The sequence below is a fragment of the Danio aesculapii genome, chromosome 6, assembly GCF_903798145.1.
Source record: "Danio aesculapii chromosome 6, fDanAes4.1, whole genome shotgun sequence".
NCBI lineage: Eukaryota > Metazoa > Chordata > Actinopteri > Cypriniformes > Danionidae > Danio > Danio aesculapii.
This window is the reverse complement of record NC_079440.1, coordinates 42,889,131-43,128,103: the sequence shown is the minus strand read 5'-3', so window position 1 is coordinate 43,128,103 and position 238,973 is coordinate 42,889,131. Positions and strand designations below refer to the sequence as shown.

General features: G+C 37.2%; 14 protein-coding genes and 16 non-coding genes across 34 annotated transcripts; 6 read left to right on the top strand and 24 right to left on the bottom strand.

Annotated features, from left to right (window-relative positions):
* Window positions 1–1,627: 1,627 nt before the first annotated feature.
* Window positions 1,628–8,258, top strand: c6h1orf159 (chromosome 6 C1orf159 homolog). The gene is given in 9 exon segments (XM_056460270.1): window positions 1,628–2,203; window positions 2,360–2,444; window positions 2,602–2,628; window positions 2,631–2,687; window positions 2,879–2,920; window positions 3,755–3,889; window positions 4,119–4,144; window positions 4,258–4,288; window positions 6,613–8,258. Coding segments are annotated over 9 exon segments (570 nt in total). The 5' UTR covers window positions 1,628–2,140; the 3' UTR covers window positions 6,717–8,258.
* Window positions 8,259–12,367: 4,109 nt separating this feature from the next.
* LOC130230940 (RING finger protein 223) lies at window positions 12,368–16,097 on the top strand. The gene is made up of 2 exons (XM_056460269.1): window positions 12,368–12,505; window positions 14,906–16,097. Exon 2 carries the CDS (start codon window positions 14,925–14,927, stop codon window positions 15,609–15,611), a length of 687 nt encoding a protein of 228 aa, XP_056316244.1. The 5' UTR covers window positions 12,368–12,505; window positions 14,906–14,924; the 3' UTR covers window positions 15,612–16,097.
* A 2,296-nt stretch (window positions 16,098–18,393) lies between these two features.
* On the top strand, window positions 18,394–27,737 carry LOC130230925 (PPARGC1 and ESRR induced regulator, muscle 1). The gene is given in 5 exon segments (XM_056460248.1): window positions 18,394–18,482; window positions 20,687–21,342; window positions 21,344–23,186; window positions 25,102–25,218; window positions 25,349–27,737. Coding segments are annotated over 4 exon segments (2,655 nt in total). The 5' UTR covers window positions 18,394–18,482; window positions 20,687–20,715; the 3' UTR covers window positions 25,417–27,737.
* Window positions 25,265–45,300, bottom strand: rereb (arginine-glutamic acid dipeptide (RE) repeats b). 2 transcript variants are annotated; one of them, XM_056460244.1, is made up of 17 exons: window positions 44,903–45,300; window positions 44,051–44,099; window positions 42,254–42,378; window positions 42,013–42,112; window positions 41,637–41,735; window positions 40,174–40,254; window positions 39,940–40,093; window positions 39,685–39,777; window positions 38,169–38,365; window positions 37,915–38,091; window positions 37,709–37,819; window positions 34,743–35,908; window positions 34,299–34,533; window positions 33,384–34,074; window positions 33,201–33,296; window positions 31,099–31,276; window positions 25,265–29,181 (listed from the first exon to the last, which is right to left on the bottom strand). In XM_056460244.1, the coding sequence occupies exons 1-17, from the start codon at window positions 44,926–44,928 to the stop codon at window positions 29,148–29,150; spliced, it is 3,612 nt and encodes a 1,203-aa protein (XP_056316219.1). In that variant the 5' UTR covers window positions 44,929–45,300; the 3' UTR covers window positions 25,265–29,147. The 2 variants fall into 2 exon arrangements, with proteins under 2 accessions (XP_056316219.1, XP_056316218.1); XM_056460243.1 differs by having other exon boundaries at window positions 33,156–33,296; window positions 44,903–45,299.
* A 1,834-nt stretch (window positions 45,301–47,134) lies between these two features.
* On the bottom strand, window positions 47,135–57,686 carry eno1b (enolase 1b, (alpha)). Its single transcript, XM_056460262.1, has 12 exons — window positions 57,549–57,686; window positions 56,692–56,790; window positions 56,476–56,571; window positions 55,794–55,852; window positions 55,625–55,694; window positions 53,661–53,794; window positions 52,084–52,306; window positions 51,807–52,004; window positions 51,523–51,724; window positions 47,794–47,902; window positions 47,615–47,673; window positions 47,135–47,507 (listed from the first exon to the last, which is right to left on the bottom strand). The coding sequence occupies exons 2-12, from the start codon at window positions 56,774–56,776 to the stop codon at window positions 47,441–47,443; spliced, it is 1,302 nt and encodes a 433-aa protein (XP_056316237.1). The 5' UTR covers window positions 56,777–56,790; window positions 57,549–57,686; the 3' UTR covers window positions 47,135–47,440.
* Window positions 57,687–68,042: 10,356 nt separating this feature from the next.
* Window positions 68,043–72,769, top strand: ppil1 (peptidylprolyl isomerase (cyclophilin)-like 1). The gene is made up of 4 exons (XM_056460274.1): window positions 68,043–68,206; window positions 70,085–70,239; window positions 70,443–70,511; window positions 72,468–72,769. The coding sequence occupies exons 1-4, from the start codon at window positions 68,151–68,153 to the stop codon at window positions 72,686–72,688; spliced, it is 501 nt and encodes a 166-aa protein (XP_056316249.1). The 5' UTR covers window positions 68,043–68,150; the 3' UTR covers window positions 72,689–72,769.
* A 1,599-nt stretch (window positions 72,770–74,368) lies between these two features.
* On the bottom strand, window positions 74,369–91,872 carry slc6a11a (solute carrier family 6 member 11a). The gene is made up of 14 exons (XM_056460255.1): window positions 91,586–91,872; window positions 90,774–90,908; window positions 90,106–90,246; window positions 87,902–87,989; window positions 87,608–87,740; window positions 87,339–87,473; window positions 87,138–87,241; window positions 86,853–86,977; window positions 82,644–82,756; window positions 82,179–82,316; window positions 78,379–78,481; window positions 78,184–78,284; window positions 76,669–76,839; window positions 74,369–75,073 (listed from the first exon to the last, which is right to left on the bottom strand). Exons 1-14 carry the CDS (start codon window positions 91,752–91,754, stop codon window positions 74,957–74,959), a joined length of 1,773 nt encoding a protein of 590 aa, XP_056316230.1. The 5' UTR covers window positions 91,755–91,872; the 3' UTR covers window positions 74,369–74,956.
* A 23,951-nt stretch (window positions 91,873–115,823) lies between these two features.
* frs3 (fibroblast growth factor receptor substrate 3) lies at window positions 115,824–133,931 on the bottom strand. Its single transcript, XM_056460253.1, has 8 exons — window positions 133,771–133,931; window positions 130,429–130,553; window positions 127,768–127,856; window positions 127,490–127,676; window positions 125,302–125,463; window positions 123,211–123,332; window positions 119,080–119,994; window positions 115,824–117,338 (listed from the first exon to the last, which is right to left on the bottom strand). Exons 3-8 carry the CDS (start codon window positions 127,831–127,833, stop codon window positions 116,910–116,912), a joined length of 1,881 nt encoding a protein of 626 aa, XP_056316228.1. The 5' UTR covers window positions 127,834–127,856; window positions 130,429–130,553; window positions 133,771–133,931; the 3' UTR covers window positions 115,824–116,909.
* A 5,339-nt stretch (window positions 133,932–139,270) lies between these two features.
* tspo (translocator protein) lies at window positions 139,271–143,593 on the top strand. Its single transcript, XM_056460275.1, has 4 exons — window positions 139,271–139,402; window positions 140,407–140,580; window positions 140,689–140,827; window positions 142,894–143,593. The coding sequence occupies exons 2-4, from the start codon at window positions 140,408–140,410 to the stop codon at window positions 143,068–143,070; spliced, it is 489 nt and encodes a 162-aa protein (XP_056316250.1). The 5' UTR covers window positions 139,271–139,402; window position 140,407; the 3' UTR covers window positions 143,071–143,593.
* Window positions 143,594–146,564: 2,971 nt separating this feature from the next.
* LOC130230946 (ubiquinol-cytochrome-c reductase complex assembly factor 2) lies at window positions 146,565–149,339 on the bottom strand. Its single transcript, XM_056460276.1, has 4 exons — window positions 149,140–149,339; window positions 148,566–148,640; window positions 148,345–148,414; window positions 146,565–146,957 (listed from the first exon to the last, which is right to left on the bottom strand). Exons 1-4 carry the CDS (start codon window positions 149,275–149,277, stop codon window positions 146,851–146,853), a joined length of 390 nt encoding a protein of 129 aa, XP_056316251.1. The 5' UTR covers window positions 149,278–149,339; the 3' UTR covers window positions 146,565–146,850.
* Window positions 149,340–149,398: 59 nt separating this feature from the next.
* On the top strand, window positions 149,399–150,120 carry tomm6 (translocase of outer mitochondrial membrane 6 homolog (yeast)). The gene is made up of 3 exons (XM_056460278.1): window positions 149,399–149,635; window positions 149,744–149,875; window positions 149,956–150,120. Exons 1-2 carry the CDS (start codon window positions 149,541–149,543, stop codon window positions 149,838–149,840), a joined length of 192 nt encoding a protein of 63 aa, XP_056316253.1. The 5' UTR covers window positions 149,399–149,540; the 3' UTR covers window positions 149,841–149,875; window positions 149,956–150,120.
* On the bottom strand, window positions 150,121–155,684 carry si:ch73-15b2.5 (rho guanine nucleotide exchange factor 19). Of its 2 annotated transcripts, XM_056460257.1 has the most exons (13): window positions 155,643–155,684; window positions 155,420–155,547; window positions 155,099–155,257; window positions 154,570–154,646; window positions 154,088–154,338; window positions 153,845–154,005; window positions 151,841–151,993; window positions 151,624–151,753; window positions 151,412–151,486; window positions 151,242–151,334; window positions 151,019–151,170; window positions 150,761–150,925; window positions 150,121–150,312 (listed from the first exon to the last, which is right to left on the bottom strand). In XM_056460257.1, the coding sequence occupies exons 2-13, from the start codon at window positions 155,479–155,481 to the stop codon at window positions 150,270–150,272; spliced, it is 1,521 nt and encodes a 506-aa protein (XP_056316232.1). In that variant the 5' UTR covers window positions 155,482–155,547; window positions 155,643–155,684; the 3' UTR covers window positions 150,121–150,269. The 2 variants fall into 2 exon arrangements, with proteins under 2 accessions (XP_056316232.1, XP_056316231.1); XM_056460256.1 differs by having other exon boundaries at window positions 155,420–155,674.
* A 349-nt stretch (window positions 155,685–156,033) lies between these two features.
* Window positions 156,034–164,850, bottom strand: ddi2 (DNA-damage inducible protein 2). 3 transcript variants are annotated; one of them, XM_056460247.1, is made up of 10 exons: window positions 164,493–164,850; window positions 163,924–164,053; window positions 163,572–163,838; window positions 163,346–163,472; window positions 162,261–162,388; window positions 161,157–161,285; window positions 160,948–161,051; window positions 159,581–159,773; window positions 158,944–158,995; window positions 158,660–158,697 (listed from the first exon to the last, which is right to left on the bottom strand). In XM_056460247.1, exons 1-9 carry the CDS (start codon window positions 164,628–164,630, stop codon window positions 158,985–158,987), a joined length of 1,227 nt encoding a protein of 408 aa, XP_056316222.1. In that variant the 5' UTR covers window positions 164,631–164,850; the 3' UTR covers window positions 158,660–158,697; window positions 158,944–158,984. The 3 variants fall into 3 exon arrangements, 2 of the variants coding, with proteins under 2 accessions (XP_056316221.1, XP_056316222.1); XR_008837987.1 differs by having other exon boundaries at window positions 158,683–158,697; window positions 159,556–159,773; XM_056460246.1 differs by lacking the exon at window positions 158,944–158,995 and having other exon boundaries at window positions 156,034–158,697; window positions 164,493–164,847.
* Window positions 164,851–167,794: 2,944 nt separating this feature from the next.
* LOC130231291 (5S ribosomal RNA) lies at window positions 167,795–167,913 on the bottom strand. Its single transcript, XR_008838017.1, has one exon. It is a non-coding gene; the product is annotated as a 5S ribosomal RNA (ribosomal RNA).
* A 1,715-nt stretch (window positions 167,914–169,628) lies between these two features.
* LOC130231289 (5S ribosomal RNA) lies at window positions 169,629–169,747 on the bottom strand. Its single transcript, XR_008838015.1, has one exon. It is a non-coding gene; the product is annotated as a 5S ribosomal RNA (ribosomal RNA).
* Window positions 169,748–171,450: 1,703 nt separating this feature from the next.
* On the bottom strand, window positions 171,451–171,569 carry LOC130231288 (5S ribosomal RNA). Its single transcript, XR_008838014.1, has one exon. It is a non-coding gene; the product is annotated as a 5S ribosomal RNA (ribosomal RNA).
* Window positions 171,570–173,479: 1,910 nt separating this feature from the next.
* Window positions 173,480–173,598, bottom strand: LOC130231287 (5S ribosomal RNA). Its single transcript, XR_008838013.1, has one exon. It is a non-coding gene; the product is annotated as a 5S ribosomal RNA (ribosomal RNA).
* Window positions 173,599–175,301: 1,703 nt separating this feature from the next.
* LOC130231286 (5S ribosomal RNA) lies at window positions 175,302–175,420 on the bottom strand. The gene has a single exon (XR_008838012.1). It is a non-coding gene; the product is annotated as a 5S ribosomal RNA (ribosomal RNA).
* Window positions 175,421–177,143: 1,723 nt separating this feature from the next.
* Window positions 177,144–177,262, bottom strand: LOC130231285 (5S ribosomal RNA). Its single transcript, XR_008838011.1, has one exon. It is a non-coding gene; the product is annotated as a 5S ribosomal RNA (ribosomal RNA).
* A 1,704-nt stretch (window positions 177,263–178,966) lies between these two features.
* On the bottom strand, window positions 178,967–179,085 carry LOC130231284 (5S ribosomal RNA). Its single transcript, XR_008838010.1, has one exon. It is a non-coding gene; the product is annotated as a 5S ribosomal RNA (ribosomal RNA).
* Window positions 179,086–180,793: 1,708 nt separating this feature from the next.
* On the bottom strand, window positions 180,794–180,912 carry LOC130231283 (5S ribosomal RNA). Its single transcript, XR_008838009.1, has one exon. It is a non-coding gene; the product is annotated as a 5S ribosomal RNA (ribosomal RNA).
* Window positions 180,913–182,616: 1,704 nt separating this feature from the next.
* On the bottom strand, window positions 182,617–182,735 carry LOC130231282 (5S ribosomal RNA). The gene has a single exon (XR_008838008.1). It is a non-coding gene; the product is annotated as a 5S ribosomal RNA (ribosomal RNA).
* Window positions 182,736–184,642: 1,907 nt separating this feature from the next.
* On the bottom strand, window positions 184,643–184,761 carry LOC130231280 (5S ribosomal RNA). Its single transcript, XR_008838007.1, has one exon. It is a non-coding gene; the product is annotated as a 5S ribosomal RNA (ribosomal RNA).
* A 1,704-nt stretch (window positions 184,762–186,465) lies between these two features.
* On the bottom strand, window positions 186,466–186,584 carry LOC130231279 (5S ribosomal RNA). The gene has a single exon (XR_008838006.1). It is a non-coding gene; the product is annotated as a 5S ribosomal RNA (ribosomal RNA).
* Window positions 186,585–188,490: 1,906 nt separating this feature from the next.
* LOC130231317 (5S ribosomal RNA) lies at window positions 188,491–188,609 on the bottom strand. The gene has a single exon (XR_008838040.1). It is a non-coding gene; the product is annotated as a 5S ribosomal RNA (ribosomal RNA).
* A 1,908-nt stretch (window positions 188,610–190,517) lies between these two features.
* On the bottom strand, window positions 190,518–190,636 carry LOC130231316 (5S ribosomal RNA). The gene has a single exon (XR_008838039.1). It is a non-coding gene; the product is annotated as a 5S ribosomal RNA (ribosomal RNA).
* A 1,714-nt stretch (window positions 190,637–192,350) lies between these two features.
* LOC130231315 (5S ribosomal RNA) lies at window positions 192,351–192,469 on the bottom strand. Its single transcript, XR_008838038.1, has one exon. It is a non-coding gene; the product is annotated as a 5S ribosomal RNA (ribosomal RNA).
* A 1,708-nt stretch (window positions 192,470–194,177) lies between these two features.
* LOC130231290 (5S ribosomal RNA) lies at window positions 194,178–194,296 on the bottom strand. Its single transcript, XR_008838016.1, has one exon. It is a non-coding gene; the product is annotated as a 5S ribosomal RNA (ribosomal RNA).
* Window positions 194,297–196,200: 1,904 nt separating this feature from the next.
* LOC130231278 (5S ribosomal RNA) lies at window positions 196,201–196,319 on the bottom strand. The gene has a single exon (XR_008838005.1). It is a non-coding gene; the product is annotated as a 5S ribosomal RNA (ribosomal RNA).
* Window positions 196,320–218,981: 22,662 nt separating this feature from the next.
* Window positions 218,982–237,289, bottom strand: prkcda (protein kinase C, delta a). Its single transcript, XM_056460251.1, has 18 exons — window positions 237,181–237,289; window positions 230,005–230,133; window positions 229,303–229,502; window positions 229,157–229,223; window positions 225,720–225,879; window positions 225,603–225,634; window positions 225,353–225,438; window positions 225,152–225,281; window positions 224,493–224,593; window positions 224,299–224,386; window positions 224,091–224,221; window positions 223,839–224,012; window positions 222,196–222,287; window positions 221,997–222,059; window positions 221,427–221,565; window positions 220,592–220,780; window positions 219,987–220,115; window positions 218,982–219,899 (listed from the first exon to the last, which is right to left on the bottom strand). The coding sequence occupies exons 2-18, from the start codon at window positions 230,111–230,113 to the stop codon at window positions 219,741–219,743; spliced, it is 2,049 nt and encodes a 682-aa protein (XP_056316226.1). The 5' UTR covers window positions 230,114–230,133; window positions 237,181–237,289; the 3' UTR covers window positions 218,982–219,740.
* Between the last annotated feature and the right edge of the window lie 1,684 nt (window positions 237,290–238,973).

Here is a 238,973-nt window from a genome sequence, read left to right as displayed (position 1 = left end):
GACGCAGAATTCAAACAGCCGTAAACCACGTAAAAATATTTTCTGATTTTCCGTCAAGCAACACTGATCTGGAACGCTAGATGGCACTATATATATATATATATATATATATATATATATATATATATATATATATATATATATATATATATATATATATATATATATATATATATATATATATATATATATATATATATATATATATATATATATATATATATATATATATATATATATTAGTTTAATAAATAATGTTAGTAAAATTATCCAGCAAAACATTATTTACAAAAATGTAAGAGGGACTGATGTTGAATTTTTAAAAATGAATATGAGAAGACGACTTTACACTTTCTTTGGCATTGTACAAAGCCTACTCAGTCAATTTATGGTGTGAGGCACAAACATTTATTAATAACAGTGTTCAAAACCTCTTTTATTGTTATGTGAAAATGCACTATTTAGCTTTACTGTCTGTCTAATCATAAACTACATTTATAAATGTAAATTTACTAATAAGAAATCTAATTTAAAAATATTGGTGACTGAAATATGCTTGTATATTTCCAGTATCAGACACTCTCTAAACAAGAAAGCCCTAAAAATGGCAAAAATTTGTGAACTTTGTGAATGTATTTATTTAATTAATACATGTACATTTATGTGTTTTATTTATACTAACTTCTGGCATGTATATTTATTTATTTATTTTATTGTAAAATGTTATAAGCTGTTCTTTATGTTTTTTTAATTCATAAGAAAATAAATAATTTTAATAACAATATGATGGTGTTGGGGTTGCAGATGGAAGGGCATCCGCTACATGAAAACATATGCTGGATAAGTTGTCGGTTCATTCCGCTGTGGTGACCCCAGATTAATAAAGGGACTGAGCCAAATATGAAATGAATGAATGAATGAATGAATGGTACTGTGGATACAATAATCTGTAGGATCATGTAAAACTTCAGGGGTGACCCCAAGTTTATTTTAGCATTTTGTCAACATATATTTAGCAATTTAGGGAATTGTAATTTAACTTGCACTGTGGTTTATTAAATTAGGTAATTTTTATTAAAAACACGACATTCTGTATGATCACATGAGACAATAAATGTGACATCTAAAAGAATAGTGTGGTGAAACAGTGCCGTTTTAGTAATTTGTTTGAAATCTACATACTTAAAAAATAGATTAAATTCGATTAGAGTTGACTAATCTTGCTAATCACTCTGACCGACATACTGCTCTGTCTTTATGTGTCAGCTGTGTGCGGTTCACCACAGTGACCTTAATCTATCATGGTCGAGCTAATATACTGTATCCCAGCAACCAAACCCTTTCATAATAAAGGTCAGAGTTAATAAAATATCTTGCAACGCAATCAACTTTCGTTTGGTTTCACATATTAAATGTTTTTTTACTCGCAGCGCAGCACGAATATAAATTAACGATAGTTACAAATCTGTCTAATGATGGTTGTCTAATAAAAGCTAATCTTATAGCAAAGCTTTAACAGAGAAAGACTTGTATTATGGCAGTGCGTTTTAATAATCAGGAAGTAAACTCCCGTGACAACAGATTTTTGACACATCAAAACTTGCTTTCACGGGTAAGTTCAGGTGTTAATTGTTATAAAACGTCTTATATCGTCGGTAAACGAAACAATCATTGCTACTGTTTTATTAAGAGAGTGTTTAGCATCCTAAATATTCTCAAAGCAAGCTACAATAAATAGCCCGTTGCTCAGTAAACAGACTGTTGAAGAACTTGTTTGGCGGGTAATTATAACTTGTTTATCATACATACCGTATGTCTTTATAACTGGGGCGACAACGTCAGCGATCTGGATGGTACATTTATATATTTTTAATAACGTTACGCCAATCGACATAAAAACAAATCTCAGTTAACGTTAAGTTATCATTGTGGAATTAGGGACCAGTCGTGTTAAGCAATCAATGTCTTCAGAAAAAAATGTAACGCTCACTCTTGATGTTTCCCTACACATACACAAATATATAAACATTTAAATGACGTGATCAGAACGATTTACTTCCAACTGTGGTATTTTAGACCATAAAGATAACAGGCTTCAGATCCATATTGACTCCATCTAACCCACAGGACTAATCTCATCATGAGTAGAGCCTACTACATCATCAGTGCTGCTCTTTATGTGTTAAAAATTCCAGAGACCAAGGTATCTCATGTCTTTTCTCTTGAGGAAACTTTGGAATAATTTCACTCAGTATGTGAGAGCAGTAATTAATGAGAATACATTAATGTAGTAACATGCTGTGAAATTGAATGTATTAATACGGTACTAAGTTTGCCCCTGATGTGTCATGTTTTTCAGGCTCTGCTAGATAACTCCAATGACTGCTGTGAAACAATAAAGAGAATGAATGAATCCTGTGCAAATGTTTCACTCTGTGAACCTGGTATGTTTCATGAATGTGCCTTATTTTTGCAAATACAAACTAATAAGTTTAATTTATGTCCATTTTGCGTTAAACTAGTTCTGTGGAATTTTGTATGTGACTGATATAGCTAGAGTTTTGCTAATGATATTGATTGTGTGGTTGAATCATTCCCTAGGGCCCCGTCATGTTCAGGAAAATAGTACAACTTTTGTGTGCCCTGTGCCTCAACAGACCAGGGGAATTCAACTTCACTTAACAGTAGTAAGTAGACATTAGCTGTATTGTATTGATGATTGCATATACAACAGACTTCACTACACGCATTATGTTTTGTTTAGATGTTTACGTTACAGTTTGGAAATAAAACTAAACACTAAGAAATTCTCCTTATTTACTATATTATTGTTTATCTTTTTATTTATTTTAATGCTTATTTTTCATTCTCTCTTTAGCAAGAACTAATCAAATTCCAGTATCTTTAATCACAGTAATTGGTAAGTTATTTATATCATATACGATTGAGGTTAAGTTAGTTTTACATTCACGCATTCACTTTCTCCTTAATAATATATTTTCAGAAAAGTATTCTTCGCAAAATCGAAATAGTGAAATCATTTTAGCAGCCAGTGACTATCAAAGTATTATTCGGTCAAACAAATAGTGCTAATGTTGTTTTGAAGTCACACTTACATTCGTTTTCTGGCCAGATATTTGAAGTATGATTGTAAACGATATAATGAGCACATTGCAAGTTGTCACTGAATAAATGTGTGAATATAAAACCAACTTTACCTCTATTCATATATGTGACCCTGGACCACAAAACCTGTTTTAAGTCACGTTGGTAAAAATACATTTTGCAAGTCATTTTTATTTTATGCCAAAAATCACTCGAAAATTAAGTAAAGATCATGTTCCATCATGAAGATATTTTGTAAATGTCCTTCCGGGAATGTATAAAAATTTCTGATGATTGATATGCACTGATAAGGACTTCATTTAGACAACTTAAAGGCAGTTTGTTTTCAGAACTCAATTTTTTTATAACTCTTTGATTACAGATTTTTAAATGGTTGTATCTCAGTCAAATATTGTTCTATCCTAAAAAATTGATCAATGGAAAACTTTATTCAACTTTCAGATGATGTATCAGTCTAAATCTCCAAAAAATGACCCTTATGATTGGTTCTGTGGTCCAGGTTCACATATGAATAATGGCTATTCACATTATAAAGATACATGAATTATATATAAAATATGTGTTAAAGCATTTCTTTGTGATGTGCACCCATTAAATGTATTGTTGTACATTGTGTCTGTAATGGCAGGTGGTCCAGGTGTAGCAGCTTCTGTGCTTCTGGGAACTCTACTCATCAGCCTGGGCCTCATCCTCTCAGTTGCATCTTTCTTTTACCTCAAGCGTTCCAACCGCCTCCCTGGAGTCTTCTACAGGCGCAATAAAGGTAAGAAAAAAGGTCACACCCATATTATACATACATACATAGGAACCTGTCACTGACAGCTTCTTTTTTAATTTGAAATGGGGTTTATAGTTTGGTTGACCTTGTTTTACGTAGGTTGTGTTTATTGTCAATTATTAATATCATTATTCATATGTATTGGTCTTGTTTGGGAGGGTTATTCTGCATGTTTCTTTGTGGTTTGTAATTTGTGCCATTTTCTTTTTATCAGCTTTTATATTCCAACCAAGTGAGACGGTAAGATGTGTTTTTGATTTTTCTGTGATATCAAAGACAATCTTTTTCTTTTAAATATTACTGTATAGATACAATAGATACTAAAGTACTAAATTGTTTATTCTCCTACCAAGGCTGTCATGATTCCCGAAGCTACATCTTCAGGTAAGAAGAATTTGAACATAAAGAGAATTTTACAAAAAAATGGAAATCCTACTTACCCTCAAGCGGCTCAACCTTTATGAGTTTGTTTTTTCTGTTGAAAATTATGATGAATGCTGGAAACTGGTACCCACTGGCAAAAATACTATGGGAATACTATGCAAGTCAATTGCTACTGGTTTCCAATGAAACTCAAACAGGTTTAAAGCAACTGGAGGATGGATAAATGATGACAAGATTTTTAGTTTTGGGTGAAGTAAAATTGGAAAGATTTTGATGAATTTTGCCAATTAATTTACAAAACAATAACGTTTTAAAGGGCTGAAAAAGGCTGACTTTAATAGTAAGTACTTGATACGCAATAACTTTCCACCCTTGTGGGCTGCAGGCTTTACACTTTCATGTGTCAAGAGTATTTAGCTATTTATTTTTTAGTTTTACATTTAAAGTGGTATTTCTTTATTATAGTAGCCTAGGCCTATGCAAGTTTCTTAATCTGCGTAAAGTATAACTGGCTGTTTAAATTAATTTAGCATCAAAAATGCATTTTGATATCGGTAAATGTGTCTGCAACTTTTGTGAAGCATCCAATCACTGTCATATTAGCTGTCAAAACATGTGCATGACTGCATATTGTTATTATTACTTAAAAAAAACTTATATACTGTGCATGTCTATTGTCATACGCAAATTGTACTAAAGCTGGTACCTTAAAATCAGAATCAGAATCAGTTTTATTGCCAAGTGTGCTTCACACACACAAGGAATTTGTTTTGGCTACAGAAGCTTCCAGTGTACATAAAGTGACAAGTGACAACACAAAATAAATCTGAAAAAAAAAAAAATAATAATAATAATAATAAAAAAATGATAAACATTAAACAGATGCGGTTAGTGAAGAAACCTGGATGTTGAGTTGTATGTACAGATTGTTATAAATATACAGGTTATAAGGTGCTGTGTACAAGTGCGAATGTAGAAAGTATTGCATTGTATATTGATTTAAGGTGCTGTGTACAAGTGCGTATGAGAAAGTATTGCACATATTTATTGCACAAAATAGTACACGTCTAAATTAATAAATGTTTTATTTGAACCCCTTATGGCTATATATATATATATATATATATATATATATATATATATATATATATATATATATATATATATACAGTTGAAGTCAGAATTATTAGCCCCCCTTTGAATTTTTTTTCTTTTTACAATTTTTCGCAAATGCCTTTTAAACAGAGCAAGGAAATTTTCACAGCATGTCTGATTTTTTCTTTTTCTCAGTATGATAATATTTTTTCTTCTGGAGAAAGTCTTGTTTGTTTTTTTTTTTCGGCTAGAATAAAAGCTGTTTTTTATTTTTTAAAACCCATTTTAAAGTCAAAATTATTAGCCGCTTTAAACAAATTTTTTTCGATAGTCTACAGAACAAACCACTGTTATACAATAGCTTGCCTAATTACCCTAACCTGCCTAGTTAACCTAATTAACCTAGTTAAGCCTTTAAATGTCACATTAAGCTGTATAGAAGTCTCTTGAAAAGCATCTAGTAAAATATTATTTACTGTCATCGAGCAAAGATAAAATAAATCAGTTATTAGAAATGAGTTATTAAAACTATTATGTTTAGAAATGTGTTGAAAAAAAATCTGCTCTCCATTAAACAGAAATTGAGGACAGAAATAAACAGGGGGGCTAATAATTCAGAGAGGTTTATATATATATATATATATATTATATATACATATACATATATATACATATACATATACACACACAAATATATATTTATATATAAGCTATTTACTATTTTCCCCAAGTGTATACAACTGCTACTGTAAGAAAATGTCAGAATTCGATACATACTTGCAGTATTACCTTAGCTTGAAAAGACCCGATCTAATCCTGTTTATACGAAATAAACCTGCGCCCAGAACAGTTTTGAAGAATGAAACGATCCTGGATCGTGTCAAATCGTAAATAAACAAATCCAGCTAATTGAGTAATCCACGGGATTACTGTGGACCCCAGGACCGCATGTGTGCATATAAACAACGTTTACAAAGTGACTTCACAAACTACTGGACTGGACATCCATAATACAGCATGTGAACAGAGTTTGTTTTGACAGCGGTCTAAATTTGAGACTTTTAAGAAACATCAAACTGTTTATAGTTTCAAGTGTTATTTTCAACTGTGGCCATTTCTTTAAAGCAACATCTGTTAGAATTAGAAATGTCTAATTATTAAACACTTGCAGTGAAACAGCTCTGTTTAGTACTAAATGTTTTATACTATTCTCTTTTCATTATCCGCAGTTCGCAAGCCAAGATATGTGAGGAGGGAGAGGCCTTCAGCGACGTCAGCATCAAACAGTGCTACCGTGGCAACAGGGGCAGTAACCAAGGTATACAATGTGTGACCAGCCTCCGAAGACCGGGTGTGAGGCCACTTCTGTCCCATAGCACTGTTTCCTTATAGGATTGTTCACTTAATTCTTTTTTTTTTGGTGAAAATTTCCTCCTTAGTCATGTAGGCTACGTGCAGAATTGATCTGTCTTGATGACGTAGTCTTTTATCCTCCTTTCTTTTTAGTTTTTCTTTTCACCGATGCCAGTTATTTATTTCTATTTATATATTTTTCACACAAATTATCGTTTTTTAAGAGACCAGGTGTTGCACTACTAGAGTATTTTGATCGTTAAGCTGTTATTTAATCAATTGAGTTGTTTTCTCTATGAATTTTGTAACGTTTATATTTATTACCAGTATTTTTGTGTGATATAGTACTTTTGAATCTTGTGACAACTGTAACTAAGCTCCAAAGTAAGACTTCCACAGTTAAATTTGCACCTAAGCAGCTCCTTAAACCATATCTAATAAAAAAATATATATATATATACATATAAAAAAAAATCTTTATTTTTGAAATTCCAAACATTTGCCACAAACATTTGCTATATAATACCCTGTATGAGCATTGAAAACTCTCATAACTTGGTTTCCATGTTAGCAGCATATTCATGTTATACCAGATAAGTGTGCATGAAACAAAGCCACATTACTGTATTCAGCATCAGACCTGCACCAAAGATGTTTGCTGGAAATGAATACACTCAAATTCGCTAGGCCTTAAAGTTGCAAACATGTTATTAATACACAGTTTATACAGTAAGAATGGTATTAAAAAAAACTGTTGCCAAACTATTTACTTACCCCATACTTTCACTGTATAAAACAAAGTGCCATTATGAGAATGTGCTAATGGATAAAAACCTAGTCACCTTTTTTGATTTTTTACATTTTATACAAAATTAGAAAGTATGAAAGAACTTAGCTTATATTATTTGGTAAATTTACGGTTGGAAAAAAAGAGATCATTGTTGTGTCATAAAGAGAGTAATGCACTGGTGTTTCTGAGAAAGTCAGTTACCTTTTTACTTTATTTTGTTGACGTTTATTGCAAATAGTGGCCTTTAATATGCCATATCATCCTCTATGCCTATATGAATATATTTATGTTTTCTGTGTAGTTATCATATGTTGTAATGGTTCTGTTTATTTAACGAATTATGTTTGTTTTTTCTACTTCATTTTAGGAGGGCGTTTATAAACATTGTTTTGAAAAATGTATAATTTCTAATATGCTGGATTAATAAAAAGGAAGGAATGTTTACTCAAGCTGATGGGAAATGATATTGTAGGTATACATCAGTGACGCTGTTTTAAGAATATAACCACTTTTAACATTGATTTATGTCATTTTATTGGCTGTTGTGCAGCAACTGGAAAGCATGTCAATGGATTTTGTATATGAATTATGTTTAGATGGATGCTGTTGACTTTTTATTTTTATTTTGTCGTATGTTGGTGTCAGTGGAGTGAGTATTGATCAAGTTGAATCATATTAAAAGAAGATTTCAGTGTTTACAGAAATAAAGTATTTTGATTTATGAGGAAAAAAGTTTGTTCACATTATTTTTTTATAAAAACTATAAAACTTCAAACATTCATGTAAACTAGATATTGTAGCTATTGATATTGTAAATAATCTTCTTAATGTTTTATGATTGGAGTAAGATAAAACGAAAGATAAATAGATTAATATTCTAAACCATCTCCTATTAAAATTGGAGTCAGATATGGGTTAAATTTAAACTAATTTAACATTGTGCACTGGAAAGACCGAACATGCAATGAACCATCCACCAGTAGACACTGTAATTGGTCTAATTGGCCAAAGTGGATTTCCTGCAATGAGCCACCGTGCAGAAACTAGTCCAGCCAGTGAGTGGTGTTGAGAGTCATTTGCCATGATGATATATACAGTTCTCCGCATACATGAGTAGACCCCATTTTGAAAATAAATAATCTCTCAGTGAATATAGGCAATGTATTTTGGTGCATTTAAACAAAACGGATTTATTAAACAGATATATTTATTAGAATAATATTTCAGTCACCAAACATATTTAGAAATTGAAAGATAATACAATTATATTTAAGCAAAATATTGCAAAAAAAATTACAACCTACAAAATTTAAACTAAATTAAATTTCTAACTAAATATTAAAAAAAACTTGCTTCTCTTGATTTTTTTATTCTCTTTTTTTTTAAATTGTATTTAATATTTTGCTCTAACATATATATTTAGGTGTACTACTTTTTGGATCATTATCGTAAGTTATTTTGTTAGATAAACTCCAGATTTGGCTTCAGTACTGACTAATCTAATGTACAGTTGAAGTCCCCCTCTGAATTATTAGCCCCCCAGTTTCTGTTTAACGGAGAGCAGATTTTTTTCAACCCATTTCTAAACATAATAGTTTTAATAACTCATTTCTAATAACTGATTTATTTTATCTTTGCCATGATGAAAGTACATAATATTTAAAGTGACATTTAAAGGCTTAACTAGGTTAATTAGGTTAACTAGGCAGGTTAGAGTAATTAGGCAAGTTATTGTATAACGATGGTTTGTTCTGTAGACTATCGGTGGAAAACATAGCTTAAAGGGGCTACTTATTTTGACCATAAAATGTTTTTTTTTTTTTTAATTAAAAACTGCTTTTATTACAACTGAAATAAAACATAAGACTTTCTCCAGAAGAAAAAATATTATCAGACATACTGTGAAAATTTCCTTGCTCTGTTAAACATCATTCAGGAAATATTGGGAAAAGAAACGTGGGAAAAGTAATTCTGACTTTAACTGTATATGCCCAAATATAATATTGTATAGCTTCCTATTAAAAATATGAATTTAAAAGATAGATTTGTCAGGGGTGTACTTTTATATGCTGAGCACTGTACATTAGAAGTTCTGGGAAAAGTTTGGGAGTGGTGGTTATAAAGCTCTTTTTAGCAGTTTAATTGCTGCCAAGCACTATCATTGTGTTATCGTGTGTAGAATAATTATTAAAATGGGAGCATATTAAGTTGGACTTGAATCAAAAGCAATTCTGTATAATCAGACTTAATTACTATTGTGATTGGGAAACGACTCTTTTGAATGTGTCCAGTCACCAGTTCACATCTGCCGTAAGTAAACAGATGGAAGGACTTTGATCCCATTTCCCAATAATATTATAAGCACTTCCTTATAAAAACACAATGCTAGATGTGAATGGAGCCAACACAGTGTGTCAGACTTTCCATTTGCTAAATGTGATGTTTGTCATGTCTCACTATATGACACCACAGCAAATACACATATTTCTAAGGGATTAAGGCATTTTGACTTAACAATAGTTGGCACACTAATCTGTAAAATACACTATATTGTACATACACATTCATGACATTTGTGAAAACACGTGACTTTAGTTGCACATGTAAACATATCCCAGTTATTTTTCCTCATACCTGGTTGCTTATCTCGGAGAGAGGCAAAAAGTGGTAATAGATTTGCTCATTCAGAAGTCATGTGACTTGGTTTGTTTGAATTATGGCCAATTTCTTGATTATGTTGTTTCTGTTATGCACGTGTGGTTTCTTATCAGTAACCAGCAGTAAAGCTTTGCTTTGTAGGAACAACTTAACAATGACAGTAAAGTTGCAGAATGCTGTTGCTTGTCAACAAGATTTGTTTACAAGATGATATTTTTGTTCAAGAAAAAACATATCCAATGCAATTAGATTTTGATATATATTACAAAATGTGCCCCTGGACCACTTCATAATTTACACAGATATATTTATGTAATAACCATAATTTAGATATTATTTAATAACCAGAAAACACTGTATGAAACAAAAATATAGATTTTTCTTTTATGCCAAATAACAGAATATTAAAGATCGTGCTCCATGAAGATATTTTGTAAATTTTCATACTGTAAATATATCAAAACTTACTATGAATTTAATTTAGACAAATTTATAAGCAATTTTCTCAATATTCAGATTTATTTTGAACCCTCAGATTCTAGATTTTCAAATTGTTGTATATCTCTGTATATCTCAAATATTATCCAATCCGTACATCTTATACATAAATGAAAATTCATATACACTATACCTGACAAAGGTCTTGTAGTCGATCCCAGTTGTAAGAGCAACTTGACTTCTAGTTGATCATTTGGAAAAGTGGCAGAAGGAAGATTTTTCTGATGAATCATCTGTTGAACTGCATCCCAATCATCACAAATACTGCAGAAGACCTACAGTATTAGAGCCCGTTTGGACCCAAGAGTCTCACAGAAATCAGTCAAGTTTGGTGTTACAGTCAGTATGGGGGCGTGTGAGAGACCTGCAGAGTGGATGGCAACATTAACAGCCTGAGTTATCAAGACATTTGTGCTGCCCATTACATTACAAACCACAGGAGATGGCTAATTCTTCAGCAGGATAGCGCTCCTTCTCATACTTCAGCCTCCACGTCAAAGTTCCTGAAAGCAAAGCAGGTCAAGGTGCTCCAGGAATGGCCAACCCAGTCACCAGACATGAACATTATTGAGCATGTCTGGGGTACGATGAGGGTAGAGGCATTGAGGATAAATCCAAATAATCTTGATGAACTCTGGGAGTCCTGAAAGAACGCTTTCTTTGACATTCCAGATGACTTTATTAATAATCCATACATCATTGCAGAGATGTATGGATGCAGTCCTCCAAGCTCACGGGAGTCATAAACAATATTAATTATTTTTCCACAGCATTATGATTTTATATTCTATACATTATTTCTGTTAAGTGACAAGACTTCTGTCTAAGCAAAGTCAAACCTTACTGTTTTAATTAAATAATAAAAAGTCAAGCGTAATCCAGAGACGTTGCCTTTCATATAAACCATGTCTGATTCCAAATGATCAACTAGAAGTCAAGTTATTATTTGTTGTTCCTAAAACTTGGATAAGCGACAAGACATTTGTCATGTAGTGTAATACATAATCCACATTTAATTTACATTTATAGCTTGTTTCATTGTTCAGGTTCTAAATGTGCATCTCTAGAGCCTATTTTTAAAGGGATAGTTCACCAAAACTGAACATTCTGTCATCGTTTACCCAATCCACTTGTCAAAAGCCCTGACTTTCTTTCTTTTGTTGAAAGAATAGAAGTTATTTTGGAAAATGGTATAAACCAGCTAACCACTGACTTCCATACTTTTCCCTACTATATAAAGTCAGTCATTTTCTAACTTTCTTCAGCATTTCTTCTTTTGTGTTCAACAGACAAAGGAAACTCATAAACATTAGGAACCAATTGAATGTAAGTAAATAGTGCGTAAATTGATATTTTTGTGTGAACTATCCCTTTAAGAGATGTCTGTCTGGATGAAAATAGTGTTAAAGTCATTAATTCCCCACAGTGTGATATGAATAGTGTGAGTTGCCAAGGCCTGCTTTGTCATCCTCAATTCTCCAGCCTCCATGCTTTGTCATCCCTACGTTAACTAAGGTATTGAATGACAAAGTACAACCTAATACTGTCAGAAAACCTGTTCCTACTTCCCTGTCTTAATCATCCCTCCCTCTTTTCCATGCATGTATCAGTTGATTTGTGGGGGATGGGAGAGAGAGAGCAAGCAAGGTAATGATTTAAGATTTTACACACTTCAGTCACAGCTCAGAAGTAGAGTTCAGACGTCTGAAGAGCAGAACAGGGCAGTTTTACAGCTTTTGGGGAACTTTTCAGGAATATCTCAATCTGCATCTACAAGAAGAAGCAAGCATTAACAAGATAGAACATTGTCTTCCTTTTTAAAGGTAAAGGTTTTTTCTTACTTTATATACTTTATTTACAAGAACCCGACAAATATATATTTTTATATTTTTGATTTTGATTTGTGCTTTAACCATATGTTGTTGAACCAGTGTTGTTATTATTATTATTAGTCTCTTTGCATTTTAAATCCTTCAGTCTATTTTAGAATTTGTTGAGGAAGTTATAATTACATATTAAAACTAATACTTGTATATTTTGTCTAGTAACAGTACAAATGTAAAACAACTGAGTCACGGTGAACAGTTATACTGAACAGTTATACATGATGCTGAATATTTGTGATATGTTCTGCATGATTACACTACCTGTCTGAAACACATTTGCATATGATTTGTCTCCGCTTATCCTTTATGACACAACACTGCAGTAATGATGTCCAAATCAATCACATTTCGACAGCTTTCGCTGTAACTATTTCAGGATTATAAAATTCAAATTTGGCCTTTTCATTCATTTTTATGGCAAAATAAACATTGTGTTAAAGCACTTGTTTTTATTCAGTCTGATCTACAGTAACTTACAGTAACTTACAGTAACTCTACAGTAAAAACATCAGAATAATGAAGGTATCACTGTAAGCAACATTTGTCATTTATGTGTGTGTAAACTAAATATTATAACATGCACTAGCAGTAATTAGTAGGCTGTCTGCTAATATGTGCTAACAGTTATTTTGATGGTTCTCCAAAAGACATTCCACTAATTACAACTTATTCTAATAAACTAATTCCAACCTAATGGATCATTAATCCATTAGGACCCAAATAATAATTATTTAATAAAAATCATAATCAACTTCATTTTTTCTAATAAAACACAGTATATCTAAATTCTCAATAATAAGTGAACATAAAAATTATATAAAGTTTAGAATTTTACCATGGGGCGGCACGGTGGCTCAGTGGTTAGCACTGTCGCCTCACGGCATAAAGGTCGCTGGTCCGAGTGCCAGCTGAGCCAGTTGGCATTTCTGTGTGGAGTTTGCAATTTTCTCCCCATATTTGCATGGGTTTCCTCCGGGTGCTCCAGTTTCCCTCACAGTCCAAAGACATGCAGTACAGGTGAATTGGATGAGCTAAATTGGCCTGAGTTTGTGTGAATGATTGTATGGGTGTTTCCCAATACTGGGTTGCAGCTGGATGGGCTTCCGCTGTGTAAAACCTATGCCGTAATGGTGACCCACACTGAAAAAAAAATGATTCAAAGATGTTTTATTGGATTTACAATTTTTTAAAGGTAAGTGGTTGTAAACAATTTAATCCAATCAGATTGATTCAAGCTCACAATAAATAGAACGATTACACCCTTCCGCCTTATCTTTGTTTTGGAAGAATCCTCCCTTCCACCCCATCTTCTCCTTTACCTCCCTTTACCAGGGGGAGCTCTTGAGACCTGCCAGATCTCGGATCCCCTTATATCAGGGGTGTCCAAACTCGGTCCTGGAGGGCTGGTGACCAGGAGAGTTAAGCTCCAACCCTAATCAAACACACATGAAGCAGCTAATCAAGCTCTTACTAGATATACTAGAAACTTCCAGGCAGGTGTGTTGAAACAAATTGGAGCTAAACTCAGCTGGACACCTGTCCTCCAGGACCGAGTTTGGACACCCCTGTCTTATATGCTTATTGACCCAGTGGGAGCCTTGGGCTCAATGATCACAGAGCTCATGGCTCTCTCCTGGGAGAGCATGCCAAACCTGCTATTAGCGCCAAACATATCCCCACATAGCAAAATTTCTCTGGCCCAGCTTTGGCCCACAATCTGGTTTTGCTTGGTCCACATGCCGCAGTGAATTACGGTACATGAGTGGACCAAGTCTGGCTTTTAGGCAAGGGCCAAACATGAACCATATCTGGGTAAAGTCTCAGCCAAGCTAATAACTCATAACTGGGCCTGAACTGGACCAGATAGATTGGTGTGTCACGATTGCAATGAAATTGATAAACCATGAAGCATTGCGCTTAAGAAACACTATGGGCGTGCTTGTTCTCAAAGCGACCTGATTGGTAGAATTTTTTTCTTCTCTCAAAAATAATTTTAATGTATTTTAAATGTGGGTCAAGACAGGCCAAACTTACGTGGCCCACATATCAATTTTTTACATCTGGGCCAAATACTACATTTTACATCTGGCCCAAGTCTTGTGTGCCGCCTTAAAGATGGCCCAGGCCGTGTTTGGCCCACATGCTGTGTGCCAGTGCCGGATGAAAGCCTGCTGTGCCAGCTTTATGCCAGATCTGGGCCAGAAAGTGTGAACTCTTGAAATGAATTTAGATTTTAAGTCCCTTACTCACCACAACTGAAACATATTTTTATGAATTTGCTCGCTGTACACATGGCACTTGTGAAATTCAACTCATTTGCTTTATTTTTCATTTTAGACTTTCTTCTGAGCACAGAATGGGGGAGCCAAACGTGTCCCCAGTAACACGCACCAGTTCATCACGGCACCAGCACCAGAGCGCAGCCTCCAGAGATGACCAGGACAATGCCTGGGATGCTGATCCTGAATGTTCGATCTGTTTTTGCGCCTACGACAACACCTTCAAGACACCGAAACTTCTAGAATGCACACATACCTTCTGCCTGGAGTGCCTGGCACGCTTTGTGGCCATTTCCCCAGAGCAGGACGGCACACAAATCACCTGCCCACTTTGCCGCCAACCAACATCCGTGCCTGAGCATGGCACTCCAGATCTGGCCACCAGCGAAGAGGTTTTGGGTCAACTTCCGAGCGACAAGCAACAACTGGAAAGAGTTTACCTAGATGGAAAGAAGCTGTGCTACTCAAACCCGATGATACCCAACTGCGTCTGCATTGACATCGGCGAGCAAAAATTAGAAGAGACAGTGAGGAGAGAAGAGACGAGAAGGAGGAGTTGTGGACACCGGCTGCTGCACTTCTTGGGTTTTCATGGGAACTGGAAGAGGCTTGTGGTCTTCATCATAGTGCTCATGGTGGTGTTCTTCATTATACTGTGGCCTCTCCAGTGTTTTGTCACTTCAGGTTCCATGACAGAGTGCTTTGGGGAATCACCACAGATGCCAACCACATTTGCAGGTCCCAGACCGACATCGGGCTCCTGAGCCAGTAATAAAAAACAAAGAAGGATTTTTTTTTATTCAAAATATGAAGAGTTTGAATTGTGAACTGCAAAACTGGAATAGACTTGACTAATAAGCTAATTGCACTAGACGCCAAAACAGCTTCACATGTCAACTAAATTAATAAGTGATTTCCGAAATCTTGCTTGAAATTGCATTGTTGTTTTACAAACTTCGTAAATGACTCTGTAAATAGATGAAATGATTTACTGTGTTTTAAACAGATGAACAAAATGAACACAAAGGTAGGACTTTTTTATTTTGTGCATTGCTTCGGATAAAAGCATACGATAAATGTAAATAATAGACCTTTTTGAGATAAGTTTCTGTTTGCAGGTGTGATTGCTATGACTGAAAGCATTTAAAAGCATTGCACATTCTGTAAAATGATAATGACTCTGAGATTCATTTTTATTCTTTTGTACGCCGCTTATTTGCAAAATGAAAGTTGGAAAAATAATCTTTTTAAATGTGTATATTATGAAATTAAATTACTGGATTGTTAACAATATATAAGTATTATTTGTATAAACTATTAATTGCATTTAATACTTTGTGTAATGAATCTTACTGTGTTTATTGAATTTTTTACATCTAAATAAACTATATAAACATTGCATATTTTGTTGCATTTATTTATAATACTCTAACGTGCGCATACAGCTATGGAAAATAATATTGAGACCATTTGAAGTCACTGTTTCTTTGGATTTACTGAATTTATAGGTAGGGTGTTGAATAAAATTATATTTGTTATACACACACCGGCCACTTTTTTAGGTACACCTGTCCAACTGCTCATTAACGCAAATTACTTATCAGCCGATCACATAGCATCAACTCAATGCATTTAGGCATATAGACATGGTCAAGACGATCTGCAGTTCAAACTAAGCATCAGAATGGGGAAGAAAGGTGATTTAAGTGACTTTAAACGTGGCATGGTTGTTGGTGCCAGACGGGCTGGTCTGAGTATTTCAGAAACTGCTGATCTACTTAGATTTTTTACGCACAACTATCACTACATACAGAGAATGGTCAAAAAAAAAGAGAAAATATCCAGAGCAGCAGTTCTGTGGGTGCAAATGCCTTGTTGAGGGCAGAGGTCAGAGGAGAATGGCCAGACAGGTTCCAGCTGATAGATGCTTGAAGCGGATGGGCTACAGCAGCAGAAGACCACAACTGAGGCTACTATTCGCACAGGCTCACCAAAATTGGAATAATAGAAGATTGGAAAAATGTTGCCTGGTCTGATGAGTCTCGATTTCTGCTGCGACATTCGGCTGGTAGGGTCAGAATTTGCCATCAACAACATGAAAGCTTGGATCCATCCTGCCTTGCATCAACGGTTCAGGCTGCTGCTGGTGGTGTAATGGTGTGGGGGATATTTTCTTGGCACACTTTGGGCCCATTAATACCAATTGAGCATCGTGTCAATGCCACAGCTTACTTGAGTATTGTTGCTGACCATGTTCATCCCTTTATAACCACAGTGTACCCATCTTCTGATGCCTACTTCCAGCAGGATAATGCACCATGTCTTAAAGCACAAAAAGCATTGTTGCACCATGTCATAAAGCACTGTTTCTTGAACATGACAATGAGTTCACTGTACTCAAATGGCCTCCACAGTCACCAGCTCTCAATCCAATAGAGCACCTTTGGGATGTGGTAGAACGGGAGATTCGCATCATGGATGTGCAGCCGACAAATCTGCAGCAACTGCATGATGTTATCATCTCAATATGGTCCAAAATCTCTGAGCAATATTTCCAGTACCTTGTTTAAATTATGCCACGAAGGATTAAGGCAGTTCTGAAGGCAAAAGTGGGTCCAACCTGGTACCAGAAAAGTGTTCCTAATAAAGTGGCCAGTGAGTGTATTTTATAAATATTTCATGTAATTTTATCCAAGTTTCAATGAAAAATATGACTTTTTTTGCCATTTTTTGCAGAATTGTATTTAAAATTATAATTGTAAATGAGCAATTTTCCAACTAATATTGATTCTTAAAGAAATAGTTCACCCAAAAATGACAATACTGTCGTTATTTACTCACCCTTGACTCTTTCCAGACAATTTTGAGTTTTTAATTCTGTTAAATGCAAAATAAGATATTTTGAAGAATGTTGGAAACATGAAAAAACAAATAATATGAATGCCAATGGTTACAAGTTTCCTTCATTCTTCAGTATATCTTCTTTTGAACTTTCTCTTGAAGCATTCTGAAGTTAACATTGGTATTTTGTAATCTAAAAGCAGAATATAAACACTAAATGACAGCTCATTCTTACAATTTAATTGTGGCTGGTGTTTTTTCTCGTTCTTATCTTGTATTTTTCTGACGATATTTATTAACGTCTGTGAAATTTTCGTCACAAGCCCTTGTTAATTTTCTACCCTGATTTACAGTAACACTCGAGGACACACCATTTGCCTTTTATTACTATAGATAAGCGCAAATCCTAGAAACTTGTTTTCACAACATCACTTCCTTTAAACCATAAAAGCCACGAATTTTCCTCCCAGCACATTGTTCAGCAAGTTAACCCTTCATTGATTGGCAGCATACACAACAACAGATACACAACATCTCCCCAGAGAAACCCTATTTATAAACGTGAAACGGGATGACCCTCTGAGAATGCAGGACGCACGCACACTTCCATGTGATCAGACACACTGCTCTATTAATAACAGAAGCTGGATGCAGGGCCCCTCAAACACACACACACACACACACACACACACACACACACACACACACACAAGGGCACTGGGGTTTTTGAAGGTGTGCAATGCCAGTGTCGGATCAATGCTGAAGTGTTTCGAAAGCATAAATAACGACGAAAGGTAGGGAAAAGGCTGCAGAGTTTGCAAAGGTTGAAATGTGGATATTTCTAAGAGGAGGGTTTTGTGTTTGGAAATATTTTCTATTTTGCTTTCTACTGTACCAAATTCAACCAATTAGCCATTCATAATTTAAAAAAAGTCATGCACAAGAGTTTAGCACACTAATAAAGTGTTAAACTGTCTATTAATACTAATAAAAATAATTCTTCTTGGCTTTTGCACAACAGTTATGATGCTCCTGGGAAATAATACTTTCTTTAAATGAGGAAGAATTTAAAAATGAGAATTTACTGTTTGCAAAATGCATCTCCACGTGTGTTTGTAAGAAAACGCCCCATGAGCTAGAAAAGATAAGATTTATTATTGTTGAAGGTTGTAAACCGTGATCTTCATTCTCTGGATTACCAGACATGTCTACAGTAGGTCATTTGTGAGGAATTGGACTATAGAAAATATTTGAATAAGGCAGGTCACCTAAACACCATGCTGGTGTGTTTTTTGGGAGTCTTGCGGTGCTGCTTCCTCTCATTGTCTTGTTTTAATCTACAAATCATCATGCACTGAGCTTTTGTGACTGCTCTGAGCACAGTTTAACCAGGAACTTTACAGGGTTTTGAAGACAAGTTTTATGGTGTTTTGTAATAATTATATTTGTTACTTGGAGACAAACGGATGTTTAGTATACTTTGCCGAAATGAAGCAACAAGGAAGATTCTGTATTTTTATAACACTTTTTTTTGTGTTATAAATGTGCTGTTTTTGGTTTTTTAGTTTTTTGTAAACTAACTTTTTATTTCACAGTTTATTTATATTTCATTAGCCCTCCTGTGAAATTTGTATTCTTTTTCAAATATTTCCCAAGTGATGTTTACACAGAAACATTTTCACATTATTTCCTATTATATCTTTCTTTTTGATAAAGCATTATTACTTTAATTTGGCTGGAATAAAAAAAAAGTGAAAACCGCTTGGGTTAATATTTGTAGCCCCTTTAAGAAATTTTATTCAATTGGCTACAGAACAAACCACCATTGTCCTAGGACTTGCCATATTAACCAAACTTGACTAGTTAACATACTTAAGCCTTTAAATCGCACATTAAGCTGCATTTTTGTATTTTGCAAAACACCCAGTTAAATATGATGTACTGTCATCATGGCAAAGACAAAATAAACAATTTATTAAAATTAGTTCTTAGAACTATTATATTTAAAAATGTGTTGAAAAAAGGTAGACTTCAGCTGTAGGGTAGTTTTATTAAAAACAGTTTTTGTCAGTTAATTAATATTAAGATATCTTTCAAATGAGTTTCACAAATTTAACTTTGTAACAAATAAATGACCACAACCATGAAATAAATCTTTTATTGTTTGTATTTGTAAGTCATGTAAACTTTAACACAACAACCAGATGTTAAATAGCATACAACTTTCTGTGAAACAGTATGTACAGTTGTACAGTTTTTTCTGCCTTAAAAAGTCATTGTTCCTTTTTGTTAGAAATTTTTAAATGTTTAAATTATTTTATAAAATTTTTATTCTGCTATAAATGATCCACAATAATTGAACGCAATTTACACATTTTAGAGTAAGGATGAGAGGATTTTATTCTAATTATCTCTATAAAAAAACACATGACAAAGATTTCCTAGAAAGTCTTTATTGATTAGCTATAGACTCTATAACTCAAATTTTAGAGTCCTGATAAATAAAGTACTGATAAATTTATAAATTATTCAGCAAAGATGTATTTATGTGATTAAAAGACTAAAACATTTATAGTTACAAGTAAGTTTAATATTCAAAAAGAATACCGCAACTTTGAAAATCTGTATTTAAGCAAATAAACATGATGGAACCTTGGGTAATTAATCAAAGTGAAGAGACTAAACAAAGTTTTTCAAAACCGCAGAGCTTCCTTAAATCGACGACAGAAAGAGCTTAGATCTCTGCTTTTCTTCTTTGTAGAGTTCTCAGTTTTCAAAGTTGTGGTATTCTTTTTTAAAATATGCTGTAGGATGTGTTTTTCCACCAATAACTGATTGTATAGTCAACATTTGAAGTAAATCGGAACCTTTTATCAAAGTTGACCTAAAACTATTAAACAACATCTGTTCTTGTTTTAGAACAATTTGGATTTTTTTTTTTACTACTTCAAATGTTGACTACTGTATACTAATTATTATTAATAATATTTTTTTTCAGATGTAATAAACATTTTGTGCTCACTTGCAATGGATGACTTAGACCACAGTGTGCTGATAGCGGAGCAGGACTGGGACTGCTTCTGTACCGAGAGTGAGGAATGTTCTGTTGAGCAAGCCAAACTTGCAGCCTTAGATGAGTCCGGCTTTAGTGACAGCGACGATGACATAACCTCCACCCAGGTGTCAACTCTTCCCCTCACAATCAGCCCCGACCAGCTCTCCGAAAAAGATGAAAGTCTTAATCATCAAATAGGAGATTACAAAATCAAGCATTCATCTGAGAATCTGGAAAATTCTATTCCTGAAACAGAACCACGGGATGCTGAGCAGATGAGAAATGCTTGTGTACATGAACAAGAGTTTCAAAACAAAGCTAGTGAAGACAGCACTCTGACTGAGAAGTTAAGAGAAAATGATGAGAATCAAGAAAATGGCAAGGAAAAATCAAGCTATGACACCACAGAGAAAGTTTCTGAAATGTCCACAGCTAATTTAAATCATGGAAACCGTACAGATGGTATAGAAAGGCAAACTGAGGTGACGGAGAGTTCAGCAGCCACCATAAAAGAGAAGGAACGCTGGTTTGTCACTGTAAATGACAGCCCAGTCCGTCTGAGAGTAAAGAGTTCGGATTCACTTCAAAAAAAAAGAAGAAAAAAAAAAACGTTGTAAAAACTCAAGGCAAAACATCAGAGTTATGGAGGATGACTCTTCCTTAAATAACAAAACAGAGGCAGATAGAGAAATTATTGAGAGGCAAACAACACAGGACACATTCGAACAAGAAAATTATTCTTCTGACCCACCCAATATTCATAATGTCCAAATCCAAGATTTTTCATCCACTGGATTATCTGAAGATGAAGAAGAAAAAGCAAGCTGTGCTCTTGATTTAAAAAAGGAAAACCTGACAGAAATTCCAAAAGCTAAATTAGAAAGAAATCCTGCCGACTCCCCAAATTCACATTTAACTCCCAAACAGCTGCCACAAATGATATTTAAAGATCTCAGTGGCTCTTTGCCACAGCATGAGGATCATGAAAACACAGCACGCGATAAACTTGACGAATCCATAGAAGATAATAACTTTGAATGTCAACATACAGATGATAATCTAAACTACTTTAATAATGACACAGGAACAGAAAATCCCAGATTTATTCTGGGGATAGCTCCATCTTTAGACTCTGAACAAGAAAAAGCAGAACAGCAAGAGCCCTTGGGACTTTTATCCTATAATGGAAAAGAATCCTCTCAAGAGACGCAATCTATTAACACCCCAGGTCCAACTCCACCCATATTTGCCATTTCTTCCTTTTGGGATGAAATGGAGAAACTGACAATAAATGATATTTTGCAACTTAGAATAGCCAACAGCAGGTCCCTGCCAACAGAAGACATCGTTCCAGAAGAAAGCAGCCATGTAGACGTCATCAACGCTCATCTTTTAGAGAGGGATGAGGTGGAATCCAAAAATGAGAGTTTAGAAGATGGCCTGGTAGACGACATGGCAGATTCAGACTACTTCACACATCTGGATGACTCTAAACCTGACAGATCCAGCTGCGAATTTTCCACTTTCTCCGATTTTGATGAGGAGTTGATACAACTTCTTCATGCGAGTGCAAACCCTAGCCCTGATCTCCTTGAAAGCAAAGAACAAATGTTTCTTGAGTCTATGTGTGCCGTGGATTTGAAAGAAACTTTGCCAAGTGAATCAGATAAGATAGTGAAGATGTTTCCGGAAAGTAATCCTGTAGTATATAGTATGTACTCAGAGACAGAGATGCAGGACTTATTTCTAACAACTAAAGAAGACAACAACGTGAATACTTTACTACTGGACCAATGTAGCGTGAGAAGATCAACGCCTTCACCAGTTTTATCGGTTTCTGATATTCTAGATGATCAGTGTCTGCTGTCTTTCTTTGAAATGGCAAACAATGACACTGAAGTGGAAAAATACCAGACTTGGACCCCAAGTAGAAAGTCTTTGCTTTGTCTTTCACAAAATGTATCATTGGCTGAGACTTATGATGACTTCTTCTCAGAATTTGAGGTTGGCAATATTCTCTTTCCTTCATTGCAAGGTTCAAGAAAAAGTGAGAAATCAATGGTTCCTATCTATTCCTCTTCTCGCCCAGTTGTAAGAGACCTAGAACTTCCAGAATTAGATGAGGTGATACACGAAAATGCTCCTATCAGAGTTACGAACCCTTCTGAAACATCAAACATGTGCTTTATCACTAGCCAGAGAAGTACCTGGAGAAACCTTTCTCTGAGGCATACCAAACTTCTAATGGGAAAGACCTGGTGCAGGATGGCGACCTCTTGGAGTTTTCCCAACACAGTCAACATTGTCTGCAATTATGGAACAAAAACAATATTAAGTTCCTCTATAACTCAGTCAAGTCATCCAGTTCTTCTTCTAGAAAACCAGGCCCTCAGACAGACGACAGAACATCAGACACAAATTGGGGAAACTGTAGCAAATGCAGGTACATTTTTAAAGGCATGTTTGAAGATTAAATTGACTGATGGGTTAGTTCACCCCAAAATAACATTTTCTCATTCTCTTGTTGTTCTGAAACCACTCAAAGTCTATTTATCTTAACTCTAAAACATTCGAAAAGAGACCCCAAAATGTATGCATATGAATTAAGAGGTTTATTCCAAGTCTTCTCATAAACACAATCGTTTACTAAGACAAACACATTTGATTTTGGCTTTTACATTTTAAACATATAAAACAGAAGCTTAGCTATACCCAACTGATGCATACAAACTCAGCAGACCCACAACATCATAAGACGTTAATATTAGGTTAGATTTAGGTCGCCAGCGTCTTAGGACGATGTTATTTTGACATCCAATAAAAACATGAAATGACGTTGATATTTGGTTGATTTTAGGTTGTGCTGGAAAGTGACCAAAATCCAACGTCAAGCCAAGATCTTAAACGAATTGACATCAAATACTGACATTTATTTGTCAGGTATGGCAACTAAAATCCCACGTCTGATAGACAGACCCACTCCATACTGATAAAAGGTCCAGAATTCGTCCCATACATGAGCTCATTTGTCTTATTTTCATTTGTCTATTCCATCATAAATTAACCCATAACCCATCAAAGAAGGTTTCCATTGAATGCAAACAACTATTTTTCATGAGTAAAACTCCAGCTGTGCAAGAAAACACAATATGACGAAAGTGAAGTCATCTTGCACTACAAGTAGCCCAACTTTTATGCTGAATCTTGGACCTTAAGATAAAAATCTACAAGCTCTACATTATTAATATTATTATGTTAATTTTTTTTTATTATTCAAATGCCCAAATTATGACTGAGGAAAGTTGAATGTGATGGCTAGTTTCTTATTTATTTATTTTTCCATTTAAAACTTTAAGTCCTTTTTTTCTAATGATATATGATGTAATACATTTGTATTTTTTCATATTTTTTAATTCTATATATTAAGCAAAGGTTTTTGGTACCTCAAAATGTGTAGTTATGACAATCTGACAAGCTAATCTAGCTGAAAATAGTTCTTAAAATATCATCAAAAGTGCATTATTTAAACCTCAATTCAATAGTAAATGAGGCGAATAACTGCAAAAGGTCCACTTTTTGAGAAAAAAGAACCAACCTTTTTACCAGGCTGGCTACGGGACTGTAGATGTCATATTGGTAATTAGAGATTTTTTTGTTGTTTTTTGGGTTGCATTGGAAAGTAACCAAATTGCACTGTGTGTCTGATTGACGTTGGCCTATTGTTGGGTTCTGACGTCAACCTGATTTTCATTTCCAAACAAAATGTAACATCCCTCAACATCCTGTGCCTGCTTTATAAATTTCATTGGTTCTCCCACATCAAACAAGCATCGCTGAGCTTCTTCATCTTTATTTTTGTTTTACAATGTAGAGAAAAGACAATACAGGCCATAACAATACTTGATTGTTGAGCATTTCAGCATATCAGGCTGGCAGGAGATTAGTGTTGAATGCTGGTTCTACAACAGTTTAATTAATTAATTAATTCACTTCAGTTAAGTGTAAATGCCACTGCAGAATGATGATCCACTGAGCTTCTATGACTGAATGTGTAAACACTGTTCACTAAACATCAAATGCTGTGAGAAACTTTGTTAATTTGTTCACAATAAAGCAAACAAACCGCTTCAGGAGACTTTGATTAAACCTGATATGCATGGATTTTGGAAGTTGTGAATAGACATTAATGGAGGTACACAAATCACTCAGAGATTTGGTTAAGGAGATGTATTTTGAAGGTAAATAAATAAGTTATGCATTTATAATGACATAATGAAAGGGGGAGTTTTCATTTTGGGCTGAACTAACCCTTGATATTTAAAAAGGCCTAGTCTAATGCTGTCAAATTCTGTTTACAGACAGAGATCGCTTCCTCTTTTCCTTAAAGCAGGCAGACATGTGCCTTGTTTGCATTGCATTTGCATCTTGGGTACTGAAGTCAAGCAACCCACAATCTACAGACATGTGGAAAACAGGTAATATCATAGTGTATTTCTGCAATGAGACACAATGAGCAGTCTGTTCCATATTAAATTAGGCAATTTATTCAGATAATATGAGCACACAAAATTAACATGATCCTATTTTCCCTCTGTTGTTTCTCAGCTCTTCTGGCAAACGTGAGCGCAATCTCTGCCATCCAGTACTTGCGGCGATACGTAAAAGAAGGATGAACTATAAAAATCTAGTATTAGAGCTTTCTCACAAGGGGGCCAGTGTACAGGAGAGGGTTAATTTTGCACAAATTCACACCAAACACTTTAGTAAATACACATATTAGGTTGTATTCCATGTTTCCTAACAGTCTAATATTTTCATGTAATATATTCATGTTACAAAATAGGTGTTCGATCAATAAATAACTTATCAAAGGACAATTTCGTTAAAGTAAAGCATACAAAGCAAAGGAGGAAACATTAGTTTAGTTTTTTCCCATACAAACACTTGTTCAGTTAGAAGACATATATTGCTTTAGATATGTTGATATGGACCAGAAGTGACCACTGGTAAGTTTCGCGTCAGTTATATTCAGGACTCAAGCTGTGCTATACATATTTATATAATTCACAATTAAACTATTTTGCAGTGTACATATAAAAAACATTTTTACCGCTCAAGATGTATCTATTAAATGCAAAAGGAAAGGGAAAAAATCATGCGGCCAAAGCTTTTTAAAAAAAAAAATCCATATTGTTTTTGGATGAAGAAACAGATTTGAGTACATTTGTAAAGAATATACATTTGCACATAAAATGTTGTTGGAAGTTACAGTGCATCTGGGAAGTATTCAAAGCGCTTCACTTTTTTCACATTTTTAATGTAACAGCCTTATTCCAAAATGAATTAAATTCATTGATTTCCTCAAAATTCTACACACAATACCACATAATGACAATGTGAAAAAAAGATTTTTTGAAATTGTTGCAAATTTATTACAAATAAAAAAAAACTCTAAATCACATGTACATAAGTATTCACATCCTTTGCCGTGACGCTCTAAATTGAGCTCAGGTACATTCTGTTTCCAATGATCATTCTTGAGATGTTTCAGCAGCTCACCTCACAGGAGTTCACCTGTGGTAAATTCAGTTGATTGGACATGATTTGAAAAGGTTTTGTCTATTTGAAAAGTACCTGTCTATATAAGGTCCCAGGGTTGACAGTGCATGTCAAAGCACAAACCAAGCATGAAGACAAAAGAATTGTCTGTAGACCACTGAGACAGGATTGTCTCGAGGCACAAGGCTGGGGAAAGGTTACAGAAAAATTTCTGTTGCTCTGAAAGTTCCAATGAGCACAGTGGCCTCCATCATTCTTTAGTAGAAGATGTTTGGAAGCACCAGGACTCTCCCTAGAGCTGGCCGGCCATCTAAGCTGAGTGATCAGGGGAGAAGGACCTTAGTCAGGGAGGTGATCAATAACCCGATGGTCACTCTGTCTAAGCTTCAGTGTTCTTCTGTGGAGAGAGGAGAACCTTACAGAAGGACAACCATCTGTGCAGCAATCCACCAGTCAGACCTGTATGGTAGAGTGGCCAGATGGAAGCCACTCCTTAGAAAAGGTCATAAAGCAGCCCGCCTGGAATTTGCCAAAAGGCATCTGAAACAAAACTCTCTGGTCTGATGAGACTAAAATTGAACTCTTTGGAGTGAATGCCAGGCATTACATTTGGAGAAAACCAAGCACCGCTCATCACTAGGCTAATACCATCCCTACAGTGAAGCATGGTGTTGGCAGCATCATGCTGTGGGGATGTTTTTCAGCAGCAGGAACTGGAAGACTAGTCAGGGTAGAGGGAAAAATGAATGAAGCAATGTACAGAGACATCCTGAATGAAAACCTGCCCCAGAGTGCTCTTAACCTCAGACTGGGGTTATGGTTCATCTTCCAGCAGGACAATGACCCAAAGCACGCCGCCAAAATATCAATGGAGGGAGTGGCTTCACAACAACTCTGTGAATGTCCTTGAGGGGCCCAGCCAGAGCCAAGATCTAAATCCTATTGAACATCTCTGGAGAGATCTGTAAATGGCTGTAGACCGTCGCTTCCCATCCAAGCTGATAGAGCTTGAGAGGTACTGCAAAGGGCAAAAATTCCCAAAGACAGGTGTGCCAAGCTTGTGGCATCATATTTAAAAAGACTTGAGGCTGTAATTGCTGCCAAAAGTTTATCAACAATGTATTGAGCAAAGGCTGTGAATTTGCAATAAATTTGCAACTATTTTTAAAAATCTTTTTTCACATTGTCATTATGGGGTATTGTGTGTATAATTTTGAGGAAATCAATTAATTTAATCCATTTAGGAATAAGGCTGTAACATAAAAAATGTGGAAAAAGTGAAGCGCTATCAACACTTCCCGGATGCACTGTAAGGAGGTATAAAAAAGTGCCAGAAGTATGACTGCTGCTAAGTGTCAAATGTTTCTATCACACATAAACAGAGACTGATGTCAGTGTGATAGGGGAAATCATATATATGAAACAGCCTCAAAAATATATACACTAATGAATTAAGTACTGAAAATAAAATGTACTGATCAAACAATAAAAAGAGATTTTGTGTGACATATTAATGGATCACTGATGTTGAAAATAATACAAGCTGTTTGTAATAGTCATGCATTTGTCACTGAATTGTAATTACAGTCAGACAACACTGTGCATGTGAAGACAAATATACAGAAAGACACGAATACTAAAAATGAGAATATATTCCTCATTTAAAATATTCATACGCTAGTACAAATGTTTAGTGTTAATTCGAAGATAATAATGACTTTTTGGCAGTTTTGGGAAAAAAGTGACCCATCAAAGCTCCACTATGAAAAGCATTAACAGATAACACTCATGTCCGCTTGTACGCATACAGTACAAAACAATGGCACTCCATTTCACGTTTCCTATTGTTAATTTAACAATTAATAGTAGTGCACAACAATACATGTGTATTGCAATAAACCATCAAAAACTGACTCTGTCTTGTGTTTCTATTGGATTTCATATTATTGTGAGAATGTTGTGCTCCTTCCCAACCAACCTGATTATGTAAAAGTAACAAGCCTGGTTGTTCAAATGGCTAAGTGCACAAATATGCACTTTATTGCTAATGTCCTAAACTTCTGTTCTAAGCAGAGATGACCCAGTAACTGACCTGCACACAATGTATCACAATGTATCCGGTAAACTCTGCAAACAGGTCGATCTGAACAGTCGTCTGCTGCATCGAATGATCACGGCAGTGAAGCAACTGTTCTGTAGAGCCGAACAAGGGCAAGATCAAAACTACTGTCAGCATGCTAACACTCAAGCTGCATTTGGTCTACGTTGTTAAATCAAACGGTTAAAAATGTTTTAATTACAGACAAAAATAGTGGATTTCATACTGATGAGCACTCTGAGGCATAGATGAAGAGGCTGTCAAAGAACGGGAAGGATAGCGTATGTAAAGCATGCACTTTTTGCACACAAGTCATCTGAAATTTTTGTATCCAAATCTATCATTGCAACTTTTAACAGTTAATATATTATTTTAAACATATAGTATTTACAATCTTAAAACGAGTGTTTCAGTAAACTTTGAAACTAAACTGTGATAAACTCTGGATATCGGACAGCACTTCTCAAATACTTAGTAAATCTACAGTACTGTGCTTTCAGCACAATAACCACATTACATGGGAATATCAGTTCTGACAGAAACCGTTTCTAAATAGTGTTCATGCAAGGAAAGCGAATTCAGTGAGCTCCAAAAGGCTAGTTATTTCATACAGCACAAAGGAGTCGGTCAAACGTTCATAAGTGCCAAAATGGGGATAAACCCACGCTGGGTTTTTCGGGAAACAAAAGGCCTGATACCCTGAACACAGAATTCACTCTATAATCCACAGTGGAAAATTGGTTCATTTCAGGACTGCTTGTCTCCTTCTTTCTTCAGACGGCTGTCAAAGAGACAACAAAACATCCAGTCACTTAAGTATCCAAGTAAACAGGTAATACAAGGATGACACATATGCATACAGTTTATTAGTCCCCCTTTAAACTTTATTTTCTTTTTTTTAATATTTCCCAAATTATGTTTAATAGAGCAAGCAAATTTTCACAGTATGTCTGATAATATTTTTTCTTCTGGAGAAAGTCTTATTTGTTTTATTTTGGCTAGAATAAAAGAAGTTCTTAATTTTTTAAAAAGATTTTTAGATCAAAATTATTAGCCCCTTTAAGATATATATTTTTCGATAGTCTACAGAACAAACCATCATTATACAATAACTTGCCTAATTACCTGAACCTGCCTACTTAACCAAATAACCTAGTTAAGCCTTTAAAATGTCACTTTAAGCTGTATAGAAGTGTCTTGAAAAATATCTAGTCAAACATTATTTACTGTCATCATGGCAAAGATAAAATAAATCAGTTATTAGAAATGAGTTAATAAAACTATTATGTTTAGAAATGTGTTTAAAAAAATCTTCTCTTCTTTTAACAGAAATTAGAGGGAAAAATAAACAGGGGGCTAATAATTCAGACCAACTGTATATTGATTGATTTCAATTAATTTCCCCTATTATTGATTATGCTGATATTATTTATAACAGTGCATTTGACATGAATTTAAAACCTTTAAATACTGTCTTCAACTCTCTATGTACTGTAGTTTTTTTTTAAGATGTCCGTATAGAACCCATCATTGCATATTATACGGACCTCTTGGTTGCTTCAACCTAAGTTCCGTAGACAATATCATTGGTATTTGTTTCTTTTTATTTTAGTTTCCCTTCTTATTTAAAGCAGTTTTTAGTTCTATTGACCTCTTCATATTCTCTTCGACATATGCAACAGAATTACCTTTTTGTTACAAGAATTACAACAGAAAGTGCCCGTAGTTTCATTCAAGCTCATTTTGACTGGAATAATCTTCCTTCTTCTTTTAGATCAATTAAGACATTTAGTCTTTTCAGCACTAATTTATCTTCTTTGTTGGAAACAACTTGTAAATGTCCTTAATACTGGTTCCAATTTAAATGCTTATTATTTATTTATTTATCAAATTGTTTGTACTTTTGATTATGTTTTTGCCCTTGCTCCGGTTTCCCCACAAGAAATTCTCTATTGGTGAATTGGGTGAGCCAAATTGGCCGTTGTGTGTGTGTGTGAATGTGAGAGTGTATGGATGTTTTGCAGTGATGGGTTGCAGCTGGAAGGGCATTTGCAGCGTAAAACATATGCTGGATAAGTTGGCGGTTCATTCCACTGTGGTGACCCCAGATTAATAAAGGGACTAAGCTGAAAAGAAAATTAATGAATGAATGCTTGCTTAGACTTTAGACTGTGGGAATTTTTTCAGGTGAAGTGTGTTGCTTGTTTGTTTTGTTTGTAATGTACTCTGTTTGATTTGTGTACTTCTTAGGGAAGAAGTAAATGAGTTGGTTCCCCCTCGAAAATGAGATGGTTCATCTCATGAGATGATTCAGACAAATATTATGAAACAGCTTATAATGGTGCAAAGTTATACAAAATTCATCAGAAAGTGGCAACAACTGATGGTTAAACATATATACAGTTGAAGTCAGAATTATTAGTCCCCTTGAATTATTAGCCCCCCTATTTATTTATTTCCCTGTTTTCTGTTTAACGTAGAACAGATTTTTTCAACACATTTCTAAACATAATAGTTTTAATAACTCATTTCTAATAGAAGTTGCATTAAATTACGTTATTTTGTTTAGTTGTCTATTCAGCATAGATGAGCTCTACAAGAGTTTGAAGAAGATTCTCTGAAATAAAATAAAGAGCCCCCCCAAAGCAGATTGATTACACATGCAATCTAATGCTGTATGTTAAGAAGTGTAGTTCACCTGTAGTAGTCCTCTTGGCTGGGGAGAGGAGCGCTGTGTAAGTGTGCATGTCCGTGTAGCCACTGCTGCTCCAGTGCCAGCCTCTGCAGCTCGGCCGACTGTGCCTGCATCGCTTGCAACTGATGCGCAGCTGACATCGGAGCCAGTGGGCCTGGTAACTCTCTGGGGAATGGTGCTCCTGTGAAAGAAACTTTACTCCAGTTACTCTTCTTTCAAATAGGTGTGAACAAACAGCTGAGATTTCCTTTCATGGAACTGTTACAGATGCTGGATGATATTGTGAGAAAACAGAACAATAGGTTGACTGAAGGTGTAACGTTATATTTATCTATTTGATGTCTTTGAGTAATGAAAACAATGAAAGTAAAATAAAAGCTAACCTTTTTCGGCACAGTTTATGAATTAGAATATATTTTTTCAACACACATTCACAAATGTGTTTTCTTGCCTTCTATGTCTAATTTAGTAATGTATTGCCACTATGCTCGCAATCAAGAAAACGTTACTGATCCTACTGTTAGTGATGCAATAATACTCTAAACAAAAATGGTGTCGGCAATTTTTTTCACATTCAATAACCAATATTTTGGGCTCTATTTTAACGCTCTAGGCACAAAGTGTAAAGCACATGGTGCAAAAGCATTAAGGACGTGTCCGAATCCACTTTTGCTATTTTAAAGACGTAAAAATACGATCTGTGCCCCGGCGCATGGTCTAACAGCGTTGTGCTTATTCTTTTAATGAGTTATGGGTGTGTTTTGAGAACAACATGCATTAAACCAATCAGAGTCTCCTCTCCCATTCCCTTTAAAAGTCAGTTGCGTCACACCATGGCTAATTCGCTATTTACATGCCGAACTTTGTAAGTGGAAAAACTGAACGCTTCACTAATGAGAAAACAGTTAAACAGATCATCTGCAGTGCGAGGATAAAGAATGAGCCTCCTCCATTCAGCCTCTTTACTTTCTCTTTACTTCACTTTTACTCTTTACTTTACTCCTTTCTTTTCATGAATAAGGAAACAGTGTTGTACCTACTCCACTGAAGACATCCATTACCCTACATATTTCATTTAGTTTGTTAAGCGCAAAGATTTGTTTCAAAATATCTTTGAATTCAGTTCTAATTTTGAGTTAAATCCAAACACACGAGCATTTTGGATATATGAGTTATATCCAAACACACGTCCTATTCTTATGCCCCTTTATGGTGATGCATACATCTCCAAAACTTGACAGGTGGACAAATCTAAACTTGTTTTTATTAAAACAGATATAGATATGCAGATAATAAATAATACTGCTAATAATAATAACATTATTATACAAATGCAAATTGTCATGAGTAAACTGAAAAAAGCCCCCTGAGATGAAGAAGGCATGGAGGTAGTGGTTTTTATATTTATGTAGAAAATTATATTTTTTTGTAATATTTTAATCCTTTAATTTTTTTCATATGTAAAAGATATTTGTATATTTCTGTGTATTAAGCAATGTGTAAGCGTTTGGACCTGCATAGGAGCATAACTAACGCGCCCTGTGCTGGACTTTAGGCCAACTTTTAGTTGGTCAATAGTCCGGTCTATTTCAGTTTTTCAAAATAGCAACTCGCCAACAATTTGCCTTAACAAACCTCCTATATAGACCAGCACACCCATGAGTCCATAAAGTGGTGCAAATGGATTTGCTTTTTAAACAACATGTTGCAAAAAACTGAAAATTACTGTTGCACTAGTCTGATAATAGCAACAAATCACACCAAACACATCTTCTGCCTCACTGCGCCGGGTAAATGATTGGGCCCTCTGTGTTTGTATTAATATTAAGATTAAGATGCATTAAACAGATCAAAAGTGACAAAAATATATAACACTACAGTGAATACTGGGAGGGAAAAAAATATTAATACCAATATATGCTGAGAAAAAGGACCAGAGAGCACTACACTGTCTCACTCTAGCCTGGCTATATGGGTTAACTTTGCTACTTTGTGACTTAGTAAACTTTGAACATTCTTTAACATGAAAGGCTGAAATGGGAGTCTATTTGGTGACTCACCAAACAGAGGGTGGCGGAGCATTTCATGCTCATGTGGTAACTCACTGAGTAGGGGGTTAGTGATGGCACCGGGAGGGTAAGGGAAACGTGCCAGTGGAGGGCCAGCAGCCAATGGGTCCACTAGGGGATGAGGCCCTTGGCCTGAAAGACAAATGAGCCAAAATTTTCATTTACTTAAAAAAATGTAATCTAGATAATTGCATTTGCTTATGTAATTAAAGTTCTCACCTTGGTTGAGAGGGTCCTGTTGGTGCAGATGAAGATGGGAGTGTATGTGTGAGTGCTGGTGGTGGTGCGGTGTAACATTGAGCATCTGAAGCCGTGCAACAGGGTCACCAGCAGCAACAGAGGCCATCCTTTCAGCATGGAGCCTTTCAGCCGTCAAACGCTCAGCATAGCTGATTTCTGGTCGAGGTGGAGCTGCTACATTGCGCTCCATGGCTGGGTGGAACTGGGCGAAATGGTGAGGGCCAGCCACATGAGGCAGAGGCAGGGCACCATGCCGAGCAAAGTGCTCCATAGGATTTGCTGATGGATGAAGTGGGTTCTCCAGCTCTGGCGGCTTCACCTCAAATCCGGGCTTCATTCTTTCTCTGATCTCTCGCTCTCGGAGCTCACGAAGTTCCCGCTCTCTGAGGGCTGGGTCTGCTGCGTAGAGCCCAGGCATGTGATAAGCTAGCAGGTGCTCACCTGGGCCCAAGGGCATGAAGAAGGGATGGTTGCGGTTGGTGGGTGACATGACATGTGGCCGGGCGTACTCGCTGAGCGTGCGCAGGGCTGGAGTGTCAGGACCAAGATAAGGAGGAACAGCAGCTACAGTGGTGGGCGGAGGTGGTTCAAATGATGGACGACCTTGCTGCACGTGGGCAGCAAGAATGTGCTCACTTATGCGGCCATCGTGGGATGAGCTTGAAGCACGCTGTGTGGATAAAAGGGGTAAAATTTAATCTATACAAGAAAGGGCCCCAATACACTTCAATGTAGTTGAAGTATTAGATTACTTCACATTACAGTTAAGGAGAAATTGTAAAGAAACTGTCATCAAAACTATTTCCCAATATCACGAGGTAAAAGAGCCGGTTTCCTTTTAAGCAAACTATCCTTTCTTCTCTTTTTTTATAAAATATGTTAAAGTAAACTTACAGAGGCTTTATCAGAGTCTCTCTCTCGCTCTCGCTCCCGCTCTCTTTCTCTCTCCCGCTCTCGCTCTCTTTCCCTTTCTCTCTCCCGTCCTTGTCGAGCGCTGAGCTCTGCTTCTCTCCTGGAGCGTTCAGCAGCTTCCTCTCGTTTTTTAGCCAGTTTTGAGGAGGCCAAGGGGGTGAAGTACAGGTCTGTGCGAGAGCAGGAGTTGTAGCCTCGGTTGAGGTGTTTGATGAATCTGCAATTGATAAGCAAAATCAAATTCTAATCAGCACAGTACTAATTACTGTAATAAATCCTGCATCATAGTGAATTAGCATAGCATTTTAAAAGTTTTCAAATGGTTATGCAAAAAAAGAATTGATAAGTTCAATAATAACAAACTTGAATTGAAGACATTTAGGTTTTAGAACAAAAACTCAAACATGATCAATGTGATCTCCATACCTTGCTGACTGACTTGCGTGACTGGGAATGTCCACAACTGTCGGTGCGGGAGAGGGACTCCTGCGAGGAGGAGGCGGACTATCACACTCCTCTTCCTCATCAACTGGCTCCTCTTTAATAATAGCTTGGCCAACAGGAGTATTTGCTGAGGAGGATGTGGAGGGCTGATGGGCCGGGACAGAGATTGGAGAAGTGTAAAGAGGGTATGAAGCAGTAGACTCAGGAGCAGGGCGATTCGGGGGGAGTGGTGGGTGAGAACTAGCTGCGGCCGGAGGGGGCGCACTGCTGTGACTTTTAACCTGCTGGCTCTGTGCCTGAGTTAGGACTGAAGGCGGAGCGGGGTTATTTTGTGGAATTACATGCAGTGGAGGAGGCTGGGAGGAAGGCAAATGCTGTGAGGGCAGGGAAGCTAGTGGCTTCAGAGCGGGAGGTGGTGGTAAATTAGGGTGGATCTGTAGGAAATGGGGTGGAGGTGCAGAAAGGTGAGGTGGCTGTTTGTGAGAAGGTGGAATTGGAGTGGTCGGAGGGGGCTTGATTTGGGATGTTGCTGTAGCAGGAAGAGGAGGAAGAGGACTCTCTCTTTGAAGGTGCAGTGGTCTGGAAGTGTATCCTGGCGGCTGATTTGCCCCGGATGAAGGATTTTGCAGCTGACCTGAATTGTGCTGATAATGGGCTGGCACAGGGAATGACTGCCCCTGTCCTGGACACTGCACCTGTTGAGATGAGGAGTTTGAGTAAGAGACGGGAGCATCGGGGGCCCTGGGGCCACTTCTGAAAGGGGTTGGAGAGGGAACGTCCTGGGTTGTCTCTATAGATGGTGCCTTCGATGTAACACTAGTTGCAGGCACTCCAGGGGAAGGTGCGGATGAGAATGTAGGCAGAGTCGGCTGAGGAGATGGTGGAGATTCAGATGGGGTGTGTGTTGTGGGGGCTGCAGCAGGCTGCTGGGGCTGGGGCTGGGTTTGTGTAGTTGGGCCTGATGCAGGCGGTGGTGCTGGAGAGTCTGAGTCACTTTCATTGGCTTGCAGGGGACTAGCTAGGCTCGGGGAGGAGCTGCGGTTGTCCTGATCAATGTCTTTAGTGTCACTGCTGCCATCCTCGTTGGCACTGCGGCTGTCAGAGCTTTCGCCTTCACCCTCACCTTCTGATGGAGAATCAGGACCCTCCTAGGTTAGAGAAACATTGGACAAAATGCAGACATTATGGCATTATATTACATTTGAATAACTCTGGTGGATAATCATTCATTCATTCATTCATTCATTTTCTTTTCGGCTTAGTCCCTTTATTAATCTGGGGTCGCCACAGCAGAATGAACCGCCAAATTATCCAGCATTTGTTTTATGCAGCGGATGCCCTTCGAGCTGCAACCCATCACTGGGAAACACACTTATTCACACACACATACACTACGGACAATTTAGCCTACCCAATTCACCTGTACCGCATGTCTTTGGACTGTGGGGGAAACCGGAGCACCTGGAGGAAACCCACGCGCCCACGCGAACGCGACCTTCCTGCTGTGAGGCGACAGCACTACCTACTGCACCACTGTGTCGCCCATCATTTATTCATTCATTCATTCAATTTCTTTTCAGCTTAGTCCCTTTATTAATCAGGGGTTGCCACAGCAGAATGAACCATCAACTTATCCAGCATATGTTTTAAGCAGCTGATGCTCTTCCAGCTGCAACCCATCACTGGGAAACACCCATTGACTCACACATACACTACTGCCAATTTAATTCACCTATAGCGAATGTCTTTGGACGTGGGGGAAACCCACGCTAACACGGGGAGAACATGCAAACTTCACACAGAACTGCCAACTGACCCAGCTGAGGCTCGAACCAGCGACCTTCTTGCTTTGAGGCAACAGCGCTACCCACTGCGCCACCGTGTCGCCCCATGGTGGATATTAAAATTCCAAATAAATTTGTTAATAAAATAGTCAAATTCTAGAAATATCAGAGTTTGGCATAAAGTTTATACTGTATATACACCATGGGTAAAAACAGTAAATGTTTAATACAGCTTTACAGATTTTTCCTGTTGATTATAATCTGTCCCATCTATTGAATATCATTAACTTTTAACATGATTTATAAAGACACCCGCCAAAATATAATTTAGAGTAAAGAAAGTTTAAATACCAAAAAATCTTTTCAGGCATATTTAGAACAGGAATCAGTTGATTCAGATTTAATAATCTCTCATTTTACTGTCTAACAATACTTCCTAAGTACCTCTTCATAAACATGACTGTTTTAAGGCTTTTCCAGTACTTCAATTTTACAAGTCAATTTTAATTTTAATTTCAGGCACTTTAAGCACCTTGTGTGAACAATCCAAAAGAAAAAAAATGCTAGTGGATGATAGTCAAAGTAGTGATAGTATATTGTAAATCTAGACTCAAAACTCCCAAAATCTAAAACTCTCTGATACATTCATTCAATAATTTTCTTTCAGCTTAGTATTTTTTTAGTATTTATCAGGGGGTCACCAGAGCGGAATGAACCACCAACTATTCCAGCATATGTTTTACACAGCGGATGCCCTTACAGCCACAACCTGGTACTGGGATACACCCATACATGCTCACAGTCATACACTACGGCCTCCAATCCACCTATATTGCATGTTTTTGAGCTGCAGGGGAAACCGGAGCACCAAGAGGAAACCCATGCAAACACAGGGGAAACATGCAAACTCCACATATAAATGCGCACTCGAACCAGCGACCTTCTACTGAAATCATTCAGTATTATGCTGTGAGCAGCAGCACTAACCACTGAGGCACCATGCCACCTCTCTAGTATATTATTTTCCATCCTGGTGTGACATTCTTTTCCTTACAAGGCTCAATTTCCACACCAGTAAGCCTGATTGCTTAGTAAAGTTTTAAACGCTTAGTTTCAATCTCTTTAGCCACAAGATCGAAATAAAAAATGTACAAGTCTTTTTACCTGATTCTTTGGTCGTTTCATGTTTTTCCTCTCAGGTTCGTCAGCATCTGGAGCAGCTGACTCTCTCTGTCTTTTCACACCCTTTACTACAGATGCCTCTACTTTCATCTTCTGCAAAAAAAAAATCAGAAAATAGAAAGGATCAGTACACAGTTTTGCACTCTATACAAACTATAAACTGAGATTTTTTTTTTTAAATCACAGACCTTGTTGGTCTTGCCAGCAACTCCATTCTTGATATCCGAGCTGGACGCCCTGGTTGTCATTGTAGTGGAACTGGCTCTAGAGGACTGACCATTAGGCCGCACATCCTCAGAGGGCGGAGAAATGCCCCTCTCGGGACTTCCGGTCGGCCTGTTGCGCCCGCTTCGAAGAGATGCCATCTATAGAAACGTATGAAGACTAAATTAAGCATGCGATTGTTTATACATCCCTGCACTAATATGCAGATTAGACTCACATGTGGGGGCACGCGGCTGCGGCGGGTCTTCATGCCATGCCTGCTTTCCTCTTCCTCTTCTTTGACGGGTTTGAAGAGATAGGGTGGGTCTGCTGGTTTGGGAACAGGTGGCAGACGCCGATGTTTGCTGAAGTGAGAGTGACAGCTAGAGCACAGCAAGACATTATCTCTTCCTCCATGATGCCAGTCTTTGGAGTCTGTGTGAATCACAATGAAAATGATTATTAGGAAGTATATACCCAGGGTTATCTAAACTTTTTCGTATGACGGGCCAGAACCCAAATATCATTGAGAGCCGTGGGCCGAGGATAAGTATACCAAACTATTTTACATTAAAGTTTTACATAATTTATTAAAATTTCTAAATAAATAAAAAACATTACTTTAAATCGTATTAACTAATGCTGTATAACTTTTTAAATGATAACTTGTTGCAATAAAAACATAAACAGTCACATTTATAAGAGTGGAGTTTAATGCTGAACACACTAGTCAAGCAGAATCTGCCTTTGCCTTGAATTGCTGACTAAAGTCTTCCCATTGTCGGGTGACAGTATGTACGTTTAAATAAAATCTAATTAATTTACACAATTTAATTGAAATATTACATTTCAGTTAGCTTTTAACAATAAAAAAAATAAAGGGTTACATTAAATTTGAATTGACAATCTCGAAAGAATTCCCATCATTCTCCCTCTCTTCTCAGATGGGATGGTGGGCCAAATCAATGGGCCAACTTTGGCCCGGAGGTCCTAGTTTGGGCATCTCTGATATATACGATTGAATGTTTAAGTCAAAGATGTTAATTCAAAAGTCTGCAAAATGTCTTAATGTTTATGAAAAAAGCTTCTAATGCTCACCAAGGCTGCATTTACTTTATCAAAACAAAAAAGGCAATACTGGTTTATAATAACAGTTTAAAATAACTGTTAAAATAACGTTACTCCATTTAAATGGGATTACTCCAATCTCTGTGTCAAATGAACCTTCAGAAATCATTCAGTATACTGATTACTTTTGCTCTTAAAAACATTTGTAATCATGTTAAAAACACTTCTGCAGCTTATTTTTGTGGAAACTACAACTCTTTGATCAATATAATCTTTCTTAAGATCTACTGTCAGCGAGTCTTTATATTTTCATCACTTAATGCATCCTTAATGCATTAATTTATATTTTTAAGTGATCTGACTGACTCCAAACTTTTGTACAGTAGTTCAATTCTGCATTAAAAAAAATCAATATGATAAAAATGTAGGGCAGTAAGTAGAATCATATCCATTGGGAATAGGTTGGATTTTGAAAAAAATGGGACAAACATTTCCAAACATATATTATAGAGATTAGGGTCAATTTTGATCTCATGTAGACTTAAAGAAATGCAAACTTATAAGGTTGAATCCAATGTAGGATTATTATTCAAGTACAGTGCAGTGTGATGTTTATGGACATGATGAACAAATTATGAAGTGCAGTATTCTCAAAGCACACCACTGGAGTATGGTGAAAAACTTACTAGTGGATAGACAGTGACTGCAAGCTTGACGTTTGCCACCCTGCTCACTATCCTCACTGTCCAGATCATCTTCACTGGCCGAACTGAGCTCCACTATAGACAGAAAAATATCATTTAAAAACATTACTTCTGAAGTTACATCCCTTAAATTAAAGCTGTATTACATTTGTTATTATGTTTATACAGTTACATCATGTCAGTCATGTTTATGCAATAAATGAGCAGGCATATGGTGCATACTAGTGTCACTCTTACTGGAAGAAGTGCGAGATGTTGCATTGGCTGCAGCTGTTGCATTGCGAGTTTTCACTTTGCGAGACACTGGCTGTCTTCTTTGCTGACGGTGAGGTCGTGCCGCCACAGCTTCTGGAGTTTTCTTCCAGTAGTAGTAAAATGTGATCAGCTCACCCTAAGAGGACGAACTCAAAATGATGAGACTAAAATTTAACACATATTTGTAAATAGATTTGACATGGCAGTTTTCCATACCGTTTTCTTACTAGGCAGTAGATCCTTACGAATCTTGAAGAAGTTTTTGCCGTACTGTCTGAGTCCTTTGATAAACCGTTTCTGTAATTGAATGTTGAAAAACAGAGAATTCTTAACTAATTCTTTCAGAAAATATACTTAACTCCAGAATTACTTCACAAATTTAAACCAAACATTCCTGATTAATGCATAAATGAGCAATATCACACGAGTAGCAGTGCAATATAGCTGTATATCGGCACTAGTGGGAGGCGTGCGTTGGCACAAGGCCGCAACACCAGTGATGATATACAGTCATATCGCACTGCTACTTGTGTGCTATTGCGTTTATACAACAGTTTGACGGAATAATCATGTTTATAAAAAAATCAAACATGGAGAGTCTAAAAACCTTTTTGTATGAGGAACTACTTTCTTCCGCCATTCATTCACATCTGCAGCTGACGTCAGAACAGTAGAAACTTACTAATTCACCAACATCATTTTAAAGCTGGTGTTTGAATGATTCTCTAGCGTAATGTCTAAAATGATGAAAAAACAGGTGATTTTGCTGACATTTTAAGATTATAAGGCTGAACAGCATGAAATACCATCAGTCTACAGAGATTTTACAGTATTTCTCTCTTGCAATCGAGATATCACAATAATTAACCCCGAAAAAGCCAACTCAACGCAATAACTACCAGATTACTGGTGTATTTGTGATAAGGAAAAACGCTAAACACATGCAGCCATTTCTTCTTTCTTTTTGTTTACAGAACTAGTTTGCAGTAATGCAGCAGACTCATTAGAAACAAACAAATGGCCAACCAAAAAGGAACTCAGGATTATACAAAGATTGGCCAACACAAAATACATACATTCGATATGCGAGTCCCATCTCAAACTCTATACGCTACAATTACTATGATATAAATACAGCACTGCAACATAAAAAAAAGAGAGAGATCAACTTTTATAATGTTTTGATCAGCTTTAGTTTGAAAATACACCGATCTTTTCTCCTCTAAGGGCTTATTATGCTGTCTCTGTCGCCATCTTATGGATGGACAATGTCAATCGTCTTTGCTCTGCTCCATGACAGGCTAATGGCCGCCGATGCACTGTATCTCCAAAATTATAAACATTTAAAATCGCCACTATCCTTATAAATTGTCTATGGAAGTGTCATTTGGTTGAACGTTTTTGGCATTTCTGTGTGGAGTTTGCATGTTCTCCCCATGTTTGTATATACTGTATAATTATTATTTTCTTTATTATTATTATTATTAGTATGTATGATTTTGATTTCTGTAGTACACGTTAAAAGCTCCTAAAATCAATAAAGACAGTGTTTAAAAAAATCTTTCAGAAAATGTATAGTATCACATTTCTACATTTCACTACTTATATTAACCAGATTGTAGGGGTAAATAATGTCATGACAGAAGATTAAAAAACCCCAGATAGAATCACTTTCTCACCACTTCATCTTCAGACCAGCATTTCTCAATAAGCTTTGGAACAGGTTTCTTCACCAGGCACTGCAGTGCTTTGGCTGCGTCGTATTGGCTTTCATGAAGCTATGTGCAAAAACAAAAAAGGAACGTTACATTAGCTGAGGTAATAAGTCATTTATAATCTGCGAATCATAAATCATCCTTCATAGATAATTTTAAAGAACTTACTGTATGTTGTCATTGCCTTCAGTTACAAAGGATCATAAATTGCAATCTTTACTTAAATGATGCGTACAATCTTAGCTTGAAATACTAAAGCCAGTGGAATTAATAATTCAGTTGATTTAATCGTTTAAATTATTGAACGCATATAGCACAAAGACAAATATATCAAACTGACCGTATTTAAAGCATTCAAAGTGGTATCATCTCGTGAAGCTGCTAGACAACCATCTTCTGTTGAACCTCCATCACACATCCCTGCAAAAGCCGCCATGCTCCTGTTGTTTAACAAAGAAAAAAAATTCACATTGAATCATACACCATCCACGGACACTTCAGTTTCACTTTTAGATATAGTGATTATTAAGATAAATGTAAAATGGTGAACAGGAACTGGCATCCGGCCAAGCAGACATTACCTGGCAGCCCGCAGATACATGAGAAGGTCACAGTCATTGACCCCAGGTGCCCAAACCAGATCCTCATTTTCTGTGACCGACTCTGTACTGTGAGCAGGAGGCGGCTGTAATTCTGGGAGCTTGGCCTGCATACAGTACATTAGAGCATGGCAATATAACATTTATAAATAACATTTTAATTAAAGGTACAGTTCACACAAAAAAAACAAAAAAATGAAAATCTGCTATTAATTTAATCACTCTCAGGTATTTTTTTCCTTCAGAAAAACATGGTTTGAATAGCTCTATTTGGCAGTTTTCTGGGGAGTCTTACAGTAATTAGGTACAAAAAGGATTAATCACTATGCAAAAAAATGCTTTTCTTCCTTTGCTTTGTCCTGTTTCTAGTCCAAATATCTAAATATTCTTAGATCAAGTAAAAACATTGTTTTGTTTTCACCATTTCAACAAAACAAGCAAAATTATCTGCCAATGTGGTAAGTAAAGTAATCTGGATTTTGCTTTGAAATGTAGATATTTGGACTAGAAACAAGACAAAAATTGTAAGTAAGAAAAGCTTTTTTGTTGTTGCATAAATCACATTAATTCTGCATGAATAATTAAATTAAATAAATGTCAAACATCATCATTTTTGTGCTTAAATGTTCTAAACTCTCTTGAAATGCTCAGTAACAGGCCTTAAAAACACATGCAAACTCTACAAATCACATGTGTTCGGTGGCTCCTGGTCAACTATGTTTCACACTCAACATTGCATATCTTGTAATGTGACTTTTGCAGATGCGCACATTGCAATATTGATGCTGAAGTGATATATTGTGCAGCCCTAGTAGAACATGTTACAAAAACGTAACCGAAACTATTGTGAAGAATGTCCAGTTTCTTGTACAGACTGATCGTTTCACTTCTTAAGACCTCAGAGTATCATCAGGAGCCACAGGTATTAACTTTGTTTTGCTTGTATATGTTTGTTTGTTTGTTTTGACTGTGCCGGTAGTTGTTGAAATGAATTTTATGAATCATTAAACACTTTAGTTTCAGCAAAATATAAAAATAAAAACTTCTTTAATGTCCTACTAAAGAAAAAAGTCCCCTAAATCTTGGATTTGACCAGCCGGTTCAAATGTTATCACTCGATTGAATGGGTGTTAGTGGCTATCAGTTGATAGATATGGGCTAGTAGGCGCCTTCTGTGGATACTGGTAGGCCCAGAAGGCTGTTATCATCCATCCACATGGTTAATCAGCTATAGATCAAATACAGCTGCGGGCGGAAGTTAGCGAGAATTATTTATATTATTTATTAAACTTCCTATTAATTGTATTTTATTAACATCTACCCCTACCCCAACCCTAAACCCAACCGTCACAGTAATGTACACACAGATTTGGATCTGGAGTCTTCTCTATTAGTATAGCTGATTAACCATGTGAATAGATGAAAACAGCCTTCTGAGCCTACCAGTAGGCGCAGAAAGCCCCTACTGGCCTATATATATCATCTGATAACCACTGATAACGCCCATTCAATCGAATGATAACATTCTAAGCAGGTGACAATTAGTAAATGATGAATAATATTTGTGTAAACGATTCTTTTTAAACAAATGCACTCAGTAAAGAAACTTAGTTTACATTTATTTTCTATGATTTGTCACATTTGTAGCATTGGGGTTGGATTTTAAGTGTAGATAGGTTTGTTTACAAATCGCTGACAGTTCTGAACCTGAGATACTTTTTTACTTAATAACACACTGCATGCCATATATGTACAGATTACAGATTGTAATCATATTACCTGATGACTTGGTCCCACTCGAATCTCTCCTTGTGTGCTATTCAGCTGCCTAAATAACATAATACCCGTTATTAGTTCAGAAGAACTTACAGTCAGTTGCTACCCCACATGTAAATAAAAATAATAACAATATGCAAACTCAATTTAGAAATGTAACATTTTACTACATTTAACAGAACAAATACTAAGTGTAAAAACTTCGTATCAGGTGAGTGTGTAATGTCTTTCCACCCTTTTAAATCGCATCCTTCCAGTGTTAATCATAAATCGTGATTTGCCAATCAGCACTCGCGGTGATCAATCCAAATCCCGCCTACACAGCAAAATCGCCCAATCAACGCCCGGCTGCTCCGTTCCCTCCAAAGGTTATATAAACGGGGGCTTGGACGTCCAGTTCATGTATTTACACATAAATCATTACTCTAAGTGCGTGCACAATCCATTACAGTGGAAATCTAAATCAGTACTTATGATATGTGATATGCACAAACACCACTCACTGTCCAGCCAAATTTTCCGCGAAAGAAGATAGCGAATCTATCAAAACAATCTGCCGAACAAATATTTACAGAACAGACGGAACCAAACTAATTCGCAATTGAACGTGCATTACACATACTTAACATTCAGCTCCAAACATCTGCCCCATTTTATCTCGACGACGGGCTCTTATAGCTGGCCTTAGCGTGTGTGTGTGTCTGTGTGTGTGTATGTGTGTGTGTGGCCGAGCGAGACGAGCTGTCAAGTTCAAAACCATCTCGGTTTGCACTAGAATGCAAAAGTATCCGCGGCGTCTCCAAAAGCACAAGCGCGAGCAAAAGCGTAAACGCGCAATAAGAGAAAGCAACAAACCTTCGCGGACTGAACAAGTCGTCCATGGCAGAGGCTGTTTCGCTAGTGTTTACAGTTTGTTTGCGGCGGCGGCTCCAAACTATGGTTTCCTCTATTTCATACTACTCAAAATGGAGGCTGCGCGGAGTATTTTTTCCTGAGCGCAGGCGATGACCTCAGTGTTCACGCACAGCCTACTGAGATCCCCTTCAACAAGCATAACTGAGCATGTGCCGCTGCAGCCAGCGCTAATGGGATCATCTCCGTGTCCGCTGTCTATGGAGATCAGCTTCAGGGAGATGTGTTTGGCCGTCCTCCCGAGTCAATATTCACACAAGAACATGGACGTCTCGGCGCATTTCACCAGCCCAGTCTTGATGGTGGCATTCCTCTGCATGTTTGATTCGTTTTTTTATTTTAATGCAGCGGGCATGAAGAGTGGAGAAGAATAATAACAATCTGGTCGGTGTGTGGGTTGTGGGATATAAATACAGAGCGTGTAGATTTAAAGGACAGCCACTGAAGAGACTGTGGATTTATTTCGGCTCAGTGGAATTAGGCTAGACGCTTTTAATGCAGCGCTGTCTGCTTTGATGACTGCATACATCTCTACCGTTTCATGAGAGAAACGTCAATCAAAATGTCAATCTGTTTTATTTAGTAGATTAATAATAATAATATAAAAACATTTTATGAGTATTTATGAGTAATAACAGTATTATTACTACTAGTTATATTAAATTAAAAGTACTTTCCAATAATAAAGTTCGTGATAATGACAGTAATACAGTTTTAGTCAGCAGTACATTTTATTTAAAATAACATCTGTTGTTATTAGTAATTGTTTAAACAATTGTTAATATTGTTGTAGTTGCTTTTATTATATTGAAAGTATCTTTAATTTCAGTTAATCAGCAATGTACAGAGACATCCAGAATGAAAACCTGCTTCAGAGTGCTCTTTACCTCAGACTGGGGCGACGGTTCATCTACCTGCAGGACAATGACCCAAAGCACATTGCCAGAATATCAATGGAGTGGCTTCACAACAACTTAGTGCATGTCTTTGAGTGGCCCAGCCAAAGCCCAGAACTAAATCCTATTAAACATCTCTGTAGAAATCAGAAAATGGCTGTACACCATCGCTTCCCATCCAACCTGATAGAGCTGATAGAGGTACTAAAGAGCAATTGGCAAAAATTGGCAAAAAAAAGACAGGTGTGCCAAGCTTGTGGCATCATATTCAAAAAGACCTGAGGCTGTAATTGCTCTCAAAGGTGCATCAACAAAGTTTTGAGTAAAGACTGTAAATACTTATGTACATGTGATTTTTCATGTTTTTATTTTTAATAAATTTACAACAATTTCAATTGTCATTATGGGGTATTGTGTGCAGAATTTTGAGGAACTAAATGAATTTAATTAATTTTGGAATAAGGCTGTAACATAAAAAAAGTGGGAAAAGTGAAGCGTTATAAATACTTTCCAGATGCACTGTATTGATTAGCTGTATATTTATATTCTGTAATAATAATTATTATTAGTAGTAGTAGTAATAGTATAGAATATTACAATTGTTATTGGAAATAATTCATTCATTCATTCATTTTCCTTTGGCTTAGTCCCTTTATACATTAGGTTTCGCCACAGCAGAATGAACCGCCAACTTATCCAGCATGTTTTACACAGCGGATGCCCTTTCAGCCACAATGCAGTACTGGGAAACAGCCATACACACTCATTCACACGCATACACTTCTACGGCCAATGTAGTTTTTTCAATTTACCTATAGCGCATGTCTTTGGACTGTGTGGGAAACCAGACCACCCAGAGGAAACCCACACGAACACGGGGAGAACATGCAAACTCCACACAGAAATGCCAACTGACCCAGCTGGGACATGAACCGCCGACCTTCTTGCTGTAAGGGGACAATGCTAACCACTGAGCCACTGTGCCTCCTTGGAAGTAATTAAAATAATAATTTAAATATAATAACAATTATTACTAGTAATAATAGTAATTAATATTGATAACAACTGTTATTAATTTTCATATTGTTTTATTTATTAATCATTTTATCCTCAATATGGAAAAGTGACATGCAGCTGTAATCGTGTGACCATCTGGAATGACTCAACCAATCCAAATCAAGCCTTTTAACACTGGTTTTTTGCCTGCACAAGACACGCTCAAACCTGTCACAAACAAGCAAAGCGGAGACCACTTAAATGATAACACTACCCAAAAGTCTCTCATTAGTTGAGGTAATGTTTTAATTTTAACAGTATTCACTATCACAAGCACAGTCCTCAAGAATCTGCTATGCAGGATTTGCAGGAAAACACTGTTTGCGCTTTTTTGCAATACAATCATCATGACACAAGTACACGTGACACTCATCCAAATGGTCACCCACACAACGGTTATGATTCTTGTTTTTGTGTCCTTGATGAAATGGTCTCAGCATCAACCCATTCTTTAATCATAAGTTAAAACATATACTATTAGTATATTTACTGTATGAGGTTAAATACTTCTAAGTGTACTGTGGTGGTCTCAGTTCAGTGGATTTCTGAAGTTCTTCCCAGCAAAGCGAGCTTTATCCCCCAGTTCCTCTTCAATTCTGTGTATGAAGAAAGCAGGTATGCAGAAGAAGTGAAATACTTATGCTCATTTATGGTCGTGTTTGTTTGAGAATAGTCTAACAAATTTAAAAAAAGGTAATCTTACCTAAGGATCTGGTTGTACTTGGCCAGACGCTCTGAACGGCATGGGGCTCCAGTTTTAATCTAAATATCCAAAAAGAAATATGTCACAGAGGTGAGCAGAAAGATTACAATTATTTATTAATTGTAAAATAAAAATCACAAATGTTGTGATAAGCCTATCAAGTTTAAAGAACATTGTACCTGTCCAGTGCACAGTCCCACAACAAGGTCAGCAATGAATGTGTCCTCGGTTTCCCCTGAGCGATGGCTCACCATCACGCCCCAGCCACTGGACTGAGCCATGTTACATCTGTGGGGTGGGATGGTACAAATACCTTGTTAATTTTGTAATTTATCAAAAAGTGTGTCGTTTTATTTTGATTTGATATAGGGCGAAAAACGCATAGATACTCAGTTACTCCCACTTGTGTGGCATGACTGCACTACACTTTACATATGGAATAAGTTTATTTTAGCACTCATAGATGGATGCTGATTTGATTTAGGGAAAAAATGCATAAATACATATCAAATGATCTGTAACAACAAAGAAATTGTGACCAAATCATTTTAAAAGTTACTCCCATTTGTGTGGCGTGACAGCACTACACTTTTCATATGGAATAAGTTTATTTTAGCACTCCCCTAAAGTTAAAATATTGAGTATTAAACCACTGAATCCATTCAGCTGATCTCCTGATCTAGCGGGAGCACTTTTTGCTCAGTGTAGCATAGATCATTGAATCAGATTAGACCAGTGGTTCTCAAACTTTTTTCACCAAGTACCACCTCAAAAAAAATTGTCTCTCCAAGTACCTCCATAATGACCAGTATTGAAATATAGTAGCGTTGTAGGCCTAATTAAACAGCTACAGCTGTGCAAAGTTCAAAAACGAGGCAGATTAATTCCAATTATTAAGAATATGTACTATTGTCAACCACTTAAAACATTATAAATAGTTTAAACATTAACTGTGCTTGCAGGTACAAACAAACAAACAAAAAAAAACAAACATTTAAATTAAAATGTACTTTTAAAAGTTCAAATGACACTGTTCTTAAAAAGTAAAAGGAAAACTGCTGTACTTAAATCTAAAGTATTAACATAGTAGCCTATTCATCAAAACCTGGAAATGTTGTTTGGACCTAAGGTTATATGTCATAATCTATAATCTATCTAATATATATATATATATATATATATATATATATATATATATATATATATATATATATATATATATATATATATATATATATATATATATATATATATATATACACACACTTTCTGACAAATTTTGAAATATATGTTGCATGTACATATGACAGGGTTCATACAGGCACAGCCTAATGAAAATCAAGGACTTTTAAGCACTTTTTCCAGCAACCTATTTTTATTTTCAAGACTGACACGCTATGTATTAAACACCTGAAATGTATTCTCAGCAACCCATAAAATCATTGCACAGGAATTTATACAAATAAAAACCATTAATAATAATAATATTTATTATTCATATATTAATAATATAATAAACCTGCACTAAATGTGCTTGTGAAATGTTTTTGTACTGAAGTAAACATACTATTAAACAGCTAAAATAGTAAAAATTTTAGTAAATAATACTAATATTAGGTAAAAGTACAAAGTACTCTTTTAAAAAGCAGTTACTTCTGAAAAATAAATCAGATTTTCATTATGAAATCACTTTTTTAAAGTGTAAACCTGTTTGAATGGTTCAATTGCATAAATCACAAAGCTACATGTACAGGAATTTGCACTAACAAAGGAAGTATGGTCAATTTTTCCTTTCATGACAATTAATCTGTTTCAATAGCACTGCCAAAACTACCACCAAAAGAAACAGTTTTTGTCCATTTTTTTAAAACAATAATTTCAAGCTTTGAAAGGTTTAATTAAAGTTTATGATGAAAAGATTTTAATTTAGCCTTTTATTTACATATTTGCATATTTTGCTTTACAATATGGCAAATTTGTTTCTTAAATAGCTGTACATCACATGGAAATTTTATTTTACACTTGATCTTAAACTAAAATAATTTTACAAAAAAAACAAGTACACTGTCAGTAATAAAATAATAAAACTAATTACTTTGTTTAACTTGAGGTATTATAAATATGACAACACTACATTTATCAAAGCAGTGTTTTAAGAGCCTTATTGTTTATTTTGATAAATAAACAATAAGTAACAACAGATTGCTTTGTAATGCCTGTACAATTTAGTGATGCTTTAAGACAGATAAGAATACATCTATTGTGTATAAATCACACAAATACCTCAACAGAAACATTTTCAGCATAATTCTTTTGTCATAAAGAAAAAAAAAGTTCCAACTTTGCTAAAAGTAAGTTTCACTTCACGATACAGCCAAATAAGAAGTCTGTTAGCATTGTCAACGGTCCTGCATCAATCTAATTCTAAATACTTGACAGTTTTTGACTAAATTTAGTCAAGGTGCAAAGATAAATAATGTCTACTTTAATAGCGAACAGATCGTGATTGTATAATGACCAATTACCATGTTTGTAAACATTCAGGATGCGCGCGCAGGGAGGTGGCAGAAAGAAACCAGGAGCGCTTGCATTTACTGCAAGGGAATGACATCCGATGCGGTACAGAGTTTGTTGTTGTCTTAGAAGTAAGATATATTGATTACAAATTATATATATTATTTACATAATGCTTTCAGCGTGTTATAACAGCTCATCACCCAGTGATAAGCACAGTGATTCTGCAAAATTAACGTTAAAGTATGCGGCATTCATCTGACAGGTCTATCCAGCATTGCATTTTTTCCTAAATGTATACCTTGTATTTGAGGGAACAAAGGGTCACGTTCCTACTGATGTGGTGTGGAACTTGATTATGTTAAATAAAATACATCCAATTCAACCTCAACTTTGATATCAGAAGGAAAGGGATAAAAAGAGTGTGTTTTACACAGCCTGGCACTGCACAGCTTCTTGCCGTCTTCTGAGAATCTTTATAGTTTGGTTTCTGTGTAGACCGGCAGATAGCACTCTGCAACTCTCACATGGTCGTCCACTGAGGCTAAGCAGGGCTGTACCTGGTCAGTACCTGGATAGGAGACCACAAGGGAAAGCTAGGTTGCTGCCGGAAGTGGTGTTCGTGAGGCTACCAGGGGGCGCTCAACCTGCGGTCTGTGTGGGTCCTAACACCCCAGTATAGTGAAGGGGACTCTATACTGCTCAGTGAGCGCCGTCCTTCAGATGAGATATTAAACCGATGTTCTGACTCTCTGTGACCGGTAAAAATCCCAGGATGTCCTTTGAAAAAGAGTAGGGGTTTAACCTTGGCATCCCAGCCAAATTTGCCCACTGGCCTCTGTCCATCATGGCCTCCTAACATATCATAATTGGCTTCATCACTCTGTCTCCTCTACACCAATCAGTTTGTGTGCAATATGGCTGCCATCGTGTCATCCAGGTGGATGCTGCAAACTGGTGGTGGAGGAGGAGATTCCCCCCAATGTGTAAAGCGCTTTGAGTGTCCAGAAAAGCGCTATATAAATGCAAGGAATTATTATTATAGACCTGCATTTGCTCCTCAATAATCATCTACTGCATGCATGAATCAGTGGACAAAGCTAATCAAGTAGTGATGAAGAAGCAGGCATTGAACTTCTGTGGAGGCGGAGTTTAGCCACACTATTACATCATAGAGTTTCACATTCACAAGCTGTCATATTGTCAAATTGGTTTTAATATAAGCTGTTTTTATACTAATGAGTTCTGAAACTCAAATGATGTTTTTTAGAATGCAATGATCTATTATATGTCAAAAGGGTCAATGTAATTTTAATTTACTAGAACCTGACCCCTTTAATAAAGTAAATTTTGAGAATCTTTTGTACAAAAGTAGGATCTTGTTTTGAACTTACGCCTGCAGAGACTCTGTAACAGTACCAATCTGGTTGACTTTGAGCAACAGGCAGTTGCAAGCCTCATTCTCCACTGCAGTAGCGATGCGCTTGGGATTGGTAACAGTGAGATCATCTCCCACAACCTGGATTTCTGTGCTGTTGGTGAAATTGGTCCAGGCCTCCCAGTCATCTTGATCAAAGGGGTCCTCAATAGAGACCACTGGAACAGTGATTTAAAAAATTATATACACCTCTGTCAGAGCTTAAGAAACAAAAGAAAAGAGCAAACGACGGTTGGATACCTGGATAATCCTCAATGAAACTCTTGTAAAGGTCAGCTAGCTCATCGGGGCTGATGTATCGATCGGGGTCATCAGGAGACTTGAAGTCCAAGTCATACTTTCCGTCACGATAGAATTCAGATGCTGCCACATCCATCCCTATCACAACCTCATCAGTGTATCCAGCTTTACTGATGGCATTCTTCAGCAGCTCTAGAGCTATTATTAACATACAGATAATATATATTAAAAAGTCATCTTAGCTAGATAGTCTTGATTCTAGATTTGTTTTGAATACCTTCTTTGTTCTCAAGAATGTTTGGTGCAAATCCTCCCTCATCACCAACATTGGTGGCATCCTGGCCATATTTCTGCTTAATAACGTTCTTCAGATTGTGGTACACCTCTGCACCAATGCGCATGGCTTCCTTAAAGCTGCTGGCCCCGACCGGCAGAATCATGAACTCCTGCATGGCCAATTTATTGCCAGCATGAGAGCCGCCATTGATCACATTAAAGGCCTTTGGAAAAAACAAGGTAAAATGCAAAATTGATTGAGAGGATGACAACATTTCAATCCATCATTTGCTGTTAAAACTTTCAAATAAAGTTGTGTTAATCTTAGTTAATGTATTTACTAGCATGAACAAACGATGACCAATACATTTATTACAGTATTTATTAATCTTGGTTAATGTTAGTTAATGGAAATAATGTTGTTCATTGGTAGTTCACATTAACTCATAACGCATTAATTGTTAACAAGCTTAAATTTGGATTTTTATAATGCATTTTTAATGTTGAACGATGATTAATAAATGCTCTGTTGTTGTATTGTTCATTATTACTTCATGCTGGCGACGCAATGGCGCAGTAGGTAGTGCTGTCGCCTCAAATCAAGAAGGTCGCCAGTTCGAGCCTCGGCTGGGTCGGTTGGCGTTTCTGTGTGGAGTTTGCATGTTCTCCCTGCGTTCGCGTGGGTTTTCTCCGGGTGCTCCGGTTTCCCCCACAGTCCAAAGACATGTGGTACAGGTGAATAATTAAGGATTAATAAAAGGACTAAGCCGAAAAGAAAATGAATGAATTGCTACATTAACTAATGTTAATTACTTAAACCTTTTTGTAAACTGTGACCCATTTATTTGTAGAACAGCAAAAAAGCAAACAAGAAAATTGTCTTATTAATGGCTGGTCTGCTTTCAAATACCCTCGAGGTCTCTTTAATCTCTTTGAGGCCAAACACACTATAAAATTATCCAGTGAGCATCACTTATGAAGGTGAAAATGCTGCACTGATGCCAGAGGTCAGAGGGAAATATCCAGACTGGTTTGAGTTGATAGAATGGCAACAGTAACTCATATAACCACTCATTATAACTGAGGTCTACAGAAGAGTACTTCTGAATGCACAAAACATTCAAACTTGAAGCAGATGACATACAGCAGCAAAAGACCACACCAGTGCTACTCCTGTAAACTGAAAACTACGGCTGATTGTTAAGCCATCTCCTAGTCTGATTATCAATTCCTGCAGTGCCATTGGAATGGTAGGGTGAGTATTTGGCGTGAACAACATGAAAGCATGAATCCATCCAGCCCAAACATCAACAGTTCAGGCTGCTGATGGTGTAATGGTGTGAATGATGTTTTCTTGGGATGCTTTGAACTCTTAGTACCAAACAAACATGTACAATGAAGATTGTTTATAGTTCTTTGTTAAATCAATGCCATGAATGATTAATGTAGTTATAAAGTGTTGATGGGGTCCAACCCGGTAAAGGAAAGGTGTTCCTAATAAAGTGGCATGTGAGCGTACACCTGGGCCACATTTATGTTTTCCTTACTGTAGAATTTCAAACACAAGAGTGTTCTCACCGGTACAGGCAGGATGACCTCTGGGTTTCCAGCAAGGTCAGCAATGTGACGATACACAGGTACACCTTTCTCCGCAGCTCCTGCCTTACACACCGCCAGGGACACACCCAGGATGGCATTGGCACCAAATTGAGCTGTTGTTCGAAACAGAAACAGGAATTAAAGGACTATGACTATACAATTATATTACATGCAAAAATATTTGCAAATGCTCACAGGCTTGTTTATGCAACCGTTTATGTACACTACTATTAAAAGTGTTGGGATCAGTAGTGTGATTGTAGGAATTGTTATTAACTGCATTAATTAAAAAAAAGACATTATGCATAATGCAAAAAATGCTTTCTATGTATATAAAAAAATCTAACCATACATTTATGAGTGGTAGTGTAAACATTACATGGTAGTACAACTGTTGAGAAAACTATTTTAATGTAAAGCACAAGCTAATATGTTGTTAAAGGTATACAGTGCATTCATAGCGCTTCACTTTTTCCACATTTTTTATGTTACAGCCTTATTCCAGAATGGATTTATTTCCTTTATTTCCTCAAAATTCTACACACAATACTCCATAATGACAATGTGAAAAAAGATTTTTTGAAATTGCTGCAAATTTATTAAAAATAAAAAACCTGAAAAAGCACATGTACATAAGTATTCACAGCCTTTGCTCAATACTTTGTTGATGCACCTTTGGTAGCAATTATAGCCTTTTTGAATATGATGCCACAAGCTTGGCACACCTGTCTTTGGGGATTTTTGCCCATTCTGCTTTGCAGTACCTCTCAAGCTCTATCAGATTGGATGGGAAGCGACGCTGTACAGCCATTTTCAGATCTCTCCAGAGATGTTCAATAGGATTTAGATCTGGGCTCTGGCTGGGCCACTCAACGACATTCACCGAGTTGTTGTGAAGCCACTCCATTGATATTTTGGCGGTGTGCTTTGGGTTATTGTCCTGCTCCAAGATGAACCGTCACCCCAGTCTGAGGTCAAGAGCACTGTGAAGTAGGTTTTCATTCAGGATGTCTCTGTACATTGCTGCATTCATCTTTCCCTCTATTCTGACTATTCTTCCAGTTCCTACTGCTGAAAAACATGAGGGATGGTATTAGCCTGGTGATGAGCGCCTGGATTTCTCCAAACGTAACACCTGGCATTCCCTCCAAACAGTTCAATTTTAGTCTCATCAGACCAGAGAATTTAGTTTCTTCTGGCTTCTATCTGGCCACTTTACCATACAGGCCTGATTGGTGAATTGCTGCACAGATGGTCGTCCTTCTGTAAGTTTCTCCTCTCTCAACAGAAGAACGCTGAAGCTCGACAGAGTGACCATAGGGTGATGGTCTGACTAAGGCCTGACTAAGGCCCTTCTCCCCCGGATCACTCAGCTTAGATGGCCGGCCAGTTCTACGAAGAGTCCTGGTGGTTCCAAACATCTTCCACTAAAGGATGATGAAGGCCACTGTGCTTATTGGAACTTTCAGAGCAGCAGAAATTTTTCTGTAACCTTCCCCAGCCTTGTCCCTCGAGACAATCCTGTCTCCTGCTTTGACATGCACTCTCAACCCTGGGACCTTATATAGACAGGTGTATGCCTTTTCAAATCATGTCCAATCAACTGAATTGACCACAGGTGAACTCCAATTAAGCTGCTGAAACATCTCAGGAATGATCAGTGGTAACAGAATGTACATGAGCTCAATTTAGAGCGTCACGGCAAAGGCTGTGAATACTTATGTACATGTGATTTTTTTCAGGTTTTTTATTTTTAATAAATTTGCAACAATTTCAAAAAATCTTTTCTCACATTGTCATTATGTGGTATTATGTGTAGGATTTTGAGGAAATAAATGAATTTAATCCATTTTGGAATAAGGCTGTAACATAACAAATGTGGAAAAAGTGAAGCGCTTTGAATACTTTCCGAATGCACTTTAAATGTAAACATTTTGATTTACACTTGTTCTCAGTTCCGTCCAGTTCCAGCATGAATTGGTCGATCTGTTCTTGCTCAACAACAGGAATTCCCTAAGTGACAGAGATTAAAAAACTCATTACCAACCAATCAAACTTACATTTACAAAACAGATTTTATGTAGTTTTAATATCAATATCTGAAATACTCACCTGGCTAATGAGAGCAGGTGCAATATGTTGGTTCACATTCTCAACAGCCTTTGATACACCTATATTACAGAAAAGTACAGCAGATATGAGAAACATAGGCATTGTGGATTGATTGTTAGTGCAACTGGACACATGCACATCTCTGAATCCACTCGATTGGTTTATGTGCTGTCACAACACTGTACATCAGATATTTATTTGATTTGTTAACATTTGTAACTCCAATCAGGCAAGTGTTTTAAAAAATCTGTTCATGCGCAATTTAATCCATGCAAACATTGTGCACTAAATAATATTGTAGTATTACAGTAAAGATTTTTACTAATTTAAAATCACATGCATTTCAGAAAGTACACATTTTTCACATTAATTCACAAATTACTAACGGGATAAATCTGACATGCTAATTCAAACCAAATAAAAATGAGTTCTTACTTGTTCACTAAGCTGTTAACATAATGCTGAACCCAGTTACTGTATTAATCTGTTCATTCTCAATAGAGAAATAAAACACAGCTGGGAAAAGAGAAACAGTCCCTTGTGTGTTCAGTAAACAAATCTAGCTTGACAACTCTTGCTTATTTCCAAAACATTAGCAATAAATTCAGTATGACTGAATGAAATATGATTTCTCATTAATAATGAATTCAATAGAGAAATGAACAAGCAGAGTTAACGCTACCTTTGCCCAGGTAACGTGACTTATCATTGTCTCTGAGCTCCAGTGCTTCATAGATCCCAGTAGAAGCTCCACTAGGGACAGCAGCTCGAAACAGACCTGTTTGAAAGCAGATAAGTTTCCGTTACATGTCAGCAGATTCAATGCAATCCTTTCTTCAATGAAAATGATTTATTTAAATCTAGTGTTTGATTTGGAAAGAAACATCAGGAGAATCACCTCTTTCTGTGTAGAGGTCCACCTCCACTGTAGGGTTGCCCCTAGAATCAAAAATCTCACGAGCGTGTATCTTCAGAATAGACATCTTTCTTTAAAAATCTGATTGACAGAAGATTAGATTAGAAAAACAAAGGGAACAGTTTCCGATAAATGTGTATGTCTACAAGGAGATTTCAAGGAAACCTGAGAACACCATCTGCCTTACAGTAATGCCATTGACCTACAGGGTCACTTTCTCAAATCCTCTTGCCTGCTAATAAGCATAATACTTAGTGAAAATGAACATCTGTATTGGTAAAATTATACCCATTTCAAACAAACAAGTGATTAATAGATTTCCAACATGCACAATTTGTATTTAGGATTGTGATTTCCTATTGGGCATCACGAGAAGCTCAGGTCTAATTGGATTAGCAGCTGTCACAAAACAAAAAGCTTACTGAACTGGTCTTTACTGAAGAGCTTTTTTAATGCTTTTGTTTTTGCATGAGCATATTTAAATATTATAATATGTGCAACTACAACACGTTCAATGCCAACGACAGTCTCATTCATTTCCTTCCTGGAATCATATTTCTCTCTCGTAAAGTTTGTTCTGCAAATATTTAATCTCATTACAGTGTGTGAATATGAGTGGGCGTGATGGAAAGCACGACTCATCACGGTCCTTCTCAATGTCACGTGCTTATTCACGATGACTCTCATCCAGCACACTTCATTAGTGTATCACTCGAGAACCTAATGCTTTACATAAATATCGAATATTAGCTGAGATTGAATAAGACAAAAAAGCCGGATTATAATGTAAGAAGTCTAGAAAATTGTAAACAGATAGTTGATGATACAACGAGTCTTACCTTAGTAAAACGATATAATTAAATGACAGGATGAGGTGGTAAACTGACAGTTACAACCAGCTTCTGCAGTTGCGTGCTTACTCTCAGGAAAACTCGCCCACTGGGAAGACCGTAGAAAGGAGAAGATGGGAAGAACGGATACTGTCTTGAAACAAGTGTTAGTAAAGGGGCGTGGCTTCATGGATTGGAAGTTGATCTTATTTGGACGGATTTTACGTAATTTAAACAGTAACCATTCTATTTTGACACGTAACTGTGAATCTTCGTTTTAATGGCTGTTCTCATTTCCATCACCATTATTTAGATATAAATTATTGTGCAGAATGCTCAGGAGAAGGGACTGAATTATCACGTGTTACACGTGACTATTGTCAACGCTGTGCAATCTTGACCAATCAATGTCGTTGATGTTTTATTAGTTGGCGAAATCTTAATGTTGAATTTAATAGCGGTTGCTGTTAATTATTTACATTTGGTGGCGCCTAAAAATCTCTGTAATTAGTAGATTTACTGTTATAAGAGTGATTACACTTATTAATTGTAAGAATGTCTACAATGAAACAAAAACTTTCAGAAATTTGAATAGAGGTCAATGGAGAATTCGGCTTTCTGAGCAGCCATGCGCTCCCTTGAGGAAAACAGGTTTGTTTCATGGGAAATAATGATTACATGGCAACACTTTCCAGAGATGAAGTTGTTGTGAGTTCTTCAGCAATATTAAGAATTTCAGTGTAAATTATTATTTGCTATAATCTGGTTTGATAAGCTAAATTAAAATGGTTAAATGTTTTCTGAATTTTGTTGAGACTTGATTGCTTGGTTCTAAGATTTTGTAGAAGCAATATTGAAGCAGTTTGTTTAGTCTTTAGGACAAACAGAACGACCAGACCCTTAGTAGAATTAACTTGGTTTTACTATTAAACAAACAAAAAATGTGGTTATTGTAGTTAAAGGAAGGGTTAAATGAAAATTTACTAATTTACTTTCACTCAAGTAGTTCTAAACCTTTATGAGTTTGTTTTTTCTGATAAACACAAAAGAAGATATTGTGAATAATGTTCTTCTATGGCAGGAAAATCAAATAGCCTACCATAGGAGTTCAATTATTACAAGTTTCCAACATTTTCGAAATAACTTCTTTTGTGTTCAACAGAAAAAAGAAACTCTTGTGACAAGTGAAGAGTGAGTAAATGATGACAGAATTACAAACAATAGTTTAACCATCATAATTGTAATAAAATTATAGTTAATCAAAATGTTACCAAACAGTGGGGCATATAATGCACAGTCCCGCTGGGCAAGCTTCTGAAAGCAATGTAAATAATATGTCAAATACTAAATCTCCCATTTTAAAAGCATTAACATTTTATCATATTCTTGTCTGTAGGGAGAATGTGATGCAATGACAAGATGCACAATAGAGTGTTTGTGTGCTGGAGAATCCTGGCAACTCCTTCCCTTGGGCCAGTAATCCCTCAGGTCATTGCCCTCACCCTCCCTCCTTTTTTATCCTTTTCTCTTTCCACCTTCTCCCTCACACACTTTCTCTAACCCACTGTTTTTCACTTACACTTCCTAGAACCCTCAAACAGCCATGTTAGTTTAGATCAGTTTCACATATACAGGTGCATATTTTCCCTCATGCACAGTTTGTTTTGTGTGAAATGGTTGAGAGCTGATGCTTTGCTGCTTCTTTCAGGTTTCTCAGGAGGCCTTCCTGACAGCCAGCTGATCCCCATGTTCCTCCATCCTCTCGCCTCACAAATCAGACCCCAGGGATCTCATTAACAATCCACACAGGCCTGTGGATGTGGTGAGGCATTGACCTGTTGCCTGGGTTACAGTGCAGTCCCTGTGTCCCAGCATAAACTCCTGCTGGAGCTGGAACTCTCAGATCCTTTGTTTAGACTTCATATTCTGAATTGTGATTTTACAAAATAGCCAAAATTAAGCATCAAAATGGCATCAAAATCGAGTGCCATATTTGCATTTCCTGTGCTGACTGCACAGGTATTTTAAACAATTATTACTTTATAGGGATCTTAAATACATATACAGTGCATCCGGAAAGTATTCATAGCGCTTCAGTATTTCCACATTTTTTATGTTAAAGCCTTATTTTAAAATAAATTAAATTAATTTATTCAATTTGTTAAATAAAAAATTCAAATTTATTAAAAAAGCTGAAAAGTCACATGTACATAAGTATTCACAGCCTTTACTCAATACTTTGTTGATGCACCTTTGGCAGCAATTACAGCCTCAAGTCTTTTTGAATATGATGCCACATGCTTGGCACACCTGTCTTTGGGAATTTTTGCCCATTTCTCTTTGCAGTACCTCTCAAGCTCTCTCAGGTTGGATGAAAAGTGACGGTGAACAGCCATTTTCAGATCTCTCCAGAGATGTTCAATAGGATTTAGGTCTGGGCTCTGGCCGAGCCACTCAAAGACATTCACCGAGTTGTTGTGAAACCACCCTGTTGATATTTTGGGGGTGATTTAATCCATTTTAGACTAAGGCTGTAACATAAAAATGTGGAAAAAGTGAAGCGCTATGAATACTTGCCGGATGCACTGTATATTGCCAAAAACAAACAAACAAACAAACAATAATCTTTTAAATCATGCACCAATCTGTAATTTAGGATGTAATTTATATTTAGGAGCTGATTACTAATAAATACAAATATTCAAATATTTTTTTCTGAGCCTGACTACAAAAAATAAAAAAATACAGTGCACAGTTGATTTTATTGAAATAATTTAGCTTTAGGGAACAATAAAGCTGCAAGGAAACATCTAGATCTTACTTTTCCCAAAATTATTTACAAAATGCAATTATGAAGTAATTTTTTCCACTGAAAAACACTCCCAAACTGCTGAAATTTTGTCTTGCCTCTAGTGTGTGCAGTTAAATAGTCCAAAATTTATCAGCCTATAATTAATATTCTTACAAAAATTATCAGTATAGCCAGCAGTATATTGTGCGTCACTATAATTTTGCTTCCTCTTTTTTGTAAGTATCCCATGCAAGGGATTCTTCCATTCCCTGACACCTGTTTAGTGGGCCTGTCCTGAACAGACCTTGAGCACAAGCACTTCATTGTCCCAATGAAACCTTAAATATAGCTCTAAATACGAAACAGTGGATTTTATATTGCTTTTATAAAAGCAAAGGGAGTGGATCTTCATTTTTATAGTCAATAATCTGCAGACAAAATCCATATATTTTTCAGATTTAAGCACACAGTTGAAATGACTAAGATGGGCAGCTTTTTCTCTTTATCTTTACATTTTTAAGTATTAAAAATAAAGACAAACTCATGTTGCAAGTTGAACTAAGTCTGAATTTATTATATATTATATGTTAAATATTGTTAATAGTGCATAATCATTTTAAAAAAATAACATAATTGATCTATTTTGTTTTTGTTTTATGTGTTTGAACTGGAGATTAATCTTAATATTGTAGTAATTGATTACTGAGTCAATCTATTACCTTAAAAGTGACAAGTTACTTTTACTTCAAAAATGTAAGTAATGATGTTGTAACTATTAAGTTCAGTTTATTTTTTTAAGAATTACACACATAGTTAATTGAATTAGTAATGTTAAGGATTACTCACTTTTTTAAAGTCAACTAAACAGTTTTCACAGTGTACGCACAGTAAAATCTATTAATTAACATTAGTTACTGAATTAAATAACAATGAAAAATGCATTTGTTGTTGTGTTTATTATTGTTTTGTTATTATTCAGTTAGCTCAGTTCCATTAAATAATATCTACTATTATACTCTGTAAAAAATGAGGGGTTTCAAACAATTCCATCATGTTGTCTAAACACTAATCGATTAAGTTAACTTAATTGTTTTTCAAATTTCAGTGAATTGAACATAAAACAATGAAGTTGTCCCCCCAAAACTCAAGAATTGTGTTGATTCAGCTCATTTTAAATAAGTAGCTTGAACAAGCAGCAACAATAGTCTTTGAGTGTATTATTAAAATAAAACATTGCATTGGTGAGTGAAATAATGTAACCTAAAAATTATAAATAATTTAATAGTATTGTTGGAAGTATGTAAATCAATGCGTGTATCAACTAATGTTAATGGTGGAATCTTTTTGGAAAGTGTTAATATATATTTTTATTTTATATTTGTATGGTCAAATGAGTAAATAACATTGAGTTAAAATTCAGTTAGACCCTGAGTTTAATATCAGCTATTTTCATATTATGTGTTCATCACCAGGAGGAGTTTATTATCAGTGTAAACAATGCACAGAAAATAATGAGAGGATCTCACAGAGGACGTATTTACAGCTTACCGAATGTCTTTTTAAAACTCCTATCTAATGATGAACATTAGAGTAAAAAAGTAAGCCTGAACAACAAGTAGATAGAGGTTTATTCTTGCCTGTTGCCCTAAAGTCTGACCCAGAACAAGAGACAGCGCAGGTGAGGCGTGGTCTTTTTGAAGGTTAAAAGCTTGTGTACTCAGAAACCCAGAGGCACTTCAACACCAAACCAGCCAATCACAGAGCACAAGACACACCTGCGCATAGAAGGAAGACAGGGATTGGCCACAGCGTAAAAATGACACCTGGGCAGGGCTCCAAGGTATACCTGAAAACCTAGATGTTTTGTAGGAGCAGTTTCTTCGCTTCAGGAGCTTTAGGAGATTGTGTTTCTCCTCATGCTCGAGACTCCATTACTATTGTCCTTGTGTCTTCATCAGGCACCTTCAGACCGGTTCGAGAGGTATGGCCCTGCAAGGAAGAAGCAACATTTAACAAGTGGAAGGAGCAGGAAGTGATCTACATCTGCTGAAGCGACACTGCGACACAATGGCATCTCTTGTCCATGACTTCATTCTGAACGACTGCCACTGGAACTGATAGGGTAACTAATAGTTTTTTATTCAAAAACAATTCAATTAAATAATGTTTATTCATTGCTAATAAGTGGTTTTATAATTTTGTTTGTGTATATATGCAATGCTAATGTTATATGATGAAATAAATACATACAGATTACTTAACTTTTTTTTTTTTTGAATAAAATGTATGTATTTTAGTATGAAATTTGAAGGAGATTTGTTCAAATAATGGCATATAAGTGCCCAGGATGTGAACTTTCACTTCCGTAATTTGTCAAACCTGTTTGTTCAGTTTAAAACAAAGGGGTATGAAGTAGAATATGCAAAGCATTTACAGAAATGACGTTAAATAATTCAACATTAGTTTTTAACTCTATTAAACAAAGGTGTGGTATACAGTTAAGCCTATAATAGACTTGCTACACCTAAAACTAATGTTTAAAGGCGTAAAACACTGATTAATGCTTACTTTGATAGTCTCATATTCAATATTTTTTCTTCCTTATTTTGAAAGAGTAAAAAAAAACACAAGTAAGAATATAAAAAATATGCCTCATTTGAATAGCATTTTGGCGCTAACAAAAACAGACTCAATTACTTTGGTTTCAGTAGTAAGCGAGTTATCTAATCCAATCTTATCTAATCTACAGGTGAAGGGTCAGTCAGGTGCACACTCAGGTATAGGTGACAAAGATCAGCCATTTTGATTAGCATGACTAAGCGCTTTCCTTACCACCTACGTTGAGTGTCTGCAGTGGGATTCGGAGGCTGTAGACATGATTTTGTTTTGATGAAGGTGCGACTAATTAGCTGAAGTCTCCTAGGTCATGGAGACGTCTCAAAGGTCACAGTTGCCATGAAAGCAGGCCAGGGCGTACACCTAAGAAATAGACGTCTGGGGTTACAATGTTTTCATCCTTTCTAATAATAGCTGCCAGCAAAATGATTCAGAAGCGTGGTGAAACTGGAAGTGGTCCAGACGTGCGAGGTAATACGCAAAATAAGTGCAGTTTGAAGGAAATATATAAAGCTGTAAAACAGGACCGGCCGGGAAAATAGATAATCATTAACAAGCACCTTGCTAAAGTACACTAGCTCTCATTTTATAGTGACAAACAATATGGAAAGTATCCACAATATACTATCGATCAAATATGATCATTTGCGAAAGGACAATGGATGCCCGGCTCCATCTTACAAGGCAGTTTTGGATGTTATATCTTCTCTAATACTGCCTGGTAATGATGCAGATGGTCATCAACAGGCAACTTTGCATCTGGGTGTGGACCTGCTGTTTATGCAAATATGCATACAAATGGAAAATATGCCTTGGTGAAATGTTTTTTTGGGCCCTGTGGTGCTGAAGGAGTTCATTCATTGTCTCTAGGGTACATCTTACCTGACAGTGCTTGGCTGTTCACTGATGTTCTAACACTGTCTGGTAACGATGCACTCTGGTGACTCAATAAATCATGAAGATGTGAGAACACGAACACAATTCTTTCAAAAACTAGGAAATGTAGCACAGTTTGGTCTTTTAAACCAATCATTTTAAAACTGCATTAAGACTGCTTGATTAAAAAACTTAGTTAAGTATGATAACGAATTTAAAAACAGTTTGGTGGTTCCATGAAGACCCTTTAACATCTAAAGATCCATAAACTGAAGAAAAAGTTCTTTACTTTATTGAAATGTTCTCTATAACAAGAACAAAAACACACATTGACATATTACAATTTTAAACCCTATACTCTGTAAAAACAGTAACACATACAGCCACATTATTTTCCTTATACTCAAAAAATATTGTTCAAACTTCTTATATAAAATGAGTTGAAACAACACAATTCTTGATTTTTTTTGGTGACAACTTAACTGCTTTATGTTTGATCCACTTAAACAAAACAATTAAGTTAACTTAATCGATTTGTGTTGGGACAACATAAAGTAACTGTTGAACCCAGCATTTCATTTAGTTACCTTTAGTGAAAAACCTGATTGAGAAATGATTTTAAGGAGTACAAAATGGCTCTTCTGTGATCTCACTGACAAAACTTTATATTGAATCCCTAATTTGTGTGTGTGTGTGTGTATAAATATAGATTCTCCCCCTTAGCCTTCAGTTCTAAACCCCACCCTGTTGTGTCCAATGGCCTGCATGAATGTCACAAAAGCAATTCCTCCACACTCCCACACCCTCTAATGTGTGACGTGCCAGTCAATGATCAGTTCATCCTCCTTTTCTTGTCACTTATTGTGTAGATGACACCTGAGATCTGTGTGACAAACCCTAATTGAACTGTGCCTACTCAGTTCGCCTTTCCTGTTCGCTGGGCTGGAGGAGGAAGTAATGCCAGTCTGTAAAATATTAAAATGACTGGCAGACATGCGGTACTCATGTTAGGGATTCGACACTTATATTACAGGTTTATGTGTTGTCTGATGGAATGTACAAAGAAAATTCACATTTTTTAGGAGATTCAGTTTACTTTAAAATGAAAAGTCATTATTTACTCACCCTCAACTTGATCTTAACCCCATTTGAGTTTCTTGCTTTTTTCCGATACAAAAGAAGAAATTTTGAAGAATGTTTGTTTCTATCATATATTTTTTCGACTATGGATGTCCATTGCTATTGGATTCCATCATTTTTCAGTAAATAATATTTTGTGTTCATTAGACAAAAGAACCTCCTAAAGGTTTAGGACCACTTGAGGGTAAATAAATGGTGTGTACAGTTTAATTTTTATGTGACCTAGCCTGATTGTCAGCTCATTTGAAAAATGTAGTTTCTTATGAATAAATATGTGTCACCAATAAAAAATGTTTGTCTTTGGAAGATGGAAATAATTTTAGGTATGTGTTGTTCATTCTGTCATCATTTAATCACATACAAATCTACATGACACAAACAAACCCAGTACGCATTTTTTTGTTTTCAAAAGATGTCTAATAGACATCTAAACATAGTTGTCTTGGCTAAAACAAGGCTAAATTTGGACTGTTAGTGAAAATCTAAAAGACGTCTAATAGGTATCTAATAGACGTCTAAACATAGTTGTCTTGGCTAAAACAAGGCTAAATTTGGGCTGTTAGTGAAAATCTAAAAGACGTCTAATAGGTATCTAATAGACGTCTAAACATAGTTGTCTTGGCTAAAACAAGGCTAAATTTGGGCTGTTAGTGAAAATATAAAAGACGTCTAATAGATGTCTAATAGACATCTAAACATAGTTGTCTTGGCTAAAACAAGGCTAAATTTGGGCTGTCAGTGAAAATCTAATAAACGTCTAATAGATGTCTAATCAGTTGTCTTGGCTAAAACAAGGCTAAATTTGGGCTATCAGTGAAAATCTAACAGATATCTAATAGATGTCTAATAGACGTCTAAGAATAGGCCAAAACTAGACTAGTCAACAAATAAACAGAACTTGTCTAATCTGTCTATTTGATGACTAGAATAGTTTTGGCCTATTAGATGTCAGATTTTCACTGACAGCCCAAGTTTAGCCTTGTGCTAGCCAAGACGACTACGTTCAGACGTCTATTAGACCTCTATTAGACATCAATTACATTTTCATTGACAGCCCATGTTTAGCCATGTTTTAGCAAAGCTGTCTACATTTAGATGTCTATTAGACATCTATTTAAGTCCAAAAATCTGACAGAAATGCATCTTAAAAAGACATTTGCTGCTTGTGAACTTTTCATAAACTCTTTCATAAATCTTTGCTTGCACCTTATCCATTACTAACAGTTTCCTTCAAGATCTATCTCCTGAAATAACAAATATCCACTTTAATGATGTCATTTCCTCATGTCTGCTTTCATCTATTCTACAGTCACATGACATCAGATTTTTCCTCTGCCTCTGCGCTGCAGTAAAATCCTCTGATTTGTGTCTTACCAGGCAAGTTTAGATGTTGATACTGTGTCTAATACTGCCTGGTAATGCCATCAATCACAGGGAATTTGATCGCCATTTTCTCCTTTCCTTCTGCACCTGCACTGCCGCAATGGAACAGTATTGATCAATTAACTTGCATTTAAAACTTGCTGTTAAAAATTGTATTAAATGTGCATTGTTTTGGTGTTGTGGTGTATATATTAAAGAATAAACCTCTTAAATGTCATATTGTTTAATAATATGCACTACTTTACTTTCTATAAATGCATGACATGTACATGTGTCCAGATTTTTAGTGCAATAAAACACAATTATATTCAAAAACATATTAGGTTTTGTGTCAGTTTATTTTTAACCAATGATCATCATAAACTTTGTAATGAGTATATAATAACAAGTTCCCATTGTTTTTTTTTTTTTTGTTGTTTTTTTTTTTGGAGAGGCTTTTGTTATTTTACTTTTAGACAATAACATGAAATATTTTAATTTTTATGCCAGTGTCTTTCTTTGTTTTTTCTTTCTTTCTTTTTTATTGAACAGTTGTAAACAATTTCACAAGAACTTTTAAAACAAAAATAAATTAAAAGCAATAAAGAGTCCACAAAATATTATATTATATTATATTATATTATATTATATTATATTATATTATATTATATTATATTATATTATATTATATTATCCATTCATTTTCTTTTCGGCTTAGTCCCTTTATTAATTAGGGGTCGCCACAGCGGAATGAACCGCTAACTTATCCAGCATATGTTTTACGCAGCGGAATCCCTTACACCCGCAACCCATCATTGGGAAACACTCATATACACTCATTCACACACATACACTACGGACAATTCGGCTTACCCAGTTCACCTATACCACATGTCTTTGGACTTTAGGGGAAAACTGGAGCACCCGGAGAAAACCCACGCAAACAAGGGGAGAACATGCTAATTCCACAGACATGCTGTAAGGCGACTGTGCAACCCTCTGCGCCACCCTATATTATGTTAGTCATTCATTAATTTTCTTTTTGGCTTAGTCCCTTTATTAATCCGGGGTCGTCACAGCGGAATGAGCCACCAACTTATTCAGCACATGCTTTTCGCAGCGGATGCCCTTCCAGTTGCAACTCATCTCTGGAAAACATCCACACACACTCATTCACAACGGACAATTTAGCCTACCCATAGCACCTATACCACATGTCTTTGGCCTGAATGGGAAACCAGAGCACTCGGAGAAAACCCACGTGAACACGTATAGAGCATGCAAACTCCACAGAAATGCCAATTGACCCAGCTGAGGCTCGAACCAGTGACCTTCTTGATGTGAACACTACTTACTGCGCCACAGCATCGCCTATATTATATTATATTATATTATATTATATTATATTATATTATATTATATTATATTATATTATATTATATTATATTATATTATATTATATTATATTTATTATGTTATATTTATTATATCAACGTCCCTTTAATATATATATATATATATATATATATATATATATATATATATATATATATATATATATATATATATATATATATATATATATATATATATATATATATATATATATATATATAATTTGAGTGTATTCTATAGTCTTTGATTATATTCACATAAAATGTCTTTTCATCCAGTCCGCCTGGTGGCAGCCTTTACATCGTGTGGTTGTAATGGTTTTCATTACAAACGAGTAAGCCGGACAGGGCTGCTGCTTCCTCATCGCGCTTTGCGGCACAATTTAAAATAAAAAGTATTATATTCACACTTACATTTGTTAAACTGCAGATATGTCTGGAATACCGCCGGATTCTTGGCAACCTTCTACTGTTTCGCTGGACACAACGTAAGTCGCAATGTAAACATTAGGTTTTAAATGAATGAGCGACGACTTCATAACTCATTCACTTCACAATAAAAGTAAATCTGTGGTTCTTGTTTTAACATTTTCATTGGTTTTAGATGCGAATAAAGGTAAAGATTTGACGCATGTTTGTTTAAAGTATCTACATGGGTTGAAGATTTTAACTGAACAGTTAAAATAAATACAGATAAAACAAAAACACGTGTTTTTTGTGCTTGATCCTGCCAATCCGATATACAAGGGTGTAATGAATAAGTACTATATCTAATAAATAAGGATGAGTATCGTATTAATACTAAAATATATTAAATAAAAGTATCTAATAAATAAGTACAAGTATCTACTTGATTAAAATGAGTAATAATAGGTAAGTTACTACTAATACCTAAAAGTATATACTAGTCAAAACGCTGAATAGTTGATCTTAATGACAGACAGTTCAGTATAGAAACCAATGGGAAACTTTTGTTTGTCGTATGAAATGGTTACTGGTCACCGATTATATCTAATGAATAAGTAATAGTGTTTCAAGTTTATTTTTTGTATGTTTTCTAACACCTAAAATAAGCACTTAACCAACAAACAATATAGTATAATAATTAACAGTAATAATAGTATATAAATATGTACCATCAGAAATACTAGCAAAAAATCTAGTAACTAATAAGTAATTACTACAGTGCATCCGGAAAGTATTCATAGCGTTTCACTTTTCCCACATTATTTTGTTACAGCCTCATTCCAAAATGGATTAAATAAATTTTTTTTCTCAAAATTCTACACACAATACCCCATAATGACAATGTGAAAAATATTATTTTTTTAAATTGTAGCAAATAAAAATAAAAAACCTGAAAAAGCACATGTACTTTTGCCGTGAAGCTCTAGATTGTACATGTACATTCTGTTTCCACTGATCATTCTTGAGATGTTTCAGCAGCCTAATTGGAGTTCATCTGTGACTTCACAACAACTCTGTGAATGTCCTTGAGTGGCCCAGCCAGAGGCCACACCTAAATCCTATTGAACATCTCTGGAGAGATCTGAAAATGGCTGTACACTGTCGCTTCCCATCCAACCTAATAGAGCTTGAGAGGCACTGCAAAGAGGAATGGGCAAAAATTCCCAAAGACAGGTGTGCCAAGCTTGTGGCATCATATTCAAAAAGACTTGAGGCTGTAATTGCTCTCAAAGGTGCATCAACAAAGTATTGAGCAAAGGCTGTGAATACTTATGTACATGTGATTTTTTTAGGTTTTTTATTTTTAATAAATTTGCAACAATTTCAACAAATCTTTTTTCACATTGTCATTATGGGGTATTGTGAGTAGAATTTTTTTTGGAAATGAATGAAGTTAATCCATTTTGGAATAAGGCTTTAACATAAAAAAGTGGAAAAGGTGAAGCGCTATGAATACTTTCCGGATGCACTGTAAGTAGTATCGACTTATGCATTAGTAATGATTAATAATAAGAACTACGGTATATAAAAAGAGCTACTCAAATCTGGAATACATACTAGTGAAAACTAGTATGGTATAAAGAGTAGTTGATCTTAATGACAGTTGCCTATAGAAGCCAATGGAAAAAAACTTTCAATTTGTTAGTAGCAACAATAATAGTTTCTAGTCACTGTTGAAATAAGTACTATTATCTAATAAATAAGTACTAATATTTTAAGTTTGTTTTTAGTACAAAAAAATAAGCACTAGTAAAAATGAGTAGTATAGTGCTTAAAAAGAAAAATACTATTAGCTTTAAAAGAAATATGTTAAAATGGCTTGCCATAGTTAGTCAGCTATGAAAGATGCAAAAGTAACTTAACATTGATTCCTAGTCATTGTTTTTTTTCCGCTCCAGGATGGGAACTATTGTGCTTGAGCTCTACTGGAATCATGCACCAAAAACATGCAAGAATTTCGCAGAGCTGGGCAGAAGAGGATATTACAACACCACAAAGTTTCATCGAATTATCAAAGACTTCATGGTTCAAGGAGGTGATCCAACCGGCACTGGTGAGCACATGAAAGCAGCATTACTCCTCATTCAACAGTCCTTTAGATTTGGAAATACTGCTGATACAGTAATTGCTGAAGAGTCAAATCAAACATGCATGTTTCTAGAATTGAAATATTAGCAATGTCACCATTAGTACAACAGCAGATGAATTTAATGTAACTTATTGTTAATGTTATTCTTATTAAATTCATTCCTGCAGGTCGTGGTGGTGCGTCAATATATGGCAAGCAATTTGAGGATGAATTTCATCCAGAGTTGAAGTTTACAGGTAAGTTTTATTACAGATGATATGTTTTTAAAAATATTTTATTCAAGTACAAAACACAACAAAAAACATTTATACAATCTATAATACTTTTTATACAAATTATAAGGAAAAATACAGAAAAAAATTGTAAATTAATGGATTAAAAGGTAAAAATAAAAAAAGCACCAGTCCATCCAAACATGCGATTAAATAATAAAATAATTAAATAATAGAGTAAATAATATACACCATCAAATATTACTTGATCAAACTCAATACATTAAAAATGGAGTGGATAACTAAGAGTAAAATTGTCCATGAATCATAAGTGCCCTACTTTCAACTCTTAAAAGATAAGCAAGGAAGAGGCCCCAGATTCTGTTTCTAACTTTTTAGAAGTATCTGTCCTAGCAAAATGAATTCTTTCAAGCTTAAGAGCAGCAACCATTTCAGTCCATCAAGATCACCCTTTTAGCCACCACCATACCAAATATAATGAACATTTGCTGATTATGTGACCATGCTAACACAGGGTCAGAGCATCCAAACAGAGCTAATTCAATATCTGGACTAATGTTTTCTCCTAAAACATTTGAATAAAACTGAAAAATATTCTTCCAAAACTCAGAGATCTCAGGGCAAAACCAAAAAGTATGAGCATACGTTCCCTCTGAAGTCTTGCATCTGTCACATGACGGGGAAACTGAAGGGAACATTTTATTGAGTTTAGTTTTGGTATAATGTAGCCTATGTACCACTTTAAACTGTATGAGTTGCAATCTTGCATTGATAGAACAGGTATGACTTCGCTTCAGCCCCTCTTCCCAGGTATCATTTGAAATGTTTTTCAGATCATATTAAATTTAATCGTATTATCAGGGATTCTGTGTCTCTTCAGTTTTGATTAGTTTTTTTTTTTCAGTTAAACACCCTTCATTTTCACTTTAATACAAATTACAGTTTAGTGTAAAACATGATTTATAACACATTTTTTTATACATTTTGTTTATACACCTGAACTTACCTTGACACACTATATATTATATCCATATTTCATATTATTTTAATAAAAATATATATTAATCATTTAATAGTCACATAGGGGAAGGCATTAAGGCCTTTTTAAATTCATAATGTCAAGGAATTAAATGGTAAATACACTGAAAATGTTTTTTTCCTATATGATATAAAAATATCATATATATATATATATATATATATATATATATATATATATATATATATATATATATATATATATATATATATATATATATATATGCTTTATATATCTGTAAACTGTAGAAATTGTCTTGTTTTCTGTGAAACGATTGTCCATAATATTAAAGAATATTAAATAAACAATATTAAAGAAACACTTCTACATTTTAAATGTGTTTTGAATTTTAGGGTTTCTGCATTTAATTAGTTTTTTTATTCTAGGATTTAGGAAGTCTTACATTTATGGAAGTCCCTTTATAAAACTTGCATACTTGTCAACTTGCATATCTGTGGCACAATTACAGATTCATTTCTCATGCTTTATTACAAATCAGCAAATGTTAGATTTCTTAGTTTTGACTCTCTGTGGTCATTAAAAATCCCATGGCACTTCTCGGAAAGAGTAGGGGTGTAACCCCAGTGTCCTGGCCAAATTCCCTCCACCGGCCCTTGCCCATCATGGTCTCCCAATCATTTCCATCCACCAAATTGGTTCTATCACTTTCTCTCCACTCCCCTATAGCTGGTGTGTGGTAAGCAAACTGGCACAGTTGTCCTGTGGCTGTCGTCACATCATCCATGTGGATACTGCACACTGGTGGTGGTGTGGAGAGACCCCCCTCATGATTGTAAAGCAATTTTACATTACATTACATTACATTAAGTGAATCTTTAAAGGCTTATGGATTTGACTTATAAGCCATCTAAAAAGTCTTTTAATGAGTATTTTTTAATAAATCGTCTTTTTTTTTGCAGGTGCTGGAATTTTGGCTATGGCCAATGCAGGGCCGGATACAAACGGAAGCCAGTTCTTTCTCTCGTTGGCTCCCACACAATGGCTGGATGGGAAACACACTATATTTGGACGGGTCTGCCAGGGCATTGGCGTTCTTAATCGAATTGGCATGGTGGAAACCAACAGTCAGGACCGCCCTGTGGATGACATTAAAATCCTCAGAGTGAATCTGCCCAGCTAAGACATTTGTGCTTGCATAATGTTTTACGCTTTATTTTTGTACAGCCCTTTTATTACATTAAACGTTCAGAATTCTCAGAAATATGTGCTCTCTTTATTTGACCAATACAAATCCATGGCCACAAGGTGGTGCTTTAGCTCTGAAATTTGGGTGGTGCTTTGTAGAAATAAATGTCTTATTAATGTGTACATTCCTTTATATTATGACAAATTACACACAAAGTGTTATAAATGTAACTGGAGATGATGATTATGATTTGAACACTTTCACACTACATTAGTAGCTGACAGATCAGCGTTCTTTTGATCAGAATAATAGAAAATGTATTTGTAGAGTTTCTCAATGTAGACCAGACTTGCATCACAGCAAAAGGTTATGAACTGAACAACTATTCAATATAGAAAACTGCATATATTTTGGGTGTGTGTGTCAGAGAGGAAGGGTGAAATGCATACATCACTCACAACTTTGCAGAATAAGGTGTCCTGGTGGCACAGTGGGTAGCACGATCGCCTCACAGCAAGAAGGTCGCTGGTTCGAGCCCTGGCTAAGTCAGTTGGCACTTCTGTGTGTTTGCATGTTCTCCCAGTGTCTGCGTGGGTTTCCTCTGGGTGCTCCGGTTTCCCACACAGTGCAAAGACGTGCGCAATAGGTGAATTGAATAAGCTAAATTGTCTGTAATGTATGTGTGTGAATGCAAGAGTGTGTATGTGTTCCACAGTGTCGGGTTGCGGCTGGAAGGACATCTGCTGTGTAAAGAAAATGTGATGGATAAGTTGGCGGCTCATTCCGCTGTGGTGACCCCTGATTAATAAAGGGACCAAGCCAAAAAGAAAATGCATGAATGAGCTTTGCAGAATATGTGTTTGATGGGCATATGGCCCAGCAGTGACTTTTCGGCAGAACAACATCAGCGATTCTCTGTAATCCAGGGTTTCTGGACAGATGTTTCTCAATCCTAGCTTTCAAAGGATTTTTATTGAAAACTCACAATTCAGAGCACAACTATCCTGGATTAGGCTTAATCTGTGTGCATGGGACCAAAGTAAACAAAGCTAAAGAGGTTTTGACCCACACGATCCTATTATTTTTGGAATTTGAAACCTCTTCACTTGGTTGTTGTATAAGAAGAGTTTGTAAGCTTCTCTGCACATCCCATGGCAAATGAGTTGAATGAATTATTTGAAAGCATCGCATTTTTATCATGTGGCAAATAAAATAAAAAACAGACAGAAAGAGAAACATTGTACCTCTTAATACATGAAACACTCTGAAGGCCATTTCCTTTACTTTGTATGATTTAGAAAATATATATATATTCTGCATATATAAAGTTGGGGGCAAAATTATTAGTCCTCCTGTGCAAAATTAGTTTCAGTATTTCCTATAATGTTTTTTCTTCTGAGAAATATGATATACAATGACTTGTCTAACTTGCCTAATTAGTTACCCTAACTTGCCTAATTAACCTAGTTAAGCCTTTAAATTGCACTTCAAGCTGAATACTAGTATCTTGAAAAATAACCAGTAAAATATTATTTACTGTCATCATGGCAAAGGTAAAAGAAATCAGTTATTAGAAATGAGTTATTAAAACTATTATGTGTGGAAATGTGTTGAACAAAATATAAAAGAATTCATATTTAACAGGAGGGCTGTATATTAATTTTATTTATTTTTTCTTATAAATTTCGTACACTTTTTCAGCTAAATATTATCACAGAACATTTTAAAATGAGTTAAAAAAAGTTTGTGATATAGACTAAACAAAACGTACAACAGTACTTGAAAAACACACATATCTAGCTTGTCCATGACGTTTCAAAACAACTTGGTGCTGATTGAACACATTTTACATAATGCCCTTGAGGTAAATGAAACACTGAAAGAAACTGAAATCAATCAGTTCTTACTGTGGATCACATTTAAAGTGCCTGAAGGGCCAAATTATCTCATAACAGGTTAACTTGCATCAGAAAATCCTACAGAAATTCTCTAATAACCTGTCACCCTGAGAGTCCTCAGCTGTCAAAACGCATGACTGCTCTGCTTTAAGGCAATACACGAGGCTTATGTACTGTATGTCTTTGCATAGTTTAGGATGCATCAGTGTTTCTTGTGAGAAAAAAAACGATCATTGACTTTTGTCAAAATTAGTTCTCACGAAGAGCAGTAGATATATCCAGTTGCGTCTTTTGCCTTTTTAATCTATTAATTTAAACTATGTTTTATCAAAATTAAGGAAAAAAAGTCAATGAAATGAAAGCATTAAAGGTTGTCTGGGCTCTTTTCTCTTTCTGTACTAGCTGAGAGAGTGTAATGATGTGCTGAGGGTCTCTGAGATTGAGGAAGATCCTCTGCTGGACTGCAGGCCAACTGGAGACGCTGAGGGAAACACACACAACAACAATTTTTCACTTAACTCTGCTCTCATTCCATAGGAAATGAAAGAAATGTTCCTGTTGTGAAACAGTTGCCTGCTAGTTTTGCGAAGGTTTTCAGAAACGCTTCCAAACATTTATATATTGCCCAAACTAATGTTTTAAATGAACACAGTGTTGGTATATTAGATCATTAAAAAAACTGACTACAATTAAGACCAGTGTTGGATGTCATTAATTAGAAAGTTACAGTAATTAAGTTACTTTTCTGCTGAAAAAGTAAAATAAGAATTTACTTTTCAGTTTTACGTCATTTTAAGTTACTTATAATGTACTTGGTGGCATGGTGGCTCAGTGGTAAGAAAGTCGCTAGTTCTAGTACCGGCTGGGTCAGTTGGCATTCCTATGTGGAGTTTGCATGTTCTCCCCATGTTCGCGTGGGTTTCCTCTATGCACAGCTAGTGTTTTTCAGCCAAGAGTACACTTCCAGTGAAAGTTTTCTGTGACTATTTTCAATTTATAAGGTTCCTATTACAGTATCGATATCTTAATGTAATTAAAATACAATCAGTTAAATAAATGTAAGCATTCATTTAGTTGTTCAAGCGTAAACTGTGATGATAGACTGTGTAACCGCTAGCGCCGTCAGGATCAGCAGACGAGACCAGAAACTCTACTCAAAATACTGAGGTAAAATAAATTTTCATATTTTAAAGACGTGGTAGGATAAAATGGAATTTAATGCAGTGCTTCTTGTCCGGTCTGAGACTTTATATTAAATATCTATTAGGCAGAGAAGAACACTGATTTTTAAAGAAAACAGATCTTAAACATGGTGATTTTTTAATAGAAAGACAATTCACCAGAAGCCGTCGGGCTGGCTGGCTGAAAATTAAAAGTCTGTTTGCATATACCCCATTGGATGAACTAAATTGACCGTAATGTATGAGTATATGTGTGAATGAGAGAGTGTATGGGTGTTTCCCAGTGCTGGGTTGCGGTTGGAAGGGCATCCGCTGCATAAAACTAATGCTGGAATAGCTTGAGTGTTGAATAAATAAATTCAGAGTAATTGTATTTATTAGTTATATAGATATTCACCTAACTTGATTTTTCAACTAAAGAAGGTTAGAGTTGTTTGACAATTGCACGTGACATTGACATAGCATTTGTACATAGAGTTGTCTGACAATTACACATAAAAAAAAAAACTATTTAGCATGAAATTAAGGTCAACAGATGCTATGTATGAATTATAATGTCAGTAAACATTTCATTTTTTTGATACTTTTAAAATGTCTTAAGTTGTAATTTCTCTTTACTAAAGCTAAAGTCCCTGTTTGACTCAAATTTAAAGAGTTAAATGTAAAAATTTCAATGTAGATTTTTTATGCATTGAAGCTTTTATATCAATTTTAAGCAGCGATGAGCCAAATAATTAAGTGACTTAAGTAATTACATTTCAGACAAAGTAATTATAAAAGTAATTTCAATTTATTTTGATGTAATTAGTAATTATTTGATGATTGAACACTGATTAAGACCCACTCATGCTTAAAAACCAAACAGATGGAAAATCTTTTTCCTGACAGCACATACCTCCCAGAAGGTCCCTTTTCCTTTGTAGAGCTTGTAGATCATGTTGATGGGAATGAGGGAGAGAGAGGAGACCGCCAGGAACCAGCCGATACCGTATGCCCACCATGGATACATATATTTGTTGTTAAATTTCAGGGGACTGTATTTGACCAGAGAGAAAATAAATGTGCCCTACAGGAAGTAATTGACAATCAGAATGCACAGAAGACACATATGTTTTACAACCAACAAAGCATTAATGTTTTATAGCATTTATTAAATGATTCTGTTTAGATTTTAAAAAAGGATCATGTGACTTGAAAGACTTGAAAGAATAATGGCTGCTGAAAATTCCTCTTTTTCATCACAGGACAAAATTAAAATTTAAACAATATTATAGTAGAAAATACATATTTTGAATTGTAATTTGCTGTGTTGTTCTTTAAATCAATGCAACCTTGGTTAGCATAAGTGACTTTTAAAAAAGCATTAAAAACAATAATAGTTCCAAACTAGTTCCAAACTTCCAACTTTAGATAATAAAACATAATCGAATAAAAAGTATAAAATAAAAATATAATGGCCAAATTAGATAATCATAAACAAAAACTATTGTATTATATACTTTGTATTGTATTATATACTTTGTATTAACATGATGGTACAGTACATTGTGATTTATTAATATTCTACAATAACTACAGTCTGGTCTTATTGGTTATATACATGTATATAAGTTTGAAATCCAACCCAGGCTCATTCTGATAATGTACTGCTATATACATTCCAGGAGAGTGCAAAATACATCCCGGGAGGTGTGTGTTTTGCAGATTTATTTTTGAGAATCCACCAGAGGCCGCAGTGTATGCTTTTTGAGAGTGCTATACATGCCTGCTGTTCTCGTGTAAATCCACCAGAAGCTGCTGTTGACTGACTGACTGATTGAATGACTGACTGATCGACTGACCCAACCTCCTCCTTCCCTAAACCCAACCAATAGTGTTTTCAAAAGCACCAAATGACGCCCCAACCCACTTCCCTAAACCCAACCGACAGTTTTCAAAAGCAATCCAGAAAAAGAAAAGCCCTCGCCTGATTTTTACCATGTTTTCAGATTTTACCACATTCTCAACATTATTTACTTCTTTATTTTATTTTCTGGCTTCTGTTTTTGTCTTACCCGCTTTCTGGCACCATTCTTCACCAGACTCGAACCCCGTCATCATGATCAACTCATTTCTGCTTCTCAATTCCACAGAAGCTAATAGTGAGCTACTGGACAAACTGATAACAGTGGGAAAGACATCCATACGGAGGAAAGCGGTCAGCTGGTAAGCGTGAAAAGGAACGGTGTCATACCGCCCCGTAGTGTTCATTTTAAAGACGAAATGCAGCCATACGTACTTCTGACTACATATTTCGCAATCTCCAGAAATGTATATAAGGCTACGTTTTTAGAATGAGCCTATGTTGCGCAGAAATCAATTGTTTCTAAAAACTGAGTGCTCCTTTTTTAACTCTATGAAACAAACTCACAACGCAGACTGAAGGAGTGACATAGAGCCAGCAGTACTTCACCACAGGCCAGGGTTTGTAGCCAATCATGTCTTGTATGTTCTCGTAGAATCGGTCAGCACCTTTGATAGAGACAATAGCAAAATTAAGCACAAAAAAATTCTATCAAAAAGTAGTAAGTACAGTTTATGGCTAATTTAAATACAGTTTACTCACCATACACCCAGCCAATAGCCACAGACTGACAGGTGGCCAGAAACAGGAGAGTGGTTCCACTGCACACGTAATGATCAAATAATTGAATAATGTACAGACCGCCCTGAGGAACAAAAAAATAAAAGCAATGATATTGCTATGAAGTATATCAGCAGTAACTGCATCTAACACAGAAAGAATCTGAAATGCCTATTTACAGAATATATATATATTTTTTTACAAGTTTCAATCACAAAACAAATGATTTGCCAGTAAAATGGGTGTCTGTCTCACGTTTATTTTTAAGACAGTCTGTTAACAAAAATACATTATTAGAAATATTTTTGGTGAGTATTTTCAAGTGAGATTACTTGAATTACTGAAGTAAGAAAAAAGGCAGTATTACATAATTTAATACCTTTAGGGCTCTATTTTAACGATCTAGGCACAAAGTCTAAAACACATTGCACAAAAGCATTAAGGGGCATGTCTGAATCCACTTTTGATATTTTAAGGACGGAAATATACGGTTTCGCCAAGGCAAAGAGCGTAGAATCACCAAGAGGCGACACTCTAGTTTATTTGGGTAAACAGCCACTAGATGGCCCCGCAGCCATTTTGGAATGAAAGTTCCAATAGAACAACAGCATATTATAAGTCTGTAAAATAAACTTTTAAAAGTGCTGATGATTGCGATAGTAAGTGTTATATTGTCGTCTTTCATGTTGTATGTCAGCTTTAATGTGCTTTTTAAGAAAATAAATAAAAAACAAATCAGCTGCTTGCCATCACAACAGCAATAAGATTCAATGGACAGCCGATTGCTTTGACTCCAAAATGGTGGAATCTGGGGCTGTTGCTGGGCGCTGCTGTTGCAATGAAACTTTCTATTGAGTGTCGCCTCTTGGTCATTCTAAGCTCTTTGGCCACGTTGTGTGGTCTAACAGAGTTGCGCTTATTCTCTTAATGAGTTATGGGTGTGTTTTGAGAATAAATCAATCAGACTCTCCTCTTCCATCCCCTTTAAGAGTCAGTTGCGTCATGTCATGGCGCATTTGCTATTTACATAGCGGACTTAGTAAGTGGAAAAGCTGAACGCTTCACTAGCGAGAAAACAGTTAAACAGACAATCTGCAGCACAAGGATAAAGAACTAGCCTCCTCCATTCAGCCTCTTTACTTTCTCTTTATCTTTTTCGTGGACAAGGAAATGTGTTGTACACACTCCACTAAAGACATCCATTAGGCTATATATTTAATTTTGTTTGATAAGCACAAAGATTTGTTTCAAATCTATTTCTAAATTCAGTTCTAATTTCCAGGAAATTAATAAATGAACAATAATAACAAATTGTGGTCAAAAAACTGAGTTATATCCAAAGACACGCCCTATTCACCATGTGGTCTAAAACCTGACAGGTGGACAAATAAGCTTGTTTTTAATAAAACAAATATAAATATGCATATAATAAATACTACTACAACTACTACTAATAATAATAACATTATACATAAGCAAATTGTCATGAATAAACTGAAAAAAGCCTGAGATGAAGGCATGGAGGCAGTGGTTTTTACGTTTATGTAGAAAATTATATTTTGTAACATTTTAATCCTTTAATTCTTTTTCATTTGTAACGCATCCTGTGTGTATAAAAGCAATGTATAAGCGCTTGCACAGTTTATTTTAGTCCATGAGTCCACAAAGTGGCGCAAATGGAATTGCTATTTAAACAACAATGGCACAAACGAGACGATTAAGGTTACGCTGGTATAAAAATAGCAACAAATTGCAGCAAACACGTCTTGCATATTATTGCGTCGGGTGTATGATAGGGCCCATAGACTTAAAGCCTATGCGATGACATCATTGTGAGATTTTATGTTAACATAACTTTTTAGTTTTGATAGGTTTATTAAATTTAATTATCTTAAATAGTTTTTTTAATCTTTAAATAATCATGTTCCAATGCTGTTTTCTGATCTAATCAGTAGACATCAAACTTCTCACAGACTCACATGAGTAAATGCTAATGGTGACGGTCGTGTATCTAAGTGTAAGACCTCTTTTGGTCAATCTGTTTTCTCTGTTAAGGGAACCAAATTGTGGAATAATTTACCTGTTAGCCTAAAATTAGAAAGTAGTATAATTGTTTTTAGTATTATATTATATTATATTATATTATATTATATTATATTATATTATATTATATTATATTATATTATATTATATTATATTATATTATATTATATTATATTATATTATATTATATTATATTATATTATTAGTATTTTAGATCTATTTTATTTTCATCTTACAGTTGAAATCAGAATTATTGGCCCCACTTTGACATTTTTTTATTTAAATAACAGTATGTCTGATATTATTTTTTCTTCTGGAGAAAGTCTTATTTATTTTATTTCGGCTAGAATAAAAGCAGTTTTTGATTTTTTAAAAGCCATTTTAAGGTAAAAAATTTTAGCCCCTTTAAGCTATATATTTTTTCGACTGCCTGCAGAACAAACCATCATTTTACAATAACTTGCCTAATTACCCTTGCCTGACTAGTTAACCTAATTAACCCAGTTAACATTTAGTCATTTAGTCATTTAGCAGACGCTTTTATCCAAAGTGATTGTTAAACTGGAGTAAAGTTAAGCCTTTAAATGTCACTTTAAGCTGTATAGAAGTGCCTTGAAAAATATCTAGTAAAATATTATTTACTGTCATCATGGCAAAGATGAAATAAATCAGTTATTAGAAAGGAGTTATTAAAACTATTATGTTTAGAAATGTGCTGAAAAAAATCTTCTCTCCGTTAAACAGAAATTGGGGGGAAAAAATAAACAGGGAGGCTAATAATTCTGATTTGAGAATTAGCAAGTCTGCTAAAACACTTAAACAAATGCTTTTGGTTTTGGATGTCCATGTTAAATAAATAAATAAATAAATAAATAAATAAATAAATAAATAAATAAATAGCTATAATGATCAAATAGTTTTTCTTACTTATTGTTTTTCAAAATGCTTTTCTTACTTAGATTTTTTGTCTTGATTCTAGTCCAAATATTTAAAAAAAGGAGCATTTTTCTAGACAAGCAAAAAACATAGTCTTGTTTTTCCTTAAAAAAAGCAAAATAATCTGCCAATGGGGTAAGAAATAATCATATGTCAAATAAAAAAAACAAGATTATTTATTACCCCATTGGCAGATTATTTTGCTCATTTTAAGAAAAAACTCACTTAATTTTTGCATATTATTTCTAAAACATTAAAATATTTTTGCTCGTCTAGAAAATTCTTCTTGAATTAAACATTTTTAGTATACTCGGACTAGAAAAGATAAGCATTTTTGCAGTGCAGTAATAATATAGTGTAAATTTGTGAATAAATTAACTAAAATTACAACAAACATTTTAATAATTGCAAATTTAAAACATTATAAATAATTTTATAGCAAATTTACCTGAATGCTTCAGTTGCCTTAAGAAAGGAATAAGGTATTCATTGATGATGCAACGTTTTTTTAAATCATTTAACATACTTTGAGTTATGTAAGGAGTTATTTAAGATCTGTTATGGAGAAAGTTAAAGTTTTAAAATAAAAAATGTTTTCAGTTCGCGTGTTTGACAAAAGTTTTTGCAGTCATGTAGAAAAAAAATGTATTGGCCTATATATATCAGCTATCGTCCTCAATATGGGCCAAAATGTCCATATCGGTGCATCCCTAAATATAGGTGACAGGTTATTCCATCAGCAGAAATAGTGAATTATGAAAACCAAACAATATACTTAAACATACAAGAATAAGTGACCCCACCTCTGTGATCATAAGGAGACCCATGAAGTAGCAGACCAGGCAAATCCCTAAAAGCAGCATCTCTCTTCTGAAGCCGCGTCTCAGTACACTGGGAAATATGTCTGTCACTGACGTCATTATACTCTCCAGTCCAACAAACTAAGTAACAAAACAAAAGACATTGGATGAGAAGGCAGGAACAAGGGAAACAGTTTAAGGGAAAGTTCAGTTAAAGGGATAATTCACCAAAAAAATGTCAATTCTGCTATCGTTTACTCATTCTCCACTTCACAACCTGCTTAAGTTTCTTTCTTCTGTTCACCACAAAAGAAGATATACTGGTTAAAAGAAAAAAATGACTTCCATGAGTATGTTTTGCTCCTATACTATAGATGTCAGTGGCTGTTTTTTATTCTCCATTACACTCTTTAGGATTTTATTATTTTTGGGTAAACCATCCCTTTAAGAAAGAGAAGTGGCTCTAACCTGGCTGTCCAAACCCAAGAGAATGATCATGATGAAGAAACACACAGCCCAGAACTGAGACAACGGCAGCATCGTCACGGCCTGAGGATAAACTATAAACACCAGTCCTGGACCTAATGATAGCCAGAAGAGAAGGTATACAGTAAACAAAACATTATCCAGACATTATATCCCACTTACACACCGAGTATTGATTTGATCTGAAATTACACAGGAACACTCTCAGCCTGTCAACTACCTTGGTGCCTTTTTGTTTCTTCATTAGGACATTTTTTATTTTTTTTATTACATTTTAGTTTTAGTTTTATATTATTTATTGTTTTTTTGTCATTCTCTTACGTCCTTTTTACTTTCTTTTCCCCTGTTTTATTTTTTCTTCCTCATATCCCTTAAACTTCTAGAAATCCAGTTTGTTTGCTTACTCCTTACACCCACACACATACAGATAGACAGACAGACAGACAGACAGACACACATGTAAGCACACACACACTATAACAAACAAAATATATTTAAATGTTGAATGTCTGCAATCAGTTTATGACATGTTTGGTTGTATGTATAAGTGTTTTATGTAAATATTGTCATACTGTATATAAGCTAAAATATAAAAATACTAAAATAATATAAAAATCTAAACAGTTGAAGTCAGAATTATTAGCCCCCTAAATTCTGTTTAACGCAGATATTTTTTCAACACATTTCTAAACATAATAGTTTTAATAACTCATTTCTAATAACTGATTTATTTTATCTTTGCCATGATGAAAGTAAATAATATTTTACTAGATAATTTTCAAGACACTTCTATATAGCCTAAAGTGACATTTAAAGGCTTAACTAGGTTAATTAGGTTAACTAAACAGGTTAGGGTAATTAGGCAAGTTATTGTATAATGATGGTTTGTTCAGTAGACTATCGAAAAAATATATAGTTTAAAGGGGCTAATAATATTGACCTTAAAATGATTAATAAAAAAACAAAAACTGGTTTTATTTTAACCGAAATAAAACAAATAAGACTTTGTCCAGAAGGGAAAATATTATCAGACATACTGTGAAAATTTCCTTGCTCAGTTAAACATCATTTGGAAATATTTTAAAAAGAAAAAAAATTAAAAGGGGGGCTAATAATTCTGACTTCAACTGTAAATACATGCAAAGCTAAATTAATCCTGTGACTCTTATATTGAAGTCTCGTGAGTTGAGATGATCAGTCTGTGCAAGAAACTGAACGTTACTCGCAGAGCTATACAGCCTCAGGAAAAAGGCTCAGAGTGACATCCAGTTTGCGAATGAATCCTCCTTTTGTACTGGTTCTTTTGTACTGGTGCTCAAGCCAGAACAAATCTAGAAGTTCCTCAAGTTAGTCACTCTTCCCTAAAACTCTTATAATGTATTTAATCCTATAATGCTGGGTTTGCGAACTCATCAAACTCATTGCCAATGCCAACATTGAAAACAGTTCAACCTCAGAAGAAAGAACCAGAGGTAAACTCTTGCGTGGACCTGTAACACTTGAATGAAGGTGTAAATACATTTTGGATGTTTTTACGGGTTTGGAATAGGAATTTCTCAATCACCTGAGGTTATGGATTGGGGTGTTAATGTTGCAAATAATGTTTCATTTCTTGCACAGACCCATTGTTTTCCTTAAAAAGACATCAGAGAACCGACAAAGTAATATTCTGTCATTCCCTGATATGCTTTTTTGATTTATAATATATGAATTAACAATGTTTCATCTAAAACTTTATATTCATTCATTTTCATTTTGGCTTAGTCCCTTTATTCGCCACAGCAGAATGAACTGCCTAAAACTTTATTTTAATGTCCTAAATTAACAAAAATAAATAGGATGTTATGTTGTTATACAGATGCATCATACACTCCAAAAATGATGTTTTCTGTTTGTTCAGACTACTTATTTAAAATGAGCTGAAACAACACAATTTCTGAGGTTTATTTGGGACAACTTAATAGTTTCATGTTCAACTTCTTCGTGTTGTGAAGAAGCCAGCATTTTTTACAGTGTAGAGCTTCTTTGTTCTATTGCATGTGAATAATGATAAGGCTGTAATTATAAATATATATTATAAAGATACACTCACCGGCCACTTTATTAGATACACCTGTCCAACTGCTCGTTAACACACATTTCTAATCAGCCAATCACATGGTAGTAACTCAATGCATTTAGGCATATAGACATGGTCTATATGATCTGCTGCAGTTCAAACCGAGCATCAGAATAGGGAAGAAAGGTGATTTAAGTGACTTTGAATGGGGCATGGTTGTTGGTGCCAGACGGGCTGGTCTGAGTATTTCAAAAACTGCTGATCTACTGGGATTTTCATGCACAACCATCTCTAGGGTTTACAGAGAATGATCAGAATGGTCCCGAGTATTGTTGTTAACCATGTCCATCTCTTTATGACCACAGTGTACCCATCTTCTGATGGCTATTTCCAGCAGGATAACTCGCCATGTTATAAAGCGTGAATCATCTCAGACTGGCTTCTGGAACATTACAATGAGTTCACTGTACTCAAATGGCCAGCACAGTCACCAGAACTCCATCCAATAGAGCACCTTTGAGATGTGCTGGAATGGGAGATTCAGATCATGGATGTGCAGCCAACAAATCTGCAGCAACTGCATGATGCTATCATGTCAATATGGACCAAAATCTCTGAGGAATATTTCCAGTACCTTGTTGAATCTATGCCTCAAAGGATTAAGGCAGTTCTGAAGGAAAAAGAGGGTCCAACCCAATACTAGTAAGTTGTACCTAATAAAGTGGCCAGTGAGTGCATAATGTTCAGGGCAATGTCAAAAAAGCCATTCTGTACTGTAATACTAATGTGTCATGCAAAGAAATGAATTATTCAAAATACAGTAGTCTCACTTAATCAGATTTAATGTATAGTTATGTACATTTACCTAACTACCTATTACCTCAAAAAGCGGACAATTTAGCTTATTCAATTCACCTGTAGCGCATTTCTTTGGACTATGGGGGAAACCTGAGCACCCGGAGGAAACCCACGCGAACACTGGGAAAACATGCAAACTCCACACATAAATGCCAACTGGCCCAGCCAGGGTTCGAACCAGTGACCTTCTTGCTGTATGTAATGTGACAGTGCTATTCATTGAGCCACGATGCCGCCCTGTCAACGTAATAATTTTGACAAATTTAAGTGAATTGAACACAAAACAATTAAGTTGTCCCCCCTAAAAAGGAAGGAATTGTGTTGTTGCAACTCATTTTATATAAGTAGTATGAACAAGCAGCAAAGTTAATTTTTGTGAGTGAATGAGTGATCAAATTCCTTTAAATAATACACTACACTCTTAAAACAAAGTTAGTAGAAAACGTAATGCTTGAACATACATCACTGTGGTAAAAATGACTTAAAATGCAGAACGGATACAGTAACAATCATAATTATTAAACCCCCTTTGAATTTTTTTTTTTCAATATTTCCCAAATGATGTTTAACAGAGTAAGGAAATTTTCACAGTATGTCTTATAATACTTTTCTTCTGGAGAAAATCTTATTTGTCAAAATTGCTGTATTGAAGTGTCTTGAAAAATACCTAGTCAAATATTATTTACTGTCATCATGGCAAAGATAAAATAAATCAGTTATTAAAACTATTATGTTTAGAAATGTGTTGAAAAATCTTCTCTCTGTTAAACAGATATTGGGGAAAAAAATAAACAGGGGGGCTAATAATTCAGGGAGGCTAATAATTCTTATTGCAACTGTATTTAGGAAGTGTGAAGCTTTGGCTTCACTTGTAGGACTGTGCGAAGGAGGCGCACTTGATATATCTTTAAACAAATATGCTTTTTGTGTAATTCCTCTCACACCATTTGTGTGTACATACTGTATGTTATTTAAATTTATATTTGCTACTAGTACTGGTCTAATAATTTTTGAGACATACAAATGATTCATAAAATAACTTTTTATTTCTAAAAGAAATTGTTTGGCCAAAAATGAACAATTCCTGTTAATATATTGAGGATTTTACTTAATGGAATTTGGGATCTGTTTACATTTTTGTGATTGATCAATCAATAATAAGAATTTATTAACTTGCGCTCTCTTAATGACAATGAGTCCATATTAAAACAGCAATGATATTTCATTTGAATTTACATGTTAAATGTTTCAAAGCAACAATGAAAAACTCTGACCTGATTCAGCCACAAGGGAAATGTCCACCCCTTGCTCCTGTGCCATGTGGCCCAGAACAGAGAAAATGGCAAACCCACCCAAAAAACTGGTTCCACTGTTCAGCAAGCAGAGGTAGAAGGAGTCTCTGTAGAAAAAAAAATTTAATCCTTAGGAAAATTACAGCATTAATTTAAAAAAATTACACAAATTCATATATAATTAAAGAGTTAAGTATTTCATTCAATTTCTCACCATTGATTTAATCATGAATCTATTTGATCTGTTGAATTAAAATGTTTCTTTACCTGTAGCAGTTATTATTATATTGATTGTAGCTTCCAAGAGAGCTGAGGTATCCCAGACAAATGGCATAAGAGTAGAAGATCTGCGTACCAGCATCCATCCATACCTTACAAACAAAAAATTCAATTCAAATGGTATAATATTAAAAACAAAGTGTATGCTAATGTCGAATTATGAGTTCAGGTCTCATTCTACACCTTTACCTGTGGGTCTGCTAGTCGTGTCAGATCTGGATACATATAATAATGGATGCCGTTGAGGGCGCCAGGTAAAGTGACCCCTCGTAACAGCAGTATCAAGAGCATAACATAAGGGAATGTTGCTGTGAAATAGACTGCCTGTAAATATACAAATATTTCAGAAATGAAGTGACTTTTTAGTGTTGGTGTATTGCATGCTTACAGTATTGGCAATAAAATGAAAAATAAATGAAAATCAGTAATATGGATGTGCTGTATGTTAGGAGTGTAACCTTGCCGGTTGATTTCACGCCTTTCCAGATGCAGAAGTAGACCAGGATCCAGACAAGTAGGAGAATAAGAGCCAAATCCCACCTTACTGTGCCCAAATGGTCAATTCCACTGGACAGTTGCAACACTCTGTGACTGAACAAACACACAGAAAGCATTTAATAAAAATGTGTATAGGCTGATTTATTTAAATGCACTGCAGTGTGAGAAAGATACAACCGAACATCATGCACATCGCACAATCACATCTCTAAAAAGCTAGTATTTTATTCTCGGTGTATGTTCATGTAACTCACTGCCAGAACTCCATGACGGAGGAAGAGGCATTAAGAGGAGACGCCAACTCTGAACTAGAGTTCCTCCCACTAAGCACAATACAAGCATCTGAAATCAATGAAAGGCAAATATGGTCACAAGTATTTAACATATAACAATTGAGTTCATAAACTCAGACATATTATGAAATACTTATCCAAACAATATTCAGTATATACTGCTCAGTGGGCACCTTAATGTCAAAATGACATCAAAAAACGTCAAAAATACAAATCGATTATCTATCAAATTCACATCTTACATTGACATCAAAAAACATGTAAATAATCTATTAGAGGACAGTCCTGTAATCTATTTTAATGCGTTTTTTGATGCTAATGTTAGATGTCATGCTATTTTTACATCAAGGTAGTTTACATGCACTGGATACAAAATCAGGTGTAAATTTGGAATTGAAGCCTACAGATGAATAGATTTTTCTTATATTATAATATTTTTGTGTCATTTTGGTGGTCAAAAGGGCATTAATGTGTGGATATCAAATGACTTCAAATCTATATTTTATTACATTTTATACATGTTATTTGATGTCAGTGTCAATCTGATGTCAAGGTTTTGCCCAGATGAGAACTGATCGTGCCCAACTGAGCCTGTTTTTTCTCGAGGATTTCATTCCTTTACTTTCACCAGTTGGTGAAGTTTGTTCCTTGCCACTGGCTTGCTTGGTTTGGGTCTTGTGGAGCTGCACATTGTTGGATTTCCTCTTCAGTGTTTGGGCTTTCAGCAATGACATTAATTTCACACTGAACTGAAATAAACTGAAATTCAACTCTAAAAACTGGAGGGAATCAGTTTCAATTTACTAAAACGTCTATGTTAAGCTGCTTTGACCCAATCTCCATTGTAAAAGTGTAATAGAAATAAAGATGAATTGAACTGAATTCCTGCTGGGTGTATCCTTCTACTACAATCATTAAAATATGATTTAATAAATATGACTTGTTGAAATGGGTTCAATAACTATAATGTAAACAATGTAATCAGAATCTAGAAATATGTGAAAACACTTGTCAAAAAACTAGATGTCACAATCAGTGGTATAAAGTAACAAATTACAAATAATCAAACTATTGTAATTGAGTAGGTTTTTTCAGGAATTGTAATTTACTAAGTAGATTTAAAAATGTGTATTTTTACTTTATCTTGAGTACATTTTAGTGCTGTATTGGTACTTTTACTCCACTACTTTCCTTCAACCTGCAGTCACTACTTCATTTTTTTCTTGTCTATGGAGATTAGAAAAATGAATCCTGTGATTCCTGTCCAATCAAATTACACATAGAAGGTAAGTCGCGTCATACTGAACTATCTCAAGACATGGGTGATTTATTATTCCAGCAAACTGTTTGAAAGCATTAAAAGTGTCCAAGAAGATGTACAAAATCTTTAGCTAGATGCAGCTCAGATTGCACTGCACCAGGTTTGTAATCAGACCCCTCTCCGTCCTGGGGACATGGCATTTTTTGTGGAAATGAAAATCGGGTCGACGTCAATCTCCAATGCCAAACCTATAATCAACCAAATATCAACGTCTAATAATGTGACAGCTTGATGTTGTGTGGATGTTACCACTATGACGTCTATTAAACGTTGGATTTTAGTTGCCATACCTGAAGAATAAATGTCAGTATTTGACATCAATATGACGTTGGTTTAAGATGTTGGATTATGGTCACTTTCTAACACAACCTAAAATCAACCAAGTATCAACGTCATTCAACATCAAAATAATGTTGTCCTTAGATGCTGGATAGACATTGAAATTTGGTCACCTGACATTACAACCTAAATCTAACCTAATATTAACGTCTTATGACGTTGTGTGCCTGCTGGACAACTAGATGCACTACAGAATGTTACGTTTACACACATCCACAAATTACATGTAAATGCATCCCCTTTTTACAGCGTAATACTCACTACTCTTGAGTGCTTTTGAAAGGTCTTTATTAGGTCTTTGAGTAATATTTACAACACATACTTTTACTCTACTTACACTACATTTTTAGGCAAGTAATGGTACTTTTACGTAAGTATGATTTTTCAGTACTCTTTCCACCACTGGTCACAATATATTTAGGAAAAAAACAACCTATGCTATGGACAAGCAAAGGGTATATTTTATAAATACTGTAAATACTGTATGACCTTTGATGAAATGTACCTGTGTTCCACGGATTGTTGCAGCTGGCCCAGGGCAGCTCAACATTAAAGGATGAGAAAAGATACAGGAAGGCCCACGCTATGATGATTATGTAGGTGATGGAGCCATACACAATAATCAGCTGACTGGCATAACCCATTCCTGGAGAAAAGCATTTATGATTATACTGTTTGTAAACCAATGCAATTATTTGCTGTTTCATGCTAAATTAGTATATGCTAGAGAGTACTGTTATATTGATTTACTGAAATATATTTCAGCACTTTATATTGTTTTAGAATGCTTAATAATTACATTTCAATATTATCTATTTTTACAACAAAAAAAATTTAAACTACTACATTATCTAAAATCAAAGCATTAATTTAAAGACCACGTAAACTTTGTTGGCAAATGTATTACAATCTGTACAACTGCTAAACACTCCAAACTGGAGTTTCTGCAGATACGAATGAAGAACCCTTTTTAGTTAATCTTTAGATTTATTTTTTCATAGTGTGAAAAACACATTCATAATGTAAGGAGCAACTATAAAGAAGAAAAGGTTCAATAGATGTAAAAATGTTCTTAATTGAACTTTCGATGACAATAAACAACTTTATTTTAAAAATAATAATAAATATAGAAGAAGTGCCACATAATACATTATTGACAAAGGAGGAACCCACCTTCAAAAAGCGGACAGACCTTTCTCCAGCACATGATGCCTCCCTGACTGGTGTACTGCCCCAAAGATGTCTCAAGCACAAAAAGTGGGATACCACAGGTAAGCAGGTACAAAACATACGGAATGAAAAAAGCCCCTAAGGAAAGTTTTGGATAAAAAATGATTATTTTAAAGTCTTGTGTAAACATGTATGAAGTAAATGATGCCAAGAATATCTGGAGCCACATACTCTGTATTACTAAACTCTCATAATAAAGTTACAAAAGCTGTAACTGGGATGGCACCATTTTAAACAGTTACATTGAAAAGTTTGTACACTTTTGTATGTTTTAGGTTAAAATATTTATCTCTAATTACCAATATGCACTGTTTTGATACAAATGTATACCTTTCAGAGGGGTAATACTGACCCAGTGACACTGTGTTTTCAGTGTTACAAGGTTAAATGGTTCAATAAACAATCTTACAAATCAAGTTTAAGTGCAAAGTAAACTAATTTCCGAAAAATACAAAAAAACTTACAACTTTTTCCTGAAAACTGATTTGTGAATTGAAATTGTTTATGGGAAGATTACAATACTGTATTTTAATTACATGAATGGAATACCAACGTCCATATGAATATATTAGCTACTTGTAAAATATAATAAATAGGACTGTAAACGTTACGTAAACTGATTAAGAAATGGTTTATACATGCTTCACAGTAAATACTGCAGACATTAAGGGATACATAAGCCTATAAAAGAAATACAATTCCCTTAAAATAAAAACATTTTCAACTATATCAAATGTACTATACACAATACTCACCTCCACCGTTTTTATAGCAAAGATATGGGAACCTCCACACATTTCCAAGCCCAATGATAGCTCCGGCTACAGTCAGCAGAAACTCAATCTTGTTTGCCCATTGGCCTCGCTCTTCAGGAGTTATATCAGCCTGCTGGTTCCCTGTCCGCCTGGTGGAGGAGCCTGCCATGCTCACACTGTGTATGCTTACAAATGTCTTTCAGCCGTTATGTAGGTGTGTGGGAGCGATTTTAAGAAGCGAATCTAGACCGAGTGCGCTTTTGAAGTTCTGAGGTACTTTTAAGTATTAGCAGTGGTGGGCGGAGGGAGACCAGTCTGCCAGGTTTTTTGTCTTGAGGAGAGAGATGAGATGTGTTAACTTGTCGTTTCGTTCAGTCCATTAGTTCTGCAACTGCAGGCATTTTAATAAAAGGTTTCATCTCAGCAGTGAAGTTACCCTTAAAAGAATGCTGTCAGTCATGCTCTGACCTGAGGTGCAACTCTTCCACTGGCCTTCATTGTAATGATAGAGTTGCAGCTTTCTTTTAAAGGTGGGTTTGAGCGGTTTATCTGTTAACTTTAGTAACCTAACAGCTGCTAGTCATTATCTCTGCGGGACCTACCTCTGTTCACTGATTCCTGACATATGTGTAAAAATATGAGATTTGGAAAAAATGTACAGAAAGGAACCTAAAGAATATGAGACCAGAACTTTATTTATCATACAGGCTAAACCATGGTTAATCTGAAATTATGGATCTCATGTAAACATTATTGCTATGTCCTAGTTACATTCTCAGTTGTAAATACGTTCTGGATATAAAAATAAGTTTTCTGAGTGTAGGTTTTAATGGATTGAGTTTAGGTTAGAAAATTAATAACTATCTATAAAAACAATAGAAGTCTACAATGGCTCCATTTAGACAGCTAAATAAAGTGTACATGTCTTTATTTAGATCACCTGGTTGTACTTTCTCAATAACTTTAATCTACTATCGTCTTGATCAACATTTGTTACATAACCACTGAATACATAACCATTGAAATTTTCACCAGATGTTGATTAAAAACCAAAGAAATACATATATAAAAAAAGAAAACAAATCTAATTAGTTTACAAATTAAGTAATGTGTAATAAAATAAAATTGCACAGAAAAAAAATTACACAGGAACACATGAAGAAAGGGAGGTGTAAAAAGGCATTGAAAGCCCAGACAGCAGCTGAAATCTGTCAGGAATCATTCAGCAACCTTCTGCCCTTCGTCATTGTAAACTAATATCAGCTGCTTCAGTCCAACATCTATCTTACCAGGATGATAAAGATGAAACCAGAGTGGACATTTCAGCAAGACAATGATCCAAAACACAGCCAAGGAAACTCAAATGATTTCAGAGAAAGAAAATCAAGCTGTAGAATGGCCCAGCCAATCACCTGATCTGAATCCAATACAAAATACAAAATAAAGATCAAATTTGCTAGACTAGACCCACAGAACCATCAAGATTTTTACACTGAGCAATGCATGTGACTTCATTCCCCACATGCTAGTCATATTTAAGCTGCCTTTAGAGTAACAGGACCTTCAGAGATATGTTTTCTGAGAAAAATGGTGATGTGTTGAATATTTATTTTCCCCACTGTTTATATCTCATAAATCCAGCTCCTTTATTTGTAGTGTGGAGATCTGACTCACCAAGAGCATGATCCAACAACATTGCTTGTTCTCAAGGGAGGGCTCATGGAGATTGAGGAAATTCTGATTTCTCCTGTCCCTACTGGTCTTGACCAGCTCTCCGTCTCCTTCACCCCTGAATCTCCTCTCGTCCCACTTAGCTCAGTATCTCCTTTGTCTAATCTACAGTTGTCCCGACCAGCTCACCATCTCTAATTCTCCCGAGTCGCCAAAACTGCCCATACTCACGCTCACCACCTCCTTGCCAGACACCAGCCAGTCATCCAGCCCAGACACCACTGACCCATCAGGCCACCAACCTCTAATTCAATTCAATTCATCTTTATTTCTACAGCACTTTATTGCACAACATAGATGTGTGTCAAAGTAGCTTAGCACAGATGAAGAAACGATAATAAAAAGCCATAACGTTTAAAGTTGTTGAACATTCCAGCAAGTCAGGCAGGCAGGAGAGCAGTGGTAGAATGCTGGTGTAGTTCTAGCTAAATTAAACTAATGTTGTATAATTGTCACTGTTGGGGTTCAGTTCAGTTTAATTCAGATCATTCATTCATTCATTCATTCATTCAATCAATTATTAATTTTATTATTAATAATAAAATTATTATTAATATTAAATATTAATTAGGCTTAGTCCCTTTATTCATCAAGGGTCGCCACAGTAGAATGAACATCCAACTTGTCCAGCAAATGTTTTGCACAGCGGCTGCCCTTCCAGCTGCAACCCAGTACTGGGAAACATCATAACCACACATTCACACACATACACTATGGCCAATTTAGTTTATTCGATTTACCTATAGCGCATGTCTTTAGATTGTGGGGGAAACTTAAACACTCGGAGGAAACCCACACCAACAAAGGGAAAACATGTAAACTCCACACAGAAATGCCATCTGGCCCTGCCGGCACTCGAACCAGTGACTTTCTTGCTGTGAGGCAACAGTGCTAACCACTGAGTCACTGTGTTGCCCTAATACAGAGCATTGTAATTAAAACATCATTGCTGAAAGACAGACCACTGAAGAGCAGCTCTACCGATTGATGGAAGTAAAGAAAAAACCTTGGCAGAAACCAGGCTCAGCTGGGGTGACCAGAGATGCATTCTGCACGTCGAAGGCTTGAGAATAGTAACTGTCAATAGAAAAAAAGGTTCAGGTCCAACAAGCTAACAGCTACCCTGGAGCTCCATCTTGTTCAATCTTCATCCTGCCTCCACCTCGGGACTTTTCATCTGGCCTTGTCGGGCTCCTCACTTCCTACTTCACCACTAGGGTCCTCAGTTGCTTTGGCTCCACTTAGGTCTTCCAGATACCTGAACCTGCCTCAGCTGCGTGATCAATCATCCCTGACAAGGCCCTCCGCCACCACTGGCTTCATCTCAATCAGTTGCCCCCCTGGAGGAGTCTACATTTCTAATATGGCTACTTCCTCCCTTGAATACACTGTTATCTTGGCTGCGCTCTGGTCCCTGCCTACCTAGCTTTCTTTTAAAATAAACATGAAATCCCTGTTTGTATTGGTGATAAAAGAAAATCCCAGTGATCAAGTAGTTTAGTTTTAGTCTTTGTCCCATGACAATCTCTGATTTATATTTATTAGGCAGCAAATTAAATGTTTTTTAGACATCTCAAAAAGGCTTATACTTTCTATCATGAAACGAAACAGACATACAGCAATCTACAGGCACCTGCTTGTTCTGTAAACATCTGAGGATGGAGACACATCACAGAGAGCTGTTATTGATTGTCTTTGCTCACCAACAAAAGATGCAGAAGGCCCAAGGTGGTAGTGAGGCTTGTCGCATTTTGGTTGATATTTGGCTTGGGGAAATATAGTGGGAAAGTTTGTATCCACCAAATACAAAATAATCCATTTCCTCTAAGTAACTCACAATGGGAGATCCTGGAGAGATGGACAACGTGTCTGGTGATGAAGCTCTGGTGTTACTGGATTCTGAAGTATGTTGTTCTGGCTTTTTTCCAGGAGATTGTCCTTGAGTGTTGAAGTTCTTCTAATACGTCACTGTCTGTCTGTGGTGAGCTCTGCAGGCAGGGCACAGCCGGCATTGTGTTCATGAGTAGTGGTTGTTGTGACTGCATGGTGTTATCATTGTCCTTGTGGGTTGTCAACCATTCATAAAGTCCTTTGGTCATTCAGAAACTCATTTCAGTTGAGTTCAGGGGCACACACAGCAGTTGGATAAGGGAGGGAGAAGTATATATTTTCTTTAGCACTTCTACATTCATTCATTCACTTTCTATTTGACTTAGTCCCTTGATTAATTCGGGGTCGCCACAGCGGAATGAACCGCCAACTTATCCAGCATGCTTTTACGCGGCGGATGCCCTTCCAGCCACAACCCATCTCTGGAAAATAACTATACACACTCATACACTATGGGAAATTTAGCCTACCCAATTCACCTGTACCGCATGTCTTTGGACTGTGGGGGAAACCGGAGCACCTGGAGGAAACCCACGCGAACGCAGGGAGAACATGCAAACTCCGCACAGAAACGCCAACTGACCCAGCCGAGGCTCGAACCAGCGACCTTCTTGCTGTGAGGCAATAGCACTACCTACTGCACCACTGCGTTGCCCAGCACTTTTACATCTCAACAAAAAGGAAATAAATATGAAAGGATTTATATTTTAAACACAACATGTATCTTTTTTGCATTTCACAACTGAAAATATTTCCAAAGAAACCTTTGCAGAACATTTGTGCATCTAAGGCCCATACTGAATTGTTTCATTCCTGAATAAATCTGTTTTTGAAGAGAGTTTTTGAAACAATGATTTGATTATTCAATCTTAAATATAGCTGATGGGTCTCAGATCGTATACCAAACTATGATATATGCTATTAATGTGTCATTCAGAAAAGCTTATTCATGCTTTTATGAGATTGCAGAAGTATTATTGTAAAATGTGGCTTTGTAGGCCTAATGAATGCCACAGCCCATATCCGCCTGCAGCTCAAGACTGGTTACTCACTAAAGGTAAGCAGGGCTGAGCCTGGTCAATACCTGGATGGGAGACCACACGGGAAAACTAGGTTGCTGTTGGAAGTGGTGTTAGAGAGGCCAGCAGGGGGCGCGCAACTTGCGGTCTGTGTGAGTCCTAATGCCCCAAAATAGTAAAGGGGACTGTCAGTGAGCACCGTCTTTTGGATAAGGCATTAAACCGAGGTCCTGACTCTCTCTGGTCTTTAAAAGTCTCATCGCACGTAAATAGTTACAGCCTCTCGTGTCCAACTACGTTCATTAATAAGTTCAATAATTAATTCTAGACAACTGATTATTTCTAAAATATCCAAACAGATTGTAGATTATTTTTATTAATGACGCCTAAACTCTAGAACAGCCTTCCTTGCACACTTTAGGAGGCAGACCCCCTCTGTCAGTTTAAATCTAGAATAAAGACACATCTTTTTGCAGTAGCATACACATAAAACTCAAATGTATAACCTTCAAATCCAAAATTATTCTCCATTCCGTCAGATTATGCTACCATTACTATATATGAATTGTTCCTAGGTTGTTTTAAGGGTCTAGGGTATGTTAGGGCGATATTACAGCCTCACACCACTCCACATCACAATTTACACTAGTAGCAAAATCAGACAGGTAGCATATTACATAATCAAAATGTGCTACCTACTTATTAAATGCGAGGTAGGAAATCTGACAGGGTGGGGAACTATTCCCTAAAAGACACTGTAATTTGAACAGCACATACACTTATGTTAGTCTTTCTGTCCCTCCTTATCCTGAGGATCACATAAACTTGGATCCAGCCTGTATCCAGAGCAGATGGTTGTCGTGGATTAAGAATGAGCTCAACATGATAGATGAGCTCAGTGGTAGATGAGTCTCTATATAGATTCATTTGGCTAGTCTGAACACACACTCGGTGACCTACTTGGACCTGCACCACTTTGTCTCTAGTGTCCTGACCCTAGGCTTCTTATAACATCCATGCTTATATCATCAAATGGGGTAATGGGGAACATTATACAACAGCTTCTATAACTCAACATTTGATGTAACTCAGCATTGGCTTCATTGAAAAAAAAAAGTTACTTAAGAGTTGAGTCATCAGATTACCCAGACTATGGAATGCATCTTTCCGTCTAAAGCAGAGTGAGAGAAAAGTTCTTTGTACTATTTCACCCGAGCTTTGATTTATGTTTTGCCATTTGAATGTTTGGAAATATGAACACATCCATTGTCATGTTGCTTTAATATTCATTATATGATTCTTAAAGAACATCAGAATGGTGCGCGGTGGCATTCAGACCAAATGAAATTCTTCAAGGTATATTTGAAGAGTTTATGATTAAAATTAGTATTAAAATTCACAAAGCTTTAATAGCTTTGCAAACTATTAGATCAATCAATGCTAACAATCAATGCAGTAGATGTGTTGTTGGGCAACCGTTGCAAAACACATATCATGAAAAAAATTGGAGTGATAAATGAATTACACTTTAAATTAACACCTTTGGCAAATTCTTCTATGATTACTTCGGCCATGCCTGTCAATTTTTATTATGACATCTTTGAACAACTTCTGCAAATTAACAGTATCTTGCCAAGCCTAGAAACCAGATCACCTTATACTTAAGTGTAATTTATTATTCAAAAGTAAAACATAGAATTATCTGCTCTTTCCAACCCATACTTAAAGAGCAATTTTTTTTAAAGAAGCCATTTTAAAAAAGATGATTCCAGCACTATCTATAACATTCATTTATATAGACCTTGCAGAGACATGTATACTACTCAAGGGCAGGATGGTGCAAATTAATGCAACATTATTTTTTTTATTTTGTATGCCAGCTCCCTATAATTAATCTTCATAGCTGTTTTTCATTCGATTTCTGCATTCCACATTCTATTTCTAGCATGTCACACAAGCAAACAAGTTGTTGATTGAGGAAATTAAGATTAGTACTAATAAGATTAATGAATGAGCAAGATTAATGAAATAATCATGTTTACACATGCACAAAAAAGCTGGTTCGTTCTTCAGTGGTCCCGTATTCTGCACCGTAAGCTAAATTGTCCGTAGTGTATGTGTGTGAATGAGAGTGTATCGATGTTTCCCAGTGATGGGTTGCAGCTGCAAGGACATCCGCTGCGTAAAACATGTGCTGGATATGTTGGTGGTTCATTCTGCTGTGGTGACCCCAGATTAATAAAGGGACTAAGCCGCAAAGAAAATGAATGAATGAATGAATAGCACCAGCAATGTTTTTTTAAATTGTTGTTTGGGGTGATTGGGGTGTTATATAGTACAATTTTTAAATATATGTGTGCTATGTAGCAGTTAAAGTGGTTCCCCTCTGATTATTCGCCCAGGAACCATTTTCAGTGCTAATTAGCACTTTTTTGTGTATAGCTTATTATTAAAAGATTTTGATTGCCTTAGCACCTTCAAACCGTGTAAATGTTTCCAGTAAAACAACAACAACAAAACAACAACACATTCCTTCATTCATAAATTTTTTTTTCACTTTTCCGGGGCCGGGTCATGGGGACAGCAGTCTTAAGAGAGAACCCCAGACTTCTCTCTCCCCAAACACTTCCTCCAGCTCTTTCAGGGGGATCCTGAGGTGTTCCCAGGCCAGCCGAGAGACATAGTCCCTCCAGCATGTCCTGGTTTTTCCCCGAGGTCTCCTCCCAGTGGAACATGCCTGGAACACCTCCTTAGGTAGGTGTCCAGGTGCCAGCTCAGCTGACTTCTCTCAATGTGGTGGAGCAGCGGCTCTACTCTGAGCTCCTCCCGGGTGACAGAGCTCCTCACCCTATTTATAAGAGTGCCCCCTGCCACCCTGTGAAAGAAATTAATTTTGGCCGCTTATGTACGAGATCTTGTCCTTTCAGTCACGACTCAAAGCTCATGACCATAGGTAAGAGTAGGAACGTAGAGTTGACGAGTAAATAGAAAGCTTTGCCTTTCAGCACAGCTCCTTCTTTACCACAACAGACTGGTACATAGACCGCATTACTGATGCCACTGCACCAATCCGACTGTCAATTTTACCTTCCATTCATCCCTCACTCGTGAACAAAACCCCATGGTACTTGAACTCCTCCACCTGGGGTAAGGATGTTACCCCAACCTGGAGATGGCAAACCACCTTTTTCCAGTGGAGCACCAAGGCCTCAGACTTGGAGGTGCTGATTCTCATCCCAGCTGTGTCACACTTGACAGCAAACTGCCCCAGTGCATTCTGAAGGTCCATGTGTAATGAAGCCAACAACACATATACACAATAAATTAATGGACAACTGCAGATGGTATTTACTCTGCCACAGTCTTGTTTTGGTTTGCTATGAATATATGAAACAGATAATTGCGTGTTCTGAAATAATTAGATCACAAATCCATTCATAAGTGTCAGGTTTGTAATTGAGATTCATACATAATCTGAAAGCTACATTAATAAGTTATACAACTCCTTGAAAATCTGGAATCTGAAGATTTCGGGGAAAAAATAAATAAATAAATAAATATATATATATTGAGAAATTCTCCTATAATGTTGTCCAAGAAGGCTAAAGTGTTTAGCAATGCACATTACTAATCAAAAAATTTAATTTGGATATATTTACAGTAGGGAATTTCCAAAATATCAGCATGGAGCATGATCTTTTCTTAATAACGTAATTATTTTTGGATTATATTTAGAATTTTTTAATGATAAAAATATACCCACTCAACATAAGACAGGTTTTGTGGTATAGAGTCACATATCATAATCATCACAGGGGAATTTACATTCTAAGACACAGTTACATGTGAAAACATTCTGTGCATGAGAAATGAGTAGAAGGGAAAAAATAAGTAAAAAAACAAACAATAAATATTTTCTTGTGATGTGATCTCAGCTTGATCTTGTTTATGGGAAAAGAAAGATTAGACTTCCCAGGGTTTAGCCATTTAGAAAGCTAATCTTCTTGTTTTTCATTAAATAATATTACAAATCCAATATCAATACAAAACCAATAATGAATGCAATTTAGCCACATCAGAAACAACAGATGCCTGGACGTTCTCTGTGATTAATGTTTATGAATCCAATTCAAACCAGACTCGTCGAGGGTTTAAAGCCCTTATCTCATCTTTGGATATGTGTTTTCCGATCCAAGGCTCAAGACTCGAATCTTTCGGCCAACTTGTAAATAATATAAATAAGGAGTAAATTAATAAGACAGAGCAATGCAAAGTCAGCACAAATTATCACTGTACGGTTTAGTAGCCTACAATACATTATGAATAAACTGTACTTTACCACGCTTACTGGATACTCACTATACATGAAATGCTTGCATGAATTCAAAGAATTTTGTAATCTTATCTATATTATCTCAGAGATTCAGCTAAAAAACGCTTTATGATCTTTTCAAAATACTCAATGAGATGCAAAGTGGCTCCATTTGTGTTTGTTTGAAACAAGAGCATGTGACGTGATTAACCATGAGGTTGAATATCAGTACATAAATGCGCATTTATTGAACAATCAAGTATCACAGTGTTATGAAGCGGACAGGAGACAGAGGTAAGGAAACGTTAGGGTGTTTATTAAATGACAACAAGGAGCACATGAAGGATAGCCAGGAGGATCAGGAATGATGTTGGGGTCTTTTCCTCCGTGGCTGGGTAACAGGAATACACGAGGATGGACAGCACACACCAGATACAGCTGACAGAGGATGACACAGACTTGGAAGGACTGGAAGACAGGACGATTCGGGAGGACCAGGAAGACTAGGAGGAATACAAAGAGAACAGGTAAGTAAATCGTTTGTTTAAGCTGAGGATGACTACGCTGAGTGGTCGCTCAGTTGTCCGCTTTCGTCGAGACGAGCCCGGACAATGAGCGACTGGAGTGCTGTGCTTTTATCTGGTGCTCGTGAATGTGATGCAGCTGTGTGCTCATTAGAAGTCAGGTGATGGTGATCTTCGTGAGTGGGGATCGTGAGAGCCTGACCAATCCGTGACAGTACCCCCCTCCCCAGGGCCCGCTCCTGAGGGCCGACACCTCCGACGCCGTGGTGGTCTCCCTCTGCCTCTAGGCGCTGGGAACTCAGGGTGGCTCTCATGAAACTCCACCATGAGACTAGGATCGAGAATATCAGCTCTGGGAACCCATGTCCTTTCTTCGGGGCCGTACCCTTCCCAGTCCACCAGGTACTCCAACTGGCCACCACGACGTCGGGAACGCAAGATCTCCTTCACTGCGTAGACGGCTCCTTCTTCTAGGAGCAGTGGAGGAGGGGGTTCCTCTTCGTGGTCAGGCTCTGTGGAGGGAAGAACAGGATCGTGATAGGGTTTCAGGAGTGATACGTGGAATGTAGGGTGAATACGGTAGTGAGAGGGTAATTGTAGTTTGTAGGTGACGGGGTTAACCTGTTCCACGATGGTGAAGGGACCAACAAATCGGGGACTTAACTTGCGAGAGGGCAGTCGCATGCGTATGTCCCGGGTGGATAGCCACACCTTTTGTCCGGGTGTGTATCTGGGTTCTTCAGACCTTCTTCTATCGGCGGTTACCTTGCTTCGACGGACTGCCCTCTGCAGATGTTGATGAGCCTCGTCCCAGACTCTCTCGCTCTCCCGGAACCAGTGATCCACTGCGGGGACATCAGATGGTTCGCCATCCCAGGGAAAGAGCGGTGGTTGGAAGCCCAGGACGCACTGGAATGGCGTGAGTCCGGTGGAGGGTTGCCGCAGTGAATTTTGGGCATATTCTGCCCAGCCCAAATACTGGCTCCAGGAGCTCTGGTGACCACTGCAGAAGGTCCTCAGGAACCGTCCCACCTCCTGAATCTTCCTCTCTGTCTGCCCGTTGGTTTGGGGATGATATCCAGAAGAGAGGCTGACGGCCACACCTAGGAGCTTGAAGAAGGCTTTCCATAGACGTGAGATGAACTGTGGACCTCTGTCCGACACAATATCTTCTGGAATACCAAATGACCTGAAGACTTGATTAAAGATATTGTCGGCTGTTTCAAAGGCTGTGGGAAGACCTTTCAGAGGGATTAGTTTGACAAACTTTGAGAATCTATCTACGATGACTAGAATACAGGTATTACCTTCTGACGAAGGGAGGTCAGTGATAAAGTCCACTCCTAGGTGTGACCAGGGACGGTTCGGAATCGGCAAGGGATGGAGCTTTCCAGCGGGTAGATGACGTGGGCTCTTGGATTGGGCACAGTCCTTACAGCCCTGAACATATTGCCTCACATCCCTTGCCATGTTTGGCCACCAGAATCGTTGGGATACTAGCGAGAGAGTATTGTTGATCCCTGGATGTCCAGTGCCTAGCGAGGTATGTAAGGAGTGGATCAGATCTACCCGGTGTTCAGGTGGTATGAACTGCCGATGAGGAGGGCATCCCGGCGGAGCAGGGGCTTCCGGAGTGGCAACGACTGGAGGAGTGTTCCAGGTGATCGGACAAATGGAGATGTGTTCGGGAAGAATCTTCGTTGGGAGTTCTTCATGATCGTGATGCTCGTGTAAACGAGAGAGAGCGTCTGCTCTTAGATTCTTGGGTCCTGGACGATAGGAAATGGAGAAATCAAAACGTGAGAAGAAAAGTGACCATCTGGCTTGACGTGGACATAGTCTCTTGGCCTCTTTGATATATTGGAGGTTTTTGTGATCTGTGATCACCTGGAACGGATGTTTGGCTCCCTCCAACCAGTGACGCCACTCCTCCAAGGCTAGCTTGATTGCTAGAAGCTCCCTGTCTCCTATGCTGTAATTCTGCTCCGCCGGGCTCAACTTCCGAGAGAAATAGGCACAGGGATGCAGTCGGGGCGGTGTATCATGATGTTGGGATAATACTGCCCCGACGCCGGTGGTGGATGCGTCCACTTCCACCACGAAAGGAAGATTTGGGTCAGGATGAGTCAGGAGTGGGGCCCTTGTGAACTCCTTCTTAAGAAGGCGGAAGGCTGCGGCTGCTTCTTTGGTCCACTCCAGTCCTTTGGGTTTACCCTTGAGGAGATTAGTGAGAGGTGATGTAATCCTGCTGTAGTCCTTGATAAACCGTCTATAAAAGTTAGCAAACCCAAGAAACCTCTGGAGCTCCTTAATGGAAGTGGGTTCTGACCAGGATAGAACAGCCTCAATTTTCTTCCCATCCATACGTATACCGGTTTGGTCAATGATGTATCCCAAGAAATGAATCGACTTCTGGTGGAATGAGCATTTCTCCGCTTTGAGGTAGAGGTGATGTTCTCTCAATGTGTGTAGGACCTCCGCAACGTGTTGGCGATGTTCGGCCTCACTCCGGGAGTAAATGAGGATGTCATCTATGTACACTATTACAAAGTGGTGAAGAAACTCCCGGAGGACTTCATGAATGAAGTTTTGGAATACGGAGGGGGCGTTGACCAGACCGTAAGGCATGACCTCATATTCATAGTGGCCAGTAGGGGTCACGAATGCTGTCTTCCATTGGTCCCCCTCACGTATTCTTATCAGATTATACGCGCTGCGGAGGTCCAATTTAGTGAAGACTTTAGCTTCTCGGAGCTGTTCCAAAGCGGCTGGTACCAGAGGAAGGGGATATCGGTATTTTACTGTACCGTTATTTAGGACCCTGTAGTCGATGCATGGACGCAGCCCTCCGTCCTTCTTGGCCACAAAGAAGAAGCTGGAGGCGGCTGGTGATTTTGAGTGACGTATGTACCCCTGACTCAGAGCCTCCCTTATGTAATCTTCCATTGCCTGATTCTCTGGAAGCGAGAGCGGGTAGATCCTACCTCTTGGCAACTGGGCATCTGGAACTAGGTCGATCGCGCAGTCCCATGGCCGATGCGGCGGTAGCTGGGAAGCTCTCTTGGGGCAGAAGACATCATGAAAGGAGCTGTACTCCTTAGGAATGTGGATAGACTGCTTCTCAGGAGGACTCTCGACCGATGTTGTAAACAAAGAAATGGGGTTCCGACCTTGAAGAGGGAGATTTGGAAAACAGGTAGGTGTACATCCAGATCCCCATTTCTTTATCTCTCCTGTGCCCCAAGAGATGATGGGATCGTGCTTCACCAGCCACGGGCGCCCTAGAATGATGTCCATATTTGCACCCTCCAGAACCAGAAATTGAATCCTCTCTTGATGTAACAACCCCACTTGAAGAAGGATGTCTTCGCATTGTCGATGGATACGGGTCGAAGATCGAGTGCACTGGGTTATCGGTTGTATCTGGTATATATGCGAGGACGCCTCAGTACGTAGGTGGAGTTGACGACAGAGGGATTGGGAGATGAAGTTCCCTGCTGACCCGGAGTCGATGAGGGCTGTGACAAGGAGAGAAATAGAGGCAGTAGTTATTTGTACGGTGGTAGTAAGTGGTTTACATTGTTCAATATTCGTACTGAATACACTCACTGAAGTCCGAATGGGACGAAGGGGACACTCCATACGGGTGTGTCCACTGACACCGCAGTATAGACACAGACCCCGGGTCAGCCTCCTCTGTCGTTCCGCTGATGTCAGTCTTCCAGACTCTATTATCATGGGTTCTGGTTCTGGAGAGGCTGTTGACTCAGGCGATTGGAGGAGTGCAGACGAGGGGGTGATGGTGTCCTGTTGATAGGAACGGAGACGATCGGAACATCGGAGAGAATGTTGGATGAATCTCTCCAGACCCATAGTATCATCTAATGTGGCCAGCTGGATTCGGAGAGTGGGTTCCAAGCCGAGCCGGTACGTGGTCAACAACGATCTCTCATTCCATCCACTTGCAGCTGCTAGAGTGCGAAACCGGAGAGCATATTCCTGTGTAGATAGAGTACCTTGCTTTAGATGATACAGCTGCTCTCCAGCGGCTACTTCCCCATCAGAACGTCCAAACACCTCTTTGAAATACTCCGTGAAGGTAGTGATGGAATTCATGACCGGCCCGGCTTGGTTCCAGATCGTCTCAGCCCATTTAAGTGCAGGTCCAGAGAGTAGTGATACGATGTAGGCGATCTTTGACTTATCTGTGGGATATAGAGAAGGTTGCATTTCGAATATGAGGGAACATTGTAACAGAAAACCATTGCACTCCCCCGCTCCGCCTGAGTAGGGCGCTGGTCGGGCCATGGGACTGGAAGGAAGGGCCGAAGAAGAAACTGTGGAGGCGGAAGTGCTCGGTGCTGGTGGTGCGTTGGAAAGTGGAGCTGGTGGCTGTAGAATCCGCATCAACTGGTCCACCAGCTCTTGAAAGTGATCGGGGGTGCTCATGTTGTCGTCGTTAAGGGTCCGGGCTTCTGTTATGAAGCGGACAGGAGACAGAGGTAAGGAAACGTTAGGGTGTTTATTAAATGACAACAAGGAGCACATGAAGGATAGCCAGGAGGATCAGGAATGATGTTGGGGTCTTTTCCTCCGTGGCTGGGTAACAGGAATACACGAGGATGGACAGCACACACCAGATACAGCTGACAGAGGATGACACAGACTTGGAAGGACTGGAAGACAGGACGATTCGGGAGGACCAGGAAGACTAGGAGGAATACAAAGAGAACAGGTAAGTAAATCGTTTGTTTAAGCTGAGGATGACTACGCTGAGTGGTCGCTCAGTTGTCCGCTTTCGTCGAGACGAGCCCGGACAATGAGCGACTGGAGTGCTGTGCTTTTATCTGGTGCTCGTGAATGTGATGCAGCTGTGTGCTCATTAGAAGTCAGGTGATGGTGATCTTCGTGAGTGGGGATCGTGAGAGCCTGACCAATCCGTGACACACAGAGAGTAATAATGATGATGATAATAGTGAAACATGATATCAATGAATATTATTAAACTGACTAAAATAACCTGTCAAACACAATTTACCTGTCTAATACAACCTAAAATGATTAGTTAGAGTTAGTATCCCTGTTGGAAAAAAAACAGCATATGCTGGTAAGGAAGGATTTTGACTACGCTTTCTGGTTTAAACCAGTTCTTGCTAGTTATGCCCTGATTTAAGCTGATGGTTCTAATCTAGTCATGAGCAGGACATGACCAGTAAGAACCAGCTTAAACCAGTAGCCGTGCTTTTTTTTTTTTGCCTAATCTCACAGGGAAATATAATTATTTTATGTACTGTCGGAAAAATGGCTAATTTTAACTAATTCCTTCATTTTATATAAAAATATTTAATTTGTTAAAGGAGGCATGTGCCCAAACCTCACCCCTAACCAGACCGTAATTAAGGGGATGAAAAAAATCATCCTAAAATGTACAAATGAGATCGTACCAATATATATGTCCCGAGAGTGTTTACTAGCCTTGGCTCAACACAACCTAGATCAGGACATGTTTTTATTTTATAATTTTGTACTCCTATTCTCAGCTGAACAAATCTGATGAATGTAGGCCTATATTTCTACACATCACAGGCATACCTGCCAACACTCCCCAAGAATCTCCCGTATTTCAGTCCCATCTCCTGCCACCCTCCCGTTTTGTTATTTCTCCGGAAAACGCCAGTAATTTCACCACCACCCCCGGGTTCTCAACTTTTTGGTACAGTCTGTAACACCCCAGGTCGCCGATTTTGGTACAGTACCCACCAGAAACCCGGTGCATAGTACAGTTACTTACTTTGTTATTCAGACACAGTCTCTGCTGCACCGTGTTGCTGCATAAGTTATTGTATCAATCATGAGAAAAATGACAGGAACAAACACAGCACTAGGTTGGCTATACTGTGGTGTTGTGAAAATTTACTTTAACCCTTTATTCCCCACACCTGAATCTCCATCAGTCAGTGATCGACATCTTTGTGTCATGATCAGTCCCGTGATCCCCCACACTCCGTTAGTGTCTGAAGGGAAAAGCACGTTCACGTTTTACTGGAAATTTTAATTTGGTGATGTACCAAATCGTCATCGACGTGTTCAAGCAAATTATCTGATCCCAACATAATTCATTTATTCGACTCTGAGTTGACTATTTCATTAAAGAATCAATAGTTTTAATCACGGTGCTCTTTCAGATTTAATCCTCAGCTGGATGTTTTCATTCACTTAAAGCGTTAAAGTGTTATACACTGCATGGAAGGTCATTTACATAGCACAGATTTGATGAAGAGCTGACGGATATGATGCGATCTCATGACAATCATGACCTGAGGTTACCTGCACACGTTTCTGCCTTTTTAGCTGCCAGGCATTATGAATATAGCTGGTTGTAACTTCTGAATGGTTTGGCAACGCATAACTAGTCTTTAAGTTCAGAAAACTTGTGGTAAAATGTCTAACGAACATATTTGTGTCATCACAAGCTGTTCCAAGCATTCCCATCATTCTGGTACAGGTTGATCTTAGTTTCACCCTTTAAAAGAAAGAACAAGCCGGAACAAGAATTTTGGCTAATTCTAATCTGTTCCTTCTTTTACACCTTTTAGCATTGTGTGGTGAAGCCTCTGAGTCTGCTGTGGTGAAGTCTTCCTCTGACTGCTGTTTTCACCACACCACTGTTGTATTTATGTTGCTGAGACCACTAGTGCGCTTCATCTTGTTAGTACCAAACTGTTGATTTGGCCTCTCATAACGTATCTCTTTGTTTTTGAAGCAAAAGTAATGTTTGACTTGTATGGAGAGCAATTATCAATACCTGTGTAGTTGTTTTAAAAAGTACATTTCATACCTGAGCTACATTTTTAATATCTGTAAACACTACCTCCTATTTGGATGGCCTCAAATTACTGCTGAGTGTCAAATTTAAGCCCATATTGATTATGTAGGGTAGAGCAGGGACGAAAGTACCATTTTTCATTAAAAACCTATTTTTAAAAGATTATATTTTAGACAGAAATATAGTTTTGCTGTGGTTACTAACTAACAAGTGTGGTCTATCAATATTGGGTGGTATTTTGAACAAATGTAAAACAACTTCAAAACTGCACATTGTTTTTTTTTTTATGCCCCGTCAGTAGGGACATAAGTAACACACTGGTGGGTCAAAAGTAACACAACAATATTTGCTAGATTTACTGACTTAATCTTGTTTATTTTAAATATATCTGTCTATGACCTTTTTAATGTTAACTGCTAACATATTTTGTCCTTTTATTTTGCAAAAAAGCTAAATTGCATTTTCATTTTAAATTTCAGATCCATCAAACGTTTCAAAAGCAACCCAACATTGCAAAATGCTATTTTTTAATATTATTATTGTTATTATTGGCAATATGCATTAATCTTATAAAACATATGAATCAAAACACTAAAAACTCTAATGTGGAAGTGAAAAAAATTGCATGGCTATTAGCAGTGGGACATAAATAACAGTGTTACTTTAGCCCCCACAATAACTCTTGCCATTTAAACCTAATTTACTTTTAAACAGAAAAACTCAGAGATTGCAAACTTAAGGATGTGTTATTGCACTAATTAACCTGGAGATTTATCATTACTGTGATGCATGAAAAGAGAAACAATTTGTAATAAGCTATAACAATTTACTTTTTCAATTAAAAACTAAAATACGAACCTAACCGCATGACATGGTCCCCAAATCAGGTTAAATTTGGCAGCTCCATCAAGGGTTGGACACTGAATGCTGTTATAGCCTGCAAAGCAAATGTTGCCAGAACATCAAGAGAATCAATGTTACTTCCATCTCCACTCTCCTCTATCTCAGGGTTTCCCAAACTTTTGAGCCTGCAACTCCCAAATTTACAGTGCCAGTGACTTGTGACCCCCCAATATCCTCTGAGGCTGTTATAAATATATAAACCTTGCACATAACGGCACACTCATACCAATTGGCCTAAGTGTATTCATCATTTAATTTTGAAGAACACCACTCAAAGACCATCCTCCATCTCCAATTGTGGTCTGTATTTATTTTTGATGTATGCGAGTGCCATAAATATGTCAGAAAGTTTATACTGGTGCCATAAAATCAATATGCTATGTCTTTAAAATAACATAATTGACCACTTTATTATTCTTCAGTAGGTTATGGATAAAATATGGTGATTATAATAGTTTATTAAAATTAATTTGATTTTTGGAAATCACCAAGCGACTCCCCTCATTGTCCTGCGAAATCCCGGAGGGGTCCTGACCCCCACTTTTAGAACCACAGCTCTAACTGTAGCAAATTTTTCTGATAAACAGCTAATTGTGCTTGTGTATGAACTTACTGTATGCAGTGATGGGAAGTAACGAAGTACAAAAACTTTTACTTACTGTACTTAAGTAGATTTGTCTGGTATCAATTTACTCCACTACTTATTTTTTGACTTATTCAATTTACTTTTTACTTTTACTTCTTACATTTTTGCACAAATATCTGTACTTTCTACTTCTTACATTTTTAAATCAGGCTCGTTACTTTCGTTTTCATGTGTTTGGTGGCGCAATCTATCTTATTTCGTGTCATTGGCTAGTTTATGAAGATTATTATGAGAAAAGACAAAAATGACTACGCAGATAAGACAGGGGGAGTCGGTGAATTCAATATGACTGATGCTGCCCTGTTTACATGGTAATAAGCCACATTTTGCTCGTTCGAATCACAGGTAAACAAGAGAGACACATTCCAGTTCAAAAACATGCCATAAGGTAAACAGTCTTTTGTCCACTTCCGATCATACTGCATGGGTTTTGTCTAGTCTTTCAATCTTATATCGTGAAAAAGTGCTGAATTTGTAAAGATTTGTGCATTTAATACTAAAACAATTAAATACTTTATAAAAACTTTATGCATTGAGATTTATTTCTGTTAAGTTCATATTTCCTAATACAGAATTTATGCTGTTTAACAGTTTTTTGATGGATTTTTTTATTGACTATATGATTTTACATATTAATCTTCAATTAATTTTTTTTAACAATTGCTTTACCTCAACAAAAGTAACTATACTGCGCAATTTACGAGTAGAAATATAATGCAAAAGATCCTGAATTTATCACGTGAATAAAAGATCATGGACATGTTTTGTAGGTTGTAGTCACGCCTGTGTATGTTGCTTTTAGCATAGAATTAATGTCTACTCATTAAATAACACGCTGAAAAAAAGCACTTAAATAACGGGTTATGTATGAGAGCTGCTAAAGCAAAAAAAGTCTAATACAATAAGTATCTATTTTAGCAAAAGAAAATATATTTTCAACATATTCACAAAAAAATATTCAAATATAAAATTCCAAAAAATGTATATATTTTGCACAGAATTCAGTGTAAAATGTAAGACATTATTTCTAAGATAGACAGGCCAACAGAATTATATTTAGAGTGTATGAACATGAATGGCAGCTGATGTTTTTGATCCAACAGCAGCAAAACTACATGATGAACGCTGAGTTTTTGCATCAGGATGATGATCCATGGGGGAACCTACCTAGTATGTAGTAAAAAAAGCATGTAGTAGTAATGGGTACTGTTTACTTAAGTACATTTTTTAAGGCCATACTTTATTTTTACTTGAGTACAAAAGTGTAGTCAGTACTTCAACTTTTACCAGAGTTGTGTTAAACATTAGTTTCTGTACTTCTACTTGAGTAAAGCATTTGTGTACTTTCTCTGACTGTATGTGTTTGTGATTGTAGTATTAAACTGCAAGGCTCACAAGGGCTGTGCAATACAGAATCTCCAAAAGATCTTTTTTCACAAGTCTACACTTTGCTACCATCTAGTGGACTAAGTAGACAGCTGCCGAAGGAAAAGTACGGTACACAATGTTCACTTCTTTCAAGCGTCCTCAATCTTGTTCTCAGCCATTCAAACACGCACCAAAGCAAACGCTAGATGACATTTCCAGTTTTAATGTTGACATTACATTTAATCACATTCATTTTTATTATACAAGCCTTTCTCTTCAAAAGTTTATATGACTGAAAATAACATTCAACATGGGGCATGCCTGCTTTGCATTGTAAGAATGGGGAAGGGTTGCGACTGCAACATCAACAGACTATAGGAGGTTTCCGTTCATCTGTTTTATGGAGACTGCAATGTCCATCTAATGGAATGACCGTCGAGGCGTTGCTCTTTCTACAAGTGGGCTGTGGCAAAAAGTATAGTGTCTGTTTCGCCAACACAAACAAACACAGGAGAAGCTGACTGCAACTGCATACCCATATATGTTATGTACATACACAGAATTACATACAAGAAAATGTAAATACTGTATATAAAGAAACGGAATCAAAAAAATCGAATCGAAATCGGAATTCTTGAGACGAAACTTGAACATTAACACATCTTTTTTTTCTTCATCAGGGAGGATAGAAACATTGAGTGTAAATCACCTCATCGGAGCATTTTACAAGTCCATCTCTGTGTGGTACATTCATACAGAGAGTAAGACGGTTTGAGAGCGAGACAGTTTTGAGGAGCTCAAGAAATGCAGTCTCTGGGTAAAGAGTCCATGCATGGCCGGCTTCTCTTATTCTCTTGACACATTTGAGACACATTCACATTAATGTACAGTACATCACAGTCATTGAGCTTCATCTAAGCTTTATTATGACAATGTAAGTCTACCGCCAATAGGACAGGTCATTCGATAAGGTCACTGCGAAACCTTCTTCAAGTGGAAAACCATCCCAGATTTACATGAGAAACTGAATTCGCTCCAGAACTAAGAGGTTCAATGTTGCTTACATGAAAACGAAAAAATGAGAGATTCCCATTTAAGGTCAATAAGCACATTCAATATGGAGCCAGATCAGTGTCAAAAATAATATATTTACAAAATAAAATTCAAACATGCACAGCACAATTCACATTTACAAATCCAATTTGTAAATTCAAAACACAATTCATAAATACAACTACATATACAACAAATATTTTTGCCAAATTAATTTGATTTGTGTATTTATAAATCGCGTTATGAATTTACAAATCGGATTTGTGTATTTATGACTTGCGTTTTCAATTTACAAATTATTTTTCATTATATTATATAATTGGATTTGTGTATTTATGAATCATGTTTTGAATTTACTAATTAAAATTGTGTATTCATGACTTGTGTTTTGAATTTATGAATTGGATTTGTGTATTTACAAATTGTGTTTTGAATTTACGAATTATATTTCTGTACTTTTGACTTGCATTTTCAATTTACTAATTGAATTTGTGTATTTATGACTTGCGTTAGGGTGACGCAGTGGTGCAGTAAGTAGTGCTGTCGCCTCACAGCAAGAAGGTTGCTGGTTCGAGCCTCGGCTGGGTCAGTTGGCGTTTCTGTGTGGAGTTTGCATGTTCTCCCTGCGTTTGTGTGGGTTTCCTCTGGGTGCTCTGGTTTCCCCCAAAGACATACAGGTGAATTGGGTAAGCTAAATTGTCTGTAATGTATGGATGTTTCCCAGAGATTGGTTGCAGTTGGAAGGGCATCCGCTGCGTAAAACATGTGCTGGATAAGTTGGCGGTTAATTCCATTGTGGCGACCCCGGATTATTAAAGGGACTAAGCCGAAAAGAAAATGAAGAATGACTTGTGTTTTGAATTTACAAATTGGATTTGTATATTTACGAATTGTGTTTTAAACTTACTAATTGCTTTTTGTAAATGTGAATTGTGCTGTGCATGTATTCATTTTTTTTGTAAATGTATTATTTTTTGAGACTGATCTGGCTCCAAAGATTCAGATATTCTATTTCTTGGCCACATTTGATTTCACATAGGGATTTTACAGTACTTTCAGATGATCGCTCATCCCATATTACAATTTCAGTGCAGTTAACCTGGGTCTAACTCCTGAATATTAATGAAATTAAATAATGTGATTGAAAGGTACAAAAACATAAATCAAACCAACCAACAAAACAAGCAGTCCGATCTCATAAAGCTGTTTTACGAATTCAGAAATATTAATCTCTACGATTTCATTCATATGAAAACGTAAACATTTTAAAAACCCCATTGGGGGATGAGCAAATCGTGCTAAAATGTACGAATGAGATCGTACAAACAAGCCACTAAATCATAAAAAGTTACGAATTGTAAGATTGCGTTGGCATTTACACTTCAAATCGGCCCCACGTGATCAACACAGGACTCTAGTTAGTATGTGCTACTTTAAAATTCCTCTATAGCTACACGTTATTTAAAAACAAGTGGACGAAAAATCACTTATGGCACAATCAAGTTCTCTATGATCCCACACCTACAGACAAGATGACTAGATTTTTTTGTTTTTTTCCTCAAACCTGGTTTAAATACACATATAGCGCATGATTTTATCAAGATGAGGCCTGAGAAAGACTGATCCAGTCCTTTCTGAATGCACACATGACTCGTATCACAGAAAATGTTCTTGAAACTCAACAAATTCTGATATGACTCCATTAGCTGTTATTGCAACATGTTTATCATACCACAATACCAAAATATAGATGTTAAAAACTAGATCGATCCTCTGAAAAGTGTCTAAAAGAGTCCAAATAGTTCATCATCGCATTCTTTAAAGTACAACACGCATGTGTAATTGTGATTGTGAGTGTAATATGTTGATTTTTATTTGGACTTACTATTTTGGCAGCGATACTGTGTTGAACTGCAAGGCTCTTGAATAGATTTTTTTTTCTAGTTTTAAATTTAAAAAATATTGGTGACAAATAAAACTTAATCACATCTATTATTCCACACATTTTCATATATAAATCTAGATGCGTATTTGAATATTTTCTTTCAAATATGGCTTCTTGAAAAACATTGAAATCTACTGTGACTTCTTTCAATGATTTATGCATGGAATTAAAATACTATGTATAACGTATCTTGCGTTACATGTTAGTTATGATCAACTTTTTGTTAAGACTCACAAAGCCCTGCGGTCAGAACAATATGGCTGCCTGTGAGATTTTTTAAAACCCAGCAAGATAAAAAACCTCAGCTCTTCCCTTCTGAGAATTAACCATCGTTTTAATACAAATAAAACCAAAAAACATAGTTACTGTAGTTAAACCATGGTCACCGCAAATTAATCAAGGTTTTGCTACACAAACCATCCCAACTGACACACAACATCATAAGACGTTAATATAAGGTTAGATTTAGGTCACCAGCATCTAAGAACAATGTTATTTTGACGTCCAATAACTAATGATGTTGATAATTTGTTGATTTTAGGTTGTGTTGGAAAGTGACCAAAATCCAACATCAAGCCAACATCTTAAACCAACATCTTAAACCAACATCATATTGACGTCTAATACTGATGTTTATTCGTCAGCTATGGCAACCAAAATCCTTATAATCTTATAAATGTCATAGTGGTAATGTCCACACAACGTCAAGCTGTAACATCATTAGACACTGATATTTTGTTGTTTTTAGGTTGGGTTGGAAAGTAATCTAAATACAGCATCTGTCCGACGTTGGACATTGACATTGGCCTGACATTATGTTCTGACGTCAACTTGATTTTCATTTCCAAACAAAATGCAACGTCCCACGACGTTGAGGTAAAACGTCAATCTGACATCATGTTGATGTCCTGTGCCTGCTGGAAAAGTTTTACCATAGTATTTGCATCCAAATACCAAGTGGTCAAACAAATGGCAATAAAAACATGGTCACTACACTTTTAGTATAATAAAACCATGGTAAATGTTCATAAGGATCGAGGTTCCTAGCAAAATTTTTCATAACTTAAGAAACATATAGCTACATCAGTATCATTGCTGAGAAATAAATTAATTTTTAGGGCTGTGTTATCATCCGTAAGACAGCTAATGTTAAGACTGAAAAATAAAATAGATGTTTAATCGTTTTAGAACACCATCTGTGCTATAAAAATAGCTGATTTATGAAATTCTGATGAAGAGACTACAAAATAACTAATTGAACTAAACACAGTGGGATTTCACTGGGAATGCACTGACATGTCTGCTTTTCAGTGTACTTGTAGACAAAATATTTTCAAGCCCTGAACCGATTGTGATGTAATTGTAAAGAACAGCTGCATTCATGTGTGTGTGTGTGTGTGTGTGTGTGTGTGTTTTTTTTTTACATGTTGCTGATTGTTAGCCCTAAAATACAACATTTACCAATGGCACATATTTCAGTGATATCATTATAATTTTTGGCACAATATGTTTAAATACAGTTATTATTCAACATGAACCGCGGTTCAAAAAAGACGATAAATAACACCAAGGTAGATTCTGTGGTCTCACCTTTGGTATCTCTAAAACAACTAATGTGACGACATGTTCTCTACTACAAATGATTCAAATACAAAACAAAAATAAATTAAGTAACAGACAGACAGCTACATAAATAAATAATTCTAAATTAAATATAAATATGTTTTGCCTCAAGATTCCTGGCATGATTTTTTTTTTTACGATATAAAAAAATAATTCACATTCTCACCTCTGAATAATATGCATATGGTGCTTTACGTAGCTTTACAAAACATAGATGTACATAAATACACTCTTGGATTCACAGAGAATTGTCACTCTCGGGTATATTATGACTTTGGGGATGTGAGAATAACATCTTTTTATTTACGTTCTATTTGAACTGCCTACAAATAAATTATATTTATATTTTTTTTCAATGAAAATAATTCATATTTATGTCAATGAAAGTCTTAGTTTTAAACTCTCTCTCCTTTTGACCCTTAAGTCCTCAAAATTTTTGGGACGATGGGAAATTATAACTGAAGAGATGGAATTAGCAAAAAAAGGCAATGGTGCTTGAGCAGATACTGAACAAAATAAGCACATTTCAGGAACATACTTAGTCTGGGTCAAAGACTTGATCTTAGAATTCAAAACATTAAATTATTCATCTCAAAAACCACCGCAAACCCATAAAGATATTATGGATGGCATTTTGAATTACTTTTAATAATGTAAACTTTATTTTGCCATGCTTTATATGGGAATTATGAAATTAGGGGAGGCTCAGTAACAATTAGAGAAAGGTAAGTGCAAAATGAATTGATTGAATCAATTCCTGAGCGTTGGAGAATCAAGAGGCGTTCAAAAACTGAACAATCAGCTCTCTTCACCTTTATCGCAGCCTCTACATAGCTACATATGAAAACTCAAACTAACAACATGAGAGAAACTGCTGGAGCTTCTTCATCATGTTGAGGACTTTGTCTTCAGTTAGATGAAAACTTTTGATAATTATGAAACACTTATGGTGCATTCAAGTCTGTTCTGCTCAAGTGTCGAAATATTACGTTGATATTCTGGAATGTAAAGGAACAGCCTCATCTCGTCATCTTCGTCATCTCGCAATTGCTATTTTTATTTTCGAGTGAACTATCCCTTTAAATAATCAACAAACCATAAAAGAAGCAAATCTAAAAAAAAGCATAAGACACTGTTGATTGTTTCCTGAATGAAGTATTTTTGTCCCGAACCCAATTCTTTGGCCCTAATCCCAGTCAGCAGCCAAAAACCATGTTGATAATAAGTAATTAACTATCATCTCCCGACCTTCCCACGCAAAAAGTGAGAAAAAAATAAATAAAATGCTCAGTGCTCAGATCAATCGAGTTACTATTTCATCAAGCAGCAGTTGGTATGAGTGTAGAAAATGAGAAAATAGAGGCTTCACTATAATGGTGGGATGAAAATACCACCAGAACTCTCTTTCGTGAACATATTTTCCCTATTTTTTTTTTTTTTATTCCTGGCGTACCTGTAGCTCTCTCTGTCCCTGTTTTTCCCTCTCACAGAGGCAAGTCGGTGCTGTTGTGGCGTGTTTTCCGCGAGGTGCCGTCATCCCGAGGGAGAGCCTTCTGGAGGTTGGACATGGCTGCAGTTTTCTTTAGGTCAATGACGGCGTAACACTCTCCTCTGCGGGATGATGGAGGCGCTGCGGCGGCTGCCATGCCCCGTTTGAGGGGTGGAGGTCTCTGTGGTACTGGAGCGCCGCCGCCGTGTCCCGAGCATCCAGAGGGTTCCCCCTCCAGGTCCACCTGGATGTAGTTGAGCTGTCGAGAGGGAGGTGGAGGAGGGTGACGGCTGTGCTGCTCGCAGATGCTGCTGCCGCGTCCCGCTCGCTGACGTCTGAAGTCGAAGTTAAAAACCCGGTTGGCCCTCTCAGGTGGGAGAGGGTGAGGAGGGCAAGCATGACGTAGACGTGTAGGAGGTGGTAACTGTTGGAGATTGCGTACAAGTATATTTCTGTGTTAGCATTTACATTTATCACATGGTTCCCACATTCTTTGACCAATGACCTACAGTGCAATTTACTAGGTTAATTATGTTAACTAGGCAAGTTGGGTTATTTGGCGAGTCATTGGACAACAGTGTTTTGTCCTGTAGCCAATTGAAAAAAAGAAAAAAATTGTTAAGGGGGCTAGTAATACTGAACTTAAATCCTGAAGAAGAAGAAAAATGTCTCTCCTTTATTTACCCATCACAGGAAATATTTGAAAAATAAAATTTCACAGGAGTATATATATATATATATATATATATATATATATATATATATATATATATATATATATATATATATATATAATATATATATATATATATATATATATATATATATATATATATATATACACATACACTACAGGTCAAAAGTTTGGGGTGAGTAGGATTTTTAAATGTTTTAAAATAAGCTTATCTTGCTCACCAAGGCTGCATTTATTTCATCAAAACTACAGTACAAATTGTAAAATGTTATTGCACTGTAAAATAATGCAATAATTTTCTGCTTCATTACTCCAGCTTTCAGTCACATGATCCTTCAAAAATCACTCAATATTCATTATTATTATTAATGGTAACAAATCACATCCCAGTCATTACTACATACAATAAGAAAGCAGTTATTTAAAAATTTTATAAGTATTTAACAATTTACTTTTTTTACATTTAATAAATGCCACCTTGATGAACAATAATTTTCTTTAAAAAAAATAACATTAAAAAAATCCGACCCCAAACTTCTGACCGGTAGTGTGTGTATATGTATATATATTTATATATACACAGTTGAATTATTAGCCCATTTATTTTTTTCCCCCAATTTCTGTTTAATGGGGAGCAGATTTTTTCAACACATTTCTAAACATAATAGTTTTAATAACTCATCTCTAATAACTGATTTATTTTATCTTTGCCATGATGACAGTAAATAATATTTAACTAGATATTTTTCAAGACACTTCTATACAGCTTAAAGTGACATTTAAAGGCTTAACTAGGTTAATTAGGTTAACTAGGCAGGTTAGGGTATTTAGGTAATTAATTGTATAACGATGGTTTGTTCTGTAGACTATCGAAAACAAATTAGCTTAAAGGGGCTAATAATTTTGACCTTAAAATGGTTTTGAAAAATTAAAAACTGTTTTTAGCCGAAATAAACTATAATAAGCATAACTATAAGTATATTTATTAACCCTAGAAATTTCATTGGCCTTTTTGTACCTAACATTTTTGTAACTTTAAATATAAAAATGTTTCATTTCACTTACTATTCATGTACTAGAATAATTATAAAAATTATGCTTTTATTGTATTTATTTATTTTTGTTTATTAGATTCATATTAAAATGTTAATTCCTATCAATTTTACAAACTCATGATAACTGGATTATTATTTAAATAATACAGGTGAGACTCTTCAAGATGGCCTATACCATGATACATATTTTTGATAAAAGCATAATATGAATATTCTCTCTATAAAACGTTGCTGCCTTTTTTTCTATATATTATTAATATTACAGCATCCTTATACTTACAATAAAAATACACTTATTAAATTCAACTTACCATGTATAAAATTTGAGTAATTTACTTCTGAAATCACTATTTTACGCACTGACTTACATTTATCAAACTGACTCCATGCATTAGCCTGTACTATCATTAACGCACCTGTTCTGTGTTGACGTAGTTCTGCAGAGCGTCTCGATGAATCCCGCCGCTGCTCTCCTGATGATATCCGTTTGGGGTAGTGGGTCCTTCCGAATACTCATACTCATCATACTCTTCTTCCTCTTCCTCCTCATACTCGTCTTCATCCTCGTCCTCATCCTGATCCTCTTCTTCCTCCCGCTGGAGCGCACGATATTCCCAAACTGGAGGGAGCGACGGAAGGTTTTCGTAGTTGAGCAACGCTGTGCGCCGATGACCAGCGGCCACCATTCCCCGGTCACAGCCGTATCCCTGCGGAGGCAGCGAGGAAGCGTGTGTGTGTGTGAGTGGTAGTGAGTGCGGATGCGTGTGTGTGCGCGAGTCGCCCGTGGTGCTGCTACTGCTACTGGAGCCCAAAGACTGAGACTGAGACACGGTGCTGGGACTCAGCCTTTGCCTTCGTGCCCCTCTGAGTCCGTTGATGTTCTCATAGGTCAGCTGGCTCTCCGGACACGGCTCCATGCTGGGGTGTCTGTGCATCAGATGATGGCAATGGTGGTAGGAGTGTGTGTTGCACATGTGTACAGGAGGAGTCTCCTCCCCTTCGGTTTCAGAGCTGCCGTCTGGCGCTCGGAGAGGGTGAGGGACGTGGCGCTCTCTGTCTCTCTCCATTAGGTGGCGCTGTGCTGGGGTCGGGCCCAGCATGAACTTCACCTCCTGGGCTCCGGGCTGAAGGAAGACCTGAGGGTCTTTGTGAGGGTCGTCCAACGGGCAGCAGTGCATGCCGGGCTGGCCTGGGACCGGGCCCCCACGTATGGTGGTGGTGGTGGTTGTGGGTTCCGGGTAGGTGGCAGGCCGCACTTCGGGCAGGGAGTGGACACAGTGACGGCTCGACAGGTCAGTTTCCATGCCGACCGTATTCACGTATGTATGGGTCTGGCAAAGAAAGCAGAGGTCACTGTTAGTCTTTGCATTCTAGTGTCAAGTCATGACGCAAGTCCTCAGCTTTAAAGGGGATCTACTGCGCCTCTGTTTACAAGATGTGATACAGTAATCTTCTCAGGTAACCTCAGAGTGAGTCACAGGCCATTTATTAGATCATAGTGCCAATGCCCATTTTCTCTATGTCCACTTCTCAGTGAATATAGCCAAAGACTATAGAATACACAAGACGTGTCTCTCGTATCTTTTTGAACGGAGAAAAGTGTGACTGTCAATATGGTGAATAAAGCTCCGCCTACTAGTATAATCATTGATCGTGATATGGTGAAAAAAGCCTGCCTTCTAATACAGGAGCCAGTCATCTATCGCTATATGGTGAAAAAAGCCCACCTTCTAGTACAGGAGCCAATCATTGATCGCTATATGGTGAAAAAAGCCTGCCCTCTAATACAGGAGCCAATCATTGATAGCTATAGGCTGATGATACTCTGGGGGAGGGGCTCGGACCAGACGTGAGTTTCTGCATATTTTGTGTGATTTGGACGTTTAGAAACTAAAATAAAGAGATGGTTGTTGTTTAATTTTTGATTGATGATTCCAAGTATGAAATTCAATCATAGGCTTGGCAAGCAATTTTGGAGAATTTGATGTTTCACCATTCAAACAGAATGACCAAGCATACTGCCCGAGAGGCGTTTCAAAGATGGCCGTAGAGTGAAATGACTTGCCTTAAAGGGACTTTGATATAGCCATTAGTGTTTGGTGCATTTAAATATAATGCACTTTGATGTGAACAGTATTAAAGTGGTCCCTCACTGTAACAGCATTCACTTTTTGCAGCCTCGCAGTTTTACTTATTTTTTTCATGTAATTTGACATGCTTTTTTATACAGCGGATTGTGTTTTGCACCCTGATTGGCTGTAGACCATTGTCAATCCTGTGCCGTGCCGTGTCACCTGTACAGTACAGAACGCATTCAGCTTGCCAAATTGACATGAATCTTTAATCGCTAGCATTGTGACTCTGAAGTTCTCTACTGTATGTTTGCAAGTTTTCAACCCACAATGTCGAAGAAACGTTCTGCATCGTCAAAGGCACCTGCGGTAGCACCCAAAAGGCAGCGGAAGTTGCCAACCATCGCACAAAATGTTAAACTTCTGGACATGCAATAGGAAGGTATAAGTTACCCGGTTGTAGGGTGCCATTATGGAATAAATAAATGAAGATCAAATGGTTTTGATCTTTGGTTTCATTCTATAATACTGGGCTTAATTTTCTATGAAGGTTTGAACTTTGAGAGTGTTTAAACAAGAGAGAAAAGTGTGAAAATGTTAATGCCTGTCAGAGAAAAGTATATAAAGTGTGTAGTGAGGGGTTTTACAGCCTTAAAACATCTATTATAATTAAAAGTAAAAAATAAAGCTGACTGCTTTATGGATTTAACCTATTGCTGGTTATTTTTAGAATGTAACTCAAATAACGAGGGACCACTGTATTAAACAGTTATATCGATTAAAATAAAAGTTTGGTCACATAACATCTTTAGGAATAGAAAAATAATATACTTAAATTGAAGTAAGTTATTGCAAAAACAAATAACAAACTACAAAACTTCAACTAAATGTTTTGTTTCTCTTGAATTCTCCTGTTTATTATTTTTTTTTATAAAATTGAATAATAATTCATTTGGGTGTACAATTTTTTGTACTATGATATTAAGTTTTTACTAGACTAGTTCCAGATTTGGCATTGGCATTGACTAATCTAATGTATTTTTTTTTTTAATATTTTGACATCCATCCCACAATCTCATGCATAAAGATGGCATCTGGAAGTACTATGTTGTTGCCGTTTGGTCTGTAAATGTACAGTTTTGTGAGTTTCCACTTTTGATGGCATTTCTAGCAAGAGATTAGTATTGCAGTATAGAAATATTCCCTTAGTTATCATGAAAGCTCTATTTTGTTCTACATTAAATCATTATTCCATCTCAGAACAAGTCTTTCTGAAATCACTTTTGTTTAGATGCTGCCTCCAGAGTCACTGACTGGTTGAGCAGAAGCTTTCAGAACAGCCAGACGTATAATGTTGAGGCTCATTTGGATGTAAACAACACCAAGTCAATTACAGCTGCAAGAGCTCTATGTAAATATATGCTATTTATCATGATCATCTTCATTCATGGTTTACAGGTCACAAGTCAAAATATAATAAATATTACTATAAATATTACTATAAATATAACTATAAATATTTTTTTACTAGCCATAATACTGCCTGTGTATTAAATTGAGGAAACACATCTACATCTATTTCAAGAGTTCACACTTAGCTGATGATTGATAAAGCTTGTTTGGCATTCTGTTCAGGGAGACAGCCCTGAGTTTATGAGATCCTCGAGCCCTGGGCTCTATCCCATTTGCAGGGTGAGAGGGGAGTTTAAGCTCAGGTAGATCTAGATGAACTCCCCCAACTTATTTCTGGCTAATGACAGATATAGGATGGCTAAGGAGAGATGTATGCTTGCTAAGAGTTTGGCTATGGTTTCAATTTGGTATGTTCGATTTCAAGTTCAGCACGGGGAGAACGAGCTAACTCTAAACAGAAATGTCAACTGGTTTAGTAGGGACTTTAACCAGAGACATTCTTGCTGTGAGGCAACAGTGCTAATCACTGGGCCACTGTGTCGCCCATTTGAAAAGGAGGGGGAGTAGGGGTGGGTACAGGGGGATTCTTCAAGACAAAGATAATGAGAAAAGAAAACTGGTGATTTATAGTGAGTTAGGAATCATCTGATTGGTGAATCAATTGTAAGCTGATGCGGGACCAGCTGTGACCAATCATGAGCATGTGATCCTCTCGAAAAATATAAATAAACTTCACTTATTTTTATTGTTATTATTTTATATAACAGTATACAATGTATATACTAATATATTGGATACACTGTGTATTGTTCACATTTATATTTATTTCATATTTTAAAATTAGCATTTTATGAAATAGTAAATTACAAATGATCGTTTATGACAGAATTCTCAAAATTGGGAAAACTTTCCTATTGCAAAATTGTCTAAAAAGAAGTTTTTTCCTGTCAATATTTGATTTTTTTTATATTTTGTGTCTGCAAATGCAATCCTGCTTGAGCATTTGGTTCACTTCACGTGGCAAGTGTGTGTATGTGTGCACAGGCAGGTGTGTGATCTCACTTGGTCATCGAGTCCCATGAGGCTGTGTCTGTGGTCGTTGGTGAGAGAGGGCTGCGATGAGTCTGCACTGATTGGGTATCCTGGGTATCCATTAGGAAAACCCTGCATCGGGAAGGCAGGGGCTGCACAAACAGACCAGAACACAACACACATAAGCAGGTGACAATGAGGTCATCCTCCCTATCAGCTAATATGTGCTGTTGTGAATGTGTGTCATGTGCAAGATGAGTCATTAATATTTTTGATCCGGATAACAAATCTGTGTATTTCTAATTCAAAAACTGTATTTAGCCTATGCATACAATATCAGTGCTTAAGATATTTAGACAAAGATATACACTCACCGGCCACTTTATTAGGTACATCTTATTAGTACCGGGTTGGACCACCTTTTCCTTCAGAACCGCCCTAATCCTTTGTGACATAGATTCAACAAGGTACTGGAAATTTTTCTCAGAGATTTTGGTTCATATTGACATGATAGCATCACGCAGTTGCAGCAGATTTGTCGGCTGCACATCAATGGTGCGAATCTCCCATTCCACCACATCCCAAAGTGGCTCTATTAGATTGAGCTCTGGTGACTGTGGAGGCCATTTGAGTACAGTGAACTCATTATCATGTTCAAGAAACCAAGAGACCAAGAGATGATTCACGCTTTATGACATGGCGCATTATCCTGCTGTAAGTAGCCATCAGAAGATGGTACACTGTGGTCATAACGGGATGGACATGGTCAGCAACAATACTCAGGTAGGCTGTGGCATTGACACAATGCTCAATTGGTACCAATGTGTCCAAAGTGTGCCAAGAAAATATTCCCCACACCATTACATCACCAGTCTGCACCGTTAATACAAGACAGGATGGATCTGTGCTTTCATGTTGTTGACAACAAATTCTCAACAGACCAGGCAATCTGTTCTTAGCTGACAGGAGTGGCATCCGGTGTGGTCTTCTGCTGCTGTTGCCTATCCGCCTCAAGGTTTGACATGTTGTGGATTCAGAGATGCTCTTCTGCATACCTCGGTTGTATCGAGTGGTTATTTGAGTTACTGTTGCCTTTCTATCAGCTCGAACCAGTGTGGCCATTCTCCTCTGACCTCCTCTGGCATCGACAATGCATTTGCACCCACAGAACTGCCGCTAGCTGGATTTTTTTCTCTTTTTCGGACCATTCTCTGTAAACCCTAGAGATGGTTGTGTGTGAAAATCCCAGTAGATCAGCAGTTTCTGAAATACTCAGTCCAGCCCGTCTGGCACCAACAACCATGCCACATTCAAAGTCACTTAAATCACCATTTTTCCTCATTCTGATGCTCAGTTTGAACTGCAGCCAATCGTCTTGACCAGGTCTACATGCCTAAATGCATTAAGTTGCTGCCATGTAATTGGCTGATTAGAAAATTGCGTTACTGAGGAGTTGGACAAGTGTACCTAATAAAGTGGCTGCTGAGTGTATATGTTGATGTCATTTGTCTACATTTACAAAAACACATAAAAGTCAAAAAAAATTTGAGAGAGCCATTTAATGAATGGGGTGTGAAAATATGTAAATACGGCTCGCTAGGTGTTTAAATGTGGTTATGTGTGCATTACTTCTGCTGCTAAAAAAATACATTGATGTGACATTAAAATGAACCACTCATGTACATTAAAATGACCTGCTCATTCATATTTCACAATTGATCTGGCCTACGACATGCCTGAGATATTAATGGAAGAGTTTTCATATTCTTTATAGGTCTATTGTTCAATAATGCTTCACAATATTACTCCCTTTGTTAGTTTGTAGTTCATTTAAATTAATAAATAAATATTATTAAATAAATAAATTGATTGTTCATTTCTTAGCTAATGTCAAATAAATCAATCACAAAAGGTGTAACACTGTTAATGTTAGTTAATGCATTAAGTACCACTTACTAATGAGACCTTATTGTAAAGTGTTATCCAATTTATAACTTATATTGTAATAATACTGTATAACGTAACAAAAAACTTCAATAATTGTCATGGAAATCTCATCCTGTCATATGCCTAGTAGAAATGAAACCCTATATGTTTATTTTTGTAGATATTTCAGCTCACTGTTGGGTGTCTGTGGAGTTCGAGGCATGTCCATTTCTGGTGCGTGGCCGGGTCGGGTCATGATCATGGGCTCTTCCACCACATTGATGCTGTTACATTGCATCAGCTCCTGCAGCAGGTTGAAGATCTCTTCTGCACGAGAGCACTTGAATGCAAAGATCCCTGTCGAACATAAAGGAAAAGCAACAGGTACTACAATAATACTACAATAATGCTTCTCACACTATTTTGCACAAAAAAGGGGTTTTGTAAATAATGTATAATCAACAAATTTTAAACTAAATAGATTTATAATGTACAATTTTTTTATGAAATTTTGAAATATATATATATATATATATATATATATATATATATATATATATATATATATATATATAGATATTTCAAAATTTCATAAAAAATTGTAAATTATATATATATATATATATATATATATATATAAATATTATAAAATATAGAAAAAAAATATATAAAATAATATATAAAAATTTATATATAAAAAAAAAATATATATATATATATAAAATATATAATTTATTTTATAAATATATTATATTAAATTGGGCTGCACGGTGGCGCAGTGGGTAGCACAGTCGCCTCACAGCAAGAAGGTCGCTGGGTCAGTTGGCGTTTCTGTGTGGCGTTTGCATGTTCTCCCCGTATTCGGGTGGGTTTTCTCCGGGTGCTCCGGTTTCCCCCACAAGTCCAAAAACATGTGGTATAGGTGAATTGGGAAAGCTAAACTGTCCGTAGTGTATGTGTGTGGATGTTTTCCAGTGATGAGTATCAGCTGGAAGGGCATCCGCTGCGTGAAACATGTGCTGGATAAGTTGGTGGTTCATTCCACTGTGGCGACCCCGCATTAATAAAGGGATTAAGCCGAAAAGAAAATTAATGAATGAATGAATTATATTAAATTATATTTTTTATTTGTATTATATTAAATATAATTTATATTACATTTATATAATATGCGTTGTAAATATGTGTGTATTGACCATAGTAAATGTTCAAAAGTTGATGCAAACGGCTTTTTTTAGGTTTTTGCAACACAAATGTGTTCTTGACGCTTCAAATGACTCCAGTTTAACCACTAGTAGGATGGAATGTTTTTGGTTCCTTTTCTGGACCTCTAATGTCTCAGATCCGTTGATGTCAGAGAGTCAGATTTCACCAAAAAAATCTAAATTAACTTAAAATGTGTTGTGAAGTTGAAAGTAGGTGTCTGGAGATTGTAATGACATGGGGGTGAGTAATTAATAACAGAATTTTTATTTTTGGGTGAACTAACCTTTTAACGCAACTGGTAAACCCTTATACTTCTTAATAACTATTCAATATCAGAGACTGAAACACTTTCTTTAAGTAGTTGGTTTTAAACCAAATATGGAGACACTGTTACAAATCTTGGATGAGAACATCTAAATTTAAATAACTACAAGATTTTTAAAATCATCATAAGACAAAAATGGGTGTTGATCAATAGACTTTGGATAACTTTGATGAAAAGTTGATTTAGATCCACTGAGTACTGTTCATATTGACAGTGACAAACATCAAGGCAAACATCTCTGAGCAAAGTACAACAATCACATGAGTATTTGTCAACTCAGGCTGAAAATGTAGCTCTATATACATTTCTGGAGCATGCCAAATACATCCCAGGAGCTAAACGTTTTTGCAATTTTTTTTCACGAATCCATCAGAGGCCGATGTGTGGGCTTTTACAAATCTCAAATTTCTCTGGCGAGTGCCATTCACACCTGCTGTTCTCACGTAAATCCACCAGTGGCCGCTGACGGCTGACTAACTGACTTACTGAATGACAGACCGATCGACTGACCCACCCTCCTTCTTCCCTAAACCCAACCAATAGTGTTTTTAAAAGCACCGATTGACCCGTGGTCAACTCTCTGCATCTCAAGTCCGCTGACATACATGGCGAGCTAACTGGACAAACTGGTAACAGAGGGAAAGCCGTCCATACACCATACAGAGGTAAGCAATAAGCTGGTATGCGTGAAAAGGAACGGCATCATACCACCCCGTACCGTTCGTTGATGCAGCCATACTTACTTATAGCTACATAATTCGCGATCTCCAGAAAGGTATATGGGGACATTTTCAGAATGGGCCCATGTTGGTATTTGTTATACAAACAATTCAGAATTTAGCATCATCTCACCTTGTCCTGTCTGACAACGGCGGCCGCTCTCGAAAGAGAAGAGGTTGGAATCATAGCCGTATCGACGCAGGCACAGGTATGGCCACCGGATGGCATCCCGTTTGCGTGTGTGCAGAATGAGCTCAGTCTGCGTGAGCTCCATGGTTCCTGAGCCCAACTCATTTCCCTCATCGTCCACATTAGTCACCTGTCAAACAAAACCGGTTAGAACGATGCCAAATTTATGCCACAGAAAGATTTGTTTTTGCAAATTCTAAGAGTGAACAGATTAAACCCACCTTGAATTTGTTGAGATGGTTGTCTTGGATGGCGTCTCTGTATAGACAGCTCCAGCAGCTCCCCATAGCTTCAGCAGGACAGCTGAAACCTTAAGCAGGAGCAGCAAACGGGTCAGTTGAGAATTAGGGATAGATTACCCAAAACTGGAAATTCATTTACTCACCCTTCACTTGCAAAAAAAAAACAGTGAGTTTCTTTCTTCTGTTGAACAAACAAAAAAGATACTTTGAAGAAAGCTGAAAACCTATAACCATTGACTTTCATAGTAAAAGCAAATACTATGAGTCAGTGGTTACAGACTTCCAGCTTTCCTTAAAATGTATTACTGAATAACACATGAAATTTGGTCAGGATGACATGCTGAAGTTCAAACTGAGCTTGAACACTTTCCAAGAACACTCCGTAATTTAAACGGCATCTATGCTCATGTAAGTGTGTCAGTTTCTCCTTATTCTGAGGTTCACATAATCTTGGATCCGGCACTTATCTAGAGCAGATGGTTGTCATGGTCATCAATGAATCAAGAGCACAAGACTGATTTCTGCTAAGACCTCAGTGACAGATAAGGCTCTGCATTATACTGTCAGCTAGTCTGAACACCTGCCCAGTGACATACTTAGGCCCTGTTTACACTAAAAGGTTTTAGATTTAAAATGCAGAAGATTTGCTACAGTTACACATTCCATCCACACTACCCCGGAGTTTTCGAGCCCTGAAAACAGAGAGTTTTGAAAATGCTGAAGAGGCCGTTTTTATTTTAAAATGATGCTGCTTCCAGTGCGGATGGGGGAAAATGGAGACATGGCATGGCTGGAGACATTCGCCTTTCTGATTGGGGCTCTTTCCTCAATAATAAGTACACAAGGTTCAGTCTTGAGCTCTTTCCTAAAGTTCAGACTTTGCAAGTTTGATATGGAAAACAAACTCCAGAGGACACGACGGGTAAATATTCAGAGGGGAACAGTGTAGGCTACTTTATAACCTCATTCACATCACCCTGGCTACGTTGTTTCACTATCAATAATAAAATGAAAATATAATGAACACCCTATTTTCATTTTGATATTAACTTAACAGACACCAAAAATGTTGAGGCATCGTGTAGCTACATATTTATATGACCGTCATGTTCACTGTATGCATATTTATAACATAATGGAGCCTTTAACATCCTCCTTTCATTTTCTTTGAAAAAATAAGAAACATACCCCGTCCCTTACACTGAATATCAGTTTTAATAATCAATAACGGCCATTATAAAAGTCTAGCATAAAATAAGTTTTTACATTATAGGAAATAAAGGCAAGCAATCAGTCAAATATGCAGAATCAGTGTATGTGGTTATATAAATTAATATATTAACTTATCTTTGCGCTCAGCAGAAACACGTTACCTGAGAACAAGTAATAGATTCAAAAGACCAAAGAGTCGATAGATAGAGACAAGATGAATTAAATATCACATTTTACAACTTTAATAAGATGAAATCCAGCGGAAGATCCCAACCCAGGCTCATTCTGTAGGCCCATGGACGTTTCTGGAAACCGTGAAATACGTCCCGGGAGGTACGTATTTTTGCAGCTTTTGTTTTCGCGAATCCGCAAAAGGCCACTGTGTGCATTTTTTCACATCTCGAACGTCTCTCGCCGAGTGCTGTTCCAGCCTGCGCTGTTCTCGCGTAAACCCACCAGAGGCCACTGTCAAACGACCGTCTGTCTGTCTGACTGACTGAATGGTTGACTTGGCGACCGGCCAATCGGCCGACCCACCCTCCTTCTTCCCTAAACCCAACCAGTTTTACCGATTGACCCGCCCACCCACTTACTTCCCTAAACCCAACCAACAATTTACAAAAGCAGTCCAGAAAGAGAAAAGCCCTTGTCTGATTTTTTTACCACGTTTTCGGATTTTACCACATGACGAGCTAACTGGACAAACTGGTTGTGGTGGGAAAGCCCTCCACACGGAGGTTAGTGGTCAGCCGGTAAGTGCGAAAAGGAACAGCGTCATACCACCCCGTAGCATTCGCTTAAAAAATTAAATGCAGCCATACATACCCCTGGCTACATAATTCGCAGTCTCCAGAAACGTCCACGGGACAACGTTTTCAAAATGAGCCTCGGTTGGAAGATCCTTGATGAACTGTCTGACGTGCGCTGTTCTCATCTGGAGAGGTGTGCTCAAAGCACTCGCTGACTGCCGGGAGCTCAGACGCTGTCATACGCTGTAGTGCATGCCAATGTGTATGTGTGGTCACTTGATGTGCGTTTCCAGCGGTGTAGTGTGGACAGAGAGTTGTTCAGAAACGCTAGGTGAAATGCCAGTGTGGACGTGGATTATTTTCATTCTAAAACACCGTTTCAAAACTAAAACGTATTAGTGTAAACGGGGCCTTAGACGTGACGGACATTCATCATTCTCAAGAGAATTGGTCGCCCTGACTGACCCTAGTTTCTCCCAAGGTTTGCTTCCCACTTCCATCAGTTTTCCTTTATTCTTTTGTGCTCAACAGAACTGTCAACAGAACAGCTCAAACTGTTTTTTTTTACAAGTGATGGACAAGTAAAAGATGACAGAATTTCCAGTGTTAGGTCAACTATCCCTTTATTAAGCAAGACATTTATAACTGTCTTATAAATAGTGCATAAAGAGAAGCTCACCTGATCCAGGCCATCAGTGGGAGTGATGCTTGCGTCAATCCCAGAATCCTCTGCTGGGTGTCATGGCGGAAGTGGGTTGTGCTAGTGAAAGCATCCAGTCCCAGTGCACAAATGTTTCATTTCTCCTATAAAAGAGAGAAAGGGAACATGACTTGATGAACAATCCTCTGAGTATACTGTCCTCATTTTCAAAAACTACAGTGATTAAAACACGGAGAATGAAGATGCTCTCCTCTGACTCCCATGGGATAAATAATATGTAATTACTTTATACTGGGAATCTTATTCTCATGTGAAAAGCAGGAAACAGCTTACAGTGTCGCCTTCAGTCTGTAAGATGAGCACAGATACAGCTACTTGAAGAAAGATTGTCTAATAACTGATAACTTATATTTCAAGTGTCTTCAAATATCCAAAAGAAAATTGCTTTTGGGTCTGGTTCATTCGTGTTTAATGTATTGCCATAAAAATAACGCAAATGTAAATGATCCCACCACAAAAGAAGTTCACATTTTGCATTTGCATAACTAAAAAAGAACATAGCAAGCCAAAAATTGATAAGCGATTTTGTTATGAGTCCATCTGGACCTAAATTACACAAACACCTCTATAAGCACAGACGACAGACCAACATATTTATACACTGCTGTGTTACTGTGACAACAGGTGTCATTATTACTTTATTTTTAGGTGTTGAATGACCACCAGCTTTGTTTCATTTTTGATTCCTATACATGATTTTAGAACCATTCATGGATACAAATCTGTGGTTTATTTCTATCAGGTCTTCAGAAAATACATTAAGCATGATCTTAAAGATGCAGAATGTTTTGATTCTTAATTAGCCGATACAAACTAGGGTTGTCGCGATACCATTAATTCATCTTACGATACTATACCAGCTGAAGTATCGTGATACCAAATAGTATAGCGATGCTGTCATTTATAACTCAAATTATACAAAAAATGGTCAGAAATACTATATATTTAATGTTATAATAGGTCTACCTGCATTTTATTCATAATTCCCTTATTATTGAAAAAATGTATTAACAACTTATTACTTGCATGTCACTTCACCTAAAATGTATTAGTTCTTTTTGTTTATTTTGTAAATAACTGACCAACAAAAAATACATTAAAATAAAGATACAAATTATACTAAACGAAATTTGTTACAAAAAAAAAAGGGCTATATGAGGTGGTCAAAAATTGTTTAAGTGTTTCCTGTTGCTATTTTGGGGTTTTCATCTATTGTTTTTTTTTTTCAGTCTTATCAGTTAACAATCCAAAGTAATTCAAAATTTCACTTTGTGAGTCGTTCTTTTTAAGAGATTGTTGCTGTTATTGCATCTACTAAATTATATTGACAGGAACAGAAATGAACCGATTCAGATGTGCGTTTGACTTGTCAGCAAACATCAGAAAATGTGCAACCTTAAAGGGCTTCACAGACTATTAAATAAAATAGACTAGTGTTGCACAAACGTGTGAGCATTTCAGTGACTTCTCCACATGCAACATTATCTATTGTAGATAGACCGTTAAAGACGATACTACCGTTTACAAACTACAGTGGCACCGCCAGTATTTTGGAGCCATAGAAACGCGATACTACCATAGTACCGGTAAACCGTGCAACCCTAATACAAACCATGTTTTTGTTTTGCCCTAAATCATTACAAGTGGCTTAAACTGTGTGTGTTTCACTGATTTTACGTCTGTTATAAACAGAGAAATAGCTCCGGCTAAAATGCTCTTCCCCAAGATGCATGCAGCTTTATTTACAAGCAGACAGAGTGGCAAAAGTTACATACTGCAGCTTTAAAATAAGAAAAAAGCATGTTAATCATGCACACTGAAATAAGGTTTCAAACACAGACTCTGAATTTAATAAAACTATGTAAAACTGTAAATGTTTGTGTCTATAAATTACAAATACTTACAAATACAAAGTAGTGGACATTTAAAAGCACTGCTCACTTCATCAGAAAAATTAGTCACAGGTTAATAAAAGATTTTGTGGATCCATCTCTCAATGACAGACCACTTCAGAAGCTCTCACAATGGATGATACTACTCCACATTACTAAACACAAGTCAATGCTTACTGAATATCTGAAACATGCATACATTTAAACATGTAACATGTTCTTCTCATTTTAATCTAGTTCTCGGAGTGCTTGTTTTAAAAACAAGAACTTCCAATGTTTAATTAATAACAAGAATGAGCATAAAATTATAAAGATTGAATATAATAATAATGACAAGCATATGATAAGTTTATTACATACAAATGACTGTGTTGTCTAATCTTTTAAACTCAAATCAAATTCTAAATTGCAAATATTACATATGGAAAGATTCAAACATTCATGAATGCCCAAGTAGCCTGATGTTAAATGCATATAAAATAAAATGCAAATACAAAATATTAAATTAAGAATGATTGTTTCGTTAACAAAGCAGACATGATAAGTTGTAATATAAATAATAATACTTGTACAAAATAACATTTTTAAATTTGTGCCAGCTTAATTTCCAGAGATGTGCAGTTCATTCATAAAGTTTGTCATGCACATGAAGGCCCACTTATGAAGTTGCTTTCAACAAGCCCACAAACTGACACACACAACATAGCGGTGCCATATAGACAGGAAAAATAAAGCTACAATGCAAAATAGAATAGAATTAGTTCAATTTTTGATCTCTTTTAGCTATTCAATTCAAAATCAATACGAGTATGTCAGTTCATAACATCAGGCCACATGTATCGTACCTCTCAGCAGTTTGCACAGTAAACCTAAAATCCACATCCGAATCTCTGAGGTCTATCAAGCACTACTAAACACCTAAAAAATATGTGCTTTTTTATTTGCAGTTTACGCAATAAATCGTACATCCATCCAAATGTCGTGCAGCATGTCTTCCGAATAGACACTGACTGACAAACAGATGCAACTTGAACGTCTCACAGCACCTCGCCGCCAAGATTCAGCTATAAAAAGCGGAGAAATGGCACACGAAATCTGCAGGACTAGCTTTTCTAATGCTAAACAGTAAAGCAGAGCACAAGTGGAGCCCGTAAAAGCAACACTTGCAGCGTTGAAGGAGATGATGGCTCGCTATATGCTCCAGCCTTTGTATCGACGCTGCTGTTGCACTACCACTAACCGTTTGCAGCTGGATGCTAGTAACTATTGTGTATCAAGCACAGCACATTCACGCAAACTAATTAGATGAATGAGAGCAGGCTGCGACCGAGCCCGCGATGTACCAGCATCAGCATCGAAACACGTTTGGGTTACTGCAGAACAATTCGGCTGCGGTTTTGCTACTCACATGTTTGGCAATGATTGCAATACGAGGCGAGACAGATGAAGGATGCGAACAGCAGTCCACGGCGGATGCTACACTGGCGGTCGCTCGGCGCGCGCGCTGCTCGTTTTTCAGGCTTATTCCAGCGGCGAGACTAAGAAAATGCGAATTGCGTGAAAATATAACAATAAAGGCAATTGTTTTTCCCCCGTAACGCCCCCTTGCTGCGGCACGGGCCTCTCTTTGACATTTCCCGACCACCAGGGTGAGAGTTCAGGCAGACAACGAGGGCTGCTGGAGCGACAAGAAGGTAGAGTCTGCTGGAGGACCAGAAGATGAGGTGTGAATGTGTTTGAGCATCACACGATGACGTGTTGGCAGCAGCTCTATTCAAATCCAGCTAGTTGTCATTTATGTCAGACCAAACAAATTCCTGCTGCTTTTATACGCTCGGCGTTTTGTCTAACAGGTGTTTTAACAGGGGTTGAGGAATTGTTCAAACTTTTATTTCTTAATTGTTTTTAACTATGCCACGGTTGGTTTTTAGGTCCTAAATAAGCTGTCAAGGGTTTATTAAAGGGGATTTTTAGGTTCATAAATGTCAAAAACTGGCCATTTTATGGCCATTTGTTTGGGAGTTAGTGTGAAATAATCATTTAATAAAGAAAGGAAAATGTTTTTTTTATATATTTTAGGACATTTAACTGCTTTTTAGAGTTTACATATTTCTGTTTAACCTATTGTTACATTAATGATACAAAGTAAAATGTAAATATTTCCTTTACACCTAAATATATTAGTAGAGTTTTGAATTTAATTTTGGGGTGTTGTGCACTGTAATGGAGAATGATGCTGGGTTCCACACAACTCCTTCATGTTGTTCCAACACAAGTTGATTAAGTTTACTTAATTGTTTTAAAAAAATTAAGTGGATTGAACATTAAACAATTAAGTTGTCCCATAAGATTATTAAGCGTAGGATTTTTATTGAGTCAGCTAATTTTAAATAAGTAGTTTGAACAAGCAGCCAAAATACTTTTCAACTGTGTATTTAACCAAAACATATGTCACCATAAAATGTCTAAAAAATTACACCAGTGCAACTTCTGTCAATTGAGAACAGTTCACTGGCGGGCCCATAGCCAGCCAGGTGAAAGGGGTGGTTCTTTTCTCGCAAAAGGTGGACCTTCTTGCAATTATATGCCTCATTTTCTATTGAATTATTAAATTTTAATGAGAAAATGCATTTGAAAAAACCAGGGCCGTACCATGTCTCTCCGTGTAAAATGTCCGCTACACCGCTGGCTAAAACTAACCAGCAGAAGTCACAGCGAAGCGACAGCCAACAGAGGATTCTGCTAGGTCTTAAAGTCTTTTTCAATGGGTTATTTTCACCATGATGGCATAGCAGTCAATATAGGACAAATAAGCTCATGTTCTGGTCCTTTGTCAGGGAACCCCCTTGGCTATGGGCCTGACTGATGCTATGATTCATTTGGGCTCACCAAAACTGGACAACAGAAGAAATACTATATAATTTGAAGAATGTTTTTACACATTGGGCCACTTGTCTTCTAGAACTGCATTGCTCCCCCTTTTACCTTGAACTGCCTTAAATCAATATTGACATGATTTTTTTTACAGTGTTTGTCAGCTGTACATCCATGACATGAATGCCTCATTCCAACATATCCCAAAAGTACTCAGTAGGGTTGAGATATAAACACATGCAGAAACATTTAAGCTTAGTTAAGTCACTGTCTTGTTGAAGAAATTTGTTTGTTACGATTCAGCTTAAATTAATCTGAAGGAAGGTACCATCACAAGATTGGTACAATGTTTTCATTAAGGAGTGGACATAGTCAGCAACCATACTCCGGGCGCTTAGTATTTTTGGAAGCTCTCAGTCAGCGTATCGTAAGTGGTATATACAGTCTCCCTTCTGAGAGTAAACTTGACCATGGAGAGTTCAATTCAGTTCAATTCACCTTCATTTGTATAGCGCTTTTACAATGTAGATTGTGTCAAAGCAGCTTCACATAGATGATCGTAGAAAATTGAAACAGTTTTCAGTGTTATAAGTTCAGTTCAATTTAGCTCAGTTCAGTGTGGTTTAATAATCACTACTGAGAGTCCAAACACTGAAGAGCAAATCTATCGATGCACAAGGATTTGCAAGAGTGCGAAGATGCGCAAAAGTAAAGAATACTTTTCCTACTTTGTTCTTAAAGTCTGTAGTCCTGACCAGGCATTGCATGTAGCAAGTCATAGAGCTCTAAAAAAAAAAGCAAATTTGCTTTTTGAGCCTCTGGCAGAAGACAGAACTTCCTATTGGAGAGGGGTCTGGATGCAGACCTGGTGCAGATGCAATGTGAGGTGTATGCAATGCTTTTTAATGGGCTCACCTAACCGACGTCACTAGCTCCATTGAGTGTCTGACATTGCATCTCTGAGTGATGCAATCTCAACTTGCATCATGAAGTCTGCATCCAAATACTATTGTCAGAATCAGTGGCTGGAGTTTCCATGTTGTCAGGACTGAGGGACATCTTGTACTTGTCATCCTCCTCCTCTATGCTGACAGGAATCTCTGTGTGTTCATCCAGTGCATCAACAGTGATGCCTAGTATTTCAAAGATATCCTTATTTTGTCTGAAGGGAAGGTGCTGGTGAATCCAAATCCTGAAATCTACATTCAAGCACAGTGGAGGACATTAATGCCAAGGCTCTTCTCTATGGAGCCAGATCAGTCTCAAAAATAATATATTTACAAAACAAAATTCATACATGCACAGCACAATTCACATTTACAAAATCCAAATTGTAAATTCAAAACACAATTCATAAATACAAATTCACAAGTAAAAATCCTAAATATTTTTGCCAAATTAAGTAGATGGTTATTTATAAATCATGTTTTGAATATACGAATTTGATTTTTGTATTTATGAATCGTTTTTTAAACTTATGAATTGGATTTGTGCATTATGAATGCTGTTTTGAATTTACGAATTGGATTTGTGTATTTATGAATCGCGTTTTGAATTTACGAATTGGATTTGTGTATTTATGATTCATGTTTTGAACTTACGAATTGGATTTGTGTATTTATGAATCATGTTTTGAACTTACGAATTGGATTTGTGTATTTATGAATCACGTCGTGAATTTACGAATTGGATTTGTGTATTTATGAATCACGTCGTGAATTTACGAATTGAATTTGTGTATTTATGAATCGTGTTTTGAATTTAATAATTAGATTTGTGTATTTATGAATCACGTCGTGAATTTACGAATTGATTTGTGTATTTATGAATCACGTCGTGAATTTACGAATTGGATTTGTGTATTTTTTGAATTGTGTTTTGAATTTACGAATTGGATTTGTGTATTTATGAATCATGTTTTGAATTTATGAATTGGATTTGTGTATTTATGAATCACGTTGTGAATTTACGAATTGGATTTGTGTATTTTTTGAATCATGTTTTGAATTTATGAATTGGATTTGAGTATTTATGAATCGAGTTTTAAATGTACAAATTTAATGTGTATTTATAAATCGTTTTAAACTTACTAATTGAATTTGTGTATTTATGAATCATTTTTTGAATTTACGAATTGGATTTGTGTATTTACGAATTGTTTTGCACTTACAAATTATTTTTTATAAATGTAAATTGTGCTGTCCATGTATGAATTTTTTTATTTTGTAAATGTATTATTTTTTGAGACTGATCTGGCTCCATACTTCTCCATCTCCTTGATGAAGGTGATAAACACCAACTACTTTCAGTGGGCCAAGTTCCTTTAGATTTGGAGGGTCTTAGATCTAAGCATAAAAATCCCAAATCTTCAACAATTATGTCAAAAAATTACTTTCAGGTGTAATAACACCACATGGGTCTCAATTGCTTCAGATCATTGAAGGGAGGAGCTGTAGCTAGAGGCCACTGTATCAGAGTAATTCTGTGAGGGACGATATGTAGATGGAGCTGGGCGTGGAGGTGCCAAGAAGACATTTGGGGTCATGATGCGTCCTTAAAAATATTCAAATACTTTAATTATACATAGAAAGTCTTAAAATAAGATTTAATCAAATCATGTACTGCTAAGAAACAAATGAAAATGTAAAAACTTAAAAATAAGTGTTACTAATGAAGTGTAATTTTTTACACAGGTTTAATAAAGGTCACACTGAGCAATCATTTAAATCAACAATTTCAAGCAGGAAATCCTCTTCTCCTATGATTCTGGCATTTTTGTATTTGAGCTGGGATGTAATAGTATTGCGATACATTGTGAATCTGCCACTACTGTATGTTGACGCACAAGCGTTTGTGGCTCCACCCTTTTGAAAAGAGGGTTGGGAGCCCAATTTCTTCTGAATTTAAAGTAACAGTCACCAAAAGGGCAATATTTGGATCAAAACCAAAAGAGGCAGTTTCAAATATATAAAAAATTATTTAAAAAAAATATTTGTGGGGTATTTTGAGTTAATGCTTCACATAGAGACTTTGTAAAAAGAAGCGCAATAGGTCCCCTTTAAATTTGACAGTTTCGGCCATAGTTTCGAGTCCAAATGGTGTATCATCTTAAAACAATTATTCACTGAAGATTTAAATTTATAAAATGCATTGCAATCTAAAATATAAAAAACATGAATTAATATAAAAAAGGATCAAAATAATTAGAGTAATACAGCTTTTTTCCCAAAAGGTTTATATTTCTTTACTAATTTATTTATTAGCAAAAATAATGCCTCTTTACCCACTCACTAAAATGTCATGCAGTGTAAGTAGTTTATATAGTTTAAAAATATTGTCTAGTATATTTCAAAGAGTAATCACAATCAATCAATAATAAGTGCAGATCTCAGTGCAGCCCCATTTTATATCTACATTATTTGCCACTATCTTAATTTTAGCCAATTCTATATATTAAATTACAATTATTTTGCTACATCTGTTAGCAAACAAGAGAACAAAAACCTTCTCCTCCCTCACTCTCTTCAGAATAGCATGTCACTAATATTTCACTCTTATTACACTAGTTGGTGACAGTCTGTACATTATATGACACCTGAAATGAATAGTGTTTTTCTATGCAGAAGCTGCCAGTTGAATGTAAGCCTACAGAGGGAGTCATCTTCATAGTGTGACGCACATTGTGCATAGTGTACGTTTCCTATGCTCATTATCTAACTGTAAAAAATACCAAGAACCTTCCTGCATAACCCAAAAGAAATGTTAACAAACACTTATAATTTTAGTATTGCGTTTGTGGTCTATGTTAGCAGCTCTTTATTGGCTGCTGTTACATCTGACACATATCTCAGCTTATTTACAATGGTTAAAAATATCTGATCCATCGCTGCGCCGAGTTGATCGTCTTGAACACGCATTACTACAGTACATTACATTACAGTACAATGCTGAGTGTCGGTTTCACAACACGAGGAAGCGGCAGATGTTTACGCGCCTCTCCTTATTGGCCAGCGAGTCCGAGCATTGTTTCTACAGCAGCGCAGAGCTACACGCCCACTGTCTGTTACACAAACTTATATCATGATTTCAAGATCACTCCGGTCATAGAAGGCTGTACAAACCTCTCGCTTCTTCACATCGAGCAGCTCCACGACTCTACAGTTCAGGTAAAAACAATACGCTATGTATAATCGATAAGTTTGAATGCTCTGACTGGCCAGGTTTAGTATTTGTAAACAAAACACCACCAGCTGTCTGTCGCGCGCGTTAAGTAATATAACGATAAGCGCGTGACTAACATTTGCGACCACTTCATGCAGTTTAATATCCTTTGCACGAAATATAAAATGTCTGTATTGGGTTAAATGTAACATTTCTCGTCAAATTCTTCACATTTACACAGGTTTCGTTTACATTTACATGTTTTGGGTACATGCGCAGAATCGCTCCTATTGAGGGACAAACTGAACTGGCTGTCAACCAAAAGTTTTTATGTTTGCTAGAAGTTCATTCAAAATAATTTAAGATAAAACATTTCGAATTGGTTTGTGAGCAGCAGTTTGCTATTTCTTGTGCCATTTGTATTTCTATTTCAAATAATTGTTTTATTCTAATTGTTAAGTTAATAATCAATTTGATATTTATATTGATAATTATTTAAATTTATTTGTCAATTTTTGTGTTTATTAAGTTAATAATCTATTTTTTTTGTTTATATTGATTATTATTTTACAATTTTTGTCAATTTTAGTGTTTTTAATTTTCAGTTTTTGTGCCATTTTAGGCTTGTTGTCTTTTTTGTTCTTAATTTTTTAATTATTTTAATAATACATTATTTATAATGGTTGTTTTTTGTTTATTGCTCTTTCATTTCACTTTTAATTTTAGTTTTGGTAATTTTATATTTAGGTCAAACTAAATGAAAATTTCGCTGCAATAGAATTTCCCTGTTAATGTATGATTGCATTTATTGCTAATAAATAAAAGTCATTATTGTGCTGCAAATGAAATCAGCCCTAAGATACTGTTGGCCTGCTTGCTGTGGAGATAAGCTGTCAGACTTGAAAGTTACATGGACAAGGAGGTGCAGCGCAACCCTTCCAAACAGTCACATAATATACATACACGGACAGTTGCTCAGAGACCTTAATTTGCCTGTTTGTATTAAAAGGATGTGGATTCCTATGCTGAGCCTTACTGCCCTCCCTCACGTTGGTGGGATATTTGGAGGTATAATCACACGGCGGGAGGTGAAGACATGGTACACCACGCTTAATAAACCCTCATGGAGACCACCTAATGCTGCCTTCCCAGTGGTGTGGACCACCCTTTACACTGGCATGGGGTACGTTCAAACATTAGGCATTCACTATGTCTGCATGTTAGACTTTAGAAAGTTTAATAACTGACTTACTGCAGATTAAGTAAACAGTTTTCCATCTTTTTTTAAAAGGTACGGTTCATACCTTGTGTGGAAAGAGCTTGGAGGCTTCACACAGGATGCAATGGTGCCATTGGGACTTTATGGGCTGCAGTTGGCACTTAACTGGGCCTGGACCCCCATCTTCTTCGGTGCACACAAAATTCAGCTGGTGAGACATTATTCTGAGACTGAAATTGTATAACAAATGCTGCATTCCACACAATTACTTCATGTTGTCCCAACACAAATCGATTAAGTCAACTTAATTGTTTTTACAAATGTATGTGGATTAAACATAGAGCAAATAAGTGGTCCCAAAACAAACATAAGAATTGTGTTAACAGCAAAAGTAAGTCCAAGGCACCTGAAAAATGTGGAAAAACTATTAAAAAGTATTTACTGACATGTCTATTCCTTAAAACTGCACCTACACATTTCGGCAAACACTTGCCACTCTGATGATGGCAAGTGTTTGCTGAAACACATAGGTTGAGTTTTAAGGAATAGCCATGTCAATAAAGCCTCTTTAATACTTTGTTCACATTTTTGGTGCTTTGGGCTTGCTTTTGCTGTTTTTTCTGGTGAATCCCTAACCCAAAGAGCATGGACACAATAATTAAGCTACCCCTGAGCACTTTTTGTTTGATTTTGGATAAAAATTGTGTTGTTTCAGCTGATTTTAACTTAGTTTGAACAAGCAGCAAAAGTCATTGTCAGTGGATTTCAAGTTGAAATATGGAGCAACTATTCTAAAGTCAAACCAGGAACCTGTTTCTCCACATATAGTTCTAATGAGATAGTATCAGACCCCAAATATGAGGACATCTTATGTACTTTTTAACATGACAATGGTATTTTGAGAGCCTGAATATGCAAAAAATGTGTTTCAAAGTGCACTTTATTTCATCTGTGCAAACTACAAGTGATTTTGTGAATATGCTGACATCATGTGGGTGTGTATTACGTGTTCAAACTTGCACATGTACTATATAAGCTGTGTCCGAAATCACAAACGTTCACGACTAATATAAAAGTGCACCGGTAGTGTTTCTTTTAGAAGTGACATTATAGTCCGTGCCAATGTTGTAGTGCTAAGTGCGTCGACACATGCATTCTGGTGTTTGCAGCGACCCGAGTTCGATTCCTGCCTCAAGGTCCTATGCCGATCCTTCCCCTCTCTCTGCTTCCCTGTCAATGCTCTCTACTGTCCTGTCCATTAAAAGTGAAAACCCGCCAAAAAAATTATAAAAAAAGTGACATCATAAACTAGTGGCCTGGAATGCTCATTACGTTTTTGTGTTAACAGAATCTTTTGACCATGTTGTCAAAGGTTTTGAAAAAAGCATTCAGCTTTCAGGTACATTGGTATAGTATAAACACGGGGATAGTCACAATTAAAAATGAAAATTTGGTCATTGTTTAGTTAGGATTATTCTTCTCTGCAACACAAAATAATATATTTTAAAGAATGTCAGGAACTGTTTCAATTCGCACCGACATTAGCTGTTTTCATAATTAAAGCAACTTTTCCATCACACCTTCACAAAATATCACTTCCTGGCAAAGTAGCACAATAGATTATTAATAAAATTGAATACATTTATAATTTATTAAAACATTCACGCAATGAGGCAAACCATTTTAGCACTTTTCCCCTTCATAACAAATATGCGAAGCACACACAACAACAAACTCTGTGGTGTTATCCTTAGTTTAGAGGTGGGTGCCTGAGGTTTTCATGCTAGATGGTCGATAGATAAAATCATTTTGAGGATAGAGTTTTTCTCAGGTGTTTGCTGAACTGCTAAAACATTTGGCATGGTGCTGCGAGACAAGATCAGTCCATTGGTTAGTCTAGTTATCTGATGAAATTATCTGTAAATATTGGTATATTATATTTTACCAAACTTCTTTTTGGTAAACAGAGGATTTTATGTGTTTCCATCATAGTTAATATGCATATATCTATTGAATAATTTATTTTCATCAGCTGAGAGATTAAGAATTTGTATGCTTTTTTCATGCGATATCCTAAAAGACACATAAAATGGGTGGATGCAAATAAAGCCAAAGCTAAACGGATTTGAACATTCCGCAAAATATCTTCTTGCGTTGTCATTTTTTGGTGTTCTGTTTTTTTAAGAACATACTTAACTTCAGAAGTTTGACAGGTTTTTTTTCTTCATTAATTTGATATGATAAAGATATTGTGGTGTTCTTCTGTCGTGTGTCTAGGCACTGATAGAGCTATTGTTGTTGAGCGGCACAGTGGCAGCCACAATGGTGTCCTGGTATCCCATCAGCCGCACTGCAACACTTCTGATGGTGCCATACATGGCTTGGCTGTGTGTCGCCACCAGCCTCAACTACTGTGTTTGGAGAGACAACCCAGAGCCCAAGAAAGAAGACTGAAGAGCCCAACACTAATCCAGCTAACACAACTGAGAAGAATAAATGCACTCATGATTGTTTTGTTACTTGTTTTGTCACTTGCAAGGCAATTCACCGGATGTCTTAAGTAGAAGAGGTGAGGCAATAAAATAATGTTCTAATGCTTCCATTAATTATTTTATAACATACTCCACCACTCAAGTTTAGATCAGCTTATGTGCACTTCAAATCAAATGTTTGCTTCCATACACATTGTTCTTTGATAATGATTTTGTAAACTTTATTTCTTGGAAATAAATTTGTTTAAAGCACACTGCATGTAGTTTCTATCTCAAACATTAAGTTCTGGTCACGAAGCTTTGTGGCTGTATGAGGGTGGTGGTCAGGCAGAGGAGGCTTTTATCATCTATCTTTTGTAAACATGCTTCATCACAGATTAGGCCATGTTATCAATATTAGCCAGAAAATCCCCCAATGTGCACTCAGAATGTTATTTCACATTGCCAAGTAACCCCATTAATAAAGAACTGCACTTCAACTGTCATTCTGCCCTAATCCTAAATAATTACGAATACAACTAAATTTGAAAATATTTTTTTTTTTACCTGAACGACCTCCATTCTTACTAATATGGTGCATATAATTAGCCATTATAATGTAATTAGTAATGTGTCTGCAACACTTAGGCCCAATCCCAATTCTACCCCTTAGCCCTTCACCTTACCCCTTACGCATTCACGTGAAGGGGTAGGGGTGTCCCAATTCTCTTTAACTTGAAGGCGTAGGGCTAAGGGGAAGGGCTAGATACCCTTTTGAAAATTAGACTTTTCAGGACCATACTCGAAACCAAGGCCCAATCCCAATTCTATTTTTGTACCCCTGCACCTTCCCCATGGCCCTTAAAACAGAGTGGGGAAGGGCTTTAAAATTTACCCCTAAGAATTGGGACACCACTACAGCACCTGCACACGTCATCACGATCTCTTGCTTCTTATGAGATCAGACAATCGCGACTGTTGTAGTTATTCCAGTTGCCTTATTTTTTTGGTATTTATCTTCAGGAAATCACTGAAGGCAACTATATCATTGCGAAACCAACATCACTACTTGCCATACACTTTTATAAACATATACACTTATTTAACCACACACTTACATGTCAATTTGCACACAACAGCTGCACATACAACGTTGTATATAGTAATAAACACGTACATACACTTGTCAATCTGTATATTTGCACTCACTACTTCTATTTTTTTTTTAAATATATTTATTATCTGTTTTAGTCCTGTCTCTGTTATCCTGTTGCACTGTAGAAGCTCTGTCACGGAAACAAATTCCTTGTATGTGTGAACATACCTGGCAATAAAGCTCTTTCTGATTCTGATCATGTTATCATAACAAGATAATGAGGCAATAAGATCGTAACTATATTTATCTATGTAAACACACAAAAAAACATTAACATTAAAGCAGACACTAAAAAGCTCATTCCCAGCCCCTAGACTTTTCTGACAGGGTATTGGAGTGACAGAATGTTTTGGGACTGCTATACAGGAGTCATTAGGGATTATAGATAGCGAAATTTTGCGTTTTTTATTTAGTGTTTAAAAAAAAAAAGCATGACAGTAAAACATGAATGCTGTTATGTGTGTATAAAAACATATTTGTTTGTTGTAAAAGTTCGTAATAATGACAAAAAAAAAATCTCCTTACTTCCGGGTTGCCACAGCGGAACGAACCGCCAACTTTTCCAGCATATGTTTTATGCAGCGGATGCCCTTCCAGCTGCAACCCATCACTGGGAATCATCCACATACACTCATTCACACACTTACACTACGTTCTATTTTAGCTTACCCAATTCACCTATAGCACATGTCTTTGGACATGTGGGGGAAACCGGAGCACCTGGAAGAAACCCACGTGAACGCAGGGAGAACATGCACACTCCACACAGAAATGCCAACTGACCCAGCCGAAGCTCAAACCAGCGACCTTCTTGCTGTGAGGCGATCGTGCTACACACTGCACCACTGTGCAGCCCTGTAGATGGTGTATTCTGGGAAATTTTCCAACCCCTTGGTTTCAAGTTTGGTCCTGAAAAATCTCCATTTGAAGGGGTATCTAGCCCTTCTCCGTACCCCGACGCCTTCAAGCTAAAGAGAATTGGGACACCCCTACCCCTTCACATGAACGCGCAAAACGAGGGGTGGGGATAAGGGGAAGGTCTAAGGGGTAGAATTGGGATTGGGCCCAAGGGGTAAGAAAATTTCCCAGAATACACCAGCTACAACGACAGCATGGCTGCACACGGAAGTCAGGAGATGCACAAATTAGTATTTTTTTGTCATTATTATGAATTTTTACCACAAACAAGCTTATGTTTTAATATATTCATAACCGTGTTTGTGTTTTACCATCATGCTTTTTAATAAAACTCGCTAAATTTCGCTATCTATAATGCCAACTAATAACTCCTATATAATAGCCCCACATAATACTGTCACTCCATGACACTCGAATACCCTGTCAGAAAAGTCTAGTGGCTGGGAATGACCTTTTTACAGTGTCTGCTATAATATTAATGCTGTTTTTGTGGGTTTACATAAATAAATATGGCCACTGTGTAAATGCACAGTACAGTTACGATCTTATTGCCACATTATATTATTATGATAACATGATATAGTTGCCTTCAGTGATTTCCTGAAGATAAATACCAAAAAAAAAATAACGCAACTAAAATAACTACAGCAGTAGCGATCGTCGATCTCATATGAAGCAAGAGATCATGATGACATGTGCAGGTGTTGTAGTGCTCTCCCATTTCCTAGGGGTAAATTTTGAAGCCCTTCCTCTTCACACTCTGTTTTAAGGGGAAGGAGTAAAGGTACAAAAATAGAATTGGGAATGGGCCTTAAGTGTTTTTTAAATGAGCATTCAAATAAGCATTTCATCAAGTGGTCCTGCCTACCATGAACATACATTTGTTGCAATTAATGACAATGAATAAAATGGAGAAAATCTTACATGCTGTAGGAGCACAAATGGGGTAGATGCACACAGACTTTTAATTTCGTCAGCCAGCCTCGGCGCTTCTGGTGAACTGTATTTCCGTTATAAAATTGCTACGTTTAAGGTCTTTTCTTTAAAAATCGGCGATCTTCACTTCCTGATAGATATACAATATAAAGTGGGTCACAGCCTGGACAAGAAGCACTGCATTAAATTCCATATTCCATAAAATACCATTAAATATATTTTACTATTGATTTATGTTGCCTGCTGATCCTGACGGCGCTAGCGGTTACACATTCTTTCATCTCATTTTACACTTGAACAACTAAATAAATGCTTAAGTCTATTTAACTGAATGTATTGTAACTACATTACAACTTCAATGCTATAAAAGACCAGAAGTTTATCATTGGCTGAAAAACACTAGCTGTACCTATACCTCATTGTGTATGTAAATAATGCTTTTCCAATGAAAGTCAGAACATACAAGATTGTTTAGCAGGAGATACAAAAAGTATTTATTGGCATCTGTTGGTTCAAGAAAAATAATATGCAAGTAATATTCTATAAAACTGAATATTGTGTTTCCTGAATTGTCACATTTCTTCAACTTTATAGCAGCTCTTCCAACAAAATCACTGGTTTTTGGAGGTCTCTGTTCAACCATGAACATTACGAGAGCTACAGCTGTTAAAAGTGAAGATCTGCATACACAGCTTATTGGTTTTATCTGTGAAAGTGCAAAGGGGAATAAATAAGAACTATACAGTATGGTGATTATTTCTCAGCTTTTTCAGGGGGTCCGTCTTCAGGTTTGGAGGAGAAGCGCTCCATTAGGGTCTTCCACAATCCCTTCTTCTCCTCATCTGTCTGCTGCATGCTTCCTGAAACGAATGACAACATCCTTTATCTATATATTTTTTATTTTTGTCCACCATACATAGCTAAATAAACACTACATTCGATGTTTTAAACAAGTCTTCATACCATACCCTCTGGTATTGAACATTTTTATTTATTTTACTTTACTTCATTTATTTATTTTACTTCATAAGAATGGCACAAAATCGTTTAAATAAGCTTCTAAAATAATAACAAGTCTTTAAAAAGAAGCCTTTACGACTTACTTGCGACATTGGGCAGTTTAAACTAAACATCTTAATTTCAAGTCTGTGCTTAAGTGACCAACAGGTAATAATTTTGTGTTCCTAAATTATGTTCAAAATATAACTGAATTAAAAAGAATGTATTTTTTTATTTCACATAAATAATATTAACCTATATTTGGTCCTTTTTAATGCCACGAGAACAGCAAACAAATGAATACATTCTTTATGTTAAATTGACCAAAAGAGCAAAGAACATGCATTTGCTGTCCACACTGAATGCCAATAAGGTTTAATGTATATTAAACAATATATAATCAGGGTGCAAATTAAAGGGGGGTTTGGGGGGATTGACCCCCCTAATTAATGCTTGATCCCCTTGAAGGACATCAAAATGAGAAGTATGGGGGGGTCAGCAATTTAATGATTAGAAATAGCTTTTTCTGACCTCTATCTTAAATATTATGCTAGGACAAATATCATTCAACAGTCAAACTGGCAGTTTTAGAGCACAGAAAGACGTCTTAAGTATTCACAGAACACATTTAATCTAAAATAGGAGTTTATATCTACATGTAGCCTAAAAAACAAAAACATAGACACATCATTTGTATAGTTTGACCAACAGAAACTTCTAAATGGTCACTAAATATCCCTCAAAACGTATACATTTTATTAATAAATTATCGTCAATGTATAATTCGCACACTGTATATAACAAAATAAGTATGTGAAAAAGTAAACATTAGTATAAATCACGAAATAAATAACTTAAAAGAAATTCTACTTCTGTGTAGAGTTTGCATGTTCTGCCCGTGTTCGTGTGGGTTTCCTCTGGGTGCTTTGGTTTCCCCCAAAGTCATGCGCTGTAGGTGAATTGTGTAAGCTAAATTGTACGTAGTGTATGTCCCAAGTTGGGGGTCGAGTATAAGGCTAATAACGCACCTCATAAAAAGTAAAAGTTATGAGAAAAAAAGCATGAGAGAAAAAGTTATGGTGCTGAGAATAAGTATGAATAGGTTGGAGTAAGGATTATGTTAGAAATGAACTTTACACGATCAGCAAATTATGTTGACGCAGGAACGGATCTAGCTGTGGAAAATTTCTCAAAACTTTTGAATTCTATAGTACCTCGGTTTGTACAGTATAACGTAAAAATCCACACCTGTTGCCAACAGCAATCGACACTCTTCCACTGTCACACCTGTAAAACTGGTATCTTTTGCTCGTGGAAACTGGGGAGAGAAAGAAAAAACCATTGTCACTGTAACATTTCAAGCATGTGGTCTAAACAAATGAAAACCATATAAAAACTATTACAAAGCATTCACAAAATAAACCCAAATGAGCTGTGTCATCTAGAGGAAACTAAAAAGCACTACTCACCTTCTCTTTGTACACATTACTGTTGATGCGAGCCAGACTTTCATACATCTGATCACATTTCTCTGGGTCTGAAATCTTAATAGGAAACAATTGCGCACGAAATTTGAATTTTAACGTAATATTTTTAAAATTCAATATCTGTACAAGAAAACTAAATATTACACACAAGACTACAATAAAACCGAGGCTTGTCTAATTAAAGCATTAACACTGAGGTAAAGTTGGTTTTATATTCACACATTCATTCAGTGACAACTTGTGACATACCCTCTTATATTTTTTACCATTGTACTTTAGATATTGGGTGTGAAATCACATGCAAGAATGAACTGAAAACAACATAACACTTATTATTTGTCTGAATAATGTTGTACTTTGATAGTCACTGACTGCTACAATGATGTTTCACTATTTAGAATACTTTTCTGAAATTATATTAATGAGAAAGTCCGAATGTGTGGATATAAAACCAACTTTACCTCAATAGCATTATTACCATATCTCTGCACACACAATGAACAAGGATAGATCAAGGATACAGCAAGGATAAATGGTGTAGTAATTCACGACATACCTGTGTATTTTCGCCTTCCCGGAAAGCACTAGCGACTCTTTGGCGTAAAAACGTCCCTAAATCTCTCCCTTTCTTAGACTCGTCTTTTGGCCATTCCTCGCACAGCTTCAGAAATCGACGGTATCTGGTGGCAGACATATTTCAAGTACAGGACTTGTGTTTCACAACTGCGCTCATGTAAAAAATCTGTAAGCCGGGAGGGGTCAAATTGTACGGCGTTTCAAAATTGACTCCTCATTGCGGAAATCGGCCGTCTCTCAGTACGGGTTGTCCCCGTCGAGCACCCGTACTAATGCGATAACCTCGTGGTTTGCCGTAGAAATTTCAAGGTAATATCAAAGACCTTCTGCTTGAATGCTTCGCGTGGTTAATACTAATAATTTATTATAACGTTGAAAGCAATGAGCGGAAAGAAATCGGAAGGAAAATCGGGAGGGGTCACGGGATGGATAAGCTCGGCTTGCCGTTTCGCCGCAGACCGAAATGATTTTAGGAGGTTTGTTACGGTTTATACATCTATGAAGGCTCGAAATGACGATTGTAACGTACCAACGTTACTCAAAATCTGATTTACATGAGCTGTATTACGTTTCTGCTGTTACAGGAATCTCCTTGTGAACCTGGGCTTGTTTGCAGCGGGTGTTTGGGTCGCGAGAAACCTTTCAGATTTTGACTTGATGTCTCCTCAGCCGGTCACGTAGTTCCCACACATTAACAACAGAAAGGACTCTTACAGGTGAAATAAGCATAATATTGTTAAAATCGTCGTTCACCCTCTCATCCTAAGACTTACCTTTGGTTTCTTCTTCAACACAGGTGGTGCTAAAATGGGAGAAGAGAGACGTTTTCTACAGCGGGTCTTGTTGAACAAGTCTATTCGACAGCAAAGGGAATAAATCCCAACAATTGGATAATTACAAATTGTAAATTTCTTCTGTACATGCATTGCGTTTTGTTGAAATAAACCTCACGTTAAAGCGGTTTCCTACAGCCATTTATTTATAATAAATATGTAACATACACACTATTAGAACAACATTCAAGAAAATTAAAAGCATAAGTTGTGATGTCTATTTTATGATCCACAGTTTGATTCTTTCCATAAAGAACATCCTACATATTGCAGTCTCCTACTTCGATGACAGAGCTTTGATCCAGGTTTCTTTTTCCAACCTAAAAAAAAGAAGAAGTGTTTAAAGAATTTCTTAACACAACTGAAACCAACATGTTCACTCAAGAAAACGTGAAATGCTTTTTTCAAACACAACTCCCAATATTCATTCTTGTGCAAGGGACCCACAAATGAAAAAGGAATTAAAATGTAACATCTAGTTTTTTAGATGTCACAATTTATACTCTTTTATATAACAGCACAATATTTATTTACAAATATATTATTATTAAATCAAATTTGAATACAAATTGAAATTAGTAATGTCACTCAAAGATTTATCATTTAATTATTAATTTCATAGATTTCAATCCATTTACTACTTTGTTCAAAGGAAAAAAAATCTATTAACTTTACATTTCACAGCCCCCTTAGCACTGCCTTTTGGCCCCCAATTTTGTAAAAACCCTAGTTCTACACAATTTGATCCATTTCCAAGACTGCAATTACTGTGTGCGCGCAGCAAGTATCAGGGCAGAGGAAGATCTATTATGCTTCTTAGTCAGATGGAGCAGGAGGGATTCAGAAGGTAGTCCCAAAATAGTTGTTTTGATTTCTTCAGCGCGTACATGATCAGGAAATAATGCATGGTCCTGCACAATGAATCTTTGTCCACTGAATAGAGGAAGAAGATGATAAAACTGGTTATACATACACAGACACACCTACACATAAAACTTCAAACTAAAGAGTCAATAGAGATCATACCTTCTAACAGAGAGGAGCAATAGATCATTGAAAAGGTGAATGTATAAATCTTTGCGAGAGACTACAGATGCTTTGTGATTGCCTCCAATTATTAATTGCTTCAAAGATCCCTCCTTAATCAAATGACGTCCTCTAGTGATTAATGGAACGGCCTATTGAGAAAAAGAAAAATGTGTTTACAAATATAACAGAGGCATAGAAAATAAATTAAGATATTTTGTACCTTGACATTTCCGAAGTCCACTAACTTGTCCAAAGAAACGAGCAGCTCAGTTCTTTTCATTTTCTGGACTCTTGTGTCACACTCTTCCACTATCTACACAATGAGAAATTGAATTATGAATCCTAACAGCAGATGAACTGCATTTACGGTTATTTTATGACCTGTAATACCTTCCGTACAGCTTCAATGGCTTCCTTCACATTAGGGACATTAAGACAAACACCCCTGGTTCTCTTGAGGACATTCTAAACCAAATAACACACACACAAATAATAAATAATCACGTTCACTACTCCACCAATTAGTGAAGTATTTACCACCAATTGGCGGTTTACCACCAATATCCAACATCTCCCGGATCGGTTAAAAAGGGAAAGCAAACCTCAAGCAAGAGAGTTATTCGGGTGATCCTCTGAAAGGGAAGAATCAGGAAAGACTTAAGCGTCTGTCTCTGGCATTGTGGGTCCTTCTCTAGTTTCTTCAGGATTGGTGCAAATTTCCTGTTTTCCTGTCTGGAAAGGGGGGTGCAAAATATCAATCAGAATGCTTTGATGATAAACTGAAGCTGAATTTGGTGGAAATATATAAACAGAACAAACAGCAGCTGAGTGACGAGGGCCTCCTGGTACATCATGTTGGTGATATACGGCACATAGACTTGTTGGAAGGATTTTTGGTGATTCAAAACAACGTCACCAACCTGTGACATCACCACATCCTGCCTTATATGAGACTCCAGGTCCTGCAGAAACCTACAAAAACCAAAGACAACATTAAATTAGATTTTGAATGAAGAGTATATAAGTGCATTGGTTGGACAATGAAACTGAAACACCTGGTTTTAGACCACAATAATAGGGCATCCTTTTGCAGCTAATACAGCATCAGTTTGTCTTGGGAATGACAGATACAAGTTCTGCACAGTGGCCAGATGGATTTTGAGCCATTCTTCTTGCAGAACAGTGGCCAGGTCACAACATGATGCTGGTAAATGCAGGAAAATATTTCCTGAATCACTCCTATAAAACCCACCATAGTGGCTCAATAATATTTGGATCTGGTGACTGTGCAGGCCATGAAAGATGTTTACCTTTACTTTCATGATCATCAAACCGCTAGGTCACTAGTCTTGCTGTGTGTATTGGTGCATAATCATCCGGTTCGGTAGTCCTTGGCAGTCTAGCACAAGTATTGGGCCAAGTGAATGCCATAATATTGCACCCCAGACCCTCCCTGATCCACCACCATGCTATACTCTGGGAATGCAACAGTCTGGGTGGTACACTTCTTTGGAGCTTCTCCACACAGTAACCCTCCCACATGTGGGAAAGACAGTGAAGGCGGACTCGATACAAATTTTCACTGCTGGCACCATTGAAACTGACATTGGCATGAATGACCAAACGTTTGGCTATAGCAGCCCGGCCATGTATAATGACCCTGTGGAGCTCTCGACAGGAAACAGGAGAGTTGAGGTGCACATTTAATTCTGCAGTGAGTTGGGCAGCTGTGGTTTTACAATTGTTGGATATAATCCGGGTAAGCACCCGGATATACATTTCAAACAGCTTCCACGGTTACTTCTGTTGGATGTGGTTATTTGTTCTTGATGATATGCTGACATTAACCTGAATACTGTGGCTCTTGATACATCACAACGATTTGCTGTATTGGTCACAAATGCGCCAGCACCAATAATTTGTCCTCTTTTGAACTCTGATATGTCATCCACAATGATGTGTGCATTGCAGAATTTAAAAGCATAATTGTGATATTAATCTGCTAAATAAACCTTCACACTCTGCTCTTGCTGGATGAACGTTCAATCAATGAAGATTGGTCCAGGGGGGTCAAATTTAGCCATGTTTAAGATTGATAGTCCAACCCCTCTATATTTAATATAAAGATTTCAAATTACAGTTAATTAGAATTTTGGAGCTGCATTGTGATCAAATTATATTCTTTACTGAAAGTGGGTTTTTTGTATTTAAAATACTGCTACACAATTACATTTTTGTGAGCATCTTCTGTAAAGCAGTTAAAATTGTATTAATTTAATAAAATTTTTAATCTGTAAGAAATGACACATTTCAGGCAGGATGTGCATGTACTTTAATGCCTTATTAAATAACTTAAAATACAGGGTGATTCAAAAAGAATACGACTTTGAAAATCTGTATTTAAATCAAAGAAACATGATGGAACCTTGGGTAATTAATCAACGTGAAGAGTACTTAAAGCATTTTTTCCAGTAGAAAACAAGTTCATAGATGTTCAATATGACCCCCTCCAGACACTCAAGTGGCATCAACCCGTTACTCAAACTTGTTCCACAATCAAATGTAGCATCTCGGGCGTAACAGTTTGGATAGCTGCAGTTATTCCTTCTTTTAGTTCCTCAATGTGAAACTTCAGAGCTTCCTTAAATCGATGACAGAAAGAGCTTAGCTCTCCTTTTCTTTGCAGAGTTCTCGATTTTCAAAGTTGTGGTATTTTTTTTTTGGATCACCCTATACTATGATTTGCTTTTATTTTCTAGATTTTTAGTACTTCATTTATACATATGATATGAAGGTACCGCTTACTCGAGTGACTATCCTTACCGTTCACTGACTCTGCAGACGTCTTTTAGGTTGGAGAACAAAACATGATGCTGCACTCGAGTGAGGATGTGTTTGAGTTCTGCTGAGCACTGAAACACATTCAGTGCTACTATCAGACTCTTCTGATATGAGGCCTCGGACACAATCAGCTCAAACATAGCCTACACCGAAAGCACAGAAACAGAAAGATGAGTAACACCAGACCAACATCAGGTTTTTCCAAGCATGCACAACAATACGCACCTCCTGAAGCTGGATGTCCTGTGCACTGAGGGAGTACAGCACACTCTTTGCTTGTGGTAACTCCTGCCATAGAGCATATGGTTTGGACTGAGACCCTGGTGGGCTCAAAATAGAGGTCAGGGTTAAAGATGGGGGAGTTTTCAGACCAGAGAGACACACCGATGTTACCAGTTCTGAAAGTCCAGCAAGCTGTGCTCGGTTTAAATCCTTCTTCAAGGAGCGCATCCAATACTCCTGATATAAAGGGACAGCTAGAATATAAAATTGTAGCAGAATATTACCGTGAGGTTTTTTTTTTGGAATACCTATACATTTTGACCAATGAAACCCCAAATCGCATAGTGTCATTTGACCACTGCAGTAATACAAAGAAAAATCATACATTTTAATGACTTTAGATGTCTGGTGAATGTGACATCTACACTATCTGGTAGAGAGTTTTGTAAAAGTCAATCAAGTCTTTCAATCATTTGTAAACTTACAACTATTGATGTATTCGGATTCAAACTTGGCAACATATGTTTTCTCTTGATGTACACTGATGTCCATTTCACTTATACTGAAACAAGGAAAAATGGCATGAACAAAATGGTTGTAATGCATATCAAAGCAAAACAAGCAAAAAATGCAAAAACAAGCAAAAAATGAATAAATAAAAAATGTTATAGTGAACTGGATTTTGTCTGTCGAGCAGTGAAGTTCTGTGAAGTTCAGTTAAAAAAGGATGAGATGTTTTTACAAAAACAACTGTACGTTGGTTTGACTGGTGATTATGAGGACTTTGTCATTTTGTGCATCATTAACATCCAATTCCTATCAGGTTTGGTCAGGATCTTGAGTGATGCACAGCATAAAGATTCTAGCTTATACATTTAAAAAATAATTTCTGAAACTTTGCATTACCAGTACTTTTAATTATAGTAACTTTACTCTTTTTAAAACACATCTTGTATTTCTCATCTGTAAGTGGTTTTAGATTTTAAAAGTTTGACTAATAAATTAATGCCTTACCTTTTTATCTCACTGTCCTCACTGTTTATGTCAGAAAATTCCAGATGACTTGAGCTCTCCGCAGAGAAGAGGGATGCAATGGGCAGAGAATACCCTACAAAGCTCCATAATTGAGAGCTTGCAACAGATTTAAGAGCTTCAGCCAACCCTTCAGATGTACTAAAAGAAAGACAGAGATCAAAATAACATCATCCCGTCAGCTTCCATCAAAAGCCTTTTAACCTAGTCTGCTTAGAGGAAGTAAACGGTAGGTTAGCAAGGCTGGACCACGTTAGAAATCAGGGACCTACGATTTATTTTAATTTTATTTTGATTACATACCAGTAATTTCCACCACACGCCTCACTGTCTTCCTCTTTTGTTGGGTGGTCGTCTTCATCCATCGCTGGTCGAGCAGTGTCACCGTCTAAAACTTCAGTTACAGTCAGGGTCCAGAAACTCTCATCCTTCTTAACATGAGCCATGTGAATATGGTAAACTTTCTTCAAGTCCAGGAGCAGAACTGAATATTATTTATCGCCGTGAAAGCCCCTAATTTACTCACAAATGCTGGAGCGCACCGAGGCTGGTTACTTCCCAAACACCAGCCAGAAGAGTTGTGTGTCTAATCGATTGAGAAAAGCGCTCTCACCTGATTTCACTGCATTTGATTGGGCCCTCAGGATTGCTTTATTATTGGCTGAACCGAAGAAATAAACATTGTTAGTGCAATATAATTTTTATGAAAAATGTTCATTTTATAATCACAATATTGTTATAAGAAACAATGCTTTATGCATGGGCTATATAAAATGCACCATAAATAAAAAACGTGCTTTTCTTAAATCATTAACGGCATTTTAATTAATATTTAACAACCAAAATGAACCGTGATTAACACTTAAGTCTGAGATTCCTTCAATGATCATCAACGTTATAAAGCACACAGTTGCACATTTGAAATATAAGAATCATTCTTTCATTTTTATTTGGTTTTTAAACTGTATACAAGGTGAAACAGAGTTTCTCAAATCGATTGAACAATTGATATATGACCCAGAGATTACTAAACAAGAGGGTAGACATGACAGAACTGCACAGACAGCTGAAAAGTGTACATTAGGACTTTACACCCAAATTGAATGTTTAGACAACAGACAACAAAGACAAACAGAACAGACATCCTAACAAAGTGTAGTGGTGGATGGGAAAAGAAACCCCTGTAGACTACTTTGTCAGCACCAACTTTTTCCTGTCAATTTAATTTAAATGAAAACATTAAAAAATACTACCACAACATCAGGTAAAAAGACATACTACTGATAATAAAAGTATACCTTTCCCTTCAGAACTGTTTTACATAATACAGAACATACTTGCTCAAAGATGGACTATGAACACAAAGGTCATGGTATTTAAGTCTACTGCTAATAATTTCCAAAGGCAACCTATTAAAAGCATGTCAAGTCATACAGGATTGGCAACTATCAAAAAATTAAGAGAAAATTACCTCAGTTTAAAAATTATTGCCAACTCAAATTTGGAAAAGGATTCTGAAATGGGTGGTTTACCAGTTTACTATCCACTGCTATTATTTTTACACAAAATGTATTTAGTAAGATGCTTCATTTCTGTTTAAGGTCAGTCAACGTCAGGCACAAATCTTTGAAATCTAAATCCATGCAGTTGTTGGATGATAGGAAACCGGTCTATTTTTGAGGAATTGTATTACCGAGCCCCACCACCTCGAGTAAACTATTCACATTCCTGTAAAATGTTTATCAAATTTATTCAAACCAAACCAATAAAATCAACAATCCATTACGAACTATTGAGGCAACATGCAAAACCTTAATAAAAAATGCACAGACAATATCATTATATTGAAAGGGAAATACAGCCAGCTTCTCAAAAATCTGTTCGTTAAACATTTTGTATTTTGGCCAACAAAAGACCAAGTAAAAAAAATAATAATTAAAAAAAACAAAAAAACAAAAAAAACACCAGATCTCCTACAAGAAAACCCATTGATGAAAAAAAGGCTAAAATGTTAACCGATGCCACCCCTAGGAGTTGATTCTAAGTGGGCACAGTGATGTTTCGTGCAAGCAGCACCAATAAGGCAAGCTCCACACTTCCTTGAGCCTGTTCCAGTGCCTCAGCAGCCTCACGGGCTGAGAACCCAGAAGCCTGGATCCTATGAATGTGCTCTAGTGGAAACTGTCCCATCGAGGGCTGTGGTGCAGGCTGGATGGCATCTCCAAGAAAAACAGGATCCATCTCAGGGGCTTGACTTTGAGAAGATGCAACAGACCCAAGGTTGGGATGGGTTGATGGGCCAGCTGCTACAGAAAGCAGGTGTTGCTGAGACAGGTCAGCTGAGATGTCAATGCCTGAGGTTTTTTCACCCACAATGTCATTCCCTTGCTGATCCTCAGGGAGTTCACAATCTCCTTGGGAAGAAGTAACCGATACTGAACTTTCAAAATCAAGGTCATGGTTTCCGTCAGGAAGAGGGTGCTGAATGGTTTGTTCCAACATTGGATCCGTCTGTTTAGAAAGTTGGTTCTCTGTGTGCCATGAATTGCTCGAGTGTAAATCTGGAGAATCCCTCACTGATCGTGAAGTCAAGTCAGCTTTGGCAACACTTTCCTCCCCTTTGTCATCTGTTGTGGCAGTATTAGAAAATGGGTCAGCAGTCGGGTTCAGAGTGGTGTGGTTTCTTGCATCAGAATCCAGATTCAGCTCATCTACATCTACACTTGGTGCTGTACCATTAGGGTGAGATAGAGGAATCCTTCCAGAAACTGTTGGCCAACTACTAGACATAAGAAGTTTATGGAGCTCTTTAAGGGCTTGAGCCAGAGGAGGTACGTTATCCACTTCTAAATGGTCTCTTTCATAGGGCATTACACTCTTTTCAGAGTCTGGAAGGACAGAAGAAGTGGCTGGCTCAGCAGAACAGGGTTCAAGGTTCAAATCTGGAACAGACATAAGTTGTGAATGAGCCCCTGAAGCATCTTCAGTTACATCCCCTTGGGTACTCTGAAACTGATCAGACAAGTCATGGCCAATTTCTGGTTTTGCATTGTAAGAAACATCCATGTCCATTTCCTGATCCAGTGTCTGAGTCTGGGAGCTTGGGTTAATGACAATAAAAGGAGCTTCTGTCGATACAGTCCCTGAGGAAGTGATAGACTTCCCCAAAATGGTGTCCATTGGATTGCTGTAATCTCCTGTAGCTATGCTGCCGGTCACTTCATTGTCCTCGGGCACAGTACTAGAGAATGGTTCCTGAGAGGGAAGAGTGCTTGGGATGGGAGCATCTGCATCTGTCTGCAAGCTGGATGATGTGGCATCTGCCAGTCCTTGGGACTGAGATCTGATGGTGTCATCAGGGAAATCTGAAGAGGGTTCACCCACAGTCAATGGTTGAAGTGGAGAAGATTCAATCGGTGTGGAAATTTCAATTGGGGTCACTCCCTGGTTCATAGAGGCTGGGGCAGACCTGGACCGGTCTAGTGTGAGACTGTGGGGATAACTCGAGGCTGAAGACGTTGGTTGGTTGAGAGGTTTAAAGGGCAGGGATTGTGGTGAGGTAGTTTTTCCATCTTCAAAATCTATGAGAGAAAAGGTAACATTGAAAGTCTAAAACAGTTCTTATAAAACCATGCAAATGCAGCAAACACTGCAAACCATGCAGAAAAAAATAGCATTAAGATTAAGGCAAAGAAGAACTTACTTCATTATATTACTCACACAATGAAGGATGTCCCAGTGTGTAACAATGTGTATCATAGGTCTAATATATATAGTAAAATATAATGCATCTGGTTAATGAAATTTATTCACTATGACTGAAGTACCTGGTAGGTAGAGCCCTCTCCAGCTGTCTGTCCACATGACATCAGTTCTGTCCTGTTTATGGTTAAAGCACACAAAGGCCACACATTTCATGCAATAAGAGGAATAAAATTAGCAAAAACACACCCAGAGAAAAAGAGAAACAAAGGCATGCACTTATCAGTCACATTAGCAAAGCAAGGTGGTGTTCAAAAAGTGGTAAAAACTAACACAGGCACACTGCAAGCACACACTACTATTTAAAAGACTACAGTCTATATTATTTCTTTTGTGGGAAATGGACTATTTTTTATTTGATAAAAACAATTACAGTAAAAAGTGTATTGGTGTGAAAATGCTAAAATGTGTGATCAATGTAAAAGATATTACTGCTTAATGTGTTTCTAGAAATCTGTTTTTCCAGAACTTCTTGATGAATTTCACACACACATTGTACACCACCTTGTGAATTGGGTCAGTTTCGTCACAGCAACAAGGACCAATAAACTAAATTTTAAAAACTTTGTACTCTTCTAATCCAGAAATCCTCACAATGCAACATCTTATACAGTATTCATTCCTTGTGTTAAACACTAACTCTAGCTTTAATTTCAACCCTTACATCATGCTCTTACTTTATCTACATATCATGCATCTCACCGCTGTCCTGTACAGATCTTTGTATTGCCTCAGCCAGTTCTCGATCTGCAATCTCATCAGGCCGGGGCTCTTCTCGTCCCTCTGGCCCGTATGCTAGCCGAGCACATTCAGGCAGCTCTGCCTCAGGTAGAAAGCGTGTCTCTGTACCCGTTGTCCCAATAAGAAGGACATTTTTCTTTAAGTCTATAGAACACTGAAAGACACCACATAAAGGTGAGAACAGAGCAGAGCAGAAATTAAGCTCAGATTCAAAGCAGAAACAATTGTGGCTTATCTATCTAAACAAAACTGAGATTGTTTGTTCAATAAAGTTAATCATTACAGGACTCTCTGGAAGAAATACTTGACTTCTGACTGGTCAATCATGACATTCCAGGTATGTAATATAATGTGTTTGTTTATTGCCATGTCAGCAACAAAGGCTATTTTCATGACAAGAACATTTCAATAAAAAATAAACAATTAAGAACAACAAACAAATCAATACACAAGTTAAATAAGATTTTTAGTGTTAATACATGATAAGAATTCTAAAATTTTTCCTGGTGTCACTTTGCTAAAAATGTCCTTAGAGTTCATTTCATAAAAAAAGTCTTCTGGAATCAATAAAGTCCAGTAAAATCTGTTTTACAGTAAGGGGACATGTGCAGCGCAAACATTGAGTGGGGTCTTCATCTTTAAGTAAAATGGCGTGAGTTAATCTTGTATGTCCAATACGACAACAAATCGAGTCTTAAAATGTCTTAAAATTCTTTTTGAGATTTCAGGTTGTACATTTCAGGTATGTTATTTATTCCCTAATAACATCAGTTCATCTGTGTACGAGAAATGTATATATTCTAATGTTACTTTGCTATTCTTGACTGTTTGACGCCATCTTTCGAGCCGTATTTGTTTCTGCAAGCTTTACATTTAAGAGCTAGTAAATTATTACAGCTCAGATTGACAGTTTGATCTAATTGTTTAACTTTGTAGCAACTAAAAAAATCTTGATAATGTACTTTCTGCAAGAACAAGCAGCTGGATGTTCAAGAGAGAGAGAGAATTTTAATTTTATTGCCATTTCAGCTTCTATGGCAAAAAAAAAGATCAAATTTACCATGCTGCAAGTTCAAAAAGCCTTACGTATATTATTAATACTCTTACTTGCATAGTACTATAGAAAAAAAGACAAGCTGTTTGGACCAAGCACACAGACTGCATAAAGTCGATGTTACCTTATTTACTAAAGTCTAGGGAATAGAGTAAAAGTCTGCATCCTCAAGCTAGTTTTATTCCATTACAGAAACATTAATATCAAGTTGAACCGATTCCATTACAGAAAACAGATCATTTGCTTGTCTATGAACCAAAGTTTTCAAGCAGACCTGGTGTCTCTTTAGCATATCAAGGCCTAGCAGCATATCCATGGGCTGATCTTCCAAAATGGAGAAGGAGCACGGTAGAAAATCCCCTTCAATCTGCACCTGGGCTGGATGTTAAATATATATTTCCAATTTATTATAATACTATTTATAATTAAAATAAGTACATGCTTACTGAATATTTAAAATGTAGGTTTAAATAAAGGGCATACCCAAATGAACTCTGCCAATGATTTTCTGGGTGCCAACACCTTTGGCAATGCCTGCCCAGCGTCTGTCCACTAGGCGCATGATATTACATCGCTCTGCACATGCTTGGCTCATTATTGTCATCTGGGCACCTAAAGAAGGATAATAAAACATTAGTATATAAAAGGAAGAATCCTAGAATATTTAACGGATATAAATGAAGTTTATTACTAAAAAAAATAGGCCACCAAGTTCAGTGAAATATTTTGTGTCAAGGCACTTGATTAACTATTACATAACTTTGATAAATGACCCTCTTTAAACCTGATATTAAAACGTTTTGGACAGTCAAATAGATAGATGAAGACACAATCAGTGTTTTTGGTTTTCAACTTATAATATATTTAATATATACTTAATATATTTAATAGTTACATAAAAAAAAAAAAACACATGCAAAAAAAAGCCATCAACCTTTCAATTTTTTCAATTGGATTGCGACCCCTGGAGTTACTATGCTAGATTAGCATCACAGCAATAGCGTTTGTTGCCTAGAAGACTGATTTTTAGTGTGGGTCGCAGGTCACTGGAGTTGTTATTTTAGGGGTCGAGAGCTGAAAAGTTTAAGAACCCCTGTTTTGAACTAGTCTTGTTAGTGCATTTCAGCAGCCCACAACTCACATGTCCCATAGTATTTAAATAATAATAAAAAAAATAAATAAAAATGTATTTCTCTACTGTGGCCAAAGGGGAGCTAGACCAATATGTGCATCTGCTAAGAAAATAATCGATATTCATACTGTCAAAGTTACTTCATATAAAACTAAACTGCCTTATGTTGTAATAAAAGTAGCAATGGTATGGTAAATGCCACAATAAACATGGGTATAGTTTTACCAACTATTTGGCCCAAAAAAAAGCATATTCAACAAAGCAGACGAGCTAAACTCAAGTGACTGGAAGTAAAGCAGGTTATTCAAAATCATGTGGGGGCATAGCCTCCCCTAGCCCTTGTGTAGAGCCATCACTGTTTTCAGGGTACAAACTGGGCTGATATTTAACAATAATAATTTTTGGAAACCCCCTTTAAAACTTAATTCTCAAAGGGCTTTATACTTGTGCTTTACCCGAGTCAACAAAGGCCTTTACTGGATGTCCATTGACTTTGCAGTTGATATAGAGCATCACAACCTGGCCAAAACTCTCAGGTGCTTCTTCCATAGCAATGGTCATATTCTCCTCAATATTGTGCTGCCTGGAAATTCAAATGAACATGTCAACCATTCAATGCATTCTTTTGTTTTGTTTTAATTCACATGTCATAGACTAGGGCTTTTCTCAATATGCATTTATGAGCGTTCTAGTGTAGCCCTGTAACAATAATCAATATATAGACATACACGTGCACATGACTTGATTTTCGGTGACGCAAAAATGTATCGCCCACACATAAAAAACAATTGTAGCAACATTTTTGTCCATTGGAGGTGTCTGTGGTTAAAAAAATGATAGCATTTACTATAAATTACTATAGTATACTATGTGGGTGTCTGACAATTGAAAATAGATCCAGTAGCAGATATCGCCGTAAACATTTCTTGTTATTTATTTAGGCTATGGGTTATCACATTCTGATTTCAATGCCTAATTATTAAATTGTTAATATAATTATAATTAAATGAAATATGCTTAAGAATAAAATATTATGTGTTCATTGGAAGAGTGTACTTGCATCATGATGATATTATATTGTCACACATAAAATAACAATAACATAGTTTAATCGCAATATATCTTGGGGCAATATATCATACATCAAAAAATAGATATCGTGACAGGTCTACTCTTGTGTAACGTCATCATCAACCAATAAAGCAAACGCAGAAAAACACAGCATTTTATACCCGTTTATTATTAAAGCTCAGAGATATAACACATTTATCTCAGGAGTTTCGATAAATAAGACTGTGATGCTAAACATTAACATGATAATTTTTAAAAAGTTGTATAAATGCTGTGATGTTGAAATCATTTGCTGTTAAAATGCATGAAGGTCATGTAACCATCAGGAAAAATGCAGCATCTCATTCCTCAAAGGATGCGTTCTCTATTCTCACAGTCTCTCCACATGAACACAAGTCTGTTTTCTGCGTTAATGGAATTGAGAAGCAGCCCCTGTTTTCTGTGCATACAATCACCCCTTATTTGTTACCTGATTTCTTCCTCAATCTTGGCCTGAGCATCCAAGTCAAAAGGATCTGCAGTCAACAGTTTGATTCTCTCCTGATCTCTCCGTGCTCGGTCCTGCTGCTGCTCCATTAGCACCTTAGTGAAGCGCTCTGGGTAAAAAATAAATGTTTTATCAAAATGATATCATCACTCAAGAAAATCTTCAATAATCTCTACAAATGCATTTAATCCTCATCATCTTCATTTACCAAGATCTCCACTCAGTAGAGCTTCAGCAAGCGGAGGGTTTCGCTCCTTCAGGAGTGACAGCTCATGTGGATTTGCCAGCAACATGTCTCGAAGCAAGGCGGGGTTGTCCAATCCCTGAGGAGAAACGCCTGAACCTGGAGAAGTGGTGGCTTGGGGTGGCGGTGGCTGGGTTGTACTGGGACGCTGGGCTTGTTGCGGTCTGTTTCTGTTTTGGCCTGAGGACGTCCCAGGAACAGCAATGGAACTGAAGTCGATGCGAGGCAGGCCTAAGACATTAAAGTGCGTTACGATCAACGGTGTGATAAGATGGTATTAAACTATTGTACAACAGATCAAGTTATGCTGGTTTACCTGGAACTGTGGGCTGTGGTGGTGCTCGTAACCTCTCTGCTTGTCTTAATACTAGCACATCTCCATCTTTCAGGCCATAGTTCCCCAGGGCCCGGGTGGGGTCTTGTAGAGGCTGCTCTGCATATATGATCTGTACGGCAAAAGTTGCATTTTATTTGTTGTTTCATAGCACCTAAAATCCCTTTAAATTCTAAAAGCCAACATACAAATATCTTCAACAGGCATACAAGTTTCTCTTTCGATTTTCAAACAACACCATCAGCTATCTCGACGCACCCTAATCAATGAAAGTTCGGTTGTGTTGTGTTTTAACAATGCACAAATCCACGTATTATAGTTTACTGACAAGTTAACAAAAAGCTACGTTTCATTGAGATAACTTATCATTGAGAAATGTTTGTCGTTAAGGGCGGTACAGTTTGATAATCTGTTCAGATTTGGGGTTTTCCTAAAGTGTTGACATGGGCTCAGTATGCTATTAATAGCGTGGACCGTGTCGACACTAATTTGTTTAGTCAGATCGCTTAGCATAGTGGCTAACTGTTGCAACACTTTTTGAAGACGTTCACCTGAATTTCCCCGGCTGGTATTCCTGATTCTAGTTCGCAAAGAGCCAAGAAATCCCTGAGTTCAAGCTCCGGGGACACGTCCAGGGCGAAAGTGGTTTCCGAGCGGTCTCTCGGTGCACAAAACACGGTGAGCAGCATTGCCCGGTTACTGCTTCTCTCTCGCTGTCAGAAACTGCCCGTACTCTAGAGTTTTCTGTCGGAAATGTGTCCAAGGCTGTCCTGTTGACACTCTGTGTAAAATGTGGTAATGAGAAAAGTTAAGCGCATGGAGAAACAACTGAACGAGCAACCTCAATTCACTAAATAATTCGTTCACTTCCTTTCCACTGGTCTCCAGCCACTGCCGTAAACTGTCGTAGATTACGTGTGCCGTAATTTACTGAAACAGGAAGTCAGAACCAGTTGCTCAGATACGTTAACGTGGCCGCCATCTTAATCCGGTCATGAGTGCGCTATAAACAGACGCAACTGAAAAAAGGAGCTGCTGTTTTCTCGGATATAAAATACAATAACGCTTATTTTTGTTATCTGATTATAATTTTATGGTGTGAAAATACTCGTTACCTAGAAGTAAGAAAGCTCAAACTTGTAATGTATATTTTATGGTATTAAGAGAGATGTATTATCAATAAATGTATCTCCTACCAAAAATAGTTCTGTAGTCCTCTTTTTATTACAAATTTATGACAGTTAACTAAAACAGTTTAGAAAAAGTAATGAATCACACATTATTATAACAGTACAAATTCTATACAATAATGTAGACTAAAATAATAAATTATATCTGCAAAGGTTAAATAATAATAGCAAATAAAATATGAAGTAGTATGTTTGTGCTCAGTGGCGTAAATGTGTCATCATTTACACACGTTTGGGCCATTTAAATCTGTATGATTTTTTTTTCTGTTTACTTGCTTACTTCTTTTCACAATTATAAATTGAAATCTTCTTTCATTGTAACTTCTGTGTCAATTTTATAACATGAAACATGGAATTTTTTCAATATTCAATTCAATTCTGGATAACCAATAACTTTTAAGCGGTCACATATTTTTATTTTTCCCCAGGGCTGTAAGTATTACATGTTTGATGAAATAATCCATTACTTTCAATCATGTGTTTTATTAAAAGTCACTCAACTATTTCAGGGCGTTGAAAACGTTTTTAAATTAAAATATTCAATAAATTTTAATAATTTATAAATATTTGACCTATAAATAATTAATGTCTGCAATATTTATTCTGTTTTGTGTGTGTGTGCGTGTGTGTGTGTGTGTGTGTGTGTGTGTGTACTAATAATTAAACTGTTTAATTGAAGATTGAATTGAATTGATAATTGAAGATTTTTTTTGTTTTGTTTTTGTTTTGAATAGTTACAGTTTTGGCTTTGATACTGACTGATCTAAAGTATACGCACAAATATATTAATATAAAGCATCCTGTTGAAAATATTCATTTTAAAGAGAGATCCATGAGGGTGTATTTATGCTCAGCACTGTATATGTATGGGTAATTCTTCAACTACGGGCACTTTTATCTCCTTTGATCATATATCAAAAAATATATATATAATTTTGTTCAAATTCCTTTTTCTTTGTCAAACCTACAATAAAACCTACTTTTTAAAAAATTACTAGCTTTCTATTATATATATTTTTTTCATATTATTCAACCTACTTTTAGGTGTCAAAATCATTGTTTTTGCCTTGTCGCACACCCAGACTTTTAAACTTCAACAATGAAAACAACGTTTTAAAATATATTATTTATATGGTAACTATTAATGTATCTTAATTATGCACTAGTTAAATATTTTATAGTTATTCATGTAAGACAATTATCAATATTAATTTTTTATCAAAATATAGCTGTCGCACAGTATCAGTGTCATTTCCACCACAACACTGAAATTTTGCTTTGAAAAGTTTGTGTGAAAGATTGTTTAGGTGGTTTCTATGAAAATTAATAATAACACTAGAACACACGTTCAATATGGGGAATTAATTTTTTCATCAACAACACATGAAGAAAAATCACAAGAAAAAGCAAAACAGATACTAAAATTGTTTTACATTTGGTTTTGTAGTTCGGGCCTAATAAATGTTTTTTGCAGTTTTTAATCGTTTAAGTTCATTTGATTGACTAATTATAAATCAGTGGATACTATAAAAGCATTTATTGGGTAAAATTGCTACTTTTTACGGTGATTCAGTGCGTTTTGGTCATTATCGATGCACTGTTACTTTATTTGAGCGTTAGCAGCGCGGCAAAAATAGACCCAGAGCCGAAACTATTGCCGCACTGCTGCTTCAGTGACGCTCACGCCTCGCACTGACGCGCTGCTGCTGCGTGCTCTATGAAAGCTCTAATCTGTTTACATGGACGCCGAAAAGACACGCTTGCCGAGTGAAACAGGCTTTTCAGACAGTGTTGCAGTTTGACATAATAGAACGTACACGAGATAACATAGAGGAAAAGTATGGAAAATAGCATGCATTGGTTTTTGTAGCGGAATTTACAACACCAACCCAGACAATATACCACTTTTCAAGTATTAAACATGGCAATAAAAGTCACTTTTTCGAACTTTTCAAGGTTACAAGATGTTGGAAGAAAGATCAAGGTCCCATAATGCAATTCAAAAGCATAAATAAACGGGGGGAAATAAATAACAATAGACAAAAACATAAAATACGGAAAACTGCATTTTTTTAAGGATTTTTTTTTACAGTGCAATTGATGTCGTCAAATGAATTGGAGTTGTTCATATAATGATCTTAACAAGGCCCCCGACGCCCTGCATGCTATTGATTTAAAAATGAAAACAAATAAAATATAGGACTTGAAAAGGTTCAATGTTTTATCCATTTGTGTGCACTTCGCGAAGGCACATCAGTAGACCATGAAAATGTCAATGAGCGTGCTAATGAGTGAGGTTAAATTACTATAATGTTAGCTTGCAATGTCTGGGGATACTTTTTGTAAATAAATTGTATGTATGGGCTTCGGGCCCCAACAACTTTGGAAACCTGTGTGGGGCTATAGCTTAAGCTGAGGAGCTTGTAGCACTAAACAGTTTCCCTGCGTGTTGCTTTTGAGAGGTGGGAGAATAAGCCTCTTTATCGCCCCCTGGAGGAGGAAAGAGAATGACACAGCCTGGCTTTCCCTTGCTGCTCTGAGACAGACAGAAGTCTCAGAGAAAAGCAATTGTATGTAAGCAATCGAATTTAAAGTCTTTAGATGCTAGCAGCAAAGCTGGCACATGGAGAAGGGTATTAGCTGACAAATGAAGGCGAACCAAAAGCTTACAGCACCTGGTATTCCCAGGCGGTCTCCCATCCAAGTACTAACCAGGCCCGACCCTGCTTAGCTTCCGAGATCGGACGAGATCGGGCGTGCTCAGGGTGGTATGGCCGTAAGCGAATGTCGCAGTCAAAATCAGGCTATTTAAAAATCAGCAGGAACCGAGCGCAGCATGACTCGCATTGACACAACACCGAGAGGAACAGCCCCCTTGTCTTAAGTGTGTAGGCCAAGATTCAAACTTACGATGACAACATTTTAATGGCAGTAAAAGCAGCCGATGCTTGGGAAACTTCAAAGCAGACTTGTGAAGCCCTAGACTACTATATATAGATGCTCACCGGCCACTTGATTAGATACACCTTATTAGTTCCGGGTTGGCCCCCGTTTTGCCCTCACAGCTGCGTTATTTCTTTCTTTTTTTTTTTTTTTTTTACTTATTTTTAACATTTATTTATTTATTGGTTCATTTTTTGGCAAAGAGCACAACGTGAGTGCTGTTTTTCAGTACAACAAATGTCATGTTTGTCATGGTACAGATTGCTAATTTTGCACACCTGACAGCACGTGAAAACGGTCACGGGCCAGAGTTTAATCAGAAGCAATGATCAATTGTCCATCAGCTTGCATTTAACGCATTTGCCGCCGGCGATTTTTGTGTGTGAAATGAGCTAAATTCTATTTTGATATTGGATAAAAGGCCTAGGTTAACATCACGCCATTTTTTTATGGACCTTGTAAAAGAGTTATTTCGCTTTTTGACGGAGCAAGTGTACATGAGAAAAAATAAATAAATAAATAAATAAAAACCGGTCAGTTAACAGAATATTGTGATCACAAGTGTTTCCCTTTTATTTATGGTTGTGAATTGCATCACGGGGCCCTGATCTGTGCTCTGTCGACTTTTGATGTTGAAAATTCAACTCTATACTTTTAAGTAACCTTTACAGACAGTGTTGCAGTTTGACATACTAGAACGTACACGAGATAACACAGAGGAAAAGTATGGAAAATAGCATGCATTGGTTTTTGTAGCGGAATTTACAACACCAACCCAGACAATATACCACTTTTCAAGTATTAAACATGGCAATAAAAGTCACTTTTTCGAACTTTTCAAGGTTACAAGATGTTGGAAGAAAGATCAAGGTCCCATAATGCAATTCAAAAGCATAAATAAACGGGGGGAAATAAATAACAATAGACAAAAACATAAAATACGGAAAACTGCATTTTTTTAAGGATTTTTTTTTACAGTGCAATTGATGTCGTCAAATGAATTGGAGTTGTTCATATAATGATCTTAACAAGGCCCCCTGTCTGACGCCCTGCATGCTATTGATTTAAAAATGAAAACAAATAAAATATAGGACTTGAAAAGGTTCAATGTTTTATCCATTTGTGTGCACTTCGCGAAGGCACATCAGTAGACCATGAAAATGTCAATGAGCGTGCTAATGAGTGAGGTTAAATTACTATAATGTTAGCTTGCAATGTCTGGGGATACTTTTTGTAAATAAATTGTATGTATGGGCTTCGGGCCCCAACAACTTTGGAAACCTGTGTGGGGCTATAGCTTAAGCTGAGGAGCTTGTAGCACTAAACAGTTTCCCTGCGTGTTGCTTTTGAGAGGTGGGAGAATAAGCCTCTTTATCGCCCCCTGGAGGAGGAAAGAGAATGACACAGCCTGGCTTTCCCTTGCTGCTCTGAGACAGACAGAAGTCTCAGAGAAAAGCAATTGTAAGTAAGCAATCGAATTTAAAGTCTTTAGATGCTAGCAGCAAAGCTGGCACATGGAGAAGGGTATTAGCTGACAAATGAAGGCGAACCAAAAGCTTACAGCACCTGGTATTCCCAGGCGGTCTCCCATCCAAGTACTAACCAGGCCCGACCCTGCTTAGCTTCCGAGATCGGACGAGATCGGGCGTGCTCAGGGTGGTATGGCCGTAAGCGAATGTCGCCGTCAAAATCAGGCTATTTAAAAATCAGCAGGAACCGAGCGCAGCATGACTCGCATTGACACAACACCGAGAGGAACAGCCCCCTTGTCTTAAGTGTGTAGGCCAAGATTCAAACTTACGATGACAACATTTTAATGGCAGTAAAAGCAGCCGATGCTTGGGAAACTTCAAAGCAGACTTGTGAAGCCCTAGACTACTATATATAGATGCTCACCGGCCACTTGATTAGATACACCTTATTAGTTTTGGGTTGGCCCCCCGTTTTGCCCTCACAGCTGCGTTATTTCTTTCTTTTTTTTTTTTTTTTTACTTATTTTTAACATTTATTTATTTATTGGTTCATTTTTTGGCAAAGAGCACAACGTGAGTGCTGTTTTTCAGTACAACAAATGTCATGTTTGTCATGGTACAGATTGCTAATTTTGCACACCTGACAGCACGTGAAAACGGTCACGGGCCAGAGTTTAATCAGAAGCAATGATCAATTGTCCATCAGCTTGCATTTAACGCATTTGCCGCCGGCGATTTTTGTGTGTGAAATGAGCTAAATTCTATTTTGATATTGGGTAAAAGGCCTAGGTTAACATCACGCCATTTTTTATGGACCTTGTAAAAGAGTTATTTCGCTTTTTGACGGAGCAAGTGTACATGAGAAAAAATAAATAAATAAATAAAAACCGGTCAGTTAACAGAATATTGTGATCACAAGTGTTTCCCTTTTATTTATGGTTGTGAATTGCATCACGGGGCCCTGATCTGTGCTCTGTCGACTTTTGATGTTGAAAATTCAACTCTATACTTTTAAGTAACCTTTACAGACAGTGTTGCAGTTTGACATACTAGAACGTACACGAGATAACATAGAGGAAAAGTATGGAAAATAGCATGCATTGGTTTTTGTAGCAGAATTTACAACACCAACCCAGACAATATACCACTTTTCAAGTATTAAACATGGCAATAAAAGTCACTTTTTCGAACTTTTCAAGGTTACAAGATGTTGGAAGAAAGATCAAGGTCCCATAATGCAATTCAAAAGCATAAATAAACGGGGTGAAATAAATAACAATAGACAAAAACATAAAAAGGAAAACTGCATTTTTTTAAGGATTTTTTTTTACAGTGCAATTGATGTCGTCAAATGAATTGGAGTTGTTCATATAATGATCTTAACAAGGCCCCCGACGCCCTGCATGCTATTGATTTAAAAATGAAAACAAATAAAATATAGGACTTGAAAAGGTTCAATGTTTTATCCATTTGTGTGCACTTCGCGAAGGCACATCAGTAGACCATGAAAATGTCAATGAGCGTGCTAATGAGTGAGGTTAAATTACTATAATGTTAGCTTGCAATGTCTGGGGATACTTTTTGTAAATAAATTGTATGTATGGGCTTCGGGCCCCAACAACTTTGGAAACCTGTGTGGGGCTATAGCTTAAGCTGAGGAGCTTGTAGCACTAAACAGTTTCCCTGCGTGTTGCTTTTGAGAGGTGGGAGAATAAGCCTCTTTATCGCCCCCTGGAGGAGGAAAGAGAATGACACAGCCTGGCTTTCCCTTGCTGCTCTGAGACAGACAGAAGTCTCAGAGAAAAGCAATTGTATGTAAGCAATCGAATTTAAAGTCTTTAGATGCTAGCAGCAAAGCTGGCACATGGAGAAGGGTATTAGCTGACAAATGAAGGCGAACCAAAAGCTTACAGCACCTGGTATTCCCAGGCGGTCTCCCATCCAAGTACTAACCAGGCCCGACCCTGCTTAGCTTCCGAGATCGGACGAGATCGGGCGTGCTCAGGGTGGTATGGCCGTAAGCGAATGTCGCAGTCAAAATCAGGCTATTTAAAAATCAGCAGGAACCGAGCGCAGCATGACTCGCATTGACACAACACCGAGAGGAACAGCCCCCTTGTCTTAAGTGTGTAGGCCAAGATTCAAACTTACGATGACAACATTTTAATGGCAGTAAAAGCAGCCGATGCTTGGGAAACTTCAAAGCAGACTTGTGAAGCCCTAGACTACTATATATAGATGCTCACCGGCCACTTGATTAGATACACCTTATTAGTTTTGGGTTGGCCCCCCGTTTTGCCCTCACAGCTGCGTTATTTCTTTCTCTTTTTTTTTTTTTTTTTTACTTATTTTTAACATTTATTTATTTATTGGTTCATTTTTTGGCAAAGAGCACAACGTGAGTGCTGTTTTTCAGTACAACAAATGTCATGTTTGTCATGGTACAGATTGCTAATTTTGCACACCTGACAGCACGTGAAAACGGTCACGGGCCAGAGTTTAATCAGAAGCAATGATCAATTGTCCATCAGCTTGCATTTAACGCATTTGCCGCCGGCGATTTTTGTGTGTGAAATGAGCTAAATTCTATTTTGATATTGGGTAAAAGGCCTAGGTTAACATCACGCCATTTTTTATGGACCTTGTAAAAGAGTTATTTCGCTTTTTGACGGAGCAAGTGTACATGAGAAAAAATAAATAAATAAATAAAAACCGGTCAGTTAACAGAATATTGTGATCACAAGTGTTTCCCTTTTATTTATGGTTGTGAATTGCATCACGGGGCCCTGATCTGTGCTCTGTCGACTTTTGATGTTGAAAATTCAACTCTATACTTTTAAGTAACCTTTACAGACAGTGTTGCAGTTTGACATACTAGAACGTACACGAGATAACATAGAGGAAAAGTATGGAAAATAGCATGCATTGGTTTTTGTAGCCGAATTTACAACACCAACCCAGACAATATACCACTTTTCAAGTATTAAACATGGCAATAAAAGTCACTTTTTCGAACTTTTCAAGGTTACAAGATGTTGGAAGAAAGATCAAGGTCCCATAATGCAATTCAAAAGCATAAATAAACGGGGGGAAATAAATAACAATAGACAAAAACATAAAATACGGAAAACTGCATTTTTTTAAGGATTTTTTTTTACAGTGCAATTGATGTCGTCAAATGAATTGGAGTTGTTCATATAATGATCTTAACAAGGCCCCCGACACCCTGCATGCTATTGATTTAAAAATGAAAACAAATAAAATATAGGACTTGAAAAGGTTCAATGTTTTATCCATTTGTGTGCACTTCGCGAAGGCACATCAGTAGACCATGAAAATGTCAATGAGCGTGCTAATGAGTGAGGTTAAATTACTATAATGTTAGCTTGCAATGTCTGGGGATACTTTTTGTAAATAAATTGTATGTATGGGCTTCGGGCCCCAACAACTTTGGAAACCTGTGTGGGGCTATAGCTTAAGCGGAGGAGCTTGTAGCACTAAACAGTTTCCCTGCGTGTTGCTTTTGAGAGGTGGGAGAATAAGCCTCTTTATTGCCCCCTGGAGGAGGAAAGAGAATGACACAGCCTGGCTTTCCCTTGCTGCTCTGAGACAGACAGAAGTCTCAGAGAAAAGCAATTGTAAGTAAGCAATCGAATTTAAAGTCTTTAGATCAGGCATGTCCAAGCTCGGTCCTGGAGGGCCGGTGTCCTGCAAAGTTTAGTTCCAACCCCAATCAGACACACCTGGGCTAGCTAATCAAGCACTTACTAGGCTTTCTAGAAACATCCGTGCAGGTGTGTTGAGGCAAGTTGGAGCTAAAATCTGCAGGACACCGGCCCTCCAGGACCGAGTTTGGACACCCCTGCTTTAGATGCTAGCAGCAAAGCTGGCACATGGAGAAGGGTATTAGCTGACAAATGAAGGCGAACCAAAAGCTTACAGCACCTGGTATTCCCAGGCGGTCTCCCATCCAAGTACTAACCAGGCCCGACCCTGCTTAGCTTCCGAGATCGGACGAGATCGGGCGTGCTCAGGGTGGTATGGCCGTAAGCGAATGTCGCAGTCAAAATCAGGCTATTTAAAAATCAGCAGGAACCGAGCGCAGCATGACTCGCATTGACACAACACCGAGAGGAACAGCACCCTTGTCTTAAGTGTGTAGGCCAAGATTCAAACTTACGATGACAACATTTTAATGGCAGTAAAAGCAGCCGATGCTTGGGAAACTTCAAAGCAGACTTGTGAAGCCCTAGACTACTATATATAGATGCTCACCGGCCACTTGATTAGATACACCTTATTAGTTTTGGGTTGGCCCCCCGTTTTGCCCTCACAGCTGCGTTATTTCTTTCTTTTTTTTTTTTTTTACTTATTTTTAACATTTATTTATTTATTGGTTCATTTTTTGGCAAAGAGCACAACGTGAGTGCTGTTTTTCAGTACAACAAATGTCATGTTTGTCATGGTACAGATTGCTAATTTTGCACACCTGACAGCACGTGAAAACGGTCACGGGCCAGAGTTTAATCAGAAGCAATGATCAATTGTCCATCAGCTTGCATTTAACGCATTTGCCGCCGGCGATTTTTGTGTGTGAAATGAGCTAAATTCTATTTTGATATTGGGTAAAAGGCCTAGGTTAACATCACGCCATTTTTTATGGACCTTGTAAAAGAGTTATTTCGCTTTTTGACGGAGCAAGTGTACATGAGAAAAAATAAATAAATAAATAAAAACCGGTCAGTTAACAGAATATTGTGATCACAAGTGTTTCCCTTTTATTTATGGTTGTGAATTGCATCACGGGGCCCTGATCTGTGCTCTGTCGACTTTTGATGTTGAAAATTCAACTCTATACTTTTAAGTAACCTTTACAGACAGTGTTGCAGTTTGACATACTAGAACGTACACGAGATAACACAGAGGAAAAGTATGGAAAATAGCATGCATTGGTTTTTGTAGCAGAATTTACAACACCAACCCAGACAATATACCACTTTTCAAGTATTAAACATGGCAATAAAAGTCACTTTTTCGAACTTTTCAAGGTTACAAGATGTTGGAAGAAAGATCAAGGTCCCATAATGCAATTCAAAAGCATAAATAAACGGGGGGAAATAAATAACAATAGACAAAAACATAAAATACGGAAAACTGCATTTTTTTAAGGATTTTTTTTTACAGTGCAATTGATGTCGTCAAATGAATTGGAGTTGTTCATATAATGATCTTAACAAGGCCCCCGACGCCCTGCATGCTATTGATTTAAAAATGAAAACAAATAAAATATAGGACTTGAAAAGGTTCAATGTGTTATCCATTTGTGTGCACTTCGCGAAGGCACATCAGTAGACCATGAAAATGTCAATGAGCGTGCTAATGAGTGAGGTTAAATTACTAAAATGTTAGCTTGCAATGTCTGGGGATACTTTTTGTAAATAAATTGTATGTATGGGCTTCGGGCCCCAACAACTTTGGAAACCTGTGTGGGGCTATAGCTTAAGCTGAGGAGCTTGTAGCACTAAACAGTTTCCCCGCGTGTTGCTTTTGAGAGGTGGGAGAATAAGCCTCTTTATTGCCCCCTGGAGGAGGAAAGAGAATGACACAGCCTGGCTTTCCCTTGCTGCTCTGAGACAGACAGAAGTCTCAGAGAAAAGCAATTGTAAGTAAGCAATCGAATTTAAAGTCTTTAGATGCTAGCAGCAAAGCTGGCACATGGAGAAGGGTATTAGCTGACAAATGAAGGCGAACCAAAAGCTTACAGCACCTGGTATTCCCAGGCGGTCTCCCATCCAAGTACTAACCAGGCCCGACCCTGCTTAGCTTCCGAGATCGGACGAGATCGGGCGTGCTCAGGGTGGTATGGCCGTAAGCGAATGTCGCAGTCAAAATCAGGCTATTTAAAAATCAGGCTATTTAAAAATCAGCAGGAACCGAGCGCAGCATGACTCGCATTGACACAACACCGAGAGGAACAGCACCCTTGTCTTAAGTGTGTAGGCCAAGATTCAAACTTACGATGACAACATTTTAATGGCAGTAAAAGCAGCCGATGCTTGGGAAACTTCAAAGCAGACTTGTGAAGCCCTAGACTACTATATATAGATGCTCACCGGCCACTTGATTAGATACACCTTATTAGTTTTGGGTTGGCCCCCCGTTTTGCCCTCACAGCTGCGTTATTTCTTTCTTTTTTTTTTTTTTACTTATTTTTAACATTTATTTATTTATTGGTTCATTTTTTGGCAAAGAGCACAACGTGAGTGCTGTTTTTCAGTACAACAAATGTCATGTTTGTCATGGTACAGATTGCTAATTTTGCACACCTGACAGCACGTGAAAACGGTCACGGGCCAGAGTTTAATCAGAAGCAATGATCAATTGTCCATCAGCTTGCATTTAACGCATTTGCCGCCGGCGATTTTTGTGTGTGAAATGAGCTAAATTCTATTTTGATATTGGGTAAAAGGCCTAGGTTAACATCACGCCATTTTTTATGGACCTTGTAAAAGAGTTATTTCGCTTTTTGACGGAGCAAGTGTACATGAGAAAAAATAAATAAATAAATAAAAACCGGTCAGTTAACAGAATATTGTGATCACAAGTGTTTCCCTTTTATTTATGGTTGTGAATTGCATCACGGGGCCCTGATCTGTGCTCTGTCGACTTTTGATGTTGAAAATTCAACTCTATACTTTTAAGTAACCTTTACAGACAGTGTTGCAGTTTGACATACTAGAACGTACACGAGATAACACAGAGGAAAAGTATGGAAAATAGCATGCATTGGTTTTTGTAGCAGAATTTACAACACCAACCCAGACAATATACCACTTTTCAAGTATTAAACATGGCAATAAAAGTCACTTTTTCGAACTTTTCAAGGTTACAAGATGTTGGAAGAAAGATCAAGGTCCCATAATGCAATTCAAAAGCATAAATAAACGGGGGGAAATAAATAACAATAGACAAAAACATAAAATACGGAAAACTGCATTTTTTTAAGGATTTTTTTTTACAGTGCAATTGATGTCGTCAAATGAATTGGAGTTGTTCATATAATGATCTTAACAAGGCCCCCTGTCTAACGCCCTGCATGCTATTGATTTAAAAATGAAAACAAATAAAATATAGGACTTGAAAAGGTTCAATGTTTTATCCATTTGTGTGCACTTCGCGAAGGCACATCAGTAGACCATGAAAATGTCAATGAGCGTGCTAATGAGTGAGGTTAAATTACTATAATGTTAGCTTGCAATGTCTGGGGATACTTTTTGTAAATAAATTGTATGTATGGGCTTCGGGCCCCAACAACTTTGGAAACCTGTGTGGGGCTATAGCTTAAGCTGAGGAGCTTGTAGCACTAAACAGTTTCCCTGCGTGTTGCTTTTGAGAGGTGGGAGAATAAGCCTCTTTATCGCCCCCTGGAGGAGGAAAGAGAATGACACAGCCTGGCTTTCCCTTGCTGCTCTGAGACAGACAGAAGTCTCAGAGAAAAGCAATTGTAAGTAAGCAATCGAATTTAAAGTCTTTAGATGCTAGCAGCAAAGCTGGCACATGGAGAAGGGTATTAGCTGACAAATGAAGGCGAACCAAAAGCTTACAGCACCTGGTATTCCCAGGCGGTCTCCCATCCAAGTACTAACCAGGCCCGACCCTGCTTAGCTTCCGAGATCGGACGAGATCGGGCGTGCTCAGGGTGGTATGGCCGTAAGCGAATGTCGCAGTCAAAATCAGGCTATTTAAAAATCAGCAGGAACCGAGCGCAGCATGACTCGCATTGACACAACACCGAGAGGAACAGCCCCCTTGTCTTAAGTGTGTAGGCCAAGATTCAAACTTACGATGACAACATTTTAATGGCAGTAAAAGCAGCCGATGCTTGGGAAACTTCAAAGCAGACTTGTGAAGCCCTAGACTACTATATATAGATGCTCACCGGCCACTTGATTAGATACACCTTATTAGTTTTGGGTTGGCCCCCCGTTTTGCCCTCACAGCTGCGTTATTTCTTTCTTTTTTTTTTTTTTTTACTTATTTTTAACATTTATTTATTTATTGGTTCATTTTTTGGCAAAGAGCACAACGTGAGTGCTGTTTTTCAGTACAACAAATGTCATGTTTGTCATGGTACAGATTGCTAATTTTGCACACCTGACAGCACGTGAAAACGGTCACGGGCCAGAGTTTAATCAGAAGCAATGATCAATTGTCCATCAGCTTGCATTTAACGCATTTGCCGCCGGCGATTTTTGTGTGTGAAATGAGCTAAATTCTATTTTGATATTGGGTAAAAGGCCTAGGTTAACATCACGCCATTTTTTATGGACCTTGTAAAAGAGTTATTTCGCTTTTTGACGGAGCAAGTGTACATGAGAAAAAATAAATAAATAAATAAAAACCGGTCAGTTAACAGAATATTGTGATCACAAGTGTTTCCCTTTTATTTATGGTTGTGAATTGCATCACGGGGCCCTGATCTGTGCTCTGTCGACTTTTGATGTTGAAAATTCAACTCTATACTTTTAAGTAACCTTTACAGACAGTGTTGCAGTTTGACATACTAGAACGTACACGAGATAACATAGAGGAAAAGTATGGAAAATAGCATGCATTGGTTTTTGTAGCAGAATTTACAACACCAACCCAGACAATATACCACTTTTCAAGTATTAAACATGGCAATAAAAGTCACTTTTTCGAACTTTTCAAGGTTACAAGATGTTGGAAGAAAGATCAAGGTCCCATAATGCAATTCAAAAGCATAAATAAACGGGGGGAAATAAATAACAATAGACAAAAACATAAAATACGGAAAACTGCATTTTTTTAAGGATTTTTTTTTACAGTGCAATTGATGTCGTCAAATGAATTGGAGTTGTTCATATAATGATCTTAACAAGGCCCCCGACACCCTGCATGCTATTGATTTAAAAATGAAAACAAATAAAATATAGGACTTGAAAAGGTTCAATGTTTTATCCATTTGTGTGCACTTCGCGAAGGCACATCAGTAGACCATGAAAATGTCAATGAGCGTGCTAATGAGTGAGGTTAAATTACTATAATGTTAGCTTGCAATGTCTGGGGATACTTTTTGTAAATAAATTGTATGTATGGGCTTCGGGCCCCAACAACTTTGGAAACCTGTGTGGGGCTATAGCTTAAGCTGAGGAGCTTGTAGCACTAAACAGTTTCCCCGCGTGTTGCTTTTGAGAGGTGGGAGAATAAGCCTCTTTATTGCCCCCTGGAGGAGGAAAGAGAATGACACAGCCTGGCTTTCCCTTGCTGCTCTGAGACAGACAGAAGTCTCAGAGAAAAGCAATTGTCAGTAAGCAATCGAATTTAAAGTCTTTAGATGCTAGCAGCAAAGCTGGCACATGGAGAAGGGTATTAGCTGACAAATGAAGGCGAACCAAAAGCTTACAGCACCTGGTATTCCCAGGCGGTCTCCCATCCAAGTACTAACCAGGCCCGACCCTGCTTAGCTTCCGAGATCGGACGAGATCGGGCGTGCTCAGGGTGGTATGGCCGTAAGCGAATGTCGCAGTCAAAATCAGGCTATTTAAAAATCAGCAGGAACCGAGCGCAGCATGACTCGCATTGACACAACACCGAGAGGAACAGCCCCCTTGTCTTAAGTGTGTAGGCCAAGATTCAAACTTACGATGACAACATTTTAATGGCAGTAAAAGCAGCCGATGCTTGGGAAACTTCAAAGCAGACTTGTGAAGCCCTAGACTACTATATATAGATGCTCACCGGCCACTTGATTAGATACACCTTATTAGTTTTGGGTTGGCCCCCCGTTTTGCCCTCACAGCTGCGTTATTTCTTTCTCTTTTTTTTTTTTTTACTTATTTTTAACATTTATTTATTTATTGGTTCATTTTTTGGCAAAGAGCACAACGTGAGTGCTGTTTTTCAGTACAACAAATGTCATGTTTGTCATGGTACAGATTGCTAATTTTGCACACCTGACAGCACGTGAAAACGGTCACGGGCCAGAGTTTAATCAGAAGCAATGATCAATTGTCCATCAGCTTGCATTTAACGCATTTGCCGCCGGCGATTTTTGTGTGTGAAATGAGCTAAATTCTATTTTGATATTGGGTAAAAGGCCTAGGTTAACATCACGCCATTTTTTATGGACCTTGTAAAAGAGTTATTTCGCTTTTTGACGGAGCAAGTGTACATGAGAAAAAATAAATAAATAAATAAAAACCGGTCAGTTAACAGAATATTGTGATCACAAGTGTTTCCCTTTTATTTATGGTTGTGAATTGCATCACGGGGCCCTGATCTGTGCTCTGTCGACTTTTGATGTTGAAAATTCAACTCTATACTTTTAAGTAACCTTTACAGACAGTGTTGCAGTTTGACATACTAGAACGTACACGAGATAACATAGAGGAAAAGTATGGAAAATAGCATGCATTGGTTTTTGTAGCGGAATTTACAACACCAACCCAGACAATATACCACTTTTCAAGTATTAAACATGGCAATAAAAGTCACTTTTTCGAACTTTTCAAGGTTACAAGATGTTGGAAGAAAGATCAAGGTCCCATAATGCAATTCAAAAGCATAAATAAACGGGGTGAAATAAATAACAATAGACAAAAACATAAAAAGGAAAACTGCATTTTTTTAAGGATTTTTTTTTACAGTGCAATTGATGTCGTCAAATGAATTGGAGTTGTTCATATAATGATCTTAACAAGGCCCCCTGTCTGACGCCCTGCATGCTATTGATTTAAAAATGAAAACAAATAAAATATAGGACTTGAAAAGGTTCAATGTTTTATCCATTTGTGTGCACTTCGCGAAGGCACATCAGTAGACCATGAAAATGTCAATGAGCGTGCTAATGAGTGAGGTTAAATTACTATAATGTTAGCTTGCAATGTCTGGGGATACTTTTTGTAAATAAATTGTATGTATGGGCTTCGGGCCCCAACAACTTTGGAAACCTGTGTGGGGCTATAGCTTAAGCTGAGGAGCTTGTAGCACTAACAGTTTCCCTGCGTGTTGCTTTTGAGAGGTGGGAGAATAAGCCTCTTTATTCGCCCCCTGGAGGAGGAAAGAGAATGACACAGCCTGGCTTTCCCTTGCTGCTCTGAGACAGACAGAAGTCTCAGAGAAAAGCAATTGTAATGTAAGCAATCGAATTTAAAGTCTTTAGATGCTAGCAGCAAAGCTGGCACATGGAGAAGGGTATTAGCTGACAAATGAAGGCGAACCAAAAGCTTACAGCACCTGGTATTCCCAGGCGGTCTCCCATCCAAGTACTAACCAGGCCCGACCCTGCTTAGCTTCCGAGATCGGACGAGATCGGGCGTGCTCAGGGTGGTATGGCCGTAAGCGAATGTCGCCGTCAAAATCAGGCTATTTAAAAATCAGCAGGAACCGAGCGCAGCATGACTCGCATTGACACAACACCGAGAGGAACAGCCCCCTTGTCTTAAGTGTGTAGGCCAAGATTCAAACTTACGATGACAACATTTTAATGGCAGTAAAAGCAGCCGATGCTTGGGAAACTTCAAAGCAGACTTGTGAAGCCCTAGACTACTATATATAGATGCTCACCGGCCACTTGATTAGATACACCTTATTAGTTTTGGGTTGGCCCCCCGTTTTGCCCTCACAGCTGCGTTATTTCTTTCTCTTTTTTTTTTTTTTTACTTATTTTTAACATTTATTTATTTATTGGTTCATTTTTTGGCAAAGAGCACAACGTGAGTGCTGTTTTTCAGTACAACAAATGTCATGTTTGTCATGGTACAGATTGCTAATTTTGCACACCCGACAGCACGTGAAAACGGTCACGGGCCAGAGTTTAATCAGAAGCAATGATCAATTGTCCATCAGCTTGCATTTAACGCATTTGCCGCCGGCGATTTTTGTGTGTGAAATGAGCTAAATTCTATTTTGATATTGGGTAAAAGGCCTAGGTTAACATCACGCCATTTTTTATGGACCTTGTAAAAGAGTTATTTCGCTTTTTGACGGAGCAAGTGTACATGAGAAAAAATAAATAAATAAATAAAAACCGGTCAGTTAACAGAATATTGTGATCACAAGTGTTTCCCTTTTATTTATGGTTGTGAATTGCATCACGGGGCCCTGATCTGTGCTCTGTCGACTTTTGATGTTGAAAATTCAACTCTATACTTTTAAGTAACCTTTACAGACAGTGTTGCAGTTTGACATACTAGAACGTACACGAGATAACATAGAGGAAAAGTATGGAAAATAGCATGCATTGGTTTTTGTAGCAGAATTTACAACACCAACCCAGACAATATACCACTTTTCAAGTATTAAACATGGCAATAAAAGTCACTTTTTCGAACTTTTCAAGGTTACAAGATGTTGGAAGAAAGATCAAGGTCCCATAATGCAATTCAAAAGCATAAATAAACGGGGTGAAATAAATAACAATAGACAAAAACATAAAAAGGAAAACTGCATTTTTTTAAGGATTTTTTTTTTACAGTGCAATTGATGTCGTCAAATGAATTGGAGTTGTTCATATAATGATCTTAACAAGGCCCCCGACGCCCTGCATGCTATTGATTTAAAAATGAAAACAAATAAAATATAGGACTTGAAAAGGTTCAATGTTTTATCCATTTGTGTGCACTTCGCGAAGGCACATCAGTAGACCATGAAAATGTCAATGAGCGTGCTAATGAGTGAGGTTAAATTACTATAATGTTAGCTTGCAATGTCTGGGGATACTTTTTGTAAATAAATTGTATGTATGGGCTTCGGGCCCCAACAACTTTGGAAACCTGTGTGGGGCTATAGCTTAAGCTGAGGAGCTTGTAGCACTAAACAGTTTCCCTGCGTGTTGCTTTTGAGAGGTGGGAGAATAAGCCTCTTTATCGCCCCCTGGAGGAGGAAAGAGAATGACACAGCCTGGCTTTCCCTTGCTGCTCTGAGACAGACAGAAGTCTCAGAGAAAAGCAATTGTATGTAAGCAATCGAATTTAAAGTCTTTAGATGCTAGCAGCAAAGCTGGCACATGGAGAAGGGTATTAGCTGACAAATGAAGGCGAACCAAAAGCTTACAGCACCTGGTATTCCCAGGCGGTCTCCCATCCAAGTACTAACCAGGCCCGACCCTGCTTAGCTTCCGAGATCGGACGAGATCGGGCGTGCTCAGGGTGGTATGGCCGTAAGCGAATGTCGCAGTCAAAATCAGGCTATTTAAAAATCAGCAGGAACCGAGCGCAGCATGACTCGCATTGACACAACACCGAGAGGAACAGCCCCCTTGTCTTAAGTGTGTAGGCCAAGATTCAAACTTACGATGACAACATTTTAATGGCAGTAAAAGCAGCCGATGCTTGGGAAACTTCAAAGCAGACTTGTGAAGCCCTAGACTACTATATATAGATGCTCACCGGCCACTTGATTAGATACACCTTATTAGTTTTGGGTTGGCCCCCCGTTTTGCCCTCACAGCTGCGTTATTTCTTTCTTTTTTTTTTTTTTTTACTTATTTTTAACATTTATTTATTTATTGGTTCATTTTTTGGCAAAGAGCACAACGTGAGTGCTGTTTTTCAGTACAACAAATGTCATGTTTGTCATGGTACAGATTGCTAATTTTGCACACCTGACAGCACGTGAAAACGGTCACGGGCCAGAGTTTAATCAGAAGCAATGATCAATTGTCCATCAGCTTGCATTTAACGCATTTGCCGCCGGCGATTTTTGTGTGTGAAATGAGCTAAATTCTATTTTGATATTGGGTAAAAGGCCTAGGTTAACATCACGCCATTTTTTATGGACCTTGTAAAAGAGTTATTTCGCTTTTTGACGGAGCAAGTGTACATGAGAAAAAATAAATAAATAAATAAAAACCGGTCAGTTAACAGAATATTGTGATCACAAGTGTTTCCCTTTTATTTATGGTTGTGAATTGCATCACGGGGCCCTGATCTGTGCTCTGTCGACTTTTGATGTTGAAAATTCAACTCTATACTTTTAAGTAACCTTTACAGACAGTGTTGCAGTTTGACATACTAGAACGTACACGAGATAACATAGAGGAAAAGTATGGAAAATAGCATGCATTGGTTTTTGTAGCCGAATTTACAACACCAACCCAGACAATATACCACTTTTCAAGTATTAAACATGGCAATAAAAGTCACTTTTTCGAACTTTTCAAGGTTACAAGATGTTGGAAGAAAGATCAAGGTCCCATAATGCAATTCAAAAGCATAAATAAACGGGGGGAAATAAATAACAATAGACAAAAACATAAAATACGGAAAACTGCATTTTTTTAAGGATTTTTTTTTTACAGTGCAATTGATGTCGTCAAATGAATTGGAGTTGTTCATATAATGATCTTAACAAGGCCCCCGACACCCTGCATGCTATTGATTTAAAAATGAAAACAAATAAAATATAGGACTTGAAAAGGTTCAATGTTTTATCCATTTGTGTGCACTTCGCGAAGGCACATCAGTAGACCATGAAAATGTCAATGAGCGTGCTAATGAGTGAGGTTAAATTACTATAATGTTAGCTTGCAATGTCTGGGGATACTTTTTGTAAATAAATTGTATGTATGGGCTTCGGGCCCCAACAACTTTGGAAACCTGTGTGGGGCTATAGCTTAAGCGGAGGAGCTTGTAGCACTAAACAGTTTCCCTGCGTGTTGCTTTTGAGAGGTGGGAGAATAAGCCTCTTTATCGCCCCCTGGAGGAGGAAAGAGAATGACACAGCCTGGCTTTCCCTTGCTGCTCTGAGACAGACAGAAGTCTCAGAGAAAAGCAATTGTAAGTAAGCAATCGAATTTAAAGTCTTTAGATCAGGCATGTCCAAGCTCGGTCCTGGAGGGCCGGTGTCCTGCAAAGTTTAGTTCCAACCCCAATCAGACACACCTGGGCTAGCTAATCAAGCACTTACTAGGCTTTCTAGAAACATCCGTGCAGGTGTGTTGAGGCAAGTTGGAGCTAAAATCTGCAGGACACCGGCCCTCCAGGACCGAGTTTGGACACCCCTGCTTTAGATGCTAGCAGCAAAGCTGGCACATGGAGAAGGGTATTAGCTGACAAATGAAGGCGAACCAAAAGCTTACAGCACCTGGTATTCCCAGGCGGTCTCCCATCCAAGTACTAACCAGGCCCGACCCTGCTTAGCTTCCGAGATCGGACGAGATCGGGCGTGCTCAGGGTGGTATGGCCGTAAGCGAATGTCGCAGTCAAAATCAGGCTATTTAAAAATCAGCAGGAACCGAGCGCAGCATGACTCGCATTGACACAACACCGAGAGGAACAGCCCCCTTGTCTTAAGTGTGTAGGCCAAGATTCAAACTTACGATGACAACATTTTAATGGCAGTAAAAGCAGCCGATGCTTGGGAAACTTCAAAGCAGACTTGTGAAGCCCTAGACTACTATATATAGATGCTCACCGGCCACTTGATTAGATACACCTTATTAGTTTTGGGTTGGCCCCCCGTTTTGCCCTCACAGCTGCGTTATTTCTTTCTTTTTTTTTTTTTTTACTTATTTTTAACATTTATTTATTTATTGGTTCATTTTTTGGCAAAGAGCACAACGTGAGTGCTGTTTTTCAGTACAACAAATGTCATGTTTGTCATGGTACAGATTGCTAATTTTGCACACCCTGACAGCACGTGAAAACGGTCACGGGCCAGAGTTTAATCAGAAGCAATGATCAATTGTCCATCAGCTTGCATTTAACGCATTTGCCGCCGGCGATTTTTGTGTGTGAAATGAGCTAAATTCTATTTTGATATTGGATAAAAGGCCTAGGTTAACATCACGCCATTTTTTATGGACCTTGTAAAAAAGTTATTTCGCTTTTTGACGGAGCAAGTGTACATGAGAAAAAATAAATAAATAAATAAAAACCGGTCAGTTAACAGAATATTGTGATCACAAGTGTTTCCCTTTTATTTATGGTTGTGAATTGCATCACGGGGCCCTGATCTGTGCTCTGTCGACTTTTGATGTTGAAAATTCAACTCTATACTTTTAAGTAACCTTTACAGACAGTGTTGCAGTTTGACATACTAGAACGTACACGAGATAACATAGAGGAAAAGTATGGAAAATAGCATGCATTGGTTTTTGTAGCAGAATTTACAACACCAACCCAGACAATATACCACTTTTCAAGTATTAAACATGGCAATAAAAGTCACTTTTTCGAACTTTTCAAGGTTACAAGATGTTGGAAGAAAGATCAAGGTCCCATAATGCAATTCAAAAGCATAAATAAACGGGGGGAAATAAATAACAATAGACAAAAACATAAAATACGGAAAACTGCATTTTTTTAAGGATTTTTTTTTACAGTGCAATTGATGTCGTCAAATGAATTGGAGTTGTTCATATAATGATCTTAACAAGGCCCCCGACACCCTGCATGCTATTGATTTAAAAATGAAAACAAATAAAATATAGGACTTGAAAAGGTTCAATGTTTTATCCATTTGTGTGCACTTCGCGAAGGCACATCAGTAGACCATGAAAATGTCAATGAGCGTGCTAATGAGTGAGGTTAAATTACTATAATGTTAGCTTGCAATGTCTGGGGATACTTTTTGTAAATAAATTGTATGTATGGGCTTCGGGCCCCAACAACTTTGGAAACCTGTGTGGGGCTATAGCTTAAGCTGAGGAGCTTGTAGCACTAAACAGTTTCCCTGCGTGTTGCTTTTGAGAGGTGGGAGAATAAGCCTCTTTATCGCCCCCTGGAGGAGGAAAGAGAATGACACAGCCTGGCTTTCCCTTGCTGCTCTGAGACAGACAGAAGTCTCAGAGAAAAGCAATTGTATGTAAGCAATCGAATTTAAAGTCTTTAGATGCTAGCAGCAAAGCTGGCACATGGAGAAGGGTATTAGCTGACAAATGAAGGCGAACCAAAAGCTTACAGCACCTGGTATTCCCAGGCGGTCTCCCATCCAAGTACTAACCAGGCCCGACCCTGCTTAGCTTCCGAGATCGGACGAGATCGGGCGTGCTCAGGGTGGTATGGCCGTAAGCGAATGTCGCAGTCAAAATCAGGCTATTTAAAAATCAGCAGGAACCGAGCGCAGCATGACTCGCATTGACACAACACCGAGAGGAACAGCCCCCTTGTCTTAAGTGTGTAGGCCAAGATTCAAACTTACGATGACAACATTTTAATGGCAGTAAAAGCAGCCGATGCTTGGGAAACTTCAAAGCAGACTTGTGAAGCCCTAGACTACTATATATAGATGCTCACCGGCCACTTGATTAGATACACCTTATTAGTTTTGGGTTGGCCCCCCGTTTTGCCCTCACAGCTGCGTTATTTCTTTCTTTTTTTTTTTTTTTACTTATTTTTAACATTTATTTATTTATTGGTTCATTTTTTGGCAAAGAGCACAACGTGAGTGCTGTTTTTCAGTACAACAAATGTCATGTTTGTCATGGTACAGATTGCTAATTTTGCACACCTGACAGCACGTGAAAACGGTCACGGGCCAGAGTTTAATCAGAAGCAATGATCAATTGTCCATCAGCTTGCATTTAACGCATTTGCCGCCGGCGATTTTTGTGTGTGAAATGAGCTAAATTCTATTTTGATATTGGGTAAAAGGCCTAGGTTAACATCACGCCATTTTTTATGGACCTTGTAAAAGAGTTATTTCGCTTTTTGACGGAGCAAGTGTACATGAGAAAAAATAAATAAATAAATAAAAACCGGTCAGTTAACAGAATATTGTGATCACAAGTGTTTCCCTTTTATTTATGGTTGTGAATTGCATCACGGGGCCCTGATCTGTGCTCTGTCGACTTTTGATGTTGAAAATTCAACTCTATACTTTTAAGTAACCTTTACAGACAGTGTTGCAGTTTGACATACTAGAACGTACACGAGATAACATAGAGGAAAAGTATGGAAAATAGCATGCATTGGTTTTTGTAGCCGAATTTACAACACCAACCCAGACAATATACCACTTTTCAAGTATTAAACATGGCAATAAAAGTCACTTTTTCGAACTTTTCAAGGTTACAAGATGTTGGAAGAAAGATCAAGGTCCCATAATGCAATTCAAAAGCATAAATAAACGGGGGGAAATAAATAACAATAGACAAAAACATAAAATACGTAAAACTGCATTTTTTTAAGGATTTTTTTTTTACAGTGCAATTGATGTCGTCAAATGAATTGGAGTTGTTCATATAATGATCTTAACAAGGCCCCCGACACCCTGCATGCTATTGATTTAAAAATGAAAACAAATAAAATATAGGACTTGAAAAGGTTCAATGTTTTATCCATTTGTGTGCACTTCGCGAAGGCACATCAGTAGACCATGAAAATGTCAATGAGCGTGCTAATGAGTGAGGTTAAATTACTATAATGTTAGCTTGCAATGTCTGGGGATACTTTTTGTAAATAAATTGTATGTATGGGCTTCGGGCCCCAACAACTTTGGAAACCTGTGTGGGGCTATAGCTTAAGCGGAGGAGCTTGTAGCACTAAACAGTTTCCCTGCGTGTTGCTTTTGAGAGGTGGGAGAATAAGCCTCTTTATTGCCCCCTGGAGGAGGAAAGAGAATGACACAGCCTGGCTTTCCCTTGCTGCTCTGAGACAGACAGAAGTCTCAGAGAAAAGCAATTGTAAGTAAGCAATCGAATTTAAAGTCTTTAGATCAGGCATGTCCAAGCTCGGTCCTGGAGGGCCGGTGTCCTGCAAAGTTTAGTTCCAACCCCAATCAGACACACCTGGGCTAGCTAATCAAGCACTTACTAGGCTTTCTAGAAACATCCGTGCAGGTGTGTTGAGGCAAGTTGGAGCTAAAATCTGCAGGACACCGGCCCTCCAGGACCGAGTTTGGACACCCCTGCTTTAGATGCTAGCAGCAAAGCTGGCACATGGAGAAGGGTATTAGCTGACAAATGAAGGCGAACCAAAAGCTTACAGCACCTGGTATTCCCAGGCGGTCTCCCATCCAAGTACTAACCAGGCCCGACCCTGCTTAGCTTCCGAGATCGGACGAGATCGGGCGTGCTCAGGGTGGTATGGCCGTAAGCGAATGTCGCAGTCAAAATCAGGCTATTTAAAAATCAGCAGGAACCGAGCGCAGCATGACTCGCATTGACACAACACCGAGAGGAACAGCCCCCTTGTCTTAAGTGTGTAGGCCAAGATTCAAACTTACGATGACAACATTTTAATGGCAGTAAAAGCAGCCGATGCTTGGGAAACTTCAAAGCAGACTTGTGAAGCCCTAGACTACTATATATAGATGCTCACCGGCCACTTGATTAGATACACCTTATTAGTTTTGGGTTGGCCCCCCGTTTTGCCCTCACAGCTGCGTTATTTCTTTCTTTTTTTTTTTTTTTTAATTATTTTTAACATTTATTTATTTATTGGTTCATTTTTTTGGCAAAGAGCACAACGTGAGTGCTGTTTTTCAGTACAACAAATGTCATGTTTGTCATGGTACAGATTGCTAATTTTGCACACCCGACAGCACGTGAAAACGGTCACGGGCCAGAGTTTAATCAGAAGCAATGATCAATTGTCCATCAGCTTGCATTTAACGCATTTGCCGCCGGCGATTTTTGTGTGTGAAATGAGCTAAATTCTATTTTGATATTGGATAAAAGGCCTAGGTTAACATCACGCCATTTTTTATGGACCTTGTAAAAAAGTTATTTCGCTTTTTGACGGAGCAAGTGTACATGAGAAAAAATAAATAAATAAATAAAAACCGGTCAGTTAACAGAATATTGTGATTCACAAGTGTTTCCCTTTTATTTATGGTTGTGAATTGCATCACGGGGCCCTGATCTGTGCTCTGTCTACTTTTGATGTTGAAAATTCAACTCTATACTTTTAAGTAACCTTTACAGACAGTGTTGCAGTTTGACATACTAGAACGTACACAAGATAACATAGAGGAAAAGTATGGAAAATAGCATGCATTGGTTTTTGGAGCGGAATTTACAACACCAACCCAGACAATATACCACTTTTCAAGTATTAAACATGGCAATAAAAGTCACTTTTTCGAACTTTTCAAGGTTACAAGATGTTGGAAGAAAGATCAAGGTCCCATAATGCAATTCAAAAGCATAAATAAACGGGGGGAAATAAATAACAATAGACAAAAACATAAAATACGGAAAACTGCATTTTTTTAAGGATTTTTTTTTACAGTGCAATTGATGTCGTCAAATGAATTGGAGTTGTTCATATAATGATCTTAACAAGGCCCCCGACGCCCTGCATGCTATTGATTTAAAAATGAAAACAAATAAAATATAGGACTTGAAAAGGTTCAATGTTTTATCCATTTGTGTGCACTTCGCGAAGGCACATCAGTAGACCATGAAAATGTCAATGAGCGTGCTAATGAGTGAGGTTAAATTACTATAATGTTAGCTTGCAATGTCTGGGGATACTTTTTGTAAATAAATTGTATGTATGGGCTTCGGGCCCCAACAACTTTGGAAACCTGTGTGGGGCTATAGCTTAAGCTGAGGAGCTTGTAGCACTAAACAGTTTCCCTGCGTGTTGCTTTTGAGAGGTGGGAGAATAAGCCTCTTTATTGCCCCCTGGAGGAGGAAAGAGAATGACACAGCCTGGCTTTCCCTTGCTGCTCTGAGACAGACAGAAGTCTCAGAGAAAAGCAATTGTAAGTAAGCAATCGAATTTAAAGTCTTTAGATCAGGCATGTCCAAGCTCGGTCCTGGAGGGCCGGTGTCCTGCAAAGTTTAGTTCCAACCCCAATCAGACACACCTGGGCTAGCTAATCAAGCACTTACTAGGCTTTCTAGAAACATCCGTGCAGGTGTGTTGAGGCAAGTTGGAGCTAAAATCTGCAGGACACCGGCCCTCCAGGACCGAGTTTGGACACCCCTGCTTTAGATGCTAGCAGCAAAGCTGGCACATGGAGAAGGGTATTAGCTGACAAATGAAGGCGAACCAAAAGCTTACAGCACCTGGTATTCCCAGGCGGTCTCCCATCCAAGTACTAACCAGGCCCGACCCTGCTTAGCTTCCGAGATCGGACGAGATCGGGCGTGCTCAGGGTGGTATGGCCGTAAGCGAATGTCGCAGTCAAAATCAGGCTATTTAAAAATCAGCAGGAACCGAGCGCAGCATGACTCGCATTGACACAACACCGAGAGGAACAGCCCCCTTGTCTTAAGTGTGTAGGCCAAGATTCAAACTTACGATGACAACATTTTAATGGCAGTAAAAGCAGCCGATGCTTGGGAAACTTCAAAGCAGACTTGTGAAGCCCTAGACTACTATATATAGATGCTCACCGGCCACTTGATTAGATACACCTTATTAGTTTTGGGTTGGCCCCCCGTTTTGCCCTCACAGCTGCGTTATTTCTTTCTTTTTTTTTTTTTTTTAAATTATTTTTAACATTTATTTATTTATTGGTTCATTTTTTGGCAAAGAGCACAACGTGAGTGCTGTTTTTCAGTACAACAAATGTCATGTTTGTCATGGTACAGATTGCTAATTTTGCACACCCGACAGCACGTGAAAACGGTCACGGGCCAGAGTTTAATCAGAAGCAATGATCAATTGTCCATCAGCTTGCATTTAACGCATTTGCCGCCGGCGATTTTTGTGTGTGAAATGAGCTAAATTCTATTTTGATATTGGATAAAAGGCCTAGGTTAACATCACGCCATTTTTTATGGACCTTGTAAAAAAGTTATTTCGCTTTTTGACGGAGCAAGTGTACATGAGAAAAAATAAATAAATAAATAAATAAAAACCGGTCAGTTAACAGAATATTGTGATTCACAAGTGTTTCCCTTTTATTTATGGTTGTGAATTGCATCACGGGGCCCTGATCTGTGCTCTGTCTACTTTTGATGTTGAAAATTCAACTCTATACTTTTAAGTAACCTTTACAGACAGTGTTGCAGTTTGACATACTAGAACGTACACAAGATAACATAGAGGAAAAGTATGGAAAATAGCATGCATTGGTTTTTGGAGCGGAATTTACAACACCAACCCAGACAATATACCACTTTTCAAGTATTAAACATGGCAATAAAAGTCACTTTTTCGAACTTTTCAAGGTTACAAGATGTTGGAAGAAAGATCAAGGTCCCATAATGCAATTCAAAAGCATAAATAAACGGGGTGAAATAAATAACAATAGACAAAAACATAAAAAGGAAAACTGCATTTTTTTAAGGATTTTTTTTTTACAGTGCAATTGATGTCGTCAAATGAATTGGAGTTGTTCATATAATGATCTTAACAAGGCCCCCTGTCTGACGCCCTGCATGCTATTGATTTAAAAATGAAAACAAATAAAATATAGGACTTGAAAAGGTTCAATGTTTTATCCATTTGTGTGCACTTCGCGAAGGCACATCAGTAGACCATGAAAATGTCAATGAGCGTGCTAATGAGTGAGGTTAAATTACTATAATGTTAGCTTGCAATGTCTGGGGATACTTTTTGTAAATAAATTGTATGTATGGGCTTCGGGCCCCAACAACTTTGGAAACCTGTGTGGGGCTATAGCTTAAGCTGAGGAGCTTGTAGCACTAAACAGTTTCCCTGCGTGTTGCTTTTGAGAGGTGGGAGAATAAGCCTCTTTATCGCCCCCTGGAGGAGGAAAGAGAATGACACAGCCTGGCTTTCCCTTGCTGCTCTGAGACAGACAGAAGTCTCAGAGAAAAGCAATTGTATGTAAGCAATCGAATTTAAAGTCTTTAGATGCTAGCAGCAAAGCTGGCACATGGAGAAGGGTATTAGCTGACAAATGAAGGCGAACCAAAAGCTTACAGCACCTGGTATTCCCAGGCGGTCTCCCATCCAAGTACTAACCAGGCCCGACCCTGCTTAGCTTCCGAGATCGGACGAGATCGGGCGTGCTCAGGGTGGTATGGCCGTAAGCGAATGTCGCAGTCAAAATCAGGCTATTTAAAAATCAGCAGGAACCGAGCGCAGCATGACTCGCATTGACACAACACCGAGAGGAACAGCTCCCTTGTCTTAAGTGTGTAGGCCAAGATTCAAACTTACGATGACAACATTTTAATGGCAGTAAAAGCAGCCGATGCTTGGGAAACTTCAAAGCAGACTTGTGAAGCCCTAGACTACTATATATAGATGCTCACCGGCCACTTGATTAGATACACCTTATTAGTTTTGGGTTGGCCCCCCGTTTTGCCCTCACAGCTGCGTTATTTCTTTCTTTTTTTTTTTTTTTACTTATTTTTAACATTTATTTATTTATTGGTTCATTTTTTGGCAAAGAGCACAACGTGAGTGCTGTTTTTCAGTACAACAAATGTCATGTTTGTCATGGTACAGATTGCTAATTTTGCACACCTGACAGCACGTGAAAACGGTCACGGGCCAGAGTTTAATCAGAAGCAATGATCAATTGTCCATCAGCTTGCATTTAACGCATTTGCCGCCGGCGATTTTTGTGTGTGAAATGAGCTAAATTCTATTTTGATATTGGGTAAAAGGCCTAGGTTAACATCACGCCATTTTTTATGGACCTTGTAAAAGAGTTATTTCGCTTTTTGACGGAGCAAGTGTACATGAGAAAAAATAAATAAATAAATAAAAACCGGTCAGTTAACAGAATATTGTGATCACAAGTGTTTCCCTTTTATTTATGGTTGTGAATTGCATCACGGGGCCCTGATCTGTGCTCTGTCGACTTTTGATGTTGAAAATTCAACTCTATACTTTTAAGTAACCTTTACAGACAATGTTGCAGTTTGACATACTAGAACGTACACGAGATAACATAGAGGAAAAGTATGGAAAATAGCATGCATTGGTTTTTGTAGCAGAATTTACAACACCAACCCAGACAATATACCACTTTTCAAGTATTAAACATGGCAATAAAAGTCACTTTTTCGAACTTTTCAAGGTTACAAGATGTTGGAAGAAAGATCAAGGTCCCATAATGCAATTCAAAAGCATAAATAAACGGGGGGAAATAAATAACAATAGACAAAAACATAAAATACGGAAAACTGCATTTTTTTAAGGATTTTTTTTTACAGTGCAATTGATGTCGTCAAATGAATTGGAGTTGTTCATATAATGATCTTAACAAGGCCCCCTGTCTGACGCCCTGCATGCTATTGATTTAAAAATGAAAACAAATAAAATATAGGACTTGAAAAGGTTCAATGTTTTATCCATTTGTGTGCACTTCGCGAAGGCACATCAGTAGACCATGAAAATGTCAATGAGCGTGCTAATGAGTGAGGTTAAATTACTATAATGTTAGCTTGCAATGTCTGGGGATACTTTTTGTAAATAAATTGTATGTATGGGCTTCGGGCCCCAACAACTTTGGAAACCTGTGTGGGGCTATAGCTTAAGCTGAGGAGCTTGTAGCACTAAACAGTTTCCCTGCGTGTTGCTTTTGAGAGGTGGGAGAATAAGCCTCTTTATCGCCCCCTGGAGGAGGAAAGAGAATGACACAGCCTGGCTTTCCCTTGCTGCTCTGAGACAGACAGAAGTCTCAGAGAAAAGCAATTGTATGTAAGCAATCGAATTTAAAGTCTTTAGATGCTAGCAGCAAAGCTGGCACATGGAGAAGGGTATTAGCTGACAAATGAAGGCGAACCAAAAGCTTACAGCACCTGGTATTCCCAGGCGGTCTCCCATCCAAGTACTAACCAGGCCCGACCCTGCTTAGCTTCCGAGATCGGACGAGATCGGGCGTGCTCAGGGTGGTATGGCCGTAAGCGAATGTCGCAGTCAAAATCAGGCTATTTAAAAATCAGCAGGAACCGAGCGCAGCATGACTCGCATTGACACAACACCGAGAGGAACAGCCCCCTTGTCTTAAGTGTGTAGGCCAAGATTCAAACTTACGATGACAACATTTTAATGGCAGTAAAAGCAGCCGATGCTTGGGAAACTTCAAAGCAGACTTGTGAAGCCCTAGACTACTATATATAGATGCTCACCGGCCACTTGATTAGATACACCTTATTAGTTTTGGGTTGGCCCCCCGTTTTGCCCTCACAGCTGCGTTATTTCTTTCTCTTTTTTTTTTTTTACTTATTTTTAACATTTATTTATTTATTGGTTCATTTTTTGGCAAAGAGCACAACGTGAGTGCTGTTTTTCAGTACAACAAATGTCATGTTTGTCATGGTACAGATTGCTAATTTTGCACACCTGACAGCACGTGAAAACGGTCACGGGCCAGAGTTTAATCAGAAGCAATGATCAATTGTCCATCAGCTTGCATTTAACGCATTTGCCGCCGGCGATTTTTGTGTGTGAAATGAGCTAAATTCTATTTTGATATTGGGTAAAAGGCCTAGGTTAACATCACGCCATTTTTTATGGACCTTGTAAAAGAGTTATTTCGCTTTTTGACGGAGCAAGTGTACATGAGAAAAAATAAATAAATAAATAAAAACCGGTCAGTTAACAGAATATTGTGATCACAAGTGTTTCCCTTTTATTTATGGTTGTGAATTGCATCACGGGGCCCTGATCTGTGCTCTGTCGACTTTTGATGTTGAAAATTCAACTCTATACTTTTAAGTAACCTTTACAGACAGTGTTGCAGTTTGACATACTAGAACGTACACGAGATAACATAGAGGAAAAGTATGGAAAATAGCATGCATTGGTTTTTGTAGCAGAATTTACAACACCAACCCAGACAATATACCACTTTTCAAGTATTAAACATGGCAATAAAAGTCACTTTTTCGAACTTTTCAAGGTTACAAGATGTTGGAAGAAAGATCAAGGTCCCATAATGCAATTCAAAAGCATAAATAAACGGGGGGAAATAAATAACAATAGACAAAAACATAAAATACGGAAAACTGCATTTTTTAAGGATTTTTTTTTACAGTGCAATTGATGTCGTCAAATGAATTGGAGTTGTTCATATAATGATCTTAACAAGGCCCCCGACGCCCTGCATGCTATTGATTTAAAAATGAAAACAAATAAAATATAGGACTTGAAAAGGTTCAATGTTTTATCCATTTGTGTGCACTTCGCGAAGGCACATCAGTAGACCATGAAAATGTCAATGAGCGTGCTAATGAGTGAGGTTAAATTACTATAATGTTAGCTTGCAATGTCTGGGGATACTTTTTGTAAATAAATTGTATGTATGGGCTTCGGGCCCCAACAACTTTGGAAACCTGTGTGGGGCTATAGCTTAAGCTGAGGAGCTTGTAGCACTAAACAGTTTCCCTGCGTGTTGCTTTTGAGAGGTGGGAGAATAAGCCTCTTTATTGCCCCCTGGAGGAGGAAAGAGAATGACACAGCCTGGCTTTCCCTTGCTGCTCTGAGACAGACAGAAGTCTCAGAGAAAAGCAATTGTAAGTAAGCAATCGAATTTAAAGTCTTTAGATCAGGCATGTCCAAGCTCGGTCCTGGAGGGCCGGTGTCCTGCAAAGTTTAGTTCCAACCCCAATCAGACACACCTGGGCTAGCTAATCAAGCACTTACTAGGCTTTCTAGAAACATCCGTGCAGGTGTGTTGAGGCAAGTTGGAGCTAAAATCTGCAGGACACCGGCCCTCCAGGACCGAGTTTGGACACCCCTGCTTTAGATGCTAGCAGCAAAGCTGGCACATGGAGAAGGGTATTAGCTGACAAATGAAGGCGAACCAAAAGCTTACAGCACCTGGTATTCCCAGGCGGTCTCCCATCCAAGTACTAACCAGGCCCGACCCTGCTTAGCTTCCGAGATCGGACGAGATCGGGCGTGCTCAGGGTGGTATGGCCGTAAGCGAATGTCGCAGTCAAAATCAGGCTATTTAAAAATCAGCAGGAACCGAGCGCAGCATGACTCGCATTGACACAACACCGAGAGGAACAGCCCCCTTGTCTTAAGTGTGTAGGCCAAGATTCAAACTTACGATGACAACATTTTAATGGCAGTAAAAGCAGCCGATGCTTGGGAAACTTCAAAGCAGACTTGTGAAGCCCTAGACTACTATATATAGATGCTCACCGGCCACTTGATTAGATACACCTTATTAGTTCCGGGTTGGCCCCCGTTTTGCCCTCACAGCTGCGTTATTTCTTTCTTTTTATAAATTTTTTTTTCTTATTTTTAACATTTATTTATTTATTCATTCATTTTTTGGCAAAGAGCACAACATGCCAATTTTTATCCAAACATGTGGACTAAAACTCCAATGAACGCTGGACAGAGAAACTCCGGAGATGTGACTAAACATGAATGCAGGGCCGGCGCGTCCATAGAGGTGGCAGATTAGAGGGCAGCGTCCGCGACACCTCCCTCCCCACCCGCGTCCTCAGTTATATCCGCGACCTACCCCCTTATGCAGTTTATTTATTAGGATAGTGCCTAAATACTTATAATTACTGAGAGACAGCGCATCAATATCCATCAGCCTGTCATACTGAGCAGAGGGAAGACGGTTGACGTCAATCCACAAGATGACAAGAGACTGCATAATAAGCCCTTAGAGGAGATAAGATCGGCGAATTTTCAAATTACAGCTGATCAAAACATAAAAAAATTGGTAAGTGACATTCTAAAGAGAGTCAAACACCAGAAGCGCCGCTAGGCAGCGCACCACATACATTTCAGAATTCTAAACATAGGTTTCTATCAGGTCACACACACCGGCTCAGGACAGTGTTCATCTTTCTGCCGCGCCACAGAGCGCCATCTGAATAGTTTCATTTGAAATAACATGCGAATGTGCGCGTCTGGTGTGTGATACTTTCAACTGTCATGTGCGCGCCATGTTGCGGTGCATCCGGTGTGTGATGGCCTTAAGTCAATCTCTCTTTTGTTGCAGTGCTATATTTATACCATAATAATTGTAGAGTATTGAGTGTGAGACGGACTCAAATATCAGGAATATATGTCATTTGTGGTGGCCACTTTTTATAACCCTGAATTACCTTTTGGTTGGCTATCTGTTTGATTCTAACGCATCTCCTGTTTTCGTTACTGCAGACTAGTTCAGTAAAGAGAAAGAAAGAAGAAATGGCCACATGTTTTTCCTTATCACAAACACAACAGTAATCTACTAGTGACTGTGCTGCTTTGACTTTTTCAGGGTTAATTATTGTGATCTCCCGATTGCAACTGAGAAATACTGCGAAATCTCTGTAGTAGACTGATGGCATTTCATGTCGTTCAGACTTATAATCTTAACTGTGAGCAAAACCTGTTTTTTCATCACTTTAGATATTACACTAGATCTAGATATTACACGAGAATCGTTCAAATATTAGTTTCTGCTGTTTTGACGTCAGCTGCAGATGTGAATGAATGGCGGAAGAAAGTAGTTCCTCATACAAAAGGGTTTTTAGACTCTCTGTGTTTGATTTTCTGTTTTATATACATGATTATGCCATCGAACTGTTGTATAAACGCAATATCACACGAGTAGCAGTGCGATATGGCTGTATATTGTCACTAGTGGGACACTAAGGCACTCTGCCTCGTGCCAACATACGCCTCCCACTATTGCCAATAAAAAGCCATATCGCACTGCTACTCATGTGATATTGCTCATTTATATATATAATTGCAAAAACAAAAATAAAGTCTGCAACACCAAGAACCCAAATATCTTTTTTATTTACTTAAAAAAGCTCAAGACAACAAACTTTTCTATTGTCCCTAATATAACTTCACAGGTGAAAATAGCTCTGAAAAACAACAAATTCACAACCTCAGACCTGACAGTGGAGGTTTGCATGTGGATGGCTTTACAGTATGCATCATCTTTTGTGATTCCTTGTGAGGATTTCTGTGCAGTTACCTAACTGAGGAGATTGAAATTGAATGATTTTGTGTATAAAAACTGCTTAGTTGCCAGAAAGGCACATTACACTGTTTGCATCTGTACAATGCACCTGTACAAAACCAATAAATATGAGTTGTCCAATTAATACATAAACTGTACTTAAATGAAAGTAATGCAAGAAGTTGTGAGGACATGCAATGTAGCTTTCAAGTACACATTTCAAGATAACAACAATTTGGTTTAATACACAGACATTATTTTAGAAACCCTCAAAAATATTTGAACATATTTACACATGTATTGTAGATTCTTATTTAAGGCGTAAAACATATCAGACTCTACATCTGAACTAGGCAGAGAATGGAGCACACTCAGAAGTAAACACATCAAACACCTGCGGCTCCCTTAAAGGGGCAACACAGCCTGTGTATGTCCGTGTTAATGCCTAAACCATTGTTTTCGGTCGTAAGATAAATGCACTTCTCTATAAATAGCCACATAAAGCATCAGAGTAGACGGGACAGTAATTATTAAACACTAATTGACCATTTATCATCACGGTTACTATCTGTAATGGCTACTTTAAGTAAATTACTGTAATTTATTGTTTGCATTACACAATTTCAAACAAATTCTACTCGTTTTACAGTAAAATACTGTTTCCATTTATTACAGCAAAACACAGGCTATTTTAGGGTTATTTACTGGCATAATCTACAGCAAGCGTTAACAGTGTATAATCTAAATAACTGCCACAGAGAAGACATCTAACAATCTAAGCCCACCTCCACCCCCTTCCTCTTGGAAGGACATCTATTTTTCAGTCATTCATTCATTCATCCATTCAATCAGAAAAAAAAGTAATCTCTAACCATCAGTGGCCAGTCGTTGCTAAGGTGTCTGTTTCCCATTTGTCTCCACATGCTGCACTCCAGTCTGTAAAAGACAAAGACACGACTGACAGAGCTCTACATGCTCGCAGAACTCCAGCAATGCACAAGCTGTTCTCCAGTGTTCTTTAGATAAATCTCCACCGATGCTCTTGTGAGTTTCTTTCTTCTGCCTGTTGTCTGTTCATTACTTGAAAATGAAACACCTGCCACAAACAAGACATCTAACTAACTATCTATGCCCACCACCACCCCCTTCCTCTTGGAAGGACATCTATTTCTCATTAATTTATCCACCCATCCATTCAGGAAACACCTAACCAGACCATCAGTTTGCAGTCATTGTTGAGGTGGGATTCCCATTTCTCCACATGCCCCCTGCAAAGACAAAAACAAGACTAACAGAGCTCTACTGGCTGATCTCCAGCAATAAACCAAATGTTCTCCAGTGTTAACTTGTGAGTCTCCTTCTTCTGCTTCACTCCAATCTGCAAAAAAAGAAGACAGCACCAACAGAGCCCTACCTGCTGGCGGAGCTCTTGTGAGTCTCCCTTTTCTCCCTGTTGTGTGTCCATTACCTACAATGGAAATAACAGCCACAGACAGGACATCTATCTAGCAATCTATGCCCACCACCACCCCCTTCCTTTTGGAAGGACCGCCATCCATACACACATGCATCGGATTTAGAAGGAAATTCCTGACCATCTGTTTCCAGTCATTGCTGAGGTGTGTGATTCCTATTTGTCTGTTGTGTGTCCATTACCTGAAAAAGAAACACCTGCCGCAGACATCTAGCTAACTATCTAAAATCAGGCTCAGACTACAGGAGTTTTAGCCCAATTTATTTTTACCTCCCGAAAAACATAGATTATCATCGCAGATTATGTGGTAATGTGAGCCATTTAAAGATAGAATCTTGGCCTCGTGATCATAGCAAACATGTTTGATATCCAGGATTTTAAATCGAACTGATCACCGCTGTTCCAACTTATTCTGTATTAACAAAGCCATGAGCTGGGGAGAATTGTGTTGCTTTCAATAAATAAATAAATAAAAATAAAAATTTTAAATAAACTTGAATTATCCTTTATTATTAGCCAGATTAAACGTTATTTTTCTACAGGTGTGCAGATATTTATGACACGAATGAATTATTCACAACTGTAATTTAATAAATCAGAATTTTTATATGCTGTTAAAAATAGTTTTGAATATGAATTTAATTGAATATGCCTTAATTTGAATATTATAACTTGAATATTGAACATCTAAAATGTAAGACAGCTGAATTTTTCAAGGCTCAATTTTTTATAGACGTATTTTCAAACTTCAGATGTTTTATATTCTGAATTCACAGACTGCAGATACTGGGTTTGTAAAAATACAGTTTCAAATTTTCAAGATGAAGAAATTCAGAACATCAAATTCAAAATCCTAAAATTCAAATCCAGAAATTCAGATTGTGAAATTCAGATTCAGCAGAAAGTAGGTCAAGGGTGATCAACAGGAAAGAGTAGAATTCTTCCCTACTCTTCAGTATCCTATTTTGAGTGCAGGCTATTAGTGTTTTCCCATAGTGGTAGTTAGTCAAAAATTACTAAAATAGTAATAAGTAATAAAAAAAAGTGAGTTATTTTATTCGTGTCTGTGACGACAGCCTTCAAGCATCACTAAAGAAAAAAGCTGGGGTGAATCGCGACAGTTTTACTAAATAAATAAACATAGGTTTATTTATAATAAGCTTATAATAAGCTGTGTGCAAATATTTATGACCCAGATGTGTTGGGTAGCTAGGCCTACTACATTGCCATTTACTTCCAAAAAACAAAATGCAGTGCAACAGGTAATAACTTTGCTTTTGAACTAGAAAGCACAGTGCATCGTGGCATAATGGAGAGATTATGAGCCTTTTATTATTATTAGAAATTTGTCTGAATATATTTCATATTGGTCACCAATTATTTAACTTTATAAGCACCACTAACAGCTACACAAGCAGGAACCTAATGTATTTTGAGTGCATGAGAGTGTTTTGCCAGTAGTGGCAGTTGGCCTAATATAAGTATAATAATAAAAGGTAATTATTAATATAGAGAGTGATGTGCTTCATCAATCAAGATACTCTTAATAATATCTTGTAGTGCTGTGCTGCAGGTTTTATATCTTGTAGTGTGCACACGTTTAAGATTTGAGGTAGGTTAATAAATTCGCTGAAGATTCTCCTCATGTGTGTGCTGCAACCAGATTTCATTATCCTGTAGTCTGAGCCCACCTCAAGCGCAACACCACCCCCTTCCTCTTGGAAGGACATCAATCCATGCACCTATCCGTGTGTTTCCGTTTCTCCACATGCTCCATGACAATCTGCCAAAGAGAAAAATATCAAGTCTTTAATCTTAGTACATTTTTTGGAAACTAACTCCATTGTTCAGTCTGTTCAAGCAGTTCTACCTGTTTGCTGAGCTCCAGGTCTTCCAGTATATCTCCACTGTTCCCCGTGTGAGTCTCAGGGGTGTTGCTAGACGTAAAGCTCTACTGGGGCACAGCCCCACCTCAACCAACTATAAATAGCTATGCTGAATAGCTACAATATTCCAAGATGGCGCCGATGACGATGGCCGCCTCCGTGTCGTGCTCTGCATTAGTGTTTGTGTTTTTGTTAGTTTGTCCTGTCTCGAGTCATATTCCTACAACTAGTTTCACCAGAGACGAATTGTTGGACATTCGGGCACATACACCACCAAATATTTTTTCATACCTGGATTTATCTGATGTTCTGTTGGACATTGTAGTCGGCGGAGCCGCAGTGCTACTCAAACGCTTTCAAGCGCGCAGACGAGGAAAGCATGCAGGCGCGCTTGTGAAACTCAGACAGCGTGGATTTCGGATGGCGTTGCCTAGCATCCATCTGGCAAATCTCTGCTCTCTACCCAACAAAATAGACAAGCTCATTCTGCTCTTTCAGACAAACAGGGATTTTCTGCATTCAGCTGCTCTGTGTTTCATGGAAACCTGGCTGAACGACACCATACCGGACAACGCGCTTCACCTACTGGGCTATCAGCTGTTTAGAGTGGATCGCGAGAAGAATCAACGCGGAAATCGCGCAGTGGCGGGACGTGCTTTTACATCAATGAAAGGTGGTGTACAGATGTAACAGTTTTAAAGAAGATGTGCTGTCCAGAGCTCGAAGCACTGTTTATTAACTGTAAGCCTTTTTACTCCCCGCACCAGTTCTGCTTGTTCATCCTCGTCAGTGTTTACATTCCTCCGCACGCGCACGCGAGCCTGGCGATACAGAAACTATCTGATCAGATCACGGTGATAGAGCAACAACACCCAGACTCTGTTTTAATCATTCTCGGGGATTTTAACAAAGCAAAACTATCCAGTGAACTGCCAAAATATAGACAGCATGTTACATGTCCCACAAGAGACAGTAACATATTGGATCACTGCTACACCACAATAAAGGATGCATACCGCTCCGCCCAACGAGCAGCTTTGGGACACTCTGACCATTGTTTGATTCATCTCATTCCAACCTACAGGCAGAAGCTGAAAACAGCCAAACCTGTATTAAGATCTGTGAAAAGATGGACTAACGAAACAGAGCGGGATCTACAAGCCTGTTTCGACCTCACTGACTGGAGTGTTTTTGAAGCTGCTGCAAACGATCTGGATGAACTCACAGAGACTGTAACATCTTATATCAGTTTCTGTGAAGACGTGTGCATTCCTACCAGGACTCAACTCACATACAACAATGACATAACATGGTTCACTGTAAAACTCAGACAGCTACGTCAGGCAAAGGAGGTTGCTTACAGGAATGGGGAAAGGGCCTTGTATAAGCAGGCCGAATACACACTGGAAAAGGAGATCAGAGTCGCAAAAAGGAACTATTCTGAGAAACTAAGTTCAGTTCTCTTCCAGCGACTCAGCATCCGTTTGAAAAACATCACAAACTACAAGACACCATCCCCCAGCACTGTAAACAATGAACGACTTGCAAACGACCTGAAAGAGTTTTACTGCCGGTTTGAGAAAACCCTCCACACCCACTCTGAACTGCTCTTCACGCCACCATTAACACCTCCACCACCCCCGCCTTCCCCATACCTGCACTTCAGTTCAGTGAAAATGAGGTGCGCCAGGTCTTCCGGAAACAGAAGAGGAAAAAAACCACCAGGCCCAGATTTTATAACACCAGCCTGTTTAATATCCTGTGCTGACCAACTGGCCCCTATCTTCACCCTGATCTTCAACAGATCATTGGAGCTGTGTGAAGTGCCCTCCTGCATCAAACGCTCTACAATCATCCCCATCCCAAAGAAACCCAAACTTACAGGACTAAATGACTACAGACCGATGGCGCTAACATCTGTGGTAATGAAGTCTTTTGAAAAACTGGTGCTGGCTCACCTGAAGGACATCACTGAACCCTCACTGGACTCTCTTCAGTTTGCGTGCAGAGCAAACAGGTCTGTGGATGATGCAGTAAATATGGGACTGCATTATGCTCTGCAACACCTAGACAGACCAGGGACCTATGTGAGGATCTTGTTTGTTGACTTCAGCTCGGCGTTTAACACTATCATCCCAAAACTTCTCCTGCCCAAACTAACTCAGCTCTCTGTGCCCACCTCTGTCTGTCAGTGGATCAACAGCTTCCTAACGGACAGGCAGCAGCTGGTGAAGCTGGGAAAATTCTGATCTAGTATCCGCACAATCAGCACTGGCGCCCCCCAGGGGTGTGTCCTCTCCCCACTGCTCTTCTCCCTGTACACGAATGACTGCACTTCAGAAGACTCCTCTGTGAAGCTCTTGAAGTTTGCAGATGACACCACACTTGTCGGCCTCATTCAGGACGGTGACGAGTCTGCTTACAGACAGGAGGTTAAGGAGTTGGCTGTCTGGTGTAGTCACAACAACCTGGAGCTCAACACGCTCAAAACAGTGGAGATGATAGTGGACTTCAGGAGAAACCCCCCTGCTCTCCCCCCACTGAGCATCATGGACAGCATTGTGGCAGCAGTGGAGTCATTCAGGTTCCTGAGCACCACCATCTCTCAGGACCTGAAGTGGGACACTCACATTGAGTCCATTGTCAAAAAAGCTCAACAGAGGCTGTACTTTCTTCGTCAGCTGAGGAAGTTTAACCTCCCAAAGGAGCTGCTGAAACAGTTCTACACCTCCATCATTGAATCAGTCATCTGCACATCAATAACTGTCTGGTTTAGCTCAGCTACTAAATACGACCTCCAAAGACTATGTCACATAGTTCGGACTGCTAAGCGAATCACTGGTTCAACCCTTCCTACTCTCCAAGAACCGTACTTATCCAGAGTGAGCAGAAGGGCTGCCAAAATCACTCTGGACCCCTCACACCCAGCACACTGCCTCTTTGAACTTTTACCTTCTGGTCGACACTACAGAGCACTGCGCACCAGAACAGCCCGACACAGAAACAGTTTCTTCCCTCAGGCAATCCATCTCATGAACACTTGATGATAATAATTGTGGAACCAACATCACTACTTGCTAGACACTTTTATACACGTATACACTTATTTAACAACACACTTTACATGCCAATTTGCACATAACAGCTGCACATATAACATTGTATATAGTAATATAGCTGTACATACACTTGTCAAATTGTATATTTGCATTCACTACTTACTTTTATTTTGTTTTAAATATATTTATTATCTGTTTTTTGTCCTGTGTCTGTAATCCTGTTGCACTGTAGAAGCTCTGTCACGAAAACAAATTCCTCGTATGTGTGAACATAACTGGCAATAAAGCTCTTTCTGATTTCTGATTCTGAATATTCTTAATTAAAATTATATTACAAATTAATAAATGTATTATTAATATACAAATGTTGTTTTTGATTAAACTACATTGCTTTATTTACTACATTGCGCCATTTACTTGGGCACATGCCCCCGTAATGGAGTCTAGCGACACCCCTGATGAGTCTCCTACTTCTGATGCTCCTGTGAGTTTCCCTTTTCCGCCTGTTGTGGTCATTAACTACAATTTAAATATCTGCCACAAAGAAGACATCTATCTAACAATCTCTGCCCACCTCCACACCCTTCCTCTTGGAAGGACATCTATTTACCATCCGACCAGCCATCCAGCCATTCAATACTCTTTCCATCCATCAATCAATCCAAAAAACACCTAACCAGACCATCAGTTTGCAGTCATTGCTAAGGTGTGATTCCCATTTCTTCACATGCTCCAGTCCAACCTGCAAAAGACAAAAACAATACTAACAGAGCTCTACTGGCTGATCTCCAGCAATAAACCAAATGTTCTCCAGATAAATATTCACCATTGTGCTTCTGTCTGTTGTGGTTCCATTACCTACAATGTAAATAACTGCCACAGACAAGACATCTATCTAACAATCTATGCCCACCACCACCGCCTTCCTCTTGGAACGACATCCATCCATGCACAGATACATGTGTTTTCCTCTTTCTCTACATGCTCCATGACAATCTGCCTATGAGAAAGATGTCAAGTCTTTAATCTCAATACATTTCTTTGGAAACTAACTCCCTTGTACAGTCTGTTCACGCGGTTCTAACTGTTTGCTGAGCTCCAGGTCTTCAAGTACATCTTCACCTTTCTCCTTGTGAGTATCCTTCTTCTGCTCCACTCCAACCTGCAATAGACAAAGACCCAACAAAACCCTCTGTGCTGTTCTCCACGGATCCTCTTTTGAGTCTCCCTTATCTGCCTGCTCTCTCTCCATTACCTGAAAAAGAAAAACCTGACACAGACAAGGCCTAATTACTATCTACACCAACCACCACTCCTGTATCTTGGAAGAATGTCCATCCATTCACCCCTCAATCTGATTTTTAAAAAATAAATTCCTGACCATCAATTTCCAGTCATTGCTGAGGTGTGTGATTCCCTTTTCTCCATGTGGTCGAATAAAATCTGCAAAATACAATAGAAAGATGTCAAGTCTTTTATTAATCTCAATACATTTCTTTGGAAACTAACTCCATTGTTCAGTCGGTTCAAGCCATTCTACCTGCTTCCTGAGCTCCAGGTCTCCAAGTATATCTCCACCGTTCCCCTTGTGAGTCTCCTTCTTCTGCTCCACTCTAACCTGCAAAAGCTGCGTCTTAAATGGCACACTATACAATATGAACTTATACACTATGTACTTATGCACTTACACACTCAACAGACTAGTAAATGAATGTAGTATCGTCCACAATAGAACACTGACAGTTATTTACTAACCGCAAATTCAAACCGTTTCCCAGATGATGTTTGACGGTTTCCAAATCAGTGGAACAAATTACCATATTATCAAATAATACCTGGCATGAGTATAACCGCATTCACCATCAGGAAGCAGCATAATCACTCTCGTAGGAGAATTTTGCTTTCATAATCCAAAATAAAGTAATAAAACTTAAGCGCCTGATAGCTCCACCCCTTAAGGTATGTGATCAAAACTGCGGCTGTTGAGTGCGTGAAGTGTCCAACAGTCCACTCTTAAATAAGTGCATCATCTGGGAATATAAAGTGCACTTAATCTTTTAGAGTTTTCAGTGTGAACGCACTACTTACACTATTTACACTACAAAATGGCAAAGAATAGTGTATAAATATGCGATGCACTTAAAGATAGCTCCAACAAAACCCTACATGCTGTTCTCCATCGATGCTCTTGTGAGTCTCCCTCTTCTGCCTGCTCTCTCTCCATTACCTGAAAAAGAAAAACCTGACACAGACAAGGCCTAATTACTATCTACACCAACCACCACTCCATCTTAGAAGGACGTCCATCGATTAACCCGTCCATCTGTTTTTTAAAAAATGAATTCCTGACCATCCAGTCATTGCTGAGGTGTGTGATTCCCTTTTTTTCTCCATGTAGTCCATTCCAATCTGCAAAATACAATAGAAAGATATCAAGTCATTATTTTATCTTAATACCAGCCTTTGGAAGTTTCATCTACCATTGTCTCCAGTCTGGTTCTGTTCTAACACTAACAAATAATATTTCACAGCTATAAGTAAATACTGTACAAGATGACAATCTATAAACTTAGAATAGAGAAATATGTTACAATAATTAGTAAAACTGTAAATAAAACAAATAACAATAAAAAGCTACAAATGTTGAACAGGCCGACAACATAAACTACAAATAAATGATACAACAGCCAGACAATCTATCCAACAACAGACATGCAGTAATATTTAATGTGTTAATGCTGCCAACATATAAATACATTATAACAGATCAATTACCTGACGATATAACAAATAACAATCTGCAAATGTTAAATTAGATAGTAATATACAAATGAAGCATAAAAACAAAGAAAAATATTGTATCTATCTCTGTCTATCTGAATGAAATGCCCGACTATCACTTATTGCCAGAGTAAAGCTACGGTCACACTGGGCTTTTCCTCCCATAGACTTCCATTCAAACACACACGAATGCGTCAGACCGGAAACGCAAGGTCATGCGTCAAGTTTCGCATGTCGTTGCGGTGCAAAGTTCAAGCTTGCTGAACTCTGACCTGCGAAATTGCATCACTTGACATGATCTGGACAGAAATTTAAAACATGGACCAATCGCTCGCTTTTTTTAATGTCTAATCATCTTGTTTAATCCCGCCCCTTTTCGCACACACAAACTCCAGTGTTACCGCAGCTTAAGACCAGGTTCTCCACCCACTGAAGCACCCTCACCTGAGTCTAATCAGACACACACCTAAAAATCATCACCATCATCATCACAGCACTAAAACTGAAACAGTGCAAAGACCGCTACTTCTATACAAGCAATAACTGACTGACCCACCACCTGACTGATCAGGCTCCTACCGAACTTACATTAGGAACTTCATATAAAGACTCCACTCACATTCACTCAGTGTTTGGCCTCTTCGCTGGTAAAGAAAGGACTAAACTCACTATACACTGTCAGTGTTGATTCTTAGATAGCAGTTTACTTACGTCTCCTGTGTCTTCCATGTCTCTCCTAGTGTGATATCTCCTGGTTCCTCGTCTGGTCTTCATCCTGTTTGTCATCTGTGGTATCTGTCTCCAAGCCTGCAGAGTCAAATATCCAGTTTATGTTCATAGACTTATTATCTGCATCAATAAACTCACCTGCTTATACTCACCTGCCATCCTGTAAATAAACAGTGTTCATATAACTCCCCTGAATCCCGTCTCTTCTGACACTCTCTAAAAATTAAAAAGAATAATTTAAAAATGTTTGATAAAGTTGACTTGATTCAACTTAAAAATGTAAAGCAGTACCTAATTTATTACGATGTACTTTTCATTACTGAGGTCTGTTTCCCTTTTTCTCCACATGCTCCATGCCAATCTGCCAAAGAGAAAGATGTCAAGTCTTTAATTTATCTCAATACAGTTTTTTGGAAACTAATTCCATTGTTCAGTCTGTTCAAGCAGTTCTACCTGTTTCCTGAGCTCCAGGTCTTCCAGTATATCTCCAATGTTCCCCTTGAGAGTCACAGGGGTGTTGCTAGACATAAAGCTCTACAAAGGCACGGGCCCTACTCAACAGCACCGCAAATTATTTACCCACATATAAATAGCTACACTTATTTTTTTAATTACACTTATATTTTAATTAAAAATTATAATTATATTCTAAATAAATAAAAGTATAATAATAATTATTATTATTATACAAATATTCTTAATAAATAACAGAAATCAATCCAATGTAAAGACACAACATTTACTGGGGCACATGCCCCCTTAATGGGGTATAGCGACACCCCTGGTGAGTGTGCCTGTTGTGTGTTCATTAACTACAGTTTAAATATCTGCCACAAAGAAGACATCTATCTAACAATCTATGCCCACCTCCACCCCCTTCCTCTTGGAAGGACATCTATTTATCACCTGACCAACCATTCAATATTTTATCCATCAATCCAAAAAACACCTAACCAGACCATCAGTTTGCAGTCATTGCTGAGGTGTGATTTCCATTTCTCCTCATGCCCCAGTCTAATCTGCAAAAGACAAAAACAAGACTAACAGAGCTCTACTGGCTGATCTCCAGCAATAAAGCAAATGTTCTCCAGTGTTCTCCAGATAAATATTCACCATTGTGCTTGTGAGTCTCCCTCTCCTGTCTGTTGTGGTTCCATTACCTACAATCTAAATAACTGCCACAGACAAGACATCTAACAATCTATGCCCACCACCACCCCCTTCCTCTCAGAAGGACATCCATCCATGCACCCATCCGTGTGTTTCCCTGTTCCTCCACATGATCCATGCCAATCTGCCAAAGAGAAAGATGTCAAGTCTTTAATTATTCTTACATTTCTTTGGCAACTAACTCCATTGTTCACTCTGATCAAGCAGTTCTACCTACTTCCTGAGCTCCAGGTCTTCAAGTATATCTCCACCGTTCCCGTTTTGAGTCTCCTTCTTCTGCTCCACTCTAACCTGCAAAAGACAAAGCCAGCCCAAACAAAACTCTACGTGCTGTTCTCCACCAATGCTCTTGTGAGTCTCATTCTTCTGCCTGCTCTCTCTCTGTTACCTGAAAAAGAAAAACCTGACACAGACAAGGCCTAATTAACCATCTATACCAACTACCACTCCTGTATCTTGGAAGAACGTCCACCCATGCATCCGTCAATCTGATTTTTAAAAAAGAAATTCCTGACAATCAATTTACAGTCGTTGCTAAGGTGTGTGATTCCCTTTTCTCCATGTGGTCCAATAAAATCTGCAAAATACAGTAGAAAGATGTCAAGTCTTTAAATAAACTTGTTACATTTCTTTGAAAACTAACTCCATTGTTCAGTCTGTTCAAGCCATTTTACCTGCTTCCTGAGCTCCAGGTCTTCAAGTATATCTCCACCGTTCCCCTTATGAGTCTCCTGCTCCACTCCAACACCAAAAGACAAAAGCTGCGTCCCAAATGGCACACTATACACTATGTACTTATGCACTTACACACTCAACAGTATAGTGTATGAATGTAGTGCCGTCCCAAATAAAACACTAACGGTTATTTAATAACCTTAAACTCAAACCGTTTCCCAGATGATGTTTGACGGTTTCCAAATTAGTGAAACAAATGACCAAAATATCAAATAATACCTGGCATGAGTATAACCGCATTCACCATCAGGAAACAGCATAATCACTCTCGTAGGAGAAGTTTGCTTTCATAATCCAAAAATAAAGTAATGAAACTAAAGCACCTGATAGCTCCACACCTTCCGCTACGTGATCAAAGCTGCGGCTGTTGAGTGCGTGACGTGTCCAACAGTGCACACTTTTCTTTAACGGTTAAAGAAGTGCATCATCCGGGAATTTAAAGTACACTTAATCTTTTTAGATTTTTCAGTGTGAAGGCACACTATATATATACTACAAAATGGCAAAGAATAGTGTAAAAGTATGCGATTTGAGACGCACCTACAGACAGCACTGACAGAGCCCCACCTGCTGTTCTCCAGTACTTTTTAGATAAATGTCCACATATGCTCTTATGAGTCTCTCTCTTCTGCCTGCTCTCTCTCCATTACCTGAAAAAGAAAAACCTGACACAGACAAGGCCTAATCACTACCTATACTAACCACCACTCCTGTATGTTGGAAGGACGTTCATCGATTCACTCGTCCATCTAATTTTAAAAAATAATAAATTCCTGACCATCCAGTCATTGCTGAGGTGTGTAGTTCCCTTTTTCTCCATGTGGTCCATTCCAATCTGCAAAAAACAATAGAAAGATATCAAGTCATTAATTAATCTTAATTCATTTCTTTGGAAGTTTCATCTACCATTGTCTCCAGTCTGGTTCTGTTCTAACACTAACCACTAGCCTCTTCACTAGGTTTACTTGCGTCTCCTGAGTCTTCCATGTCTTTCTTAGTGTGATGTCTCCTGGTTTCTCGTCTGGTCTTCATCCTGTTTGTCATCTGTGGTATCTGTCTCCAAGCCTGCACAGTCAAATAACCAGTTTATGTTCATGGACCTATTATCTGCATCAATAAACTCACCAGCTTATACTCACCTGCCATCCTGTAAATAAACATCATGTACATTACTCCCCTGAATCCAGTCTCTTCTGACATCTCTAAAAATTAAACTGAATAATTTAAAAATGTTTGATAAAGTTGACTTGATTCAACTTAAAAATGTAAAGCAGTACCTAATTTATTACGATGTACTTTTCATTACTGAGGTCTGTTTCCCTGTTTCTCCACATGCTCCATGCCAATCTGGCAAAGAGAAAGATGTCAAGTCTTTAATTTATCTCAATACAGTTTTTTGGAAACTAATTCCATTGTTTAGTCTGTTCAAGCAGTTCTACCTGTTTGCTGAGCTCCAGGTCTTCCAGTATATCTCCAATGTTCCCCTTGAGAGTCACAGGGGTGTTGCTAGACATAAAGCTCTACAAAGGCACGGGCCCACCTCAACAGCACCATCAACCATCAATTATTTACCCACATATAAATAGCTACACTTAATATTTTAATTAAAAATTATAATTATATTCTAAATAAATAAAAGTATAATAATAATTATTATTATTATACAAATATTCTTAATAAATAACAGAAATCAATCCAATGTAAAGACACAACATTTACTGGGGCACATGCCCCCTTAATGGGGTATAGCGACACCCCTGGTGAGTGTGCCTGTTGTGTGTTCATTAACTACAGTTTAAATATCTGCCACAAAGAAGACATCTATCTAACAATCTATGCCCACCTCCACCCCCTTCCTCTTGGAAGGACATCTATTTACCACCTGACCAACCATTCAATATTTTATCCATCAATCCAAAAAACACCTAACCAGACCATCAGTTTGCAGTCAATGCTAAGGTGTGATTTCCATTTCTCCACATGCCCCAGTCTAATCTGCAAAAGACAAAAACAATACTAACAGAGCTCTACTGGCTGATCTCCAGCAATAAAGGAAATGTTCTCCAGTGTTCTCCAGATAAATATTCACCATTGTGCTTGTGAGTCTCCCTCTTCTGTCTGTTGTGGTTCCATTACCTACAATGTAAATAACTGCCACAGACAAGACATCTATCTAACAATCTATGCCCACCACCACCCCCTTCCTCTTGGAAGGACATCCATCCATGCACCCATCTGTGTGTTTCCCAGTTCCTCCACATGCTCCATGCCAATCTGCCAAAGAGAAAGATGTCAAGTCTTTAATTATTCTTACATTTCTTTGGCAAGTAACTCCATTGTTCACTCTGATCAAGCAGTTCTACCTACTTCCTGAGCTCCAGGTCTTCAAGTATATCTCCACCGTTCCCGTTTTGAGTGTCCTTCTGCTCCACCCCAACCTGCAAAAGACAAAGACAGCCCAAACCAAACCCTACGTGCTGTTCTCCACCGATGCTCTTGTGAGTCTCCCTCTTCAGCCTGCTCTCTCTCTGTTACCTGAAAAGAAAAACCTGACACAGACAAGGCCCAATTAACCATCTATACCAACTACCACTCCTGTATGTTGGAAGAACGTCCATCCATGCATCCGTCAATCAGATTTTTTTAAAAGAAATTCCTGACCATCAATTTCCAGTCGCTGCTGAGGTGTGTGATTCCCTTTTCCTCCATGTGGTCCATTAAAATCTGCAAAATACAATAGAAAGATGTTAAGTCTTTAAATAAACTTATTACATTTCTTAGGAAACTAACTCCGTTGTTCACTCTGATCAAGCAGTTCTACCTGCTTCCTGAGCTTCAGGTCTTCAAGTATATCTCCACCGTTCCCCTTGTGAGTCTCCTTCTTCTGCTTCACTCCAACCTGCAAAAAACAAAGACAGCCCCAACAAAACCCCATTTGCTGTTCTCCAGCATTTAGATAAATGTCCACCGATGCTCTTGTGAGTCTCCTTCTGCTGCCTGCTCTCCATTAGCTGAAAAAGGAAAAACCTGACACAGACAAGGCCTATGCAACCATCTATACCAGTGGTTCTCAACGTGTGATACGTGGGCTTTCTTTTAGTGGTACTCGGAGGAATCATGGACTCTATTACCCTTTGATGTGTATGATAACAGATGTGATCAGCCTTGGCAGTTCCCTGTTCTGTATGATGACACCGTTGTGGTTAGTATGTTTAGTACATCACATCATCAGATGCTAAGAATCTAAAAGACTGTGTAGCTCTTGAGCAGATACGCGCTACAGTGAAGTGCTTTTGCAGATCAGTCCTGCTGGCATTTCAGTCACTGCAAACTCAGGAATTTCCCCAAGCTGCATCATTGTTAACATGTGTGTTCGTAGTTGTGTAAAATAATACGTGTTTTCGAAATATGCAGTAGCCTAAAGACATTTGTTTTGTAAATAGCCTAGCGGTGTAGCTTTCGATTTAGTTTGAACCTCAGATTTAAAAGAATCTGGATGTGATTCAAATGGTGTGGGCCGCAGAACATAGACTCTATGTTCAAATTTTCCATGTTTGAAGCTTGGAGAAACACAAAACTTAAAGTTAGTCTCTGTGTGCACAGACAGAGCACCCACGAACCTTACCCAAGTCGGCCTGAAAACAGTGGTCTGGCTTACGCAAACTACACAGTTTACTTAAGATATGATCTCAAGTCCACCAAATCATGGAAACGCTGCATGATTATATTGATAAATCACATATGAATTGATCAAACAGTGTATTTATAATCACTTGCTGACTTTCTGACAAACACACTGTAAATGAAGTGCTGTAAGCAGATCTCATCTCTCATTTACAGTTGAAACCAGAAGTTTATATACACTGTATAAAAAGGCGCATAACCATTTTTAAAAAAGTCAGATGTTAATGTGACTAAACTTTTTCTCTTTTAGGTAAGTTGGGATTATCACATTTGTTTCTGTTTTGCTTAATAGCAGAATAATGAGAGAGATATTTATTGAGAAATTGTTATAACTTTTCTTGAAAGTCAAGTTTACATACAATAAGATTATTTTGCCTCTAAAAAAGCTCAGATGATGGTGTCAAGGTTTTGGAAGTTTCTGATTGGCTAATTGACAACATTTGAGTTAATTAGAGGCACAACTGTAGAATTGTATTTAAGGAAAACCTCAAACACACTGCTTGCTTTTGTGACAACATGGGAAAATCAACAAGCCAGAATCAACAAAAAAAGCCAGATTACGATTTGCAAAATTACACTGGGAAAAGAATAATTTTTGGAGACATGTCCTGTGGTCTGATGGAACTAAGATTGAACTATTTGGCCATAATGACCAGTGTTGCATTTGGAGGACAAAGGGGAAAACTTACAAGCCTAGGACGCCATCCCAACTGTTAAGTATGGGGGCGGCAGCATCATGTTGTGGGGCTGTTTTGTTGCAGGAGGGACTGGTCTACTTCACAGCATAGATGGCATCATGAAGAAAGAACATTATGTAGAAATACTGAAGCAACATCTCAAAATTATTTTATTATTTTATTAATTATTTTAGAGATAGCACGGCCAACTCATGAGTTTGTAGTTAAACTCATGTAATGTGTGTGCGTCTGTGTGTGGATATATTTAATCCACATTGTTGGTGATAATGTTTTAGATGTAAGGAGAACAGATTTATGGCTACAAGACGCTGGCTCAGCTGTAACAACAAAACTCTTGCTAGTAACATCAGTGAAATGTCTCCACCAACCCCAAGCAGATTTAAACTGTTTTTATCTGATGTAATTTTAGTATTCCTGTAGCTCCTGAAAGAGAAAGAAGTCAAAGTAGTTTGAGTTCAGTGTTTGACCTCTGTGGGCTCATGAAGCCTGCACATACAAATAGTGTTCAATAGTTGAAGCTGATGCACATTTGCACATTTTATTCAACTTTGTACCACAGACACACACACAAACTATACTCAATGTTGAAAGCTCAATGAAAGCTAAATGTTGAATAAAAAGCTTTCAAATACATTTTTGGTCATATTTCTTATTTTATAATGTTGCATCTCACCCTGGTGGAAATCATCATTTACGTCTCACCAGGGATGTGTTACAACTAACCCAGACTGTGGGCTGAATGATAACATTTCACTCCTCCTGTTTGAAACTAAAGAGTTCACATTTTCTGTTTGTGCTGCAAAAATAACTTATATGGCACTTAATAGCAGACACTCATAACTCAATTTCTCAAAAATTATATAGAAAAATGTAATAGAAGTACAACTATCCCCAGTCTCCCCATATGGTTTCTATATGATGAATATGATGACATACAAATTTATGAGGTCTGAGCAACATTTTCAGGTTTTGATGAATATAGTCTACTATATGCTAATACTTTAACTTTAAGTACACATTTTTTTTACTTTTTATGAACTGTACCAATTTTAATGAACTTTAAAACGCATTTTTGTATAATTGTAAGCACAGTACAGTGTTAATGTTCATATTATTTATAATGTTTAAAGTGGCTGACATTATTGTAAGAATAAATCTGCCTTGTTTTTGAACTGTTCAGAGCTGTAGCTGATTAATTAGGCCTACTACGCTACTATATTTCAACGCTTTTCATTAGGTGGTAGACAATTTTTTCTGAGGTGAAAAAGTTGAGAACCACTGATCTATACCAAACACTACCCCTTTATCTTGGAAGGACGTCCATCGATGCACCCGTCCATCTTGGTTTTTCAGAAATTCCTGACCATCAGTTTCCAGTCGTTGCTGAGGTGTGTGATTCTCCTTTTCTCCATGTGGTCCATTACAATCTGCAAAATAAAATAGAAAGATGTGAAGTCTTTAATTTATATTAATAACATTCTTTGTATGTTTCATCTACCATTGTCTCCAGTCTGGTTCTTTTTAACACTAACAAATAATATTTCACAGCTATAAGAAAATACTGTACAAGATGTCAATCTATAAACTAGTTAATAGATAAATGTGTTACAATAATTAGTAAAACTGTAAATAAAACAATCAAAAGCTACAAATGTTGAACAGGCCCACAACATAAACTACTAATAAATAATACAACAGTAATAGGAATGTGTTAAAGCTGACAGCATACAAATACATTATAACAGATAAATTTATCAGATGATATATCAAATAACAATCTGCTAATGTTTAATTAGATAGTAATATACAAATAAAGCATACAAACAAACAAAAATATTGTATCTGTCGGTCTATCAACCTGAGAACATAACAAATAGCATTCTACGACTATAAATAAGCTACTAAAGAAGATTACAATAAATAAATTAGAAAATAAATAAATATATTTAAAGTCATAAAAATGACAAGTCAATATACTGTAACTTTAGCCATCTCCATCTCCAATTCCAACCAACATTCAGTACAATCTACAGTCTAACCGAAAAAAGACGTGGAAAAGCTAATATCAATAATCTGAAACGATATGGCAGAGAGAAATACTAAAATCTTTAGTGTACTGCAGCAAAAACACGTCGAAACAACCAAATATAATAACCTAAAATGAGACTTTTAGAAAGATCTTCACATACCGCTAATGTGCGCGATGGTCAGACACTCACTGCAGCTCACACTAGCTTCTCAACGTCATCGACCGTTTTTCGAACACATTCTTTTTTGGAACGCCACTGACTTTGGTAACCACAGCAACACCACCGCGCGGCCATATTTAGTCACCAAAGGTGCAGTGCGCGATTTCAGTGAAACGCTGTAGAAAAAAGTATATAATAATGATAATAATAATAATGATTCTGTTAAGGATTTTGGTCCCTTTATTGCTTTCGAGTATATAAAAATTGCATCTTTGATTCACAGTTTGACTAAGTTTTGTATGTTTATATTCTATTCTGTATATACGTCTAATTTTTCAGGCATATTATAATAAATTAATCTTTTTCTTACCTGTATGTAAACTCTGAAAAATAAAATATAGTTCAGTTTAAGCCACCAGAGAGCAATGTAGTCACAACTTTGTGTCTCAAAATATAGGCTAAATCATTTTATGGTAACTATCTATTATAAAAGTCTGTGGTAAAAGCAACATCACATTTTGATATGATACATTCTCATGGATACTTTAATTTATCAATTGAACCAGATAATTAATTACATTATTTCATTGAAATAATGTGAATAAATTAGGTCAAATACTAAACAATAGATATGTTAAGATATTTTTTTATGTAAAATGGCAGGTTGCATGTTTGACTATTTATTCTTAAAATTATCTTTTGTTTTTTTTACTAACCATGCATACATGCACGTACATTTCTTTTTCTTAAATATTACTTCTAAAAATAACTACTTATAGCACATTGCTATGACTAAACATAATCTCCAAATATTGATCTGTAGAGGGCGCTACGACACCATTTATCACCTCTACAGTGGAATTACAGCAGTTAAAACCAATTTTGGCCAATGATCAACTGAACACAGTTACAATTAATGTAAAAATTTGCTGTGAATTATTAAATTAGCATGAATTTCGAAGATAAAATGATAACGTTTAAAGATTGTCCTCAGAATTTCCATGAGAATTGCATATTGTGGGCTCCTGTGATGCAAAATTCAGATAAATAGTGACAAATAAAGGATGAACAGATGCAATTGATAAACAAACAATCAAACGTGTGACTACGTGATCATCCTTGAACAAAATGTCCGTTTCATTCTTTTCACAAAAAAATACTAATATATCTTTAATGACTTTAGTTTGCTCTTGAGTGCATAAATTTTCTACATTAGCCTACTTAAAACATGTAGACCATTGATTGTGATTAGAAACACATGAAGACAATTGTAGTGGGTAACAAGCCATATTTGAGATATTGACCAAGTTTTTGATTATGTTCAGATTTTTTACTATTATTACATAATTTGGATTACTTTGTACTTTGTTGGTCTAAAATACAAAGAGAGAGTAAATACAGTTCATTCTTTATATATATATATATATATATATATATATATATATATATATTACAATATAATAAACTTTCGGCAAAAACAATTTTTGGAAAGTAACAGCGTCAATGGGATAATTGATTTAATACTTAATAACTAATACTTAATATTTAATAAGAAATACTTAATTTAATAAGAATGTGAAATTCTATTCAAAATATAATTCTTGAACACTAAAAGATAAAATATTTATCATTTATGTCATGTGACCAGAAAACTATGATTATTATGAATATTTCTACATATTAACTGAATATTTCAGGGGTAAAGTAACCATTTTCCTCACAAAACTGTAAACATGATAATAAATTATTAAATGAAAATCTGAAAAGTAGGGGAGAAACTAAAAAACTAAATCAGTAAATACATTGTAAAACCCAACAGTCAACATTATCAAATGAAATGAGTGTAGTCAACTCAAAAATTACTGAAAGTTAATTCTACTCATTTGAAAAGAGTTTTGAACTCAGTGTTGAAGGTGATGAGTTAAATGCCTCAATACTTCAACTTAAATGGATTAAGTTCACAGAACTCGTATAGATTAGTTTTTTTTTACTCAAATGGTTTGTAGCAATTGGTTTCCTTAAATGGTTTGAGTTGCCTTAACTTATTGGGTTTTACAGTACTCTGTTGATTTGAGTTGTCATTTATTGGGTTTTACTGTGCTCAAAATGCTTCGTTTACTTAAATGGATTACGTTCACAGCACTCATTAGGATTAGTTTTTGAACTTAAATGATTTGTTGCAATCGGTTTCCTCAAACGGTTAGAGTTACTTTAACTAGTTTCACAGTGCATAATAAAAACAAACACAGTCCAGTGTTTTTCACCATCCAAATGTTGTTTATTAGACCCTGTGAAGTTTCTCATCCTAAAACAGAGTCAGGTATGACATTTGTTCATGTAGTCTCTTAACAAGTACATCTTATAAAAACAATGCAACAATATACATACTAAAACATAGAAACGGATGACACTCTCAGAGCTAAGATAGCTATGTTTCTGAACCAGATATACACAAAATAATTAAAACACAGATATTTCCATTCGACACTCACAAAGTAAACATTCAACAAATGCTGCTCAATCCTTTGCACGATCGTAATTAATACTCAAACACAGATCACCGAAGAAATGTACAACATAATCCATGACTAGCATGCACATATTGATTTAAACAATACTTTTATATAATCTCTGACCTATTTTGTATTTGTACAACTCTTTTAATTGCTCTTCTCCCAAACTGAACTACCAGCACACTCCCTGAATTCAGCTGTCAAGTTTGTACTAACCCAGCAGAGTTATTTTTAGACATCCTAACATTGCAAGGACAAGTTAAAAACTGCACTGAGATTGGGGCATCCTGAAATAAAACAAGGCTGTTTTTTTCTTGCACACCATTAGGAAGTTTGCAATGTTTATTAGGTTATAAAGGCTCTGACAGCCCGTTTAGACATGGATGCTTTTTTAGAGAAGAGTGCTCATGGTTAGTTTGGTGGTGAGCAATAAACTGGCTCAGTACTTTGATCACATGAACATAACAGATCGTTTCCTTTCTGACCCCATTGTAAAAGTGTCACTTTGTAATAAGATGCTCCATTCTGGGATTAATGAATGAGAAGCCAGCGAAAGCACTCTGGTCCATAGAATCGATCAGGCCTTTCTCGCAGTGTGAGAGACGAGGTTTCTCACTCAAAAACTCACGGTCGAAGTTACTGCAGTCGTTTGGAGCTTTCTGCAATTAGAAGAAAACAGAAAAACTAGCAAACTAACACAACACAAATAGAAATAAGATGAAAGGTTAAAAAATAAAAGTACATACCACTTTTGGTTTGAAAGGAGGATCAACTTCTCGCCCCTCTAGAGCAGCCCAGTTGACAGTCTTGAAGAATAAATGGCCTCGTATATTACCCACAATCCCTAAACGGCGTGATGGGTCACGTTCAAACAGCTGAGAACAGATGGAAAAACAATTAATAGTAATAAAATGTAACTGCAGACATTTGATTTGAATTTCTCATTCATTTTCCTTTGGCTAAGGCCCTTTATTTACCAGGGGTCACCACAGCGGGATGGACCACCAACTGTTCCAGCATATGTTTTACGCTGCGGATGCCTTTCCAGCTGCAACCCAGTGCTAGGAAACATCCACACACCCTCCACTCTTGCATTCACACACACTACGACTAATTTAGTTTATTCAATTCACCTATAGCACATGTCTTTGGACTGTGGGGGAAACCAGAGCACCCGCTGGAAACCCACAAGAACACAGAAAGAACATGCAAACTCCACACAGAAATACTAACCGACCCAGCTGGGGCTCGAACCAGCAACCTTCTTGCTGTGAGGCGACAGTGCTAACCACTGACCCACCGCACCACCCATTTGAATTTCTAATTGTTTATATAATGTATTTTTTATTACCCTTTCTAGCATGTCTCTGGTGTCCAGTAAGATCCAGCGGGGATAGTGAGGTGTGTCCATTCGAATCGATTCAAACAGCTCGTCCTCGTCATCGCCGTGGAATGGAGATTGACCAATGAGCATCTCATAGACAAGCACACCGAATGACCACCAGTCTACTGAGAATGAGTACTGCTGACCAAGCAGAATCTGGGGGTTTTCAACACACAAACACATTAAGTCAAGACGAGGCAATCTTCGATACGAGTGTGAAACAATAGCAGTGTTTACATTCACCTATTTTAAATGTACACTGTGGAGTATTGGGGGAGAGATTGCGCATAAATTATGAGAAAAACGTGAATGAAGTTCTATTGCGCACAGCTGAGTAGGATAAATGTTTTATTTTACAAGAAAAAAATATGCATAAACTATGATGGAAACACATTTACTGAATAAATTTCCCTTAACTGATGACGTGACTGCAAAACTAGACTAACAAGTAAAGCAAATGTTTTAATAATTCTGCAAACACCTCAGATCAGGCGCTGGATCCAAACTTAAGATAACATGACAGTTTACTAGTGTGTGTCGTCTGCTGCTTTGAGGCACAACTTCTTTACTATGAACAAAATATGACCTAAAGTGGCTCCTCTGCTTGCAAAAACTATTATTATTATTATTAACCATATATAAATCACACTAGTTTCCAAGGAAGTTACTAATTTATTGTTTTGAACACACGGGAAGGAAACAGTGTTTTATTCCCAAATGTTTTATGCAAGAACTTGGACTTTGGTCTGGAAACCATCAACTCCGCATGGAAACACGGCCATTGTGAAATAGCATTTTATACCTCAGGAGCAATATAATCTGGAGTTCCGCAGAAGGTTGTGGCCCGATTGTCTCCAAACACATTCTCCTTACACATGCCAAAATCAGCTATTTTTATGTGACCATCTCCATCTAACATCACATTATCCAGCTTAAGATCCCTGCCAAAACCAAAAAGGACAATAGCTGAAATTATCCATATTATGATTAGAAAATCATTCATTAAATTTGGTAACACTTTAGAATAATGGTCAATTAGTTCATGTATTTACTAACATTAACAGAGTATGAACAATCTTGTAAAGCATGAATTAATCATAGTTCAGCATTAACTAATGCACTATTAACATTAAAGACGTCCTTGTTAACATTGGTTAATGCACAGTCAGTTAACATGAACTAACGTTATTTAACTGAAATAACATTAACCAATGTCAACAAAGACAAATTAACACCATAATAAATGTATTACCAATTGTTTGTTAATTAACATTAACTTATGGACCATTATTTTAAAGAGTTACCTTAAATTCTCCCATAGAGGAATATTTAATAAATGCAGAACAGAACCTTGGTGTGATGTTGTCTGTACCTGTAAATAATGCCTTTGGAATGGAGAAACTGCAGGCCACACACTATTTCAGCAGAGTAGAACCTGGCAGGAGAAGTGTTGAATACAATTATTCAGATGCTATATTTGCCACATATGCTGAAAAAAAAAATAATCAAGGGCTATGAAACTATATTTGTAGAATGTAAATACAAATATTTTGTATGCATGTGTTACATACGTGGTTCTGTACAGATCAAAACGCCCTTTTTCCTGTATATGAAACATGAGATCACCTCCATTCAGATACTCCATCACAAAGAATAAGTGCTCCTGTTTAATATAAAGCAAGTATTATAACAGTTAGCAAATATGCATGACAACAACATACACTGTATTTTAGGGATTCTCCGATCGATTGTCCGGAAATCGGCCGATAATCACATTTTATGACTCGATCAGTACTCTCCAATCTGGCTGATCTCATATACCGATTTTAATAGAATAAAAAAAATAATATATTTTTTTAAAACTTAAATTCAATAATATACCTTTTTGTAATTTACTTCTTGCTGTAAACAATTATGTATATAGGCATTTTAACTTTTTATGCAATAAATATGCGCTCCAACTTTTTTCTTGATTGAGACAGGTTGAATTCTTCTTCCATCATTTGCAATGTTCTTAAATTGCATTATTAGTCTTTTTCTTACCATTTTTAAAATCAGTTAACTACTATTTTCTGTAAAGGTGCTTCTGATCATGACATGTCCACACTAAATGGTTACAAGTAACATTTTTAAGGGATTATATACAACATCTTTCATTTATTCTCTTAGGTAAGGAGAGATCTCCACTTAAGTTTCGTACTTGGAGGGAAAATGTGCTTTATGCGTTATAAGGCTTGAAGCATCAGAATTGGTACTTGGTATCGGCCGATCACCATGACAAGGATTCGGTACTCAGAATCGGCTGCAAAAATGCTGATCAGAGAATCCCTACTGTATATACAAATATACATTGTTGTTTGGTATGGTTAAGTTTCAGAGCCCCTGTAGACCAGGAAAATCTGTGGTTTAAAGGATAGTTCACTCAAAAATAAAAAAAGAGCATATTTTTATCAAGCTCAAGTGGTTCCAAACCTCCGTGAAACACAAAAGAAGATATTTATGGAAAACAGGCAGCCACTAATATCCATAGCACTATGAAAGATAATGGATATCGCTTTTTCAAAATATATATTCTATAAAACGTGAGGGTGAGTAAAAAGGGAGTGTTTTCATTTTTGGGTGAACTATCCCTTTAAAGTGATAAACTAATGAGATTTCCATGGTATAAATGCCTCTTTCTTAGAAAAATCCTGACAAATGTATTTACCTTTTTAGTCCATTAAAATCTAACTATACTAGCGCTGAAACTACATTCATGTTGTCTTAAGAACAAAAGTAGACCAAAGCAAAGTTCATTTCAGGATTCTGCCTTGCTTCAGCTGGAAAAACACCTTTAAACAACCATTGGTCTGTGCTGATAACGTAACAGGGAGGCCTGACTTCAGGGCTCTGCCTATTTTGCCTTGGAAATATTTACTTTCCCTCTTCAGAATCAATGAGTAAAAATATCAAAACTCTTATATATAGTATGAACTGCTTTATGGTTCAAACAATTATACATTTTAAATTTGTTAAATGTTATCTCTAAGCTGAACACAACACAATATTTTCTGTTTAATACAGATGTTGTAGATGAACTGGAATTTTGTTAGAAAGTCATTATAACGTGGATTTTAAAGTGTAAAAAGGCCTGATGATAATGCAGTATACAAGACAGGCACGAGTTTGTTTAACTGCTGGTGGTTTCTTTTGTGTCATTGTGTGTTTGGTATACCTTAGTCTGAAATGTAGAGTAGAGGTGTGTCAGAAAGGGATTGTCCCAGGCAAGAGCCAGCACACGTTTCTCCACCATGGTGCACTCCACATCATCATCCATCAACACCACGTCTTTCTTCAGTGCCTTCACAGCAAACCATTCACCAGTGCCTCTCAGCTCAGCCAACAGCACCTGACAAACAAGGACACCATGTGTTTGTGTGACACCTTAAGCATACATTGTTTGACTGTAAGAGAGAATGTTTGTTACCTTGCCAAAGCTTCCCTTCCCCAGGACTTTATGGAAAATGAAATGTTCAGCAGTAATACGTGTTTGGTGGGTGATTCGAGATGGAGGACGAGGACTTGTACCTTCCCATATACGACCATAAGGAGTCCCATCTGAAAATATAAAATTGCTTTAAATTAAGAATCTTGTTTTTAATTCTGATATTCAAACAACACACAATCAGACTCACCACTAACATCAGGTCCTGGGCTTTTATTAAAATCCTGATAAACACCAACATCCTGCGAGTTGTTGTCAGGTCGCTTGGTGGATGATTTCTAGGACAACACAATCATACAAACTTTCAGTATTTTAAGACAGTCTGGTTTTAGCATTTGTATCAAGTTTCTCATAGCTTGTTCTTAGGCAAACAACCACACATACAGTTGAGACTTGAGTAAGAGCCTCTGCCAGCAGTTTCTGGTTGATGCCACACAGGTTAGCCACTTTAGTCTGGCACTTATGATGGACATTCATGGAACAGTCTGAAAGAGAAGAAACCATTGCAAACATCAGCCTGCATCCAACATTATGAATTGCTACACATCACATGACAAAAATGGCTTTGGCTAGTAAATATCCAACTTCTTTTACTCCCTAAATATTACTATTACTACACAACTGTTTAAACAGTTAGAGGCCAGTTGGCTGGTAATTATTTTTAATAATTTCTAAATATTAAAATGCTTTAAGGTAATGCACCAAATTAGAGATGAATGAAGTAAAAAATATCTGTATTCATTCTACTTTAATACATCCCGTAGAGTTATATATAGTTTTATAATAACCTTCTGTTCCTTATTTTGAGCAGGAAAATTTTTTATATTCTTTTCAGTTAACCTCTTACATCAATTCACAAATCATACTAAACAGTTTATTTGTGAATTGTAAATGTTCTCAAAAGATTAAATCCAAAACTCATTAAAACTTTTACTGCATTAAGATTTCATTAGCATACCTGTATTTTTACTACTTGAATTGTCTTTTTTACACCAGCGGAAAAGTTTATAGCATGGACAAATATCCACACACGGTATACTCACCCTCACATTTGAGGCCTTGTTTGACAAGACCCCACAGCAGACTGCCGCAGTGGTCACAAAAAGTCGGACTCATGTAGTTGTAAGTCTTAAAGCGATGTGGCATATCAATCTTAAAACGCTCCTTCTGAAACTGCAGGCACACACAATCTTTAAATAATGTCTTTAAAATATAGCAAAATGTAATAATGCAGCAGTACATACCATTGTATCTCGACTATTGGCTGCAGTGCCCGTGCACCTTCCAATAATTTTATCAATACACTTCTTGTGGATGGCTGCATTGCATTCTGGAGTAGAAAAATCAACATTTTTAGGTGTGTTCGGACCTTTAGAAATTGTGTGTGTTATAAGTTGAAACACAGGAAGCAAATATTTCCCTTTTTAGGGTACATTCTTACTAAAACAGGTATGAATTATCATATGTGGGTGAAACTCTGCACAATATACTTACGTCTACATTTATATCCTTGCTTGTTGAGACCCCTGAGCACCAAAAAAGGAGGACAAAATTATAAGTACGCCAGAGTTGTATACAACTGATGATTATGACTGATCACTTGAGACAGACCAAACAAAATCTCTGCAGACGGAGCAGAAGGTGGGCTGTCTGAAGAACGTGGCGATGAACTCATGGTTTTTGATGAAGTGAATCTTGGCCTGTTTAATTGCTCCACGACGACGGTTGAGGGTTGGTACCTCTTCCTCTGGCACTACTGAATGACGACACTCTGAGCGTTAAAGAGAAGAAAGAAGAACAGCAGGACAGAATCAATCCATTTGACTCAAAAAGTAAAAAAAAATAATAATAAATAAAAAAAATAAAAATAAATAAATAATAAAAAAAAGTACAATTATGTTTTTGTTTTTATTTTCAACTTTTAAAAAAATTAAGTTTATTTTATCTGGTATTATATTCTATATTTATTAATTGCAGAAGTAAATATCATTGAATAGTTAAAAGCAGAACATTATGCATTCTTAAGGCTAAACATGTCTTCACAGCATGCTTGAAGACAGGGTAATGCAGGGATGAGCTGTTCTGACACGTTCAACAGACATTCCTGTGACAGAAATTTAAGGGAGTCCAAATGGATTCACACACACCCAAACACCTGGATCAGATAAGAGTGACACATAACCAGGGTAAATATATAGAAGATCTAAGATCGTTCCTGTTTATTAGACGGTGCATGCTTTAAGATGCATTTATTATTATTTTTGATGGAGGAGAACATTATCTTCTGTGTTACTTGCAGCACACTTTGCTATGAGTGTAGGCGCATACATTTTGAAGCAATCAATCTCCATGCCTCAATGAAACACTAAATCGAGCAAATCAGAGACCGAAAGTAAGTGTCAGAATGATGATAATGCTACTACCACCTCAGATGCTAACACCAGTGTTCCTGAACCTGGCACGCAGCAGGTTATTACGGAAATCATGGAAAACATTTTGAAAATAATCGATGAAAAGCTGAGTCCACTTTCTCAACCATTGCAAGAACAGAACAAAAAAAACGAATCGCCGAAACTGAGAACCTGATCTCCGCAGTGGAAAAGGCGGACACTGGAGACACTGCCATTCATAAAATGCTAACTCAGGTTGGATGCATAATACCTCCTTTTATATCTAGCACTTATTTTAGTAGTTTTAAAATGACTGTGACAGGACTGTATAGACGAGACTGAAAGCCAAGTAGGAGAGAAAGGAGACAGACTAGGAAACTCAAACTCCGGTCATCTGTTGTGCAACTGCTATAGAAAAAGCTAATAACAACAGTCAGGATGGAACGAAAAAACATGGGTCTTGCCAGCAAGGCCGAAATCAAGCATCTTTTCTATTGTCGGACCAGTAGCCTTGTACAGTTGCCCCTTTGAACAATGTAATACAACCCAAGGAAGGGGAAGCTGAAAGAAAGCTAGCTAGATTGCAAAATGAACATGACAGAAGTGGAAGTTTGGTCTTTGCATACAGACTTAGAAGTCAAAGGAGTAAACATAAAAGTATGTCATTTTAAAAAAATCATCAGACAGGATTATGTATCAAAGTCATAAGAGACAGATGAAATATGAAACCAAAGAATTACATGATTTTAAATCATACAAGACCACCTAATTTCTTCAATCGACCTCTTGCATTTTGACTAGCATAATGGGTATCATCCCAAATGCATGGTAGCATTGCATAAAAATATACAAAAACATCTCAGCCTCATATGGACATCAGAATCCTTTAGTGTAATTTTGAGTAATTTTAGGCTCTTAGGCATGTTTCTGAAAGTTTTAAATATCTTAATGTTGATGTCAACTAGCTATCTGCTATTAAAAAACATGAGAAATGACCAGCATTGCTGATCCTCTCCTGACCCAAGTAAACTCCACCTTTGGTTATGACCACCCCTATTTGAACCAAGGTAAGCAGCACACTAAAAACCTCAGAGGCCATTGCCCTAAAAGAAGCCACAACAAAGCCTGATCAAGCATGTCAGTAGCAAGGTTTCCATCCAAACATGAAGCAAATCTTTTTACCATAGTAACCAACAGTAAACAAGGCAAGTATGATTGATACAGCTGATTAGTCACATAGGTGTAATGTTCGCTACATCAAATTTCATTCTGCAAATGCATTTCCATCCCTAACCTGATTTCACCAAGTAGGACATGCTCCTGGATGAACGTCCATGTTGATCTTGGAACAACATTTCAATCAGAATTATGGGATATGAATTTACTGTTCATGTAGTGTAAGTTTAGGCTTATGGTTAGATTTGTGCATTTTTACATGATTGTTATGCAACTATTATTCTCCCCTACTGTTGATTTACAATTATGGTTGAGTTTAGGGGTAGGGAACAAGTATGGATTACATTTTCCAACAAAATTATGTTCCGGGATCAACATACAGTTGAAGTCAGAATTATTAGCCCCCCTGAATTATTAGCCCCCCTGTTTATTTTTTTCCCCAATTTCTGTTTAACAGAGAGAAAAGTTTTTTTTCCCCCAACACATTTCTAAACATAATAGCTTTAAAAACTAATTTCTAATAACTGATTTATTTTATCTTTGCCATGATGACAGTAAATAATATTTGACTAGATATTTTTCAAAACACTTCTTTACAGCTTAACGTGACATTTAAAGGCTTCACTAGGTTAATTAGGTTAACTAGGCAGGTTAGGGTAATTAGGCAAGTTATTGTATAACGATGGTTTGTTCTGTAGAATACCGGAAAAAAATATAGGTCAAATGGGCTAATAATTTTGAATTTAAAATGGCTTTTAAAAAATTAAAAGCTGCTTTTATACAAGCCGAAATAAAACAAATAAGACTTTCTCCAGAAGAAAAAATATTATCAGACATACTGTGAAAATTTCCTTGCTCTGTTAAACATAATTTGGGAAATATATATATAAAAAAAGAGGGAGCAAATAATTCTGACTTTAATTGTAGAAGTTAATCCAGGATCACATCGTACTTGGCAAAATCATGACATGCCATCTCCCATTATTTGCATTAACCCAAAGTACCACCTCAATTAAGTGTAAAAAAAAAGAAGTTTTTTTGTGAATTAAGATTCTTATGCGTTAACTTCTTACATCAATTCACAAATTGCACTGAACAGTTTATTTGGGATTAAGGGACGCAATCCAAACCCATTAACACTTTTACTCCATTAAGATTTTATTAGCATATCTACTTTTACTACTTGAATTACACTTTTACCAGGGAGCTTATAACATACACCAATATCCACATATGGTGGACTCACCCTCACACTTGAGGCCTTGTTTGACAAGACCACCACAGTTGTCACAAAAAGTCAGTCTCATGTAGTTGTAGGGTTTCTTTTTTTGTGAATTAATTTATATTTTAAAATCAAAATTTGCACACTTCTCATGCTTCAAAATGTGCACTAACACACACTGATGGAAACACGACTAGTCCTGGTACACACTAAGACACTCTCTTTTAGAAACACTGCTAGCGAGAGTAGTCATGTCTTACCTGTATCTGAATCCTCCAAAAAGAATTGTACAGACATCATAACCTTCCCTGAAGGCTGCAAATCAACCTAAAAAAAGACTTTATATCATTACCAGTGCAAACGTGCAAAACATCACAAGAACAAATGGAACCACATGATCACATACCCAAAACTCTGCACGCCCATTTGCCTTCTTGCATCTTTCAGCCAACACAGACACACCAACAGTAACTTCTGCTAAAGGTTCCTCTGCAGTTCTCATGAGTAGTATTTGTATGACACGTCCTTCAAAAATATGTGCATCGAAACTGGATCGCCAAGCAGGATACATGGTGGGCTTCTTCTGGATAAGAGTTTTTCCTCTCTCTTAAAAAAAGCAGAGGGATTTTTATTATCAGGCATGATCTACTGGAAAATATTCTGAACAAAATACTCGTCCTTTCTGGATGTAGTATGAGAAGTAGTCTGCCAAAAACTACACTTTATTTCATGCACTAATCAGCCATGAATATGATAAGACACACTGCAAGTGATATCACTTTCAGTCACATGGTCATGAAGGTCAAGTCAAGGTGCACTGTAATGTGGGAAACAATATGGCATGCAGCATTCTCGGTTTCTCATCTGGCAAAATGAAGAAGGTAATCCAGTTCTATGCAGATGGAGGATTTGCACGTTATTCTGTGTACACAGACTACACTGCAAAAACAGCACAAGAAGCATGGCAATATGCCATTCCAAACATAGCCATGCACTTGAAACCCCCGTTACAAAAGACACACACACACACACACACACACACACACACACACACACACACACACACACACACACACACACACACACACACACACACACATTTACTCACCAGTACTGAGAGCTTCCTTCATTTTGACTGCACAGAATGGTGCCTCAGCCATTGGCGAGAATGTGCCAAGATCATAGGCATTAAATGCAATTCTCAGGAAAGGGGCCATGGCAACCCCTTAGGCAGAGCCTAAAAAAGACACAGACAACCAAAAATCTTCAATTTTAAGATATGTTGAGTAAAAAGCAAAGCATTATCATTACAGGATATAGAAGCTTCAGTTTACAACTGCTAATATCATAATACCAAAACTAGATTTAGTCATAGAGTAGGCTAAAAATGAGCTTTCGGAGGAAACAGATTAGTCTCATTATGAATTTTGGTGGTAATTTCTTTGTCAGTTGTATGATTAAATCTAACAGCTTAATAATTCCCTATTTAAAGATATTTAAAACTTCTGTCATGATTTGCTCACTTGTTCCAAACCTGTTTGAATCTATGAATGTCAACTTTCCAACAAAATATTTTATCATTTGTATCTATATTAATAAAAAAAAAACCAACTAACAGAGTACTACATTTTTTGGTGAACCAACCCTTTAAGTTTTGTAATAAAGCCGAAACTAAAATAATCATCCAGCCTCATTCTGACCTTTAGCATTAAAGCAGCCATTTTCACTGCTGTGCCTTTAAGGTTTCTATGTAAACGCCCCCTTCAGATGTAAATGAGAGTGAACGCTTTGCTGCATTTTCTCAAGAGCAGTGGCTTTTCCTGCCACTTCACTGGTCTCATTTTGGTACATAAAGCAATGTGTGATAATGATCAGACCGACAGTGACCTTGAAATAAAAAAATAAAAAATAAGTTTCAAACAGATTCTTTAGAAGTGGCTATACATGAAACAGAAAACCATCATAACTAACCTCTTATCAGTATCTCCATAATTTAAGAGTAAAAGTATATTACTTTTCTTTGAATGGGTTATTTGAGTTTCTATTAGGCACACACTAATGAAAACACCTATTGGAAATAAAAGTGAAGCACTGCTATCTGAAATTAAGAGTAACATGTCATCGCAAACAGCTAATAAAGAGTGATGGATCTATGTTTCTTGGTTTAATTCTCACACAACAGCATTAAGTAGCAATAGAGCTCCTATAACATCATCTGTAAAACATTTCCCATCAATCATTAGTGTTTTATTGCATTATTGTGCTTTATTATCGTTGATCCGAACATTTGGAACATGACCCATATGAGGTTTATAGGTTATGGTAATAATCTGGGCCAAAATTGATCAGTCTTGTATAACATCAAGACTCCACCCACTTATGCTGAAAGCCAATGAGGTGACTCAGGCTGTTACTGCAACCCAGAAACTTCATAACAAACCTCCCAGTTGTTGCAGTGGACTTTATACTATATTACTACACAGCATGCATAATAAGAAAGGCAAGGAGAGACATTTTGAACACACCCTTAACACACACATGCATGCACATCTCTGCTGTGGTTTTAATTACCAAGTGCGCATGTTGAAACAAGAACAGAAACATTCAAGCAACTAATTCTGATGTATATGTGCGTGTAAGAGCTATAGTGAATTAGTAGTGTGGAAATCTGTCAATAACATAAGCTTGCAGCACAGTACAAAATCGACTTTAAAAATCCATGACACGAGTCTCACTTACAAAGATGATCACAGACACACACCCACCCACCGAATCCTGTTTATGCCTGATTCTTCAACTACCTTTATGCAACCAAAAAATACTAGAAGAGCCTGTCAGCGAGTCAGCCAGTTAGCACAAGTGTGAAAAAGAGCGTGCAAGCTGTGAGAGATATCGAGGGTGGGATGTTGGGTAGGCAGGTGTGGTTAACAAGCTCCATGTGCTTTTCTGAAAATAATTTACACATTAAAAATGTTAGCTGTTAAGAGTGTTTTTGCACTCTTAAGCCTTACGACAGCTCATAATAGGTGCTGAAACGCAATCATAAGGGCGTAAGTGTCTGTTTGTGTGTTCACGGCTTTGTTAGGCAAGCATCACTAGTGTTATTGCACATATTAGGCACTTTAGCAAACCACTAATCCCAAGTATGAAACTTAATGGGATAGGTAAGTCTGTTTTTTTTAAATATATATTTATATCTACTCACCATCATGTCAGGGCTGTACAATATATCGCTTTAGCATCAATACAGCAATATGCAAATCTATTTTTTGCAGATGTTCTCACTTATGAATTCATCAGAATTAATTTAATCTTATGAAATTTCACTCAATAATAATAGTGTAACGAATCACAAATCTCGTGGTTCGGATCACATAATGGTTTTTTAGTCATGGATCGGACCATTTTTCTGATCAGCCAAAAAGGGGAGACGACAAATGTAATTTGCTTTTCATATTATAAAAATTATAAAAACAGTATTATTATAAAAACAGTACTGCAAGAAACCTGTAATGTTATTAAAAATAAAATGAAGAAATAATCAGCTGAATAAAAATAAATTGGAAAACATTCAGTACTACTATATATTATTACTACTATTGTTGATCACGCTAAATGTATAAATCTAACAATATAATTTGTTAACTATAAACACATTTAGTCTCATTTTCAATATACTCATTTTCAATTATTCACTCATAAAACTTCATGTTTCATTGCTTGATGTGTCATTTTTGAAGAATTATTCAGTGGCATATTTTTGATGGCTGGTTGTCACCACCTATTGGTTACATAATGTAATTGCTGATTACAACTTGCATTTTTGAGCGTCAAATTAAATGCACATGATGGTGATTTTAATCTTTACTATGAACATCATTGGTTGTAGCTAAACTATAAACTGTTATGCCAGTACTTCTGTGTTATTTGACTGTTAGTAAACTAAAGACTTAATCTTTATCTTGATTTTTGTGTTTTTCTAACACAGATTTGAATGCAGCGATTCAAAGGACTAATAAACATATGCAAATCACCATCATTTCTAATTTATGTTGTGTGGTGTTGAGATCCTGATCTTTTAATGATTAATCGTGTAGCTTGCACTGAATCAAACACTATAGAATACACAAGACCTGTCACTGGTATACTTTTGAATGGGGAAGTGTAACAGTCAATATGGCGAATGAAGACCCGCTTTCTAGTACAAGAGCCAATCAGCGATTGTTATAGAATGACAATTCCCCGGGGGAGGGGCTTGGACTTGACGTGAGTTTCTGCAGATTTTTTGTGATACAAACATTTAGCGATGAAACTAAATAGACATTTGTTGATTAATTTTATTGGTTATTCATATTATGTAACATAATCGTAAGCTTGGCAAGTAGTTTTGGAGAATTTGATGTTTCCCCATTCAAACAGAATGCCCGAGCATACTGCCCAAGAGGCGTTTTATAAATGGCCGCTAGGTGAAATGACTTGTCTTAAAGAAACTTTGACTGAATGCATCAACGCAGGCTAAACATGTAGTGACAGAAAACACCTTTAATTACCCACAAATTAATAACCTTCTAAGAAACCCAATACATCTCGAATAACCCACCACAACTGCTTCCATCATTATATTTTACAGGAAAGCCTACATGCTGTCATACATGTGATTTGAATGACACAATCTCTCTGCGATCATTACAAATTTAGGATAATCTACAAGTGAATTAATCCGCGGGTCACATGGTTTCTGAACCATGGGTTGTAATCTGTACGAATTACAGATCAACCACGATCGGTTACACCCCTACTCAATAAAATTGCAATATATACTGTAGAAAAATAAAATGTTGCAATGTCCACTTTTACCAATATCGTGCAGCCCTATTTAGGCATGGGACGATAATTGTTTAAGGTATACCGCGGTTTGGAAATGTCAAGGTTTTAAAACCGTCAAAATTATCTGCAATACCGTCCTAAGGTAGGTGCACGATTTTTTATTTACGTTTTTTTTTTGTTGTTGTTTTTTAGGACAACAGTATCTTCAGCAGAAAATATATCTAAAGATGGCATTTTAAATAACAAAAAACTGTTTTTGAAACTAATGAAGACAACAGAAGTCAATATTTAGCCTGACATGTTTACTCTTCCAAAATATTTTCAAATTTTCTCAAAATAAAATATATTGTGTTCAAAAGGGTAAAAAGTTTTTGTTTTTAACCCAGAAATTTAAAAAGAATATATTTTAGAGCAGTAATCATAACACCATGATACCATGATATTTTTATCCAAGGTTATCATACCGTCAGAATCTTATACCGGCCCATGCCTAGCCCTATTTCAAACCATGATGGACAGCTGCAGACCACAAAAGACAACATTTTGAAAATGTTTATACAACATTTTTTCATTTTTACTAACTGAAATTAATGCCTATAAAATGGGAACTGAAACTAACTGGTTACCAACATTTTTCTAAATATAAATACATTCTATGTTCCACAGAAGAAAATAAGTCATGCATACATGTTTGAAACAACATGACAGAGAGTGGATGACACTACAGTTTTCTTCAGTGGACTACATTAAAGCTTGAATGGTCTCACGTTGATTTTCTTCAAGTGGTGCAGCTTTTATCGAGAAGGCTGATATACGATACAAATTTAGAGTGAAGATTTTAGATCAAAGATGATGGCCTCATTTGACAACAATCTATAAACCAAGTGCAAGTCATTAACCACATACAAAATCTTCTCGAAACTATCATAAAACAACTAAATCTCTTCACATATCAGGTCTCACACCATGCTTAACCTTTTGTTAAACCCTAGTGAAATAACGCTTCACATTTTTGCTCTGTTTGTTTTTTACTCTGCACTTCCTCTTAGTGCTGAGTTGCAACTAAAAGGGCATTTGCCACATAAAATATATGCCAGAATAATAGGTGGTTCATTCTTCTGTGGTGACCCCTGATAAATCAGGGAGTAAGCCTAAGGAAAGTGAGTGAACGCTGTACTTCAGTGTCAATCATGTAAACAAATATATGCATGACAGTATGTGTTGTTAGAATGTTAGCCATTTACACCGAATCAAGTGTCAATCTCTCCACAATGGATTATTTTGTTCTCCAGCCACCGGCACCTAGACTGCAGTTCTGCATAAGAAGTTTGGCCAGAGGAGAATTGGTCGTGCTTTTTTTTTTTCTTTCTTCACTTTCGTCAATCGATGAAGTTTGTTCCTCAACACTGTTGCCACTGGCTTACTTGGTTTGAGGCTTGTGGACCTGCGCATTTCATGGATTTGCTCTTCAGTGTTTGGGCTTTCAGCAGTGAAAATAAAACCACACTGAACTGAACTGAACTGATCTGAACTGAACTTCAACTCTGAAAACTGGACTGACACGGTTTCAATTCCACAAAACTTCTATGTTAAACTGCTTTGACACAATCTACATTGTAAAAACGCTAAATGATAAAAGTAAATTGAATCTTAACTTCATACTCCAAAAAGTCCATTCAGGAAAATAGTGCCAAGTAATTTATAATATGAGAATGCTGGGCGATATGGCAAAATGCAATCTCGATAATTCTTTTCCATATCGACTAATAATGATATACATCTGGATATAAGCTATTGCTTTCAGTTTTAAAAGAGTATCACAACAATGACTGAAGCCACAAAGATTAGACACTTCATTAAATTACACTTTAAAGTGTCGTTTATTAACAAAAACAGTTTACACATTACTCAGATTTTTGGCAGATTAGAATTTTTTTATAGTATACTTATGATATACAATATAAAATATAATATTATGAAGAATTCTGAAGAACTGTCATTGACAGCAAATATACAGTACAAACAAAAATGTACTTATTGCATTTTCTAAAAATAAACAATTACAGAGTTATTTTAAAATAAAGTCAAATGAAATTTTTAAATTAGTCATCATTAAAACAAACAACAGTTTAACACAGCTAACACAGATGTGATTGGCTCTTAGATCAATATCAAGTAAAAATGTACAGAGCTTAGCATTGTAATCGACAAATTTTAATCGCGATTCGATATATCTTTTACCGGACCAGCCCTATTTGTGAACACTGTCCGTATGCAACCTACTATTTCTGACAGGCATAGAACGATCTTTGCCACAGACTACTAGTGCAAAAACATGTGTATTAACTGCCACTACTATCTGAAGAAATTCTCAATACAAAAATGCACTTGTCTAAAACATGTGCAAAAACAACAGTCGTTTAATCCTACGGTTTCTTACAAGGCAATTCTGAGAAGCAGGTTTCCTCACTCCTGTCCACAGTCACACACATAAACTAATGTACAGGGCAGGAAGGAACTATCGACACTCAAGAACAAAATGAAAGAGGGGTATGTGTAAACTGTTCAACCACAGAGCAGGATGTGGGTCTCCACTGCAATCAACAGATCAGCCTAAATGCTAGCGTAATATTAATAAAAGATTAATATTGATGAAAATTAAACAAAATCTGCCTTCAAAACCACCAACAACTGAAAACAGCGCATAATTACTGCACAATGTGACGACCATTTCCACTACTCCAACACACACACGCTTAGTCATGTAAACCACGCTCCATCTGTTTTGTATAGATCAATAATCACTGATATTTTGTGGAGCGTGTCAGTGGTATTTTAGACCCCTCAATGTCAGCAATTGAGGATAGATATGGACCATGAACAACAGAATATATCTACCATTATAACAAAGGGACTATTTCGATGTAACATTTTAATAATATCTATTTACGTTTTGTTACAAACCAGCGTTAATGTAGTCTATATCACAGGCAGAGATGATGATGATGATTTAAAGATGTTAACAGCACAGAACTCGTCTGAAATGTATATAAGTGCTTCTAGGTAGGTCACCAGGGTTTGAGTCACATTCTATCTCTTTTACAAGCATGAAGTGTTGTCTAGCACGATAACGTGAGAAAAAAAACTGACTGTCAAGGTCCAGTAGACAGCAGCTTAACACGAGTGCTGTCTGCTGTTTACACTGTGACTTTCATATCATTCTATTTGCCTAAATATATCCTGAAAAACGTAAATCCAGAGAAAACTTTAAAGAGGGAAAGAGTCCAACTCTGAAAAACAAACACCGTTGTCCTTGCACTGCGCTCGAATCCGTTCAGCGCATCAATCGGGGGGAAAACGGCGAAGAAAAAGAGTCAAACTCTTTAAAAACAAAACATTAAAAAAGTTCTGTAACGACTAAATCATTCGCATGAAGAAGTGCTGTGTAACTGCTCACCTCTCCTTCAGAAGAAACGGAATTTCTCTCTGCAGCGCCTGCTTTCTTCTGTGATTGAGTCGTTTGAGGAAGTACAGACGGCTCGTGGAGTTCTGAGTAAAGTAGGGCGGAGTGACGTCGCACAGGTGCTCTCTTTCTCCTCCGCGCGCTCCCCTTGTGCCTGCCTGTCGCGCGCTTTCTGCTGCCTGTTTAATAAGGCATTGCGCTGAACTGAGAGAACAGGTGCGTATGTACGATCTGTATTTGTCCGTCCAGTGTGTCTGCGAGTGACCTCTTTGCGATAGGCTCAAGTGAAGGGCACTGGCAGGGTACCTCCAAATGCCCCAATATTGAGGTTATGCATATGGCAAGCCATTTATACATTTATTGTTTTTCCTCTTCATTTTAACTAACACTGAGGGGAACGATATGTGATGTTATGTATGTTACTGCCTTGTTTAACAACTATGCGGTAGAATATAGTTGATAAAGGTCCAAATTCTTTCAAGCGTGGTCTGGAAATTCATTAAAAACAAAGTTATTTCACACATTCTTAAAGTCATCTTAATATCAAATTTACTCTTATTGCTTATAGTAGTACTTGTTGTATGTATCTGTGCACTTTATTATTTTGTCAAATTTAATTTTGCCCTCATAATATTTATTCAGATACCATAACCCTCCCTTCTCTCTTGAAACAACTTTTCTTCTCTTCTGGTCACATGGAATGCCTTTAGGGTGGGGCTATTAATGCGGGTCTTGTTTCTACCCTGCATTCATGGTTCAAACAAATATGAAACGACACTGTTTTTAAACTTTAGCACTTCATTCTCGTCATCATCAGGCATCTGAAAATGCTGATGGGGATTTCAGTGGACAGTAGTTCTCCACAACTGCCTGCAATTTGGCATTCAAATCTTCCTCCATTTTGTTAGCAAGGCACATCTTCCAACATTCCAATCAGTTACCAAAGGATAAAATCATGCACACATTTTTTCCCATTTCAGAAATAATCAGATGTATATCACAATATGGAAAAAATGACAAATTTCTTATGTTTAATGCCAAACAAGCAAATTTAGTTACACTATGTGATAAAAAGTCACAATCACAACCTGTTCATTTGGCAGAATGGCTTCAATATAAGCTGCTTTTAGACTAACAAGAAATTTTTGAGTTCTGCAAATTCGAGATCCAGCTATTTTTTATTTCTCAGTTCATGACCCCTTCAAAGAGAGCAAACAAATGATCTAATATTTTGAGATAAGACGTCATTGTTCTATAAAAAACATCTTTAGAGTTTCAGAACTCGAAACTTCCTCATTTCTTTCCTCACAAGCTTTTATTAAAAACAAGCTGCACTGCAGAATGATGCAAGATCTCTGCAGATCACTGACTTCCACATCATTGCCAATTCAGCCCTTCCTGTTGATTTGGTGAGTAAATACTATGGAGATACAAACACAGGATAACCTGAGCAAAATAAAATCTAACTGCATCTATACTGGCTGTGACTGCTGTTGCATCACAATGCAAAAACATCTCTACATTTCACAAGTAGAGCAAGCGTTTAGTAACTCATTCAGTATAGTTACCATATAGTACAGCCATTAGCCAGTAGTAAAATAATCTATTCTTGGGTGAAGTTTGCCCCCAACTCAACTCAAAACGTCAGCAAATCAGTATTAATCATTTGTGCTCCATTTTATTCATTCATTCATTTTTCTTCAGCTCAGTCTCTTATTTATCAGGGGTCGACATAGCGGAATGAACCGCCAACTATTTCGGCATATGTTTTACACAGCGGATGCCCT

Coding starts and splice junctions, on each gene's coding strand:
- ddi2 (XM_056460246.1), bottom strand. CDS start 164,630: ATGCTGCTCACCGTGTTTTGTGCACCGAGAGACCGCTCGGAAACCACT. Junction 164,054..164,492: donor TACCAGCCGGGGAAATTCAG/GTGAACGTCTTC, acceptor TTTGCCGTACAG/ATCATATATGCAGAGCAGCC. Junction 163,473..163,571: donor TCTACTGAGTGGAGATCTTG/GTAAATGAAGAT, acceptor TTTTTTACCCAG/AGCGCTTCACTAAGGTGCTA.
- tspo (XM_056460275.1), top strand. CDS start 140,408: ATGTGGATTCCTATGCTGAGCCTTACTGCCCTCCCTCACGTTGGTGGG. Junction 140,581..140,688: donor ACCCTTTACACTGGCATGGG/GTACGTTCAAAC, acceptor TTTTTTTAAAAG/GTACGGTTCATACCTTGTGT. Junction 140,828..142,893: donor GTGCACACAAAATTCAGCTG/GTGAGACATTAT, acceptor TCGTGTGTCTAG/GCACTGATAGAGCTATTGTT.
- LOC130230940 (XM_056460269.1), top strand. CDS start 14,925: ATGGGGGAGCCAAACGTGTCCCCAGTAACACGCACCAGTTCATCACGG.
- slc6a11a (XM_056460255.1), bottom strand. CDS start 91,754: ATGGCAGGCTCCTCCACCAGGCGGACAGGGAACCAGCAGGCTGATATA. Junction 90,247..90,773: donor GGTCTGTCCGCTTTTTGAAG/GTGGGTTCCTCC, acceptor GCTTTTCTCCAG/GAATGGGTTATGCCAGTCAG. Junction 87,990..90,105: donor CAACAATCCGTGGAACACAG/GTACATTTCATC, acceptor CATTGATTTCAG/ATGCTTGTATTGTGCTTAGT.
- ppil1 (XM_056460274.1), top strand. CDS start 68,151: ATGTCTGGAATACCGCCGGATTCTTGGCAACCTTCTACTGTTTCGCTG. Junction 70,240..70,442: donor AGGTGATCCAACCGGCACTG/GTGAGCACATGA, acceptor TCATTCCTGCAG/GTCGTGGTGGTGCGTCAATA. Junction 70,512..72,467: donor TCCAGAGTTGAAGTTTACAG/GTAAGTTTTATT, acceptor TTTTTTTTGCAG/GTGCTGGAATTTTGGCTATG.
- rereb (XM_056460243.1), bottom strand. CDS start 44,928: ATGGACGACTTGTTCAGTCCGCGAAG. Junction 39,778..39,939: donor AACATCTCGCACTTCTTCCA/GTAAGAGTGACA, acceptor TTCTGTCTATAG/TGGAGCTCAGTTCGGCCAGT. Junction 29,182..31,098: donor AGCCAAGAGGACTACTACAG/GTGAACTACACT, acceptor TCTCTTTGACAG/CCGTCTGAAGAAAGAAGGAG.
- frs3 (XM_056460253.1), bottom strand. CDS start 127,833: ATGGGGAGCTGCTGGAGCTGTCTATACAGAGACGCCATCCAAGACAAC. Junction 125,464..127,489: donor CCGTTGTCAGACAGGACAAG/GTGAGATGATGC, acceptor TATGTTCGACAG/GGATCTTTGCATTCAAGTGC. Junction 117,339..119,079: donor ACTACGTCAACACAGAACAG/GTGCGTTAATGA, acceptor AATCTCCAACAG/TTACCACCTCCTACACGTCT.
- LOC130230946 (XM_056460276.1), bottom strand. CDS start 149,277: ATGTCTGCCACCAGATACCGTCGATTTCTGAAGCTGTGCGAGGAATGG. Junction 148,641..149,139: donor GGGAAGGCGAAAATACACAG/GTATGTCGTGAA, acceptor TTTCCTATTAAG/ATTTCAGACCCAGAGAAATG. Junction 146,958..148,344: donor TCGATTGCTGTTGGCAACAG/GTGTGGATTTTT, acceptor CATTCGTTTCAG/GAAGCATGCAGCAGACAGAT.
- tomm6 (XM_056460278.1), top strand. CDS start 149,541: ATGAGCGGAAAGAAATCGGAAGGAAAATCGGGAGGGGTCACGGGATGG. Junction 149,636..149,743: donor GACCGAAATGATTTTAGGAG/GTTTGTTACGGT, acceptor CTGCTGTTACAG/GAATCTCCTTGTGAACCTGG.
- si:ch73-15b2.5 (XM_056460256.1), bottom strand. CDS start 155,562: ATGGCTCATGTTAAGAAGGATGAGAGTTTCTGGACCCTGACTGTAACT. Junction 151,994..153,844: donor GTCTGCAGAGTCAGTGAACG/GTAAGGATAGTC, acceptor TGGTTTTTGTAG/GTTTCTGCAGGACCTGGAGT. Junction 151,754..151,840: donor GCCCTCGTCACTCAGCTGCT/GTTTGTTCTGTT, acceptor CCCCCTTTCCAG/ACAGGAAAACAGGAAATTTG.
- prkcda (XM_056460251.1), bottom strand. CDS start 230,113: ATGGCCCCTTTCCTGAGAATTGCATTTAATGCCTATGATCTTGGCACA. Junction 224,594..225,151: donor ACAAGGCCTCAAATGTGAGG/GTGAGTATACCG, acceptor CTTCTCTTTCAG/ACTGTTCCATGAATGTCCAT. Junction 224,387..224,492: donor CTCTTACTCAAGTCTCAACT/GTATGTGTGGTT, acceptor GTGTTGTCCTAG/AAATCATCCACCAAGCGACC.
- eno1b (XM_056460262.1), bottom strand. CDS start 56,776: ATGTCTATTCTGAAGATACACGCTCGTGAGATTTTTGATTCTAGGGGC. Junction 52,005..52,083: donor CATTCTTGAGAACAAAGAAG/GTATTCAAAACA, acceptor TGTTAATAATAG/CTCTAGAGCTGCTGAAGAAT. Junction 47,674..47,793: donor TGGGACTGTGCACTGGACAG/GTACAATGTTCT, acceptor TTGGATATTTAG/ATTAAAACTGGAGCCCCATG.